The sequence below is a fragment of the Eublepharis macularius genome, chromosome 1, assembly GCF_028583425.1.
Source record: "Eublepharis macularius isolate TG4126 chromosome 1, MPM_Emac_v1.0, whole genome shotgun sequence".
Taxonomy (NCBI): Eukaryota; Metazoa; Chordata; class Lepidosauria; order Squamata; family Eublepharidae; genus Eublepharis; species Eublepharis macularius.
This window is the reverse complement of record NC_072790.1, coordinates 149,719,904-149,969,464: the sequence shown is the minus strand read 5'-3', so window position 1 is coordinate 149,969,464 and position 249,561 is coordinate 149,719,904. Positions and strand designations below refer to the sequence as shown.

Sequence of the window (249,561 nt, the reverse complement as noted above, 5' to 3'; positions counted from 1 at the left end):
CTTGGGCCTCTCCCACAAAATCTGCTCAGTCTGCACTGCTGTAGAATGCCTGTGCTTTGACTTCTTAGCCTTTTTGCCACCTTGGACCATCTTAGGGGGCTCGGAGCCATGCTCTCAGTCCTTCGGATCTGGTCCTTTGTCAGTCACCATCAAATTATTTTCAGTTGGTAATTGTACCCTGTGATCAGGTTCTAACAATTTCGGATCCGGTGGCCTCAGATTGGGAGACTTCGGATCCGATCTGAACGGTATGGTCGGATCCGATGCTGCTCTTTTAACCTTTGGAGCCGGTGTGGCTGATAGTTCCAATTTCGAAGGCAACTTCGAGCGATGTCTGTGCTTCTGTCCTGAATCCAAAATCTCCGAAGGATGGGTCTTACGATTAGATGAAACACTCGAGACCCTCCTTCAAATCCAAAGCATGAGTCAAAGGCTGTCGGATCTGATCCGGAGAGCGAGACTTAGAAGCTGAGGTAGTGCTACGAGCAAATCTGCCACTCACCGAGGGTGGTTTAGATCTGCCACTCACGGAGGGTGATTCAGAAGGAGTTTCCATCACCCTGGTAGCCCGCATAGCCCGCTTCCACAGTAGGGCCTGCAATCTAATCGTTCTCTTGGCTCTAGCCTTCGGTGTAAAGCACTGAAAATGCTCACATTTCTGCACAATATGGGTCTCGCCCAACCACTCCAAACAGACAGAATGGCCATCAGTCTTGGTCATTTTAGTTGAGCAGGTGGAACATCACTTAAATAAAGCTTTGTCAGACATTATTGAAAAACGTTCTCACCAATGATGCACTTCTTCGCAACAGCGGACGAGCTAGGACTTTACCGGTCAGCGGCAAAGAAGAAACTGAGGGTGAGGGGGTGCCGTTGCCGGATGTCATATTCGGTGGGAAAGGCTGCACATTTTGCTAGAAAAAGAATTCCAGTTGGCAGGCCTGCACAAGTGCAGTCCCATGTGGGACTGCACAGAAGATGGACTGTGAACCAATGGGTAAAGTTGGGCAGTGCCCCTGTTCAGTGCCTTAACAACTGTATATGATAATAGAAATTCAACATAGATTTCACAGGGTGAACCTCTGACTAGAAAGGGGGGGATGTACTTAAAGGAATGACAGGATTGCCCACTGGAAATAATGGGAGCGGCTTGAAAGCCTATTGGAGATAACAGGAGCCAGGAATGCCAATTTACTTGCATGAGCTCCATTGAAATACATTACAGCACAAAAAATGTTGCAAAGAAAATAAGTAATGGATTTTCCATAAAGGTCTCAGGGACCAGACAGACTACTCTGGGATTGGAATGACAGCCCCTAGAGTGGAGTGACGGTTCCTAGGAATAGGAACAGTGCTCTGGGAGTGAAATGACAGCCCTCAGTGTGCAATAACAGTCCCTAGGTATAGAATCTGTACTCCGGGACTGGAATGACAGGTCTCAAAGTGAAATAATGTCCCCTTCAAATAGGCTTAGTGCTCTGGGATTGGAATGACAGGTGTTCTGGGACTATAATGACAGCCCCCAGAGTGCTATGACAGCCCCTCAGAACAGAATCTGTGCTCTGGGACTGGAATGCGAGGTTGCAGAGTGGAAGGACTGCCCCTGAGAATAGGCTCAGTGCTCTGAGTCCCAAGAGTGCAATGATGGTCTCTAGCTATATTATCTGTGTTCTGGGGCCGGAATGACAGGTCTCAGAGTGACATGACAGTGCCTGGGAGTAGCAGAAGTGATCTGGAACTGGAATGACAGGTGTCGAGTGGAATGATAGCCTCTGGGAATAGCAGATGTGTTCTGGGACTGGAATGGCAGCCCCCAGAGTCGAATGACAGCCTCTGGGAGTAACAGAAGTGTTCTGGGACTGGGTTGAGAACCCCCAGAATGGGGGTGCAAAGGTGCCTGCAGGTTCAAAAAGGTTGGGGACCCCTGAACTCAAGTATAAGATGGAATTTTTCATAGAGAGACTATGGAGGGGTGTTCTGGGTCAGTGGGCAACAGAGGTCAAGTAAGTCAGGCAGTATGTGACATGTAATGGGAACATGGAGGTCTGGAAGGCTGTAGAACTGGACGTTGGAATGGGGACAAGGGCAAGACTTATATTTGAAAATAGAGGACATCAACCTCATGAATTTATAAGGGAACTGAGGAACTGAGAGGATAATTAATGAGATGGAGCTGATTTGGTGATAGCTACACATCTTCCAGAAATATCATATTAAAATGCAAAGTATTTAATTCCACTCTAGGGATTGTGATTCCAGTTGCAAACCACTGACTTTATTCCCAGGTACTGTCATTCCACTCTGCGACTGGTCATTCCCAGAATGCTTCTGCTACTCCTAGAAGCCATCATTCCACTCTGGGGACATTCCAGTCCCAAAGTACAGGTTTTATTGCTAGGAACTGTCATTCCACTCTGGGGCTTGTCATTCCAGTCCCAGAGCACAAATTCTATAGCTAAGAACTGTCATTCCAGTCTCAGAGTAGTCTATCTGGTCCCCGAGACCTTTATGGAAAAGCCATTCCACATTTTCTTTGCAACTTTTTGTGTGCTGTATTTCAATGGAAACCCTGCAAGTAAATTGGCATTCCTGGCTCCCATTGTCTCCAATGGGCCTTCAAGCCTCTCCCATTATTTCCAATACGCAATCCTGCCATTCTGTTTAGTACATTCCTAGAAAGGGCCTTTGCCAGAGAGCGGCAGCATTTGTAAGGGAAAGTAGTGGAATACATAGCAGTGTCAAAAGAGGAAAGAGTACCAGTGGGACATTACATTACTGGGTAGGATATTACACTGCTATACTCTAAAGGGCATATGCAAACCTGCAGGAAGGAAACAGCCTTCCATCTGCTGCTGCATCGCCACCACCACGACTGAAATGCAACGAAGAAGAGACCACTTTCTGGGAAGCAGGAAGTCAGGCTGTTGAACACTGTGGAAAAATCAAGTTAAGGTGGTTGCTACTTTTTAAAACTAAGCCTCAGAAGACTGCCTACCATCTTAGGTTTAATCAGGGTTTTTACACCTCCGCAAGCCTACCTCCCACCCCACAGAGACAAGCCACTTACTCCTTTCTCCTCTGAAACCCCCTGCTTTCTCGGCTGAAACTCTTCAGAAGACTTTTGCAAAGGACACTGGCGACCAGAAATCTTCACAAGAAAATTTTTGGTGTCATCGCACAGCACAAAAACCGCTAAAAGCCAGCAAGCAGTGACCTGAGGGCAAGAGCCAACAGAGGAAGCGACCAAACGCGTCTTTTGAAACAAGGAGCGTAATACGCCGCCTCGGCCAGCCTACCCGATCACAGGGTGATACTCTTCTTCTGCCCTCCTCACAGTCCTTGGCCCCCTCCCCCTAGTCTGTCAGGGCAGCCAGAGACAGGCTGAGGCTCTACCGGTTCGACCCCTTCTTCCCCACCCCCATCACTATTACCCAAGATCAGTACAGAACGTGGCGACACTCCTGCAGCATTAGGAATGTCACCGGCTGTTCTCGTGGCATCCACGCATGTGTGTGAAGATCCTTCACCAGCTATCCTTCCTTTCCCCAAGGGCAAACCTTTAGAGCCCCACCCCCTTTCTCGGTTTTCAGTCAGCCTCATTGGGAGTCGCATCGGTTGCCCTTCCTCTTGCACTGGAAGTTCTGGTCATTGTTATCAAAACAGCTCTATGGAAACAAAATACTGAGGGCCATAGAGATTCATGGGTAGCATATGAGCTATACAAAAAAGAGGGGGGATTCAGTCTAAGGGGCTGAGGCCTAAAGACAGGTAGTGTTCCTGTTTTGTTTGGGCTGCGCGTCACTCTTTGCGTGAGTGGTAAGGGCAGCTGCGGCGGTTAACGATTCGAATTGGCAAAGAAGCTAGCATTCTAATTAGACTCGGTTTTTCTTCTGTGCACGGACCTCTCTTCGGACGCTCAAAACAAGTTGGGCTATCTAGTACTTTTAACTGTGAGACGTTTCTAATTAATCTGCCTTATTTACTTCATTTATAATAAGCCTCTTTTGCATTGAGCATTAACTTTGCATCATAAGGCAAATCAGCCAAATGGCAACAACATTTTTATATCCCCAATTCTTCTACTGTTTGACATGGCCTAGGTTATTGAGTTATAGCATTATGAATTAAGTGCACATAAACAACCGTTACTGTTTATCCCAAATTAGGCTGCCACTTTTATATTTTCAACATAAATGTATACTAGTTTCAGCTGATTTCGAGCATGCAGTTACTGGAAAAAATTCACTTAAATGCATATCCCCCATTAACTGTTCTGTCTGCATAATGTACATGTAGCAGTCTGTATGTGTTGTATTTTACTAATATATCCATAGAATCTTCTTCATTAGAGAATTGTACGGCACCCTTAACCTTAGCTTGCATTTGCAGCGTGAAGCCAGGGTGTGTCTAGGTTGGGGCTAGAGGGTACACAATGCTTAGAGCAGATTCACCCTCATCTCTGAGGGTGGGGGGAGGCTCTTTATGACACTACAGCAGGGCTCTTCAAACTTTCTGCGGCTGTCAGTACCTTTGAAATTTTGAGGTGGGGAACTATGAAATGGCTGCCAAGCGCAAAACCTGCAGAAAGGGTGAATGTAGAGACGTAAAGCTAGCTCAAGGAGGAAAGTACACTGAAGATGACCAACGGGGCTGGGGGAGGAAGGATAAAACAGAGGACTGCCAAGGGGGAAAAGGGCCTCCACTACCGAACAGCAGATCTAGGTCTGTTTACAGGAGCCTAGATCCCTTAGTCACCACATGGAGGATTGAAGAGGAAACTTCTTCATTTGTAAAAAAGCAGCCAGTCACTGGTTCAGCCTTCATGATGGCCTGGCCTGCCTTCCTGAAGCAAATTGCAGATGCCTGGGTAAGTACCTGCCTGTAACTATCACTGCAATGGGGAACCCTGCACTACAGTTCTCATTTAAAGAATGGGAGTTTTTACTTCAGGAAATTCAGAATAAAAACAAACTTTAAACTTCACCAAAGTTAAGTTCTAGTCACCAAAAGCTGCCTCTCCCATAAGGTTAATGTTTTTCCACCCTTATGCTGCATCAAAGAACAGGTGCAGTTTAATGTTCATGTGAAAGCTTCTGAACTTAAAAACGCATTTAAGCACAGTAAGGAAAAGTGACTGTTCTTACTCAACTTTTTGATACTAGCCTAATTATAGTCATTGCTGTCATTTATCAGGAAATCCTTAGTAAGGTTTAGGTGGGTAATGTATTGTCGAAGGCTTTCACGGCCGGAGAACGATGGTTGTTGGGGGTTTTCCGGGCTGTATTGCCGTGGTCTTGGCATTGTAGTTCCTGACGTTTCGCCAGCAGCTGTGGCTGGCATCTTCAGAGGTGTAGCACCAAAAGACAGAGATCTCTCAGTGTCACAGTGTGGAAAAGATGTAAGGTCATTTGTATCTACTCAGGAGGGGTGGGGTTGAGCTGAGTCATTCTGTAAGAGTTTCCCAGGGTGTGGAATGCTAATGGCGGGAGGCTTCACTGTATCCTGAGGAGGTTCTTTTGCATATGGATTGGTGCTTGATGTGCTAATCTTCTCTGCAGGGCTATTGTCGGGTGTGGAGTGTTTTGTTGGCCTGGTGTTTTTCAGAACTGGAGCCCATGCTCTGTTCATTCTTAAGGTTTCTTCTTTCCTGTTGAAGTTTTGCTTATGCTTGTGAATTTCAATGGCTTCCCTGTGCAGTCTGACAAAGTAGTTGGAAGTGTTGTCCAGTATTTTGGTGTCCTGGAATAAGATACTGTGCCCTGTTTGAGTTAGGCTATGTTCAGCCACTGCTGATTTTTCAGGCTGTCCAAGTCTGCAGTGTCTTTCATGTTCTTTTATTCTTGTCTGGATGCTACGCTTTGTGGTCCCGATGTAAACTTGTCCACAGCTGCAGGGTATACGGTATACTCCTGCAGAGGTGAGGGGGTCTCTGCTGTCTTTTGCTGATCGTAGCATCTGTTGTATTTTTCGGGTGGGTCTGAATACTGCTTGAAGGTTATGCTTTTTCATAAGCTTTCCCATCTGATCAGTAATTCCTTTGATATATGGCAGAAACACTTTTCCTGTAGGTGACTGTTTTTCCTTGGTTGTTTGATTCATCCTGGGTTTGATTGCTCTTCGGATTTCATTTCTGGAGTAGCCATTTGCCTGAAGTGCGTGGTTTAGATGATTAATTTCCTCATTGAGAAAGCGCGGCTCACATATCCGTCTTGCACGATCCACTAATGTTTTCATTATGCCTCTTTTCTGTCGGGGGTGGTGATTGGAGTTTTTGTGTAAGTACCGATCAGTGTGAGTTGGTTTCCTGTAGACCTTGTGACCTAACTGAAAGTTTGCTTTGCGGATGACCAAGGTATCCAGGAATGAGAGTTTTCCCTCACTTTCTTTCTCCATTGTGAATTGTATGTTCAGGTGGATGTTGTTGAGATGATTCAAAGGTTTATCTAGTATACCTCACAGTCAACAACTCCACAAGGTGACTGTTCCATCATTCTACCAAATATAACAAAGATATCCTAAACCACAAGTCAAACTGAGAGAACTAATGTGAGTTTTTGGTGGCAGTGAAAGCCTTATGGGAACACATAGGAAGTCAGGGAAGCAGCAATATACAGGTCTCAAAACTAGAGCAAAACACCAGATCCCTTTACAGTTTATTCCCTGGACTGATTTACCTACTATGATCTTCCCACTACAAGCTGAACAAACATTTCTGTTTCCAAGAATACATTATTCCAATACCCAACGCTAAAGGAAAAATAAATGAGAATAGTCAGGAGTATGTATCTGGACAGACCAGAATTGGATAAATGCAAATTTAATAAAACATTGAAAGTGGAACTTCCACATCCTCTTGTAATCATTTTCTGAATACATATCTTGGTCAGAATGAAAATAAATTCACAATAAAAAGAAATTTATTATGAATGAAGTTGCAGAGTAAGACTTGATAGTTATATTTAAATTTGCTGCTGTATGCAACATTACATGAGCAACTGAAATTAAGTCAAAGATAAACCAAAACATATCCAAATCCCCATTATCACTTAAAATGTTTCAACTGTGTTCCTAGCCATTAATGGCAGGTATTATAAAATTAAATTTAGTTTCCTTGATTCCAACAACGTATCTGACAACTGGTTTCAGTTTTCATTCTCCTTGAACATTTTGCTTAAATGCTCAACTAATGCTACGAGTTCTGGATTTCCCCCAAGAGATTCAATCTGTCTATAAGCATCAGATTCAAGTTCTTTTAATGTTTTCCGTGTATATTCAAAGGAACCCACATCCTCAAGATAATGTACACAGTATTTTTTTATGTCTACATTTTCAGTCCTTTGTCGCAGAATGTTCTGCACCTGTGTGCTTTCTGGCCTGGACCATATGGCATGGATAGTTGGGAATGAGAATTTCCCTTCTGTTAAATCTTCACAAAAACTTTTGTTCTCACTATATTCTTTGGAGTGCAAGTTTGCATAGTCATCTCTAATTTGAAAGAAGAGCCCAAGGGTGTTAAGAAGTGGTTTTAAATCTTTTGTGTAGTTAGAAAACAACTGCATGAGGCCCACAGCGAGTCCAAAAAGGCCACCTGTCTTTTGCAGAACCATGGCTTTATACTCTGCTTCTGTAGGACAGGTGTAAGTATCTCTCCAGTAAATATCCAGGCCTTGGCCTTTATGGAGTTCCAACAGCTGACGAGTAAATACTGTTACAGCATCTGCATGATCAAGTGTTAAAACCTTCTCCAAGCCAAGGAAATATACAAAGTTTGCACAATTTATTACAGATGGTATTCCGTAGATACTGTGTGCCACTGGAAAACCTCGCCGTAGCTTTGAATTATCTTCTATATCATCTATAAGTAAACTGGCATTGTGCAACATTTCTGTCACTTCAATGATAACCTAACAGGAAGAGGAAAAAAAGTAATGAAGTCCATTATTCCACATCTACACATGCATTGTTCACACTTGACAAAGGGGTTATTTATTTTGCTCTCTAACTACAAATTGTAAAGTGAGAATCATCTTTTAGTTAGACCTTATCTGTTTCTCAGATGTCTGTTTCATGCTTCAACCTGTAATATACTAGGACTGCTTATCAATTAATCCTTCTTGCATTTCCTTTCTTTGCAACTTATGTATATTTGACCTTGGGTCTATAAATACTACCTTAGTGTACTAGACATCCTCTACCTGTGCTTGCTACTAATTTATCATATGTGCTACAGCAGGGATCACCTATCTGGTGCCCCTCCAATACCTTTCTTAGCACCCACCAAATGTGTTTATAAAGTAGGTGGGGCCAGGTGGGGGCTTTTGCCAAGCATGGCCTTCTGACCAGTTGTGCAGATTTTTTTTAAAAAAAACATTGAATTAGCAACAACTGCCACTACAGCACAAGGATCTTCACTGTGTAATTGTGTATACATTAAAATATTTTTAAATAATACTCATTTAAAATGCATCCTGCTAAGCAGAGCTTCTGCTCAAAATGTTGAAGAGTTAACTGTTAAGAGTTCTGTATAACCTCACCCCCTGACATTTTATGGTTGGTTCTGCCTGTGGCAGCTATATTGTAGTTGGCTCCATCTCCTGTGTCAGAATTCCAAAAGATCCTGCCAACTTAAAAAGATTAGGGACCTCTGTGCTACATCATGACTCCCAATGTTGTGCCCCTTGCCACCTGCTACTGTTTTCTAAAGCCTATTTTTGCTTCTTCCCCATCTATAATATAACACTGCTGAAGAATTAAATGTTTTCAATGAAAAATTTACCTTGATATCCAGTTAAGTTTTTTTTAAAAAGCATTTTAATTTCATACATGATGATAAAAATAAGGAGCTACTTACATACCAAATATAACTAGACCAATACACATGTTACAGAATGAACTTTACAAGAAAAGTTTACCTAAGTGCAGCACTCAGAGAGAGGAAAGGAAGGAGTTAATAACTGCCTGGAAGGGAGATTGATTGACAGGCTGCTCCGCCCTCTCTGACTGGCTAGTTAGAATGACAGTTGGTGCTGTCAGGATTTTTCAGTTTAGTAAAGATTTTGAGTTCAGTTGAGACTGTGTAGTCTGACAAGCAGGGTCAGACTGGTACCCCTGTGAACTGAAGGAAAAGTAAACATTTGTCCTAACTGTAATAACTTTGTCTTAAAGAAGACTTTTCAGTTAAGGGGCTCAAGTGTAAAAGCCAGCACAAGTTAAAACCCATTTTACGCAGCCAACATAGAACTGGGGGTGTATTTTTGGCAGAATGCGTGGGTAGTAAGTGGAGACTCCCATTCAGACAAGTGAACAAGACTAATTCCTGCCCAGTGTCTAAAAAGGAGGTTCTGGGTCAAAGGAGGACCCTGGGTCTGTTGTAAAAGAAAAACTGTGTTGAACTAATGTCTGAACACCTAAGTTGTAAAAGGTAATCTGTGGAGAAACAATGTTGCTTTAACCAAAGTATGAAACTACAAACCTCTCACTATTAAAGACTAAACACTGAAATGTCGAAATCTTTTTTAAAACTTTGTCAGCCTTTGTGATAACAGGAAAACTCTTACTCACTGAGTGTCTAATACCTGTGATAGAACCATTTGATTCTTTTGGGGTATATTATCAGGAAAAAACGTGCATTTGGAGGAAAAAACTGGGCAACTACATTATGATCTGTAGTTTCTTTTTTCCCCCAGTACAGTACCCTGATTCGGGTATTGTCTAAATTATGAGTACGGGTAGCTCCCTGTTTTCATGAAGCTGCAGCCAAGGTGACTAATACTTTCATTAATACCATCGGTTATGAGAAAAAAGACCTAAGGGGAGAACCTTGCATTAGCAGTGTTGTCCCCCGAAGTATTTCATGGACAATGGATGTAAGGGAATGTGTAAGGGGGCATTCCTTAAGATCTATCAAAAATCAAGGACACCCTGCTGTATTGACAGAAAAGGGATTCCCTAGGGCATTTTCTTGATTATGTGGCTATTGAGCTCTTTGAGGTCAATACTGCTCCCTATTCTCCCGACTTTTTTGGGAACTATAAGAATAGAATATACGTCTTGGAAAAAATTGGTGCTAGAGGTACTGAATCTATATTGTTCAAGTATAGGGGTGTAGAATTTGGAATCCCGATTAGAGGAAAAAGCCTGGAATCAGGCCTGATTCTGAAAGATTCAGGATTTCCGAATAGGGCCCAGCAGTGCTGGCCAGATTCGGAAATACCAAATCAAAGCTTTCCAAAGTGATTTGGATCACTTTGGAAAGGTTCAGATCAAGTGGGAGCATTTGCAAACAGCCAGAAAAGTGCTGCTTGCTTTCAAACTTCCCACCCCCGCCGCTTTTTTCTCCTGATGGGAGGGGGAGGATGGAAACCCGAATATTTGTCACATACATATCCCTAGATCAGTATAGATAAATAAATATTGCCCCAAGTTCGAGGTAAATAAGGCATTGTATCGTATCCTACTTCCATAACGGATAAGACCCTAACGAACTGTGGTAGGCTTTTTTCCACAATGGGCGAAGACTGCCCCATGCCCTGGACCCTGAATCATGCAGAGGTCTACCAACCTTGTGAACTCACGCCTTGTTGCTTAAGTTCGTGATTTTTTTTTTGTGCTGCCAACTAATTCTCAATCCCTATTGTCTCTGCCCCTGCTGGACTGAAGGGGTTGGACTTTTTTCTTACATTTTTGGATTCGATGAGAATTATGTCAAGTGCTCTTTCTCCGAAGAGCAGTTGTCCAAAAAATGTTTCAGTGGAGAGATTAGACGCTGATAATGTGTTTACCTTCCAAGTTACAACCAGAGGAAAAGCCCTTACATAGGCTGTTTGAGCTCTGACCAAAAATTTAATGCTGTCTTGCGACGAATCTACAACTAACTGAGCATCTCTTTGGCAAAGATGTGGTTCAGTATGCAGTAATGGTTTTTTTGGTCCCAATACTACTACATGAGTAAATTTTGGAGTGCAGTTGATGTTCTGAGCACTAACAAAGCTGCTTAAAGTGACTTCTTGAGGGCAGACTCATTCTTCTTATCTACCAGATCTTTTAATGTGTTATCACTGTCCAGATGGGACCGCATGCTAAGTAAAGGGGTCACCAAGGGCGCACCAACCAAAAGAGCTTTTAGATCCTTTATGATCTCACCCAGAGATGTAGAATCTTTTGGTGACTGATTACAGTGTAGACCATAGCTTGTTATGGACATGGGACCTCCTTATGTTTTGGAAGGGGAAAAGCTTGTGACTGGCCCTTTGAATCCCAAAGTGTCCCAGTGGACGAAATAGTAGCCATTGGCTTTTTTTTTTTGTCTCTACAGGATAATAGAGGTTCTGGTAGGAGACAACCTTAGTGTCAAACTTGCCCCAGGCCGCTCTATCTCCTCTTTATTGAATGATAATGATAGCTGAGGAGTTGAGCAATAGCCTGTCCTTAAAGTTAGACTTGCCCTTTCTTGTGCATCTGAGAACCTCAATGGGGTGAGGAGGGGTTGGATAACTCGGTCTCTCTGATCTAGACTTCTTAGAAGGGTTTTATTTTATTTTTTTGGAATTTGGAATGCAATGGAGTTTTAAAACTGCTTATGCGTGGCCTGTTCTCTTTTTCAGGAGAGGGTGAGATAAATGAATCTGGTGTGGTGGATAAGGATGGGTTACATGCATGAAGATACTTAGGTGTCCTTTGTATTTTGCCTGCCTCCACCAAAACTCTCCACATTTGAAACCCTTCCACCCTTCTGTTTAGGTTTGATGATGGTTTACGTTGGACCCTGAAGGCTGTGGAGAAGTGATCCAGGCCGAAATTCAAACCTGTAATTCAATTAGTAATGTGTGGTTCATAGAGAGCACAGCTGCCATATTTGCCACTCCCATCGTTGCCAGCTTTCCTAAAATGGTGGTTTGGGCTTGCCAGCCAAAGGTCTGCCTGCCGAAAGAACCCTGAAAAACTGGAGTTCTGGTCTGCCAGAAAAGTTTAAGTGGGAGGTTAGACAAGGGAGGGCTTACAGACCATGTGAGCTAATCAGCCTGCTGTGAAGGAAAACCAACTCTACCCTGAGACCTTAGTGCCATTTTGGAGCTGTTCCTTGCCCTTCCCTTGCCAACAAATTTGATCGCGTCAATAATGTTGGCGGTGACAAGATAGATCTAGTCAAGGACATAAGCTAAACCACGGGAACTCATGATCTTTCTGCCTATAGTGCTGTAAGACGAGCGGCTCTCACCTGCCTTTTCACTTTGCCCAAAGCCTCGGACAGGGAGGCCTCAGTGTTGCCATGGAGCTGTCCCTCCTCAGCCTTTCCTTACCATGACAACATCTCTGATTGCGTTGAAAGTAGCAACATGGATGAAATTGTTCTAGTCAAAGAGGTAACCAAAGCCTTGGCAACATCTGGCTTTTTTGCTTGTTGCTCTGTAAGGTGTGTGGCCCACATTTGCCCCTTCCCTTTGTCCAAAGCTTCGCTCATTCCTTGTCAACATCTCTGATTGCGTTGATATTGGCAGCATGGGTGAGGCTGAGCTGGTCAATGAAGAGTCCGAGGGAACAGAGGCCCCGGAGACTCCTAACCTTTCTGCCTGTTGCGCTGTTAGGCATGCAGCTCCCATCTGCCCTTCCCCTGTGTCCAAAGTGTCAGACAGGGAGGCCTTAGTGTTGCCATGGTGCTGTTTCTCCTCGCCCATTTCCTGGCCTTGCCAACATTTTTGATCATGCTGATGTTGACAGCGTGGGCGAGGATCAATTTAGTCAAGGAAAGTCTGTGGGAACGGATAGCCCCGGAGACTGATTGTTATTCCTGTTGTGCTATAAAGCACATGGCTCCCATTTGCCCTTCCTCATTGCCCAAAGCCTCAGACAAGCATGGCATGTTGTTCCATGATCTTTTCCCCTCAGACCCATAGCCCTGGATCCTATTAGAGGAAATAATTTCCAATACTGCTGCAAATTTAACCAACAGAGAAGGAAAATTTTGAAGGAGCCCCTTCTTCTGTTGTCTTTTCAATTGGGTAGGTAAGGCTAGACACCAACATCCTCCTGGAGTGACAGGGCAATTCAAACTGGACGGACTCCCTTGCAAGCATACACAAATTTGCATAGCCCTGTCTCTAGCAAGAGGAGGTGTGACCTAACCAGTTTGGATGCCTTCTGCCACTGAAGGAGAATCTTATTTTTTGTATCTAGTTTCCCAAATTAATTAAAGCCATCCCACTCATTCTGGCTCACCCAGCAGCATTTTTATAACCAAGTGATGATTCACTATTAATTAGGTGGGTAGCTGTGCTGGTCTGCCACAGAACATCAGGATTCGAATCCAGCAGCACCTTAGAGACCAACAAGATTTTCAGAGTAAACAAGTATCTGAAAAAGGGAGCTATGACTCTTGAAAGTTTACACTCCGAAGATTTTGTTGGTCTCTAAGGTGCCACTGTACTCAAATCCTGCTGTTCAGGATTAATGTGGATAATTACAGATTAGACCATTTGACATTTTAAGCCTTCTAATATGGGTCCAGAAATGATATAGAACAAGGCAGTTACACAGCTGCAAACAGGGAAACAGCCAATAAAACACAGTAGGAATGAAATGTGATGTGCTTCTGAAGTAATAGGTAATGCACTGACCATAGTAGGTTGGGGCTGGCTACAGGTTGGCATACCACTTATTCTAATATGGAAAGAGTTGAAGAAGGAGTCAATGTCCATGTTGCTATTTAGTAAACAGGCACACAAAAGTAAGTGAAGAATGAGTTACCTGAAGTTTATCTTCAGGAACATTCAACCAGTGATTGAAAGCTTGAGAGAGTTTAGTTCTGACTTGTTTACCTGTAATTAAGAAAAAACAATTACAACATCAAAGTTTAATATAGCTTTGGAATTTCGAATTTATCTGTTGATAATATTTCACTAAGGGCAGTGGGTTAGACCTAAGTGCCAAAAAACCCAAGAGTTTACACAGAAGCAAATCAACCTTACCAAGCAGCACTTTGTGCCTCCCTCTTGAAGGAACTACTGCGAAGGTGGGAAGATCCCACTGAGCAATATGAAGCTGTACAGGCTTCATAACAAGGCAGGTAAACTGGGTAAAATTGCCCCCTTTTCTTGCACAAGCTGAGCAAGAACAAGGGTGGAACAGGGAATCTGGCAAAGATTTGTTGCTGTCCCCTGTGCCACTTGGTACAGGGAGTTCCCCAACCCTCAGCAACAGCTTCATCATGAGCAGGGACACTGGGTAAAGATCTGCTTCCATGAATTCTTTCCAACAGCAGGAGTATGAGGATCCAATCCAGTGTCTTTTTAATAAGTTATTCAAATTCATAAAAGACAAAATCATGTAGATTAATAATTACTATTTCCAAAGTAAAGGAGTATGGGATAAGAGTATGCCACAGTATGGGATACTGTAATATGGGATATTATTCCATAGTATGGGATAAGAATAGCCAATGCATACTAAGCTGGCATGTATTGTTGGGGTCAGAATTCCAAAGGCAAAGATAAAATTTAAGGACAATTCTGATGATAAGTGCACATCCAAGATCCTATTAATCATTACAATGTAATAGTCCCAGAGACTATTAGGTAGCCCGCAATATATATGACACTATGGGCGATTAAACAACTTCAAGAAGCATTTTTCTCCATGGGGTTACCCTCAGTTAGCACAGTAGTCTTTGGTTTAAATACAACATAGCATTATATGAAGGGGTAGTGAATGAACCATATATTTGTGCTCACCTTCTATTTCCCTGCTGTGATTTACTCCCTTCCTGGTTTGTGTGGTTTGGGGAGAAAACACAAACCAGCTTGCCAGTTCAAGACCACAGCAAATTAAGCAATCCATATGGGATAGAACTGCAACATTGGGGGGGGGGGGCGCGAAGGGTTACTTGCTGACACTAGCATTTTTACTAACGTATTTTCAAAAACCTATAGAAGTACTAGTTTCCTTTAATGAAATCTGAATCACTATGGCAACTTGTTACATTTAGTCAAATGTAATAAAAAAGTATACGCAATTCATTTAAGGTTATCTAAGTTTTGTCCCATTGTCCAGGTTCATTTAGAGCACTCTAGCTCACTGTTGTCCAAAACCAGACTAATCTGGCACTCCTGGCCGGCGGCAACAGCTGCTACAGCTGGGGGCCGTGCTTTGCCCCTCCGGAGGAGGAGGAGCAGCACCAGCACTCTTCCTTCCCTTGGGGACATGCGTGAGGGGCGGAGCTATGTAGGATCTGTTACTGCCGCTCCACCCCTCAGCGATGAAAAGTATACGCAATTCATTTCAGGTTATCTAAGTCTTGTCCCATTGTTCAGGTTCATTGAGGGCATTCTAGCTCACTTTTGTCCAAAACAAGACTAAAGGAAGGTTACAATAAATATACAATTAAAAATCAAAAAACCCAACATGTAATTAAAATTAAACAACGTTAAAATCCCTCCCTAGTAATTCTACCTTGCACAATTTAATACAAAAAAAGATAAGCACAAGCGTAAGGCACATACTTACATCACTTGCATTAAAGTGGAACTTAAAGTGCTTAAGTGGATCATATTCTGTGATATGCTTTTGATTGAATTATATTTGTATCTTAAAAGAGAACATCTATTCTAAACAAATTCAAATCATGTTAAGAACATTTTTGGGAATTTAGTAGCATCAATGTTTTTAAATCTTAAAAGATCCAAATAAAAAGTCAGATACTAAAGTATTAGATGCAGGGACATGGCAATTCCTTATTTCTCTAACAAGAAACAAGTAGAGAACTGCCATTTCATGTAATCCATCTAGATTTATTCAGGCACATTCATCAATATAACTACTGATACTGCTTAAATGCAAGAAAATTTAACGAAGGTTTCTCCATTTCTACATGACACATTCTATTTAAGAGTCAACAGATTGCACCAAGGACAGGGACAGTGAGAAACACAGTGCTATAGAGCTAGAGAACTACTGACTCTTGTATTAGAAGAGAGCTATGCACAATATTGCCTTTTGTCAGAAATTAGCATTATGGGGCACACTACCATGCTGCCAGTCACAGACACCAAGATAGTCCTATTCTGAACTTCTTCCTGCAGTACCAATTCAGTAGGGGAAATGCCACGGGTAATTATTTGCAAGGCAGAACTATTTTATTGTATCCTCTGATGTGACTATTACACATAAGATTTCTGTTCATGTTAAGATAATGAAGAGTACACCATTTAAGACCTTCTTCCATATTTTGCTGTACTCCAAGTTTTGAATCAAGCAGTTCTTACATAAAAGTCATCCTTTTGTTTTGGCTATTGAAAAACAAGCATTTGTAACTATCAGTTTTTAAAGCTAAAAGATTTTGAATTCTGTTAAAGTATGTTTGAACAATGCTTAAGTTACAATATCGGATCTTCTTGGAGCCATACCTAACTTCTAACCTGAAAGTTCTGTTTTCTAATTCTATTCAAAAGATGATTTCAGTTACTTTCAGTAGGGATAAAAATGCTTCCCTGTGTCCTCTGCAACTATACATACAACTTTACATAGTCAAAGGCATCTTTCTTGGGCTATTAAGGTACACATTTTCAGGTACAGTTCTTCTCATGCAAAGCAACCATTTTTTTCTTGTTTTGCATTTATACTAAGTCTTCAGCATATTAGAACTCCTCTCATTCATAAAAATATAAATAAAATGTGAATAGTGATACCTACCTAATTAATCAAAGGAATATAAAGGATAGTAGCACCACTTCATTTTAGGCAAACAGACAAATGCAATAGGATTAGGTTATAAGTTTATCAAACTACATTTCAGAAATACAATCATCCTTTGGAGGTAACAAAATTAAAACCAAATGTCAGGGCTTGCGGCGGCCACTGCTGGGCGGGGCCCTGGCATGGCCAGCCCTGACGTCAAAGGGGTGCCAGGGATGCTGCAGGACCCTGCTCTGTGGAAGGAGGGGCGGTATACCTCACCCAGACTCCCTCTCAGTCCACTTGCTGGCCTGCTCAACCTGCGCCACTCATCCCCTTTGACCTCCGCCATCTCCTCCTCCATCAACTTTCCTCCTTGCCTCTGCTCTCGCTCTGCTCCACTCCATCACTCCTACTCAATCAACCCACCCTGAATGCTCTCCTGAGCCAGCTTTTATAGGGTTTCCCCTGGTTGCCTTCGCCCTTCCAAGCTCCTTCTCTCTCCTGAGGCTGCCCAGCTGTGTCTGCTCTCAGATGTTCCTTCTCTTTCATTAACTCCTCCCAGACTTCCCTGCCTCTCTAGCAGGGTGGGGCTGAATGTAAAGGTGTCCCAGCTGAGGCTTCCTCTAGGTATGCCTTCTTCTCTCCCTCCCTCATTCTCCTTTAACCTTCCCTGCAGGACTGGGCTGGCAGGGCCTTTCCAGGTGCTGCGCCTTGGCCATCTCTGCCTCTGTTCACAAGGTGCCCTTCCAGCCGGCATCTGGGCTGCCTGTCCCTTGGAGCTGGGCGTGGCTGCCCTTCCCTGGCAGGCTTCCCCCTCTGGCTCTTCCCCTCCCACACTTGCTGCTGGCTGTGTTGCCTTCCCTGGAGCCGCTGGGTCCCCTGACTCTGCTGCTGGGGTGCTGTGACTGTTCCAGCCCCCTGGACAAGTGCCTGTGGAAGCAGCTGGGCGGATGTCTCCCGTCCTTTTCTCCAGATAAGTCCGGGAGCTGTGTTGTGGACTCCAGACACCAAACTGATCCTTATTGAATCATTTAAAGCAAAAAGGGAAAAAAGAAAGCTACAACCTATTGATAGAGAAACTTATACAGTATTTATTGACCTAGAAAAGCCTTTGACTGCCTTGGCTAGAATAAACTGTTCACTCTACCATAGAACCAGAAAAATACTGTATGTAAAATCTAGGAAGAGTTCTATAAAACTAAGACAAAATTAGTTTTAATAGTCCATCAATGGCATTTGCTGCTCCCTGTCATATTTAACATTCAGAAAAGATACAATCAATAAAATACTAGACTTGAGTATAAAAGTAACTGGGATGGTGCTTTGCTGATAATACAATGTTAAAAGCAAATATGGAAGGAAAGCATTCTGTAGTGGAGTAGATCCTAACCATATTTTATGCTAGCTGAGGACAATTCTGCCAGCAGAAAGGGCAACTTTCACCAATTCACTCCTCCCAATGTAGACCACCCTATTTAGCCTCCACACTGTTCCAGCACCCAACAGCATGAAAGCTGTCTTCCAAGAGTGTTACTCTACTCATCCTAGATAGGATCCACCCCATTCATTCATTCATTCATTGTCCACCTTTCTCACTGAGACTCAAGGCAGATTGCACAGTGTGAGATTAGTACAGTCAGCATCAGGAACATTTCCATAAACAATGCCATAGGGGAAATAGATACAAGTTCACAAAAACATAGCATTAGTAGGAATCTAATACAACATAGAGGTGAGGTCTATGATTTCTAACTCATTAGTAATCATTCGAGAGTATTTGATTTTAGTGAATGAAATAAAAAATTAACGACAAGTAAGACAATCCCTTTAGAAAGTATAGATTGGAAGCAAACTAAGCAAGTGTAAGGAGCTAGAAAACATGGAAATGGGATAGAAGATCCAGAGAAGAAATTAAATAGACTAGGCATGGCAAATCAGACTTCACGAGAAACATCTGCTGACAAGAACTCACTTCTCTTTAACAAATATATGAACATCAACAGAGTGCACTTCTATATGGTCATGAAGCATGATCAGTAAAATGTTTAAAAAGGGAAACTGAAGGTGTTTTAGCGTGGTGCTACAGAAGAATCTGCAAAGGAAATTAGACAGAACACAAAGATATTTTGAATAGGCTTGAAGAACAAGGAGTGATAGAGGCATCAGTCAGATATGAAGGAACACATTCTAAAGTAGAGAAAGACCTAGATAATTATATAGTTACATAAAGCAAATGAAAGAAACAAAGAGCATCACTAGAAAGGCTTGGACAAGGTTGGCAACTTGCTATTTTTCTGTACTATCAGGATTTTTTGTGCACAGAAGCCAAACTCAAGGGACAAAGTCAGCCTCTCCTTTACTCCAGAGCAAACTAAATAGTGAGCTGGATACTACCTACTTTATATCAACACAAAAGAAGCTCCTTCCAACTTCTCTGCCAAGGATTATAAGAGTAAAAATCCACATGGGATGGGACTGCAATAAGCAGTACAAATGAGCAAGCATGCCATTTCATCCCCTTTGCATGAGTGGAAAAGCTGGTATAATCCAATCAGCTTTCCATTCCAAGAGCAGGACTTTCACTGGAAGCACAGAGGCACTTGCCAGACAGGGGCACATGCTGTTTATTGCTGAATTTACACAAGTGAGTCTAATGTTCTATCAGCAGTTTTATTGTATTCAGAATGGCAACCAGGTAAATTGCAAGATAGATATTACATAGGCTAGATTGTTTCATGTTCTCCTTTAAGATAAATGAGGGTATTGATGTTGGCTACTTTCTGCCTACCCTTGTATCCAATATTCAATTGTGTCCTGTTCTTCTCCCCATTGAGAACCCATAACAGCTGAGAGAGAGAAAGAGAAACACAGATAAGAAATAGAGAAATTGCAAATGAAGAATAGGTCTTCTCTCTGTGCCAAGATCTCTCCCAAGTTCTAGGCTAAGAGCTCCTTGGCTCACACCCATGCCTTCGATGCGTATGTGCAGTGGAGAGCAAACTCGGCCAGATCTTATTCAGCTGCTGCTAGCCATTTAGCAGTCTCTTCCCTACTTCTTCTCCTGACAGTGTAGTATACTGCTTATGGCAGCTAGCCCATGACACTAGCCCCAAAGCTATCACTCAGCAGCATACATCATAGGGTAGTTATGGCAGTAGGTGGACCCACAGACAACTGTTTTCCGGTGAGTTCTCAATTACAAGAATTTAATAATGCCTTTAGACTTGTGTGCAGAAGTCGAAAGCTCTAATATGACAATTATATAAAGGACTCTGAAACATCACAAATGTCAATGTTGTGGCAACTTCACAGTATGAACAGCTTTACTACTACTATTTTTCTATTAGAAACCACTGTTTCAAGATTAGAAGAAGACTGCTTCAGTTTATTGTGTAAGAGAGCTATTTTAGTAATCCTAAGGACTTTCATGACAAATCAAGTCAAGGCTGCAAAATGCTGCCTCATCCTACTTTTTCAGTAACATGGCTGACAGAGGTACACATCAGTGCACAACAGGCTCAAAGTTGTTTTGACATGCACAGAGAAACTGCAGGGTAGGAGTGTGAGGAGGAAGTGCAAATCCACACCCAAGTTTGTCAAACAAATTAACTGAAACAGCAAATGAGCAAAAGCATGCAATGGCAAAGGCAGCAATGGAAAGAATTAAAAGTAATAGCTGTTGCTTTTGATGAATGAAACTTAGTCTTTAGACTTAAAAGTCCTGCTTAATTACAATCAGATTAGAAGATTGCTATGGGAATCAAATGCTGACTAAATTCAACAAATTAATTATTACCTGGTAGTTGAAGTAGGTAATTATATGGTTCCAACAGAATTCTTTTAGATGTTTCTTCTAGTTGCTCCATTTTAAAGGTTTTTCATTTGAAGGGTGGTTCAGTCTGTTTAGAAAAAAGACTACTAGTATTGTGTTTTAAATGTTTCTTATAATATGCACAGTTCTCACCATGGATTATATGGGGCAGGGTAGACGAGAACAATGCAAGGAAACTGTCACAATCTGCAGACCAATACAGAGGAAATATTCTTCGGAAATATTCTTCAGAAATGCTAGCTTAGTTCAAAACCTGAGTTGATTGAAGGCGACTATCTCTGCATCTTTCCAAGTACAAAGTTACCAAGTAAAAGGATTACAAGAGACAAGTAGACCACCAGATTTGTAAGGCACCAATATGAAAACTCTGAACACAGCTGTATTTTCTGCACCTCTCCAATGCAAGTTATATAAACTCTGAAAATACAGTACTGCTCAAAGCTTATCAACCATCATGTCAGAATCAACATTCTAATACATCCTACACTATTTAAGGAGCTTATTTTTTCCAGCATAATCCAGGCCGTCTGTTTTTTTCTCTATCACTTTTACTTCCAATGTTTTTGCTGCAGTGCAGATAAAACTGCTTCACACTGAAACAATTAATCTCTTCCAAGCTAAATACAGAAGCTGAAATTGTAATATGGTCCCATACCAATTCAGCAACCACTTTGTGTGTCAGCCCATGATACTATTTGCCAGTCAACATTATTCCTAATAGCTTCCCAACAATTTTACAGATATTACATGCAGAAGACATAGTCACAAGACTGCAAAAGTTCAGCTGCAGTAAACTGAGATGAAGCCTTGTCTAGAACTGTGCTGATGAGTGCTAATGATCCAGTTTTAAATCCATAAACCCTTGGAGACTATGCACTAAATTTCATTTCAGCTCATTCAAATAAACCGGGTTTAAACAATGAATAGTTTCCTATTCATACTACACATTCATAGAGCTGAAGCTATCATGTTGTAATTTTGCACCCAAGTATTCAAACAATGAAATAATCACAACATACAGCTGATAATATACAAGAAAAGCACATGCAGTGGTGGCCAAGCACATGAACTGCTCCCAGACACTTGTTCTACAGATGTTAATAAACGTGAACAAGAGCTTCCCTTCCAAGCACACTACAGTAAGCTGGTGTTTTCAGAATTGCATACAAAGAATGTGTATATATTAAACAACTCTAGAAAGATAAAAACCAACAGCAATGCATAATTTACAGAACAAATTCTATGCTGAACTTTGAGAATTATGTATGCCACCTATCTACTAACCCAATGAATTTTAGTTGTCAAATGAAGTTTCAAAAGAGACCTTAATCTTCACTAATGAACAACTGGCTAGGTTTAACCAAACTAAATGCCAGCAAAAAACCAAGCTGCTTGGGGTTTATCATCCTGACTCCTCACTTTAACATGTATTTCAGATAAAAGCACTTAATTCTTACACATCTTAATTACACACCAAAGGAAATAGGTGTACAATTTCACCACCTTTTGGTGAGGTCACACTGATCATCACTTTGCCTTTATGTTAAATGCACAGTTAAGATTAATCAAAAGCAGTTGCTAAAAAGTATGCAGGTAAAATCTAGAGCAGCCAAAACATCCTAGAAAATAAAGCCTTACAGCTTTATCTGTTAAACAGATCAGCGTGTGAACACCTGAAAAAAGCTGGAACACTTAGGCTTCACTCCTCCCCACATGGAAATCAGCTTGGTGTACAAGAAAACATAACCTGAAATGGTACACCTATATTCAGGCTGGTATTTTTTGCACTGCAGTAACACAGATTAGCCTGTTGCAAGGTATACCAAAGAACTGACAAAAACCTCCAGGAGAATGTGTATGTTTAAGTACACATAACATTAGAATGCGTTTGAGTGGTCATATCCCCTGACACAAACATTATTTTTAGTCAAACATTAATATTTTTTTAATTCTGAGATTTTTAAGTATATACATTTTGATGTCTACATTAAGCTACAAACCTCTATTTTTATAGGATTAAATACTGTCCTTGGTAGACAATTCACATAATAGAGACTCCCTGAGCTTCTCTACAGCACTGTTTTCAGTGGGGAAAAGACACATTATTGTAAGTCACGCCCTGTCCTGCACTTCTCTCTCAAAAACAGTAGCCTATATTGAAATCTGATACTTTCAGAATTTAACCAAATTGGAAATATCGCTGGTTTCCGATACAACATTAGAAACTCCGTGAGAACATAAACCAGCAACGCTACGTTTCTTGTATCAAAATTGTCATAAGCAAAGATCTGACTCGTTCTGAAACTTCGGGGCGCCTCTAAACCCAGGCGAACAAAAGTTACCGGCAAGAAGACAACAGTCGCCGCCGCCCGGGCCCGCGCGCGCACAGAAGCAGCCAAGAGGTGGGGAGCAAAACCCGCTCCGTGTCAGCTAGCAGACAAAAGGCGGCGAGCGCTGAGGCACGTTCACAGGGCACCGACCTGCATTACGCGGTTCCAAGCTCCTACCCCACGCACACTCCGAAGGAGAGCGGCCCCGAGAGCCTTCCTTCACTGTTCTAGCGGGCTCTGCTGGGTTAGGACAAGCACACGGGCTCTCGAGCCGAGAGGCGCCGCTGCTACTTCTCCAGCCCCTAGGAGGACCTACGCGCCCCCCCTCTCCTCCCCTCCCCTCCCCTCGAGAGGCGGCCGTCCATCCATCCCTTCTTGATAGCCGTTGGAGGGAGAGGGGGGAGCCTCCTAGGGGCGTGTCCGAAGACCTCTGACGGGGGGCATCGGGAGAGAAGCGAAACCCAACACTCCCTCGGCTGGCCTGTTCAGCAGACGCACCGAACAGGAAGCTTCAAATACACACCTCAACGGCAGCGACTACCACCTACCGTCGCCTCCGACGTGCGGTTGCTCTGACCCAGACCGAGCTGGTTCCAGCGCTCTTTTTGGCCCGCGTCAACCCAACCTCAGCTACAGGCGCCACCCTCTTCCGCCTCAATCGCCACCTTCGCCTGATGGGGGGGAAAATGCGCCACCGGGGCCTTTTGGCGCAGGCGCGGGCTCCTCCTATGCCCGATTAATAAACTCTATTTGGGTCTCCTTCCCCCCCCCATCGCTCTTTCCCCGCCCCCATTTTCTCGTTCTCCTCGATGCATCCCGGGATTTGTAGTTCCGATCGAGAAAAGTCCCTTTCTAGCCTGCGACAAAAAAGAGGGTGAAAACCCTTGTTACCCAGAAGGCACCGCAGTGCCGAGTCTCTGTTTCCATAGAACTGGTGTGAGAATTACATCAGCGTTTCTGACAGAGAAGCTAATAGCGTTAAAAGTGGGTGGGCCCTTGTGTTCTAGGGACCAATGGCGGGCGAGTAAGGCGGGGAGAGGGTGGGCTTCAAGCTGTCAGTCACGTTTCAGATGGGGGAGGGGGAGCGAACAGCTTGGAGCGGAGCCGCTGCTGTCGCCGTCGCCGCCGGGGTTCGGACGGAGGGACTGGCCCCTGCCACTGCAGGGTGGGAGCCGCCGCCGCCGCCCGCCTCCTCAGCCGGACCAGATACTGTTCGGCGTTCTCGGGATTTTGGCCAGGGGATCGAGTCCTGTGTTGGGAGGAGGCTCCATCCTCCCCCCCCCCCCGCTGCAGTTAGGGGGGACCCGCGAGCGGGCGACAGCCGCGGAACAAAGGTAACGTAGCCCCAAGGAAGAGCTCCCCAGCCCCTGTGCTCATGAGTGGCCGCTCGGCTCCTCAGTGGAGGCCGGAGCTGCTTGTAGGGCTGATGCGAGGGGGAGAGATACAGAGCGCTTCTGGTTTGTTGTTTTTCTCCTTGTTGAGGCTGCGGCGGGACTCGGTGATTCCCTCCCCCCTCCTGATCCGAAGCCTTCAGGTCGCGGAGGACGAGGAAGAGGGAAGGCGGGTAGGGGTCCTGGAGCCGCCGGTGAGGGCCGCAGTGGAAGGACGGCTTCCTTCGGTCCTCCCCTGCCTCGCTGCTTTTTCGGTCGCTGACCAGCTCTGGGGCAGGAGCTGCGGCTGTTGCTGAAACTCCTGCCGTGGAGTCAGCGCTTGATGGAGAGGTGGGGGGGGGGGAGGTTACTGAGAAGGTCTCCCAGCCTGGGATGCAGAGTGACCGTGGTGGCTGTTGGGAGGGGGACACAGGGAGGAGGAGGAGGGCTGGTTGCCGAGCCGCCCCCATCTTCGTTCCTTGTCCTAGTACAATGGAGAAGCCTCCCCTCCCGCAGGGAAGAGTATGGATGAGAAGGCGCCTCAGTCCTGGCTGGGCACCCCCTCCCCCAACCTGCTCCTCTCCCCCACTTATTTTGGGGATACGAACCCCTCCCAGGGAGCCAGAGGAGAAGGGCTGCTTGCTCTCAGGCGGTGCCCGGAGAGGGGGGTTTGCAGGCAGGGGTGGCGGCGGCGGCGGCAGTGTGGTGGTAAGAAGCGGTTGTTGTTGTGGCAAGTTTCTCCGCTGACAGAAATGGCGTCAAAGGCAGCGACGAAGGGGGAAGCCGAGCCGCCGTGTGCGAGGCTCGGAGAGGAAGCGGCTGCTGTAGCCAGAGGCGAGGGGAGAAAAGGGGGGACGTGTGAGAGAATGGGAAGGGTTGGAGGGGATCGAGGGGGAGGCTTCTGCAGCCCCCCCCCCGAACACGGAGTCATACGGAGCGCGCCCCGGCGAAAAGGGGGTGGTGCGGTGGCTCATTGCTTTGTTTTAAATTTCAGGTCCAGCCTCGGCAGCTCAGCCCTTTCGTTTTTTTCTGCTGCAGCCTGAGTTCATCATGAAGGTAAAGCCGCTCATCGGTGAGGGTGGCGGAATGGGAACCCGTGGAGAGTTAGGGCTGCTCTAGCTCTGTTCCCTAGTGCAGGGCTTGGAGCTTTACCCAGATTTGGACTGCAGGCTTTTATACCGAAGGCTTGTTCATTGGGTTGCCTTTTGTAAACTCATATCCCTGCCGTGCTAAGGGCGCATGGTGAATTCGCTGTTCTGGACTTCTCTTTCTCCAACTCCTTTTCAGAAGGGAAAGGACATGGCTGCCTGGCCCAGCCTTACTAGTTTGTCAGAAGAATAAGGGGCATTTGCTCTCCATTGAAAAGTATGACAATTTAAGTGAAAAAGCTCCCTTAAACCAGTTGAGCTTTCCTTAGTTAAATTTAAAATGATATGTTTAATTTACTTTCCCTTAATCTGAGTCCTGTTGAATTAATAATCCTGAGTTGCTGGAAGTGTCTTTATATGTGGAAAGAAAGTCTGCTGTAAAAATACTGGTGCAAGATGTGGAAAGCTTTTTCAAACACTTCACTGTTGCATTGAGTGAGTATTCACATGACACGTGCCCCTTATCTGAAAAGTACTGACAGCTGGTGGACTATGTCATATGCAAATGTTATAAAATCTATTTAATTTTACTTATACATGTGTTGAAATGATTATTAGGAATATTGTATTCCTTATTTTAATGCTTGCATTGTTCATAAACATAGGATATTATTCAGATTGTTATTATCTAAATATCCATTCTGAGCCCTTAATAAGATCCTTGCACTGTGATAAATCTGATTCCTGGGCTTTAAAAAAATCTGTTAAAGGCACTTCTTGAATAACTCAAAAAGGAATATTGTTGAATACTTGAATATGCACTGGCTACCATCTTTGTTATTAAATATTGTAAGCTGCTTCATCTGTCGAGTGAGGTCTTTCTTGAAGGATGTAGATATCTGCAATTATACATCAGCTGTGCCGGAAACACTAGGAATAACGTCAAATCAAATATTTCGTACTGTTCAAGTGAGCGTTTTCAGTAAATATGCTTCATTATGAATCTCTTGTCTTTTGATGAAATAATCACTCACCATCAAAGAATAACTAGTGAGGTTATATATTAAAATCTGTATCTTTAGATTGTTTTGTGAGAACAGGTGAAAGTATTCTTTAGACTCCCAGTACAGAAAGTAATCATTTTAAAATATACAAGGTTGTTCACTCTGTATTTATGCAGATATGGGAGTTACTTAGGCTGTAACAGTTGTGATCAGATACTATGATTATAGTAGGAATCTGAATGTGTATCTATGCAGTTCCGCAAACGATGTAAATAAAAAAAACCATTGTCATACAACCATGCTATATAACAACTTTAAATCAACATTTGTGTTTTGTGTAGAAATGACTATGAATGGCATGCCAAGGAAATTGTAAAAAAAAATTTTTTTTGTATTAGTAGCAAAGTTATGGTATACTTCATTCTTTAGAAGTAGCTGCATTGAACAGTTCAGTATTTGAGTATCAAAGCAAGCTTGTTTTAAGTCATGTTATTTTGGGGAGTGACTTCAATTAAAAAATATAAGATCAGTCACTGAATACAGAATTTTTGAGAATTCTGATTACGAGAACCGGATATTTGGAACATTTCTACTTTCCTAGATTGTGAGAGTGGTGAGATACTTAGAGCTGGCACAATCTTTTTTTCTGTTTTGAATGCACAGTCTTGGGTAAGAGGGTATAAAACTTTTCCCACTTCAAAGAAAGGAGGAGGAGACAGAGGATTATATTCTTACTGTTATAAAGCTTACAAATACAGGAAGAAAAATAAGTAGCTTGGCTAGTCAGAAGTCCGTCTTGTGTTGTTCTGTGACTTATTTGCATGTTTTTTTTCTATACTGAGGAAAAAAGTTACTCCCCAGACCCACTATATGCTCTCTTTTAAAAAAAATTAATTTTGTCATAATTTAACTGGGTTCCTTTTATTTGTAGACAACTAGCATATTGTTTAAAACTTTGCTTTCCTTTATGTTTTTTCCTTAAAAAGTGTGCTACAGTATTTTCATCCTGATTATGTAAGGAAGAGACTGACTAGTCAAAATAATAACACAATAAGCAAAGACAGGATTTTTTTACCTTATTAAAGTATTACTAGAGTGAAACTGATCTGTAAAGTGATGTGGAAGGTAGTGCTTCAATAGATGAGAATAAGTAATAGCAAATTTAATTGTATGAATAAATTCTAGGGACTCATCTTCATGGGGATGAAATTAATTATAGAACAATACACTTAAGCTCTTACAGTTTCCTCAAGCAAAAGGAGGCAGTGTTGATGTTCAAGGCTATCAGTCTGGAAATTTCACGTTGGTCCTCAACTTTCCTTTTGTCTTTTTCATTCACTTTTTGTAGTACAATTTGCTTGTCCTCTCTTGAATAGTACAGAGTGAGATCTAGGAATCATAAACAGAGAAAACAAAGGTTCACCTTGCTGTTTATGGCTTAGTGAGATGCTTTTACTAATAAGGTAAATTGATACCCCCCAGGAGCTTCCGTTTGAATCCAATACAATTAATCTTTTTGTTTGAATGAAGGTATAGTATTGAATCTAATAAATTATAATGCTGTTTTAAATCCTGAGATAATGGTTGTTTAAATAGGTGTTAAATATGTCTTGTCTCTTTCTCTTTTAATCACATACTTCTCATAACCAGAGATCGATTAGCTCAGTATGCCAAGAGACAGCATGAACTACCACAGTAATTTATGTGTTATGGGAATTCTTAAAATATTTCCTTTGGCCTTTACAGATTGCCAATTTGCATGGTTTAGGAGCATTTCAGTAGGTTAAAGAATCCTTTTTCTTGCTGAGGAACAAGCATAATGCACTTCTCTGATATCAAAGGCACTGATTCAGATTTATCTTCCAGTATAGAAGAAAGCAGTTGCCTTAAGTCATTGCCCTTTCAATTAAATTACTATTAGTTGGTGTTTGCAGCTCTGTACCATAAAACCAACATAGTATAAGTGGATTAATGTGTACCTACTTTCTTCATAACTATCTGCTAACAGTCATATGCACAATGGTTTAGCGCATCTTCCTTTAGAAAAATGTAGGATACATGGCCTCCAAAGTGACATGGACTTTTGCTGTTAACTTGTAATGCAGTTTACTGAAAGTATGCTCTTAAAAAATTAAAAGATGCATCAGATCTTTGATTGTTTGTTTCTTAAATTATGTTGGGAAATGCTTGTTTATAAGCCTTCTCAATACAAAATTTTAAAATTTTCATTTTATGAGTAAAACTTGGCTGTCACACAGTCTGAGTGTATTGATTACTCTTTTGATTGGATCTTGTTACAAAGACAGGCCAGTTTACAACATCTCTCTCTTGCCTTTCTGCTGTTTGCAGTCTTTAATATAAATTAATCAGCCTTATGGATTTACACTTCATGCATCTGATAAAGTGAGGTTTGTCTCATGAAAGTGTATGCTGGAATAAATTTTATTCTCTAAAGCACTGCTGGAATCCTGTTTTATTTTACAGCTGCAGGTTAACATAGCTACCTATTTGGAAACAGCAGTTTTTAGAATTCCTTAGCTTATTTTAAGGTGATCACTCAGGACAAATACGGATTACTTCACACATAATGAGTTTGTGTGACTTTCCATTGCATGTTCACTGTGAGTATGTAGTCAAATGACAAACACAAGTGTGTCTGTTTAGCCGTAGAAGCACTCAGTAGAAAGTCCCAAGTAGCAGAGGATTCACACAGTATGTCTATGTGGAGAAGGAAGTTTGAGTGTACACACACAAAATGCACATATGCATTTTGGCCATTTGTGCACAGAAGAGAGATCAGTATTAAAAAATTGTTTTGTGACATGTCTTCAAAACTCCTTTTGCTGAAGGCCTATGATAATTTTGATTTTGAAAGCACCTTTGCTTTGACATCTATTTTCTTAATGATGTCCCCATCTTTGATGCACTCATATGACTTGCTCTCACTTTGAAGAGACACTTAATTTTTGTAGGGCTTTCTTTAGTAATATAACACTTCAAAGGTTTATCAGTTGTTCTTGATGGTGTTTCTATACTTATAGCCTAAATAGAACTACTACAGTATTCTAGTGGCTTTAGCTTTCTGGCTGGAGCACACATTAGTTGAAAGCTCAATTGTTCTTACAGACAGTGTGCCATAAGCTAGTTAAGAATTTAGTAACATTGCACTTTCCCAACCTTGTATTGCTTCTGCACAACTTGTTAGAAGGGGAATGTGTTCAGGAGTGCAGAAGCAGCTTGAAGAAAGTTAAAGAGAGAAGAAAAAAATACTTATGGGATGTTTGATTATCGGGTTATGAAGGTAATTTTTAAAAAAGAAACACTTGCTTATGTGCCCTTTCAAGCCTGTCATTGGACTTCTTTCAGCTTCGTCATACTTACATAATTATTATGTAGCAATAAAATCGTACTTCTACAAAACTGTTGTGGTTCTAGTACTTAATGAATAAAGTATTAGCCAAGTCATTTTTTGGCTTCAACCTGTGCTTATCTTTTCTGAGCACTGGAGCATATGCAGAGAATTTGGGAGAGGGAAAGACATTCCTTCATGGTTAGATTTTTGTAGAAAGTGCAGGCAGCACCTAGCTGCTATTAGTTTATGCAGAACCCAAAGGAGGAGAAAGAAACCACAGTACCTTTCCTCCCCGAACTCTTCCTGGAGGAAAGGAGTGGTGTTCTCTCTCGCTCACAGATAGGCAGTTGGCAGTCTTGTAGAAGACATCTGGCAAATTTTTGAAACTTAAAATGGAGGTAGACACATCAATTTAAAAGTTATCATCTGTAGAATTTTCATATGAACCCAATATTTCAGTAAAGTTTCAAGGTGACCTCTGGAGAAACTCTAGGAATCCATAAATTTTCTTGTGATCACAAGCATTCCTTCTCTCTTTCGGCAGTCATGAGCTTTGTTGATCTTGGGAGATGGCAGCATCTTGTTTCTGTAGATGTGCTGTGCTTTGGAGGTGCTCTGTGTTTCTGAAGTACACCATTGTATGGATGAACCTTCAATATTCACCTGAGCTTGGATAAGGGGAATGAGATTAACCTTAATATCCTACTTATTATAGCAATATGATCTCATACAAGTCCCTTGCCCTCCTCTGAATTAGGAGAGTCATGAAGACCACAAATTTTACATAGTTACCAAAGGGCAGTTTTACATAGTTACCAAAGGGCAGTCAATAATTGAAGACCATTTCTCCCATCTTTTTACAATCCTGCAGCTTTTCATGCCTACTCCACCACTGGCAATATGTATAATCTCTCTCTCCTCCTGCTTTAGCAGGACTCAGTGGGAAATATGGCAGAGATCCAAGGCTGTAGATTTGTTACAGACAGGAGGGCTCAATGTTAACATTTAGGCAGTGAGCTGCAAGGATTCCATACCCACTACCTGTTTGCATATGGATTGTCCCCCTCCCTGTTCTTGCATGCAGATTCACCTTGGTAACTCAGTTTTAGCCAAAGTTATCTCATTGAGAAGGAACATACCTGGAGTCTTTTCAACCAGATTTAACAGTTATATTTAATATCATTGAGTAGTCTGGGTTGGGGGATAGTACACATGATATCATGACCTGTTCCTGTAATTACTTTCCTGTTCCAGTGTGTGAACTGGGGCTGTCAGTGTGAGTTCATAGAAACATGTATTTTAGAAACTTGAACAGAGGGCTGAATGGCTAAAGAATCATGATAATATGATGAGGCAGGAATAATTCATATTCATATCAGGACTTGGGATTGTTGGAATTTGTTCTGGTGTTGTACTTGTTGCTTTATAACACTAAATAAGGATAGTTTTTTCCTCTTCCCCTGAGCTTTCTGATTAAATACATCCTGTTTGCTGAAGTCTGTGCAAGCTTAGCTACCTCTCAATGCCTGATGAAGTTCCCTGACAAAATCAGGGTCATTGCCGCTGTAGTTAGGATGCACTTCTAAAAGAATATAAGGATTGCCTTGATAAGCGTGCCAATCTCCTAACCTTTTTCTTTATGAATGGATACAGTGCAATCAGTTTTCTGTTAGAAATGTGAAGTCTGGGGGAGAGGGATAAAGAATTGGGAAACCCCTTTTTTAAAATTGGAAATTTTGTGTAATACAGAAAAAACCCTCCTATGAAATATTTTCTCATTTAGAATGAGTGAAATGCTTTTAAATACAAGTCATGTTGTAAACACGTACAGCTCTTAAATCCAACATCCATTTCTGCACTTAGAAGGTGTGAAAGGGTAGAAACATAGAGCTGCAAGGGTCATCTAGTCCACCCTCTCATATAATGCAGGAAATTCACAGCTTCCTCTCCTCTAGTGACCACTGATCTATGGCCAGATGAAGGCAAAAAAACTTTCAGGATGGCTGCACAGTTTGGCCTGGAGGAAAATTCCTTCCTGATCCCAAAGTGGGCCATTGGTATTCTCCTGGGCATTAAAGAAAGGGCCACAACAGTAGCACCAGCTATCCCTTCCTGCCCTCCCTCTCACAATCTGCCTAAATTCATAATAAGGCATAGAATCAACACTGCTGACAGGTGACCATCTAGCCTCTGCTTAAAAACCTCCGAAGAAGGAGAGTCTTACCACCTCCCAAGGAAGCCTGTATTACTGTGGATGTGGAACCAGTCTAACTTTCTGGAAACTCTTCCTAATATTCAGCCAAAAACTCTTCTAATTTAATTTTAACCTGTTGGTTCTGGTACAAGCCTCTGGAGCAACAGAAAACAGCTCCGCTCCATCCTCTGTGTGATAGCCCTTCAAATACTTGAGGAGGGCTATCATAACACCTCTCAGTCATCTCCTCTCCAGGCTAAACATACCCAGGACTTTCAACCTTTCTTCACAGGACTTGGTGTCCAAACCCCTCACTATCACTGTTGTGCTCCTTTGGACATGTGCCCACTTGTTAACATCCTTCATAAACTGTAGTGCCCAACTGATGTCTAACCAGGGCAGAGTAAAGTGATACCATCACTCACATGACCTGTTGATGCAGCCCAAAATTGCATTTGCCTTTTTAACTACCATATTACATTGCTGACTCACGTTCAGTGTACGATCTACTAAGACTCTATATCCTTTTCACATGTACTACTGCTAAGACAAGTCTCCCCCATCCTATAATTATGCCATTGATTTTTCCTATCTAAATGCAGAACTTTACATTTATCACTGTTGAAATTCATATTGTTAGTTTTAGCCCAGTTTTCCAGCCTGTCAAGATCACCTTCAGTCTTGATTCTGTTTTCTACTTTGTTTGCAATCCCTCCCAGTTTAGTATCATCTGCAAATGTAATGAGCATCCCCTCTATTCCTTCATCCAAGTCATTTATAAAGATGTTGAAGAACAAAGGGCTCAGGACAGATTCCTGAGGTACTCAACTTGTCACTCTTCTCCAAGAGAATGAGGAACTCTGAGTGTGATCTGTGAATCAGTTACAAATCCACCGAACAGTAGTAGAATTAAAATCACATTTTATCAACTTGTCAATAAGAATATCATGTAGAACCTTATTAAAAGCCTTACTGAAATCAAGATAAACGATGTCCGCAGCATTCCCCTGATCTACCAAAGTAGCAGTTCTTTCAAAAAAGAAAGTCTGACATGATTTGTTCTTGAGGAACCCATGCTGGCTTTTAAATAATCAAAGCCGTTGTCTTTTCTAAATGTACTAACCAAAACTTTAAGAAACCAGAGTGGCTCCATGAACAACTTTCTAAGGATCTGAGAATTTTAAAGGACACATTTAAGAAATGGAAGGAAGGCCATATAAAAAAGGATGAATATAAACAAATTGCTTTTCTAAATGCTCAAGGACTGGCTGTTTGATTAGTTCTAAAACATTTTCAGGTAAGGACATCAAGCTGATGTGTTGATAGTTGCCTGGATTCTCCCTTTTCTCCTTCTTGTAGATGGGGGCAACATTTGCACCTCCAGGCTTCTGGTACCTCACCTGTTATCCAAGAATTCTCAAAGATGATAGACAGAGGCTCTGGAATTATGTCAGCAAGTTCCTTTAGGACTCCAGGGCCCCGAGGACTTGGTTTCCTTTAAAGAAGCTAGGTGTTTATGTACCACCCCTATGCCTATCCTAGGCTGCAACTTGCTTCCTTCATCACGTGTTCTCTTTTTGCTAGGTTGAGCACAGTTTCCTTTGCAAGAGAAGTCTGAGGAAAGTAGGAATTGAGCAGTTATTCCTTCTTTTTATCTCCTGTTAAAATTCCACTTTCCCCCCCTGCAGTGGGCCTACCACTTCCTTATTCTTTTTCTTGCTCCAAACATTATCAAAGAACCCTTTTTTTGTTGTGTTTAGCATTTCTTACTAGCTTAAGCTCATACTGAGTTATAGCCTTTCTAACACTCCCTACAAACACTAGCAATTTGTTTATATTCAACCTTTATTATATGGCCTTCCTTCCATTTCTTAAATGCATCCTTTAAAATTCTCAGATCTTTAGAAAGTTGTTCATGGAGCTACCCTGGTTTCTTAAAGTTCTCCCATTTTTCTTTCTCATTAGAATAATTTGTGATTGCGCTTTCAATATCTCGCTTTTAAGAAATTCCCACCCATCTTGAACTCCCTTCTTCTTGAGTACTTCTGACCATGAGATTCTACCCAGTATAACTTTAAGCTTTGTTAAAATCAGCTTTTCTAAAATCCAACTTATATGTCTATGTTCAACCTTTCCCTTAGTGTAGAGAAACTGGAATCCATGATTCATGTGCCCTGAGCGCTTCATTTTTGTCCTTATCTGCAAATTAATGGGTCCCTGCATATGTGCCCCTCCCCACTCATCATTAGTGCTCTGATCTCCAGTAATTGGCATCATTCTAGCTTTTGGATTTTTGTCTCCATCCCCCATAGGCTTTAGTTTAAAGCCCTCCATATCAAGTTTGTGAGGCTCTTGCCAAAGACATTCTCCCCTACCCTGGTGAGATACAAACCATCTCCCAACAGAAGTGCTTCATCTTGTGGACCAGTACCGGTCTGTGGCATGTTAGCAACTGGGCTGCACAGGAGGTGAGTGGTGGGCAGGGTGAAGCAGGGTTTTCTGCAGTGACAGCAACCAAAATGAGATTATGGACTGGACATAAGCAACACACTTTGGGTGTCACTGTCTCCTGTCACCCCCAGATGGGACTGTCTAGTTGCAGGAAAACAAGCTCTGCGCTCCCACTGATTCTGCATTGTGGCGAGTTGTATAATTATTTCCCAAAACTACCACCACCACCCCCTGGTCTGTGGAAAAATTGTCTTCCACAAAACCGGTCCCTGGTGCCAAAAAGGTTGGGGTCCACTGGCATAGACCATGGTCCAAGAAATCAAACCTTTCCTCATGACACCATCTGTGTAGTCAGTTATATATTTCCAGTATTTTCTCTCTTATTAAGCTACAGCCATCAACAGGAAGAAATGACAATATAACCGTGCTCCCAGGTCCTTCACCTTTTTACCCAGAGCCTCATATTCCTTTAAAAAAAAAATACATTCCACATTATGTGGAATTATGTATTATGTATCATTTGTTCTCACATGGATGAACAAGAAGGGATAATAATCTGTGGTCTTGATGAGTTTTTCTAGCTTTTCTAGCTTTTCTGTCATATCTTGAATGTATGCATCTAGTAGACAATATACCTCTCAAGAAGACAAGTTTGGTCAACACACTTTAGGTTCTATCTCTCCGAGTAGAAGTCCCCAATCACTACCATACATCTCTTCTTATTTGGGGGCAGAACCATGAGTCCTCTCATCCATAGGGGTCTGAGAAACTTTCTTTGAACTCTGTGGAGCCTTGGGCATTAATCCTTGTTCCAGTCGATCAGAGTCAGTATCTGTGGGGAGGCCCTGGAACTGATTGCTTAGGAATAAAGGCTCAGAATGTCTCCTGATTTTCTTGTTGCTGTGGGCCAAATTCTTCCATTTGCCCTCTTCCTCTGTTTGGTGCTCTTTCCTTCCCTGAGATACCTTCTCTTCCTGTTGCCCTCCCAAGCGTGTCTTCCCTGATAAGCTGGAGTGTGGATAGGCATGCCTCAAGCACTTGTATCTTCTCCTCCAGTAGGACAACCAGCTTACACTTGCTACAGGTGTGATTTCCGTTACACTTAGATCATAAAACAAGCCCGGCAGTGCCTTTGCAGGTTACTACCTCAGCTCCTTTACCAGCCATGTTGGTTAGATCTATATAGGAAATTGTCCAGTCTTTCCTGCACTCTGGTCACATTCCCCTGCCAAACTCGCATACAAAACTCCCTATTTGCTCCTCCTGTTTGCTCGCCTCCAGATCGTGAGCTCACTAGATGTGCGAAGCTATTTATACACCTGTGGATAAGGGTAGATAAGCTCATTTCAATTTGTGCAAACCTCAAGTTTTCCAAAGAGCAGCATAAGGATAAAAGTGAAGGATGAGAATCAGAAGTTTCAGAAAGTTTTTCTGATTAGAGACTTTAGGTGCTGATAGTTTTATTTTTAAATGAAACTAATTTTGTATATGCTTATAATGCACTAATGAATGATTCAATGCTTTAATGTTTGAATATTACAAAGTTTAATAACATATCAAAATATGCTATTCGTTTTATTGTGAGTGCATGACCCTTTTTCTGAGCAAATAATAAATTTTATGTAACCTATCACAAAGTTTGTATTTTATGGTTATCTCTTTTTTTAATTTTTCCAGTAGCAAAGGTTAAGCTACATGTGCTAAGGTAGTGTAGGGTGCATCAAATTGCAGTTCTCTTTCAAATATTGGTTATATATGTAATTTTGCTTGTAGGGAACTCGCATTTATATAGTATAAATTCCATTAATGTCAAATATTGCAGTTTTATATGCTAAGCAAGTTATAAAGGATGCATTTTATTTTGTTAAAGCCCTAAATTTAGTTTAGGTTTGATGGGACAGTAAGTATTGCATATATTTTAACTTTCCCCCAAATTTCCGTTTTTTCGGGAGGGGGGCATTTGTTTCTGTGGCTTCAAAATTTCTTGAAATTTTGCATCTCTAGTTTCTGTGCTAGAGAAATACGAAGATTTAGTTAGTGTTAGAAGAAAGATATAATTATGTAATGTTTACTGACTTTATTAGCTATGCCTGTAGTTTTGCAGACTCAGAGTCATGCCCATTGTGGTAGATTGACATGTGATATATTTAGGTAACTGATAGGAAGAGAAACATTTCTTAAGCACAGCAAGAAACATACATAAGAAATAAAAGGGTCTGATTTTCTATTTTCATCCATCTGATATCAGCATGTTCCTCCACTATTAAGTACTTTCTAATAGCACAAAATGGTCTTATATGCCACCTGTACCAGTGGGAGCAGAAGTATAGGATCCAACCCAGTATCATCAGGGATTGGTGAAAGACTACACCAGAAGTTTGATATTGATTTCTTCTTCCTCCCTCTGTTTCAAATCAGTAAAGATGGTTCAAGTGACTCCCTTTTGTTTTATGAACTATATTTAGATTTTACATGTCTGTACAAGTGTATAAATTAAGTTTAGAAATACCTAACTGGAAATGTTTCTCACGAGGGTAAACAGCTGCTTACACTTAGAAAATTAATGAAAGCCTACAGTTGTTAGAAAGAAGTAAAATGTTGATATTTATCAGTTTTTAATAGATCCTTGTTTTAATGGTTTATATCTATTTCTGTAGCTTTCCTCTGATGATGAAAAATGTTCTGCTCTTACAGCAGCAAAGAGCAGACTATAGAAGAATTTGTGCAAAACTGCAGTTCTTTTTCAAACTTCTTACTGTTCTTCAATCTTTTCCACTATGTATCTACCTAAAATGTCAAGTGTCTTTTTAAAAAAGATAATTGTGTTTACAGTTAATTGAATGAACGTTGAAGGGGTTTTAGTCAAATTAGAGCATTGCTGCTTGTGGCTTTTCGCTGAAAGATTATTCTCAATGAACCTTTATCAAATGTAAATTCAGCAGATTAGTCATCAGACATCTTGTGGGGTTATATAATTGAATGATTCTTGTAGTAGCCAATTGTGCTTGTTATTGCTTTGATGCACTATAGGCTTTTAGTATATTCATACATATCTTAATGTCATGCGATGTTGTATGCAGTTGTGTGACAATATCTGTACACAGACTACCTGAGAAATGTGCTGGAACTGGCACCTCTCAAAATGCAGGAAGGGAGTGGTGGGTGGGAAAAAACATATACATTTTGCATACAGTAGGCCCTAAATCATATCTAGTTAAAGGCATATCCACTTAAAGGGTTTCAGAAAGCAATTCTACAAAAAAAATTGTGTTTGTAACATTGGAAAGTTGCTACCTGTTGGAATATTTACAATACAGGGCTCAATATGCCAGTGGTCTATCTCTACATAATCTTCACATATTCCTGTCCATAGACATAAGGTAGAGTACATGTGGGGACTCTTGCAGTCATACCTGGTGTGCAGCTGCTATATTGAATGTTGATGCCAGGCTTTCCCATGCATTTTCGTCTTTGTTGCTTATTGCTATGTTCCTTTCTTACCCTTTTAAATACTCACAGTGCCATAAGCCTTGGAGGAGATCATGGCATATCTTGATTAGAAATGGGCACAAATCGAAATACGAATCAAATATCGTGACAAATCGGGCCGATTCGTGTTTTGCGAAATGTGTTTCATGGGGGCGCAGTTTTCACGAAATTCACGACTTTGGGGGCTGATTCATGAATGATTTGTGATGCCAGACAGACTGGCACCGATCCATTGATTCCCTAGGCAACATAGGCCTGGAATGTCTGCAGACCTTTTGTTGCCATTGGAAACCCTAATTTTAGCCCACATAACCTTGATAGGCAGCTCTCCCTGCCAACTGGAGAGCTTCCATTCTGCCCTATACAGCAAGGAGCGGGTGGGGGGGGGTTAATCCCCATGGCACTGAGGAGATGGGCCTTCTGTAGCCATGGGAACACTAATCTCATCCCTCCAAACCCTGTTCGGCAAGTCTGTCTGCCAACCAGAAACCTCCTGTTCTGCTCTATGTGACCATTTCTTATATAAGGCACAGCTCTCTGCCTCGTGCTTTTCAGTTCCAGTAGACAGAGGGAGAGGGAGGATCTGTTGCTGGGATTTGGAGTGAGAGAATGGAATTGGGAGCTTTTGGCTGGATTTGCTGCTGCTTTAAAAGAGACTGAAAAGCCTCTTTCTTATTTTCAGCTCTTGGCCTTGCTGGGAATGTCATTGGGTGAGGGTGCCTTCTTTCCTCCACTCCACCCAACCCCAGTCTCAGAGCATTGCCTGGCTCTGGGACCTAGCTTGACTGCCTACCTTTTTTTTCTTTAATTTTCTTTGCTTATATTCTTATTTAGAGCATTTGTTCTTGCTGGCTTGTTGGGTGAGGGTGGGTGGAGGAGAGCCTGCTGAAGTCTCCCTGCGAGTTTGGCATCTCTGTGTATGAAGGGGGCCATTGAAGTGCCCTGGGTTCTGCCGAATCATGAAACTAACGAATCATTTTGCAAAATGGGACAATTTTGTGAAAGCTTGTGATTCGTGGAATGCAACAAAACACGAAACACTCGTTTCATTTTTCCCCATTTCGTGCCCATCTCTAGTCCTGATGCATGAGCTACTCTCTTGTTGCAGTTTCTCTCTGTATAGTTTGCAATTAACTCTGGACTAAGTGCTCCCTTTCCTATAATTTACACAGTTGGGGAAAGGGATTTCTTAGTGAACTGTGTATTTGGTATGGAGATGTGTTTTGAATAATTACTCACATTTTTGGAGTACAACATTGCCTCAGTACAAGAAGTGTGTAAAATAATCACTCTTGCACCTTCTCAACTGATTTGAGTTGCCTTCAAGTTCTTGCATTGTAGAGCTGTAGGGTTGCAAGGTTATCTTACCCTCCTGGTGTGAGGGAGGAGGACTCAGCACTCACCATTTCGTTGCTTTTTGCGCGTGCTCCCATGCAACAGATGACATCACATCCAGGAGGTGACATCATCACGCAGGTCCAGGAGCATGTGCACACTTCTCAGTGGGCCTATTTGACCCCCAAAGTTTGGGGCCCAAATGTTTGGGACCCAAATCGGCCCACTGAGAAGTGTGGGAGCACTCCCAGGGCAGTACAATGATGTCACTCCCAGGAGTGAGACCAACATGCTTCCCCAAGTGTGGACACAAGAAGACAGGTCCCCTGCCTCACCTCCATCCCCCCCGGCCAGATGAGTGGGGGTGGAGGGTAGGAGTGGGAAATTCTCCTGCCTCCATTGATGAACCTGGGATCCCTATACAGATGAGTTGGCCTTGTATACAGCAGTTCTGTGTAGAAATGGTCACTGTATCTTTTTTATATTGTGCCAGTGTGGTGGTTATAGGTGTTAAGCTGATGCAGGATGCTTATTCAAGGGCAAAAAGCCAATTTCAAATCCAGCTTCTGCCAAGAGTAGGGGTGTGGATGTCCAGTCAAGCCTTGTCTCATAATGCACAATGGCCTGTTAAAGTTCTAGAGTATGTGTGTCAAGTCACCCTTAGCTTCTGCCTTGAGTGCACTGAATCTAGGCACCAGAGAGGGGGTAGATTCATTGCCAGTTGGGAAAACACACCAGGGTTGTTATTACACCATCCCTGATGAAAGGACCACCATGAAACAAGCTGTTTAATTCGGACGCTTGTTGGACGGTACAGCCTGTTACCCGGTGTGACTGGATTCTCCATAGTGTGCCCTTCATCTCGTGCACTGCCCTTCCCAACTTGGAGCTGTATAGGGATTCCTCAACGACGGGTCAACTGTGACCATTTTCTCCAGTGAATTACGAGACTGTATAGATGAAAGGACTCAGTTAATTTGCAAATGTTCGATTCACAATCCGTTGAGGCAAGCGGTCTTGTGTTAAGCACCTAGTCACTTTATTATGAATGAATGTTCTTACACTGTTATATTTACTTGAATGTACTTGATTGTTGTATACACCTTACATGACTAAATTTCTTTTGTACTTTGTTACAATATTGTTGTGGCTGCTTGTGGCTTCTCAGTGTTTGTTCAGACTCTTGGGAGCCGCCTCTGAGTTTGGTTTGTTATGCGAGTGCTTAGCAGTAGCACACAGGTTCAAGACACAAAATCCTAGCTAACTAGGATTGTTTTTCGTAATAGTTTCCTGTAAACAAAATGGGACTTATTTCTGTGTAATGCAATCTATAGAAATTCTCTTCAGTTAACTACATTAAACAGCTATTGTTTTGCTAGTAAAGATAGTTGTGAAATAGAGAATATAGTGCAATTTCACTCACACTCTCTCTGTCTTGTTTTTACTAGAGAGATAACAATTAGTTCTTCGGCTGATATAGTCTCTTAATCTTTAACTTGTCTGTTTAGCAGTCCATTATGTGTGGAATTCTTTTCCTTTAAATATGTGGCAGGCCTCCTATTTGTCCTCTTTTAAATAAATTATTAGAAACATCTGTGCTTCATTTTCTTCTTGATGGTGTTCTGTTATGATTCCTTTGATACATTTTAATTTGTAGAGGCCTTTTTGTAAACAACTTGGTACCATTTGGCTTCCCCTAAAAAATGCAGCCGCCCTATCCACTTACATCTTTGTCTTACGTTGGTATCTAGGTTGCAAGAAAGAGGAGCTTGAGTACATGTTCTACACAAATCTTTGAGCTTTGAAGGGGTAAAAGAGAGGGTGTTTAGCCCTTTGCAGGCCTACTGTTTCAGTACTCCGAATCACACTCTTCCAAGTGACTTTCCATCCAATGAGATTCAAAAAGCAGATAGGTGTAAAACATTATGAAACTTCTTTGCACATATGGCTGACCCCGCTATATTGTGGTAGTTGTGTTCTTGAAGATTGCTGTGTTACAGAAAATCATGTTGCACCAACGTAATTGTGCCATATGAAATATATTTATTTATTTATAGCTCACTTTTCTCCCCGAGATGGTGGAGAATGCTCTCAAGTCATAGCTGACTTATGGCAACTCCTGGCGGGTTATATTGACAAGAGACTAACAGAAGTGGTTTGCCATTGCCTGCTTCTGCAACCCTGGTGATCGTTGGAGGTCTCCCATCCAATTACTAACCAAGTCCGACCCTGCTTAGCTTCTGAGATCTAATGCAAAAACAACAAGGGGCAACCACATAGTAAGCTGAGAACAGAACAAGACCTACAGCAGTAAAGTCTAGAAGACCCACAATTTCTAAAGTGCACCGTGCAGCTAGCAGCAACGAATACTAGAACACTTGCAAAAGAAAATATATGTTCTTGTTACTAATGCTGGGTGCAACCCACTTAACAGTCATATAGAATCCATAACACTCAACAAGTAGTAATAGGCTTGAGTAACATGTCAGCAAGTCCCGAAGTTCAAAAGTCTGTGATGTAAAGCAATTTTCTTCCTTCCTCTTCAAAGCAGTAGGAGTCCCTGGAAGTGTGAGTGAGTGGAGAAGCCAACTTCCGACCTGGAGAACCCACGGTGGGAATGCAAGACGTGCTAGAGCCAAAACACAGCTGCCCACGCTCAACAGGGTGCAAGCTGAAATCCTGTTTTGGGAACTTCTTTCTCAAGAACGTAAATGGCCGACAACAATAACTATGTATATAATCACATATTACTCAAGCACAAACAACTCTCTTATAACATAATAATTACAGTTATACATACAATAAAGATAATGGATGACTTACAGTTCCAAAAATGTCTAACTTCTCTTCTCTAATCCCAATTGGGCAACCCAGATATCAGATGATAAGTAGAGCAGACACGTCATATATGTACCCCCAGTGTTACATTGATACAGAAAATTTAAAGGTATAAAACTCATGCAGTTAAAGGATCAAGAAAAATACATTCATATCACAGGATAGAGTTCATAGATAACATGACCAATCCAGTATTTGATTCAGACCTTTTGGAGCCAGCGAATCCAATTTAAAAATCCAGAAAGACTCCCTTCATAATAACTCCCTTTGTATTTACTCCATGTTGGAAGTTTTCACCACTTGCAGGACCGAGAAGCTAAAATCCCTAGGATTTCTGTGGTTATTCATAAAGTGCTGTACCAGAGGTGCTTCTGCAACCTTATTTTTGATATGTGAAATGTGTTCCTGTATGTGGATCTTGATTGGTCTATTAGTGCTGCCAATGTATACAAGCATACAATATTTCTAGAGAGGAAAGATTAGCATTATGCAGTCTAGCCTCGGATTCTAGATTGGTGATTAAACCTGCTGATAAAGGCAGTTGCCTGGTGCTTCTGAACAGTGAGGACTATCTTTTCGAAGTCCACAGGCAGTTGCAGGATCCCTCCTTTTATAAACGACTACCTGGTGATCCCACTGCCCATATAAGACGCATCATCAAAGTAACTATAGACGAAGCACTTGGCATAGGAGATATTCTTCCTGCCACTCATGAATTCCTGCGGAACAAGAAGGTTTTCAGTCTTTTTTCCCTACATCTTATCTCACTTTTCCAGTCCTTTTGTTCCTATCATTCACTGGCCAGACCCCGACAGGAGCCCAAGAGGTTCTCCCGGAACTTCTCCAGACAGAACTTTAAGAGACATTTCTTCAGCACTTATGTCAAGCAGACAGCAGCAATCCTGGGGTGATAGACATGACTTTGACAACAAAGCCCCCAAATCCTGACTCACTTCAGGGCCCGGTGGAGGGAGGAATGCTTCAATTCTATCAAGCATGGGTCGAGTCAAAGGTGGACGTCTGGACCCTCGAAGTGGTTTCCAAAGGTTACTCAATCAAATTTGAATCCTATCCACCAGATTGCCTCATGCGGTCTCCCTTTCACAAAAACTCCCAGAGGAGACTCATTATAAAAAAGCACTCCAACATGTGCTGGACATCCAGGAGATAGAGCCCATTTCCAAGGGGGAGACAAGCCTTGGCGTCTACTCCTGCTTCTTTACAGTCCCAAAGAATAATGGGGACTGGAGGGCCATGCAGGATCTAAAATTCGTGAACTGGTTCATAAAGCTAAAATGCTTCCACGTGGAGACCTTACATTCCATCTCCGAAGCGCTGCAACCCAGGGAGTTCCTCCTGTCAACAGACTTCACCAAGGCCTACTTACACATACCCATCAATACAGTTTATCACCGTTTTCCTAAGGTTCCCAATGGGCAACTGCCATTTCCAATTCAGAACGCTCCCCTTCAGCCTAGCCACATCCCCCAGGGTGTTCTTGAAGGTTCTCATTAACCAACTGTCCATCTTAGGGAGAAAGGGATCCATATTCATCCCTATTTGGATGATATTTTAATCTGAGCAGATTGCAGAGAGAAGTCTCTTCAGGACACCTGGACAACAGTGCGCTATCTACAAGCCCACGGCTTCCAGATAAACCTGGACAAATGTTCCATCCAACCTTCCCAGCGACTGCTTCACCTGGGAATGTTAATAGACACCAAAAAATGCCGGCTCTTCCTTCCCCAGGAAAAGATTTGGAGAACCAAGGAACTTGTCAAGTCAGTTCCACTCCAAATACTGTCGAAACTGATGAGGACCCTAGTGGCAAATTTTGAGGCAGTGTACTGGGGGCACCTACATACTCAAGAACTAATGGCCTTCCTGCATCCCTTCCAATACCAAATTATATCCAAGGCAAACATGAACATCAGGGTCCCCTGGAAAGTCAAGGAAAGCCTCAGATGGTGGACCAGGGACAACAGCCTCCATCAGGGCAAGTGCTTCCTCCTTCCTCAGAGACTACAATTCACAGATGCCAGTCTAGTAGGATAGGGAGTGACACTGGAGGGCTGCCTGATACAGGGACACTGGTCTGGGAAGGAGACTCAACTTCCCATCAACCTCCTGGAGATGAGGGCATTCCAACTTGCCCTGGCCCATTTTTCCAAACAGATATCAGGCAAAGATGTCCTTGTCCTCACAGATAACACCTCGGCCAAGGCGTACATAAACAAACAGGAGGGCAACAAGTCTTTCAGACTGCACAAGGAGGCGCTCAAGATTATCTTGTGGGTAGAGACTCACCTGTCTTCCATCCAGGCAGAACATATCAAAGGCACAGCTTACACTCAGGCCGACTGGCTGAGCAGACAAACAGTTCAGCCAGGGGAGTGGACACTCAAGAGGAAGGTGTTCCTGATGGTGTTGGATTGATTTGGACTCCCGATGCTGGACCTCTTTGCAATACATCTGAATCACCAGGTCCCAAGATTCATGACCAGATTTCATCACCCACTGGCAGAGGAAGTTGATCCCTATCATCCCCATGGCCAAGGGGACTGCTCTATGCCTTTCCGCTCATCCCAGTCATCCCCAAGCCCCGAAAGAAGATAGTGGCTCAGGGATGAGAGGTGATCCTGATAGCCCCATGGTTACCAAGAGGACCATGGTTTTTAGTACTCCGGTCAATGTCCTCCTCCCCTTCTATGCCTCTACCATCCATCCTGGACCTTCTGCACCAGGGCCTAGTATGGCACCCACACCCAGACTGGATGTGTTTGACTGCCTGGAGGTTGAAAGGGAATCCCTCTCCAGACTGGGATACCTTCCAAAGGTAATCCATACACTGCTAGCCTTCAGGAAGAGGTTGACTATCAAAATCTACAATACTACATGGAAAGCCTTTGTCAGGTGGTTCAAGAGAAAGCAGGTAGACTACAGGCATCCCACATTAGGTGCTGTCCTGGGATTTCTCCAAGATGGGTTGGACTAGGACCTTAAACCAGCCATGCTGAGGAAACAAGTGGCAGTCCTGACCTCAGTCCTGCCACTCATTGAGGGTCTCAGACTATCTAAACACCTTCATGTCCACTGATTTCTACGGGGAGCAACCCTACTAAGTCGACCTGCAACCCACAGATTCTCCACATGGAGGCTGCATGTTGTCCTAACGGCATTGACCAGGCCCCCTTTTGAACCTCTGAGGGTTCATAGCAGTCTGCAGAACAGCCCACTTCCTCCATCTTCTGTGGTAATTGAAGATGGAAAAAAGTATTTTTTGCATCTGTGGTTGCTTGCTTCCCCAATGATAATGCTGAATCCAGTATAAACCCTAGGCTCTTTACTGCATCAAGGATTGTCACTTGGACCTCATCACAATATGAGAAACACACTGTTCTTCAGTTCCTCTGCCTTTCCAACCAGCAAAACTTCTGTTTTGTCAGGATTCAATTTTAACTTGTTCATCTTCAGTCATTTAATCACAGCAGTCAAGTAGTGGCTCAGGACCTCTACCCTCCTGCTGGATGATATGGTTAAAGAAATATAAACCTGAGTGTTGTCAGCATGTTGTTGACAGTCTGCTCTAAAACCCTGAATGAGATCTCCTAATGGCTTTACATAGAGATTAAATAGCATGAACGGTAACACTGAGCCTGATGGAACCACACAGGACAAGTCCCACAATGATGATAACTGGTCTCTGTGGTGAAATGCCTTACACTGTAAAATTTGTTTCAAGGTTTCTCATAACTTGGTTTACATTCTTACAGGCTCAGAGCTTGTAAAGTACCCTTTTCTGGCCTGCATAAGGGAAACAAAAGAAGGACGGGTATGACTGACATCCAAGTGCAAAGCCATCCAATGCCATGTGGTCAGCATCACTCCTCACTCATAGTTATGCCTAGTTACAGAGCTGGGGATGCCAAATGGCAAGAACAAACCTTCCTTCAGGGGCAGGAAAAGAAAGAGGGTCTGCAGTGGGAAAAATTATAAAATTATGGGACACAAGAGTCTCTTTTCATCATTTTGCCATTTTGACTGCAGTGGGAGAGCCCCAACACACTGGAATGAGGTAATTAAGGATTTCTAAATACTTGCAACACCAAGAATTAATAGCCTCTCCTAATTTTCTATCATTTAGAATGTGCTAGAGTTATGGTCAGAGGATCGCACTTTTATCGCCTTTTCTTTTGTTTGCTCTCAGTCCATTGTGTCTACATATTTATTTTCTTAATAACTTTCCTTTCATTTTGAATATAATCAGTCTGATCTTTGTGATCCACCCTAAGCCCAATTTGATTCACCCTAACCAAAAGGAATGAGAGAGGAGGGAACAACTATGTTGACGTTGTGCCCTTAGAGTATTATTCTGCTTCTGAAGTATTCTTCTCAAAAAGTTTCACTTTCATTTGTGCTGCTTTCTGCTCCCTCCTGACACTTAGCTCCTAACATCTCCTCCTTATCCAGATTTATTCCACCCCAAATAATCTATCCATTGAACTTCTTGAAACTTAGCACTTAATTGATAAAATTTGTAGAGGAACAATAGGATTAAGGTCTGTATGTTTATTTAAAAACATTTTGCTATTAAGGGACATGTTATCTCTGCAGACATAAATTCACAGTTTTGAGAACTGCAAAACCAAGCATCTCTGATGGTATCTTCTAGATAGAAAAATTACCCCAAATAATCTTAAAGAAACCTCTGGGAGAGCATGTCATTAGGGCCCTAATGAATGACTTAATGGAATTCATTTACCATTTTTTTAAACATTGCATGAATATACCGTCTGATACTACATAATGAAAAATTAATCCTCATTTCATGATGAAAAAACTTTGAGCTATAACGTATCTTAAATAGAAAACTACCTTTAGATAGTTTTTTTTTCTTCAAAAAGCATTTCATCAATTAAAATCAGATTTAAATTTTTTAAATCTGATTTTTAATTTTTTTTAAAAAAAATAATTGATTTTTATGCACCATGTAATTGACTAGTTGGTATCAGCTTAAGTTACCCAGCCAGAGAATGATATGTCAGGGGTGGAGGGTGACGGGCCAGGTGACGGGCTCATTCCCACATGAGCAAAAATGAAGGCTCGTTAGTCCTGTTTCCCCACAGTATCCAGCTGCAACAATCTCAGTCTAGTCTCTAAGGAACAATTTAAACCAATTCTCAGTACATCCCTTAATACCCACTTCTACTGCCAAATAATGTTCCAAATAATGGAATAGGAGTGGGAAACGTTCTGGACCATAACCTGGTTGAAATATTATTGCTCCAACTATACTAGATTAGCACTCTTCATGGTTATTACAACAATGTATTATTGTGTTAATGCCCATCACATGGTAGGAAAACAATAAAAGCCTTAAGTAAAGCCACTAACAGTTGAAGCACTTAGCATTAGTAGGGGAGAGAGCAAAGCAGGAAAATGTCTGAGTACCAACACAGAACAAAATGTGTTATGATCAGAAAACATTTTAATTAATTGTTAAATTTATAACCAAAATAGTAAACCATTATCCAAGAAAGCAAATTTGTCATGTAATACTCATGACAAGATGGAAAGAGGTCTGCTTGCTTGACTGGTGGAGGAGGGGCTGGAATGATGTAGTTATAACAACAGAATAGGTGGAGAGGATTGACTTCTCAAACACTCTGACCACTTGCAGTACACTGAACAGCCACTGCTAAACTGAACATTTGCCGTGGAATTTTCTTTTAGCACATAACGTGATACACACAAAACAGATTTTGTTGCCTTCTGAGCTGCTAGATTTTCTGACGTGAATAGCATTTTATCTAGTGAATTATAACAATTATTTCCATATTCTTCCATTGTAGACTAATCCATTTGTGTTCTACAAACTCATGTTCTAGCTGAACTTACTGTAAGTTGTAGTTACTGTAAGTTGTGGTCATTTTGAAAGAAAAGCACAGCTACTAACTCATGTTTAAATGTATCAAACAAAAAGTAGTACCATACTCCACAGCTGATATAACCTCAGCAATCTGTATGTGAATGAAAAAGTTATATAATTTTTAAAAAAGTAAAATAACAGATATTTCCTTTGTTTCACCTCTGCATATAAATGATTTGGCTCAGCTTTTATTGTATGAAGCATTTAATGTCTGTTAAGGTTACTTCAACCTTCAGCAGGGATTTTGTTTAGTTAACTGTCGTGCGTGATTTCCCTGAACCAGGAAATTAGGCAGTCTCTCATCTGATCTATAGACATTCAAAAATCTTACAGCTTACAGTTTTCAAGCTTTTTTTTACCTACTAACATTTCTCAGTTGTTGTATTGGTAACTTATCCACACAAAAATTAATTTACTGTATGCTTTTGATTTTTGTCTGCAGGACAAATTTCAGTAGTAAGAGCGTGATCACATCTAATATGATGCCAAACTAGAACATAGTGTGGTCATTTCAAATCCTGCTGAAAAGGAAAAAGTAAAATGTTGGCAAGTTATATTGTTGGCCAAGTGCAATTTTGCTATCTCCTGCTCACCACAGACAACCACAGGATTTACGCTAACAAAGGGCTAGAAGGTCTTGTCTCCAGTGGGAGGTGCCCCAATGAAAACAATAGATTCAACTGCATCCCATCTGGCTGGCATTATCCATAGAGGGATTTAAGAGGTGATCTGATGTATCTGGGTCAACCAATTTATCAGATGTTTAGGTTCACTTGTTGTGAGTACATGGGGGCTAATCTAGATGGGTTCCACTCATATAAAATGTTTTTGAGGGGTGTCCCAAGGCCCCGATAATAAATTTAATACCAGTTTTTAAAAAGGGATTTGGGGAATGGGGCTGATCTTGGAAATTACGGGTCCGTTACCATCTATTCTGGGTACATTGGTAGAGGCTGTTGTTAAAGATGCCTGCTGTACACTCAAATGTGTCTAGAGAATTCCATAGTACCCCTATGAAGAGAGCTGAGGACAATAGGAGTCTGTGGTGAATGTTTTGCTGATTCAGCTTTCTTCCAGTGGAAATAAGGTTTGAATCCAACCCAGAATTAAACATAGAGAGAAACAGTTCCTACTGAGAAGAATGAATATGACTACTGCAAAAAAGTCTTGTCTCTTTAATCTGTCTTCTTTACTTGAGTATTCAGAGTGAGCTATCAACTTCATTGGTTAATGGCATATATAATGTCTGTATATGCTGTCAACCAATGAAGTTGATGGCTAGTATATTCAGAAGGAAAAAGGAAGTACTTTTTCAGACAACCTGTAATTAACATTTGAAAGTCATTACTATAGGAAATAGCGATAGTTATTGTTACATGACTTTGAAAGAGGATTAGACAAATGGTTAATAGGTACATCAATGGCTGTTAATTATGATGTCTAATTGGAGCCTCCAATTGAGAGCCAGTTTGGTGTAGTGGTTAAGAGTGTGGGACTCTAATCTGGAGAAATGGGTTTGATTCCTCACTCTTCCACTTGAAGCCAGCTGGGTGACCTTGGATCAGTCACAGTTCTAGCTCTCTCAGCCCCACCCACCTCACAGGGTGTTTTGTTTTTGGGATAATAACAACATACTTTGTAAACCTTTGTACTCTTAGTGGGTGTGGTTCTGAAGGGCGGTGTGTCCGGGGTCTGAGACACAGCCCCCCGGCCTCGCTGGGAAAAAGCAAGGGGAGGCAGCCGGGAGGGGGCTGCCCTGCCATCCCAGCCAGCAGCCAGGGCCAGAGCCTGCCCACCCCAGGGGAAAGGGGCAAAGAGCCAAAGCCCCAGAGGGCTAGAGGGTGCAGGGAGAGGCCAGCTAGTCCCACCCTCCAGGGGGAGGATAGGGGGCTGAGCAGAACAGAGGGAGAAGGCAAAGGCAGGAAGAATAGGGACCCAGCAGCAGCCCAAACAGAGCCCTTACCAGCCAAGGAGGAGAAGCAGCCACAGCAGCTCAAAGCCACGCCCCAGCCTCCACCTCAGCTTGAAGACAGCAACCTGGCTCAGGAGATGCTCAGAACAAAGCCCCTCCAGGTGGAGCTGCTGAAGGCATTCTTTGGGAAGAGCTGGGCAGCCAGCCAAGGGGCCACAGCTGGGCCTACCTTCAGTAATCAGCTCAGCCAGAGGGGCCTGGCAGCCAACAAACATGACACAGCTGTTGCTGATCCAGGCAGCCCAGCTAGCTACCCTGGCTGCAGCAGCTTGAGATGGCTCAGGCCAATGCTGGGAGGCCAAGGAGGGGTGTGGCCTGGCAGGCAGGACCTGCAAGGAGGGCGGGGCGGTGAGAGAAGGCCCTATAAAGTCTGGCTGGGAAGAGCTCTGGGGTGGTGCATGTGAGTAAGGAGTGATGGTGTGGAGTGAGAGCGGAGCAGTGCGAGAGCGGAGGCTTGGAGGAGAGTTCTGGGAGGAGGAGATGACTGAGGGCGAAGGGGGTGAGCAGGCAGGTTGAGCAGGCCAGCGAGTGGACTGAGAGGGAGTCTGGGTGATGTATACCGCCCCTCCTTCCACGGAGCAGGGTCCTGCAGCATCCCTGGCACCCCTCTGATGTCAGGACCGGCCCAGCCAGCGCCCTGCCCAGCGGCAGTGGCGGCAAGCCCTGACACAGTATATAAATCGAATGTTATTATTATTATTATTTATTATTAAGAGGCTGTGTACCTCTGAATATCAGATGTAGACAGGCAACAGCATGGGAAAGCTTTGGTCTCTGCTCCCTGTTGGACTTCCTGAAATATCTGGTTTGCTACTAATGGGATATATGTAAGATACTAGACTAGATGGATTTTAGGTCTGATCCAGCAAGGCTTTCCTTATGCGTTTGTATTAATTTGATCCAACATTGACAGTTTTGTCTGAAGCAGTATATAATATTAATAATGGAAGACACGACCACACAATGCTAAATATGAGAGACTTGGGGTGGTGGTTCTATGAATTCTAGGGTGTTTTTTAGTCACCTCAGAGAAAAAGTGAAATCAAGTTCTATTCTTCAACCTTAAGGTTTTTGAACCTTCTGGAATAAAAAGTTTAGTTTTAGCAACATATTAGCTCAAGGGCTTAGATGCTTCCCATCTATTAATAGTTTTACTAAGCAATCCTATACAGAGTTACTCCAGTCAAAACAATTACTTGGACTGAGACGAACTCCCTCTGCCTTTAGTTTGGTCCAGGATGTAAGATATTTTATTCAAGTTGTTGTATAAAAAACTTTAAAGGGGTTTTAGCATGATCTTGGCTGGTCTTATCAGTCTGAACACCTTTTGAGATATTGGATCTGATCAGTTCTAGAGTTTCAGTAAGTAAAGTAAATGTAAGGAACAAGTAACAGATGCCCTTGAACTGTCCAGATTGTCCAGATAGATTGAGACCGGGCCAGTCATCCCTGCCACTCCTTATTTGCTACCCAGTCATAACTATTTCTCTCAACTTTCGCTTCTATCAAAAGTTGCATAATTTTACACATATAATCATACCTAAAAGACAAACTTTTTATTTTGAAAAAATTGCACAGTTCTGTTATTAAACAATTTATCAGTGTCTTCAGGTAAGTGGCACAAATTTAGGACTGCACTGGAAAGAGAGTTTGCTGATCCATGTAAGTAATACAAGCACTCACATTTTTTTGTCAAATAACAGAATTAATGGGGAATTGAAGAACTGCTCTGGGGCAAGTTGTAGAAACTCCTTTATTATAAAATGTGTATAATAAACATATATTAATATATTTTCAAAATACCCTTATCTAATATCAAAAAATATGTTGCCTACTCAGCAAAAAAGTTTAAGATTCATGTCAAAAACATGCTCAAAATGTATTCAATAAGATGTTGAAAGATCAGGAACAGTAAGTTCATAGACCAAATCAAGACATCTCTATCTTGCCACTTCCTCCTCTACCTCCAGGTGTGAACATGGATGCCAAAGTTGTGGGGAGAAAATAGCTTTTGTGGCAGGAAATATCACACTTTTGTTTTAAATCTGTTTACATTGTCTCTCCAGGAAAGTTAGTACAAACAAAATATATAAAATGTATAATATCTAAAGCAGGAGTCCCCAACTTTTGCTGGCATATTTGGAATTCTGACACAGGGTGGTAGATGCAACCACAAAATGACTGCTACAGGAGGTGGAGCCAAACTGCTACAGGAGGTGGCTGCCACAGGATGCAGGATCAGCCACAAATAACAGGAAGTGAGTTTATGCATAAATCTAATAGTAACTGTTACGACCCCTTTCTTTCTTTTGGGTAGATTTGGCCTTTAAGCCTTTTATTCTTGCCCCCTCTTGGTAGATTGCTGCCACCAGGAATTAAATTCCACAATAACTTAAATTTCTCCTTTTACTAACATGCCCAAGGGTCAGGCTTTTTCGTGGTACTATGTGGCCCTGAGGAAAGGAATGGGATATAGGAATGACAGATACTCTGGGATATAAAAAAAACAAAGTAAACTTGTATTTTTATAAGAAGCATATCGGTTTCATATTATTTCTAGAATGTGATAGTTTCAAAAGAGTAGTTCTCAATTCTTAAAGTTACTTTACTTTAACCCAGTCACACAGATCTTCTCTCAGGCTTCACACACAGTTTGCCTGCTTTTGATATTAATTTCTCTCTCAATTATAAGTAAGACCTTTTCTCAGGTGCACACACAGTTTGCCTGCTTTCTCCTGACTGAATGCTCTTTCACAAACACACAGTTCAGGCTTCCACACAGGTTATATTTCTCTCAGACAACATAAACAAGCTCAGGCTGCACACAGCTTGTCTGCTTTCACCTGACTCGATATTTCATTCAGAACTGCTTAAAGATACTCAGGCTGCACACAGCTTGCCTCTCTTGCCCTGACTGAATTTTTTTTCTCCACTCTTAGTCTAAAACTGCATTCACTTCGCCCACACTCTGTCATCAACCAGTCACCTCACTCACTTATCCTTCTCTTTCACCCCCACTTTTCATCTATACCACACCAAGCATTTAAAGACACAGACAGTTAAAATCATTACAGTAACACTTTAATGTATCTGCTTAACAGGATGCCTTTTAAAATGGACATATTGTTTAAAAATATTTTCTTGCATGCACATAGCGTACCTTTGGTACATCTATGGTCTTCAGTGCAGTCCCATATTTGGATACTGTGCTTGCACAGGCCAGATGTTCAGAACAGGAATTTTCTCAGCTTTTAGGCTATTGGAGGCAGGCGACCTCCTCCAAACTGGACCCAGGCAGATTTTCCTGCCGGAACAGTCACAAGGTCACCCCCACCTTCCCTCAGTTTGTTTTTTGCTGCTGCAAGACAGGCATTTTTCTCTTTAGCTCCTTATAGGAAAGCTGTTAAAGTTTAAAACGGAACAGTTTAAGAGTTTAAAGTTAACGTTAAAGTTTTTGAAGTTACTATATTTATTTGTTCATAGTTTAGTATACCAATTACGATAGTTAGGCATCAGCATTTCCCGGATGCGCTTGAGACTTGGCAGGCAAGTTGGCAGATATGTCATTGTTCAAAAAGTGCTAGAAGTGCAGGATGAAAATGGCAAAATCTGCTGGCTATGTTTTGTGTCTGGCATGCTTGGGTGAGGGGTATATTGTTGAACGTCACAAACATTGCCAGCTGCTTACCCCGAAAGCCAGAGCAGATCGTGCTTCCCATTCAAAAGTTATGCTTTAGGAAAAGGCAATATCTAGTGTGATTAGCCCGGCAGTGAAGAAATCTGCCCTGGCAGAGCACCCTATGCAGTCTGATCCCTCACACGCTCAAGCGTCCATGTCTGATCTGATGTTGACGGCGGGACCGTCAGGTCCAATAGTGCCTCCTCGATGCTGATCACAACTGCGTTCCCACTCTAGAGACACATGTCTCGGATCTGATATCCACTGGGATACCACCAGATCTGACAGTTCAGTCCTGAGGCTGACGTCACCCGCGCTCGAGATCTAGAGAGACATCAACTTCGATCCGTTCAGCTATCAGTGTGGTGCTGCTGGATAATGCTGCCCTCGGGCCCGGGAAAGACGATTTCAGATCCTCAGCTCCAATAGAGCGAGAGGAGAGCTTTAACAATCCGCCTGCAAAGAAAAGAAAGGACAAGTCAAAATACCTGGAAAAGCCTCAGCACAAATCTCTATGCTGAGAGAGTCCTGCAGCTCAAACTCAGGGCTTGGAAGGAAGGGTGGAGAGGCCACTCGCTTCTGATAACAATGCCAACCTACCTCAGAGATCCACGGTATTGGGGGATGGTGACGGGGAAGTGCAGTCAGAATACTGTAGGGAGTGCCATTCATCATCCTCAGAGCGACCCCTGCACTCCCATCACAGAGCCCCGTGGTATCCGCCATACCCACCTGCTGGCTTCCTGCAAGGATGGGAATATTATCCCACCTGTTTATCGATGCTGGACTTGATCTGGCATCCATCTGCCCATGCACCATTGTCGAGACATGAATCCAATTCGGAGTTGGAGGGGGAAGCAGTTGGTTTTGAGCATAGTCCTAGCATCACTTTGGACCCGTCCCCTGAGGAGGCAATTGGAATATTGGAGAGAGATAATATCAACCACAAGTTGTATGCAGAATATTGGAGAGAGATAATATCAACCACAAGTTGTATGCAGAGCAAATGCTTTGCATGGCAAAGTCCTTGCCATAGACGTATCAACCACACAACAGAAGCCAAAAGACAGCATTCTGAAACATATCTATTCAGACACTCCTGATGTGGTCGCTTTCTCCATGATTGAGGGCTTTGTAGAGATCATGGATAATTTACATCAGAGATCAGCCTCAATTCCATCAACAACCAAGAAGATCGAGGCACTCTACAAAGTGGAACAGGATAAGTGTCCATATTTATTTACACACCCTCCAGCATCATCCATGATAGCAGAAGAATGGCAGGAAAAATATTGCCAGGGCAGCCTAGCCACAGCAGCAGATGAAGAGGAAAAGAAGCTGGATGCGGTAGGCAGGAAATTGTACTCAGGACCATCAGTAAACATCAAAATGGCCAATTTTCTGGCCATTATGAGTGCATATTCCTTTGGCAACAAATATCCTCATATACGGCGGCATTGCTGGAAGACAAGAAACCTCTAGCTAAGGTCATTCATGATGAAGCAATGATGCTGTCCAGGTAGCAGATACGTGCCAGACTGCAAGAAGGTTTAATTGTATATGGCCAAAGGCCGTCACAATACGAAGTTAAAAACAGTAAAAATAGAAATCTATCTTACGAGCATAAAATACAGTTATTAAAATAATAAAAATAAAATACAATTAAAATGGGACCTTAATAAATACCAGATAGTTATGAGAAAAGTTAGGTTTCTGAGGAAACAATCTTGGCACTAATCTTTTTTGCAGCTAAGGCAAACAGGGATACTCTGCTAGTGATAAAAGAATCAGTATTAGATAACAAAAAAACTAATTTGTCAATATCAGAGGTAAAGTTACACCCCACTAACAAGTTAGCAAGAAATTTAGCTCTAACCTCTGCATACATGGGACAAAATAAGGTGTAATGTAGAAGATCCTCAGGAACTGAGGCACCGCATATGCAGAGATGGAGAGCCATTGGGGTTTGATGGTATCTTCCTGTAAGTAAAGCTGTTGGCATTGTTTGAAAGCACAGGGAGGTAAATGATTTTCTGAGATTTTGGGATGTAATATTCACTAAATAAGGAGATCTAACATGATCTATTTTGATCAGTTTAAACCAGGGGGAAGATCTGGACTGGGAAATTGTAAGACTGTCCAAAAAAGCATCACATCTGTAGACCCAATTTCGTAAGTTGGAGCCATTATTTAAGACCCCCAACAAATCATCTGGAATGGTATAATGAACAAGGATGTTATGGTAGCAAGCTGCCCAGGGTGAGTCACTGTGTGTCATCAGCTGAAAGCATTGCTTGCTGAAAGTGTTGGTAATAACAGTATTACCCTTGCTCCAGAATTTAAGTATGGCCAAATGAACCCTAGCTCTAACTGAAGGCAGACCAAGTTCTGCCCTCATTAGGGCTGCAGGGGTCCCCCTGGGTAGTGCAAGCAATCGTTTAATGAAAAGATTTTGAATTGATTCCAGACGGGTTATGATATGTTCTTTCCAACCCCAGACCTCTATACCATAAAGGAGTTGGGGGATTGCCTTACATAAATATAGTTTTATTGCAGGGTCTACAAGAGATCCACCCTTGGTATAATAAAATCTCAGAATTGCCCCTATTATTTTTAAAGTGGAGGATTTAACAATATCCAGATGTATATTTCAATTTAGGGTCTCGCTAAAGGTCACTCCAAAATACTGATTTATTTTTTAAAAAAATTTTATTGGATGGGTAAACATACATTCCACAAATCATTTTATTACATATTTCCCCCTTATATTGATATATGTGACCCATCCCCTCCGCTCCCCCTTTTCTATGTTGACTCCCAACAGCACTATGACTTTTATTTCTTATCATTAATTCTACATTACTTTCATTTGTCCCTATTATTAAAGGCAAAGTTCTAACTTATTATTTATTACATTTCTATAGTTATCAATAGACTACTCTTATTCTATCAGATCCCTTTTCTTTTCCGAATAAATTTTGATTTTAAATTCCTTCCAATCTGTAAAAAAGAATTTTCTTGAATTTATTCTCATAGCTATCTTATCAATTTGATCATTTCCACCATATACCACAGTTTAACTCCCATCTTGCATATATTACAATTTGTTTCTTTAACCAATTAAATATAACTTTACATATTTGACGTAAATTCAGTCCCTTAAATAGCTCTTATAGCTTGAAGCTGGAAACTTAGTCCTTCAGGTGTTTCCCATCTATAGCTTAAATCTTGCACTTTTATCCAAATAAATTTTAATTTTTACTTTCTCCCAATCTATAAAAATTTACTTAAATTTCATTCTCATAACTTCTTATAAATTTGTCAATTTCTACCATATACAACAGTTTAAATTTAATTTTCAACATATTTTAATTTTGTTTCATTAACCATTTAGATGCAGCTCATATTTTAATCATAAATTCAGTCCTTTAAATGACTCTTGTAGCTTAAAGCTGGAAACTTAGTCCTTCAGGTAACTCCCATCTGTAACTTAAATCTTGAACTCCTATCTCTCAGCTTTGGTGGTAGTTCTCTGTTCTTTTTGCTTTCTCGCCTGCTCCTGCTAGGGTGCTCTTTCATAATTCTTACTCTGCTTCCCTCCATTAACAGAGAACTTTCAGTTTGCCATTTCAGGGTTTCATCTTTCCCTCTTCTAGCTTTCCATTGATCCATATTATCTCTTTGTAAATTCTTCTGTTGTATATAACTGGAGTTGACTCTGTATGCCAAGACCAAATTTGTTGTTAACTCTTCTGACTGCTTGTTTTAAAATTCTGTCAAAACTTCAATCATTTGCTCTTGCACACTCTGCGATATTTCTTCTAGCACATCGCGAATTCCCTGCTCTTTTTCTGTAGTTTCATACTTGCTTCCTGCCACACGATCTTGAAATACTTGCTTTTCAATTTTTAAACTAGGTAACAAATCGGTGGCTTTTCCCTCCATCTCTTGAGTTGTCTGCTTTGTTGATTGTGGCTCATCCTTCGTCTCCACTTCTGCTTTTATTAAATCCTTTATGTTTTTAATCAAACTTTCTCCCATTTTCTGCATAGATTGGCTCAGTTCTTTAATTCCCTCTGTGACTTTCCCCCCCAGTGATTCTATAGCCGTTCCTATGGCAACCTGCCATTCCTTCTTTACTTTCTTCATGCTCCTAAGCTGGTTTTCTTCCCGCCCCAAAACTCCGTTTTTTGTATTCTACTTTGTTTATATTTTAGTCCAAATCTATTATTTCCGTTAATTTAAAAGTCCAATCTACTATAATCTCACCAAATGACAGGCGGAAATTCTCCGTGGTAGCTTCCTTCATCCTTTTCCCTTCTCAGAATGGTGGGCATCCACTTCCTTTTGTCCTCTCATTGCTTTGTCTCGCATTTTTTCATTTGTTTTCCTTCCGTGGTCGTCTTTGCTGTTTCCACTTCCTTCTTGCTCTCCAGATTAAGCCTCTCTAGGCAGTGACACTTGCTGTTCTTCTTGCATTCTGCCCTCTCGCTATATTTGCTCCACAGCTTCTCAGCCTCCTCCCCTTTCTCAACGCCAGTTATCTCTCCCAAAACCGCAGGTATGCATAAACAAAAGTTATTTTCTCTTTAGCACTTTATAGTCTATCGAATTCCACTTTTTTCTTCAAAATGCCTTGCTCCTTTCTTGTTTTATCAACTCAATCCACAATATTAACTTTTAATTAAATCTCTCTTCTGATTTTAAGTCCGAAAGCAAGATAAAGATCTTTACCTCAATTTGTTCCGTTTGGGTCTTTCGTGTCGTTTCTTTCATTTCAAATTGGCCAAATCTGGTACTGAAGCTTGGTTTCTGGCGAGCTTATGTCAAACAAATAACTCAAAGAGCACCACAGAGATTTTAGCTCGCCCTTCTCCGAGGGGACCTCAAGGCGATGATGAAAATCCTTTATCTAGGACCCCCCCTCCACCAAGATCACTCACTCTCAGGGTCTCGTAGCGTTCTAGCCCCTCTTCTGCCTGTAGAGGGGTGGCATCAGGCGATCTAAGCACCTGGCGTGCCCGAACAGTCACTCTTTTTTTTTAATTAGTTTTTTTACAAAGTTTTTTCAACTAACAACAGTACTTAAATATACAATATATTAAACAGATGTATTCATTAACATGGAAATAATGTTCAACATTAACCATAAACTTAGAACATAAGAACAATAGAAAAAGTTTTTAACTTGTAAACAGCACACCACAAATCCTGCAAGGTGGTAGCCTATTTATCTTAAGAAAAGAAAATGTGAATTTCTTATAAGCAGAATTGAATATTATAATTATAGATAAGCCATGGAATAGTAGAGGTCTTGTTTTGTTGTATTTTTATATCCAGAATCTTCTTTAGTCAGGTAGTCTAAGACAGGAAGCCATTTTTCAAGAAAATATAATTTGTAGTTAGGGTTTTCTCTCTGAGCCATCTGGTCCGTGATTTTTTGCATAATAAAGTGGTCGCAAATGCGGTTTTTCCAACTATTCAGGGAGGGAGCAGTTCTTTGGTTCCAGCTTGAAGCTATTGTTAGTTTAGCTATAGCTAGAAGTGAGTAAATGAGGTCCAATCTGGCAGTAGGAATCTCAGGATTTTCCCAATAGTTTAGTAAAATTATTTCTGGGGATTTTGGGACCTTATACGTTATGTGTTCAATTTCCTTAATTATTGCATCCCAAAAAGAACTAATAAATTTACAACCCCACCAGCAGTGAATATAAGTACCCTGTTCCCCACATTGCTTCCAACAATTTGCAGATAAAGAAGGGTTTGTATAATGCAATTTAATTTGGGTCAAGTACCAATGAGAAATTAATTTTAAGAATTGCATCCTTATGTTGACTATTTTTGACCTGAAGATTTGAGATTTCCAAATAATACTCCAGTTGTCATTGGAAGGATCAAAATTACATTCTTTATGCCACGTTTTTTGGTAGGACAAAATTTTAGTCTTCTGTTTTTCTTCTAAAAGAATAGAGTAAATTCTGGACAATAGGCCCTTTTGCTTTTCTGGTCTTTCAGAATTTTTTCAAAATTTGTAAGAGGCAATTTTAGTAAAGCTTTAACATTGGGATACTCAATAAGATGCTTAATTTGTAAGTATTCAAACCAGGGGATTTGAAGGGCCATGTTTCTTTCAAGTCTGACTTTTTCTTGCAGTGAGCCTTTATCTAATACATCCGTTAGTCTTGTTTTGTTATTAAGTCTCCACCATTTAAATGAGTTCGTGTTATAGGCTGGGGGAAACCAATACTGTCCTACAAAAGGAGAGACTAATGAATGCGACTGTATTAGCTTATTTCTGAGATTGTCCCTGTCCGGGGTCTGGGTCCCAGCCCCCAGACTTGGTAGGAGGGAACAGCAGGTCAGCCGGGCTGACGGGCAAACAGAGGGGGCAGCCAGCAGACAGCAGGTCAACTGGTCAGCCAGCTGACAGCAGGTCAACCGGTCTGACTGGCAGGCAGAGGGGGCAGCTGGGGGACAGCAGGTCAACCCCTCCCACAGGCAAATGGAGCCAGAACCTGCCGGTGCCAGGGGCAAGGAGCAAAAGCCCAGGGCCTCAGGAGGCAGGGGGAGACAGAGAGAGGCCAGCGAGTCCCACTCCCCTAGGGAGGGAAAGGGGGCTAGGCAAGGCGGAAGGGGGCAAGGGCAGAGGGATTGGGAGCCCAGCAGTCACCCACCCAAAGACCTTACCTGAGGAGGAGAAGCAGCAGCAGCCCCAACAACCCAAAGCCATGCCCCAGCTAGAAAATAGTAGCCTGGCCCAGGAGTTGCCAAAAGCCAAGCCACTCCAGGTGGGGCTATTGGAGGCACTCTGCAGGAAGCCCTGGGCAACCAGCCAAGGAGCCGCAGCTGGACCCACCTCCAGCCATCAGCTCTGCCAGGGAGGCTGGGCTGCTAGCCAGGGGACTGCAGCTGGACATGCCTTCAGCAATCAGCCAAGGCAGAGAGGCTGGGCAGCCAGAGAACAAGGCACAGCTGGTGCTGGTCAGTGGGGCCAGATCAGCTACCCCAGCTGCAACTGCTTGGTGCAGCCCAAGGCCAGGCTGGAAGAGGGGTGGGGCAGTAGAAGGAAGCCCTATAAAAGCTGGCTGGGAAGAGCCCTGTGGTGGTGGGTGTGAGTGAGGAGTGATGATGTGGAGTGAGAGCAGTAAGATGCAAGGGTGGAGGTTTGGAGGAGAGTTCTGGAAGGAGCAGATGAAGGAGGACGCAGAGGGTAAGCAGGCCAGGTTGAGCAGGCCAGCGAGTGGACTGAGAGGGAGTCTGGGTGAGGTATACCGCCCCTCCTTCTACAGAGCAGGGTCCTGCAGAATCCCTGGCCCCCCTGTGACGTCAGGAGCAGACCGCCCAGTGCCACGCCCAGCGGCAGCGGCGGCAAGCCCTGACAAGTTGGTGGCCCGTACGGGGAGAGACGTTCCAACGCAGGCACCAGTCAAGGGGCGGCCTCCCAAGGCCGCCGCCCCAGCGGAGCTTGGACCGTGGCTGGAGGAACGCCAGGATAGGATGTGGGGAAAGCTGGAGGCAGCCTACCCAGCCGCTCCAGTAGAACTAGCACAGTCAACGGAGCTGCAGAGGCAAGCCGGCGTGCTCACTGAGGCCTTGCCAAGGGTTTGCGCCCTCGTTTGGGAAAATAACCCACCGCCTGGCAAGCAGGTGCAGAGTCTATGTGCCACCGTGAAGATAGGCCGGCTGATCCTACAAGCCCTGTTGGACTCTGGGAGTGCAGTCTCAGCAATTCGGCCCCAGCTCCTCCCAGCTGCCACCCCAGTGTACCGCTGGATCCCAGTGACGGATGTGATGGGCCGCACCCAGCCGTACCCTACGGCCCTAATCACGATAGAGTACCTAGGGGTCCGCCACCAAATGGAAGTTGCCCAGTTAGCTCACCTACCCGTACCAATACTGCTGGGAAGAGATGCCCCAGGGTTCTTCAGGCTCCTCCAGCAGGCAGCGAAGAAATTGGGAAGAGACACCCCAGGGACCGCCGGGTCTCGGCTGAAGGCGGCAGGGGAAGTGACAGACCCACAAGTTGCCACCGCTCTGCAAGTGGAGGAGGCCAACGACCCGGGAGAGGGTCCCTCCACCAGGCCAGGGGCAGAACCACGGACTGGAGGCCCAGCTGGAACCCTGGCAGACCGCCCATTCCGTGATGCCCAAGGGGCAGATGAGTCCTTGCAGCGCTTGCGAGAGACAGCCGCTCGTGAGGAGGAGCAAGTGCGGGATGAACGGAGGTCCCAACGGCTCCCTCGCATCGAGAAGCAAGGAGGGGTCTGGGTTCGCATAGCTCGTGCCCCAAATGGCCAGGGGGAGGTCCGCCAACTACTTGTGCCAGCAGCCTATCGGGCGGAAGTCCTCCGCACGGCCCATGAGCATGCTTGGGCCGGGCACCTCGGGCACCACAAGACCCTGAGGAAGGTTCTTGAGCAATTCTTCTGGCCCTCCGTGAATGCAGACGTGAAGGCCCACTGCCGCTCGTGTCCCACCTGCCAGCGGGTGGCAGCCCGCCGCCCGCCGAAGGCCCCCCTCTCCCCGCTGCCCGTCATGGAGACGCCCTTCCAACGCATCGCAATGGACTTCATCGGACCGCTGCCACGCACACCCCGGGGCCATCGCTTTGCCCTGGTGATTGTGGACTATGCCACGCGGTTCCCCGAGGTCATCCCGCTGAAGACCATGCAGACCCCGGGGATGGTACGGGCCCTGTCCAAGTTTTTCGCGATGGTGGGGCTGCCAGATGAAATTTTGACGGATCGGGGGGGCCCGTTCCGTGCCACAGCCATGCGTCAGCTCTGCCGGAATTTGGGGATCCGGCAGGTGTTCACCTCGGCGTACCACCCTCAAACAGACGGGTTGGCAGAGCGGCTGAACCAGACCGTCAAGGAGGCCCTGAAGAAGATGACGCGGGACAAGCCTCACCAGTGGGACTTGTACATCGACCCGCTCATGTTTGCCCTCCGGGAGACCACGCAGGCCTCCACTGGCTTCAGCCCATTCGAGCTGCTATATGGGCGCAAGCCAAGGGGGATGCTCTCCCGGCTGACGGAACGCTGGGGGCCCCGGGCCAGCAGCCCCGCGCCCCCCATACAGGAGTACGTGAGCCGGCTCCGTGACCGGGTGCAACAGTCCCAAGCGGAGGCAAATCGCAGACTGACTCGCACCCAGTCAAAGCAAAAGGCCGCCTATGACCGGGGTGCGCGGATGAGGACTTTCCAGGCCGGAGAGAAGGTCCTCGTGCACCACTCGGTGTTCCCAAGAGAGGAAGGGGACCCATGGAGGGGTCCCTACCAGATTCGAAGGGTGCTGGGCCCCACCACCTACGAAGTCCAGTGTGGGGTCGGCCGGCGTCAGCGGAAGACCCTGCATGTGAACCTCCTAAAGCAGTGGCACGAGCGCCCAAAAGAGGAGTGCGGCGTGGCTGAGGACCCGCTAGAGCTCCCTGACAGTGTGCTGCCTTGGACCACTGATGCCCCGGAGTTTGAGGAGCCCAAGGTGGACCCTCAGCTCAACCCAGCTCAGAGGGCCCAGCTACAAGACCTCTGGGCTCGGATTCCCGGGGTCTTCTCCCGCAGGCCGGGCAGCACGAGCCTGATCCAACATGCCATTCCAACGGACCCGGGGCAGACAGCCCGGGCTACCTGGCGCCCCATCCCCAGGAAGCGGTGGGAGGCAGTGGAGAAGGAGACCGACGAGATGCTCAGGCTTGGGGTAATCGAGCCCTCGCGAAGCGCTTGGAGGAGCCCGATAGTCTTGGTGCCCAAGCCGGATGGGACCACCCGATTCTGCATCGACTATCGCGAACTGAATAAGGTGGCCCAGTTCGATGCATACCCCATGCCCCGAGCCGATGTGTTGGTAGACCACCTAGGGTCCGCCCGCTATCTGTCGGCCCTATACTTGACGAAGGGCTACTGGCAAGTGCCCGTGCGGCCAGCGGACCGGGAGTAGACAGCCTTTGCCACCCCATGAGGCCTCTTCCAGTTCAAGAAGATGCCGTTTGGTCTACACGGGGCAGCTGCCACGTTTCAGCGGCTGGTGGACCAAGTGCTGGGAGAGTGCCGGGCGTATGCAATGGCGTACATAGATGACATCATCATCTTCAGCCCGGACTGGCCCACCCACCTCCAACACTTGGAAGCTGTCATGAGGGCCCTCCAGCGAGCCGGACTACGGGCTAACCCAAAGAAGAGCCACCTGGGGTTCCAGGAACTCCAGTACCTGGGCTTTGTGGTCGGGGGAGGCCGAGTTCGCCCACCACCAGACAAGGTGGCCTCAATAGCTGATGCCCCCCAGCCCCGGACCAAGAAGCAGGTCCGACGTTTCCTGGGACTACTGGGGTATTACGGGCGGTTCATCCCCCACTTTGCCTCCCGAGCCGCCCCCCTGACAGACTGCTTAAAGAAGGGGCTGCCCAACCAAGTCCGGTGGACCCCAGCACTAGAAGCAGCTTTCAAGGACCTGCGGTCAGCCCTCTGTAATACCACAGCCCTGTGGAACCCGGACTTTGACCGACCCTTTACGCTGGCCACAGACGCTTCTGACACCGGCCTTGGGGCAGTCCTGACTCAGGAACGTGACGGAACCGACGTCCCCATCCTCTTCCTGAGTCGGAAGCTGCAGCCCGCAGAGAGGCGCTATGCAACAGTGGAGCGGGAGGCCCTAGCGGTCAAGTGGGCAGTGGGGGCCCTGCAATACTACCTGGCCAATAATCCCTTTGTCCTACTAACGGACCATGCGCCCCTGCAGTGGCTCCACCACATGAAGGCACACAACCCCCGTGTGCTGCGGTGGTACCTCTCCCTCCTCCCCTTCCGGTTCACCATCAAGTACCGCAAGGGGGCGCAGCATGTGGATGCGGACTTCATGTCCCGCATGTTTGAGTCTGACCCTGACCCCCACAACTCAAAGCTAAGCGGGGGGTGTGTGTCCGGGGTCTGGGTCCCAGCCCCCAGACTTGGTAGGAGGGAACAGCAGGTCAGCCGGGCTGACGGGCAAACAGAGGGGGCAGCCAGCAGACAGCAGGTCAACTGGTCAGCCAGCTGACAGCAGGTCAACCGGTCTGACTGGCAGGCAGAGGGGGCAGCTGGGGGACAGCAGGTCAACCCCTCCCACAGGCAAATGGAGCCAGAACCTGCCAGTGCCAGGGGCAAGGAGCAAAAGCCCAGGGCCTCAGGAGGCAGGGGGAGACAGAGAGAGGCCAGCGAGTCCCACTCCCCTAGGGAGGGAAAGGGGGCTAGGCAAGGCGGAAGGGGGCAAGGGCAGAGGGATTGGGAGCCCAGCAGTCACCCACCCAAAGACCTTACCTGAGGAGGAGAAGCAGCAGCAGCCCCAACAACCCAAAGCCATGCCCCAGCTAGAAAATAGTAGCCTGGCCCAGGAGTTGCCAAAAGCCAAGCCACTCCAGGTGGGGCTATTGGAGGCACTCTGCAGGAAGCCCTGGGCAACCAGCCAAGGAGCCGCAGCTGGACCCACCTCCAGCCATCAGCTCTGCCAGGGAGGCTGGGCTGCTAGCCAGGGGACTGCAGCTGGACATGCCTTCAGCAATCAGCCAAGGCAGAGAGGCTGGGCAGCCAGAGAACAAGGCACAGCTGGTGCTGGTCAGTGGGGCCAGATCAGCTACCCCAGCTGCAACTGCTTGGTGCAGCCCAAGGCCAGGCTGGAAGAGGGGTGGGGCAATAGAAGGAAGCCCTATAAAAGCTGGCTGGGAAGAGCCCTGTGGTGGTGGGTGTGAGTGAGGAGTGATGATGTGGAGTGAGAGCAGTAAGATGCAAGGGTGGAGGTTTGGAGGAGAGTTCTGGAAGGAGCAGATGAAGGAGGATGCAGAGGGTAAGCAGGCCAGGTTGAGCAGGCCAGCGAGTGGACTGAGAGGGAGTCTGGGTGAGGTATACCGCCCCTCCTTCCACAGAGCAGGGTCCTGCAGAATCCCTGGCCCCCCTGTGACGTCAGGAGCAGACCGCCCAGTGCCACGCCCAGCGGCAGCGGCGGCAAGCCCTGACAGTCCCAAACCTTTAAGACACTTCTTATAAAGGGATTATTTTTCAAATTGGTAGGGTGCTCAGAATTTTCATTCCATATACATTCACTTATAATTTTTCCTTACATATAACTTTGTTCAATGCTCTTCCAGTCGAGTGATATGGATTCATTTATTATCACTGCTATGTTTCTAAGGTGGGCAGCCTCATAGTAAGTTTTTAAATCGGGGAAGTCAAGACATCCTCTGCTAGTGATTCTTTTCATTGTTTCTAATGATATTCTTGGTTTTTTCCCATTCCAAATGAACTTGCTAATTCTTGATTGCCAGATGTTGAAGGTTTTGTCAGCTATGGTAATGGGAATTGCCCGAAACATAAAAAGAACTTTGGGAAAAATAACTGATTTAATAAGATTTATTCTTTCAATTAATGACAGTTGATTCCACCCCACCCCTGTTATGAGCCTCGGCCGAGTGGGCCTAGTGGCTCTGGGGAAGCCTGCACTCAAGTTACTGCAAGGCCTACATTTCCCAGGTTCCCTTTGGCCCCTGTGATTGGGTAAGAGGGGATTCTGAGGGGAAAATTGCACCAATAGGAAAGGAGGGAGATGGTTCCTGAGAGAAGAGATAAAAGGCCTCATCACAGGGGGAGGGTGTTCACTTCTAGGGAGCACAGCTGAGGAGAGGCTGCTGCAGACGGAGTGTTCCCTCATCCCGAAGGGGTGAGACAGTTGGAAGCCAGTCACCAGGGGACAGTTAAGAGCAGTCTAGTTAGACTCGTTAGGGTATTTTATTTTTGTTTGTTCACCAACCTTTACTATTTTCTTTAATCTACCAAGTTTAAGAACCGTTATTAATAAATCTTTTAAATAAAGTTCTTTATTATTTTGCCTGGGTCCTCATGCCTCATTTGGTCATGTACTAAATCAAACCTACTGGGAAAGAATCAACAAAAGGTGTTAGTGGGGTGCTGTGGGCCCTTCTTTTGGAAACCTGTACCAGAGTGGTGGTGGCCTACAGACAGCTACCCTGGGCATCAGCAGCTGTGACATGGTGGTCTAGCGGTGGAATGACCTAAATTTGGACCCAGTGAGAGGCAAAGTGCTATTTGACCTAACCATTTTTTTTAAAGCCCTTTTTGCTTTTTGGCTTGAGGAAGCCAATTTTCCTAAGCTGCTTGCTAGAGCACACAAGAGCTCAGTAAAGGTACTGGTGAAGTTTTGTTTATTTTCTTAGCTGTCGGGTCAATGCGATAGTTAGGCTAGGAATAGGAGTGCATGTTCCTCCGTTCAGGGAAAGAAAAAATTGAGGACATTCCCATTCCTAAGAGCAGAATCCAGAAGTGGACAGCTGGAATAATGTCGACTACAGGGGCACCGCTAGTTGAAGCATCTGTGTCCCAAGCAATGTCACCTCTGAGCGAAGAGACCTTGCGTCTCCAACTGCAAATCGAGAAGGCCAGACTCGAGGAGGAATTAGAGAAAGCCCGGATGCAGAGAGATGAGAAAGAGAATGCAGCCAGGATGGAGTTGGAAAGAGAAAAAATCAAGCTGGCACATGAGATTGAACTTGCAAGGATTGAAAAAGGACTGCTCCCCCCAGATGCAGCTGCAAGGGGAGATAGCCGAAAATATCCTCTATACAAGGTAGGGGAGGACATCGAAGCATTTTTGCAGAACTTTGAGCAAGTTTGCATGGATTACAAGGTCCCCCCAAAATTGTACATGGAAAAATCGAGACCTCAGCTGAGTGGAGTTCTAGCTTCAGTGTCTGGACACATGGAAGGTGAAGAGAGGACAGACTACAAGCTGTTTAAACAGAGAGTGCATGTGAGGGTAGGGTTTTCCAAAGAAGGAGCCCGCAAGAGATTTAAGGAAGTAAAACCTGAAAACAAGGAGTCCTACTCAGAGTTAATTTATAGACTGGGGAAGGCCTATGATCTATGGGTTGAAGTACCTGCTTTTAAGACCCTAGCGGATGTAAAGGCTCTAATATGCATCGATTGGTTTCTGACTCTCATTCCTGAGCACATTAGACGCCCATCCACTCTCCAAGAAGCAGGACAATGTGCAGAGCAGTTGGCAGAAGCATATGGGGGGCAGAGACCCAACACTCATCGTGATTGGCGCCCAAGGGAACCCCTGAAGCTCCCAACATGGTCCAGAGAGCAGCCAGAAGCTAGAGGAGGGCAGCACAGGCAACAGCATCCTGATTCTTCAAGCACTGATGTGAAATTGCCAACAGGAGATCAGAAGCTCCCCCGGTGTTATGCATACAATGAACTGGGACACCTCAGTAATAAGTGCCCTAAATCCAGCACAAGTGCACACCATATGATCCCGATGGGTTCTCAACTCACCCCTCCAGATTTTGACCCAGAATATATTCCTTGGCGCCACGGTAAGGTGGTCAACGTGAACGGCTGTGATGTTATAGCTTGGCGAGACACTGCTTCCTTCTTGACCACAGTCCATTGCTCTCTCGTGGATCCTAAGTATCTTGTCCAAGGAGAGGGAAGATGAGTGCGGCGCCTTCACAAAACAGAGGGGATTACCCTCCCAGTGGCCAAGATACCAATTCAGTACGAGGGGTGGAGCGGACAATGGAAGGTTGCTGTGCATGATTATACCCCAGTGGCTATGTTTGTGGGGGAAGACTTGGCAGAACACGTGCTCCAATGGAAAGAAGAACGACAGGAATTAGGACCTTCAGAAGCTGAGACTGATCCTGTAATGGACGTGTACGTGCAGTTTCTAAGAGACTTTGAGGTTACACCTGATGATCTCCGCCTGGGGACTGAGAACTTCATAGGAGTGTTAACCCACAGCCAGACAAAGAAACAGCCTAAAGGAGAAGTAGCTGTGGTAACCTCTCTGGACCCCATCATAAACCAAGGTGAAATGGAATCTTCTCCAGTGACAGCAACTGTTTTCCAGAAGGAGCAGGAGGAGGATATGAGCCTCGGGGAAGCTCGCCAGCAAGCACTGAAGAATAACCCTCTAAGTGAAACTCTCCGTTCCAGATTTGTGTTGGACCATGGTTTGTTGTATCAGGAGTCCCCTTCAATCGGAGCACAAGAATGAGTGGAAAACGCACATGCAGCTAGTGGTACCAAGTAAATATCGCCTCCAGCTTATGAAGCTAGCTCACGACCATCCCAGTAGTCATGCTGGAGTGAGGAGGACCAAGGACCGTCTGAGACAACAATTTTATTGGGAAGGAATGGGCAAGGACATTGGCAAGTTTGTCCAGTCCTGTGAGGTGTGTCAAACTGTGGGGAAAGCCCAAGACAAACATAAGGCTCCACTCCAGCCTTTACCGATCATCGACATTCCCTTCCATCGGGTAGCTATCGATGTGTTAGGACCACTACCTAACAAGACTCCAAGGGGGAAGCAATACATTCTGACTGTGGTCGACTATGCCACCTGCTGGCCAGAAGCAGTAGCACTTAACTGTATTGACGCCAATACTATCTGTCAAGCCCTAGCAGATGTGTTTGCCAGGGTAGGCTGGCCTTTAGAGGTGCTCACGGATGCTGGGACTAATTTCCTTTCAGGCGTGATGGAGAAACTGTGGAGTAGTCATGGGGTCCGGCACATGGTAACCCTCCCGTACCACCACCAATCGAATGGCCTAGTGGAAAGGTTCAATGGAACTCTAAGGGAAATGATTAAAAGGTTTGTTGCTGCCCATTCAAATTGGGATTTAGCTCTTCAACAGTTGCTCTTTGCATACAGGGCTGTCCCACACCCTAGTTTGGGATTCTCACCTTTTGAATTGGTTTATGGAAGGGAGGCATGTGGGCCATTGGAACTGGTGCGACATCATTGGGAGGGCTCGATACCCTCTACAGGGACTAATATTTTGGACTTTGTTGATAAGCTTCAGAATAATTTAAGAGAGGCTTTGACCCCCCTAGCTCATGCTCACTTGGGAGAGACACAACAAAAACAAAAGGCTTGGTATGACATGAATGCCAGGAGGCAGGTCTTCAACCCAGGTGATCTGGTAATGGTCTTAAAACCAGTGAAGGCTAATAAAATGGAAGCTGCCTGGGAGGGACCATTCCAAATTAAGAGTCGCCTGGCAGAGGTGAATTATTTGGTTGAATTCCCAGACACAGGGCTCCCACCACGAGTTTGTCATGCCAATGCCTTGAAGCCATACCACTCTCGAGAAACCATTGTTTGCCATCTCATCCCAGAATCAGCTGAGAGTTTTGGGAACCCTGAAGAAATGTGTGCTGGGAGCCATGGTGAAGGAGGAGTGGAGGAGATTACCTTCTCCCCCTTATTGTCTAGGGACCAGCAGGAGGAAGTTAGGCAACTGTGTACTGAATTTGCCGAACAGTTCTCTGCCCTGCCTGGTCACTCCCAAATTGCAAGTCACTCTATTTTCACAGGGGATGAGCCCCCTGTGGCAGAACGGGCTCGTAGGATTCCACATACCCAGTGGCAGGCCATCGAGAAAGAGTTAACTGAGATGTTGGCGATCGGAATAATCAGACCCTCTGAGAGTGCTTGGGCATCACCGGTTTTGCTGGTCAACAAACCCAATGGGGTTTTTGCGTGGATTATAGGCATCTCAACAAGATAACCTGACCGGACCGATACCCCATGCCCCACATAGATGATTTGTTGGACCAATTAGCCCCAGCCAGGTACATCTCCACCTTTGACCTCACCAGAGGCTATTGGCAGCTGGAGCTCAATGAACAGTCAAAGATACGTTCTGCCTTTGTGACCCATAAAGGACTGTATGAGTTTAATGTTTTGCCATTTGGTCTTTGGAATGCTCCCGCCACCTTCCAGAGGGCCATCAACAAGCTCCTGAAGGGCCTGGAAGATTTTTCCATTGCATATTTGGATGATGTCACTGTATTTTCCCTGACGTGGGAACAACATTTGGTGCACTTGCGAACAGTGTTGGAAAGGATAAAAGAAGCTGGATTTACCTTGAGGGCCAAGAAATGCCAAATTGGCCTCAACCAAGTTACATACCTTGGACACAAAGTAGGACGAGGGACCATTTCTCCTGGACAAGCTAAAGTTGAGGCCATTCGGGACTGGCCCATACCCAGAACAAAGACACAAGTCTCATCCTTCCTAGGGTTGGCTGGATATTACCGGAAGTTTGTACACAACTACAGTCAGTTAGCATTGCCGCTAACAGATCTCATTGGGAGGAATAGGCCTGAGAAATTGCAATGGACAGCACAATGTCAGCAGGCTTTCAATGAGCTAAAAAACTCCCTCATCACCTGTCCAGTTCTAAGGGCTCCAGACTTCAATAGACCCTTCATCCTCACAACCGACGCTTCTGACCGTGGAGTGGGGGCCGTGTTATCTCAGGAGGGGCCGGATCAGGAGCAACACCCTGTTGCTTTCCTTAGCAAGAAACTTATTGAGCAGGAAGTGGGTTGGGGAATTCCTGAAAAAAAATGTTATGCAATTGTATTTGCTTTGGGAAAATTCCGCCCCTACCTGTGGGGTCGACGTTTCCTGCTCCGAACCGATCATTCTCCCCTCCAGTGGCTACAGACTGCCAAGTTTACCAACCCGAAGCTTCTGCGATGGAGCCTAGCCATGCAAGACTTCGATTTCGAGATTGAGCACATCGCAGGATCTCGGAATAAAGTAGCTGATGCTCTATCCCGCAGGGCCTGTGATGATTAGTTATCTTGCTGTATATAGCTATTTTCTGTTGTTTCATCACTGCAGTGTTTATCCATGTTTTCCACTTGGTTCTATCTTAATGGGTTACAAAGCTTGTAGATGGTTAAAAGAGCAACCCACAGCTTAGTTATAGATCTCATCGATGGGGATCCAGATAGCCAGACCCCATGATTCGGTCTAGCGTGGGGGTGTTATGAGCCTTGGCCTAGTGGGCCTAGTGGCTCTGGGGAAGCCTGCACTCAAGTTACTACAAGGCCTACATTTCCCAGGTTCCCTTTGGCCCCTGTGATTGGGTAAGAGGAGATTCTGAGGGGAAAATTGCACCAATAGGAAAGGAGGGAGATGGTTCCTGAGAGAAGAGATAAAAGGCCTCATCACAGGGGGAGGGTGTTCTAGGGAGCACAGCTGAGGAGAGGCTGCTGCAGACGGAGTGTTCCCTCATCCCGAAGGGGTGAGACAGTTGGAAGCCAGTCACCAGGGGACAGTTAAGAGCAGTCTAGTTAGACTCGTTAGGGTATTTTATTTTTGTTTGTTCACCAACCTTTACTATTTTCTTTAATCTACCAAGTTTAAGAACCGTTATTAATAAATCTTTTAAATAAAGTTCTTTATTATTCTGCCTGGGTCCTCATGCCTCATGTACTAAATCAAACCTACTGGGAAAGAATCAACAAAAGGTGTTAGTGGGGTGCTCTGGGCCCTTCTTTCAGAAACCTGTACCAGAGTGGTGGTGGCCTACAGACAGCTACCCTGGGCACCAGCAGCTGTGACACCCCCATTCATCTAATAACGAATTAATAGAATGATTGATTTCAGATAAATTTATATTTAACAGGTCACTTAGGTTAATTGGTATTTTGATTCCTAAATATTGCCAGCTCTTTTTAACCCACTTGTACTTATAACTACCTTTAATATCAGTAATTAGATCTGTTGATAGATAAATAGGGTATATTTCACTTTTATTAATATTGATAGACAGGCCTGAAGCTTTTGAGAATTCTGTTGAAATGCCATCTAATTTTTCCAATTAATTTTTATGAGGGCATAGGATCTGAGAGATATAAAGCCATATCGTCTGCAAATAGGGAGAGTTTGTATTCTTTTTTGCCTATGTTAATGCTTCTTATTGTAGGTCAGTTTCTAACGTGGTTTGCGAATGGCTTTATTGCAAGCGCAAAAAGAAGTGGGGAGAGAGGGCATCCCTGTCTGGTGCCTCGAGAAAGGTTAATTTTTCCTGATTTGTAACCATTGATTTTGATTTGAGTAGTAGGGTTGGCATAAATCGTATGAATAGCCCTTAGAAAGTTGTCTCCAAAGTTCATTTTTCTTAGTAGCTCTTTAAGGTAAGGAATTTCCACAAGGTCAAAAGCTTTTTCAATATCTAAGCCTAGAATGAGTGAGTGTAGCTTAGCCTGTTTCCCATAGTGAAAAATATTCAATGTTTTTCTAATATTGTCTGTTAGTTGTCGATTTGGTATGAATCCAGACTGATCTTCATTGATATAGTTTGGAATAATTTTATTGAGCCTAGCTGTTAAGATGGCTGTAAAGATTTTTGTATTCTGATTCAATAGGGATATTGGGCAGTATGATGTTGGATTGGTCGCATCTTTTCCAGGTTTTAAAAGAACTACCATACTTGAATCAGCCCAGGAGGGGGGCATTTCCCCCTGATCTAAGATTAAATTACAGATGCTAGTAAGGTGGGGGGCCAACAAATGCGAGAATTTTTTGTAATACTCTGCCGGAAAGCCATCATTTCCAGGGGATTTATTGTTTTTCAAATTTTTAATTACTTCTTGGGTCTCTTTGTTATTGGTTGGTCAATATGTTTTTTATGAGCTTCTGTTAGTTTTTGTCATCTAGATTGCTCAGATAGTTATGAATTGTTGTTAAATTTGGATTATCTGAACTATATAATTTTTGATAGAATTTTTGGAAGGTTTTAATAATTGTTTCTGATTTAGTTTGAAGTTGACCTTCCTCATCTCTTATATGGTTTATTAGTCTTGCAGCTCTTTCCGCCCCCTACTTTCCAAGCAAGAATCTTCAGATTTTTAGACTTTTTTGCCAAAACTTATGTTTTAAAAATAATAAGTTTTTCTGAATAGATGTAGTTTCGAGAGTTTCTAGTTTTTTTCTTTCAACTAATAGCTTTTTGTATATTTTCTTGCTACAAGTTTTCTTATGAGTTTGTTCTAGTTGGGAAATTTTATTCAATAGTTCCAATTTAACCTTGTCCTTTTTTCTCTTATAGGCCGAGGCAATAGCAATATATCTGCCTCTGACAACAGCTTTCATTGCATCCCAGATTAATTCTAATGAGACACCACAGTTGGAATTATATTTGAAATAATTTTCTATTTCCTCTGTTATGTCTTTTTGGGCTGCAGAGTTGAATAAAAGGAATTTATTTAAACTTAAGTTTAGTGGTCTGATTTTTTGTTCTGACAGTTGTAGTGAGCATTCTACCCATGAATGGTCAGACCATAGTTTGGGGCCTATTTTTGAATTAGAGATATGCTGTAGAAGGTTTGGTGATGCTAAAATATAATCAATCCTAGTATAAGAATCAAATCTAGGAGAATAGTAAGTATAGGCTTTTCAGTAGGAAATTGTGTCCTCCATATATCCATTAGATCAAATTGTTTTAGGATGCTTGCTAGCTGGCCTATCTTAGAAGGGTTTAGATTAACAGAGTTGTGATTTTTTTGTTTTGAGTGGTCTAATTTGGGATTGACAATTAGATTTAAATCTCCCCCTAATAAAATGTCTCCCTCCTGGAATAGTTTTAATTTAGCAAAGGTTTCTTCTAAAAATTCACTTTGGTTGCTATTTGGAGCATAGACGGACACTAATGTGAGTTTTTTTTAAATTAAATGTGCCTTTTATAAATAAATATCTTCCTTTCTGATCTATTTCTGTAATAATTTCCTCAGTTCTAATATTTTTTGATATTAATATCGCCCCTCCCCTAGATTTTGAGTTGCCATGTGCTAAGTATTGGAGTTCCCACCACTTGGACTTAAATACCTGCTTCACTTTTTCAGGCAGATGTGTTTCCTGTAATAGTAGAATATCAGGGCGTTGTTTCTGTAGCATAGATTGGATTCTTTTACATTTTATGACATTATTAAGACCCCTGCAATTCAATGAAATAACTTTGAATTCCATTTTCCTGCAAGATATAGAATTAAATGTCACCTAGCCTCGATCAGAACTGAACACATCCAAGGCATATCCAATGTCCAGGCAGATTGGCTGAGCAGGTAGACCATTCAGCAAGGGGAATAGTCCCTTAAGAAAGATCTCATCTAATGGATAATATTGCACTTCGCAACGCCTCTCATGGACCTGTTTAAGTCCCAACACAACCATCAACTATCAAGGTACATAACAAGGTTTGTTCCACCCACAAGCAGATGCCCTGACATCGCAGTCACCATTAGGCCTCCACTACGCATCACCACCCTTACCAGTAATACCCAAACTCCTGAGAAGGATCAAGGGACAGGGAGCGACGTGCTAGTGACTGCCTCCAGAAAACAGTTCATGGTCAGAATTTTCAATTCCTCTTAGAAAGCCCTCACTCAGTGGGGCAAGAGGAAAGCACTGGACATTTTACACAGCCCTGCCCAAACATCCATTTGAACTGGTCAAGAGAGAGAGAGGTATTCATGTTCACTTGTACCCAGATGATCTCCTGATCAGATCAAGTTCAAAAGAAAAATCTCACCACGACATTCAGTTAACCATTCAGTTCTTACAAGCTGGAACAGCAGGGTATGATCATCAAAAGAGTGTTGTCTATCCCTCACCAAAGAAAAGGTCAGGAAGACCAAACAGCTGGCCGAGACTGTCATGAGAGTGAAAATCACTTCTCATGACACCACCCAAATTGATGGGTTTGCTAGTGGCCAGCAAGAAGGCAATACCTTGGGGTCGTCTATATGCAAGACTGCTTCAGACCTTTCTCAGATATTATTAACAACAGATCATGGAGAAGACAGAGCTTCCCACTCAAGTACCACTTTAGATCAAAAGATTTATGACCCCTTGAAAACAACAAATATTTACAGATGCAAGCATCACAGGTTATGCACGTCTTCCTATCAATGTCTTGGAAATGTGAGCGATTTGTCTGGCCCTGTTTCAGTTCAGAAATCAGACAGTGAACTCACACATCCTGATCTGTATGGACAAGGTCGCAGATAAGACATGTAAACAAGCAGGGGGGGATCCAAGACCTCGAGGCGGCACAAGGAGGTGACAAGGATACTTACCTGGGAGGAAGGTCACCTAGCCTCTATCAGAACTGAACACATCCAAGGCATATCCAATGTCCAGGCAGATTGACTGAGCAGGTAGACCATTCAGCAAGAGAAATAGTCCCTTAAGAAAGATCTCATCTAATGGGATCTCATCTAATGTGATCTAATGGGATCTCATCATTGCACTTCGCAACGCCTCTCATGGACCTGTTTAAGTCCCAACACAACCATCAACTACCAAGATACATAACAAGGTTTGTTCCACCCACAAGCAGATGCCCTGACATTGCAGTCACCATTAGGCCTCCACTACACATCACCACCCTTACCAGTAATACCCAAACTCCTGAGAAGGATCAAGGGACAGGGAGCGACGTGCTAGTGATTGCCTCTTGGTGGTCCCACAGACTATGTGTTTCCACACTCCAACAGATGGTGATATCTCCACCCCTCATCCTACCAACGTCTCCGGTCACGTTACAGCAGGGAATGATTTGGCACTCTCATTTAGACTCAATCTGCTTAACTGTGTGGAAATAGAAATGAAAATCTTCCTAAGATGGGGATATTACGGAAAGGTGGCTGACACTCTCCTAGCATCCAGAAAACAGTTCATGGTCAGAATTTTCAATTCCTCTTAGAAAGCCCTTACTCAGTGGGGCAAGAGGAAAGCACTGGACATTTTACACAGCCCTGCCCAAACATCCATTTGAACTGGTCAAGGAAGTTGCCCTGAGAAGGCTGAGAACAAAGACCATCTTCCTTATTGTGGTCACATCTGCCAGAAGAATCTCAGGCCTAAGTGCACTGTCAGTCAGACCTGAACTCTGTATCTTTCACAACGATAAGCTGATACTTCATACTATCCCCACCTTTCTTCCAGAAGTCTATTCCAAATTCCATAGGTTGCAAGAGATACGGCTACCATATTTCTACCTGTACCCTAAATATTCTACGGAGAGGCTCTGACACAACCTAGAGGTCAGAAGGAAGCTCAAGGCCTATCTGCCCCAAACAGTGCAAATCAGAAAGTTGGACTTAATATTCATCAATATATCTCCCCTCAACTGGGGGAAGAAAATGCCTTCAGCAGCCATAGGTGCCAATAGCAAAACATACACTATTAAAGCTCACAAAGCTCTCATCGTAGAGGTTCCTAATGGAATAACAGCTCACTCTGTGAGGAGCGCTGCTACCAATGTAGCATTACAGAGGAACACTTCTGTAAAAGAAGTCTGCATGCCAGCAACATGGTTGTCGATCTCGACCTTGGTGAGACGCTACAAATTAAATCTATATGATTCAGCGGACACCACCCGCGGTAGAAAAGTACTGCAGCTCATGATCTCGGACGAAGACCACATCCCACCCAGAAAGTGGAAACTGCTTTGCGAGCACCCAAGATGTCCTCCGCCTCCGAGAGAGAACGGACCTTTGGACACTTACCGTGAAGGGTCCTTCTCCTCTGAGGAAAGGAGGACATCTTGCCCTCCCCAGGTCTTTGCCCTCCTCTATCCCACTGCCTCATTCTTCTGCCTCCTCTGGATTATGCTTTATTTACAATACATGTTAACGCAACAAGTGTTTTTTCTCTCAGTATTGACAGTTGCTGAATGATAAATTCAGTGTTACTGCTTTGTGGAGTCACCTGAACTGAAGAGAGGGTGTGCCACGCATCAGATGGGAAGAGGAAGAAAATTAGTTCCTGCCTCCCTGATTGGACGGTGGGAATCACCCAAGATGTCCTCCTTTCCTCAGAGGAGAAGGACCCTTCACAGTAAGTGTCCAAAGGTCCATTCATCTAGGTCTTCGTCCAGGCACACATTCCCTCCCTCTTGCCCTGCTGTGAGCTCTCTCAAATAGTATATGGAGAACTTGCGGTGGCACAGGAGAAGTGAGGGAAGCTGGGGGCGACCTCGCTCCATCATGTGACTGTTCTGGCAAGAAAATCCACCCGGGGCCAGTTTGGAGGAGGTCGCACCCCCCCCCCCCAGCCTAAAAACTGAAAAAAATCCTGTTCTGAACGGCTGGCCTGCGCAAGCACAGTACCCAAATGTGTGCCTGCACAAAGACCTAGATGAACAGCAGTTACAGGTAAGTGCAACTCTGTTTTATGCAGTAAATAAATGTGTGTTGTGGAGGCAACTGCTGCCGAAATCAGTTTTTAAAAATCTGTTCAGCCAATTAGAAACCCTGCTGGGCAAAGTCTCATTTAGCCTCACCCACTTTCTGCAAACATTAGGCAAGCACCTAGTAAATTGTTTGGCCCTGTAATGAAACAAACACCCACTGGTCCAGGGGGAGTCATTAGAACTGGGGGTTAAAGTCCTGGTCTTAAAAGGACACTTCCAAAGACAGCATTGGTAGTACTGCCACCATTTTTCTCCAACTAAGTCCTACCTCAGTGACTGGGGAAAACAAGCCTCTGCCTTTACCAGACTGTACCTGAGAGTCAGCTCTGGTCCAAGGCATCAAATCAAAGTTGTAATTTCAGAGTGAGAAGGCACCCATAACTAAGAGAAACCATTAGAGGCCTCAAAGATACTCCAAAGCAGAGACAGGCTAAGGGCTAGAAGCAAACCTGACTTTCCAGTTTATTCCCGGTTGCCTAGTAACCTGGTGAGATCTCACTAACCATTCAGTGCCCCTCAGTGATATGTGTGAGGGTGACATTCTGCAGTTATGTCAAACCCACATAGCATTACCATCAGCATATACCATCTTCTCTTGGGAACCGTAGCTAGGTCACATGAGCTTAATTGATTGGAATGCTCAGCCTTGCCTCTAACATTGGAGGCTTCAGCAATAGCACCTGTGCTGCAAAATAAGTTTATGTGAATTCATGTTCACAGTGGCATTACCCACAATTCATACAGACTGGCCAATCAGGCCTATTTCTTTATGGGCTCCACATTGGTTTAACTGTATTGTTTAATATAAACCAAAATAAAGCAAGTATTAATATGCATACAAAGAAAATTCTAGGTCTGAAACGTTCTGCACAAAATTATGTGCCCTACATGCCAGGTTTGGCACACAGATGGCACTAATAAGCAGTCCACATTTGTTTTGAATCATGATGGGACTGATAATCCTATTTGCTGAGTGAAAGCCATTTGCAGACCAAAATCAACACAGAGATGTGCCCACAGATGATGGAGAGTCAATAAAAAGGAGCTAATGCAACAACAGAATTTGGTCACACTAAGGCAGATCCTTGTACCCTTTGTCTTCTGAAACTCCCGGAGCTTATTCTTATGTATAACTTTTGTTGGAGGCAAACATGACATGACAAGAATGCTATTATTTATAATGTAGAAGTTTTCTTTGAAATTGTAAATGTGCATTCTTTCACCAAACATGAATGTTACTGATCAACTCTCTGAAACACCACAGAAAATAGTTTGATATGTACATGTAGTCATTATTCATGCAGCCCTGAAAGGGGGGCAAACAGTAATCTCCTGAGGCTGTTTCAGGTTGGAAAAATATTATGGGGGAAGGTCTAAGCCCCTTCTGTCCTTGTGCCATGGTTCCAATTCAAGTTGAACCCAGGCATTTTTGGGGAGCAGAAAACTTAGAATGCATCTCTCCATCTGACCTAGGGATGTCCATGGGAAATAATTACATGTAGTTTGGCCCACAGTATACATAAATCCTAGTCCATTATCCTGGCTCCCATGTTGTCTCAGCTCCCCACAGAAAATGGGATGAGTAGTTAGGTCCTGAGATGTGAGCATCTCTGATTGAAGGTTTAGATACTTGAAGGTTGGAGAGGATGTGGAGGGACACTGGCAACAACAGAGGAAATTTGTATGCTACATAGAAAACTTGAATGGTAGAAATAAGATGTACAGGTAAAATTAAGATATTTTCTAACTGTATCCAGGTTATTGATTTGAAAAGTTGCACAGGCAGTTGAGGTCTGATACTCATTCATGGCGTGAATCATGGCTATACATGGTGGGTTATGGCTAGAGGGAAAGCAGCATGGTATAGCTGAATTTCATCAGATATCAGAAGCTAAGCAGGTTCAGTACTTGTTTGGAGGACAACTAAGGAAGACTCTGCAGAGAAAGACAATGGAAAACCACTTCTGCTTCTCACTTGCCTTGAAAACCCCTTGTTGGGGTTGCTGTAAGTCAGTGGCAATTTGATGGCACATATATAGATACAGTAAGCTATATACTTGGGGTGGTGTATGACTAGCAGAATCAATAGCTATATTTGTTTTTAGCTTTGGGGATTGAAAAAAGAGTGAGTTGCGCAGCTTCAGAATTACTTCTAACTAGCGGTTTATACATTCTTGTTTGGAATGATTTTGTTACACATCATGTGTCCTAATTCTTCCCATCAAAGGATCTACGTACCTCTGTACTGTTTAAACAGCTTTGAGAAACTGATGAACATTTTCCCTTTGCTGTCCTTTAGTTGCCAGGCACAAATATTCCTTTTACATAGGCTTCATTAAGGAGTTTTAATCTTTTCTAGATGTTTTGGGGTCTTCTGTGGTTTTGGGCCCTGCGATCTGTTGTCGGTATCATTTTAGGCTACTTAGTATTTGCTTTTATGCTGGTCTTATGTTCTGGCTTGTGTTTAATGGCTTTGTTTTGTTTTTAAGAGCTGTGTTAATATTTGTTTTATTTAGTTTTAAGAATGTACATTTTTTCAAAAAAATTAAATCCAAATAAATAGCAGTAAGATTTTTGGCAGAACAAGACATTTACCAAAGGGAGAGGGGTACCCTCTTCAGGTTGGATTTTTTCGTTTTTTTTGCTTCTTTCAGAGTATACAGAGTTACATGGAAATAACATTTCTCATAGAGCGACTAGATTGCAGGATTGTTCAATTCATGTTCCTTTCCCTCTTGTATATTTTTTTCTCTTCTTCCTTATATTTTAAAGCTATTTCCATAATCGTCTGTCATTCTCTCCTAACCTTTTCCATCTGTCTCCTCCTCCTGATCCCTTGTGATATCTTCAACTGCATCAGGGTTGCCAGAAGTCCTAGGGGCCAAGTGGGGTGCAGGGGGCTGGAGATAGCAGGGTACTCTCTCTCTTCCCAGCCCATCCATTTCTTTAAATCTCCCGTTTTTACCTCTCCCCCTCCCCATTCACCACTTTTCCTCCCTTTCCTTCCTGCTGTTTTCTCCGAACATGCAGTCACATTGGAGCTGTCATGGTCCATTCTTCACTGGCTTGATTGTTAGGAAGCACTGCAGTGCCAACTGTGCTTTCATGATATTTCTGAAAATCTTGGATGACATTCTCTGCATTTGGGGGGAGGGGCATTTTAAACCCTGAACTGTTTAGTTTTGGGATTTTCTTCACCTAGGAGTTGTAGATTTGCAGAAAAATCCCCCTCTGTCTATACAGGGCTCCGGTCTAGGGCCATCTTCAGAATTAGACATATTCGGGGCACATTTCAAGGGGGAACACACAGGAAAGCAGTTCCGGCAGTTCCCCAAAGAGGTCACATGTCAGGTGGCTCCGCCCACCTGACTCTTGGCCATTTTGGGCCCATTTTGGCCTTGATCAGGGCCAAAACAGCCTGGGTCGGGTCTCTAATGGGTGGTGGATCACTCTCCCACTCATCAGTGACCCAATCCTGACCATTTTTGTCCCCCTTTCAGCCATTTTCAGCCCCTTTTTGCCATTTTGGGCCTAATTTCGGCCCTGAATGTCCAGGATTGGGTCCAAAACAGCCAGAATAGGTGACGTCAGGGGGTGTGGCATATGCAGATCAGTTATACTAATGACACACTTCCGGTGATGGCAAGAGGCATGGCATATGCTAATGAGTTATGCTAATTAGTTCCTCCAGCTCTTTTTCTACGAAATGACCCCTGGGCATATTGATGGAATAGCTTGCTGCAATATATATTTCTGTTAAAACAGTTTTGGAAAATAAATATTTTACTTCAAGAGCCTGTGATATATCTTCAGTACATATCTTTCCCTTTCCTGATCTGCATGATAGAAATTGTAAGTAATAACAAAGTTATCAGTAGATGTGGTCTAGTTAAAGAGACACTTTCGATTCCTGTTGATTACAGTGAGAACAATTTTGGACTAGGACAGCCTCAAAAAACCAGGATTTGCAAAGCAGGAGCTGTCCCCCACCCTCTCTGTAGTGAGTTTCCCCCTTTTCTTATTTATTCTAATTGTGATTTAGTGTTGCACCTATACTAGTTTAATGTTATCAACTTTTTAAAAAATATTTCCAGATGCAGGAGTTCTTTAGTGGTATGGTAAATCAAAGCACAATTTTATGCTTGTTGGATTTGCATGTCCTTATCCTGTCTCTTTTGCTTCTGCCTCTGATTAAATAATATTAATTGATTATACTGTGTAAATACTGCAAGTAATATTTTGCTTTGAAAGAGAAATGCAGAGCAATCCTATGATCTCACTATACTACACTAGGATTAGAGCTGGTATAAGAAAGATGAGATCCTGTGCTCAGCAATAAAGACAAAATAGGAACAATAGCTATGGAAACAAAAGATAACATAATAATACCAACAGACTGTCCCACAGCTTCTATGACAACTCCACACAATTTACTAATTACTACCTTGTGCACTGATGATGTCCCTATGCATAGAAAGCACTGCTCAACTGATAGCCATGGCTGAAAATACCCTGATGTTACCTAGACCTTTGGAAGAGTCCCTCCATATACTCTATATGACCAAGTATCCAGAATTTGATCACAGTGCTCCCCCATTTCATAAATTTCCATGATCCTGTTGGTAGGGAACCTGCAAGGTAAACAAAGTGATATCCCAAGAGGAAGGCTTGAACAGCACTGTGGTAGTACAGATACCTCGATGCAGACGAATTCTGTAACCCTTTGTTTCATTCTTTTTTCTGCTCCATAACTCTTAGGTGTTTGGTTATGCAGCATATCTTTTAAGAAAGTGCTCTATCATCAAACTGAAAAGTTTCTGATTCAAATTTAAATAAATTTAAATATTTAAATAGTGTTAGCAAAATTTAAAGTTGGCAAAGAAGGCAAGTTTTAGGTGAGTAGCCATGTTGGTCTACAGTAGAACAGCAGGATTTAAGTCTAGTGGCAACTTAGAGGCCAACTAGATTTTCAGGGTATAAGTATCTGAAGAAAGAAACTCTTGACTCTCGAAAGCTTATGGTCTGAAAATCTTAGAAACATAGAATCTCTCTATACAAGACATCTAACATGGGGACACTCAAGTGAAAGATCTTACACTTGTTCTCCCATTGGGGATACACATTCACTGCTATGGAGACAGTACACTTGAATATAAGACAACACACAGAAAGTAAGTCACTTGAGCGTCCCTGTTTAAGATGTCTTTTGTAGAGAGACTCATAGAAACATAGAACTGAAAGGGACCCCAAAGGTCATCTTGTTTCTAAGGTGCCATGGGACTCAAAAGAAGGCTGGCAAATACATTATGCGCAAGTCTGGACCATGTACAAGCGTTGGGGATTGTTCATGCTTCATATCCCACATTTAGACAACAAGCTTGATTTGCAGCACAACAGCCTAGACAACTATAGATAAACAGGCTATATTTACATATGCAGGGCAGAAAAATTTCCATGAAAGAAATAGCTTCCACATCATTGCAGTCACCCAAGTTCTAGTGTTTTGCCTTTCTACTTTTCTATACTTGGTTTCAGATGGAATGATGTGCCTACATACCATGCATCATGATATATTGTATTTTCTTGTTGAAAATATCCATTGCAGTGCTGTTCAAGGTAGCTTACCTAAACATTACATACCATTACAAAAATAAAGCAAGCTAAATTTACAAACAAATAAAATTCAAGCATCAACATTTAATAGAATGCATGATCATTTAACCCTATCAAATTAAAACAACATTCACTTGGCATTTGAAAGATATTAAAGGTAGTGCCAAATGAATGTTTGGTCAATCACTCAGAGATCATGGCACAACTTTTATAGGCATTATTTTAGACTTTTGTTTATCTGTCGCACCAGCTCCTCAGTAGGCATAAGATTTTGACTAAGCCCTGCTTCTCCATCACCATGCCCCCCACTCTGCCCAATTTCTCTTTGCACTGGTGGAATCCACTAGTGCCTCCATTGCAAAGGGTTTGCTACTTCAGTAATTTTCCCTCCTGCTAGCATCAGCACAACATCAGCCATCAGCACAAACAGCAATCCTATTGTGTATAACAGGTGGATAGAATTGTTCTGTAAATAGCTTTATTAGTGCTTAGGATTCTTTTGTGCTGATTATTAAGTTAAAAAATAGGGGGGAAAGTGGGAGACCTACTTGTGAGGGGCATCCTGTTGAGCCCTACACTATCATTTTCTCTTTCCTGAAAGCCCCCATAGCCCCTTCCCTTTCCTGCTTCCTTCTGTCCTTCCCACCCATCAGACAGCCTACCTTTATCTCTCCCCCCCATCTTCAGCTTTCCCTCCTTTCCTTATTTATTTTTTATTTTATTTATTGGATTTATATCTTGCTCTCCTAGCAAGAGGGCTTAGGGTGGGTCTCAACATCATAAAACAACAGTTTAAAATACAATAAATAACAGTTAAAATAATAAAACAATAAAACAACAGATCTCATTGGACAGTGGAGCAGAACAAAACAGGCACGGGACCAGCAGGATAGTTTGCCAGCTCTCAGAGGCCCAGTGGAACTGTAATAAGTCCCACAGGGCCCAGTTCTCAACTGGGAGAATGTTCCACCAGGCCCGAGCCAGAGCTGAAAAGCCTCTGGTTCTGGTTGAGGCCAAGCAAACATCCTTGGGGCCCAAGACCACTAGCAGATGTTGATCTGCAGAGCGTAATACCCTCTGGGGAATATAAAAGGAGAGACAATCCTGAAGATATGCAGGTCCCAGTTAGTTAAGGGCCTTAAAGGTTAACACCAACACCTCGAACTTGACCCAGAATTCAACTGGGAGCCAGCGCAGATGGTGTGGTATAGGTCAAATATGTGTCCTAAACAGAGTTCCCGTGAGGACACACACCACCGCATTCTGGACTAGTTGCAATTTTCAGGTCAGTTTCAAGGGTAGCCCTGCATAGAGTGAGATACAGTAGTCCAATCTGGAGGGGATTGTTGCATGGATCATTGTAGCTAGGTCATGGGTGGAGAGGTCGGGAGCAACTGACAACTGAGAAGACCTGGGCCTTCATTGATAAGGAGGCATCCAGAATCACATCCAGGCTCTTCACCATCGATGCAGGTGTCAAAGATGCCTTGTCTAAGGCTGGGAGCCGGATTCCCGAGTTCAACAACACCTGACCTGGTTCAGCTTCAGCCGACTCTGTTTCATCCACACAGTCATGGTGTCCAAAGCCCTGGCCAGAACATCTGGGGCGGAATCCAGCCGGCCATCTATGAACAGATACAGCTGGGTGTCATCAGCGTATCGATGGCATCCCAGTCCAAAACTTTGGGCTAAACGGGCAAGGGGGTACATATAGATATTAAATAGCATTGAGGAGAGAATCACTCCTTGAGGAACACCACATATTGCATACCACACACCTTGGCGACATCTGCTCCCCAACCGCCACCCTCTGTCTCCAACCGTAGAGAAAAGAGACCAGCCATTGCAAGGCAGCCCCAGGTATCCCCACATTGGCGAGGTGGTGGGTCAGAAGGTCATAATCAGATCCAATAACACCAGCAGCAACGACCCAACTTGGTCCAGATGCTGACAACGATTGCCTGTGAGAGTGACCAATGCCGTCTCTGTCCCATGGCCAGGGCGGAAGCCGGACTGAAATGGATCCAGGACTGAGGAATCATTCATGAATACCTGCAGCTGCTTCACCACTGCCTCTCAATCACCCTATCAGATGAAAACTTTCAGTTGAGTTACACGGTGCCAGCCACCAGTCCTGGTTCCAGTTGCACTGTGAGGTTTTCATAATGATTTGCTGGGGCACCCCATTTTCCCCTGTACCCACTCCCCACACTATTTTCTTTTCCCCTCCTCCTAGTAGCATGATATCCTTTCCCTGTTTCTTTCTATCCTTCCCAACCACCAAGCAAACCTATCTTTTGTCTGCCCCAGATTTCCAGCTATATTTTTTATTTATTTACTTTATGCATACCCTGCCTTTCTCCACAGTGGGGACCAAAATCAGCTTACATCATCTCCATTTTATCCTCACAATAACCATATGAGGTAGTTATGTCTCAGATTTATGTGAATGCCTCAAGGACATCCAGTGATCTTCCATAGCACAGTTGAGATTGGAACCTGGGTTTCCCAGAACCTAGTCTAAAACTCTAACCACTACACTACCCTGGCTTTCCTGGAGTGGCATCAGTTGAACAGTAGCACGTAGCTAGTAATGGGCAAGTTGTGCAAGTTGTATGGTTGCAAGTCACTTAGTGGTTGTTGCTGGGCCTGGCCCCAATGTGTCTTCCTTCACAGGCTAAAATAGCCATGAAAAGGGCCCTCCCTCTGCCTTTTACTGATAGAAATCAAAGCTTTAATGCTTCAATATATTTGCGGTTGTCTAACAAAAGGTTTTGGATTTTTTTGCAAAACTGGGGCTTTTTTGAGGTTTGTAGAAAGATAAGTCTTCTGTCCATGGATGCAGTGTCTGGATTTAAGTATTCATAGATTGGGTCCATGTTGAGAATTAGATATATTGATGTTAAAAAGTGTGAATAATGCAAATAATAGTATGCTACCTAAGAGAATAAATAGTTTTTATCTGCTACCTTGTGATTCTTTTGTTGTGTTCATCTTTAGTTAAGAATGAAAAATGTTGTGTTCTCACAGCTTTCAAATTATTAACCATCCTCAGCTCTTGTCATATATTAATCGCTTTTCAAATGGTTCTTTAATTCCTTATAGTGTAATTCTAAGCAGAGTTAGACACCTTCTGAGCCAGTAGACTTCATTGAACTTAGAGAGGTGTAACTCTGCTTAGGATTGCATTAACTTTTTTTGAAAGACAAACCCTTAACTAAAAATGTAAATTTGTAAAAAACACTTTGACTGCTTAATAGGAATAGTCTGTCATATTTGACGAACTCCAAAGGTTCATTGAGAATTTTCTCAATCAGTTTTTTAAAGTTTTTATTTAGAAAAAAAAATCTGAGTCTTAAATTTGTTCAGGCGTCTGTGCTTTAGAACACAAATATACAAAATACAGACTTACTATAGCAGTTTTTTACAAGTTTTGTCATGTAGACATTAGGGGTTGCATCCAAAGTATCACAGACACATGGAACACAGCTTACCCACTTTCCCCCTCCCACTGTAGTCATTGTCCCCCGAAGCACTGATCCTGAGGGTCAAAATAGGAACACCACTGGGTATAATGTGTGGGAAGGGGCTTCAAGTGGAAATTGGGTGGATTGGAATAATTACTTCTTCCTCATTGCCAGTGGAGTGTTCTTCCACTGGCAGAAAATAATTTTTATTTTACTTTCAAGTTTGCTTAACTAGAATTGATATGTAAAAGTTTTATCAATGCTATGTCTGAAAATCTTACTAAAACCACACTGGAACAGAGCCATGTCTTTTAGTTCAAAAATGTACCATACTCTAAACCATTTTAAAGTAAAAGTGTGTATGCATGGTTTTATTCAAATACGAAGTATAGATCATTATAGTAAATGAAAAGAATTAAATAAAATTATGACTATAAAAATGGGTATAACTTGTGAACATTGCCAAAATTATGAGCTAAATTTCTTAAACTGCAGTTTAATGCTATTGTACAAACCCTTTTGTAGGCTGGGAAAAATATACTTTTTGGTGAAAGTTTGTAAAATGGAATCTGTGACAGGATTGATGCTTGTGGCCAATTATTTACTTTAGATATTTGTGTCCGGGGTCTGAGCCCCAGCCCCCAGACTTGACAAGAGGGAACAGCAGGTCAACCGGGCTGACGGGCAAACAGAGGGGGCAGCCAGCAGCCAGCAGGTCAACCGGTCAGCCAGCAGGCAGTAGGTCAACCGGTCTGACTGGCAAGCAGAGGGGGCAGCCTGGGGACAGCAGGTCATCCCCTCCCACGGGCAAATGGAGCCAGAACCTGCCGGCGCCAGGGGCAAGAGGCAAAGGCCCAGGGCCTCAGGAGTCAGGGGGAGACAGAGAGAAGCCAGCGAGTCCCACTCCCCTGGGGAAGGAAAGGGGACTAAGCAAGGCAGAAGGGGGCAAGGGCAGAGGGATTGGGGGCCCAGCAGTCACCCACCCAAAGACCTTACCTAAGGAGGAGAAGCAGCAGCAGCCCCAACAGCCCAAAGCCACGCCCCAGCTAGAAAATAGTAGCCTGGCCCAGGAGTTGCCAGAAGCCAAGCCACTCCAGGTGGGGCTATTGGAGGCACTCTGCAGGAAGCCCTGGGCAACCAGCCAAGGAGCCGCAGCTGGACCCACCTTCAGCCATCAGCTCAGCCAGGGAGGCCGAGCTGCTAGCCAGGGGACTGCAGCTGGACAGGCCTTCAGCAATCAGCCAAGGCAGGGAGGCTGGGCAGCCAGGGAACAAGGCACAGCTGGTGCTGGTCAGTGGGGCCAGATCAGCTACCCCAGCTGCAACTGCTTGGTGCAGCCCAAGACTGGGCTGGAAGAGGGGTGGGGCAGTAGAAGGAAGCCCTATAAAAGCTGGCTGGGAAGAGCCCTGTGGTGGTGGATGTGAGTAAGGAGTGATAATGTGGAGTGAGAGCGGTGCAATGCAAGAGTGGAGGTTTGGAGGAGAGTTCTGGAAGGAGGGGATGAAGAAGGACACAGGGGGCAAGCAGGCCAGGTTGAGCAGGCCAGCGAGTGGACTGAGAGGGAGTCTGGGTGAGGTATACCGCCCCTCCTTTCACAGAGCAGGGTCCTGCAGCATCCCTGGCCCCCCTATGACGTCAGGAGCAGACCGCCCAATGCCACGCCCAGCGGCAGCGGCGGCAAGCCCTGACAAGTTGGTGGCCCGTACGGGGAAAGCCGTTCCGACGCAGGCGCCAGTCGAAGGGATGTATCCCAATGCCGTAGCCCCAGCAGACCTCAGACTGTGGCTGGAGGAATGCTTGGACAGGATGTGGAGGAAGTTGGAGGCGGCCTTCCAAACAGCTCAGGCAGAGCTAATGCAGGCTGTGGAGCAGCGGATGCAAGCCTGCACACCCACAGCCTCCTCGCCAGTGGTATGTGCGTTGGCTTGGGAAAGTAACCCACCACCTGGCAAGCAGGTGCTGAGTCTATGCGCCACCGTGAGGATAGGCCAGCTGATCCTACAAGCCCTGTTGGACTCCGGGAGTGCAGTCTCAGCAATTCGGCCCCAACTCCTCCCAGCTGCCACCCCAGTGCACCGCTGGATCCCGGTGACGGATGTGATGGGCCGCACCCAGCCGTACCCTACGGCCCTAATCACGGTAGAGTACCTAGGGGTCTGCCACCAAATGGAAGTTGCCCAGGTAGCTCACCTACCCGTGCCAATGCTGCTGGGAAGAGATGCCCCGGGGTTCTTCAGGCTCCTCCAGCAGGCAGCGAAGAAATCGGGAAGAGACGCCCCAGGGATCGCCAGGCCTCGGCGGGAGGCGGCACGGGAATTGACAGACCCACAAGTTGCCACCACTCTGCAAGTGGAGGAGGCCGACGACCCGGGAGAGGGTCCCTCCACCAGACCAGGGGCAGAACCACAGACTGAAGACCCAGATGGACCTCCAGCAGATCGCCCATTCTGTGATGCCCAAGGGGCAGATGAGTCCTTGCAGCGCTTGCGAGAGACAGCCGCTCGTGAGGAGGAGCAGGTGCGGGATGAACGGAGGTCCCAACGGCTCCCTCGCATTGAGAAGCAAGGAGGGGTTTGGGTTCGCATAGCTCGTGCCCCGAATGGCCAGGGAGAGGTCCGCCAACTACTTGTGCCAGCAGGCTATCGGCCGGAGGTCCTCCGCACCGCCCATGAGCACGCTTGGGCCGGGCACCTGGGGCACCACAAGACCCTGAGGAAGATCCTCGAGCGTTTCTTCTGGCCCTCGGTGAATGCGGACGTGAAGGCATACTGCCGCTCATGCCCCACCTGCCAGAGGGTGGCAGCGAGACGCCTGCCAAAGGCCCCTCTTTCCCCGCTGCCAGTGATGGGGGTGCCCTTCCAGCGGATAGCGATGGACTTTATCGGCCCACTGCCACGCACACCCCGGGGCTACCGTTTTGCCCTAGTGATCGTGGACTACGCCACACGTTTCCCGGAGGTCATTCCTTTGAAAACTATGCAGACCCCGGGGGTGGTCCGGGCGTTGTCCAAGCTGTTCGCAATGGTGGGGCTGCCCAGCGAAATCTTGACAGACCGGGGAGGGCCCTTCCGAGCAAAGGCCATGCGTCAGCTCTGTCAGAACGTGGGGATCCGGCAGGTGTTCACCTCTGCCTACCACCCCCAAACAGATGGATTGGCAGAGCGCCTGAATCAGACTGTTAAGGAGGCCCTGAAAAAGATGACGCATGACAAACCTCACCAGTGGGACCTGTATATCGACCCCCTGATGTTTGCCCTCCGAGAGACCCCCCAGGCCTCCACTGGCTTTAGCCCATTTGAACTGCTGTATGGGCGAAAGCCACGAGGAATGCTCTCCCGCCTGGTGGAGCAATGGGGCCCCCAAGCCAGCCCCCCAGCCCCCCCCAGTCCAGGAGTACGTGAGCCAACTCCGCGAGCGGGTGCAGCAGTTCCAAGCAGAAGCAGGCCGACGGTTGGCCCACGCCCAGACACACCAGAAGGCCGCGTACGACCGGGGTACGCGACAGAGAACCTTCCAGCTGGGGGAGAAGGTCCTCGTCCACCGCACAGTTTTTCCCAGGGAGGAGGGGGACCCCTGGCGAGGCCCCTATGTGGTGACAAAGGTACTAGGACCTACCACCTATGAGGTCCAGTGTGGGCCTCGTCAACGCCAGAGGAAGACGCTCCACGTGAACCTGCTGAAGAGGTGGTACGAGCGGGACAGCGAGGAGTGCCAGCTGGCGGAGGACCCCCTGGAACTCCCGTCCAGTGAGCTGCCGTGGACCACAGAAGGCCCAGAATTCGAGGAGCCCAAGGTGGACCCCCAGCTCGACCCAACTCAGCGTGCCCAGCTACAGGCTCTATGGGCCCGGGTACCAGGCGTCTTCTCCCACAGACCAGGTAGCACCAGCCTGATACAGCATGCCATCCCAACCGAGCCAGGGCAGGCGGCTCGGGCTACGTGGCGACCCATCCCTAGAAAGCGGTGGGAGGCGGTGGAAAAGGAGACGGACGAGATGCTCCAGCTGGGGGTGATTGAGCCCTCACAGAGTGCCTGGAGGAGTCCAATAGTCTTGGTGCCCAAGCCGGACGGGACCACCCGCTTCTGCGTCGATTACCGAGAGCTGAATAAGGTGGCCAAGTTCGACGCCTATCCCATGCCCCGAGCAGATGTGCTGGTGGATCACCTGGGGTCCGCTCGCTACCTGTCAGCTCTCGATTTAACCAAGGGGTACTGGCAGGTGCCCGTGCGACCTGAAGATCGGGAGAAAACAGCCTTCGCCACTCCCCAAGGTCTTTTTCAATTTAAGAAAATGCCTTTCGGGCTCCATGGTGCAGCAGCCACGTTCCAGCGACTAGTGGACCAGGTGCTGGGCAAGTGCCGGGCATACGCTATGGCCTACATTGATGACATCATTGTCTTTAGCCCGGACTGGCCCACCCATCTCCAGCACCTGGAGTCAATCTTGAGAGCCCTTCAACAGGCCGGACTGCGGGCCAACCCAAAGAAAAGCCACCTGGGGTTCCGGGAACTCCAATACCTGGGCTTTGTGGTCGGGGGAGGACGAGTCAGGCCACCACCGGACAAGGTGGTCTCAATAGCCGACGCCCCACAGCCCAAGACCAAGAAGCAGGTTCGGCGATTCCTAGGACTGCTGGGGTATTACGGGCGGTTCATCCCCCACTTTGCCTCCCGAGCGGCGCCCCTGACAGACAGCTTGAGGAAGGGGCTGCCCAACCAAGTCCGGTGGACCCCAGAACTAGAGGCAGCTTTTAAGGACCTGCGGTCAGCCCTCTCCAATGCCACTGCCCTATGGAACCCAGACTTTGACCGGCCCTTCACACTGGCCACGGACGCCTCGGACACCGGCCTCGGGGCCGTGCTGACCCAGGAGCGGGATGGCGTGGATGTCCCAATTCTATTCCTAAGCCGGAAGCTCCAGCCCGCCGAGAAGCGCTACGCCACGGTAGAGCGGGAGGCCCTAGCGGTCAAGTGGGCGGTTGGGGCCCTGCAGTACTACCTGGCCAACAACCCCTTTGTACTGCTGACAGACCATGCACCCCTGCAGTGGCTCCATCGCATGAAGGCGCACAACCCCAGGGTGCTGCGGTGGTACCTCTCCCTCCTACCCTTCCAATTCACCGTCAAATACCGCCAGGGGGCGCGGCATGTGGACGCGGACTTCATGTCCCGCATGTTCGAGGCTGAACCGGACCCCCACAACTCAAAGCCAAGCGGGGAGGTGTGTCCGGGGTCTGAGCCCCAGCCCCCAGACTTGACAAGAGGGAACAGCAGGTCAACCGGGCTGACGGGCAAACAGAGGGGGCAGCCAGCAGCCAGCAGGTCAACCGGTCAGCCAGCAGGCAGTAGGTCAACCGGTCTGACTGGCAAGCAGAGGGGGCAGCCTGGGGACAGCAGGTCATCCCCTCCCACGGGCAAATGGAGCCAGAACCTGCCGGCGCCAGGGGCAAGAGGCAAAGGCCCAGGGCCTCAGGAGTCAGGGGGAGACAGAGAGAAGCCAGCGAGTCCCACTCCCCTGGGGAAGGAAAGGGGACTAAGCAAGGCAGAAGGGGGCAAGGGCAGAGGGATTGGGGGCCCAGCAGTCACCCACCCAAAGACCTTACCTAAGGAGGAGAAGCAGCAGCAGCCCCAACAGCCCAAAGCCACGCCCCAGCTAGAAAATAGTAGCCTGGCCCAGGAGTTGCCAGAAGCCAAGCCACTCCAGGTGGGGCTATTGGAGGCACTCTGCAGGAAGCCCTGGGCAACCAGCCAAGGAGCCGCAGCTGGACCCACCTTCAGCCATCAGCTCAGCCAGGGAGGCCGAGCTGCTAGCCAGGGGACTGCAGCTGGACAGGCCTTCAGCAATCAGCCAAGGCAGGGAGGCTGGGCAGCCAGGGAACAAGGCACAGCTGGTGCTGGTCAGTGGGGCCAGATCAGCTACCCCAGCTGCAACTGCTTGGTGCAGCCCAAGACTGGGCTGGAAGAGGGGTGGGGCAGTAGAAGGAAGCCCTATAAAAGCTGGCTGGGAAGAGCCCTGTGGTGGTGGATGTGAGTAAGGAGTGATAATGTGGAGTGAGAGCGGTGCAATGCAAGAGTGGAGGTTTGGAGGAGAGTTCTGGAAGGAGGGGATGAAGAAGGACACAGGGGGCAAGCAGGCCAGGTTGAGCAGGCCAGCGAGTGGACTGAGAGGGAGTCTGGGTGAGGTATACCGCCCCTCCTTTCACAGAGCAGGGTCCTGCAGCATCCCTGGCCCCCCTATGACGTCAGGAGCAGACCGCCCAATGCCACGCCCAGCGGCAGCGGCGGCAAGCCCTGACAATTTATATCTTGCAATCTTTCAACAAGGAACTAGTTCTTGTAGTAGCTTACAAATAAATAAAGATTCCTAATACACAATGACAAGCAGATTAAAATAATGGAAAAAGAGAACATAGTTCTTAAAAGTAGCAGCTGTATAGGATCTTGTGTATAAAAATGCACAAATGCAAAGGGACCCATGTTTACATTTTTAAAAAATCAGTAAGAAATTTTTAAAATACATTTTTATACTGTTCCTCTTCCCAGGAGCTCAGAGTGGCATGTATGGCTCCATTCTCTCCATAAAATGTGTAGGGAAATAAATGTGTCTTCAACTAGCACCAAAATGTTAAACTTTCCAAAGTTTTGGTACCAGACAAGCACATAAGGGAAAGGGCTTTCCAAAGATGGGGTGCTGTAATTGAAAGCCTCTGCTTTTCTTTACTGAATGTCTCACCTCTGAAAGGGAATGGGCAATTTTCTTGCTTCTTAACTCATTTGTAGACAGTTCTTCCTCCCTCACATGTATCATTGGTGTAAAATGGTAACCTGTGTTGGTATTTATGTATTATCATTCCTCTGAGGAACTTGAGTTTCTGAATCTAAGTCACAAACATGTGGCCCTTGATCAAAATTTAAGATTAGATGCATAAAGGCAGTGTTACTGTTAACTACGCTAGTGGCCAAAATTGTTGAAACCTTTTGGAAAAAGTGTATTTTTGAGGTTTGATGGCTCATAACACTGCCTTATTTTGGAGTAATACCATAAAATTATGTATCAATGGAAAGATAATTTAATCAAGAATGTAATGCAATAACTTTTATGAAGGAATTTTTTTAGAACAGTAGTTATAAAGAAGAAAATTAAAACACATAGAAAAAATGAGTTCTACAACAATTCTCACCATGTCAGTTAATACTTAGTTGGGTGACCTTTTGCTTTAATTGCGGCCTTACAACGTCTTCCCATGGAGTGAACCAAGTTTTTTAGTTCTGTAGCTGTTATAATGTGAAACCACGATTGAGTTATTGCTTCTATTAGTTGCGTTTTATTGCTGGGTTGCTTCTCACTAACCAGTTTCTTTAGTCGGCTCCATAGATTTTTGATGGGGTTAAGGTCTGGGCTATTCCCAGGCCATTCCAACAGTGGAATATGATTATCTTGAAACCATTTTTTGCACACAGCAGCAACATGACATGGAGCTGAATCTTGTTGAAATATAAATGCTTCATTATCTTGGAAAAGATCATGTGTGATCTTCAGTTTGGGCTCAAGTATTTCATTTATGTTTTTTTCGGCATTTATATTGCCATTGGTTGTTGTGGGTTTTCCAGGCTGTATTGCCGTGGTCTTGGCATTGTAGTTCCTGACGTTTCACCAGCAGCTGTGGCTGGCATCTTCAGAGGTGTAGCACCAAAAGACAGAGATCTCTCAGTGTCACAGTGACACCTGTGACACTGAGAGATCTCTGTCTTTTGGTGCTACACCTCTGAAGATGTCAGCCACAGCTGCTGGCGAAACGTCAGGAACTACAATGCCAAGACCACGGCAATACAGCCCGGAAAACCCACAACAACCATCATTCTCTGGCCATGAAAGCCTTCGACTATATTGCCATTTATCACGCAAATTCTGCCCACACCTTTTGATGTCATACAACCCCATATCATAACACTAACTGAGTGTTTCACGGTAGGTGTAAAGCAATCAGGATGCAAATCTTCTCCGATCCTTCTTCTCACGTATTTTATACCATCACTATCAAACAGGGAGATTTTGGTCTCCACACTCCAAATAACACCGTCCATTGTTCCGCTGTCCAGTTAGCATGGGTTTTAGCCCAGTTTAATCTTTGCAACCTTTGTTTGAGAGAGAACAATGGTTTTTTTCTTGGAATTCTAGCATTAAAACCAAATTTCTCCATTCTGCGCCGAACAGTCCTTGCACTCAACTTCACATTGAATTGTGCCATTTCATTCTGTATCCACCCCGATGATTTTCTTCTGTCACCTAGGCTCAGTCTCTCAATTCTTCTATCATCCCTTGCATGAGTGCACTTTTTCCTGCCTTTACCAGTCTGGCTTTGTAGTGACTGAGTTTCCTTATACCTCTTCAAAAATTTAGAAATGCCACCTTTGGTTAAGTTTCCACCAATTTTTCCTCTAATTTCTTCATAACTGTAGCCTTGTTCACTTAATAGTACTATTTTACATCGCTTTCTGGGTGACCAGTCAACTCTTTGTGCCATTTCTTTAATTGTATTATGTTGAATGGCTACATTCAAATGAAGGAAAGCTACTTCATATCAACCTAAGCAAGTTGTGCTTCCTTTTCCTGGTTATTTGGCTATAACATTTGATAGAATACAGATAATTGAACAAACTTTGTTGCATTACATTCTTGATTAAATTATCTTTCCATTGATATATAATTTTATGGTATTACTCCAAAAAAAGTGGTGTTATGAGCCATCAAACCTCAAAAATACACCTTCCCCAATAGGTTTCCACAATTTTGGCCACTAGTGTATGTGAAGGTAAGAAACCAAAATGTACATTCTCTCTTTCAATGGAGAACTGATGGTAACTGCTTCCTCGGTCCAGCCACATCAGAAGATAGGATACTGACCAGCTAATCTTTTGTATACCACCATCAATATATGTATACATCCCATCAAGTGAACGTAGCTCACATATCAAGACACACATGAAGTATAGCTGTTTCAGTTTGCACCCATGTCTTTAAATTGCATCACCAGCTTGTGTGCTTCTTGTTCTGGAGTACCATGGATAGGGAGGAACTGGTGGAGGGTACAACCTCTGAGTGCGGTTCCGCTACCTAGCAGCAATCAGCTACTCGAACCATCTGTTCCAGTTGAGGGCTGTAGCAGCTGTCCCAAGTCACCTCCTTGAAGTCAGATGCCCTAGTTCAAATAAGGAGATCAGTGTGGAGAAGCACTCATGTGTCAATTGGGTATGTATTTATATGAAGTAAACACAGAACCATGAAGATAGACACTCAGGTGAACATTTAAATGTGCATCTGATTTATGTCTGGCTCCTAATCCAACAAGTTCAGAGCACAGAGAAGGCTATATTTACATATGAATGGCCTTAGTTGGATCAGGTGAGAAAGTGTGGGTAGGTAGAAGTATGAAAAAAAATCTTATCCTTTTCAATCTGTTCTTTTCTTGTCTCACTTTTTAAAGCACTGTTTAATTAGAATCCACTTAAAATACAATTAAGTAGTGAACTAGCGTAAGTTTTCTAGAATTCTTCATCGGGTTAGGTGTTCATTACAAAAACATAACTGATGGGGGGTATTTCATGTTATGGTGGAAAATCTCCAAATTCTGCAGTTTGTAAATACCTCAAAATGGAGTACTGAAGGTATTACAAGTTAGTTTAGATGGTATTGAGTGCAAAGCACATTTCAATTTGCATCAAGACTTATTATGAGAATTGGCTACTCTCCCTATGAAAATATAAAAGCCAGACATAATTCAGATCTGTCTTGTGCACAGAATTCTCTGTCCTAATAGCTTTTGATGCAACTTGGAATCTGTTTTGTATCCAATTACGTCTTACCTAATTTAGTTTGCAATGCTGCCTATACTTTTTTCAAAAAATTAAAAATATTCCTTTTAAGACTGCCACAATCTGCAGACTTTGGGGTTTTCCCACATGCTCTAAAGCATCGTATGTTTTTTCTAACGTCTCTTTTTATATACTGAATATACTAAAGAAAGGTTTGGGGGAACTCAAACTCTTGCTCACTATATTGGAGCATTTTTGTTAGTCCTGATAAGAGGTATTACAGTACTGTTGCTTTTAGGTTTTCCTCAGGGACCAAAACAGGGATATACAATAATATGATATAGCCTGATCTTGCCAGATCTTGGAAGCTAAGCAGGGTCAGTACTTGGATGAGGGACCACCAAAGAATAATGCAGAGTAAGGCAATGGCAAGCTATCTCTGCTTCTCACTTGTCTTGACATCAACCCCTTATGGTGATCCCTTTGTTGGGGTCATTATAAGTCGATAGCGACTTGATGGCAAATACATACATAAAACAGCTATTTGCTGTGTTCTAATGAAATCCACCTTAAGTGCATTGGTGGAGGAATATTTCAGTGATTGGCTCCTTCAGTTATAAATCATGGGCATGAACATCAGGGATTCATTATGATTTTTCCTACTACTGCCAAATTTCCTTGTCCCCTGCAGCCTTTACTTCTTGGAGACACCTTCCCAGACATTCAGAGCATCCTGTTTGGAAAACTTTCCTCCCTGGTAACTCATGTGCGCATTTCCTAGAACTGCTCTGTGAATCGCTTCTGCTGATTGGAATATGTGCCCTCAGGGATCCCAAATTGCTTCCAGTTCAAGGTTCTGGTACTGACCATTAAAACTCAATATGGCTTAGGGCCAGCATACCTGAAAGACTGCCTATTCTGAAGGACCACCAGCTCCCATACTAACCACCTAACAACTCCTGGTCATTTTCAGTGGCTTTGCATTGCTTGCCCTCGCCATCTGAGACTAGACAATTAGCAACCCAAGAAAGAGCTTTCTCAGTTGTGGTGCTGAAACTTTGGAAATCCTTCTCATTCATCTGTATCCCTTTATCTTTGTCTTCTGCCTGCAGGCGAAGACTTCTTTGTTTTGTTTGGCACTCCCTCACTAATACTTAGGCCTGACCTGGCGGCCCATTCTAACCCAGTCTCATCGGATCTTGGAAGCTAAGCTAGGATGGCCCTAGTGGAGATGGGCACAAATCGAATTACGATACAAAAAAATGCATGAACCAGGCTGGTTTGTGGTTTGCGAACCAGGGATTCGTAGAAGCTCGTTTCCACGAACTGGTCTACTGGTTCATTTGGGTTGTATTAAAGGGGCAGTTTAAATGACCATTTCCCCAGGGAAATGGCCGTATAATTTTTTCCTGCTGCTTGAAGCAGAAGGCCCCTTTAAACTATCAGCTGGCAGGCGGCAGGGGGGGATCCTCCCCTCACAGCCTGCCAGCTGATATGGTAGGGACCTTTAAATTGCCCACCCCACCCCCACAGTTACCTTGCCCTGCAAGCCCGCAGCCTCCTCCCATGAGGGGCGGGAAGGCTGTTTTTGGCCTCCGCAGTGCAGGCATTTGAACGGTGGGAAGGCCGTTTTCGGCTTCTTCTACCACTTTGCAGGCTGAAGAGGCCAAAAACGGCCTTCCCGCCCCTCGTGGGAGGAAGGGGAGGACGCCGTGGGCCTGCAGGGCAAGGTAAGTGTGGGGCTGGGGGCTGGGGTTTGGGCAGTTTAAAGGGCCCTGCTGCTTGCAATCAGCAGGTCTCTTTAAACTATCAGCTGGCAGGCGGCGAGAGGGGAATCACCTCTGCCGACTGCCAGCTGATAGTTTAAAGGGACCTGCCACTTGCAATGCAGGAAAGTGCCCTTTATATTGTCAAATGCTTTTTTCCTTGCTGCTGCTAAGCAGTCAGAAAGGGGCCTTTAAACCCCACGAACCATGAGCTGGTCTGTAAACCTGCCCCATTTCATGCCAGTTCGTGGTTCCTTGTTTGTCACGAACCTCATGGTTTGGTTTTTTTGTGGTTCATGCCCAACTCTAGTCCCTAGTTAGAACTTGGAGGGAGACCACTGAGGAAATCCACCTCTGCTTGTTTCTTGCCTTAAAGACCCCAGGAGGGGTCACCATGAGTTGGTGGCAGCTTAACTTCACCTTACACACACACGCGCACACACACAAACTCTTATTAGTCCTCCCTTTTTATGTATTTTATGCATTTGTACTTGTTAAATGTTTTCTTTATTTTAAATATTGTGTGTATTTTGAAACCTTTTTAATATTATCCCATTTTGAGGACCTTGAATTGAGTGAAAAGGTGGCATAGATATTTTCTCTTCATTTGATTGTCATTGCTTCAAATGGATATTTAAAGTTGTTACTGTTGAATAAGTTGAGGGTTTTTTTGTTTTAATTCTTGATTTGTATACTTTTATTTCTGTAAATTGCCTCTGGTGCTTTGGTAGAGAGGTGACTCATAAATATTAGAACGTTTAAAAATTCTAATCCCACCCAAAAATGTAAAATGACAAAAAAGTACAACTATGCCACATTATTTTTTTAATGAGGCTGCACTTGTGCTCCTATATTATCTCTTGTATAATAACAGATGGAAGAAAATACCTACATACGCAATATTTGCATTTATGCAAGTTACATTAGTGCTGAGTGAGATGCCAGAATGGAAATCTGGCAGACTTAAGAGTGGCAATTAATTGCATATTAATACGCAGTCTCCATATTGTGTGCAATGTCTTATGACCATGATACATGAAGAAGATAGGTTGCATTTTGTGCTACTTCAGTGCCTGCAGTATTATGCCTCATCAGTTCTTAGGATACTTGAAAGACAATAATAGATTTTTCTCATTGTTTCTCAGTTTATGTTCGTAATTTCTTTCAGTAAAGGTTTTTTGAAATGTATATGAGTCGTCTCTCCCAAAAGAAGTTTTATATACATATTGTATACTAAATGCAATCTGTTTGAAACTTTCAAAAACTGACAGGACTTTAGAAAAAAGATACAGTTCTGTTTTGTCTAAGTCACATGTGTCTCTTTTTGTGAAATTTAATTTGCAAAAACAATTCCTACCATGTTGAAATGACTAGTTTCTTCATACCAGGTGAATCTTTCAGCCAGCTGGACTCACCAAAAATTCTAATGGGAGCCAGTTTGGTGTAGTGGTTAAGAGTGCGGGATTCTAATCTGGAGAACCAGGTTTGATTCCCCACTCCTCCACTTGAAGCCAGCTGGGTGGCCTTGGGCTAGTCACAATTCTCTGGAGCTCTCTCAACCAGGGTGTTTTGTGGGGATAATGGTAACATACTTTGTAAACCACTCTGAGTGGGTGTTAAGTCATCCTGAAGGGTGGTATATAAATCGAATGTTATTATTATTTCTTGTTGTTTAGAAACTTTATAATTAGAAAAGGTAATCAGAAAAACAAAGTATGGGCTTGACACATTTCTGTCCTGCTAGTACCAGAGACTTCTTCCAACAAAGACTCTTCTGCTGTTAAGAAGGAACCTTAAAGGTCTTTGAAGTGATTTTTAAAAGTATACTGTTGGAGCGGTGTTATTCCAAGAAATAAAATTAGCTGTTCTAATGACTTTGTTGGAAGGAAACATGTAGAGCCTCCTCCACTTGATGCACCTTGCAGCCCACGTAAGCACAGTATGGCAGTGTTGTCCAGGGTAGAAAAAGTCCACTGAATTATCTTGAAATAACATTGCTGGACTAGCACAGCTGCTTTGTTAAAGCATTGGTAGCCCCATGATACTCTCTTAACCTGGGAAAGAGCACATCGAAGCTCTTCTGACTGTGGTGTAACGCCAAAGTTTGGAGGGTGAGATAGGTGCTATTATTTGTAAGCTTTGGGATAATTGCTACTGGTTCCCTGTGCACAGGTTGGTGCTATCATTTCCAAGGGCTGTTTCAGATATAAAAGTCTTTTTTATTGCATACTCACATGCTATTAATAGCTTTCTAGCATATATATAGGTGCTGAAATAAAGTATATGTATAAGAATCTCATGTTTCTCTCTCCATATGTTCCCTGGAGGTCATTTTGATCAGCTAATAAGCAGTTACTGATGGTCCCTGGCCTCAGGGAAGTCCATCTGGCCTCTACCGGGCCCGGCGGGATTTGTTATCTTTCCGCTGGGCCTGCAAGACGGAGATGTTCTGCCAGGCATTTGGTGGTGGCTTGGCTGTCCTCTTGCTGGCCATACTGCTGAAGATCGTCATAACCCATGCAGGAGCTCATAAAGTGTGACGCAGGTCATTATGTAAGAGCCAAGCCCTACGCCTAAAATGCTGAATTTTAATATTTATACCCGCCATTTGAGAAATTTTATTGTACATGGAATAAAGTTTTAAATGTTTATTCATAATGTTTTTATTGTTTTAAACTTTATGTTATAAATTGCATGTTGTTACACCACCCTGAGCTCGTCTGACGGGGAGGGCGGTCTAAAATGTAATGTAATAAATAAATGTTTCTTACTTCTAATAAAAAAACTCTAAGCAGCGTGAAGCTTGTAACAGGCTCCCCTCCCATCATAGCTCACTGAGCCTTTTGAAGTTCTGCTTCTTGTGAGATCAGGGGACACTCACAGACAGAATGGGGGGCAAAGCAGGGGAGTACAATAGGAGGAAGAATTGACAAAAAGCACCCACCAGCACTTCAGTCATTGAAAACAAACTGTGAGATATAAACCTGTATTTTCATACAATTTCCATGGGATTTTCTACATGGAAGTGCTGTCTATATAGGAAACATCACATGTTTTAAATGTCCCTTTTTGTGTATAAAAAAAACACATGTACAAATGTGAATGTACCTAGATGAACAAGCAATTTATGCAGAAGGATATTTCAAAAAGCAGCCTAAGAAGATTTTTGCATTCTGATGTTTTATTCTACATCCAGTGAATGTAGTCAAATTATAAATCGGACCTGTTCACGTTCAAGCGCAATCCTATATCAGAAGTAGAGATGGGCACGAACCACAAAAAAAACAACTCATGAAGTTCGTGGTTCATGGATTTTCACGAACCAGGAACCATAAACTGGGGCAAGTTTACAAACCAGTTCGTGGGGTTTAAATGTCCCTTTCCGGCCGCTTAGCAGCGGCAGGGAAAGGGGCATTTGACAGTTTAAAGGGCCCTTTCCTGCCTTGCAAGTGGCAGGTCCTTTTAAACTATCAGCTGGCAGGTGGCAGGGGAGGATCCCCCCCTGCCGCCTGCCAGCTGATAGTTTAAAGGGACTTTCCGCTTGCAAGCCACAGGAAAAGTTTATATGGCCATTTCCCCAGGGAAATGGCCATTTAAACTGCCTCTTTACGACCCAAACGAACCAGTAGACCAGTTCATGGAAGTTTGTGGAAACGAGCTCCCATGAACCACTCGTTCGCAAACTACAAACTGGCATGGTTCGTGCGTTATTTTGGGTCAAAATTCAATTCGTGCCCATCTCTAATCAGAAGCTCAAATCCGTCAGACTCTTGTGCTTCTGCTTCTTGCTTCAACTCAGCCCTCCAGTCATGAAAAGGCATGCCTGCATCATTGTTTTGTTAGTTTCCTTAAGAGGACAAATTTAGATTAACTACAATCCCTGTTCACTGTAGGTGTTAGATTAATCTCTGATCACTTTCTGACAGTGGAAGAGTTTGCTGTTGGCTCTTAGTGAGGTAAAAAGTCTTGCTGTGGCTAACTGCAGATTGCCAGTTACATTATAGCAGCCCTGCTGATATGAAGGGAGAGTAGATTTGAGCCTTTAAAAAAAACTTTCAAGGTTTGCTAACCCCTACATTTGCCACTGTTACATCGCTTTTATAGTTCTGTAACTGAGCCACGCTTTTTGCCACTTACTTGGTACTAGTTGCAGCTCTCTTCCCTTCTGTCTATTTTTTTGTCCTTTTGCTGCACCGCAGCACAGCCATTGACTTTGTTTGGACCTTTAAAACCAGGACTGTCAACAACAGCTGTGCAGCACTATGACAGCAGAGCATCTTCTGGCCTTAAAGTGCCATTAGCCTTTAGCCAGAAGACAATTTTGTTCTCTAATTAAAGCATAGATAACTTTTCAGAATTATCAGTGTTCTTATGAGTGGTCTAAAAACTTAGAAAAGAATAATCTGTAATAGCATTTCTCAAACTTTTAACAATCATAGGACCCCATTTTCATTTTTAAAAAAACGTTACCAGTTTGTTGACCCTCAGGCTAGGAACCACTTTTCTCCAGAGGCATTTCATCAAGTTCTAGCCTCAGCAATAACAGTTTAACACCAGGAGAGCAGATCTGATCCACTGTAAGGATCTGCCGAGAAACCTTCAAAAGACTCCACTATTTATTAGTAAGAGCTTTATATTGAAAAGTTGCTAGTTCATGCTCTTACTGGGTTCATTGTCAGGAATGAGGCATGCTTGCATATCAAGCATCATTCTATATCATATACAAACATTCCCCCCCACCCTTTCTAGAGGTTGACTAAATCTGCTGGGAACTAACTGTACAGGAGAGTACATAAGGTTCAAGATTAATTGGGCTCCTTTCCCAGTGGCTAGGAGCAAGCATAGTCTAAGAGAGATAAGAATTCACATCCTGGGAAGCTCAGCTGCAACAGACAGTCATAACATCATAACCTTCAGCCCCAACCCTCCCAAGGTATGGGTATGGCAGATGCTATCAGCATCTTGACATCCTCATTTTAATTCAGTGAATGAGCTTTAACAAAGAACTCCAGGTTTTACCAGCCTGATTACTACCAGCTGGCCCGTATGCTTATTGCTGCGCATGCTTGCTTCAATAAAGGCTCCCCTGTTTGCTCCCACGCACAGGACCTTGCCTCAAAATTCTCTAGCTGGCATCTCCAGCTGCTCCACCCTTACAGCATGTTAAAGCCTTGAGGCTGCTATGCCTCCAGTGTCTTTAGTAACTGGGTCTTTTCCTGGCTAGGAATGCCTTCTCCTTTGACCCAGGATGACCTGGTCATCTTGTAGAACTCCTTGCTGGCTGCTGTTTCTTTTTTACTTTCATCTTCTTCAGCCCTTTTTCTGCCTCTTTCCAGCCATGCCTCCTTTCTGGTTCTCAGAACTTTTGCCAAGGAGATCCTTTCTCTTGAGAAGGCCAAGGAAGTCAGTGCAGGCAGCCATTCCTTCGCCTGATCTTTGGTGCCATGAGGTGTTTGCTTTGTCCTGCCCTGTGTTCAGTGGCTGTGTCACTGCCCCTTATGGAGATAACCCCATCCTTCCCCCTTTTAGTCCCTAACTTGGGGTGCCCTAGGCTGTTACAAGGTTTGAGATTAGAAGCTGCTGTACTGTTGTGGTATATTTACCATCCCTTTTCCACCTCATCCTATGCAGAGTTACTCAAGAGCCTACTGATTTCAACGGGCTTACACTAGATTTAACTTTGCATAGAGTTTTAAATGTCTAATTTCAATAGGCAGTGTCCTATTTCTAATCTCAATAGGCAGTGTCCTTTCCTCTCTCTGCTCTGAAAGAACCTATGCATATGTATTTCATTTGCACAGTTAAATTACATGAATGTTCTATATTTTATTATACTTTTTTCTTTTAATACATTTTTATTGAAGAACCGTATACAACTAATTAATTACAATATGTAACCAAACAAAAATACTATTTGAAGTATATTATCTCAACTCCTTGTAGAGAGTCTACATTGCACATTCAACCTAATTTATAATTAACATTAGATACTGATAACATAGTGTTATTGCTGGCCCTGTATTTAAACTATGTACTTCTTTTTTCCCTTTACTTTACAACATGATCATTAGTTAATGCTATAATACAATCAACAATATCTAATTTCTTAGGTTCTTCAAAGCCTTCTCTTTTCTTGTATTAATCCTTATAATACAACTAATTATCAAACAGATATATGCAGCTGCGGCGCCAGGGTTTTTGGTGCCTGCAGCCGCCTGGCTGGCCGGCCGCTCCCGCACACGCACGCAGACGCACCAGCCTGCATGATGACATCATGTGTGACGTCATCACAGGTGTGCGCACGTTGCCGGGCTGATCGCTGCGGCAGGTGGCTGGGGTGGCGCGTTGGTGGCCTCCAAGCTCTCCTGCTCAGTGCCGCCGCAGACACCTGCCCGCAGCTGCTGCGCCTGGCCAGGGGCGTGTGTTGGTGGCTGTGGCGGCGCAGCATGGGAGGGCTAGGAGGCTGCAGCTCCATGGCATGTGCTCCTGCCCCCTGCGCCTCCTCCCGCACTCCCTCCGGCACCCCACACCCTGAGGCCACCGCCTACCTGGCCTCAATGGGCGCGTTGGCCCTCGGTATATGTACAGAAACTCGAAAAAACTGAGCAGGTCTAGGGAAGCCCAAGTAGTGGGTTGGGAAAGAAATCCAAAAAAGAAAATCTGCTCCACCCATAGACCTGTGATATGGGAGCACATACCTCATTACCGCCTATATCCCTCAGCTCTTTGTATACAGAAAATTCAGGGTTATTAAATATTCAACTTACTAATTATAGTAAAACATCTTCAAAGAGTCTTTTATCAGCTCTAGTTCATGCTTTCTCTAAAGTAGACAGTCCCAGTACAGATAGTAGAGCTACTCCAGAAGCATGATCATATGTGATATATTGAGCTTGGTTATACTCGATAAATACGCCAGAGCGTAGCCAATGATATTTAAGTCCAGCTACCTGCAGTTTAGAAATGGTGGGTTTTAAATCTCTGCAAATCTTAAGCATTTCTGAGGGGAGGTCAGAAAATACAGATATTTTGCTTACTTGGAAATCTAAAACCACACCAGAAGGGGAAGCTGCGGAATAAGCAGGCAAGAAAAAAGATCAAAGATCTTCCGCAGAACTGAAAACAATAGATAACAAAGTGCACCATGCAAAGGCAATTAATTGCCTTTACATGGTACATGAAAGGTGCATGAAATATGTGTCTTGCGTGTATCTGGAAAGCCTATTATGGCCATTCATTGCAAAAAGTTGCCAACTGACTAACTGGAGACGGAGATCCTTGCTGTTCCTGAATGCTCTTGAGAAAGATTGCCGAAACAGGAGAGCAGCTAGCCCCCTGTTGAGTGTTTCTCAGCAGCTGCAGACCCCTCCTCTTTGGCTGGACAGTCCTTCTGCTGTCTCCCGTCTGGCAGTTGCAACGTTACATCTACAAGTAGAGAAGCAAAAAGGACTATTTGTGAAAGGAATATTGGAATTGAGGAACCTTTGTGGACTCTCCAGCCTTACTTTTGAGTAGTAGAAGTATACTCCTCTTATACATGATCTGTCTTCAGGTTTAATTGTATTGTATAATTATTGTTGGATGTGAATTGTACATTGAATTACCACCTGATATATTTCATGCACCTTGCACTTTAGTAGTATAAATATATGTTATTCAATCTCTTGTATTAATTGTCTTTGCATGGTGCACTTTAAGTGTTATCTATTGTTTTCAGTTCTACAGAAGATCTTTGATCTTTTTTCTTGGCTCCTTGGAAATCTAAGCCGTTCTTCTGGCGTGCTTCAATCAAAATTTTCCTCCTGGTCTGGTAATCAGCGAACTCCACCACTATATCTCTACTGGGAGAGGCTGCCTCAGAAATATTTATTATTTTGCCAACTTGTTAGGCTCTCACAATTAAAGGCATCACCCACTCCTCCAGTTTTAACAAAATAGCTAGCCAGGATGCCTTGAAAATGGAAAATTCCGTTGCTGCCTCAGCGTTTGGTAAAAAAACAAGAAATTTCAAATTTTTATCCCTTAAATGAGAATCCAGTATCATGATTTTTTTCTAGACCAGCCATCTTGAGAAGTTATTCCAATCTTTTTTTCCAAGCCAGCAACTTTCTTTATAGCTTCTGCTTTTTGAGCAGTTTGCTTATGCTGAGTCTCCAGGGCCATTTCCAGATGGCTTACCTGCCCCCGGAACGTCGAGCCACGTTGCAGGGAAAATGCGAAATATCGCGTTTTCTCGCGCGAGTTTTGCGCTACGTCGTGCAAAACTCACGTGAGAAAATGCGATATTTTGCATTCCCCCGCAACGTGGCGCGAAGTTCTGGGGGCAGGTAAGCTGTCTGGAAATGGCCTAGTTCATCCATACAATGAACTAAAGGGGTTATCATATCCATCATATCTTGTTTTAATTCTTTTTTTAATTTTTTTATTTTTTTATTACCTACATTAACTAACAATACAGAGGGAAAGAAGGGGGGCAGGGGAAGGAAAGAAAAAAAACAGCAACATATAACAACACTACACTACAAATAATGCTTTCCCTTCATACTGCCATTATTAAAAAATTAAAACTTTGTAAGATATTGATGGAGTGGTTGACCTTGCAAAATACAGATTACAATCCAAATTAAGTCTTCCTCCCCCCCCCTGGGCCTTGGACGCAGTTCTCTCTGAGCAACTGCAACCACAGTGCTCGTTCCCTCCCCCCCCTTTAGACTTCAAATCCTTTTCTTCTTGCTTGGTGTCTTGCTGAAATTCTTGATTTTTGTCCTCAAAATCCCTTAGTTGATCTTCTGATGTTATCTTGTAAGCTTGATCTTTGTAACTAAACCAGATACCTTCCGGAAATAGCCATTTATACTTTATTCCACGTTCCCTCAGAAGAGCTGCGAACTTTTTATACTTCAATCTTCTTTTCCGAACTAAAAATGGAACATCCTTCAGTATCTTAACTTTATTACCCAGAAAGTCCAGATCCGCATTGTATGAGTTGTATAGGATAGTGTCTCAGATCCTCTTAGATGAAAAATCGATGATGATCTCACGAGGCAGCTGACGCTTCGTTGCATATTTTGAAGAAGCCCAACGGACTTCCAAAATGGCACTTTTTACCTCTTCTTTAGTTGCCTTCGCGGGTGTCGCCAATAGTTACGAGGCCAGATCCCATAAATCCTCATTTTCCTCCTCTTTCACATTCTGGATGCGCAAAATTGTCTGTGTTCGTTCCACTTGTAGCCCAATCAGCTGGTTCTCCACCAGCTTTAACTCTTTATTCGTTGCCCTCACGAGTGACGCATTTTCCCGAGCAGACTTCTCTGCCCCCCCCGCTGCTTCCTTAATGGTTTTCACTTCGCTCTCAATTAAGCCCACCCTTTGATCTGTTTCATTCAGCTTGTCAACAAAGGGCTTTATGGCTTCGATAACCGATCTCTTCACCAAGTCCTCGAGCGACTCTCCTTTCCCCTGCAGGGCAGCCAAGATTGACTTGCCCAAAGCGGGACTCTGCTTTTTTGCTGCCATTTTAGGGGGGGGGACCGCCGACCAAATTCTAAAACTCAGTGAGGGGGAAGAACGAGCCTTCTTAGGGTCAGATCCCACCACTCCTTCACGTGCGCTTGTAATAACAGAAGGGATTTGCTTACTTACAGGCTTCCGCCTAGTTCTGCTCTTTGCCGTTTTCCATGGCCCGGCAGCACTCGAGGTGTCGCGCACGTCTGCCGGCCTCCATAGGAACAAACGGGCAATTTACCCCCTGCATCAATTTCAGGGGGCTCTTCCCGCTGCGTTCCGGACCCTGCCTCCCTCACTGGGAGTCCTGGGGGCTAATCTTCGCAGATCAGCCGCCCGGTCAGGGTGCTCGGGCGCTTCCTCTCGGACCTGCGGAGAGGAGCGTCCGACATGGCCGAGAAAACGAAACCGAATCATATCTTGTTTTAATTCTTAACGCTGTTTCCCCAAGGCTTCTAGTAGAAATGTTGTCATTAGGAGAGGGCTCACAGTATTGATGTCTCCATGGCTCGATGGGGCTGTGGAGGTGCTGGCTGCTTCTGCCGAAGCGAAAAAACCCTCTAACGAAGAAACTTCCCCAACATTATTTTGTTTTTGCTTAGCCTTAGAAGCCTTGTGTGGCATTTTCCAAGACTAATTTGTTTCAAAATAGTAAGTTAAAGCTATTTTAAGAGCAAGAGACCTGGGAGCAGCAGATAATGGCTTCTGCTTGATGAGCCATCGAAGCCATGCCCCCATATTTTATTATACTTCTTATTTTCTTGTTTTAAAATGGTGTGTGGCTGTGTGTATGTGCCAAGCCTATGGCTTGTAATTTAATTAATTTCCTTACTTAAAATCTACAGAATTCATAGATATTTTTAAAGGTAGGGAAATCTATTTATTGGACAGGGTAGATGTTTATTTGTGGAAAACTTCATGCTCAAAAGCATGAACAATCATGTCAATATCAGTTAGACCAAGTCAAGATACCAGCCTGCTTGTTTTTTCACATTTTAAATTAGGGTTTCTTAATTCTAGGTGGAACAAATCTGGCCATTCAATAGTTGCATAGGGAAGTACAGTGATGGAAAAATTTGTAGCTGTTGCAATATTTCTGTGCTACGGATCCTATATAAAATACAATAAATGTGCTCTTAATTTTAGAAGAAAATTATTTTATACTTCACATTTTATGTACCAAGTTGATATATAAAACATATAACAGAAGATAAAGTTTCTTGTGAGTCGGTCCATGGTCTATGAGTCCAGACATCCTGGCTCTGACCTATCAATTCCCTAAGCAACGGAGGGGACATCCACAGACTTTCTGCAGCCCTTAAAAACTTCATAGGCAGCTCTACCAGAGAGCTCCCATTCTGCTCTATGCGAGCAAGGAGGAAGAATTAATTCCCTAGACAACAGAGAGATGGACATTCTACAGCCATAAGAACACCAGGCTTAGCCCTCAAACCCTTGATAGGCAGCTCTGCCTGTCAACCAGAGAGCTCCCATTCTGCTCTATGTGAGCAAGGAGCAAGAATTAATTCCCTAGGCAATGGCTGGGAAGGTGTCTGTGTGGTGAGTGAGGGGGCTCTTCCCTCACCCTTTTCTGTTTGATTTTACTTCATTGCAACTTTTTGGTGCTGCAAGCCAATGCAAGTCAATTGGCATTTGTTGTGACTCCTAGTATCTGCTGGAAGTTTCCTGGGGGCAGCTGCTTTGGGGGTCTGTAACTCGGACCTCCTAAATGCAATCTTGGCCAAACTTGGAGGGTGACTGGAGGAGAGCCTGCTGAAGCCTTACTGTGAGTTTGGCATCTCTGAGTGCGAAAGGGGCGGTCCTAGGGCCTCCAGAAGTGATGGACCATGGACCGATGAACCGGTTTGTGAACGGGCTGGTCCGTGAAAATCAATGGACCATGGACCAGTGGTTCATAGTGTTTTCCCAGTTCGTACCCACCTCTACTAGAGATACTACTTATTAGGAAAATGGATTATGCTCCTGTTAGCTCAGCCACTTATTACCTATGATCGTAGAATTAGGAAAAAAACTTAATGGATAATCCAGTTCAAAGCTACCCTGGGATACCCCATACCTATGGTATCCCCAAGTAGATACTTGGTCAATCTTTTTCAATACCTAGCAAAACAGTTTCTCAAATCTTTGAACTTGGCTACCTTCTTACTCTATCTCCAGAGCCTTCTAACCCAAGCAACATCCTTGGTGAGTGAACATATACTATCTTCTCTCTTTGAAATAAAAAGGGTATCTTGACTCCAGAATTCTCATCAGTCTGTGCCAATTTAAACATGATGCTAGCAAGGTGAAAAAAGCTTCCCTATGTGACTGCACAGTTCCAGGTTATTGTTTAACGTCAACCCATGCAAAGTAGCTATGTGTACTTAGTTAGTCGATCCAGTGTTGTATTTAACTCACACCTAAAATATGGCACATTTTATGTGATAAATGTAATGTAGCTAGGCTTTAAGGCTAACCAAGTCAGTGTCTGTCCAATGAGACTATCTGAGAATACCATCTATTATGTTGTGAATTACTTGAATAAAGAGTGGGATACAGAAAAGATCATACAGGAGGATGAGACTAGAAAATGTGTGCTTTCCACTTCCTCAATTATCTCATGGATTACATGGTTGAAAAAGTGGATAATGGCTGAAGATGCTAAATATTTATATACAGCTCCTTTTTCTCAAAAGTTATTTGATACATATTTATTTTAATTGGTCCATGATTTTAATACAAAAAAGAGCTTAAATTCAACAAAACAAATAAGAGTATGGATTCTTTTTTTACATAAGTTCATGGATCAGATCTCATTAGTTCTTTCCTTTGATGTATACATTTCTTAAATCTGATAGATTAAAACTGAAAAAAGAAAGAATTCTTACTGAACATGAATTGATTATTCCTGTTCATGTGATTTTTCAGCTTGTTTGATTGTTTAATATTATAATAGCTGCAGTTCTTGAGATAACTTGGGCCTGGAAATAGTGTTTGTTTTTTGAAGTAAGTATTGAATGGTGTTTTTTTTTTAAAAAAAGAATAGTATCACCACATAAGAAATCTTTGTTCCTTCTCTTTTAGGCTATTGATGAGCCTCCTTACTTGACAGTGGGCACTGATGTGAGTGCTAAATATCGAGGGGCCTTCTGTGAGGCCAAAATTAAAACAGCAAAAAGACTGGTCAAAGTCAAGGTATGTGTACACATTCTTGTAAAGGTGTACATGTAGAACACTGTAATGTGTAGAACACTAATGTGTAAGTTTTCCACTGATGCATTTGAAGGGTATTTAAATAGGACAACATTTTCTAGGGTCAGTTCTCTCCATTGTCTAATAGTCTAGCTTGATGGGGACTCATACTCTAGGGGAGGGAGCACTAAAAGTAAACAGTACCAGTGTAGCATTAGTGTAGGTTGTCTTGATAGTATCTTTAAAAAGTAAAGTAAGTATATTCAGGGCTGTAAGCAGTGACACAGGGCAGAAAATTTTCCAAAACAAAAACATTTCTGATGTTACATTTCTCCCCTGAAAAATTTCTGCTGCGTATATGTAAATATAGTATTTTTATCTGTAACTGTTGGACTACTGTGCTGCAAATCAGAAAATTTTCCAATTCAAATTTTTCTGGAAAACCCACATCACCTCAGATTTTCCAAAGCTAAAAGCATTCAATATTTGATACAATTACTTCATTAATCTCTATTTCAAAATGTGCAATTCTTAAAACACACATGCATACACACAAATCCATCAGGTTAGGAGAATTTTTATAAACAAAGTTAAATCAGTTATATTTGCTTGAGATGAGAATTTTTCCTCCATTGGCATTTATCACTGCTTATCTGGGAAGTAGTTCCTTTTATTGTGTTCTCTATAGCTGCTATGCAGCTGCCTCCCATAGGCATATAGACTATGCAGGACAGAAACCACTGTTGAATGAGAGAAATTAAGTTTGGTTATGGACCTTTTCCAGCTTGTTGCTGCTGTTCAGTTGGGTGGCAATTATAGATTCTTTGCGGTCACGCAAGGATACTTGGAAGGCTGGAAAGGAGCATGTTGGGCATGAACTGTATGAAAAACTGGGAAAAGATGCTCAAGATAATCAGTCTAACTGATAATTTTTGTTGCCTATGTGTTAGAAATCATATGTAAAACAGATTAGAATCCTGGATTTATTCAGCCATTATTCCCTGAGGGAAAAACAATGTGGGGGTGGGGGGCATTTTTCAAAAAAACTACCAAATTTGCAGGGATCCAACTGTCCCCCCAAGTTCCAGAAAGATTGGCCCTGAGGTCCAATTTTATGAGCCCTTGAAGATGCCCTCAGCCATTATTCCATATGATGAAAACTATCTGGGGGCTATCAGAGGGAATGGGGGTGGTCTTTTTCAATCAAACTCCACCAAATTTACAGGGAACCTACTCCTAACTGTCCTCTAAAGACCACCCAAGTTTCAGGAAGATTGGACTGCAAGATCCAATTCTATGGGCCCCTGAAGTTGCCCTCAGCCACTCTTCATTGTTTCCAAGGAGGCTCTCAGGCAGAAACACACAGGGATAAGACTGCCAATGGCCAAAGGTACACTCCCAAATGCAAGCTCAACCCAGAGGAAGCCCAACAGAACCAAACTGAACAAAGGCACGTCTGTTCAGATTCCACCTTAGCTCTCTTCAGTAGGGTTTAGTCCCAGGAAAGTACATTTAGATTTATTGTCGAAGGCTTTCACGGCTGGAGAACGATGGTTGTTGTGGATTTTCTGGGCTGTATCGCCATGGTTTTGGCAGTATCAAACAGTGTCAAACTGTTTGACACTGAGAGATCTCTGTCTTTCGGTGCTACACCTCTGAAGATGCCAGTCACAGCTGCTGGCGAAACGTCAGGAACCACAAAGCCAAGACCACGGCGATACTTTTAGATTGTCCAGTTTTGATTGCCTTGCTCCAGACAATCAAGTTCCAGGAAACTCACTTTCCCACAAAGAATGGTATGTCATCATAAAGAAAACATTCAGTATGTAACTGTAATTCACTGCTAAAATTAATGCATTAGGTTATTGATTAGCATTTGGTAGTGGTAACAGTTGATCTATGGAGCTTTCAGATCTGCTTTGGGAGCTGTGTAAGTTTAGTATATTGAGCTCAAACATCTTAAAGATATAAATAGGGAAGGGGAACTCTAGAATAAACTTGGTTTTTTTCAGATTTAAATATATTTCTGCTACTTTCAAAGAAAGACAATTTGGAGATAAGTTTTTAAAAATAGGTTATATTTCTATGATAGATTATGATAGTACATAATGAGTGCCTGGAATAATTTGGTAGTCCAAATGGATTGAAAGCTGGGGCGGGAGACAAGACATATATAGCTCTTTGTCTTTTATTGTTATAATTGGCAGATGCTGTAGACTTTGGAACTCCAAGATCAAAAGCACTTAACATTTAAACTGCTTTCCTTGAATTCTAGGTAACGTTTAGGCATGATTCATCAACTGTGGAAGTTCAAGATGATCACATAAAAGGCCCTTTAAAGGTAATTTTCCTATTGCTGTTTTTTATTGTCTTTATTTTATTTTGAACTTTTTCTTTGTTTTGAAGTGTTATTGTTTGTTTATTTGTTGTTGATTTGCTGAAGCTGTTGCAGTCAGGTTTTTAATACTTTTATAGTCTTCTGTTTTTTTTAATGTTTATGTTTATCTGTAGGTTGCCTTGAGTTAGTAGAAAGCCGGGTAGAAGTCCTCCAAATGAAAGAACAATTCGCTGTGAAAATAAGTGTATACTGACAAATTAGTATGTTTATAGTCATGATAGTGACCGTTAGATAAAACTGTTTAACAATACTGCCTGGCATAACATTTATCATTTATTATTTAATTAGAACATACATTGCACAGTATTAAAGCTGAGTTGAGCTTTATCATTTATAGAATTTAAGAAGAGGTACTTGTTTCCTGCATGGTATGTGTGATAACTAGAATTGATTCTAGAAATTTTTGTATTTGGATCTAAAAGGCCCCATGTGATGCTGCACTTTTCTGATTTTCCTTTTGCTTTCCCTTATGGAGCCTCAGGAATGGCATGCAGTGCAGTATGGGGTTCTTAATATCCCAGCCATTGGAAAAACACATCTGAGGGGTGGAGAGAGGCTTAAAGCTCTCCTCTTCGCATGCCATGTTCCTGATCTGAATTGGCATCCCACACACCTGCTGTTTTAGAAGAAAAAAAAAGAGTTCTGTACAGCATCTTATCTGTTTTCACCCTTTCCATTAATATCTGTTGGACTTTCTTCTTAATAAACATGTTTGGATCAGGTGCTTGCATGATATATAAGAGACTGCAAACAATTCTAGTTCTCCCGCTTTCCCCGAAAAGAATGTTTTGGAATAATTCCTGCAAAAGAATAAAATGTTATATCAGATGAAAATTCTTTTGAATTTTAGAGTAAAATTTTAATGGGTTACCTAGATTCACATTATCCCATTAATGGGTTACCTAGATTCACATTATCCCTCTTCACAGATACTTCTTCATTTTTTTAACATAACATATACTTAGATACATGCTTCTGCAATCATTGCAAAGGGGTAACAATCATTTTAGCAAAATAAAACAAAAGTTCAGTGGCACCTGAAAGACCAACTAAACTAACTAAAGGTTAGGTGTGAAACCAGTCATAAACCCGGCAGCCTAGGAAGCCCTGTTGTCTCAGGTATTGGCACTACGACAGTGGGGGTGTCTGGTTTTAAGGACTCCATCTTCAGGTCTTATGCTATCAGTACCACCGGTTATTTGTAAGATACAACTGACTTCCTGAGAAAACTACACTCCATTGACAGCCTTTTGGAAAATATTATCTTAGCAACCATAGATGTTGAGCCTTTATATACCATCATGCTGCACAAAGACGCATAACAAGCCATCAAGAACATTATCCCAGATGATGCTACAACAAACCTGGCTATTAAAGTTTGTTTGTTTGCCCTCACCCACAACTATTTTGAATTTAATAACATGTTGTATCTTCAAATTAATGACACAGCTATGGCACCCACATGGCACCACTATATGCGAGCATTTAAAGCAGTGTTTCCTTAACTCCCGTGCATTAACTTCTGTCATGTACCTAAGATTTATTGATGATATTCTCTGGTGGTTCTGGGAGTGGGGCAGTCCTCACTTCTGGGATTCAGCTACTCCTCTCCAAAGGCAGGGTCAGTTGACTGATTTGATCCTGGAGGGGTGGGGCTCATCCCGGGGATCACCAGTCTTTCTATCCCTGCCTTCCGAGCAGAATGTTTTTGGCAGTGCTCTGCGTAGCACAGCGATCCCAGATAAAAAGAAAGAAAAGAGAAGACAGAAGTCAGCACCAAGCTCGCAAGGGATGGGAAGGGCTCCCCCCACCCCTGTGCCAAGCATTTGAGCTGACAGCCTTAGGTACTCTCAGGACCACGGCCACACCAGTGGACTCCCACCAAGGTCTCCAGCCTCATTTGACTCAGAGGGTGCAGTTGAGTCCACGGCAGCCTGTCTTGGAGCACCAACACTCACAGAAGCTCACACAGGCCTGGAAGGAGCAGACTCCAGCAACAGAGGAGTGGCTCCAACCCTGGCAAGCTGGACTGAACCGCAGTAAGGCTGATCCAGTGGGGAATGGGGGGCTGTAGAAGACAGAAGAGAAAAAAAAAGCAGAAGAAGCCTTGAAGCCAACTGGCCCTGTGTAAAAGGGAGCCCTCTCCTTTCTTTTTTCCCTTCCCTCAGCCAGGGTTACAGTGGTGTATTTTCACTTTCAGTCTCTCTTTCCTTTTCATTTTGGTGGGAGTTTTTTCTGTTGGCAGGAATGTCAACTAAGGCAGGCCAAGCCACCTCCCAAGACTCAGAGAGCACAATTTGTGACTTGGATTTACCAAACTCCCTTTACCTCCTCCCAGGCCTCCCAACAGGCTGGTGGAGGGGAGAAGAATCAGAATATGGACTTATCGGGGGAGGACACCAAGGCAAACCTGCTAGCATGTTTCAGCACGGAGATGAGAAAGAAACTCAAGGAGGTTCTGAAGGAACACAGGCAGGAGGTTGTCCCTCCTGTCTGAGCTCTCAGACAGGAGGAACAACCCGGTCAGGGGTCTGGCTCCAAGAGAGGAAAAAGAGACAGTACCTCACTCTCCCCCCCACCCCTAGATCAATGAAGAGAAAAGTAGAAGAGACCAGATACTATAGAGAAGACAGCCCGCTGCTATACCTCCAGTTTGAAGATTCTGAAATGCTGGATTCTTCCTTGGTTAAGGAGGAAGAGGAATTACCAGAAGATGAAGAGGAGATCAGAAGAGAAAGGAGATAGTCACTCCAATGCAACAAGACTGTTTCCCCAGAAACTGTCTGCCAGGCTGCTCCCTAAAGTGTTGAGGGTCTTAGAGTTTTCCCATAAGGCTAAAGGAAAAGAGGAACCAGACTCATATTTCCCAGAGAGGTGGGAGAGAACTCTCCCCAATTTGGGAACAGCTCCGTCAGGGATTCCCCTTCCAGCAGCCTTTTATAACTTGATGGTTGAATGGGAAGCTCCAGCAAAACCTAAAACTAAATACCCTATTTTCTCTAAGTTTTATTCACTGATTCCAGATGCTGCCAAGATGATCTGTGACCAGCTGGGCATCCAATTCCATTCTACCTATGGACGTGAATAGCCTGCTGAAGGATTCCTGTGAAAGGCGGGTCAAACAGACTCTGCGCCGAAATTTTGAAGCATCTGCTACATCTCTCAGAGCATCGACTGCAGGTTCACTCTTTGCTAGAGCAGTATTCTCTTGGGCCTCAGATCTGGCTGTGACAAGCAGCAATGACCCTAAAGAACTCAAGGACAAAATCAAGAAAATAGTCCTGGGTACATGTAGCATGGCAGCCAGACTCAACATTTGTCTTAGGAACTGGAATGTGGCCCCTTCAGCTCAAGCCAAAGTAGCTGTGGTTCCCTTCAAAAGCATCAATCTGCTTGGAGAAGGTTTAGATAAATACTTGGTGGAGGACAAAGAAAAGAAGAAAGTTCATCCTTTGAAGAAGGAGGGAGTGAAATCAAGAAAGAAGTTTCAGTCCTTTTAAGAATCCAAGCATCTTTCCTACACAAGTTTCTCCAGGTCATTCGGGGGAAGATGGCAGACCAGACCTCGAGAGGAGAGCAGATCCTCCTCCTTCAGCAGATCCAGTCAGAACACCAAGGAACTGAAAAGGGGAACCTCAGCATAAGTATGCTGAGGCAACAAGTACGATTGGAGGGCCTTTGCAAAGCTTTGCGAACTTTTGGCAACAGACATTAAGTGATAGGTGGGTATTGGATACAGTGACCAATGGGTATCTGCTGGAATTCAACTGTGTGCCGCCAAGATGTTTCCCTCCAGATTCCAAAGAATTGATCAAATCAGAAACACCAACTTCTGGAAAAGGCTATTCAGCATCTACTAGACATAGAGGCCATAGAACCAGTGCCAGAAGCTCACAGAACCCAAAGGGTGTATTCAGTGTTCCTCATAGTCCCAAAGAAGAACCATTGATTGACTAACAAACCTGCATGCTTTCAGCTACCAACTAAAACATATAAAGAGATCCATACTCTACCTATGTTACAGTTGCATTTGTTCTGACCTGTCAGGCAGAGAGTCTGACCTAGAGGATTTACAAAAGGAATTTATGGATTGCAGTACTTACCCAGTAAAGCAAAAGAGTAGATCAATAAAAGAAAGACAGGTACCCTGAACCAGGTCCTGCAAGAGTGACCCAAATAGGCAACAACCAAACACCACTGATTGCTACAGCTCGCGACTTAAACCACTTCAATGCATTATCAGAGATCTACATCCCCTCCTGTATAAAGATGTTTCTCTTTCACTGGCTTACAGGCAGCCCCCTAATTAAAAAGGCTTTTCATCAACAGCTACTACAGCTGTGGTCAATTGGCTGAAAGCAAACAAACTGAAACTGAACCCATGATGGAAGTGATGCTGATTATAAAGGCAGAGATATTGAAGGACTTTGTACTACCCATTTTTGATGGAGTTCAGTTGACCCTTGCAGACTTAGTTATGACTGAGCTATGGCGTTATACTAGATCCAGCACTGCTGCTGGCAAAGCAAGTTGATACAGCTGCAAAAAAAAGGCTTTCTACAAACTCAGTCTAGCCCAGAAAATAGCCTCCTATCTTTAAGAATGCAGGGGGTTTACAGCACCCTCTCTCGCCTCTGAGTAGCCAGTCGCCCTTCTCTATCTCTCCAGGAGCCACCTGGCTCTTCCTCCCCAGCGACCCTGGATGGCCCGCCTTTTATAGAGCCTCCCTGGGGGGATTCACGCCCCTCCTTTAGGCTACATCCTATCCTATGTTTGGTCCCTCCCCCTGGGGCCAACTGATGGGGCCGAAGGCCCATCAAGAGGCTTCCAGGGGCCCTTTGTCCCCCCACCCTGGCCATGTAGGGCATCCGTGCAGGGCAGGGCTGGCCAGCCCTCTGCATTCTGTGCGGCTGTGTGGCCACTCCTGCACACTCTCTGGGGACAACACCCAGGCTGACCACGGTGGTTCTGTTTCTGGAGGCGTCTTGTGGACCTGGGTGCATTCACGGCTGCTGGGAGGAGAGCCTGCTGGCTACATGAACTATCCTGGCTACAACTACCTGAAGAAGTATCTAAAGAAGTATCTTCAGGTATCTGAAGAAGTGAGCTGTGACTTACAAAAGCTCATACCCTACCACAAATTTTGTTAGTCTTATAAGTGCTACAGGACTCTTGCTGTGATCCAAGATACAGTTTAAGCTCAAATAACATGTTGGTTGCAGAAACTTTTCCTGAAGGCCTGATTGGTATCAGCAAAGGACTGTCTAATCTAGGGATTGGCAACTTCTTTTCCAGCTAAAGTTACCTCTTTAGCCAGTGATGCAAAACATTTGTTAGCCTTGCATACAGTGTCATGTAATAAGTTTCCCTGTGTATTACAGGAAGTAGACTCATGGGCATAAATTGCCTGTATGCTAAACAGGTGTGATCACTTGACTTTACTTATAAGGGGGTGTATCTTACTAGCTATTCCCTTGTATTGATAAGTAAAGTTCATCAGTGGCCTGTCTAATAAATGAAAATGCACACTGCAAATATATATTAAGCATCTCATAGAAGACAATAAATAGAAATTAATATCTTCTCATTACCATTAAAATTTAAATCAAGTGTAGTCTCTGTGTTGGAAAAACAAAGCTTTTCTGTTGTTTGCTATAATATTAATATTAACTGGTCCCTTTCTGTGCACTGTATATAGAGTGTAAGTAGAGAAAACTGAAAGGAAACTAAAGGTTAATGAAAAGAGATGTGATTTTTAACCAAAATGTGAATAGAAAAGAGACCAAACAAATGTGTTCCTTGGGGGGGGGATCCGTTTTATCGTTGTTAGAGATTCTTCCTTCTCAATCTTCTTGGAAATAACAGAGAAGTTGAAACTTCAGTGCTCAAACTGCAAACTTTGAGATACAAAAGTAAAAAGTTCATCTGGCTACTGTTTAAGACCTCTGTTCTATACAAAACTTTGGCCATTAGCTCTTGTTCACCATCTGCTGGCAGAAAGGAGTGATACTAGACAAATGAAAATATCCTTAAAATTTTTTAAGGGCATCTTGATGTTTAAGTAGGAAACTTCTTAAAATCATGTGGGCATACTGATTTTTATAAAACCGTTATTTATAATGTGAATTTGGTCTTGTAAATATGCAAAATGACAATTGTATGGTAGTATTTGTGATTTACTAACTTTCAGGCTAAAGTGAGTGAGATTAGCTTTAAAATAATTATTTGTTTATATATTGACAAATACCTTGCAAGCTACATATTGTACAGTTTCAGTGTGAGTATGGGTACGTACACTGCATACAAGTATATTATTATTTTTATGCTTATTGGGGGGAAAGGACATGGGAGGAGGGGAATCCAGATGTACAATCTACATTATCTGCTCATTTATTTAAAGCTACATCTGACCCTGGTCACAGCATTAGGTGTTTGCTTTGGCAGGAGTTAGTAGTATATGACAAATGCTATCAAAAGCATGCTGCTCCTCTTGGTATTGCTCATAGCAGGATTTGTGTCATACAAGGGTTTTTACTCCCTACTTAATACTGAACAGTTTCAAGATAATTGGTTATAAAATTTGCATCAGAAGTACAAACTCTAAGAACCAGCATTCGAAGAACCACATTTAGTGTTCTTTTTAGCTCCCTCCTGTCCTACCAGCGTATCCCACATATATTTCCTAAAAAGCACTCAAGAAGATACCTTCACACTCAATAGCTGCATTTGATGTAATTTGAGCTTCAGGAAGAAGGAAAATTGGCTCTCCCTACCCACTTTTCAGAAGTATTTTGCAAATGAGTTTCTTTGGTTAGTCATGATATAATTTTATAATTTAACTTTTTAAACAGATGCACTGCATAATCTGAGTGTACACTTCTGTACAATAGACCTTCTGTTATATACAGTGTTTTCTCTGTGAGTGAAACATGCACATTTGTAGCATCTGTTAATATTGTTAGTCTTAAATGACACCATCTTAGCAGAAATAGATAAAGAGAGTAAAGTTTGACACATGCTAGTCTGGTTTAAGATGAATTGTTATAAATCCAGCTCTTGTGAAGATGGATGGGGGCCAATGGCTTTAATTTAAAATTGCAAAACAAATTTTAATTTTAGTATATTTTATGTTAAAACCCCGATATTTTCTTCTAAAAGCATGGATTAGTTTCTACAAAGTTAAAAAGATGCTTGTAGAAGTGGTTCTTCTCCCAGAAAGTCTCCCGAAGTCTCCAAGAAAACTAATGCTTGTGGAAAATGCCACAGGACACAGGAAGCTCTAGTAAGGATGGGAGAATGGGTGAAATCACCCCTACCGCTTTCCTTCTACTGATGAAGTACAGTGGAGCAAGCTTTCCAGTGGTTTGAGGAGGGGCCATTTTCCAGATGCACCCCCCCCTTCTCACTGCAGCCAACTGTGCCCCAAGTAATTTTGCCTACGTGGCTTCTTCATTCCCTGTATTGTATTGTCAGGCACCCTAGGGGGCTGCTAGGGGAAGGAGAAAGCAAATAAAGATCTACCACCACAAGCTCCTTCCACTCATGCTTCACGGGAGCTAACCCTGTTTTTTTAAGTCAGCATTTCTCAGTTAAGTTATAGCTAAATGTCCAGCTTTTTCTCCCAAATGCCTTTTGATGTGTTTTTCAAGATCTTTTTTCAGATACTATGCTCAAGTAATTTACATTGGTTTCTGAAAGTAGAAATTGAGCAGTATATTTAACCGGATGCAAAATGACATGTCCAATGGTTTTTAATTGAATATTTCTTTGGGAAATTCTCTAAGTAGCTTTTATGTTTTAGGTGGGAACTGTGGTGGAAGTAAGGAATCCAGATGGGATTTACCAGGAAGCTATCATCAACAAATTAACTGATGCTAGTTGGTATACTGTAGGTAAGGAAAACTGACTGTATTTTTCACTAGTTTTAAAGGCCATAAAAAATTATGCTGCAGAGTTCTGGACATCTTATATTTTTCAAGCAGTGTTGGAAGCTGCCTTTGAAGTGTTCCACTTGGTCTCAATGCATCTTGCTAGTCAATGTGGAAGATTATTTATTTATATATATTTTCTGCCCTCAACTTGCATCAGTCTCCTCTCCTCTGTTTTATCCTCACAACAATCCTGTGGAGTAGCTTAAGCCAAAAGTGTGTGACTCACCCAGCGTCACCTAGCAAATTTGCATGGCAGAGTTGGGATTTAAACCTGGATCTCCCAGATTCTAGTCTGACACTCTAACTGCTATACAACACTGGCTCTCAGTTCTTCTTGAGTTACTTCTTGAAAGAGAGAAACAGAAACCCCATTGTACAGACTGTCTTCCAGCACTTGAGATCAGGCTACACATTTCTATAGCATTTATACCACAAATAATTTTCTAGCTAGTTACAATGTTCTTGCATCATGCATCACATCTAAGTAGATGTTACTATGAATATTTTACTTAGCTGGAAACTTTCTCTGTCTAAAATTATCAGTGACTATTAAACCAATAATTTAATTTCAGGTAATGTATATTTTGATGTATTGTCGAAGGCTTTCACGGCCGGAGAACGATGGTTGTTGGGGGTTTTCCGGGCTGTATTGCCGTGGTCTTGGCATTGTAGTTCCTGACGTTTCGCCAGCAGCTGTGGCTGGCATCTTCAGAGGTGTAGCACCAAAAGACAGAGATCTCTCAGTGTCACAGTGTGGAAAAGATGTAGGTCATTTGTATCTACTCAGGAGGGGTGGGGTTGAGCTGAGTCATTCTGTAAGAGTTTCCCAGGGTGTGGAATGCTAATGGCGGGAGGCTTCACTGTATCCTGAGGCGGTTCTTTTGCATATGGATTGGTGCTTGATGTGCTAATCTTCTCTGCAGGGCTATTGTCGGGTGTGGAGGCCAACAAAACACTCCACACCCGACAATAGCCCTGCAGAGAAGATTAGCACATCAAGCACCAATCCATATGCAAAAGAACCGCCTCAGGATACAGTGAAGCCTCCCGCCATTAGCATTCCACACCCTGGGAAACTCTTACAGAATGACTCAGCTCAACCCCACCCCTCCTGAGTAGATACAAATGACCTACATCTTTTCCACACTGTGACACTGAGAGATCTCTGTCTTTTGGTGCTACACCTCTGAAGATGCCAGCCACAGCTGCTGGCGAAACGTCAGGAACTACAATGCCAAGACCACGGCAATACAGCCCGGAAAACCCCCAACAACCAATGTATATTTTGTTAAAGGGATACTGTCAGTTTGGTCCCCAAAAGAAGCTTAATCTGAGAAGAAACCTTAATGTTGAGTGACCCTGTTAAAGTCTGTGACAAGCATATAGCTGTGCAGTTTTTGCCTTTGTTGTTGCTGCTTTGAAAATCTACAAAGAGATATTCAATACAAGAACTAACTTCTGAACGTTTTAGTAGCTTATTGGGGATAAAAAGTAAATTATAAAATCCCAGTATTTAGCAAGTCCCTTTTCAGTACACTCTAGTTTAACAGAGTTTTTTTCAAAAGAAAAACATCAACAACATCAACAAAGTATAACTTTCTAACTTAAAAGAATCAACAAATGCTAAGAATGTAGGCCCTAAGATTATAAGTGTTTCCTCGTGTATATTCATCTATTTTTAAGCTCTGTAATGGCGTATAGTTATGCTAATAGTTAACTTGATAGTGCCATCAGGAAATTAACAAATAAACAATACATTTCAATAAGCTTCAAGTAGTGCAAAAGACCTTTGCCCAGAGTCACATAGAGTCTCCAATGTCTGTCCCAAGACAACTGAAAGAAGGAGCAAGAGAATGGGGCCAGTATCTCTCAGTGGAGAAGAAGACACAGGGCTTCCCTACAGCTCTTTAGGCAAAGCCGATGGTCAGTGCAGCTGTGGGGCCAGGCTTCCTCATGGGATGAGTGAAGTGGGTGGCAAGGTAGCTTTAAACTCTGGCAGTCCAGAAACCAAAGCCATACCTCTAGAGCCTAACAGTGGCCTGATGGGGTCAGGCCAAGAAGAGACCACAGTACAGCTGGCTTCAAGTGGGCGCAGACCATTCCCAAGCCTTTCCCAGGGACCGAAGGCAACACGTGGGATAGGCTGGTTCACTGCAATCCTGAGGAAGGTGGAGGGCAGGATTACAAGGACTGTGAGGAGCTATTTAAGCTCCTCCAGCCCTGAACCAAGAAGAACAGAGTTGGAATTATTCCTCTCTCTATAGAGCTAGCTCAGAGAGAAGGGCAGGAGAGCCTCAATGGGAGTTGGTGAATCAGGGTAACGATTCAACCTCCTTCCCTACCAGCCTGAGGCCTCTGCAGGGGTGGGTGGTGGACTTGGTGTGCTCTCTGGTGGCCTCATCTCTGAGGAGATGGGTGGGCAATACCTCTGCTCAATGACCTTCCAGCCACAGACTGTTGGCAGCCTTTCCTTTGCTAATGCCAGCCTACCTCATCACACCTTCAGTTCTCTTATTCTTCCTTATTTTTCATTAGCATATTCTTTATCCGTATTGCACGAATCCTCTTACATCTTAGTCATTTTCAGTGGACACAATGATTAGTTTCAGTAAGCAAGCAGTTAGAAGTTAAACATGTATGTCAATGGGGTTGAGTCTGTGATCCCATTTCACTAGCGGTGGAGCCTTCCTCTGGTGAAACTAAAGGACTAGTTACAACAGAGGAGTCTGTATTAGCATAATGGGTTGATAGGATCCAACCTATTGACTTTCAAGTTGATATATTGTTATGAACATGCTTTCAGAATATTTTAGATAAAATCTTAAAAACAGTTCAATGGAATTCTGACTTCTTGTAATTATTGTGATTAAAGTGCATTTAGTTCTCTGCAGAACTGAAACTTAAATAACTTTGTATCATCAAAGGTAAACTTGCCTTATCAGTTTTTTTTCCTTTCACCTTTTGCAATAGTATTTGATGATGGAGATGAGAAGACCCTTAGACGCTCTTCACTTTGCCTGAAAGGAGAGAGACATTTTGCTGAAAGTGAAGTAAGACTTATTAATTAATTACAAGTATCTTTTGCGAATCCACGCCTCTTCTGAAGTTTCTTAAGTTTTTGTGCAGCAACTTGCTATGCCCCCACTCAGGTTTACCTAGCTATTACTGGAAGGACAGTTAAACCCCACTCAACTGAAAACAATGGAGGATAATGTGAATCATTATGAAAATCATTATTCTGTTTGAAGAGACCTCTGACTTGCTATTGAAGTCATATAAATATGTTATCATAGCTTGAGCAACATAACTTTTACTTCAGGTAGCTTTTTACAAAATGTAATATGGGGCATCCAATAAGATAATATTGTCTATTTATAAAATATATGATTTATCAAAAGTTATATTTTAATTTGTTTTCTCAGTGATAACATGTATGCTACAGGTATGCAAAAAATTGTACTTAAGACTGAATCCTGTAAGCGTTCAGTAGTACAAAGTAATGACAGCAGTAAACACAACTGTGACATTTGCTGTAGTCATATTTACTGCGATAGCAAGTGAAAAGTGAATTTTGGTTTAATTCCTGAAATATACTCTCCCTACCATTTATATGTTTATTTCTATGACACATCACGTTAACGTAGTAATTTTGAATCCTATCAGTTTTCCACTGGAAATTGATCATATATGTGGACACCTATTTCCAAACACAAAGGATACATAAATGTCAGAGTACTGGGACTGAAATGTACCCTTCTTAATCAGTTCCCATAGTTGAATTCTTTGTTGATCATTTGTCTTTTCTTACCACAACTTGTATATCTGCTGCAAGAGGTTTTTCTTTACAAAATTATAGCAATTAACCACCATCCAGCATAATGAGAAATTGTTGTTTCAGGGCTACTCCAAAATGGAATTTTGGATTTTTTCCCTCTATTGATGCTTTACCCGCAAGGAGCAGCTATTGCCATAAAGAGCAGTGCATCTTGGGTTTGGGGGTACTGAGGAGTTAAATTTGGAGGGACAAGAATGTCTGTAGATCCCCTTCTTACTGCCAAATTGCTGTTTAGGTGTTTTGAATGAATAGTCCAGCATAGCTCAGGCTCATCAAAGCACGGGAGCTAAGCAGGGTGAGCCACAGTCAGTACTTGGATGGCTTCTTCTGCTGTGCAGAGGAAGGCAATGGCAAACCACCTATGCTCGTCTCTCACCTGGAAATCCCCATAGATCGGGTTGCCATGAGTCAGCTGAGACTCAACAGCCTGTTCTTCTCCTTCAGTGTTTTATACACTCCTTCAAATAGATAGTTGTGTAAGTACTAGATCCTGTTCCAAAAATTCACTTTAAATTTAGTTCATTCCTTAATATTCAAGGGTGGTCAAGGGTGGAGACTACCTGAAGAAAATTTATGTGCTAATAGAGATGTAAAATTTCTGGAAATTTTGAAGCCACAGGAAAAAACCCTGAGATTCCCCCCCCCCCCCGGGGTTCGTGACTGTCATTGAAATATATGCAACACTTACTTGCCTATCAAACTTAAACTTAGTCAACTGATTGAATATCATAAAATGTATCATTTATAATTAAGTAAGCATGTAAAATTGTCCTGTTTGGGATATTTATGGAATTTAAAAGAATAAATATCTTCATTTTCTATAATTAAAATTCTAAGTATACCCAATACCTGAGAAAGAACTGCAGACTGCTGCATCTTTAGTTTTTATCATCTGACACATGGGAAAAATTAAAGATGAATGTAGAAAACAAGTTCTGTAGTAAAAAAAAGAAAGTGTATTAATTTGGACAAAAACTTAATAAACACATTAAAGTATATTAATTATTCCTAGAATTATTTACATTTATAAATATAAGAGGAATTTCCCCCCAGTGTTCCCCCAAATTTCCCATTTTTTCCTTTGGAAAAATAAAAAAAATCTTCAGACTATTCATGTGGTATGTTTGGATTGAGTGAAATGCTTTGTAAGACAAGGTTTTCCTCATTCAAAATGAGAGAATATTTCATAGGAGGTTTTTTTCAGTGTGCCCCCAGTTTTCCCACTGGAAAAATTGAAAAAGTCCTCAAACTTTTCAGACTACGCATTTTGAGTGTAAAAACCCTTGTCTTAAGAAGCATTTTGCTCATTATTATAAAAGATAAAATATTTAAAACTAGTTTCTTTTTAGTGCTTCCCCAGATTTTTTCAATTTTTCCATCTGGGAAAAAAGGACTTGATGGGGAAAACGGGGGGGGGGGGGGGTTCCCTGTTTTTTTTTCTGGGCTCTCACATCTGTGTATGCTAACAAATGTAATGCTTTACCAACAGACACTAGATCAGCTCCCACTTACCAACCCTGAACATTTTGGAACTCCTGTCATTGGAAAGAAAACAAACAGAGGAAGGAGATCTAATCACATGTAAGTGTTGTTATTAACTGCTCTGTGGTTTATTATCTTATTGTCAGCAAATTAATTTGTATTGTTGAAAAATAATGTGGCAAATGATTGAAATTTAAGTAGAAAGCACTGCTGTGAAGTTCATCCATAAAAGGAGAATAATTTTCTTGCAGGTTAGTTTGGGGAAGGACAGGGCAGGGACAGTACTGGCCTCTTGTTTCTGGGGTGTCTGAAGAAGGGAGCTCTGATTCTCAAAAGCTTACACTCTGAAAATCTTGGTCTCTAAGGGGCCACTGAATTCGAATCCTGCTGTTCTACTGTGGACCAACACAGAAACCCACCTAATACTGGCCTCTTGTTTCCCATCTGTTGGATCAGACCAGGAAGCCTACAATCTCTGCATGTCCCCGAGAAACCTGTAAGCAGAGGCCGGAGGTTCCATTTAGCTATTGTGGCAGTCACCACCATATGTTGTGGTAGCAAATTTCATGCTTTAAATGTAGGGGGACTTTTTGTCATCCTTGGATCTATTGTCTGTGTGTTTCAGTAGAGGACCCAGAGATCTAGCCTTACAAGAAAAGATTGCAATTGTGGCCTTGAACTCCTAATGCCAGTTCAGATTTTCCTTGTATTTAGCAATAGATAAAGCAAAGAGTTTGAGATTTGCTTGGCTTGCCTCAGGAAGGGTATTTGTGTTTGCAACATGTAGAGCTGGGCTGCCTTGCTTTACATAGGTTTTGTTGCATCTATTCTGAATTGGTTCTGAAATAGTGTCACAGTTGGAAAATAAAAGTGATGATGACCAGAGATTCCAGAGTTATAGCTACTGAAAAGAAGTACAGATTATTATCCAACTGGGACATGCTTGGCTCCAAATTCTAACTATGCAGGTTCTGAACACCAGTTACAGATGGCAACCTGGTTTTAACCAAGGTCGGAATGGATTGCTGGTGGAGAAGGGGACCAAGGGGGGGAAAGCCTGAACCTTGTACACATGGGTCACTGGATTTTACCACTGATTTGAAGAAAAGATGCAGTGAGTTGCACCATATTCGAGAAAAACATTGATATTAAAATGTCTTTATCAAGCATTATACATACTGGTTTTGGAGGAGCAGTGGGGCTCAGTGCTAGAGCATCTGCTTTGCATACAGAAAGTCCCAGGTTCAACCCCTGGCATCTCCAGATAAAAAGTTCCAGTAGTAGGTCATGTGAAAGACTTCTCCCTAAGAAACTGCAAAACCCTTTCCAGTCTGAATAGACAATATTGACTTTGATGGACCAGTGGTTTATTCAATAGAAGGCAACTTCAAACGTTCATGACATTTATTTTACTAGTAGCACCCTTGAAACATTTGTGTTTTATCTGAACTTCCTTCATCTTTCGTTTGTAAACAAGATTATTCTCTTTACTGAGAGCATGACATTTACAGGGGATTTCAGTTTATGTTTTTGTTTACATCAGTAGTGGCATTGAGACTAGAGATGGGCACGGAACGAAAAAAACGAGCCGCTCAGTTCGTGGTTCGTTAATTTCCACGGAACACAGACTTAACGAACTCACCCAATTTCCAAACCAGTGCGTGGTTTGGAAGGGCCCAGGACGGCAACCCTTGATGCTCAGAGAGCCCAAACTCGCAGGGAGTTTTCAGTAGGCTCTCCTCCAGCCACCCTCCAAGTTTCATGAAGATTGCAATACGGATCTCCAAGTTATAGATCCCCAAAGCTGGTGCTCCCAGGAAAGTCCCATAGAAATGGAGTCAGCGGGCAGCCCCCTAACCACCTCCACCAGACACTGTCCCCAGATGGAAAGGGACTCAAAATAAAACAGTGTGTGTGCGCGCACAGCAAAGGCGAGCTGCACTGGCAAAGCGTCCAAGTGGGGAGCCTGCAGGCAGTAAAGCTACCCGTGCAGATGTGAATCAGCGGGCAGCCCCCCAAACCACCTCCACCAGACACTGTCCCCAGCTGGAAAGTGTCCGGGGTCAGAGACACAGCCCCCGGCCTCACCGGGAGGAAGCAATGGGAGACAGCCAGGAGGTGGCTGCCCTGCCACCCCAGCCAGTAGCCAGGGCCAGAACCTGCCCACCCCAGGGGAAAGGGACGAAGGTCCAAAGCCTCAGGGGGCTAGAAGGGGTAGGGAGGGGCCAGCCAGTACTACCCTCCAAGGGGAGGGCGGGGGGCCAAGCAACACGAAGGGAGAGGGCAAGGGCAGGGGAAATAGGGACCCAGCAGCTGCCCAAGCAGAGCCCTTACCTGATGAAGAGAAGCAGCCCCAACAGCTCAGTGCCACGCCCCAGCCTATACAGCAGCTAGAAGGCAATAGCCAGGCTCAGGGAGTGCCAGGAGCCAAGCAACTCCAGGTGGAGCTGCCCCAGGCATTCTGCGGGAGGAGCTGGGCAGCCAGCCAAGGGGCCGCAGCTGGGCCTGCTTTCGGCAATCAGCAGAGTCAGGGAGGCTTGACAGCCAGGCAACAAGACACAGCTGGTGCTGGTCAATGGAACCAGATCAGCCACCCCAGCTGCAACTACTTGGGGCATCCCAGGACCAGACTGGAAGGAGGGCGGGGCGGAGAAAGGAAGCCCTATAAAGGTTGGCTGGGAAGAGCTCTGGGGTGGTGGGTTTAAGGAGGAGTGATGGCGTGGAGTTGGAGTAGAGCAGTGCGAGAGCAGAGGCTTGGAGGAGAGTTCTTGGAGGAAGGGATGGCGGAGATCACACAGGGTGAGCAGCCCAGGTTGAGCTGGCCAGCGAGTGGACTGAGAGGGAGTCTGGGTGAGGTATACCGCCCCTCCTTCCACAGAGCAGGGTCCTGCGGCATCTCTGGCACTCTCGGTTGCTCTCGGTTGGCAGAACGGTGGGGTCCCCGGGCCAGCAGCTCCGCTCCCCCCATACAGGAGTATGTGAGCCAGCTCTGCGAGCAAGTGCAACCGTCCCAGGTGGAGGCAAACCGCCGGCTGACGCGCGCACAGACGACGCAGAAGGCTGCCTACGACCCGGGCACAAGAATGAGGACCTTCCAGGCCAGAGAGAAGGCTCTGGTGCACCACTCGGCGTTTCCAAAGGAGGTGGGGGACCCGTGGAGGGGCCCTTACCGAATTCGGAGGGTGCTGGGTTCCACCACCTATGAACTTCAGTGCGGGGTCGGCCGCCGCTGCTGGAAGACCCTGCATGTAAACCTACTAAAGCAATAGCACAAGTGGCCAGAGGACGAGTGCGGCTTGACCGAAGACCCCTTAGAGCTCCCTGACAGCGAGCTGCCATAGACTGCCGGCACCCCAGAGTTCGAAGAGCCGAAGGTGGGCCTGCAGCTCAACCCCTTGCAGAAGGCCCAGCTGCGGGCCCTGTGGACGCGAGTACCCGGGGTCTTTTCGAGGCGCCCTGGGGTGACGAAGCTAGTGCACCACGCCATTCCCACCCAGCTGGGGCAGTCTGCACGGGTGACCTGGCGACCCACTCACCGGAAGCAGTGGGAGGCGGTGGACCGGGAGACAGAGGAGATGCTGCGCCTGGGGGTGATTGAACCATCCCAAAGTGAGTGGCGCAGCCCCATTGTGTTGGTACCAAAGCCGGATGGGTTGACCCGCTTCTGCATCGACTATAGCGAATTGAACAAGGTGGCCAAGTTCGACGCGTACCCCATGCCTTGGGCGGATGTCCTGGTGGGACAGTTGGGGCCAGCCTGGTACCTGTCCGCCCTCGACCTAACAAAAGGTTACTGGCAGGTACCGGTACGCCCCGAGGATAAGGAAAAGACGGCCTTAGCCACCCCCGGGGCCTCTTCCAGTTCCGCCGCATGCCCTTCAGCCTCCATGGGGCGGCGGCTACCTTTCAGCGGCTGGTGAGGGACTGTTGGGACTTTGCAATGGCTTACATTGATGACATCATCATCTTCAGTCCCGACTGGCCCACCCACCTGCAACACCTGGAGAGAGTCCTTACCGCGCTCCAGAAAGCGGGGCTTAAGGCCAACCCCAAGAAGATCCACGTGGGGTTCCAAGAACTCAAATACCTGGGGTTTGTCATAGGGGGTGGGCAGGTCCACCCATCCCCGAGAAGGTGGCCTCCATAGAGGATGTGCCCCAGCCGCAAACCAAGCATCAGCTCAGGCGATTTCTGGGGCTCCTCGGCAATAACGGGCGCTTCATCCCCCATTTTGCATCCCGCTCAGCCCCTCTGACGGACTGCTGGAAGAAGGGCGGCCCTAGTCACCTCAGCTGGACACCGGAGCGGACGGCCGCCTTCCAGGGCTTATACATGGTCCTGTCGGACACCACAAAGCTCTGGAACCCAGACTTTGAGAAGCCCTTCGTCCTGGCAACCGATGCATCGGCCTTGGTTCTCGGGGCGGTCTTGATGCAGGAGCAAGTCGGAGGAAGGGTGCCCATCTTGTTCCTGAGCTACAAATTCCAGCCTGCGGAGCAGAAACACGCCACCCTCGAGAGAGAAGCCCTCGCCAACAAATGGGCCATGGGGGCCTTGCAGTATTATCTGGCCAATAACCCCTTTACGCTGGTGACGGATCATGCGCCTCTCCAGTGGATGCACCGTATAAAAGAGCACAACCCCCGAATCCTGAGGTGGTACCTGTCCCTACTGCTGTACCGATTCGCCATTACCTACTGCCGGGGGGCCAACCACACGGATGCGGACTTCATGTCAAGGCTGTTTGAGCCAGACCTCCCCGAGCCAGCGTCCGGGCTAAGGGGGTGTGTCTGGGGTCTGAGACACAGCCCCCGGCCTCGTCAGGAGGAAGCAATGGGAGGCAGCTGGGAGGTGGCTGCCCTGCCACCCCAGCTGGCAGCCAGGGCCAGAACCTGCCCACCCCAGGGGAAAGGGACGAAGGTCCAAAGCCTCAGGGGGCTAGAAGGGGTAGGGAGGGACCAGCCAGTACTACCCTCCAAGGGGAGGGTGGGGGGCCAAGCAACACGAAGGGAGAGGGCAAGGGCAGGGGAAATAGGGACCCAGCAGCTGCCCAAGCAGAGCCCTTACCTGATGAAGAGAAGCAGCCCCAACAGCTCAGTGCCACACCCCAGCCTATACAGCAGCTAGAAGGCAATAGCCAGGCTCAGGGAGTGCCAGGAGCCAAGCAACTCCAGGTGGAGCTGCCCCAGGCATTCTGTGGGAGGAGCTGGGCAGCCAGCCAAGGGGCCGCAGCTGGGCCTGTCTTCGGCAATCAGCAAAGTCAGGGAGGCTTGACAGCCAGGCAACAAGACACAGCTGGTGCTGGTCAATGGAGTCAGATCAGCTACCCCAGCTGCAACTACTTGGGGCATCCCAGGACCAGGCTGGAAGGAGGGCAGGGCGGAGAAAGGAAGCCCTATAAAGGTTGGCTGGGAAGAGCTCTGGGGTGGTGGGTTTAAGGAGGAGCGATGGCGTGGAGTAGGAGTAGAGCAGTGTGAGAGCAGAGGCTTGGAGGAGAGTTCTTGGAGGAAGGGATGGCGGAGATCACAGAGGGTGAGCAGCCCAGGTTGAGCCGGCCAGCGAGTGGACTGAGAGGGAGTCTGAGTGAGGTATACCACCCCTCCTTCCACAGAGCAGGGTCCTGCGGCATCCCTGGCACCCCGCTGACGTCAGGGCAGGTCCAGCCGATGCCCCACCCAGCAGCAGCGACTGCGAGCGCTGACAGAAAGGGACTCAAAATAAAATAAAACTGTGTGTGCACTGATGGTGTGCACAGTTGAGTCAGTGGAGCAACCCCGTGCAGGTGTGAGTCAGAGCACCAGAGCCCCCCAAAACACCACCCAGTCACTGGCACTGGCTGTAGAGGCACACAAAAGAAAACTGAAGGGCACTAAAGGGGTGTGCAGAAAAAGAGAAAACTGCACTACACCACACAGATGCACACAGAGAGCTAATAAAAAAGTCAAAATAGAAAAGAGTCCAGTAGCACCTTTAAGACTAACCTACTTTATTGTAGCATAAGCTTTTGAGAATCATAGTTCTCTTCTTCAGATGCATCTAACAGGATCTAACAGAAAAGTCAGGCTCCCTGGGAGTGGGGGACCCACAAAACAAACGCGAAGTGAGACCCTCCAATAAACAAAGAGAGAAAGAAAAGCAAATAAAAGTGAAGTTCCTGGGGGAGGGGCAAACCCCCAGAAATTGAACCAGAAAAGAAAGCCTCCAAAAAGCAGAGAAGAAGAAAAATAAAAGCAAATAAAAATCTCGGTCAAGCAAGAAGACCACAGTTGTACTCAAAGGCCTAAGACTAGGCTGGGGTGTGTGTGAAAAGCTAAGACTAGGATGGGGGTAGGGGAGAAAGGAAAAAAGCACCCTTTCCCCAAACAACCTCCCCAGTCCCCAGTCAGTAAGAAAAACAAGAAAGCAAGAGAAAAGAAAAGAGGCTTTTCAGCTCCTTTTCCAGCAGCCAGAAGTGCAGGCCAAAGATCCAAGTTCTAATCCCAGTCCCAACACCACAGCCAGCCACCAAGTTCTCCTCCCTCTTCCACTCTAGAGAAACTGAAACCAGGAATCACACGGCTTCCCCTATTTATGGAAAAAGCCAAGAGATTGAACAACACAGGAGCACTCTGGTTGGCAGAAAAATCTGCCTAACATGATTTTGGAAGGAAGAGATTGGTGTTACCATGGCTGCTAAAGGCCCATCTCCTCAGTTGCCTTGGAGATTCTAACCCTCCCCACCTTTTCCTAGCTGGATAGGCCAGAGTGGGAGCTCTCTAGTTGGCAGGGAGAGCTGCCAATCAAGCCTGGAGGCCTCAGATTGGGGGCAAGCTAAAGACTGCCACTGTTGCCTTGGCGAGGGTGTATTTGGCGCCAAATGTGTCCGAACCGGCAACGGAACGGTAAGAAAAGTTTGGTTCGGAAAAATGCAATCCCATGGAACACGTGGTTCTTTAACTATGAACCGGCCGTTCCGTACAGAATTTTGTTCCGTAGTTCGTTTTGTGCCCATCTCTAATTAAAGTGATAACTTATAAAATGGATCCCTTCCTAACAAATAAGAACATTCCTTCATAAATACTTCTATATAAGTATATTCCTTCAAATATATCTCTATATTACCCAGCCTTTTCAAGTAATTGTATATAGATACATCTTCCAGGTCTTTTGAAAGGTCAGTAATAGGACTAGACTTTGCTGGTCCCCTGGGGCAAAGTGATAACTGAGAGGTACTGTTCTCCATCCTGACCAAATCTGTGGTTAAGTTTTTTTAGAGGTAGTGAAGAGTAGCAGGAGGAGCAAAGTTAAACAAATAGGGGGGGAAACCCTATTGGTTAATCTAATGAAGTGATCCATATAAATAACAGCAGTAGAGAGTTGTGGAACTGTGGGATTTAAATTTGATTCCCCACTCCACTTGAAACCAGCTGGGTGACCTTGAGTCAGTCACAGCTTCTAGGAGCTCTCTCAGCCCCACCTACCTCACCGGGTAATTGTTGTGGGGATAATAATAACCTACTTTGTAAACCACTCTGGGTGGGTGTTAAGTTGTCCTGAAGGTGGTATATAAATCAAATGTTATTATTATGTTGTTATTAAATTTATTTAAATAAACTTCATCAGTTACCTAAGAGACAGCCAAAGACACCAGTTCCCTCTCTGACTTCTTTCCCCTCACTTAATTCCAAGACTAATTGATCCCTGGCATGACAGCTTTCACAACACCACTTCTACCTTTTCTGACTCAAGGCCAGGTTTGCCCATCTGATATTTCTGTAGTTAAGCTGCCCATGTCATGTGACACTCTCCCAGATCAGCTGACTATTTGGCTGAATCATCAGATGCTTGAATAAGAAGGGAGATGTGGCTCACTAAAGCTCATACCCTACCACTAATTTTGTTAGTCTTATAGGTGCTACTGGGCTCTTGCTCTTTTCCATTGAAAAAGACAGTTGCTCGCATATTAATTCTTAGAAATGGCATTATAATTGTTATAGTATATTGAGAATGTATTTGTGTTAGATTTTTATGTTTTAGAAAACAGATTGGTATTGAATCCATTGGCTATTTCAAATAACTATTGTTCCTGTTTCTGATTATTTTTAAATCCTTGTAATTTATTACCTCTGAATTATAAACTATATAGTTAATTTGCATTTTTCCCTTGTAGCCCAGAAGAAGAATCTTCATCATCCTCAAGTGAAGATGACGAAGATGACAGGAAACAAACTGATGAACTGTTAGGAAAAGTTGTATGTGTAGACTATATTAGTGTGGATAAAAAGAAAAATCTCTGGTTTCCAGCGTTGGTAAGTATTTCTCTGTTATATGTTTGATAGCTTTATTTGTATAGCTCTAGAAGTTACATATCACAGTTCACATCATATGGTGAACTGTCTCTTGTATAACTTTAAATTGTTGTGCGACGCAAGTAAGATTAGACTATTTACCAAAATACTATTCACAATTTGTTTATAGACCTTGTATATAACAGTGGCTGAAAGAATGACCTGTGAACTAGAGAATCAGCCACAAACCCACCTGCTGCATACTCAACCTTAGTCCCCTCATCTGTAATATAAGGACAATAATACTAACAGAGCTGTTACAAGAATTACAGGATAATGTATGTGAAGCACTTAAAACATCGAAAGCATTTTAAAAATAATGGGGTGGATCCTTCCGCTCTACTCAGCAAAGTTTGACGCCTTCATCCAGTTTAAGAACCCTTCCTTTAACTTAAGTGGACCCACATGGTGGATGGCACCTTTTACTAGGGGAATGATTCAAACTTTACTTAGCAGAATGGATGGATCCCCCTTGCTAAAATATTTATTACTTGTACTTATTGCGTATGACAATTTTATACAAGCGCTCACTCATCTGATCACCAATTTTAAGTCACCAGAGGTGTCTGAATTATTGCTAGTCAACATGGGGAATGGTTCTGTTATTAGCAAAGCTCTCCATAGATTGTTGTGCCAGCATGCACACACGTGTATATGCGCGCATGCACACACACACACACACACACACACACACACACACGCACTTTTAAAAAATTGACTGGGCTTAATTATTTGAATCCCATAGTAAAGCTTTACAAACTACTATTTTATTCAAAAGATAGAAGTACAAAAGAGTATTTGTTTTGTTCAAATAAGAATCAGACTTAATAGATGATTCCGTAACTTGGCAGAATGGCATAATAATCACATACTTGGAAGCCAAAGATAGGCAAAGCAAGGGCTTGAAACCAAGGCACTGATTTTAAATAGGAAAGGTAAACAATTAATACAGTGCTGTGGTAGATTATATTATGCTGAAGCAGCTCAATAAATTAAATTTTCTGAGAACAGATAATAATAATAATAACAGCATTTGATTTACATACTTCCCTTCAGGACAACTTAATGCCACATTCAGAGTGGTTTACAAAGTGTGTTATTATTATCCTCTCAATAATCAACCTGTGAGGTGGGTGGGGCTAAGAGAACTCTGAGAGAGCTGTGACTGAACCAAGGTCATCCAGCTAACATCAAGCAGAGGAGTGAGGAATCAAACCCAGTTCTCCAGGTGAGAGTCCTGCCACTCTCAACCACTACACCAAACTGCGAACAGCAGTCTGCAAAATTTGGCCTAGCTAGGGGCACCAGGTCCCCTAGAGGCCAAGGCGAGGGGTGGGAACAGTGGGTACATACCCTGCGTGCACATGAAGTGCATCTGTGTTCCCATGTCTTCCTCATACCAGAAAATGATACCATTTTCTGATGTGTCATGGAGTACATGTGTGCTTTGCACCATGATGACTCCCCCCAACTGCCTTTCCCCCACTACTAGCCAGGTGAGGGGAAGTGAGGGAACAGGAGATATTCTGCTCCCAGCGGGGGGTGGGGAGGCAATCCTGGTAATAGCCCACCAGTAGTCAACAATGATCCTGTTTTCCATTCTCTTCTATCTCAAGTATAGAAAACTAGTTCAGTGTCCTAATTCATGCTGGACTTGGGAGAAGTAAAAGGATTGAAGGGAACTTACATTGCTTCTTCCTTCTCTCACTTTACAGTAGGCGTTGAAAAGGGAAGTTGTGTGAAGGTCTTGCACTACTTCTTCCCTTCTCTGAAGCCTGGTGTGAAGTAAAAGAAAAAGGAGGATTGAAACTGGGGGACTTCCTCCCACCATTTGGGAATGGCCCTCGTACAGAGTTCTGACCTTGCCCCTTAGGGTGAGTGGGATGATGCCTTCCTCCACCAATGGAGAAATACCTTTTACCTCCCCTGATTCCTCTGTGCATGGTAAAGGATCTAGGAACGGGGTCTTTTTTGTGCTCACATTTATTTTTAACTTTAAAAAAATTATTTATTTATAGACTGCCTTTTCACTGAGACTCAAGGTGGATTACACAGTGTAAGTCAATAAAGGCGTAGTATAAATAAATAAATAAATAAATACAATCAGTATGATGAGGCATCTCATAAGAAATATAATAGGACTAGGATCAGAGCAATCTAAAATGAAGCATAGAGTATTAGACATGACATGTTAAGCAATGCAGAAAACAGTTTACATAAGTATAACCATTCAGTGAGACTAGGATAATAATAAAGCAAACAGATGATACATACAATACAGTGGTATAGTTCACAGTCCTGTTCCCTTTATAAAAGCACCATCTTTTGACAGAAGCAGGGGAGCCTTTCTGACCTCCTCAGGCAGGCCATTCCAGAAAGGGCAGGGGGGAACAACAGAGAGCATTTTTGATTCCCATTTTTAGAGTGGCACCCTCAGAAGGCCCTGCTCCAATGAGAAAAGTTGTCATGGTGGAACCGTAGCAGAAGAAGTGGTCCTGCAGATATGAGGGTCCAAGGCTCTGAAGGGTTTTGTGTGGAATAGCCAGTACCCTGCATTGAACTTGGTAACTGATGGGCAGCCAGTGAAGTGACTCAAGAATGGGTGTGATATGCATGCTTCTAGTAGCTCCAAGTAATAACCAAGCTGAGGACAGACCCATGTACAAGGCATTACACTAGCTTCGCCTTTTTGTTGCTGTGCCATGGATTCAGGTGGCCACATGAGCTGAATCAAGGGAGGGGGCCATGTTTTGGACTAAATGAAGTTCCAAGAATGTGTTTTTTGCAGCTGCATTAATTTGCTTCTCCAGCAGTAATGCTGGTTACAGTATGACCCCTATGTTCTTAAGCATGTTACCTGAACCCCACTGAAAGTGAGAGCACAATATTCTTCAGGACCTCAGTCTTCCCAACTAGCATTACTTCTGTCTTGCCAGGGTTCAGTTTCAGTTTATTCATTCTTAGCCATTTTCCCCTTAGCATTCAGGCAGTAGTGCAAGAACTCTTACTAGCACAATCACAAGATTTTGATAGAGAAATCAGCCTCTCTTCTCTCCATGAAGAAAACCGCCCTCCCTCCAGTTCCTTTTTAATTTGCAGAGAACTTCGCAGGAAGGGAGTGGATCTTTATGCTGGGTATCCAAGGCAGAGGTTGGCAGGCCTGACCAGCCTTGTGAATTCCTAGATATGAACAGTTAAGTTTTCCTGTGAAATATTTTATGTGAATTCTTCTTTCCGTTCTGAGATATTTCTAATTTTATGCAGGTGGTTTGTCCTGACTGTAGTGATGACATTGCAGTAAAAAAGGATAACATTCTTGTTCGTTCTTTCAAGGATGGCAAATTGTGAGTAGAAAGATGCAAACTCTTTATTGCTATTAAATAATTTAGCAAAAATGTGAAGGTGAACTTGATAATTGGTAAGCAAAAATTTCTAATACTATAATTACAAATATAAATTCTCCAGTATCATTATGCAGTGGATTTGTTCAGATGTAACAGAAAACCATGCTTTAATTAAACTAGCCAAGGTGAATTGATCATTCAAACCTGTGCTGATATGAATCTGATTTATTCACTACGGTTAGTCTTAAGTATGGTTTGGTCTTAACTACAGTTTCACGTTACATACAAACACAGTATTTTGGCTTAATCCTGGTTTATTTTAATGCCAAAGTTTAATGCTTGGCAAGAGCTGCTCAAAAAGGAAATGGCTCTTATTATTTATTTATTTATTTATTAACAATTTTTTTGCACTGCCTTTCAACCCTCGCAGGACTATCAAGGTGATTAACAAATTAAAATATACAAATTAAAATTTCATCTTAAAAGCCATTAAAACCAACACATAAATTAAAACAATTTAAAACCAGAACTTAAAATAAGTGCAAAAGATAAAAACAACAGTTAAAAACATTGGGGAGGTAGGAGGGATCATTGAGGGAATGCCAAGCAAAATGAAAAAGTCTTTACCCGCTGGCAGAAGACCGCAACAGAAGGAGACAAGTGAATTTCCCTGGGGAGAGAGTTTTAGTGCCACTACTGAGAAGCCCTCTCCTGAGTTGTGACCCGTCTAATCTTGAAAAGCACAGACACCTGAAGCAGGGCCTCCAAAGATGACCACAGTGGTCAGATAGGTTCATAAGGGAGTAGGCTGTCCTTTAGCTCAGTTGGTCCCAAACTGTATAGGGCTTTAAAAGCCAGCACCAGCACTTTGAATTCTGCCCAGAAACAGATTGGGAGCCAGTGTAGATTAGCCGAGACTGGAGTGATATTTTCCCTGTGGCCTACTCCAGTCAACACCCTGGTGGCAATATTCTGCACCAGTTGAACTTTCCAAATGCTTTTTCAAGGACAGCACCATATAGAGGGTATTGCAGCAATCTAATCTAGATGTAACCAGAGCATGTACCAGAGGGGCCAGATCTTTCCTACCCAGCAAAGGCCACAGCTGGCTAACCTGTCAAAGCTGGTAAAAGGCAGAGCTGCTACCTGCTTATCCAGTGGTAGGTGGGCCTGGATCCAAGAGGACCCCTAAACTAGAAGACCTGTTCCTTAAAGGGGAGTGTAAACCCATCCAGAATGGGTGACACCTTAAATCCTGGGTGAGACATTCCACTCATCAGTAGCACTTCTGTCTTATCAGGATTAACCTTCAATTTGTTAGCCTGCATCCACTCCAAAACTGCCTTCAGTCATTGGTTCAGGGTTTCTACAGCCATCATGGTATCACTTGGAAGCATGAGATAGAGCTGGGTGTCATCTGCCTGTTGGTGACAATCCAGCCTGAATCCCTGATGACCTCATGCAGTAGTTTCATGTAGTTGTTAAAAAGCATGGGGCACAGGATAGAACATTGTAGGACCCCATAGGTCAGAGGCCAAGGGGCAGAGCAGCAGTCCCCTAGCACCATCTTCTGAAATCTGTCCTTTCAGCAGGACTGGAATGACAGTAAGAATGGTGCCTCCCAATCCCAGCTCAGAAAGGAGGACCAGAAGAGTACCATGATCGAAAATATCAAGAGCTGCTGAGAAGTCCAGCACAATAGAGTTGCACTCCCTCTGTTTCCTCTCCTGGCCCAGGTCATCCACCAGGCCAGAATCTCCACAACCTCACCTCCACTTCTCCTCATTTAAAGACACAGCAAGGTGACATGATCCTTCCATGCATTCTTGAGGAGAGGAAAGGTAGTGCCATTAGACCTCTGCCTGTACTCAAGCTGGAAACTAGTTTACGCAAGCATGGGCAGTTCACATTGATTATACTGAGACAATGAACTTGTGGGGGCAGGATAGAGGAGAGCAAATGGCCTGCCTTGATGTTTCTTGTAGTTCACCCTTTTATACACAACCTGTATAAGCTAGCATTCACAGCTATTTCAGCTTGTTTGTAATTTTCTGTGTTCAGAAAAAGTTTGTGTAACACTAGCTGTATGTTTCTTGTATGAGTAGAAACAGATGGTGGGAGTACACGATCTTAAGGGCCATTCGTGGGGTGAGGACTTTAGTAAGTGATAGGCAGGAAATGTGTTTGCATGGAAATGGAAACATGGTGAGGAATATGAATAAGACTTAGGGGATGGAGGCAGCATGCAGTGGCTGTTCCAAACAACTTGTATTCTTTGGAGCAGAGATGGGATGCTTCTGAGTGGGTTTGGTTGAGTTTGCATGCAGAGGTTGCACTGAAATTGGCAGCATAAGTTTATTTTCCTAAGCTTTTAATGAGGAAAGTGATTATGCAAAAGCCTTACTGCCTTTTTGATGGTGGTGGTGGGGTCTTGTTCTCACGTTGCTGATGGCCAATAGTAAGTAAGTGGTGATGAGTAGAGATGGGCACGATCCCAAAAAAATTAATGAGCCAGTGGATCGTGGTTCAGCGCTGGCGACGATCCCGAATTAATGATCCACACTGATCATCTCCCGTTCCCAAACCGTGGATCGTGGATGCCAAAGTGGGGCACGCTGGTATTCCCAGCTATGGGAGAAGATGGGTTGTGGCGGCAGCCGACTCTCTCTCTCTCTCTCTCTCTCTCTCTCTCTCTCTCTCTCTCTCTCTCTCTCTCTCTCTCTCTCTCTCTCTCAAGGCTAGCAAGTAGCAAGCAAGAACTCTGTCCCACTCCACTGCTCGCAGAAAGTGAAACCCAGCCTGGGAGACCACGGCTATTTATAACATGGGTCCCATTCAGCAACACAGGAGGTCTATGTTTGGCTGTCAGAGCTTCCTATCAGGGTTTGCAGGGATGAGATTGGAGTGCTCATGGCTACAGAACACCCCCTTCCCCCTCCCTCCCCTGAGTGTCTTCTCCCAACTTGTGACTGCTTTACTGCTCCATGGTTGGAAGGAAGCCCTGCTGATCAAGGAAAGCTGGGCTTCCATTTGGGTTTCTAGGGCGACAGAAGGAGGGCAAACAGAGCTCAGGCATTCCCCTGGCTCCGTTGCTAGGGGAATAGATTGCTGGCGCCTGAGTGTCTGGATCCCCGAACTGAGCCCGAACGCCACGATCCAGGCCTCTCCCGACCGCTGGATCGTTGGCCGTGGATGATCACAATCTGCCGGGTTGCGATCACACGATCACCATTATCGTGGGTTTTTTTCGTTCGTAATGCGGATCGCGCCCATCTCTAGTGATGAGCAAGGCTTTGCCTTCAGTTGAGCCCTGTGATGCAGGCTGAGATAACTGCTGGGTTTCTGGCAGGGAAGTGGGTAAAAAAAGACAGGATTTGCCAAGATGTGATGGATAGAAGGATATCCTGCCCCTGAAGGTTAACAACCAATCAGCTGCCAGTATCTGAGCCTATTTCAGACTATATCTAATCACCTTTGAGAAAGCTGCTTGATGTGGGTAGAGGTGGTGCAGTGGCTGATAGACTCAGGACTGCCTCAAGAAGAGAGCAGAGTATATAGCTCAGCCTGAAAGTGAGCGCAATGGAGAGTGGGAACAGCTCTACCCTTTAGAGAGAACATAACATCCTGTTGTTGGCCTAACTCCGGTGATGAGCAGACCTGGTATAGTTTTGTCTGACTCTTGGGGAAAGGTGTTAGAATTCCCAGTAGGTGAGAGGATCTACCCTGGCTTTAGACTGTAGACAGCTGTCAGAAACAATCTGTTTTAAAGGAAAGTCTCTGAATGATAGAAGTTTGAACCAGTATCATTCAGTGGTGGTTTAAGGCATAAAGTCTGTTATCTCCAGCATTAAATTCCGATCACCTCAACCAGGATTTCCTTGACTGTGTTAGAAGTCTGTGTTTGTTGAAGTGTTCTTTTACATTTCTATACATATATAAACTATCTGTTGTTCTTTTCCAACTCTTGCCTCAGAGTTCTCAGCATCCTATACACACACAACAAAACTTACCTTACAGCAGCAAACCTTACAGCTGTCACTCACTCTACCATATATTCTCACTGATGAAGAGAGGTGTGGGGAAGATTTCATTTAGAAGAACCTGAACTCCCAAAATCTTAGGCAGATGTGTGAGTCCCTGCATATTGATTCAAAGGCTTATCACATGAGATTCACTGATTGTCTGCAGGCCAAATTCTGATTTCACTAACTAAACAGAGCTAAAATAAGCCATGGTTTCATGTTATGTCTGAACGAACCCAATATTTAATCATAACATAGCAGATATAGGATAAGTTTGAATATTTTGTTAAGCAAGGAGAATAGGAAACACTATGTCCAGGGCTTTTTTTCTGGGAAAAGAGGTGGTGGAACTCTCTATGAGTCCATGCTCGTGCGCAAAGCACGCGCCACCCAAACACACACAATGACGTCACTTCTGGGAAGTGACGTCACTCCCTGGAAGTGCCCCCCTCCCCCTGGAAGTGCCAGCTCTTCCTCTTCACTGCCACATTTTGTCCAATTGCTAACCAAGTCTGCCCTGCTTAGCTTCTGAGTTCTTGAATTTGCTATCATTCAAAGAAGGGGAAAGGAGGAAAGGTGGTGTTGTTTTAAGACTGGTTAAAGCAAAAGAAAAAGAGAGCAAAACATAGCCCAAATATTTCAAAATTAGCAGAGTGAAACAAAAGGAAAGAAAAAAATCAAAGGAGACTGCAAACTCAAGCTCCCACAGACAATAGACAGGAGCACCTGTGCTCAGAATCTAGCAGAGTGCAAAATTCTAATAGCAACCTGCCCCCCCCCCCCGGCCCAAGAGAAAAAACAGACCAGATACAAAACAGCCAAGATATTAAAACACTTTAAAAAGTCTCAGAAATTGTTTCCAAGACAAAGCTCTAGTGTAGAACCAATAACAGGGTCAGCAACTGATAGACCAAAGGCCCTCTCAAAAAAGACCGTCTTCAGAATGGGTTACTAACTACAAGATAAAGGTTGGAGTACTTCTGCAATTACAACTGCCGTCCAGACTACAGAGATCAGTTCCTAGATGTTTTTCTAAGACTTTCATTTCTCAGATTCTAATGTGTATCATGGCTTTGTGGGGTGGACTCTATGGTATTCCATGGAGTCTTCCTTTCAAAGCTGCCTTTTTCTCCAGGGGTACTGATCTTTGGTAGTCTGGATACCAGTTATAATTCTGAGAGAACTCCAGGCCCAACCTTGATATTGATAACCCTGCTGGGATTGCCAACCTTCAGGTGGGGCCAGGAAATCGCCTGGAATTACAACTGAAACTCCAGGTGACAGATATCAGCTCCTGTGGAGAAAATAGCTGCTTTGGAGGGTGGACTGTATGGCATTTTATCCTACTGAGGTCATGCCCCTCCAAACCCTGCCCTCCCTAGCTTCACCCTCCCAAATCTCCAGGAATTTCCCATCCCAGAGTTGGTAATCCTACCCTACACAAAACTGTTTCTAAGAGGCTCACAGATTTTAAAATCACAATGCCCAACATGTTCAGGGCACATTGCTTCAAAACATCAGGGATTAGCAGGGAAAGGATGGGATGAATGAGAATGAATGCCATCTGGAGTTACTATGTTTGCATGCAAATTCTAGAAAATGGAAAACCATGAGAGGCAGAGCCTCTATTCCTTATTTTACCCTGATTTAAAACTAAAATGCAAACAGTTAAGGTGCAAGTTGGTTCTTATATAGCAATTTCATGCGCTAGAACCAGGTTGTTGCTGCTGCAGGTCTCCCTGACTTTGGCTGTCTTCTGACAAAGCATATGTTATTCTTTCAGCAAAAATATTTCTCTTCTCTGAAGTTCCTCTGCTCTTTCAGGTGGCTTGGTTTTTTTAAATTTTAAAACTCCCTCTCCCCCCAAGCCAATAGGACTTCTCCAGGCTAGCTAAAACTAAAGCTAGCCTGCCCGATGTTCCTCTGCTCTTTCAGGTGGCTTGGTTTTTTTAAATTTTAAAACTATGTCAGGTGGCTTGGTTTTTTTAAATTTTAAAACTCCCTCTCCCCCCAAGCCAGCCAATAGGACTTCTTCAGGCTAGCTAAAGCTAGCCTGCCCATGTTCCTCTGCCGTAGAAAGGGTGGTCTTTAAAGACTTTAAGAGCGGACTCACCTTTGGCTTCCTTGCCTTGCCACAGGCCGTGTTATCGAGGAAGGAAGCAGCTACTCCTGGGCAAGCTGCCACATGGGGCCTATTGCTGTTTTTTGCACCAGGAGGCAAAAAGAGCCTGGGCTGCACAGCGGGAGGAAGCAGAATGAGGTGGGTGGGGTGACCAGACATGTGATCTCTTTGGAGATCATGTGATCTCTTTGAAGAACTCCCAGAACGGCGTTCCGGAGCGTTCCTGCTCAAAAAAAGTCCTGACTGTGTCTGATTTCAGTCCTGCCCTGCTTTCCATGCTAAAATGTCATGGTGTGGTTGGCCTATGAATTAGTAAAGTGAAAATTGGTGAGGTTATTCAAGTAAATAGCCATTTAATGGTCTGTGGGCTTGATCTATGATCAGATTTCCATTGTAAAGAGAAGCTATGGAGGACTCCAGTTTGGATTAGCACCGCAGTGTGGATGTAGGGGACTTTTTCTCTCTGCAAGTGTCATTTCCCCAGTCTCATATATAACCTGTATGCAAGTTTGTATGAACCTGTGTGTATAACCTGTATGCACTGCTTTGTATGAATGAAAATGCACTAGAGATCCAATTATGGATTTGCCAGTATTTGGCTTAGATTGGCCCTTGTTTTATGAGTGAAACTTGTTTTATGATGGAGATCATCCCAGAAGATGATTTCTAAATAATCTGTTTTTGTGCTGTGTGCAACATGTTTGTATAACACTGCAAGGCGTAAGTTCATATTATTTCAGTTGGCTCCAAAATGGTATAACCAATCTCAGCAAAACTGACGTTGATTATAATTGTTACAGATAGGAAAAGGTAGGTCATGGTTTTCCTTGCTGGAGACAACCTTAGACCAAGGTTTCCCCAGAAAGCACCCTGGTAGTTGCTTGCTACTGCTCAAGTACCTCCTGAGAACATCTAGACTGATCTTCTGGGAAAGGTGCCTTTCTAGCTCAGCCTTAGCAAAATAACAATGTAACGGTCTGGTATGTAGAGAAGTGAGTCAGAGAAATATCCCAGAGAAAAATATTGTACCAAGGAAGCCAAAAATACTTGTATAGAAAGAAGGGCCCTTTTCACACTACATACCTGCTTCCAGAACATCGCAAAATGCAGCGCAAAAAACGCGGAAGATAGTGTCTTCTCGCAAGAGTTTTGTGCGACATCGCGCAAAACTCGTGCAACATCAACCAAAACTCGTGTGAGAAGACACTATCTTCCGCGTTTTTTGCGCTGCGTTTTGCGATGTTCTGGAAGCAGGTATGTAGTGTGAAAAGGGCCAGTATTTATTACAGGAAAAAAAGAGAAAGAGTGAGTAGATTCCAAAGGGGCAGGAAGGAGGACAAAATACAGGGCAAAGCACACTATCTCACAGCACACCATCTCAAATAAAATAATAATGTTGAGCTACCTCAGCTAACCACACTTTACCTAAGTTGTAACAGTTTCCTCAGAGCATGTACAGAGTTCCTTGCAGTATCAAGATAGTGGAGGAATCCTTAACCCCTAGCCCACTGCTCTTGGGGGTTCTGGAAGTTCCAAAGTGGGAACAAAGAAAAGTCTCGAGCTCCCAAATATTTATGGTCAATGGAGTCTGACCTAGCCAGCCTCCTTGGTGAGATTGATTAGCAGATCTAACCAATCTCAAGCAAAGCTCCATCTCTGATGTCAGAGACTATTTCTATCAATCAGGGAATTATTATAGGATAAACCCGCCGTTTTAATGGCTTTGCACTTCCATGACAAAAAAGGACTCTTTCCTAAACTGGTTGCCCTTTGTCAAAAAGGGATTAAGTTGACCAGGTAGCCTTAATGTGGAATGGAATACATAAGCCTCAGGGGCCCAAGATCCAGATGTTCTATGTGGCACTCTTGAGCCATATTAAATCTTAGGGTTCTGTCACAATCATAATGCTGTTGACTATTGTTTCTTCAGAGAATTATTATATTTAATTGCTTTTGTTGTTGATTAAGAATAAGATTAAATTACTATATTAAAATCAACCCACAATCAAAATACAATTTTTTTAAAAAGTATTTATGTTTATCATGTTGATTTCTTAAAACTTGCTTTATCATTGTTCTTTTAGTTCTTCAGTACCAAGGAAAGATGTGCGAGAAATTACTGATACTTCACCAAAGCCAGATACTACTTTAAAGCAAGGTTAGAATACTTTTAAAATAAGAAAAAACTTTTCTGGTTCTATTATAATAAGTGGTTCTGGTTCTATTATAATTAGTGAAGAGCTATGGGTTTGTACTATATACTAGCTGTACTTGTAATAGCATGTTTTTATGCTGCTGTGGTTTTTCCTTAAAATTTTATTAGTGTATGTATTTATATATTGTGATTGTAATATTGACAGTTGCCTTCAGTACTTTACAAAAAGAAATACCATAAATTATACCATTTTTTACCAAAGAAATTAGGGGTGTGCAAAAAAACCAAATTGGGTTTCCCACTTCGGGAAACCTGAAGCAGAAACCCTTGTTTGACCCGCTTCGTTGTGCTCCGTAAAGATTCGGAGCACACCAACAAACTACCCTCCCCGCTGCTTATTTCACCCGATGGTGAAAAAGGTGAAAAAGGCAGCCGGGGGGGGGGGGCGTTCAAACCTCCATGGCGCAGATCAGCTGCTTGGCGAGGTTTGTGGCAGATCCTTTAAACTCCATCTGGTTCGCAGGGGATCTCACCTGTGATCCAGGTGAAGCATAGAAGGACGCTTTCACTGTCGCTTGCATTGCATAATGTCCCTTTAAACTCCATCTGGGTCGCGGGGGTAATCCCCCTACGACCCAGATGGAGTTTAAAGGGCCTTTTCACTGCGACTGTCAGCGTGGATCAGCTGCTTTGCCAAGCAACTGATCTGCAGTTTAAATGCCCCTTTCCCTGCAGCTGTGCAGCGGCATGGAAAGGGGCATTTAAAACCCTGTGTCTTGAAGCGTCCCAAGGCGATAAAAATTGCTTCGGGAAGCTTAGATTCAGGGTTTCCGAATCAGGCCGAGGATGCTGGGCCCAATTCAGAAATCCTGAATCTTTGCAAATCAAGTCCGATTTGGGTGTTTTTCTTGAACCAGAAACCTGATTCGCACATCCCTACCACAAATTATGCCTGTCTGTCTTTCTGCTTATGTGGAGCCATTTCTTAGTGTAAGAGCATCCACATTGCATTCAGCAGGTGTCAGGTCCAATCTCCACTCTAAAAGAAGGATTAGATAGTAGATGATATGAAAGATCTCTCCATGTGACCCTGGAGAGCCACTGCAGTCAGAGTAGACAATAATGATTGCAGTATGCCAGTGGTCTGACTCTGTACAGGACAGCTTCATGTTGTTCAATAAAAATACAGATACTGGTTTCAAAAGTCAGGGCACTACAGGTCTTCCGCTGAAGAGACAGTCTTATTGTGCTCCATGCTCAGCCTTTACCTTTCTTGAAAGTTAGATCCTCTTGAGGGAGAGGATGATTCCCACAACCTTAAAAGAGGCAATGGTGAGGCCATCCTCTCATGTGTTCGTATAAATTAAGACAACTATTGGCCAACATCCAGTATTCCATACTTGGGAAAAATGCTTGAGCATGTAAAAGCAGCATGGCTCCAGAAATTCCTGGTTGATATTGAGTATGTGGCTCTGCTTCAGAATGGTTTCTGGCCTAGTCTTGGGACAGAAACAGCTTTGAATATAGACAGAGAGTCTGCATTCTAGTGGTTTTAAATGCAACCAACTCTGATGTCCTTTTGGACAGCCTGGCTGAGTTGCCGCTAGGAGAGACTGTTTTGTAATGGCTCCAGTCCCTCTTGGAGGATAGGTCCTAGAAGATGATGCTGGGAGACTATTGCTGCATCTTCTGGGCTTTGGCATGTGGGTGCTAGAAGGTTCCATCTTCTTCCCCATGCTATTGATCATTTGAATGAAACTGCTGGGTAGAATCATCTGGAAATATGGGCTACCATGACATCCAGTATCCAGATGATTCCCACCCGTCCTGGGTGGATGGTGGAACTTCTGAAACAATATTTGAGATATATGACACAGTGAAACAATCTAGGCAAGACAGAGATACTGTTGCTGATCTGGGAGAAGGTGTTTTGTTTATGTTGAGTGAGGTGGCACGCTCCCTTAAATTCAAGTGCTCAGTTTAGTGCTCTCTCAGATGCAGCTATCTCCAGGATGGTGAGCGGTAGACAGGTTTTACCAGGTTTGCCTGGTATTTATGTATTTTATTTACATCATGTATATCCCACCTTTCTCCCCAATTGAAACCCAAAGCAGCTTACAGTGTTCTCCTATCCTCCATTTTACCCTGTGAGGTGAGTTAGGCTGAATGTGTGTGACTGGCCCAAGGTCACCCAGGGAGGCTCCGTGGCACAGTCAAGATTTGAAGCTGGGTCTCCCTAGTCAGACACTATCCACTATAGAACACTGCCTGTCAATACCAGAAGCGTCCATTTGAGTTTTGGCCCATCATTCCTTGGTGACATGCAGCTAGATTAGCTTTTGAAAAGTGTTCTGAAACTTCAACTGATCCAAAATGCAGTCTTAGAGTATTGACAGGGTTAGCCATGTAAATCATATAACTTTTGTATACTATCTCTATTACTTCTGAGCAAGTTTCTGGGCTAATTTAAAGTTCTGTTTTCAACTTTTAAGGATCTGAACAGTCTGGGATCAAAATATCTTAAGGTTCTTCCACAGAAACTTACTTGTATACTCAGTCATCTTTAGGGACTTTCTGTTGTTTTTCTCTAGCATCTTCTGAAGGGTGTGGGTGATGACACGAGAGAGGGCCTCTTCCACAGTGTCACCGAAGTTAGAAACCTTTACTGAAGGAGAGTGCCTTTGTCCCCTTGTCATTGTGGTTTCATATGTATGTAGGCTTTATGCAAGGCTACAGCAAGAAGGGATTTTTGAAGGATTACTTGCAACTCCAGCTTAATCCATAAGGGTATTTTTTATTTGCTAGCTGTTTTACTTTCAAGTTTCATGATGTCTTGTTTTATACAGTTGTTATTTTCAGTTCTGTCAAAAGCTGCCTAGTGGATTAATAATAAAGTAGAGAGTTGAATCCAAGGGTGCTATTCTGCTACATGAACAGCACTTCCTTTGGTGTAGAAGGTGATGGTGATTTCTACTGTTCCTTCCTCCAAACATAGATCACCACTTTGCCCCCCTCCACACTGTTCTTGAAGATTACTTGACCCTCCCCCCCAAGAGTTTAAGGGAGCTCAGAGGGCTGAAGAAGGGGGCAGGGGGCCACCCCACTGGCAGTGCTTTTGATCCAACTCAGAGACCACTGCTTGTTTTGTGTATTTGTGAAATTTTCATGTTAATAGTATTATCATGAAATGTAATAAGAGCTTCTGGGAGTTAAAATAATCCTGGAAAAGAGGGATTTCTAAATCGCTCCTCCACAATTCTTTGTGGGTTTTCAACTCATACTATATATACCTAAAAACATGATGCCTAGAGCACAGACAAGTGAACTCGCTAACTGTGATAAGTTGGCTGAAGCCTTTTGAAATAGATGTGGGATTTAGCTCTCAGGGTCAAGGAAATCCCATGTTCACATAAATCAAGGATCTCTCCCTATACATACACATGATATTCTCCCCACATGGGAGGAGAAACTCATGACTTGCACAGTTGACCTGAGGAAAAATCTCAGTAGAGGAGTAATACTGGCCTGCTTTTTGCTGAATTGGTTGCACAAGCTTGACATTGTTCTAATAAATACAATATCATTTGCAGCTTTTGATCATGCCTTAGAATTCCGTAAAACCAGGATTGTTCCCAGTAACTGGAAGACTGAATTGAAAGAAGAAACTTCCAGTAGTGAAGCAGAGGAAGAAGAGGAAGATGAAAAAGAAAAAGAAGATAATAGCAGTGAGGAAGAGGCAAGTATAATAGTGTAATTTTGTGTGTTCATATTAGCATAATTCCTCCTAGTAGTATACGGTCCACTGAATTACACTAGTGACTTGATATCAAAACTTTTATTACATTATGATGGCTTGGATCCTAAGCAGCACAAATAGAGTTGTGTTAGAGGAAGGCAATTTCCCTGCCTCTCCCCTCTCACTGCAGTCTTTTGTCCCCTCACCCCTCCAAAAATTGTGCTTCTGTGGAGCAGTGGATCCGGAGAAGAGTAGGAACAAATTGGGAGCCTAGAGCCAGAGGGAGGATTCGGCAAAAATATTCCTTCTCTCCTCTGCACACAGAAAAGCTGTACAGTCAGAAGAACTGTACTGACAGAAAAGCATTTTAGCATTCAAGCCTCATTTAGGATAGGTCTGCCTTGCACATAGTTCATATTTGTGAACCCTGCTTAGTGAATGCAATCAGTTTATAGAAGAATGTTTATATAACAGTCATTGGAAAGGACCCAGCAGAAAAGCTCACAAAACCTATCAGCCTGCTGTTTGTCTTGAAATCCTTTGAGATTTGGGAGAACCTTGCAGGCAAAATACACCAAAGTTCCAGGTGCTACAGTAATAATCAGGACCACTTACACCTTTTCTGATGATGGCTTGTGTTGAAGTAGAAGGTGGCAATTTTACCTGAATCCCCTTTGTCACTAGAGCACTCAGTACTGTGGAGCATTTTGTTTGTAAAGCACTGTAGCCTCTCACAGAGGATTTCCAGGACAAACAACAGGCTGCTTGGAAAAGGGAAGGCCGGGAGCAATCAGTATTGAACTTCCTTTTAAAATGTAAATTTAGATAAAGGTGTAATGTTTAATAAGACTATGCATTTTCTTCCCTTGCTGTAATGTTTAAATTAGGAAGAAATAGAACCCTTTCCAGAGGAAAGAGAGAATTTTCTACAACAGCTGTATAAATTCATGGAAGACAGAGGTGAGCATTTAATTATTTTCTATATAGTTTTTTTCTGTATAGTTCTATGTAATTTTTTCTATATAGTTGTTTTATTGTACACAATTTTTGTTGCTGTCAATATATAGCAATTGAAAGTTAATCATTTTTTTAACATCAGCTGATAAAATGTAGGCATTTTACCATATCAGTCTTCCTGTATAAGCTCTGCTAATGTCCGTGATATCTAAAGTGTTTTTTTCCAGTATTCTTTGGTCTAAATATTAAAAAGAATTAATAGAACTGAATGTGTTTTTCCATGTCACGTAAGCTGTTGATGCACTATTTGAAATAAGCGGAACTCACCTGTTAAGCCAGAAATTACAATGTTTTTGCAAATTTAGGAGTCCACATACACTTGATAATGGATTTTGTAATTATATGGAAGAAATACTCTGTTTTATTAAAATTATCACATGAGCTCTATTACGTGACTATTAACTAGGAAAATAAGCTTAAGGCTGTGTTCCTATGCCTCTTTGAACATAGTTGAATTTACTTCTGAATAAATATTCACAGAATTAGGCTACATAGTATGTATGCAATCCAGTCCAGTGCTGGTTTGTGTGGTATTTTTGAATATTACCACCTTTCCTACTGAGCACCAAGCAGGCAGTGGCTGGATGGGAAGTGGCAGAGATATAGGGTTGCCAGCTCCAAGTTGGGAAATTCCTGGAGATCTGGGGGGTGAAACCTGGAAAAAGTGGGGTTTGGGGAGGGAAAGGACATTGACATGGCATAATTCCAGAGTCCACCTCCAAAAGTAGCCATTTCCTCCAGGTGAACTGATCTCTGTGGCCTGGAGACCAGATCTCCAGCCACTACCTGGAGGCTGGCAACCCTACAGAGATACCAAGGTTACAGTCCTGGTACTACCTCCTGCATGTACTGTCAACAAGGGCACCAGATCACTTGCATCATTCATCAACGCTCAATGGTGAAGGTGATAGCACTTCAAGTAAAAAGATCTGCTTGTATGAAGTGCTTCTGTTTGACATTCAAAATTGATTTATATGCATATATTTCTATTTGAGTTGATCTTTTTTTCTGAGCTGCTAAGCCATACTTCAAAATACTTTGTTTTACAGGGACTCCTATTAATAAACGACCTGTGCTTGGATACAGAAACTTGAACCTGTTCAAATTATTCAGACTTGTACATAAACTTGGAGGATTTGATAATGTAAGTACTATATGTTAAGGAAGAAAATTTCATAGTCTAAACATTTCTGTATTTACAGATTGCAGAAGACCAAAGGACTCCACATGTAACTTTTTCAGTCACCACAGGGGCACCAGGGTGAATCTTGATCTTTTAACATTTGAATCTTACAATAGCAGGACTAAATGAGTTTTCATAGTAGTGGCAGTTAGTGAGATGGGACTTGCCAATAGTGTCTCTGGAAATAACGCTCTGCAGAATAAAAGAGCCCTTGATGAAATGGTGTCATAGACATCATTGCCTTCAGGGGTCTGTTTTCAGCAGTGCATTCTCTAGTGCTGTAGCCTTTTTAGCAGGAGCCAATGACTCAAGGCAGCAGCAGGGAAAAGAAGAGGTTGTGATTTGAACATAGTGGTTTCCTTTCCCTGCTCTTTTTTCCATTAAGCCTCATCCCTATCTCCTAGCAAGATCTTGTCCCATTGAGGATTGTTCATAGGGAGGTTCTTGGCAAGGGCAAGAGTAGAGATGGGCACGAACCGCAATACGAACTAGAGTTCGTGATGAACCAGGCTGGTTCGTGCTTCACGAACCGGTAGTTCATCAGAGCCCATTTCTGAGGAATCACCGCGAACTTTAGGCTGGTTCATTTGGTTCATCACTGCAGACAGCCTGGCGCCGATCAATCAGTTTCCTAGGCAACAGGGGATGGACTTCCTGCAGACCTTCTGCTGACCTGGAAGTGGCCTTCTGCTGACCTGGAAGTAATGATTTGCTGACCTGGATGTGACGTTTTCACAAACTATACGAACCAGTTCGCGAACTGGGGCAGGATCGTGAAAGTTCATGGTTCGTGAAATGCGACGAACCACGAACCGCATGGTTTTTTTCCAGTTCGTGCCCATCTAGCAAGAGTATTCTTTTTCTGGCATTAGAGAGTGATTCATTATTTTGGCACCTGATAAGAGCTGATTCTGTTTTTCTGATGTGATTGTTATCTTACATATAGTTTTCAGGTTGATTGTTGGGCAGGATGCTTTTCTGTTGTCTGTCTTTTTACCTAACTTTGTTGTTTATTCGGAGGTGCATGTTGTTTGTTTGTAGAAATTAGAGATTTGGCAGTGGGAGAAGGACACAGAAGAGCTGAAGAAGATACTTTCATTTTATTCCTTCTTCCATCCCATGTTAAACCTGAATGCACTGTTAACATCCTATCTGATGTAAAGCTGTTACTGATTAATGCAAGATCAGTGAAAAAGGAATGATAGATCATTCAATATTTAATCTTGGATGATTGAGCCAACTTGGGATGTTTTACTGGTGCCTGAGTGGGCAATGCAAGTGGGATGAATTTATCCCATTTGTGTTTTCCAGGCTTCTAGCTTTAGCAACTGCTGCCTATAACTCAGTGAGCAAAAAGAGATGGTTGCTGCAGTGCATAGTAATTATCCTTTGCTCTCCAGGAATATACAGTTAAATAGTCTCCTAAGTTCAAGTGTATGCATTGTGTGTGGTGTTCCTGTGACAGATAAGGAATTTGATTAGTGTATTACCCACCCCAATGCCTAACAGTCTCTCATCAGCTTTGTTGAAAGTCTTGTGTGGGGGGGCAAAGACAATTGCCCTAGAGGACTTCATTGTCCATATTTAAGCCTCCTTCTTGGGTGTAGATCATGATTACATGACTGATGAGTGTAGAGCAATACTTGTTTGGTGCTTTCTGGGTGGAGTTTTACATAATTGTAATAGACAGATTGTGGAAGTTAGAATTATGGAAACCCTGAAGCTTTGCAGGATGTATTCTGTAGCAGTGATTGTAAGCATATATCTTGCCACCATTGCATCCTCTAAGCTGTTTTATGTGTTTTGGGGCCTATTGCATCTACCTTCAGTGTGAGCTATAGGAATTCATCAAACTTCACTTTGATTAGTTTGATCAGCACTATGTTTATTTATTTATTTTGATATTTTCTCCCCAAGGGGACCCAAAACAACTTACAACATTGTTCTCCTCTCCTCCATTTTATCCTCACAACAATTCTGTGAGGTTGGTTAGGCTGAGAGAGTACCTGGCCCAAAGTCAGCCAGCAAGTTTCCATGGCAGAATGAAAGTTTGAATCAAGGTCTCCCAGATCCTAGTCTTATATTCTAAGCACTACATAACACTGTCTCTCTTTGCAGACAGACTTGCTCACATCTAGTTATTTTTTCTCTTTTTTTTAAAAAAAGAGGTGCTGGTACTCATGATGTTCGCCTCCTTGGAAGCCCAAACCTGCGGGTGGAAAGAGGTGCCAGTACTGCATGCCAGTGTGTATTACCAGTAAAAAAAAAAAAAAGCCCTGCTCATATCCATTCTGTTTTGGAAACATTAAACACAGGATCAAATTTTGGATATGGCTAAGGACTCTACTTGTCTTTTTTTTAAAAGATAGCTTTCAGTTTATGCAGCTTGGAAATATGGAGAGGATAATATCATTGGACATACATGACCTACAATATTCTGGATTTGTGCCCTTTCTGACTTACTAAATCATCAGAGAGGACTATCCCATTGAGTAGAAGAAATTACCCATGTTTCCTTCAGGGAGGGAATAGTCCTAATTACTTTTAAGAAAGCAGTAAAGAGAAAATTTGTTGAAACTTATGGATCAGAATAGTTACAGTTACCAGAACTGCTATTTTAAGGGGAAATTAGCAAGCAGTTTGGCTTAAGTTAGTGCAGATCTTTACCAATGTATACCAGAGTCTGAACTTCTGGATTACTCATGCAATAAAGAGGCGGCAACTAATCAATATAAAACTTGTTTACTAGGGTGTTGCATAAGCCTACAATAGCACATACACACAAGAAACACACAAGGGCTAAGAAATACAGGTTGGAAAAACCTGTATTATTTATATATGCTAATAAAACCCGTTTTATTAGCAGGGAACCCACTTGAGATCAAAAAAGCAGGGCAATACTTATCTGATCACGGCGAGAAGCAGAAAGACAGCAGCAAAGCAGGGCGATATCCAATGCCTGCACTAGATACGCAGAGTGACAGTCGGGGGTCATGAGAGGAATGTCGCGTGCCTCATGGCAAGCAGGGCCTGCTTAAGTACCCAAAAATGTACCCTGAGGTGGGGGCCTTCCAGGTGATTCTCAGGAGGGGAATCAAAACCTTGTTGGCTCTATGACTATAGCTAATGGGCCATTTTAGTGTCTGAATGTATGATTGTGACACCTTAGGAAGAGGGGACAAAGGAGGGGAGGGAGTGTCAGGCGGGTTGATCGGATCTGTCAGGAAGCTTGGAGTTGTTTTGATGGGATCTGCCTGGAATGCAATGGCTGCATTGATATGCATCCATTAGGTCTTCTGGACAGTTGGCACGTAGCCTCCATCTCAGGGCGGCTTCCAGCGATACGCATATCAGGGCGAGGCTGGACTCCGTGAACGTGACAGGAACCTGATCTTGGAATGGCAGCCTCAGAGCAAACTGTCCATGGCGACTCTCTGCTGCCTGAGAGCATGGCTTCTCTCCTGGCACTCTTCGTGGGCTGGCTAGCAGGCTGCCCAGTGGCGGGGGCAGACTCAGTGACCGTCCTGCAAGGAGCTCCCCGCGGGAACTGACCAGAGGGTGCCTGGCCAGGCTCACAGAGGGTCCTCCCAGGTGGCATTGTGCTGCTAGTGGCATTGTTCCAGGCCCAGGTGGGGTATGTGTCCACGGAGGCAGGAAACAGGCATTGCTAACAATCTATAACAGCAGAGAGGCAGGAAGCAGGCAAGGACAATGCTGCCCCTAACCGAGTTCTTGGCAGAGTCTTAGAACAGCAAGGCAGGAAGCTGACATAGTCCATGACAGACTCCATAACAGGAGGGGGTGGGGGTCACTGGCAACACTACCAGCCAGTCTCAATCTCTCTAGTTTGTACAAGGTGCTAGAGCAGCTGGTGGATCTTAACTTTATTGATTCTTGGATTACACTATCTAGATTCTTTCAGCCTGGGTTTGGGACTGAAACTGCATAAGTAGCCCTCGCTGATGACCTATGACAGGAACTGGATAGAGCAGTGCATCCTGCTTGTTTCTACTGGACCCTCTCCATGCTTTTTGTTACCATTGACCATGGTATCATTCTGGATCGCTTAACTGGGATGGGTTGGGAAGGCACAGTGTTTTGGCCTTTCTCAGAGAATAGGTTACAAAAGGTGGTACTGGGAGGCTGTATCTCATAGCCCTTGATCTGCTACAGTGTTGTCTTCTGCTTTATTTAACTTCTTTATGAAACCATTAATAAGGCCATTCAGAGATTTAAGTTATAGTGAAATCTGGAGAATAAGGATCCAGCCTATGTTAGATGCATTTTCTCTTAAGAATTGGGTGTGCAGCTTGGAGAGGGAAGTCTCATAGATCTGATAATGCTCCTGGGATATTCCATAACAACCAAGAGTTGCTAATTTAACCTGCTTTGCAAGCCTGTGCCCCTTTCTGAGTTAAAAAAAAATTAGCTATAGTGCCTTAGGAATAGGGATGTGTGCAATTTGTGTTCAAAATTCAGCAAAATACCAAATTTTACCTGATTCTGTCAAATTTGGTATCGCCAAACTTAAATATGCATTACCCAATAATTTATTCAGTAAATTTGGTTAACTTCAAGAAGCGTGGCAAAGCACGGCAACGCTGTTCCTTGCTGTTCCTTTGCTCAGGAACAACAAAGAAACACTGCTTCCTGACTTTTTTACCAGATGGGAGGGGAGAGAAGGGAGAGGGAGTAAGTCAGAGGCAGGAGGGGGGAGGGGGAAAGGAGGGGGGAATGTGAGTGGCCAGTCCTTGCAGTAGCTCTCCTTCTCTGGTCAATGGGATTCTCAAGAAGGAGAGTTCCTTTAATTGCTGCAAAGAGTTAAATTAGGAGATTTGCCTCAGTCAGCCTCCATGTTGCTCTGGCCTGGAGACTGGGAGACACTGACTGCTTGCTGCTGGCCTGCTATTGGCTTTCTCCCCTGCTTTGGACTGTGACTGGATCCTGCTGCCCAGTGAGTGGAGTGGATTCTTGGCTGCTGCCTGGTTTGACAGTCGTAGACTCACTGGGTTTTTTCTTTCTGAGGAGGAGGAGGTTGGCCTGGTGTCTGGGAAGGAGGAGGGGAGGTTTTTTTTTTTTTTTTGCATTTTAAAAACTGTTTTTTGCTGCTGTCCCCTGCAAATTTGATGAAATTCTGTCCAAAAATTACCCCTCTCCTGCCTCAGGCCACCAGAAATTTTCGAATTGAGTTGCCCATAGGAAATAATGGTCAAATTTCACTGAATTTGGTCTGTATTACTGAACCAGACTGGAGAATAAATTCAGTATTTGAGCTTCAGCTTTCTCCTCCTTCCTTTTTAGTTTCTTAGTATGAATATATGATGCTGTCTTTTAATGACAGACCATGTGTGTATGTAGCTCAGTACTCAGAAAGCAAGAGATGTCCAGGGTCCCAGGCAGGGAATGTTCTTTTTTGATACCTGTTTTTATGGGAGATGCAGCAAGCCAGGAACTTTGCATGCAAAGCATATTCTTTACCAGTGAGCCATGTGATCCTACATTGCAAGGCAACTAAACATTCATGTATTATTGCTTATTTGGTTTTTAATTGGTGCTTTATGTAATTACACCAACCAAGTCATTAACAAATAATTGAAACGAAAAAAGAGTTGAAATTATGTATGTTGACTGGAATAAGTGGCTGGGGAATAAGCTTAAGTTGTATAGATAGGATCCACTGTCTCTACAGTTTTGACTCCACTGGTTGTAGCCATCTATTGTGCCTTTGTAATCACCATCAAATTATCTTTTAAGACTGATAAATTCCGAACTGTAACTCACTGAAATGCACATACCTTAAATATAAGTAAACTCCATGTGGTGGCAGTGAGTCTGTGCATGGTCCAGGTTCAGCCACTGTTATTTTCTCAGATCTATTCAGACATGTTGTATGGCACCTACCACACATACACACTTCTAATGCATACGTTCTTCTTCATACACAATTCTTGCCTTCTTGTTTTGCCAGATATGAATCACACTTTGTGATGCATATGCCAGATTTTACACAACATAAAAGTACACCTGGTGAACTGGTCATAGGAACAGGTGGTTCGATGCATATTCAGCATTCATGGGAGTAGGGCTCAAAACTACCTGAAATATAGTTGTAATTAATTATGACGCAAACTACATTAGTGAGAATAAGTAGTTTAATCTTTTTATGGAGGTAGAATTTTTCTTTCTGTTTATAGATTGAGAGTGGAGCAGTCTGGAAGCAGGTGTATCAGGATCTTGGGATCCCCGTCTTGAATTCAGCTGCTGGATATAATGTTAAATGTGCTTATAAAAAGTAAGTAAATCTGTACATATGACATACTGGTAAATGATGCATAAAATTAAGTTATGTAAATATAATTTTATTTTAAAATAATAGTGTTAATTGTGTATCATTCTCCATTTTTGACTATATCATGTTATACATGTTCTTTTTCTAGTTTGATTGAAACTTTAATAAATTTCACTCTAGGTTGGCTGGCCTCAATATAGTTGACTTTCAGATGATTTCTTTATGCAGTTAATTTAATCTTTTTTTGGCAGTTATTGAAAAATGAAAAATATCCAGCTAGCACCACGTATTTCTTTTTTTGTTTAAACAAATCAGTTTTAAACATCTTTTGCCTAGCTGATGTACTTACATGCCAAATATGTATTTGTGTGATAAAACTAAGAAAGAGTGACTCTTCTATGTTGCTTTCTTTTAGATATCTTTATGGCTTTGAAGATTATTGCACATCAGCGAATATCGAATTTAAAATGGCATTGCCAGAGAAAATAACAAACAAGTCCTGTAAAGACTATGAAAAAGATGTTAAAAAGCATGAAGAAATGGAACAAAATGTAAAAGAAATAAAGGCGGAAATTGAAGAAAGAGATAATGAAACAACAGTTATGAAGGAACAAGTCAAATCAACTGACAATGATTATGAAAGAAAAGATAATGATAACTCTTCCTGTTTGGTAAGAGTTGCTATATTGGTATTTGCAGGGCCGGATCGAGGGGGGGTAGCCTGCCCCTGGCACTGCAGAAGAGGCGGTGCTGGGCGCAGCTGCTAGCCACCAAGAGCGTGCCACGGCTTGCTGCATGGGGGACTAAGCAGCCTGCCCCGCCGATGGGGCAGCTGACTTGCCGCATGCGCAGGACCTCCCAGCCCTGCGGTCAGCCACCCGCGCGGCAAGCCAGCCGCCCCAGTGTACGCCAGTGCCGCCGCCACCAGTTCCGTGGTGCACCAGGCGCTTGGGTGGCTGGCTTGTGGTGCGGGCGGCATGCCTCCCACCCCCTGCATGATGATGTCACGGAAGTGATGTCATCACGCAATGCTGGGAGTATGCGTGCACGCTGCGCGCAAAGGCCGGAGCAAGGGTTGCACCAGCAACCCTAGATCCGGCCCTGGGTATTTGATAGAATATATCATAGAACTAATGAGAGTAGAGCCTGTTGTAGTCCACATTCACTGGATACCTTCAGAGGACATACTAGGACTTAATGCTTCTGCTGGTTTTGGTAAATTCTGAATAAAGTCCAAATATTCATCATTTGGGCATGAAATAAAATCTGGAATCTGTACAGTGTAGCTACAGATTCAAATCTGTATCTATTCTATGCAGGCATAATGAGTGCATTCACGCTCACAATAAACTGATTTATTAAGCTGTATAGTGTTGTGGAAACCAAGTTTAGACTTCCAGACGTACTTAACAGATCACAATTTGTATGTAAATTCCAGTTGTCTGCTGCATACCTTTTTTTTTCACCTTCAAGCAGAATTCCTGAATTGAATAGGAAAATCCAGCAGGGTGAGCCCAGCAAAGCCTCTCACTCCTTGCTTTAGGCTAAAAATTGACCTCATCCCTTTTCTGTCTGGCTGATCCTCTGAACTGCTGAACTTTTCAACTGAAACAAAATAAAACATTTAACAGCCTTCACCTCCGTTCTCTTGCCTGTCATCATGACTCATCAGCCACCTTCCTTCTCTTTCCTGTCTTTCTGTCCAGCCCCTTCCTTACATCCACTAAACTGTACAGTGAAACAAAATAGATCTTTTACAGCCCTTCCCTGCAGTTTTGTTGTCTTTTAACTGTGCAGTCCTAAGATGAGTTCCACCCTTCTAAAGCCATTGAAGTCAATGGGGTTTGAAAGGATGATGCTTAGGATGATGCTGTAAATTATGGGAGAGGCTGAAGTTTGAATCATACTCCTGCTAGGGAGAGAAGGCAGAGTGAAGAAGAGAGAGTCTGTCCTTTGAAAGCGCCATAGATAGATGCATACTGTTGTTGAAGCAACAAGGCTTTCTTTTGGTCTGTGCTTCCCTCTTCATATGTAGATGACTATGATGGGAAGTACTACTGAATAAACTAGGATTTCTTCATCAAACCACAGTTGATTCAGCAGCCTGCATGCAGCCATCATTCTAAACTAGAATGTAATCAAACCATGTTTATAACATGTGTTTAATGATGTATTCAGCTAACATTTCCCTAATGCAAAAGAGACTTAGAGCCATTTCTAAGCTCACCTGCTCCCTCCTCTCCCTCCTGCATCTATCCTCCTTTCTGTTTTCAACACAAACTATAATATAATGTAATTTGCACTGCTAATTATGGGTTTTGAAGCAGAGATTGAAATCAAGGTTTGAAGGCAGTCTACAAACTTGGTGAAAGGTAGACAGGGTTAGCATCAGCAATACTGCACCATGGCAGATTCTAACAAGGGAGGAAAAAATAGCCCAAAACAGAATGGGAAATAAGAGGAGAGAGCACTTGAACCCGTTGGTACTTTTAATCATACTTAAACAGCTATATAAGTTTGGGAAACAGTGAATCACCACTGGGCCTTTGTATCACTTCCAAATGTCCCTTCACTTAAGACAAAGGGCTCCATTTACTTCTGAACAGTTTATACTGGAATTTTAATTTGCCACACACCATCACAGATGTTCATATTATATTAACCACAATTTAAGATGTTTTCCTTGAAGTAAATGCCACTGATTTCTATGCAACTTCAAAGAAACAGGCCAGTGCAGGAAAGCTTCACACAGTCCTGCTTTGAATGTGCTCATCAGCACTTTTCACTTTCTAGACAGCAGTTTATATTTCTTCCTTTATTATATAAAGTTCAATTGAATGCCCACATTTATTACTATTCCTTAATTACATAAGCGTTTTCTCCAAAAAAATACACATTTCTTTTATACACTGTTTCTAATCCTAGTTAACAAAACCTTTATTTTGTTTACTACAATTGTTATGATTTCTCTTTTCAAATTTTATTCATACTCTCCTAGCTGGCAATTATTTACAAATGCAGCAGCTTGCAGTTCCATCTTTAACAGTGTGTACATTTTTAATTTTTTAAATAAATCAAAGACATTCATAAGCATGTCTCAGTTAAGAGCCTAGAGATTATACTGGATCCAGTGCTACTACTAGAAAAACAAGTTAAGGCAGCTGCAAAAAATGCTTTCTACAATCTTAATCTAGCCTGAAAGATGGCTTCTTATCTTGACACAGCCAACCTGGCCAGCTGGATCCATGCTATGGTAACATCAAAACTTGACTATTGTAATGGACTATACATTGGTCTCCTATCTTAGGAGGCTCCAGTTGGTGCAAAATGCTGCAGCTTGACTGTTAGCAGGAGTGAGCAGAAGCATGAACATCACTCCCATCCTACAGTCGCTCTATTGGCTACCTATCAGTTACCGTACTCAATTCAGCGTATTGGTTATTACATACAAAGCTCTTTGTGACCTTGGCTTGACATACCTATGGGACCGCCTCCTTCCCTATATCCCTCCACGGCAGTTTCGCTCATCCGAACAGGGTCTCTTGCAGGTGCCAGCCAGCACATGGGCAAAATCAACAGCAGCCCATACACGGGTTTTCTCTGTGGTGGCCCCTATCCTATGGAATGGCCTGCCTGAGAAGGTCAGGAGAGCTCTCACACTCTTGGCTTTCCGTAAATAATGCAAAACCGAATTATTCAAAAAGGCTTTTTACTCCGATAGGTGGCCGGTATTGTAGGGAGGTCTGAGATGCTTCGCTAGTGAGTTAGGAACCATAGACTTCACCACTATGTTGCCCTACGTATTATCTGTTGCTTTAAATATGTACTCCTATATACTACTTGAGCTTCTGTTGTTTAATGTCAGTCCTAGAATTGATTATATTCTATTTCATCAATTCTTCAATCCCATATTGGATCCTTGGTAATGCTATGTCTTTGTAAACTTGTATTCATTTACCCTATGACATTGATTATGGAAATGTCCTTGACACTGTATGGAAATGCCTACCCTTGTCTTGCTACTGATTGTACTAATCTCACTCTATGTAATCTGCCTTGAGTCTCAGTGAGAAAGGCAGACTATAAATGACATAAATAAATACTAATTTATACATAATATATTTCAAGCAATAAGCTTTTAGATATAATAAGAAAGTAAATATTGAATATATTTTAATTTTTCCAAAATCCCTACACTTGATGCCATGGTTTCATAAATTTTAGCAATATTACCTCGCTGTTTTTAGTCATTTCTCACAAGCAGATAAACTGGCAGGGGGCAGTTGGTCATCTTTTTCCTTGCAAATAGATCCACTTGTGAGTGGGTTCACTAGTTTTCCACTTGAAATGGCAAGCTGGAATGCCTGCCTGTAAGAAGCTTGCTTTCCATTTCTATGCCATTTCTACTTGGGGTGGTGGTGGAATGTTCTTCACAATGTTTAAATTCAGTCCTCAGCAAAAGACAAAGAAGTGGAGCCCTAATCAGGGACACCTCCTAGGTGGCATGAACTGCCAATTCTTGGATATAAGTAGGATGATGTATCTTAATTGGCAAACAATGGATTTTTATAATGAGTTATAACACTATTTTTCTTTCTCTTAGGAAAACAAAAAGGGATTTCAGGAATTTCACTCTGACCAGGAAAATGAATTAAGAATAATTAAAACAGATGATGAAGTTAACATGGAATGTAAAGAGGATGAGAACAAGAAAGACTTGGAAAATGAAAACACCAGTCTAGAGACTGAAGAAAGAGAGAAATCAAAGTAAGAATCTTTTCAAATTAAACTGTGTAAAGGAACCAAATCAGATCTGAGTTAGCTTGCGTTATTGAAAGATTCAGCCAAAAGTAACTGTTTTTGTGCCAAATAGGTTGTTAGCCTGACACCTTCAGGCAAGACTTTCTCCATATTATTTTCTTGCGTATAGTTATCCTGCTAGTTTAGTTAACTCACAGCTTTGTCCTAAAGCTTGCTGAGCTAGAAAAGTGTACAGGAAGTATTCATCTACTTCATAGATAACCTACAGGAGTGTGGGAGAAAGAATAAAAGTGGCCAAGGCCAATAGTGATCAGAAGTGGTGGATCCAGAGAGTTTGGGAGAGCTGATTTCAAAAGTGGTGTGGAGAAAAGGGTATTGAGTGCACTTAAGAGTTTTGGAGACAAAAGTGGAAGGGCTGGCTGATGAAATAGGAGATCAGCAGAGAGAACAAGGAACATGGTGCATTAGAAACAGTGAGCTTGAAGTCTTAGAAAACTGAAACATGACAAGGAAGGGGAAATTTGGAGTGGATTTTAGAGTATGGTGAAATATGGCATGTACTTATGATAAGATTCTGAGAGCTAGGATATAACGAGAGTAGAAGTAAAAGCTAGAAGAAGAGTATATGATAGATTAAAAGACAAGGAATTAAAAAATCCTATTGGCAGGTTAAAGTGAAGTCAGTGCTTAAGGACTTGGCTCAGTTAGAGAAAACCGTTTTGGATCTCAAAATTTAGCTGTGCAAAACAATCCTTTATGATTTCATTATTTTAAAAGGCAGCAACATCAGCAGAATTGATCATACTACATTGTTGAAACATCTGATCAAGTAGTTGTGTTGATCCTACTGACATTCCACTGATTTTTTTACCAAAGTTTGACAATGGCTTTGAATAACCACATGAAATTGTTGTACTGCCATTCTACCTCTGAAATGAACAGATGTTTTCTGTAATACGGAGATTGCAGTTGTAGCTGGAGTTGATCTGGGGATCTTGAATGAATGGCATGGGGAGAGCAGAAAAGAAGGTTAATTAATCAGTTTTATAAATAAAAGAATAAATCTCTCAATGTGTAGCATGTTGGAATTGGTTAATAGTCCACACAACTTTGGCTATTTCTAATAATTGAAGCTTGTATGCTTCCTTATTGTGGATTTGTCTTCCACTCATTTCTTTGTCAAGAAAGGAGACACTATTGCTGAATGTATAACTCTTTCAGTTCCAAGTGTTACAGTCACTAGTGTGACTAGCATATTTCTTGCTCTTTTCAGTTTAAATCTGTAGTTTGTGTCTATCTTAGATTTGCCTGTTTGGCTACTGTGAGAATTCCATTCACGATGCTTACATGTTTTCTTGTGCCTATTTGGAGTTTGAGGTTGAGTACCTTTGAGAAACGAGATGAAACCAGGTAAAAGAAAGGAATGCTCTCCTTTGTTTACATGCTGTAGATTTAGGCGAGAATGTGCTATCTCTGAAATGGACTTGAAGATGCAGCTGTACCAATTAAAAACTGTATTGTTCCATAAAAATATAGCACTCAATATGTTGTTGTGTTCTGCATTGAACTGGCAGTTCCTTTTAATGTTAATAATCGGTTCTGCTACTTCAGGCGTCGGCAACCATGGCCTGAAGCCTGGCACACTTCTGTATAGTATAGCCTATTACATTAAAATTCTGGGTCTCCCAGCTAATATATTAACTACATTTCTAGCCACCATTGTTTGAAACAGCTTTCACATTGCATGTTTAAACTTTAAATTTGATACTCGATTTTCAAGATCTGTATTGCTGTGGTATTTGTATATAAGTTATGTGATTAAAGCTTTGGTTGCCACTCTTGATTTGGGGACTGGGAACAACAGAGTGCCTTTAGAATGCGGCTGTGTGCCATTTTTATGTGACAGAGCTATTAAAAGATTTATATGTTCAGATTTGTTACATTGAAGAGAGAATTCTGTTTCACATCTAGGGTTACCAACCTGCAAGTGGGAACTGATCTTCAGACTACAGAAATCAGTTCCCCTGTAGAAAATGGCAGCTTTGGAGGGCGGCCTCTTTGGCATCACATCCCTTCTGAGCTCCCTCCTCTCTTGAAATTCCACTGTTCCCAGAGTCCTGCTGCCAAATCTCCAGGAATTTCCCAACCAAGAGTTGGCAACCCTGTTTACATCTAAAGCAATATTTGGGTTATATCCCTGCAATTACTTTTTTAAATACTTGGAAAGCATCCATTATTTGCTTCTGGAGATGCAACCTTGTGCATTTGCTCCTTTTTTGCTAGATCAATGCATTTGCTATTTCACCGCTTGAGTTCCATATCCGAGATGGTTTTGGTACTGAACATTGCTATTTTGGTATTCAGTCAGGATTGCTGTGGGGCCATTTAGTCCTGTCTGTTTATAAAGATATTCAAAACAAATTATTACAAGTAATCTTCAAGTTGGTAAACCCTTTTTACGGTGTGACAGCTTCTGGGAGGTTGTGGGGGTTAGGTTCATTGAATACCTTCCTTGCATCTTGCTTTCTAAGAAGAGTTGTACAAATTGAGGTCAGGTCAGTTACCAGTTTTTATTGGTACATCTGCTACATCTCACAGGCATATCACAGGATAAAACATCTCCCTATCTCATGCCCAGGTAATGCCTTCTCAGGCTCAGAACTTCATACTTTGTTCTGACCTGCCAGACCTTGGGAGAATCTTGCTCTTTAAAGCCCTTTGAGTGACCCTAATCTGCAGGACTTCTCCTAGTTTCCTTTCCTCTTACCTATCTTCCACCACCTCTTTGTTTTATGCCTCCCTCTCCCTCTCTCTCTCTCTCTTCTCCTCTTCACCACCACCATCTTCCCCTCTTCCCTCTCTCTTCTGAATTTCTTGTAAAGGGATTCCCACTGGGCGTTGCTCTTTGCCCAGCCTTGTTTGTGCCATATTGTGTGGCAGCATCAGAAGGGCAGGGAAGTTTGCAACACCATCCCAAAGTGAAGGCATATCCTCTCAAGTAGAAGTCAGTCTGGCCCTTTCCTAGTGGTACAGCTGCCCCAAATCTTCATTTGAGGCGGTGTTGGCCCACCTTTTCATTGTTTGCTTTGGTCACCATCTCAGTCATGGTGATCTAAGTGTACTCTATGACTGAATGTAGAGATATATAGTTATCTGCTGTAATGAAATAAGGAAAATAAATAAATGCTATCTGGGGTATACAGTGACTCCTCTGCTGACAAACATATATATCCCAGATATCTTAGTATTTTGTTTGGCAACTCCCCTTCTCCCAGAAAAAAACTCTTGGGGAGATATAAAAACTTTTAGTTCAACTGCTGCATCAACATAAAACTGTTGTTATAGTCTTGTTTGCAGGATTTCCCCTATATTTCTTGTCTCTGGCCTTAGAGGTAGAGGATTGGGGGAGGAACCTCTTTGGTGTCAGCTAGGTTCTCAGATCCACAGGAAGATTCTAAGTCAAATTTTATTATTATTTGATAAAAAGCAACTTCACATTTTTGTATGCAGGCTAGCTAATATAGAATCATGTGTTTGGAAAAATCAGTTTAAGCAAGTGGAAGTCCTGTTAGTTGGTTTTAGTTGTAATAAAACATTGAATGGGATGGGATGCAAAGGATGTTTGCAGTAGATGGGATGGGAAAGGATGTTTGCAAGAGTGATTCTACTGCTTTTGTTGGAAAATGAAATCCTGCCTTCAAGTCATAGCTGACTTATGGCAACCCCTGGTGCAGTTTTCATGGCAAGAGACTAACAGAGGTGGTGTGTCGTTGCCTGCCTCTGCAGCCCTGGACTTATTTGGTGGTCTCCCATCTAGTTACTAACAAAGGCCAACTCTGCTTAGCTTCTGTGATCTGATGAGATCAGGCTCACCTGTGCTAGCCACGTCAGGGCACTGCTTTTGTTAAAAACCATAAAATATAACCATATGGTTTAATGTATTATTTAAAAATAGTACATATATTACGTATTCAGTGCTTTCTTGCTACTTTTATTCTGTTCAAAAATACATCTTTCCTAGCATTCTAAAACTCTGACTCATTATCTTTAGTTTCTTCAAACAATTAAATAGCACTGGGGCAGGGGGTGTTACTGGAAAAGTCTTCTATTCCACATCTAGTGTCCTTTCTTTGTGATTTTAGTCTGTAAAGCGGTTAGTTTATTAATATATTGTATGGAATAATTACATCAATGCTTTGTAATTTAAAAGAGTTTGCAACAGATGCCTCATTTTCAAAGAGAATAAGCTTCTAAATGAGTTGCAATATGTGTGCCTAGCCACTATGATTCATACAGTTTGTAATGCTTAGATATAGATTCAAAACTAAAAGCTGGTGCTGGTTTTTAAACAACTCGAAGAATATAATTGAAAACTATCAATCAGGAATATTAAAAATCTTTAATGAAGCAGCAACTCTATATAATCCTTTTCTAAGTCTTTCTTTTGGAGTTTAGTTATTATGGTACGCTTCCGGCAAAGGATGGTAATAGTTAATTGTTACATAATAAGAATTTTTGACATTGCTATCTGTTCACCACCACCAAATGTGGATATTCTGCATGGTACATCTACAGCTTTAGCTTTTTTTAGTTGCCCCATAGTTCAGTATATATAATGTAGCAAAGAAACTATCCTTCTATTTCTGAACCCATTATGAGCTGATGTAGCCATCTTCATTTACATGGGCTATATTTTAAGATGTCCTAATACTGTCTGATCCTTCTGTGTTAGGTGATGTTACCTTTAAGATTGATACATCTGTAATATATGCTCCCTGAAAATCATGCAATTGAATGCAATGGTGTCTTTCTTTTAAGTAAGGAATCTTATGTTGGAGGAAGAACTCTAACCTCAACAGAAGTGTTATTTCTTAAGGAAGGAAACCATTGGATCCATGGCATGGTTTGCAAAATGAAAGTCAGATATTAGCTGCTTCTACACATGTTGGAAAATGCGCTTTCAATGTACTTTAGCAATCATTTGAAAGTGGATTTTCCGGTTTCAGGAAGTTTCCACATGTTCTTAAAAGGGTGGCCCACTCATCAAATGCTGGCAGCTTTTCCCTAGGAATCCACACGGTTCCATTTGCAAAATGGCTGCGGGCTGTTTGGCTTTCGTGTTTTTGGCATCTTTTCTGGGAATGCAATTTCTGTGGTCCCCCCAAAAAGCACCGAAAACAGGGAAGCCAAATGACCTGCAGCCATTTTACAAATGGAGCCGTGTAGATTCCTGGGGAAAAGCCACCAGCATTCAGTGAATGGCTGTCCCTTTAAAAGCATGTGGAAACAGCCTGAAACAGGAAAATCCAGATGTGGACGATAGCTAAAGTGCATTGAAAGTGCATTATCCATCATGTAACATACATTCCACCCCCTATGTGGCACAGATCCATCTTACCCATGTCTTAGTATTGAATTTGTACCAACACTTTTATTTAACTCCTGATTGCAAAGCATGATTTTCAATAAATTAGAATTGTCTGCACTGGCCCTTAGAAGAAGGCAATGCAACATTTTGCATTCTAAATTGTCTGAAGGGTTTTTTTAAAAAAAAGATTAATATATATCTACAGCAGGTATTCAAAACTCTGCAAAGACATTTTGAGGAGAACTTCCGCATTCTCCTCCCTGCTCACTTCTCTGGATGCTCCTCCTTCTAATCCTTGTAACTATCCTGCTTGCTGCAATAGCACAACACTGCTCACTATTTCCAGTACACTCCCTTTCTTTTGGCATAAACCCACTGTGGTGCAGTTTGTATTTTCTGTTGAAACATATTGCTGTACGATTGCCACATGCCTCAGATTGCTAGCTGCCTCAGATGAGTAGAAAATTGTATGACTGGTTTTGATTCATTTTAGTTTATCAGTGTTGCCTAAATATATCAGTTTCAAAACTGCAAATTAATTCTACTTAATGGTAATACATTTTAATGTCTCAAAAATGAAGTGAGAGTTAGTGCACTGGCAGGCATTAATGAAAAGAAATAAAAATTTATCCACATAGAGCTTGGATCCAATGGCATTTGATATTTTTCCTCTCTGAAATATAAGTGAATAGTATTCAGATCGTTCTTTTAGCAAGATCTTTAAATATTTAATGTAGTTACTCTCTTCTTCTGTTACTGACTGCTTTCTTCCATTGTCCCTATTCAAATGTTAAAGTTTCTATTTTTTGAGACATGGACTACTTGATACAATGTTCATATGGAACCTGCTTACATCCTCATCTTACCTTACCTATGTATTGATGTATTTTTGCATTCTGGAGCACTAATGCTCTAGCCATTCAGTTTGTTTTGCAACAGTAGCCCAAATCATCTTAACACCTCAGTTTTATGAAACATATTTAAGAGTGTTTAGGTTATCACCTGCTACAACTACTTTTTGTATTTGGTTTATCACATTTAGAATCAGAATACAAGAATAGCATTTGCTTTTTGTATTGACATGGTCAAATAAAGTTTTTCCAAGACACACTGATCTACCCTGGCTGCATTTTTCCTGAGGACTTCTGCTTCATGATGTTCACAGCTTTACTTCCTGTCTGTATAACAAGATCTTCATAGTACAAGATCTACAAAAGACTGGATAACATGCAAGTGTGTATTCTTGACAGTTCTGCTGTTCCTTAAAGTGAATATCCTGGACTTAGGTATCTTCCATCTGTGGATTGCAAATCACTCTTTACCACTTTTAAATATTTATATATATATATTTAATATATATATATTTAATATATATATTTATTTAAATATATATATATTTAAATTTCTCTCTAAACTTTCTTATGCATCCTGATATTTCCTTCTGGAAGATTTACAGCCTGCGCTAAGAATATGAGGATTATATTATTTGCTTTTCAGCCAGAGCTTTTCACACTCCCATAATTTTTTCCAAACTGTTCTTTACAACAATGAGGGGCAGCTAGAAATTCACTTCTTAAAAGAGAGGGAGAACTGAAGAGAAGCCCATGGGAAATATATTGGCTGTTTCTATAATTTTAAAGAATGAAGATTTCATAGCAGCATGATATTAAAATGTATCTAATGATGAAAGAATAAAAATGTGTTTAATAGGTTATCATTCAACAATGTGCTTCCTTATATTTAATAAGATTTTTTGTAGGAACTGAAACCACTGATTATATTAACTTGTTAAAAATGGGGAGAATAGTGTTGCAACCTAGAAGCTGTTCATGAAACCTTTTTAGATAAGGGCAATTCACACAACTTGAGGGCAACCAACTCTGAACATCCAATTGAGCTTTAGTTTTTGCTTTTTATAATTAAGTAATTGAAATATTTATACCTCATCTTTCTCATCATTTTTAAGTAGTAGACCCCACTGTATTCTTACTCTTAACAAACTAGTTAACTAGTTTAGCGTGTACTCTATAAATGTGACTTTGTGAGTTTAAAAAATAAAACTCAGTAAGCTCAAAATCCCATCAGTACTACTGAAAGGAGCTTTCTGGTTTGTAATCAAAGGCCATAACAGATTTTGTAATAAATCATCTCAGTGCCTTCTTCAATGCAGTTGAAGAGGTATAGACATGTTAGGGATTCGTTTGTGGGAGAAGTGGATAAATTATTATTATTCTATGTGGAGAGTGCTGTCAAGTCATAGCTGACATATGGTTACCCCTGGCGGAGTTTTCATGGCAAGAGACTAACAGAGGTGGTTTGCCATTGCCTGACTCTCAACCCTAGTCTTCGTTGGAGGACTCCCTTCCAATTACTAACCAAGGCCCACCCTGCTTAGCTTCTGAGATCTGACAAAATCAGGCTCACCTGGGCTATCCAGGTCAGGGCATTATTATTATTATCATCATGATTATCATTATCATTATTATTAAAATTGTTTGTGGTCGTCCAGGAGAATTGGGTTACATTTCATTCTATGAGAAATGGCTTGTTTATACTAAGTATTTTAAGAGTTAAATTTGAATTTTACATAATTAGAAGAGCACCTTGCTCTATTTAATTGTTAATCTGTTTAAAAATATTTGTTCAGTTTTCAGATTTTCTCTAAATAGTATTCAATTATTAAGCATGGATGTTTTTAATATCCATAATATAAGTACATTCCCAGATCCACTTTATGATTAGAGGGTAATTTGCTAGGCTGGGAAGCAGAGAAAAGACACATAATGTAAAAGAAAACTGTGTATATCTCAGTTCTCTTTTTGGCACAACGGTCCCGAGCACTTAAGAGAAACCACCTTCTATATAGAACTTGCCTCTTCAGCAGCAAAAACTGCTAGTGAAGCTTCAGTTATGCATGTTCTCTCACACAGAGATATCCTCTGTTTTGAATCCTGATCTAAACATTAAAAAAAATAGCCTCTAATTTTGGGTGCCTACCATGACAAAATTTTGGACCGAATTTAGTAGATGTGATAGACCGCCTGCCCAATGCTTTATAGAAAGACTGCCAAAATGAAATGTATTTTTTTAAAGTCTTAACATTTGATGAAAATATTGAATTGAATTTTTTAATGTGAAGACTTTTATTCATCACAAATATTTCTTTGTATTATCCAGAATCCAAAAAACTACTTTAAACATAAAAGGAGGCCTGGGATTTTTAGCTTAATACCCTCCCTATACCATGTCACAGACTGTTTTTAAAACACCTTTTGAAATGAAGTGGTCTAACAAGACGCATGGGATACTGCTGTTTCAGAAAAACAGTCCCCAAGCCACCTTGAGAGTGCTTACTTAGGTGCACAGTTCTTTGGATCCAGACCTTAGTAAGAAAAAAGTGTCTGCTTTTCAAGCAGTCTCTTATCAGTTAATTCCCGTAAGTAAATCACAATTACGTTTTTGAAGAATAATCATGTATAATATACACAGCAAAAGAAAGAAAGAAAAAGGCAAGACTGTATATCTTTATTTAATTATAGGCCCAGTATTGGGGAAATAGGTATTTCAACTAGGGTAGTCAGATCCAGTAGCATCTTGACCTAAAAGGGCATCTTTAATCTTCATCGATGTAACAGACATTTCTCATTAAACCAAGTCATCTTTTAAAATCTTCTGAGTTTTAAAGCATCTTTCTGTCACTGATCCTGGTTGCTTGATATTCTTGTCAGTTGACAATACTAACTTAAAAAAATCTCATCTGTAAAGGATTTCATATGTATATATATATATATACATATACATACACATATATATGGAGCCTGCTGTTCTTCACTCTCTGTGCATCCACAATATTAATCAGTATACGCCATTTGGCACTGAGCATTTTTTCAAGTATTTTTATTATTAACTGACATTTTTTAAACCTTTCAAGCCATGGCACCATTAAGGAGGAAGATGAAGATGAAGAAGTTGAAGAGGAGGAGGAAGAACAGGAAGATGACCACAGTGACAACAATGAGGAGGAAGAGTTTGAATGTTATCCACCAGGCATGAAAGTCCAAGTGCGGTATGGACGAGGGAAAAATCAAAAAATGTACGAAGCTAGTATTAAAGATTCTGATATTGAAGGTGGAGAAGTCCTTTACTTGGTGCACTACTGCGGATGGAATGTGAGGTAACTGAGATTTAGCTAGTGATTACTTCCTTTAAATACGTCTAAAACACACTAGTGTATTTCTACTTCTAAAATACACACAGAATATTGAATTTTTTCAATATTGCTGCTCTATGAAGATAACTATACTGTATAAAATTTATATTATAGGATATGGCTACAGCAAGCAACTAATAGCATATAGATCAAGAAACATAATCTTATTCAGACTTCTGATACAGATTTATATGAATACTTTTTAACAGTAAAAAGCATGTGTCCTTTGGTCCATTAGGTCTCCTCAGCCATGTAGCACTGAGTACAACACAGCTAGACCTCCGTACATTTCTCATAATCTAGGAATATAATATAGGAAACATACATAAGAAAGAAATGAAAGTGAGGTGAAATTTCATTTGGAAAAACTGAATTTCTTGCTGGACAGTTGCATGCAAGAACCTCTATTTCATTTTCAGTATTAAATAAGGTGACTAGTATCTCTGAGCCTCCTGATGGTCTCGTGATTGAACATCTTAGTGGCAGTAAATGGGTGGCTTCTTGTTGCCATGTACTTCTGCAGAAGATTCATCTTGGCTTGGTGACTGAGTTATTTTTATGTCTGAGCACCTTCCTATCCTTATGGCTTGTTGCCATAATTTAGTGCTTTTGGCAAATGACAGGTTTAATATTTTGCCAAAACGTTCTTGAAGTCTTTTATGTCATTCATGTTCTTCTCTGTGTACTTTCCATATTGCTGTATCCTCAGGCTCTCTTTTAAAAGCTTGATTATGAATATGTTCTTTGCAAAGGTTTTTGTGGCAGACTCAACATTTCTCACCAATACTGGCTATGAACTCTTCGTCATCTTTTCTTTGCCATTTGGATGTTCATTACTTTTATATCACCTTTATCTAAGAAGGTTGGAGAGAGGCCATGTTAGTCTCTGTAGTGCTGGCAAAAGTAGCCAGCATGACTCACAGTTGGAAAACTGTCATACCACCACCTCTGTTTTCATAGTGGAACTATGTGCAATGAAATCACTAATCAGACAAATCAGAGGCTGATACTGAAGATTCTGTGTTAAGCTTTTTACAGTATCTTGTTTCCTTAACTCTTGCCTGACCCACATGCATGTTTAATGCAAAGTAGTTATTCAGAAGATTATTCATTTATTTACGTTATTTATAGTCGGCTTTTCTCATTGGCATTCAAGGCCAATTACACATAGTAAGTCAATATAATCAATAGAATGGGTCATCCAGCAGAGAGTGCAATAGGATATGGAACCAACCAAAAATAAAAACAGAACTGAAGCAAAATATAAGCATTAATATGACACATTAAATGGTACAAAAATTATATCATAGAATCCTACCAACAACAACAGACAATACAAACTACATACGTTAATATAGATCACAGTATAATGTTTCTGACCTGGAGAGCCCAGGCAAGTCCAGTCTCATCAGATCTCAGATGCTAAGCAGGGTCAACCTCGGTTAGTAATTGGATGGGAGACTTCCGATGAAGACCAGGGCTGCAGAGGCAGGCAATGACAAACCACCTCTGATAGTCTTTCACCTTGAAAGCCCCAGTAGGGGTCACCATAAGTGAGCAGTGACTTTACAGCACTTCTACCACCACCATCTCATAGGTATAACGATGAAAATACAATACATCACTTCTGTACTGCCTCAGAAACGTGCAAAAGGCATTTATATCCTTTGATTTTATCCTATTTTATTAATCTTTAGAAAGGCCATATATTTTCGACTCCTCCTCCTCCTCAAGTACCAAGACCTTTATTCAAGTAACATTCTTTGTTTCTCCTTAAGAGTGGGAATGAGTTGAAACCTAAGACCATTTTTGCAGACCTCGTTTACTACAATCTGAAATAAAAAGTCCAGACTTTGTATGTTGAGTTTTCAATGGAATGTATAAGCCAATTAATTTTTAGCTGATAATAGGTAAAGATTGAAGTAGCAAATTGTAAGCAGTTTCTGACTATCATGGCTTGGGTGGTTCTTTTGAACTTTAATTGTATTTCTGGATATAATTCTTGCTTTTGAGGACAAGATTGAGAATATTTCACTATTTTCTTCAAAATTTTCTTAACCTATGTCATTGTTGTTCAGAGAAGGAGATGTACACGGACTTCTGTTATTAATGTTTAAATCTGATCTTAAGAATTATCACCAGTAGTCGATGTAGGCCATCAAATCAGTTCAAGGGCAGTGTGATTCTAGATTTACTTTCCCTAGAAGCCATGCCACTGGGCACTGTCAAGAGTTATAAAACTTGTAGATAGCTTGGACTTCTCAGCTCAGATTCCAAGGACAGAATATTTCTCATTTTGATTATATGCATACAGTGCTCTTACACTGTATATAGTGTAGGGTTGCCAGTTCCCCCCTCCCCCCAGGCGGGAGGTTTTATTTATTATTTTATTATTTCACACCTTATCTTATTGATTTTGTGCACACGCTCCCAGCCTGCGCGATAACTTCTGGGAAGTGACGTCATCATGCAGGCCTACAGCGTTCTGCTGGGGGCCAAATCGGGCCACTGTGGAGCGCGGGAGTGCTGCTGCGCTCTGCTGTGGTCTGATTAGGCCCAAATCTGCCCAGATTTGGCCCAATTTGGGCCCAAAACAGGCCACTGCGGAGCGCAGTACTCCTGTGCTCTTCAGCAGCCCTATTTAGGCTTGGTTCAGGCTGCTGCAGAGTGTGAGAGTGCTCCTGTGCTTCACAGCGGCCCGATTCGGCCCAAATCCGGCCTGAATTTGACCTGATTCAGCCCAAATTGGGCCGCTGTGGTGCTCGGGAGTGAGCTGTACCGCCCAGGAGCATGCCCCAGGAGGTATGTTCCCCCCCACCAGCCAAGTAAGTGGGAGTGGGGTGGTGGTGGAGGGTGGAAGTGGGGGATTCCCAACTGGGGGCAGGGGACTGGCAACCCTGATATAGTGTAATGTAGCGCCATGTACCACTTACGTGTATTTAGAGGAGACGTTGCTGGTTGTAGTGGTGAAGGGGTATTTCAGGAAGCTTTCCAGCTGTGTTTGCCATCTTCTGTAAGTACATCTTCAAGGGTAAACAATTTAAGGATAAAACATGTTATATATCTCTATTTCCAATCCCCACCCCACCCTCAATTCCAAGCAGAGAATATTGACATGGGCTGAAAATATTTCTCAGCTGGTAGTGAGTAATGCATGCTTTGGCGTTAGATAAAAGTATTTGTGTAATAGTTCTGATGTTGGTTAAGACCACCATAATTGTAGACTATTCACTGTTGAGTCTGTTTTTACCCTTTGGCAGAAACCTATTTGTATATCAGGGTTTGCATTGCACCAATATTTTAGGCAAAGGATCTGAGTTCAATCTAATCAAGTCAAAGCCTTGTATTAACGTAACTAATTTTGGACAATCTTTTAACTAAAGCAGTGTAGGATCTAGTACATATTTAAGAAATTCTTGATTCAGTACTATCAGAATGTTGTTATTTTTACAAGGTACCAGCAAGAGCAGGAAAAGTCTGTCTACCTAGCTATAGAATTTTTATCTCACCATTTCTCTAAAGAGCTCAGGGCTGCATACTTGGTTCTATCCTCCTTTGCTTTATCCTCTCAAGCACTGTGTGTTAAGAGTAAGCTTAGAAAAAAATGACTAGTCCAAGGTCACCCAGCGAATTTGGTGACCAATATTATATGTATAATTAGTCATTGTAGTAGTTGGGGGGAGGGGGAATCAATTCCATTCTGTAAAATTCAGTGTAGATCTTGCAGTCCACTCTTCTGACATTAGAAGAAAGGGAAAATAAGGTTTGTTTTATAGTCTATAGCCCTGTACATACAACATATATCCAGATAAGTCAGTATTCATAGAGATGGAGTGGGGGGTGAGTGTGATAGCTCTGTCTTTCGCTTCAAGCATGCAAGCCCTGCCTTTAGGTGTTTGTTGAAACTTGGACACCACAACCTACCTGTATGAGCTTAAAAACTATGCCTACCTTCAGACACACAAGAGAGGTTGGAAGAAGCTCATTTGAGAAAGGGAAGGGTTGGGCCAGCATGCTCGCTTTGTCTCTACTTGCATGGGTTAGTATCAACATGTGCTATGTGTACAAGGCCAGTTGTTACGATTTTAGTTCAGAAAATTCTTTGTGGTCAGGATATTTGCTCCTCTTTAGCCTGATGCAGTGAACATTCTTGAATATAATCATTGTGAACATATAATTGCTGACAGAAGCCATTGGTGGAGGCATATTTTTCACACTTCTCTCAGCTACCCAGAGACCTCTGAAAAGCTGGTGCTGGAGATTGTGGGCTTGCTTGGGCAAAAAAAAAACCCCATTGCCTTAGGGGCTACATTGAGGGGCTACCCTACCTCACTGTTGCTTCAACAGACACTTTTTCACAATCATTGCTGGTAGAAGAGAGAAAGTAGGGCAATTTCACCCAGTTCTCCCTCTACACAGCAGCTCCCCCACATCTTTTCTCGTTGCAGGTACTGCAACCTCCAGGATCAGTTGTTTTATAGGTCTCAGAATTTTGTTGGAGGAAGAGGGGGAACAGGAAAGATCCGTGCCATTTTATTTCACAGCGCTGGTATTAATACTGTGAACTCTTAAGTTCTTATTTCTGCAGTGTTTTGAATGTCCAAAGTTCCTCTTATTCTGTCTCTCGATTGACATACTCTGGAGGATATATTATTAGTGCATAAAAATAATGGGCTGGATCCAAAGTTCAGTTTCCGTGAGTGGAAGGCTCTTACATCAGTAACTATACTCTGGTTTCTCTTCAGATCGCATAAATCTTTTGCCTTTTACTACACACAGAGTCAATTAAAGCCCTCACTCAGATGTGAGTCCCTCTCTGGGGGTTTAACAATGTAATAGGTACGTAGAACAGGGCTCAGCTGGGTCTCACCTGCTGCAGCACCGGATCCTCTGTGACCTGCTGGCGGGTGCTCTTCACAGCAGGTCCCTGCATTTCCTGCTGGCGGGGCTCCCTCCTCTTCGCTGCCAGATGGGATCTCCTCACTGGAGTCCTCCTTCCCCCCTTACCACCCTTGATGCTGCAGCAGCCTCCTCTCCTGGTTGCACAGGATGATGGCGGGGCTTGGAGCGCCTTACCAATGACCGTCTGGTGCTCTCTCTTTGTCGGGACCTTCTTTTCTTCCTTCCATGCATGCCACGGCGAAATGGCCAGCCTCCCCAAACTTCAGGCAGAGCCCTTGTTTCATCCTTCTCTCCTTCCCCCTGAAGGGAATGAGCCCCACAGCCGACCTCTTTCTCCCGGCCGGTGCTCAGTGGGGGCTTTTCTTTGGCTAGCTTGGTGTTGCAGGCGAAGCAGTTTAACAACCTGCTCCCGGTTCTCCACTTCACATGCCAACTGGATCCACCCCAGCAGGGTTCTTGGCTCATCTTGTACCATTGCCTTGGCCACCAGGTCCAGGTTTAGTCTGACCCTAAAGAATTCGATTTTCACCCCCTCCGTCCAGTCTTGCACTTTTGCCTCGTACTAATGAAATTCCATGGCGAACTCTCAGATGGGGCAGTTGCCCTTCCTCATGCACTTCAATTTTGTTCTCCCCGTCTCCTCCTCGAGAGGATCTTCATATTGTTCCTTTAACACTTGCACGAAGGCATTCACACTCCTCAGCTCTGGAGCTCGGGCAGCGTAGAGAGTCACATACCATTTAGCTGCTGTCCCCCCCAACCGATAGCCCAAATAACTCACTTGGCTTGCTTCATCAAGGAAGGTGGGGCCCCATTCTCTCAAGAATTCCGCCACTTGCACTAGGAAGTACCCCAACTCCTTGAGGTCCCCTTCAAATCATGCCTCCAGCTTGCGTAATTCCAGCAGATGCTGAAGTGGCATCCCTGGCACTCTTCCCCCCCTTAGGATCAGGGCCCCTCCCAGCGGCCCTTCCCCGGGAACAACAGGTGGTAGCCCCAGCTGCATCAGCTCTTGGCTTCACGGGTCTTCTGGGAGCACGGGGTGCTGGTTCTATGGCGCTCCAGCCACTAAGTCGGGGTGCCTGCCTGGATTTCCTGGTTGTTTGGGTTGGACTGCTGCTTGCACCATGCCTTGTACAGATTCCATGAAGGCATACGTGTTGCACCTCAGCACCCCCATCTCTTCCCAAAAGCTCAGCTACGGGGTTTACCCCCTCTCATTCTGACTCTTGTTCACTGTCTTCTCCATCCTCTTTCCTGAGGGGTCCTTCACCCAGGAATACGCTCCGTCGACACAGGCTTTTCCATCGGCTCTTCCGCTTTCTCTTCTCCCTCCTTCGAGGAGTCCCTCCCGGTGGGGTGTCTTCCAACCTATTTAGGAAGCTTCCATCCCATCGTGGAAAGCTGAGGGGAGTTTGGTCCTCCTCGACCAACACGTCAGCGTTAGGCCCATGCGGGTTCGTGCGGTTTTTAGGTTGATTGGGTTGTTCCTTGGGTCTCATGGGAGTACTCCTGCCTGCTCCTTCTGTTGTCATGGCACAGGTAGCAGGTTCTCATAAATACTCTGGGTCCAAGAGAATTAGGATGATTCCTGTCAAACTGTCAGGTCATGGCAGGTGACACCCCCCCCCCCGATACTTCATTGCATCAGACCAGGCTGTATGAGTTAAAGCTCTTTATTAGTGGATGTCGTTCATGACTGCAGCAGGTCATTGACAGGAATACTAGTACAAAGTGAAGCATCAGTGGTTATACTCCCCTCTTCCACCCCTTCTCCCAGCCGAGGCCGTTAATTTTGGCAGGAAGCTTTCAGGCGGGGAACTGTTAGTCTTTCTCATGAGAAGAGTTCTTCAAGGCCATCCTTTCTCAGACAAAGCAGAAAGGCATGTGTAATCAAAACAGCAGGAGACAGATAAGGCGGTAGGAGCTAGGGGGAGGTTCATACCATCTCCCCTTCCCCCCATCCAAGTAGCACACAGGAACCCAGGCAGGTAGCTGAAGCATGGCAGACATCTGGTAAGCATGTCTGACAACCTAACATGTTTATATTTTCCCTCAAGTTTAATATTGAAAGTGCATGTGGAAAATATCTGATTTGCTAAGCAATTTTGTAAAAGATCCACACTGGAACTAAACAACAATACTAAACTGATGGGCTTGTGTAGAACCATGTGTTTAATAGTTGAACTTCGTAAGTTTATAGTGGAGTTTCATGTATATGCTGATGGCAGTTTGTACACTCTTCTGCATGTATGCCACCGGTTCTAATCTCTGGATTCTTGCATAGTGTCTGTCTGTGGTGATGTTTAGAAGGAAGTGAGCATGACTTTGATAAAATTGAAGTTATGGAGGAGTAGAGGGGATAGACTCGCTTAGTAGTTTAGCTTCCCACAATTACTCAGATTCACAGCCTTGGTATGTTCATTGAATTCCAGTTTGGCAGTAGCCACTGTATGCAGATTTGCTTCTGGACTCATCTCATTCTGGTGAGACGCAGAGCAGAAGGATGTTCAAGCTAGCTATACTAGCCAAGAGAGACTCATGGAGTCAGAAGCTGTAGCTAGGATTAAGATTACTACTTTCATTGGATCGTGTTATGACCTTTACTTTCTTTGGGTAGACTTTGCCTTTAATCTTCCCCTTACACCCTCTGGGTAGTTTGCTGCCACCGGGAATCTATTATTCCAAAATATTTTGATGTATTGTCAAAGGCTTTCACGGCCATAGAACGATGGTTGTTGTGGGTTTTCCGGGCTGTATTGCCGTGGTCTTGGCATTGTAGTTCCTGACATTTCGCCAGCAGCTGTGGCTGGCATCTTCAGAGGTGTAGCACCAAAAGACAGAGATCTCTCAGTGTCACAGTGTGGAAAAGATGTTGGCAGGTCATTTATATCTACTCAGGAGGGGTGGGGTTGAGCTGAGTCATCCTGTAAGAGTTTCCCAGGGTGTGGAATGCTAATGGCGGGAGGCTTCACTGTATCCTGAGGAGGTTCTTTTGCATATGGATTGGTGCTTGATGTGCTAATCTTCTCTGCAGGGCTATTGTCGGGGATAGAGTGTTTTGTTAGCCTGGTGTTTTTCAGAACTGGAAACCATGCTCTGTTCATTCTTAAGGTTTCTTCTTTCCTGTTGAAGTTTTGCTTATGCTTGTGAATTTCAATGGCTTCCCTGTGCAGTCTGACAAAGTAGTTGGAAGTGTTGTCCAGTATTTTGGTGTCCTGGAATAAGATACTGTGCCCTGTTTGAGTTAGGCTATGTTCAGCCACTGCTGATTTTTCAGGTTGTCCAAGTCTGCAGTGTCTTTCATGTTCTTTTATTCAGACAAGAAACCTTAGGAATGAACAGAGCATGGTTTCCAGTTCTGAAAAACACCAGGCTAACAAAACACTCTATCCCCGACAATAGCCCTGCAGAGAAGATTAGCACATCAAGCACCAATCCATATGCAAAAGAACCTCCTCAGGATACAGTGAAGCCTCCCGCCATTAGCATTCCACACCCTGGGAAACTCTTACAGGATGACTCAGCTCAACCCCACCCCTCCTGAGTAGATATAAATGACCTGCCAACATCTTTTCCACACTGTGACACTGAGAGATCTCTGTCTTTTGGTGCTACACCTCTGAAGATGCCAGCCACAGCTGCTGGCGAAATGTCAGGAACTACAATGCCAAGACGACGGCAATACAGCCCGGAAAACCCAAAATATTTTATTTAAATTTTCCCTTTGGTAACGTGTTTAAGTGTCAGGCTCCTTCGTGGTTCTATGTGGCCCTGAGGATAGGAATGGAATATAGCAATGACAGCTACTCTGGGATATAACAAAACAAAATAAACTTTTATTTAGTTAAGAAGCGTATTGGTTTCATAAAAGTGGTTCTCGGTTCTTAAAGTTACTTCATTTACTCTCATTCACACAGAGCTCTTCCAAGGCTTCACACACAGTTAGCCTCTTTCTCTAACTCAATATTTGTCTCACAGAAATGCTTAAAACTCCTCAGGCAGCACACAGCTAGCCTCTCTTTCTCTGATTCTTATTCACAGAAATATTAAACCTGCTCAGGCAGCACACAGCTGGCCTCTCTTTCCCTGACTGAGTGTCCTTTCACAAACATGCTCAGTTCAGGTTCCACACAGGTTATATTTCTCTCATAAACACTTCAACATATTCAGGCAGCACACAGCTAGCCAGCTTTCTTCTGACTGCAAACCTCTCCTCACTCTCAGTCTCAAACTGCATTCACTCCGCCCACTCTCAGTCATCAACCAATCATATCCCTCTCTTTCACCCCCACTCTTCACCTATCTCACACCATGCATTTAAAGATACATGCACACATTTACTTGAAATCATTACAGATGGCCACACATCAGTCTCTCCAATGGCTGATAGGAGCAGCACTGGCAATGTTTGGAATTTTAAATGGACAAACCTGAGACACAATGTCAAATTGATCTGCTTAGAAGTAGAACAGACAGAAGCGGAACAGAGACAGGACAAGAAAACTGCCTTTGCTGTCAGTCCTCTGTGTCTTAAGGAGCCAAGGAAGAGTCTTACTCTTGTGTAAGATGTAAACTGGCCCTTATTCGGGTCATATTCCAAGTCTTACACACTTGACATAGATTTTAGTTAGTCTCTTCAAGGCAGTCGCCATAAGGAATGCTTACCTGGTGATTTCACATCACTTGAATAGTGTCTGACTTTGAATATCAAACCCATAATTAATTTGTGTTGATGTGATTGCTCTTGTGTAGTGAGTGTACTCAATGAGTGACAAACACAAGTGATGCGTTTATCTCATAAGAGCTGTGTTACTTTTTTAAAGGAAAGGATGAAATGTGTTCTGAATAAACTGGCATGAAGTGCTTTTGTAGTAAATGATCTTGTTGCTGAGAGAATTGCCTAACTACCACAAATTTTGTACTTCATAATGGTGCTCTTTTTTTAACCAATACTTTTGGACATGTTGATCAGACAACAGCTCATACAGGTGGAAGAGCCAATTTCATTGTGTGTGGCATGTCCTGCATGCTTAATCCTAGACCATTCCCAAAAGGAGCAACTGGGAAAGAGGGCACACAGGAAACATCAGCAGGAATAGGAAACTGGCAAATTCCAGTTCTTTGTATCAAAACTATAAATAATAATGTAAACATTCTTGTCTGGACTTGAGCATAAGGCCTGTAGATTGTCCAGTTCATAGTAATAAATTATATTATGTTACTGATAATCAGGGCTTTTTTTCTGGGAAAAGAGGTGGTGGAACTCAGTGGGTCGCCCTCAGAGAAAATGGTCACATGGCTGGTGGCCCCTCCTCCTGATCTCCAGACAGAGGGGAATTTAGATTGCCCTCCGCACTGTGGCGTGGAGGGCAATCTAAACTCCCCTCTGTCTGGAGATTAGGGGGCGGGGCCACCAGCCATGTGACCATTTTCAAGAGGTTCCGGAACTCTGTTCCACCACGTTCCAGCTGAAAAAAGCCCTGCTGATAATGCTGTATTTTTATTCTTACTCTCAGAACTTGTTTTGATATGAAAATTGGTACAATTCACTCTTCTCTTGTTTTTCCATCACTTTCCACTATTGTTAAGTGGCTTTCCAATTGAAGCATATTCCATATATAGGGAGAGAGCCAGTCCATAACAAAGTCATAGAAGGAGAAGAACCTGATTAAAGCGCCTCTCATTCTGTGATTCTTCTAAGAAGTATATACAAATGCTAAATTGCAAAAATACGAAGAGATTTAGTGTAGCATAGTGACCAGCAGAGTAAGCTTAACATCAGGAAGCACTGAATTCCCTAGGTGGCCTTTTCTACCTTAATTCCTAAGCAATAGGGGGACAATAAACACTAACCTCCCAGAATGAATTGTTGCTTCAGTATGATAATGTATACAAAATGCTTTGGGAACTCTGAAGTATAAATGCTAAAAGTTATTCTTGTTGTTATCCTGAATATTGAAAGAATGTTCATCTATAGCAGAGAGACGGGTTTGTAAATCATAGTGTGTCTTCCTAAAAACTGCACTTTGAATATTACCCATAATGTAACTGTATGTATTTTATTTCTTCATAGGTATGATGAATGGATAAAAGCAGACAAGATAGTAAGACCAGCTGACAAAAATGTGCCAAAAATAAAACATCGAAAGAAAATAAAGGTAGCTCACTAAGGACTACAGCTGAATTTTATTCTTATGCAAAGAGGGAGAAGAGAACACAATACTTCTCTGTGTTATTGTTGAAGGGAGATCCAGTGAAATAAGGACATAGAGTTCATATTTACATTCTATCTGTACATAATGTATCTCCAAGAGTCAAAATTTAAGATCCTTCTGCTGACTGTGAAGAACAAAGCTAATATTTCTATATCAGATATTCATTAATGAATGCTATCTTCTGGTTTGTTGAATACAAAAGTAGACACTGTAATACTGTCTATTGGCCCAGTTTTGTTAGTGAACTAACATGCATGATTTCCAACATAAGAAAACAGGCGAATTCTCTGTATTATCCATAAAGCAGAACAAGGAAAGTAAATTAAGAACGCAAACAATTTGAGTATATTTAGGCTTACACTGTGACCAATCTCAGTGCCAGCTGTATAAAGAAACTGCAGTTCCCTTTAAGACACACTACACAAGACCTAGAATTGCCCACCTCTAGTCTGATTGACTTAGGTTCTCAATGAATTCTGTAGCACAGAATGCTGATTTAGGCATAAGATTCTGTTATGGGACAGAAAGGGACCTGTATATTAGCATATAGTTCTGAAGACAAGGGCACTTACATTTTCTTAAGGGGCCAATTTTCTCCTCCTGCTGCAGCAATCTGAGGCTTTCACAATTTTGTTCCTGGGGCAAATAGGGGTTAGCATTGGGAAGGAGAAATGGTAGAAATTACTACTCCTTAAGAAAATGAAAGTGACCTTCAGTGCACGTCTAAACAGATTTATATCCTTCTAAGCCCTTTTTAAGTCTTCTCAGAATTGCACAGCTCAAGTCTTAGGAATGTGTGATTCAATACAGATCAGTGAAAGGACTTTGTACAATGACAAAACTGTAAATATTCTTATGCAGGTATGTATTAGGATGTTTTATTATTTATTTATTCATTTTGCAGCAATGCACTATTTAATAAAGGCAACATTTCATTAGCAGGGTTTAGGGAAGAAAAGCTCCATTCGTTTTCCAATAACTTGTCTACTTCTTATGTGATACATTGCATGAAATATGCCATTATTTCCCCTTGTGCTAATATAATCTCTGTGATGGACATTGAAGGGTCCATGACAGAAAAAAATCTCTTTCTCTGACTGCTTTCTTTTGCATAGTGAACTCCTAAATTGTTATGGGTTAATTAACAGAATGTAAATAATGGCTTTTTCCCTGTTTAACCTAGAATAAAGCTGACAAAGAGAAAGATGAGAAATATTCTCCTAAAACATTTAAATTGCGCCGCTCATCAAAGCCACCCTTTCATGCCAGTATATCACCTGAGATGGCATCCAAATCAGACAGCACTGAAGCCAAAACCTCTGAATCAACTCCAAATAAATCTTTAGAGATTGCTTCCCTCCTTAACGGACTGCAAGGTAGTGTTAACAGACTTTCTAATTCATTGTCTGTGTCTTTTTTTTCCTTTAAGAAGTAGGAGATATTTGGTAGTCCGTATTCATCAACAGCTAGCAAAAGTATTTGCAGGCAGGAATTTGTATTAGGGCTGTTGTGTTTGTTTTCAATGGGCTGGAAATTTTTGAGGACACCTTTGTGCAGCTGATAGAACAAAGCAACCATTAAATAGAGAGTTGCACAAAATGAGCATTTCTTTTTTAAACTTAGAAAGTTATTTATAGTGTGTCTATAATTTTTGTATTATTAATATACATGCTTCTACCACCCTAATATGACTTTAGAGTTCAGTGCCTGAAGAGTGATGTTCCTATTTTATGTTACTGTTGCTTAGCTACCTAGAAGATCGTTTCACCTCCATGAAGTACATTGCAACTTGCTCTTCCCTATCACAGTTACTCTGTTTCTTAAGTAGACTATTCATTATTCACTACTAGTAAGATTTTGGAGGTTGGGAGTCATCCAGGAGCAGTATTTGGGGTCTGCAGAGGGAAATTACAAAATCACCACTCCCCCCAAGTTTCTGATCATGAAAACGTTCTCTCATTGGCAGAAGACAACTCTGAATCTGTGAAACTTATTAATCAAGGGTTGCTATATTTCATTTTTTGATGGCACAGCAACACATTTTTGATTTGCTGTTCATTTCTTGTCTTATTTTAAAATTCTGTTGAATCACAGCCTCTTACAAGTGGTTCTGTTCCTTGCTGAAGCAACTTCTAGGTTCTAGTCTTGGGTGAGAATCTGGAAAGTTACCATATGTGTGCCCAAGGGTTCGTGCCATACCCAGAGAAAGTTTTGAGTTTCTTTGAACAGCGGAATGCCATGAAACCTCCCTTGCTTTGAAAAGCAATTTGCCATGTGATGTAAGGGACTGATTTTCTGGAAAATAAAATCTAAAGGGCCTTTGTGCACATGGAAATGACCAGGAGGGCTTTGTTAAAATACTGGTCATGGTCCATAACATATATCAGTTTGTTATTTCTCACAATAGAAGCATTCTCCTAAGTTGTGTTGCTATTTTTGAGGCCATATGTGGATTGGCCATTTAAGACCTCTGAAAAGGTTGCGGTGGGCCAGTGGCCCTGGGGGGGGGGGCAACCCCTCACTGGAACACCTTGCCCCAAGTGAAGGGCAGTCCTCGCCCAGTGAGAGGTGGGCAACAACCACTGCTACAAGTCAGCAGCTCTCACCCCAGGTGGCGCAGGGAAGGAGGTACCTGGCCTAGCCAAGGCCCATGTGAGAAAGGAAGCACCTGGGAAGGCTCGAGTGGTATCGGCTGGGCAGATTCTCTTTCTTTCTGGGGCCATTTTTAACTCCCAGTCGGTCCTGGGTTTTCCTTCCCCACCCATTCTTTCTTAGTAACTCTGCATTTGGCATTTATCCAGTATTGTCCTCTGAATATATATTTCTGTGTTATAGCCCTTCCAGCACAAAACACTTACAGAATAATTCTCATTACCCTTTGTCTCTGTGCATTTTTGAGCCTGTTTCATGGTTTGTCTTGCAAGTTATCTACGTTATCTTAGAATAATATTTACTTGTAATATTCATATAAAGTCTTTCATTAATAATATTCAAATGTTCAGTTACCATTAACAAGAAGTGGCAAGTAGTATTTTGATGCAAAAATGGAGGGGTGATTTGGGGGGTTGCTGAGACAAGACTTAAAAGTAAGAGATTCCATTAAAAAAGTTTTTTTTAAAAAATAAATAAAGCTAGAAAGGGGCCGACATCATACATCTGGACTGAAGATGGGCAAATATCAAGCCTGTCAGTCCTTTGACATAAGCAAATGCAGCCATCTAAAATAATCGTTAAATTGATGGATGTTACATATGTCAAGATGCATGTAATTTTTATAATTATGTGCAGGCATATGTCATGACCTAATAATGCTTCTTTACAACTATAAATTCTAACACATTAATTCCCTTTCAGTCTAGATTTCTGATATTAACGTTTTCAATTTCTGAATAATGACAGAAATCATTAGTCCTTCGAATACAATAAATGTAAACACATGAAGTAGATGTGAAGTAGAAAATATAAATATTGTTTATCACTGTACTTGTAATATATCTGGAAGTGAGATCACAATAGTGGCATGCAATGTTTATTTTTTTTTAAATAATAGCTTCTGAAAGTTCTGATGAAAGTGAGCAAGATGATGACCAAAGTGTTCCAAGTGTACATAATAATGGTAAGGAAGAACCTCATGATGAGAATGTGAGCAAAGAAAATAATGAACTCTGTCCAAAAGAGCAGAACAACTCTTCCTTTCCAGAAGAGACTAAAACCCTGGCAGATGCCACAGTCTCTAAACCAATATCCAGATCTCCAGAAAGATTGCGGAAAGAACAGGCAGAGCTATCAGATGATACTGATTATGATGGAGAAAATGAAACCACCAAGAAGAGGAAAGAGGTAAAAAAAGAAGCAGTGGATAAGACAAAGCCACCAGCAAAACGTGGTAAACGGAGGATCTGTGTCACAGAAGAATGTTTAAAAACTGGGTCACCTAGTATTAAGGATGACAAAACAAATGGCAAAGACATGCTTAGTTTAGAGAACAGCAGCAACAGCTCCTCAGATGAAGATGAGGGGAAAAAATTAAAAATCACACCGACAAAGAAGTATAATGGGTTGGAGGAAAAGAGGAAATCTTTACGGACAAATGCTTTTTATTCAGGTTTCTCTGAAGCGGCAGAAAAGAGAGTAAAACTCCTAACTAACTCTGATGAAAGGCTTCAAACTACCAGAGCTAAAGATCGGAAAGATGTATGGTCTAGTATTCAGGGGCAGTGGCCTAAAAAAACTCTCAAGGAACTTTTTTCAGATTCTGACACAGAAGCAGCAGCTTCTCCACCACATGCTTCTCCAGAGGATGCTGTACCAGAGGAGCATCTGCAAACTTTGGTAGAAGAGGAGACCTCTTTGTCCAGTTGTAAAGTTGAAAGGCCTTTGCCTCTCAGCTCAGATACCAAATCTGTTGAGGAGAAAACAATTGAAATGAATGACAAGAAAGTTGAATTCCCAAGTAGTGGCAGTAATTCAGTGCTAAACACTCCTCCAACCACACCTGAATCACCACCATCTGTCACTACAGCAGAATCAAGTAGACATCAATCCAGTGTATCTGTTTCTGACACATTGGCACCAAATCAAGAAGAGGTACGAAGTATCAAGAGTGAAACAGATAGCACAATTGAAGTGGACAGTGTTGTCGGGGAACTGCAGGATCTTCAGTCAGAAGGAAATATATCTCCTACAGGTTTTGATGCCAGTGTAAGCTCCAGCAGCAGCAATCAACCAGAACACACTGAGAAAGGTATAAATGTGTCATTTAGTATATACTTCTGCTGTAAATTATACTGTGTTGGATTCTACAAGCTTTCCAAGGGTCCCCTTGAATACATATTGTATTCAGATGTCTTAGTTGGTGACTTAAAGTCTACAGAAGCTGTAAAGCTCAAAATATAGAATATAATGTCTGAGTCCCAAAGCGATTTCCTGCCAATGTAAGTCAATTCTGCAAAAAGAAAAGGGGGTTATTTGCACACAGTCACTGCTGCAGAGGGAATTCCTCTCATGTTGTTCTTGGAGGTTCTACTGTTCCTCCAGAAGTTGCATTGCAGGGAGTTGGTGAGCACCAGCAGGAAGGGGAATTGATACAGTCTCACACTTACTCACACGCTTCCACTCGTAGAAGTGATTTACATGAGTGTAAAATTATCTTTGGTTTCAACCCAGTATTTTTATTTAAACTCACACTTAAGAGCTAAAATGTTTAGATCTCCTGAAAGTTCTAAAATCCCAAAATACAATTTAATAACTATGCTCTAATAAATTATAGCTGTTCATGGGACTGGAAAATACAGAATTGTTTCAGTAATTTCAGCACAGTATTAACTATAATTTTTGGTAAGGACACAGTTTGTATCTGTTGCTAAAGAGTAGAGCAAGTCACTGAAGATGGAATCAGGCAGCATATTTCTTCTCTTGTCACTGTCAACTATTTTTGGCTTGTTGGACAGCTTGTTTTTTTTTTCTGCAGCAGCACAAAAAGGGGCATGTTAACCCCGCTGGCTTGACTCAGCTGTTTGGTGGGGAACTTCCTGCCAAGCAGCAGATTTGGGGATTAAAATGCCGCCAAACAGGGGTTAAAATGCATTTTAACCCCGCCGACTTGACTCAGCTGCCTGGCAAGGAACTCCCTGCCAAGCAGCTGATTCGGGGGTTAAAATGCCCCTTTCTGTGCCGCTGCGCAGTGGCACAGAAAGGGACATTTTAACCCCCGAATCAGCTATCTGGTGGGGAGTTCCCCGCCAGGCAGCTGAAGACGGTGGGATTTAAACTACCCCCCCCCCCACTTATATCTTCCAATGGGAGAGGGAAGAGAAAAACTCCCCCATCAGGTGAAATAAGCAGCTGGGTGGGGAAGTTTGTCGGTGTGCTCCAAATCTTTACGGAGCACACCAGTGCGGGTTAAATAAGTGATTCCCAAAGTGGCTTGCCACTTCAGAAATCCCTTATTTACATTTTTTTTCCCAGTTCGGTTTTCCCAAAGTGGAAAACCCGATTTTTTTTTGCTGCACACCCCTAGTAGCTCACTGGCCAGATGCTTTTTAAATAGAGTAGTACTTTGTTTTTCTAGTAATGATATCTGAGGCAAAAACAGTGAGTGAAGCCTGGGTTGTACATATAGTATTCTGCCTTAGGCACAGGCTTGTCATGTTCCTTCTGGTGGCGGAGGATGCCACAAATGTTTCCTGACACTGCTTACCTGGGCAGCAGAAGGAAAATGGCAGGAAAGCTGGGGTGGGGTGGGGGGAAGGACAGGCAGCTCCCTGACATGCTGATGTCACTCCTTGTGTGCCTGGAAGTGATGTCAGTGCTGTACCAGGGGCACTGTAGCACTTGGGCAAAACTCTATAGTTAAACCATAGAGTTTTGTCCAAACGCTACAGCATCCCCAGTGACACACTGAAATCACTTCTGGGCACACAGTGAGTGATATCAGAACATTACTAGAAGTTTCATTACATTTCTTGTATGCCCCCCACAACTCAGATAAGTCTCCTACCTGTTGACAGCCTTGTGCTGGCAATCCTACATTTTAGGTCTTGTTTAAGTCTTGCCCTATTTATTTTAAAGCATTTACATGGAACCAAGAAGCAGATGATGGGAGGTCTGCTCAGAAGTAAGTCTAATTTCAATCAATGGGCTTACTCCCAGGAAATATTCTTAGAATTGCAGCCAGTGTCACTAAAGCATTTAAAGTAAATTCTGTGTTATGCAATTACCACATATAAGTGGTCTGTACTACATAAAATACATAGTGTATAATATCTTGTTCTTCCTAATATTCACTGCTTTTTAAATATAAATTGTACAGGTCAGAAAAGGCTTAAAGATGTCCAGGGAGGTGGATCCTCAAAAAAGCAGAAAAGAAGTCACAAAACACCTGTCATGAACAACAAAAAGAAGAGCAAAAGTAGTAAGTATGGCAACTAGGCACATAGCAAAACTTGAATAATAAATTATATACATGAAACTGGAAGTTACAGTTTCAGTTGTATGGACCAGTATATTAAATTTCTTGCTGCACCAGTTAGGTGCCTGGTTTTGTAAACTTGAAACTTAATATCTAGGTGCTTCACGAGTAAACATTTTCAATATTAAGTGAAGAATATGACTATATTGGTATATAACCTCTGTATAGATACATGGTTTTGAAGAGTTGTCTAGACCATAGCAGATTACGTGATTGCTTTCCCTTCTCCCTGCCAGGTCCAAGTCACGTTCTAACTTACCTATGCAGGAACTGTGTAAGATTTCCATTTGTGTAGTTCAAGTTGTCATTCTGTTTTTACCGCATGGTGATCAGATGATGATTAGTTTTCCTCTTCAAAATGCTACTCTCTTCAAGAGAAAATGCTACTTATAAAATGAAACAAACACCTAAAGCAATTCTGAGTGTTTTAGGAATCAACTAAAACTATACAGAGTATTTCTGTGTGTTTCTTCAGCAAACAGCAGTGATAGTGAAGAACTTTCTGCTGGGGAAAGTATTGCCAAATCTCAGCCAACAAAATCAGTTTCTACAGGACTGAAGTCTCAGCAATCCAAATCTCCAGCAAGAACACAGTCTCCGGCAAAATGTGGGAAAAATGGGGAGAAGGATTCAGATCTTAAAGAACAGAATAATCGTTTGCCAAAACTTTACAAATGGAGTTTCCAAATGTGTAAGTGTATCTTCCCTGTATTTTGTTCTGCTCTCTTGTGTTTGTGTCTGTTGAACAAGGAAAAGAATTTTGCTAGGGGAAGGATTGCAATCCTTAAGAAACAAACTAGATGCTCCTGGCTCTTCTAGTCATTTGCATACACTTGACTTCAGCCGTTTTCACACGTGCCTTGGGAGATCGCGTAAACTCATGGCATGAATATCTTCCTAGCATGATTTCCTGGCACGATCCCCTTTAATGGCCTGATGATGTCAGAAAAAGCGCCATTAAACGGGATCGTGCCGGGAAATTGCGCTAGGAAGATGCTTTTATGCCATGAGTTTTGCATGATCTTCTAGGCGCGTGGCCGTGTAAAAGCAGCCGTCATTAATATGAAATATATAGATTTCCGGTTTGGGCTTCATGGAGGTCTGACGCAGCTCCATTTGCGGAGCTGACCGGACTGCCGTTTTAAGTGGCCGGCGGGGGAAAAATAGCCCGCGGCCGACTGCTCTCAGGCGGAGAGCAGGCAAAGAACGCTCAAGACCCTAGGGTGTGCTAGATCTCGGACGAGGGGGGGCTCTACACAACGGGTCCCCTCCCGATCCTTGAGGTCCCACCCTGCGACGGGTCGGCTACAATCTCTGCGGCAGTTCTGGGGCCAATTCGGCTGGCATAAGACCTACATACCCAAGCTTCGATTGAGGGAAGAAACGGAGAGGAGAAGTTAAAATCGAAACAGCGATTACAACCCGAGAAAAGTGAATGAGAAGGTAAAGATCACTATCTTCTGTTACGGGACAGATTGATTAAAGCAGAGAGGAATAAAAGTAGATTTTCAAACTGCAACAGGCTAACGATAAAGAGGGGAAGACTCGGCAAGAGTTGTATTTGAAAAGAGACTCAGTTTAAAGAAGTTATTAAAGGAATTGGACTATTGTTTTGAATACTTGCGGTTATGGAGCTGTGAGAAAAAGACACCATCGCGAGACCTACTGTGGGAAGTCGGGAGACAGGAAGTGCGTAACAACAATAGAGTTGCTGGAGAGAAGCGGCCCTTGCTGGAGGGCAGGAAGAAGGGAATCGCCATCTTTGAAAGGGGAAGGGTCGCGGCCTCAGCGGAAAAGGAAGTAGGCCATCTTGGATTGCAAAATCATAGAGAAACCATAGAGAAAAGACGCCCGACATTTTGGACTCTTTAAAATTTAATTTTTGTAAGAAGACCGGGACATTTGAAATAAAAGGACATTAAATTTTACGCCACGGAGTTAAGGAAGAGAGCAGACTCGTGGGAGCGAGCCAAAGCAAGCCCCACGATGTCAAAAAAAGAGTGGCAATCGGCAATAGAAAACCTGGATAAAAAACTTTTAGATGTGATTAAAGAACTTAAGGACACGAAATTGGAGTTGATTAAAGAGGTTAAAGAGGTTACACAGACAGTAAAATCGGAGCTGTCAGAAGTGAAAAAAGGTATGGAAACAATACAAAGTGAACTACAAGGAACGCAGCAGAGAGTTAAAACAGTAGAAGACGCGATGGAGAACTTAGCAGACACACAACAAACAGAGATGAGACTGATGAGGGGGAGAATGTCAGTTGCAGAAACTAAACACATGGAGAAGCAGTTACGTTTTCGTGGCTTGCCAGAAGTGGAAGGAAAATCAGCGCAAGAACAGATGACTGAGGTGTTATCTGAATACCTGGGGAAGGAGGAGGAGGAAGTTGTGGCTATCCTAGATGTGGCATATCGTGTGAACTCGAGAATTGCAACCCAGAGGAAATTACCAAGAGACGTGATTATGCAGTTTACGACACGAAATATGAAAGAGAAGATTGTGACAAAACAGTTTCAAGATCCATTGGAGATTGATGGCAAGACGATTATCATAATGAAGGAATTACCCAGGTCAGTGTTATCAGATCGGAAAAAATACAAAGTGCTAATTCAGATCTTGAAGGACATGAAAATCAGGTACAGATGGGAGTTACCAGAAGGTGTGTCCTTTGAGTTTGGAGGGGCCAAAAAGCGCATCAGATCTGAGCGAGAGATGGAGCGATTTATAAGGGACAATGAAAAAGACTTACCAACAAGACTATGAGTATGGAGTGTAAAGTTTTATCTTGGAATGTAAATGGACTAAACTCACCGAATAAGAGAAAAAATATTTTCCACTGGCTATTAAAACAAAAATGTGACATTGTTTGTTTGCAAGAGATCCATATCAGAAAGCAGGATGTAAAATATTTAAAATCAGGAAAATTGGGCAAAGAATTTGTAGCGGCCTCCAATAAAAAAAAAAGGGGAGTGGTGTTGTACATAAAAGAGGAGCTACAGCCAAAATTTGTAATGAAAGATGTGGAAGCCAGATTTATTGCAGTGGAATGTATTTGGGACTTAAAGAGAGTGTTGGTAGTCGGAGTTTATGCACCTAACGGTGCAAAGGAAAGCTTCTTTGAGGATTTGAGGAAGCAACTAGATGATCTTTCATACGACCAGATAATTCTTGCCGGAGACTTCAATGGAGTGACGAACTTGGAATTAGATAAAAAGACAACAACTGCACAAAAGAAAAGAGGACTATTACCAAAGCTTTTTTTTGACTTGATACAACAGGAGACTTTAGAAGATGTATGGAGAAGAGAATATCCTAAAAGTAGACAATTTACTTTTTATTCTGCAAGGCACTGTACACTATCAAGAATTGATATGATCTGGGCCTCAAAAGACTTAGCGTTATGGACTAAGGAGGTAGAAATAATGCCGATGGTAGGCTCAGATCATAATCCAATCATGTGGAAATTAGGGAAAAGGAGAAAAAGGAAAGCATGGAGAATAAATGAGGACTTGCTACAGGAAAGAGAGAGTATGGAGATGTTGAGAAGAGAGACAAAGTTCTTCATACAATACAACGTAAATAAAGAAGTACCAACTGACAAAGTTTGGGACGCTTATAAGGCGGTTATAAGGGGCATACTAATGGACTTAAATGGTAGAGCAAGAAAAAAGAAAGAGGAGAAAAGACAAGAGATTGAGGAGAAAATAAAAGCCAAAGAAATACAGTTAAAAAAGAGACCAGGGAAAAAGAAATTATATCAGGAAATTAAAATACTTCAAGAACAGTTAACAGCAATGAATAATAAGGAATTGGAGTGGAATCTTAAAAGATTGAATCAGAAAGCGTTTGAAGGTGCAAATAAACCTGGGAAGTATTTGGCATGGCAACTGAAGAAGAGAAGGGAAAAGAAAATAATAAATAGAATTTGCGAAGATAATAAAACGTATTTGGAACAGACTACCATTAGTAGAGCCTTTTACAAATTCTACGCTAAGTTGTATAATAAGAAAGAGGTAAATAAAGAGTCAATAGCGTTATATTTGGAGAAAATGAAACTTTCGGAAGCTTCCGAAAAGCTTCCGAAAAGCTTCCGGAAGTAATTTCGGAAGCTTGGAGAAATAAACTGAACAGTGAAGTAACAGATGAGGAACTAAACAAGGCAATACAATCTGCAAATCTAGGAAAGGCGCCAGGGCCAGATGGACTTACAGCGAAATTTTATAAGGTAATGGCCAATGAACTGGCACCATTCCTAAAAGAGGTGATCAATGGAGTTTTAAAGGACCAGCGGATTCCAGATACCTGGAATGAAGCGAATATATCATTGATCCCCAAAGAAGGCCAAGACTTGACTAATGTGAAAAACTACAGTCCTATATCGCTACTTAACAATGATTATAAAATCTTTGCGAAGATACTGGCGGAAAGACTGAAGGGGTGGCTTACGGAAGTCATTGAGGAGGAACAAGCAGGCTTTTTGCCAGACAGACAAATCAGAGACAATTTAAGGACAGTGATTAATGCTATTGAATATTATGACAAGCGTTGTGACAAAGAGGTTGGTTTCTTCTTTGTTGATGCTGAAAAGGCGTTTGATAATTTAAACTGGGACTTTATGTTTGCCACTATGGAAAAGCTACAATTGGGAGAAAGATTCATTAGAGCAATTAAGGAAATTTACAGAGACCAGACTGCAGCAATTGTGGTGAATGATGAAGCGACTAAGAAATTGATTATAAGTAAAGGAACAAGACAAGGTTGCCCGTTGTCTCCACTGCTGTTCATTTTGGTATTGGAGATCCTGATGATACAAATACGACAAGATGAAAAAATTCGAGGAATTAAAATAAAGGACTATTCATATAAGGTCAGAGCATTTGCGGATGACATAATGTTAATTGTAGAAGACCCATTGGAGAACATGCCAAAAGTGATAGATAAGATTAAGGAGTTCGGAGATTTGGCAGGTTTCTATATTAATAAAAAGAAGTCAAAGATACTATGCAAAAATATGACTAAGCAGAAACAACAATTGTTAACGGAAATAACGGATTGTGAAGTAACAAGTAAGGTGAAATATTTGGGAATCGAACTGACTGCTAAGAATATAGACTTATTTAAAAACAACTATGAAAAACTATGGACTCAGATAGAGAGAGATTTGATTAAATGGAACAGACTAAATTTGTCATGGTTGGGAAGGATTGCAGCAGTTAAGATGAATGTGCTACCAAGAGTAATGTTTTTGCTACAGACAATACCAATCATCAGTGACTCTAAGCAATTTGAGAAATGGCAGAGGAAAATATCAGACTTTGTATGGGCAGGCAAGAAGCCTCGAGTGAAAATGAAAGTTTTACAAGATGCAAAGGAAAGAGGCGGAATGCAACTGCCCAATCTAAGACTTTACCATGACGCAATTTGCTTGGTGTGGTTGAAGGAGTGGATGACGCTAAAGAATAAGAAATTACTAGCCCTAGAGGGATATAAAAAAATATTTGGATGGCACGCATACTTATGGCATGATAAAGTAAAGGCGAACTCGATGTTCCTGCATCACTATATACGGAGAAGTTTATATATAATCTGGAAGAAGTATAGAATCTATCTGGAAGAAGGAACCCCTTTGTGGGTAGTTCCATATGAGGTGATAGATCCGAGAGCTGTTGATAATGAGCAACAATGTCTAACTTATAAAGAAATAACTAGAACTGAAGAATCTAAACTCAGAATAAAGACTCAGGAGGAACTATCACCTTATTATGATTGGTTCCAGTATAGACAGATTAGAGATTTATATAACTCGGACTCTGTAAAGGGAGATATACGAACAGAAAACTCGGAACTAGAGCAGACCCTTCTTAAAGAGGACAAGAAAAGAATATCTAAGGTATACCAAGCACTGCTGAAATGGTATACTGAGGATGAAATAGTTAAAGGACAAATGGTGAAATGGGCCATAAATTTCAACAAAGAAATAACAATGGAGGCATGGGAATACTTGTGGAAGACTACAATGAAGACAACGACATGCACTAGTATTAAAGAGAACATTTACAAAATGATTTACCGTTGGTACATGACACCAAAGAAGATTGCGCTAGGGAATTTGAACACTTCTAATAAATGCTGGAAATGCAGGAAGCATGAGGGCTCCCTCTACCACATGTGGTGGACGTGTGAGGTAGCTAGGCAGTACTGGGGGGAAATAATAAGAGAAATGAGTGAGATATTACAATTTCAAATTAATAAGAACCCAGAACTCCTGCTACTAAACTTGGGAATGGAAGGAATTCCAGCCCATCATAGGACGTTGATATTTTACATGACGGCAGCAGCTAGACTTTTGTATGCGCAAAAATGGAAAATACAAGAAGTGCCAACTATTGAAGATTGGATCCACAAATTGCTGTATATGGCAGAAATGGACAAAATGACAAGAAAATTGAGAAACCTGGACTCAGGACAGTTTAACACAGACTGGGAGAAGCTGAAACAATATTTGGAGAAGAAATGGGAGGTGGGAGGAGAACTGTGGCAGTTTGAGAACTACTGAAGTACAATAAAATGTAGAGGGGGGTGACTTTACCGGGGAGGAGAAGAGGTAAAAGAGAATTTCTAAGCAGTTATGATATTAGATTGATATATATAGAATAATAAATAGAATATTGATAGAAAATAATTAATCATAAGGGTTAACTATAAGGATTGATTAACTAATAATATTTTCTTTTTGATTCCGTACAGTGTACCAAACTGAATATGTTTATTTGAAGTTGTATATGAGTCAAATTGATTGATATCATATATAGACTTATTACTGAAGGGGAATAGAAATACTAATGTAAACAAATATAACTAAAATAGAAAGAAGATAGAATGAATAACATATAGAGTATAAGTTAAACTGGTTGATTTATATGAATGTATGGTTTACATAGTTTATGATATATAGAAATATTTGAAAGTGAAATAATGAAAAATGGGATAAATTGTTTATCCATTATGGAAAATGGGACTCATAGTCAGGGTACAGAGTATTAAAAATAGTTAAAGAAGTATTGCTTAGAATAAAGGGAGAATATATATTTGTTAGATAGAGGAGATTAAAAGGAGTAAGGGAAAAGGGACAAAGGGTTGGAAAACTGTTGGAAGTCAACAAAAAGGGGGAGGAAAGGGAGGGGGTTAGAAATTGGGAAATGGGAATATTGACTGTAATGTGTAAACATTTGATCCTAACCCAATAAAAAAATTTTCAAAAAAAAAATTAATATGAAATATATAAATGGTATGATGATGCTATATCTGTTTTTCCTTCTGGCAATTCATTTTTATGTTATTCTTCATAAAGAAGAAGAATTAATATTTTGGCTTAGACTAACATGTTGTTTAAAATGCAGCTGACTTGGAAAATATGACCAGTGCAGAGCGCATAACAATCCTTCAAGAAAAGTTACAAGAAATCAGGAAACACTACTTGTCTTTAAAATCTGAAGTAGCTTCTATTGACAGAAGAAGAAAGCGTTTGAAGAAAAAAGAGCGGGAAAGTAAGTAATTAAGCCTAAACTTTTCTCTCATTTTAAAAAGTTGAACAGTATCAGTAAGATCAGCATTTGACCCTGGGACATCTGTTAAAACATTCGGTCTTCTGTGAATGTTAGTTTTGTGAATGCTGGATAAATCTCATTCAGTCCTTTCTGAATCTTAATAGTTTAGAATTAAGATTAATTTTCTGTAGAGCATCCTTCCAAGAAAATGGATTTAGGATCAAAGTCTTATACTTTGGTCATAAATGATTTTGCATTAGAAACAACTTATTGGATGTAACTGTTCATCTACACTGTAGTTTCTAAAGTAATATAGATGTCCCAAGCCAAAATACATTTAAGGAAAACGCTTGGATAAAAATGACTACATATGTTGGACTTAATTTCCAAACATATATTTTCAGAATTAGTTACCCTTTAAATATCAATACATTTCTCCCCCACCCCATTGTGACATGATGCTGTTTTTCTCATGCTCAGTAACTGTCAGTATAATGTTTAAGCAGTGTGAAAAGTACAGGAAGGACATTTCCTCCCTACAAATCTCAATGTAAAACTAGGTATGATGACTGGAGATCCATAAACAGTTTTTAAACATGCAAAATAGTAATTGCAGGAGACCCACACATTAAGCTGCCTTATCCTGAATAAGACCAATGGTCCATCAAGGGCAGTATTGTCTATTTTGACTGGTAGCAACTCTCTAGGGTCTCAGGTAGGGGTCTTTCACATCAATACCGCCTGGTACTTTTAACTGGAGATGTCAGGGATTGAACCTGGAACCTTCTGCATACAAAACAGAGGCTCTTCCATTGAGCCTCAACCCCTCCCCAAATTCAGATAGGGGTATGGGGGTTAACCCTTTCCCCTGCACCATTTTCAGCATCTTGAAAGGATAAAGCAACACACATAAACAGCTGTATTCTTAATCTTTCCCTTCTGCAGCTATTGTTTGCTGTTTAGAAAGCACTAGCATATCTGTTTTCAAAACTCCCATTGTTGCCTCTTGTGCCACACACTTGTCCCTTCTTTGGAGACATGAAAGGGATAAGAAATGTTCTGTATTCTGAGTGAAAAAGAGAGAAGTCATGGAAGCTAACGTCTGTAAAAAAAGAAGAAGATGCAAACGCTTGGTCAATAAATGGAGGGACAGATGCTCTCCTACCTTTCATGCATTGATTGACAGGGAGGAATTGAATGCTCTGCACCTTATCCATAGATTAACAAAACATTGATCTTACAGGTGGCAATAAAACAAATACTTCACTGTCCGTCTTCTGTGCAGCCCCACATGGGACTGCGCTTGCGCAGGCCTGCCAACCAGATTTTTCTTTTCTAGCAAATGTCCACTAGGGGGCGCCTGTCTGCCCAATGCGCCTGCGCGGCTTTTCCCGCCCGAGCGACATTGGGCGACGTCGCCCCCTTCACCCTGAGTTTCTTCTTTGCCGCCGACCGGTGAAGATCTAGCTGTCCGCTGTGAAGAAACGCCATTTTGTGAAGAGATCGCTCGGTTTTTTTCCAAGGATGGCGGAGAAAGCGCTGTTTAAGCGCTGTTCGACCTGTTCGACGAAAATGACGAGAACGGATGGCCATTCCGTTTGCCTCGAGTGCTTGGGTGAAGGACACATCGTCGAGAAATGTGAGCATTGTCAACGGTTCACGCCTAAGGCCAGGGCTGAGAGGGTGAATAGATTGAATGCCTTGCTTTGGAGAAGGGCTATGCGGGCGTCGGGAGCCGCGGATGCCCCTCAGGGGCCACCGCCAGTGAGCGGGACGGCTGAACCCCCCAGCGGTGGTTGGACAATCTGTTCATAGCTCCACTTCCACCTCTCGCTCCCGCTCGCCAGATAGGTTCCGACGAACTCCGACTCCGACCTCAGATCCGAAAGACGCCTCGGGCTCCACTTTGGATCGCAAACATCCCCCGAAGTCGGATCCGACTCGGAAGCGACGACACCGTTCCAAGTCTCCGACGAGGTCGGAACCGCCCTCCACGCCAACTCCGAAGGTGCAGAGGACTTCATCGGATCCAAACATCTCGACCGGATTGGCTCCAAAGTCGTCGGTTCTGAAGCCTACGGAGTCGACTCGCCTTAGCCTCGCTCCGAAGACTAGTGCCAGGTCGGAACCCAAGGCTTCGGGTCCGTTGCCTACCTTAGCATCACCGGATCCGGTGGACCGGAGTCGAAGCATCGACCGTGGCTTAGCCTCCCATGGTGAGAAGATGGCAAAAAAGAAGTCGAAGCACAGACAATCAACTTCCGTCCAAACTGACGAGGTGCTCTGGGAGAAGCCCAAGACTCCTTCACCGCACCTGTCTTCTCCGTCATGCCATTCCTCTGCTGATGAGGGTGACCTGCCCGACGCTCCGCCTCTTGTGGCCCATAAGTGGTCTGCTGGTGACTATACTGGTAGAGAGAATCTACCTTATCACTTGCCTAGGAGTGGATATGAACGGGAAGGTTCCCTTTATGCAGGGTCTCACCGATCCTATTCCCCATCTTTTGGCAGAGAGTATTGGGGTGACCCTCGGAGTGAGTTCTCCCGCTATGGTTCTCCCGGACGGGGTTCACCTTACCAACAGCCTGGGCCTCGTCAAGATTCAAGCCCTAGCCCTCCTTCTGACCCATCGCCTGAGGACATCATTATTGGGACTGGTCGTATTTCACCTTTGGAAGACTACCGGCTCTACACTGAGCAGATGGTCCGAATGGCCCGTTCTCTGGACATTGAGATTTCGGCTGTAGATCCGAAACCGAAGGATAAAATTCTGCAGTATGTCCAGTCTGGGGATCCTCCAACCATTGCATTCCCGTTCACTGAAGGTTTGGTGGAAATCGTTACCACAATCTGTGAAAAACTGGCATCTGTTTACCCGACATCTCGTATACTAGAAGCTCTATATAAAACTAGAGATGACGTCTGTACGTACCTCTTTGCACATCCACCGCCTTCTTCCCTCATTACAGAGGAGATGCAGACCCGTCAGCGCCAAGGGTCCCATGCCGTACCCATCGACAAAGAAAGCAGGAAGCTGGATTCATTGGGCAAGAAATTATACTCGTCTGCTGCCCTGATGCTCAAAATTTCTGATTACTCGGCAATCATGGGAGCCTATCAAATTTTCCTGTGGAATCGCATGGCGGTCTTCATGGAAAAACTTCCTGCTGACCAGGAAGTATTGGCTAAAGTAATAATGGATGAGGCTTTACGACTGTCACGACAACAAATTAATGCTGGTCGCGACACAGTTGATACATCTGCAAGAGCATTGGCATCTTCGATCGTGCTTCGCAGACACTCGTGGCTCTGCACAACTGCATTGCCTGTCGAGACACGAAACAAAGTGGAGAATCTACCTTTTGAAGGTCAATCTCTATTTTCATCGAGAACGGATGATTACCTGTCGCAAAAACGAAAAGATCGTCTGACAGCCTGTTCCTACGGTATTCTCCCAACCAGGCAATTCACCGAGAATCGATTCCAGTATCGTTCCTCGCAGGGTAATCGTGGTCGACAGCAGAGATACCAACCATATCCACGTTATGGTTCCTACAGGCAATTCCAGCCCCCTGCGAGCTCTTTTCAGCGCAGGAGACCTAGCTACCACCCACGTCGCAATCAACAAGGCCCCGATGCCAAAGAGTCAGCAACTCAACCTAAACAGTTCTTACTAGAATTTGAACAATCTGTCGTGTTTGGAAACAGATTGGCTCAGTTTGCCTTGGCATGGGCAGAGATTACCAGTGATAGTTGGGTGCTTAACATTGTTACAGTTGGTTATAAAATTCAGTTTGATGTTTACCCAGTGTTGTCTCTTCCTGACCACGCAGTACAATCCTCTTCTGATAAGTTGCAGACTGAGGTTGTAGCACTTCTGGAGAAGGGAGCCGTGCAGGAGGTACTCCCTCAGGACCCCCTCTTGGGTTTTTACTCTAGGATGTTCCTCGTAGACAAAAAGGATGGAGGTGTATGACCCATTTTAGACCTGAGAGAATTGAATAAATTTGTTCTCGTTAAACGGTTCAGAATGCTTACCTTAAATACAGTCCTCCAGTTAATGCCCGAAGGCATGTGGTTCGCCGTCCTGGATCTCAGGGACGCATACTTCCATATTGCCATCCGTCCTAATCATAAGAAGTACCTTAGGTTCCTTTGTAACAGTAAGGCTTACCATTATCAGGTACTCCCTTTTCGTCTGTCAACAGCCCCCCGAGTTTTTTCTAAATGTATGGCTGTTGTAGTTGCATATTTGAGAGAACAAGGTTGTACAATCTATCCCTATCTTGATGATTGGCTTTTGGCAGCACCCTCTGCTGATGCACTTCTGGCCCAAATTAATAAGGTGATGCTTACCTGCTCCCGGTTAGGGCTCTTGGTTAACCTCAAAAAATCTAATCTTACCTGTCCAGGAGAATACTGTTTATCGGTATGGAACTGGATGGCGATGTAAATAGAGGCTTTCTACCCAGGGAATGTGCATTAAAGATTGGCAGGATGGCGAATCTCTTTTTGAGATGTAGGTTCCAGTCGGTGACTGCTATCCAGAGGCTGCTTGGCCTTATGGCCTCTTCTACAGCAGTTACCCCTATGGCCCGGTTGCATATGTGACCTCTCCAACTGTGGTTCCTCTCTGTTCATAATTTTGAACACGAATCCCAGAACAAGAGATATTCCATTCCTAGAGGGATTCTTCGTGCCTTACGATGATGGCTTAGTGAAACTAATCTCCTTGGTGATATTGCTTTTGGGTCCATCCAAACCGAGATCACAATCTCGACTGATGCCTCCACGATAGGATGGGGAGCCCAATGTGGGGCCCTGAGGGCACATGGGGTTTGGTCATAGCAGGAAAGGGAAGATCACATTAACCTGCTAGAATTGAGAGCGGTACGTTATGCCCTTATCGTGTTCGCAGACACGCTGCAGCAGAAATCCGTTCAGGTACTCACGGACAATTGCACCACGATGTTCTACCTGAACAAGCAAGGGGGCACTACTTCCAAGGCCCTCTGCGACGAGGCCGTTCGGATTTGGGAATGGGCCATGGACAGATGCGTGTTCATTCATGCGGTCCATATTCCTGGCACCACAAATGTGATCGCAGACAAACTGAGTCGTATGTGGTCCGACAATTATGAATGGACCATAGCAGACTGAACGCCATCTTTTTGGACTGGGGGTTCCCAGACATAGACCTCTTTGCGTTGGAGGACAACAAGAAGGCCCCACGATTTTGCTCCAGGGGAGGCCTAGGTCGCCACTCCCTCGGGGACGCGTTTCAGATATGCTGGACAGGGCACCTGTTTTATGCCTTCCCTCTGTTCCCACTGTTGTCTCGAATCGTCAGCAAAGTTCAGAGGGATGGGCCTCACATAATTCTAGTGGCGCCCTTTTGGCCCAGACAAGTTTGGTTCCAACATGTCATGCAGCTTTCACAAGGGTCATATTATCGGTTCACTCTGAACCCAGACCTTCTGTCCGACAAAGGGGTTTGGTATCATGACCTACCCAAACTGAACCTCACTGCTTGGCACATTCTGGGTCGGAAGGGATGTCTGACAGAGTAGCTGAGATTTTGCTGAATGCACGTAGGGACACTACTCGCAGGTCATACTCTGCTAAATGGAAGCGTTTTGAAGCCTGGACTAATGACAAAGGAGTGAATGTTTGGGATTGCCATTTGTCATCTGTGTTTGAGTTCCTTCTGTCTCTAAAGGACGGGGGACTCTCTAATTCCTCTGTTAAGGTTTATCTGGCGGCCATTTCAGCCTTCCACCCTAAGATAGATGGGAAAACAGTTTTCTCCCACAGCCTCTCGAAATCCTTTTTGAAGGGGTTAAATAACATGTTTCCACAAGTTAAAGAAATTGTTCCTCAGTGCTCTCTGCAAGTAGTATTAGCGGGGCTTATGAAATCGCCCTTTGAACCGCTGGCTACTTGTGAATTAAAATGGCTGTCCTGTAAGGTGGTTTTCTTGATCACTATTACCTCTGCCCGTAGAGTTAGCGAGTTGGCGGCCCTAAGATCGGATCCTCCCTTTTTGAAGGTCCATCAAAATAAAGTGGTTCTGAGACCTGACCTCCGTTTTAGACCCAAAGTCTCTACTCAGTTTCATACCTCACAAGACATTGTCCTGCCTATCTTTTTTCCTGACCCTGCTAATAATTCTGAAAGGGCCTCACATTCCTTGGATGTGAGAAGGGCTATTTTATTTTACCTTCAACATACCTCACAGTTTAGATGTGCCAAACAACTATTCGTTTGCTACTATGGGCCGAGGAAGGGAAAAGCTGCTACAGTTCAGTCAGTTTCTCACTGGGTTACTCAGACTGTTAAGGCTTGCTACTTACATGCTAAATTACCATGTCCTTTGGAAGTGAAAGCTCATTCCACTAGGGCACAGGCTTCTTCTGCGGCCTTCCTTAGGGGAGTGCCCTTGCAAGACATCTCCAGGGCTGATACGTGGTTGTCTTTCGACACGTTCGCTAAGCATTATGCTTTAGATTTGTGGGAAAGGAAAGAGGCTGCTGTTGGTCAAGCAGTGCTTCAGTCTCTTTTTCAATGAGAACACATGCCCGCCTCCTGGGTAAGTGGCTTGTGAGTCTCCCATGTGGGGCTGCACAGAAGACGGACAGTGAAAACAGAGTTGCGCTTACCATGACTACTGTTCATTGACGTCTTCTGTGCAGACACACAAACCCTCCCTCCTACCCTGCTGTGTTCTTTCTGATAATGAGAGGGCATTAGGCGGCAAAGGAGAAACTGAGGGTGAAGGGGGCGACGTCGCCCAATGTCGCTCAGGCGGGAAAAGCCATGCAGGCGCATTGGGCAGACGGGTGCCCCCTAGTGGACATTTGCTAGAAAAGAAAAATCCGGTCGGCAGGCCTGCGCAGGCGCAGTCCCATGTGTGTCTGCACAGAAGACGTCAATGAACAGTAGTTACGGTAAGCGCAACTCTGTTATCTAGTATTTAGACATCAGTAACAAAGTATCTAGACACCAGTTACAGATTTCCAAATCATTATGTTCTTAGACAAATGTCCCTAAACACTGTAATTTTTATAGTAATAGTTTTCATAAATAATCAGGGTCAACACGCAAGTGACAAAAGACTTGAATATCAAGGAAAATGTTATTGCATACCTAGCAATAAGGTATGCACCATAGCCTGGCTTGCTTCATGGAGAACCATCAGAGGACTAAAATTGCTTTGCAATGTCCATCTCTCAGTGATGTGCTACACTGTGGCCCACCTATTTTGATGCTGGTTCCAAAACACAAACGTGGCCATCCTTCATTTTCACTGTCTGAGGCTGAGCTGGGAGACAGCAGTTATTTGAACACAGATTCGGTAATGTAAGTCCATTTAGTAAATGATCTTTGGAGCAACTATGAGCCAAGCTACAAATGACGAATTACACAAGGACTTTGCCATTTCCCCTCTCTACAGAGCCAGGGAGATCTGTCCTCAGAGGTTGTGTTAATTTCCCCTTTGCCTCCCCAAGGCTCTGTCAGTTTCACCTCCCATTCTAGGAGGTGAAGAGGAAATTAATAACCTCAGCTCTGTACAGAGGGGGAATTGACAAAGCCTTCTGATCTCTTTTAAAACTCAGCTTCCCATCTAACATTGTGACTCCCTTCACGTGCAGTCCTCATGTAATTCGTCATTTGTAGCTTGGCTCACTGTCTTGCCGTATTCCCTTGACCTAGATGCATTATGTGGAATAGATTTCAGTGGAATTTGCTACTTTGTAACTCAACTCAGTCTCAAAGCCAAACCCCTTCAAAAATACTAATGTTGGATCCAATGAAGGACCCTCTTCCCAGTTAACAGCAAATGCACTGACTTAGGTCAGCCTGTCAGGTAGTTTTGGTGATTCCTTGGATCTTGCAAGCCTATTCTACTCTAGCTAAGAAATTTGCTTTTCTAGTTGTAACATCCAACCTATGGAATACTTCCAGAGAAAGTCCTCTGTGGCTGTTCTTCACACACCATGAAATACTTTTCCCAAAGGCATTTAGCAGCCAGTGAATTTGTAATGAGTCTGCTGGACTCTAGCTGTGCGGGATGATTTAACTGTTTAGTTATTTTAATTATTTTTGTTATCTGGTGTTTTTTTATGTATAGAGTTTGTTTTTGTTAGCCTACTCTGGATACAGCAGAGAACAGAATATGATTTTTTAAATAAATAAATGCTTCAATGAAAACAGCAAGTATGTTGAAGTGGTTCTTCTCTACCTTCTCTTTTCCCAGCATTCCAAGAAGGACCCCCTCCCCACTACTACTTAGAATTGAGAACTCACTAGAACAGAATAAAGGAGGGAGGGGTGGAAGATGCTCAGGCCCTCAACAGTGACTTTTCAGGGAGGCCGGGGGGACAGTGCTGCGTAAAGGCACTAAAAATCAGTTCTGAGATCTTACCCCATTCAAAGAAACAGTGGATCCAACCCCAAAGTAGATGGTACAGTTAGACAGCTACAAAGAATTTGCCATCACAAAGCTCTTTATGAAAACCTTTATGTAGTAGTAACAGAAGATGCTTCAATACAGGAAATATTCCTTCTTCAAATGTGTTCATTCATGTTGAGCAAAGCCACTCAGTATCCTTAAAATTGCTTTAATAAATTACATTACATTACGAGATAGTACTTTGAAGCTCGTTGCAGAATGCAAATACATGACCCAAATTTTATTTCATTTCAGTAACAATTTTAGTAGAGGATATTGTATTTACTTAAGAATTTATAATCTGTCCCCCCTTTAAAAAGCCTGTCGAGCAGCATACAATAAAATGTCTGAGTAATGAGGGCCCATTACGTTGCATCTGATCAAGTGATATCTAATCTATGAAAGCTTGAATAGAATAAAATCTTGCAAGATTTTAAGGTGCCACTGGACTCCTGTTTATTTTTTCTGCAACAGATTAACGCTGCTACCTCTCTGGAATAAAACAAAGCTAAACTAAATTTAAAAGTGACTAGAATGAAGAAATAATATTTGATCTTTCTGCACTCTTATCTTACAGGTGCTGCTACCACATCATCATCCTCTTCCTCACCTTCCTCCAGTTCCATTACAGCAGCTGTTATGTTAAGTTTAGCAGATCCATCCATGTCCAGTTCATCACAAAATGGAATGTCAGTTGAGTGCAGGTGACAGCAAGACTTGCCTAAGCACTTTGCACTTAATGGCTGCTGAGAGCCACTTTTTATACTGCACAGTGGCACAAATTTCAGACAAGCACTATTTTGTATTTAAAAAATTTCTTGACAAGCTAACTTTGCACTTAAGTGCACTTTTTAAGAAGAAAAAGTACAACAAGCAGCTTTTCCTCAAGCAATAATTGTTTCCAACTTGTCTGGGAATTGTATGTTGAGTGAGCTGAAGGCCTTCTCCCCTGTGGCAAAGGGAGGCTATTCACTGCCTGTAGAATCAATACCGTAAGCATACAGTTGTTGGATAGGCCTAATAGATATGTTTAAATGACTTGCTGTTCACATAGTCCCTGATACTTTGTTGAAGCTGGAACATTTGATATTTTTCCATTATTTAGGAAAAATGAACCTATTTTCATTTTTACAACTAATTGTTTTTTAACTAAGTCACCTTACAGTGGCTATAATTGTACAAATTAAGCACATGTAATTTAATTCCAAACCTGCCATTAATAGGATTTTTTTCACCAGACCTGATAACCAAATATAAGGGTTCTGTTTAAAAGGCTAACTAATGTTTACAGGTTTGAATTAGGCTAAATAGGTTACAGTGGGTTTTAATAACCCATGAATTGGAATGAAACTACTGTACTTTGCCATTTTTCTATGAATCAGTATTTTTTTTAATTTTGATAAAAATACATTGTGAAAAGGAAGAAAATGGCTAACAAACTGTATTAAATCTTAATGTATAAAGATTGTATTTAGCCAGTTTAAAGTGTATATTTATTCATAATGAATTATAACACTTATATTTTTGTGTTTTCTTGTAAAAGTTTCTTTTCTGTTAAAGCAACAAATATTTCATTTGTAATGCTTATTTTATTATGAGCTACAACTGAGAGGTCTTCAAGAAGGAGTAAACTGCATTAATATAATTCATGGTTGCTGAGAAAAACATTGCCACAAAGGGATAGTTGTTTATAATATAAATAGCTAACTGAGTGGTAGATATTACTTTTTTTAAAATGCCTTGTACAAAATCCAAATCAATTCAACTATTTCCACTTCTATTGATTTTATGTTGTATGAATCCCAAGCCCTCTCTTGTTTGGCACTTGTATTTAATTACACACCTTTGTAAGACATTTGTATATGGCGAAAGTGTTCATTCGAGCTATTTAATACCTGGCACTGTTAATACACAGTACTTTATTGTACAGATTGTTTTGCTGTTTTAATTGTAGTTCTGTGTACTTTTTTTGGCTGGGGCTTATGGGGGCTGGCATGTTTTTTCTTTTTTCTGGCAATACAACATGTAAGAATTTCAAACCTTCTGTTGGTAGATGCTAGAGTATCAGAATCTTTACATTCGACTTTTCTAAGAAAAGCATTTTCAGTCTTAGTAGTGTGTGCTTAAGGTAACCGATTTTATTGAAAATGGTTTCAAGCTATTCAGATATGTACAGGACTGTAAAAAACATTGATGACAAACCTTGAAAGAAAGTCATATAGAGAGAAGCTATAAAATATATATTAGGTTCTGCAGACAATGGAATTATGTAATATATTGTACAAATGTAAGCAAAGGCCTCTGAAATAAAATGCCATAGTTTGTGAATACTGGATTTTGTTTCTAACACTGTGATTAAAATATTTAGAAAGTGCCAGCTATAGCTCTAGTATAGGTAATGTAATGTTATAACAGCAATTGTTACATTTGGACAAGTTGCCTCTACATATACCTCTCTGAACCAAATTCAAGTCAATTTATTCTAGGACTATATTAATCTCATTGGCCTGAAAAAAGATGTTCCACAAATACTGAGTTAGCTTACTATACATTGGGGAAAAAACCTATTTCCACTCGCAAGTCCTCTGACATACAAATGGGCTTGGAAAAGAAAGGAATTTCTCTCACCTTGCATTTTTCAGAAGCAAGGAAATAGGAGGAATCTTCCTGTTGCTTCTCATAATGCAGGCCCAACTTTCCTTCACTCTGACATACACAGGAGTCTGATTTCTCTCATTTATGCTGGAGTATGAAGGAAATAAGAAACAGTAGGAATGACTTTCTCATCTTCTCCAGAATGAAGTGAGAACTTGGGGGGGGGGATGCATGCTGCTTGGTGTCCTTGCAGGAGAACTAGGGGCACATGCTCAGTGTAAGCTAGTGTGAGTGAATTTCCCAATGCGAGTATAACTGACAAACTTTTTATCAATTTCCATTGAGCTAGCAGCTTAACTTGTTTGCACGCTTTAAAAGAAAGTATTTGCTGATGTCTAAAATTTAATGGCTTAGGTATTAGTTGGCAGAATTGAACTTAGTTCCAGCAGTTACTGTACTTGCAGCTGCTCACCCAGTGCCTAATTGGGCCCTACTGTGTACAATTTCTCCTTACGTTGAAATGCTGTGACTTGTGCGATAGCCCCAATAGAGCCTGTCCTTTCCCTTGATCAAAACATGAGCAGAATGGACTGGAACCTTCCTTACCTCATTGGCTGCTATTCCTAAGCAGCTGCCTATGAAGATGCAACTAAGAAAGGCTTCCATGGCCACTCCTCAGAATGCTCCACAATAGGAACCCATAAAGCTACATTTGTTTAGTAACTACCTTCCTAATGGTAGTGTTCAGGATAGAAAAGGGACAGGACTTGACATATGCCACCAGTGCTGCTTTTCCTGAGAGATATCCCTTTGCATCCTATAAACATGTCCAATGATAGTATGAAAAATATTCTACTACTTTCTTATGATTTCTTATCCTTCTGGGGCTGAGCATAGGAATATAGAAATGCTGTTGAGATTTATACTTTTTACCGTCCCTCAGTTTAATGAAACACAAGGGCAATTGTATTTTCAAAAGTAATATTTCCAGGAATGTTGTGGTAGAGCAGGGAAGGCTTTAAAATGTTTGTTTCAAAGAAAGGAAAGGATACTAGGATAGCAAAAGCCATTAAAGGAAGGAGATTCTTTTCATAATTTCCCTCCCTAAAATGAGAAGAGAGTTCTCCTACATTGAGATGGTACATCAGGAGAATGTTAAATTTCTCTAAAGATTAAAACTCACATAATTAAAATGAATTATACAAACAATATGAGGAGAAATTATGTCACTGATGATGCCATGGGCATTATCTATGCGAATAACAACCCTCCAATCACAGTTCATACAATGTTCACAGTGGTTCCTACTAGCAGTGAGGGAAGGGGAAATGGTATTTTCCTTGCAGCAAGATACTGTGGTTCATTATTGATGGGAATATGCAGTCCTTCTGCAACAGAAGCACTATTGTCAGAAATGATATCTTGGACCTGTAACTACATACTCTGCTTCCAGAAATATGCTTAGATCCTGTACAATTGCAGGCTGCACATTAAGCTAAAAGAAAGACGCTTGCAATAAGGAGTAATCTAGAATAGAAAAAATTGCAATAATGGGGGCTGGTCTAGACAGATCTTCTGAGAAGAGCAACCACAGGACGCAAGTACTCAGTCAACAGCAGCTTAAGGGGGAGAGGTGTCATTCTGCTTGTTGCCTTCCAGCTGTCCAAATATTGATCTGTCCATTCACAAGAAGCAAACGCTACACCAAATCACTCATGACCTCTCACAAAGATGTCATGTAGATGTTAAATAGTATGGGAGTAAAGAAAGAATCCAGCAACACCCCATAACCAGGATCAGAGCAGCAGTGTTCCAGCATCATTTTCTGAAACCCACTCACCAAACAAAACTCAAAATCTTTCTCCTACTAATTTAAGCTGTTATTAAAGGCAAATAATCCAGTCAGGTAGAAGAGCTAGCAAACTCAAACACCACATATGAGGGCTCTCCAAAGCCAAAGAGCTGGCATTGTAGCCAGAATATTAAGGGTTAGTCCATAGCTAACTGTCGCCTCAGGCTTGCAGTTAGAAGGTTGATAGCTGATGCATCACCATAACCTATTTGTAATAGTGGGATTCCAATGTATCTCTGGTATCCTAGCTCTCCTCGCTGTCCCCCCACCCCCAAACCTCCTGCCTTCTGGATTAAAAACTGTTAAATAAAACAAGTCTAGCAACACCTTAAAGACAGAACTTTTATTTTAGCTTGAGCTTTAGGTGAGTTTGAGCTCACCTCTTCAGTAGCTATGATGGGGAAATAAGATTCCACAGTTTTATAGTGACAATAAAGGGGAGGGGGAGGCGCTAGAGGCAGAGGGGGGCTTGGTATGAATCCCCTCATTAACTTTCAGGTGTGAAAGGATTAGGTTGCTTACATATGTAAGGAAAATGTAGGAAAAATAACTAATTTAAGAAGACATGCATGAGAAAACTGACATCAGTAAAGGGATATAGTATAATTTGTCAAGACGAGCCAATGGATGAGTCTAAAAAGCACATCCTATTGTGTTATTAGAAATTACAAAGAGTAAGGAAATCTAAATCTCTGTTTAAGCCAGCAAGATATGATTTAAACAGCAGGAGACAGCTTAAGTCTTTAGTTTCTTCATGCATTGATTCAGCACTCACATTGTATATTCTTTGGAGGTATTGGGGGGGGGGGGTTAGATCTTTCAGATCTGCAATAGTATGTCCATGAAGATTAAAATGATCCCTCACTAGTTCCCGAATATTGTAATTTCTTGTACCCAATATGAGTTCACTGATTTTCTCACACAGGAACTGACACTTGTCCAATGCGAATAGTCGAGCGGCACTGTTAGCACATGACGGCATACATTAAATTGAATGATGTGCAAACAGATGAGCCCAAGATGGTGGAACCGATTATGAGTTCCCGTAAGCAGGTATTAAGTCCAGCAAGCCTAAACCATCGGAAATTGCCAGCCAGCCGCTTCGTTTAAGGCCAGCTGATAGCGGCAAAAAACCGACAAGCTTTCCCCGCCTTTGAGGAGGCGCCGCTTTTCTCTGAACCAGGCTAATAGCTTCGCCTAGACCCCGCAGAGGGCGCTTGCGTGCTTCTTCCATAACATAGATGGCCCTTTGATTGGAGTCGAAAGTAAAATAGGGATATGGGCGGGCCTTGGACCAGGAAGTGACTTCACACTTGAGGCAGAAGCAGTTTGGGAATGTGGGATCGAGTCTCTTTCGAAAATGAGGGCATCTAAAGCGAAGAAGCTCCGCTCAGGCAAAGAGTAAGAGACGCAGCTGTTTCAACGGTCGTCTGGCCTCTACGCTCCGTGCGTTCTGTTCTCCCCGCTCCATGCGCGATGCCTGCGGGGCAGCCCACGAGGCGCTAGCATGCTTGCCTGGGGTTCAGGGTTGCCCGCCAAACCCTTTGCTTTGGAAGGCCTTTCCTTAGCTTCCAGATGGGGGGTTGTATGATTAATCAGTCCAAAGGGAAAGGCGCTTTGCGGTTTTTCTTTATTTAGTGCATTCGTATCCTAACCTTTCTGTAAGAAGCTCTCATTTTCTTAACAGCCCTGTGAAGTAGGCGAGGTTGAGAGACGATGACTGACCCAAGGTCACCCAGTAAATCTCATGGCAAGGGAGGGGGTGGTATTCAGAACCAAGGGTCCTGTGCCCTAATCGAACGCTCTAATCACGAATAGTGTGCCCAGAAACCTCCTACATGCAACAGTCTAGAGAGGCTGCATTTCATATCGACAGTTTTCTCTTCCAGAACCTCCATGTAGGAAAAGCTATTCATGCTATCACTTGCAAAGTGTTAATTATGCCACAAGTTCATAAATGCAGTTTAATAAAAAGTGTCAGTATTTGTAGGATAAGCTTTCGAGAATCACAGTTCTCTTCATCACATGCATCTGATGAAGGGAACTGTGATTCTCGAAAGTATGCTACAATAAAGTGGGTTAGTCTTAAAGGTGCTACTGGACTCTTTGATTTTGCTACTACAGACTAACACGGCTAACTCCTCTACAAGTATTTGTAGACTGGCTTTTCCTCTCTTATTGAGACATCTGAGTAGGAATAACATAGCACGCAAGCCAGCCCTGAGGTGCTCAGGTGTTTAAAAGGTTTTAAATATTGATCCACCAAATACTCATACTTCAGATTACCAGTTCTCTGAAATACAGCATTTGATTTCCTGTATTTCCTGTAATACAGCATTTGATTTCCTGTATTTCCTGTATTTGATTTCCTGTATTTCCTGTATGCTACTTTATTGTAGCATACTTTCGAGAATCACAGTTCCCTTCATCAGATGCATTTGATTTCCTGTATTTCAGAGCCTGCCCTATTTTTTTCTTTCTTCAGTACATACTCCTTGGTAAACACTGGCCTCTTTCAGAGGTAGTATATTTCAGTTATGTTAAATAATGTAGACAAGTTGCTAATCAATGTAACAAAGACTGGCTATCACTAAAATTATTGTTAGTGGCCGTGATAACATACAATGGTTGTAATTTTGAACTTTAATGGAAATTGGCAGGTTAACCTGATTGATTCTCTGTTCTCATCTTTCCCTTTTTTCTCATGTGATGCTTTGGAAAATATGTCTCTTAGTGTCATATTAAAAAATAAGCATTTCACAATGTCTTGATGTCATCTTTAAAAATAAGCATTTCACAATTAAAAATAAGCATTTTCAAAAGTTGCATTTGGTCACTTAAGATGTGTTTTAAAACTTTTAGTATGAAATGTATTTGTGTATGTCTGATTGCTAGTGGTACCATGTGATAACTAATGACTAACTTTCTTTAATAGAAAAGTTGGTGAGGGGGATACTGTTGCGGTATCAAATGAAGATTATATTGTGGGGCAAGTGGCCAACAGTTTGTTTCCAAAAAACCCTGCTGTATGTGGCACAGATCACTTGGTACAACTTTTCAGTGCTCCGGGGACGGAAAAGCAGCCATTGTATGTTGCTATACCAAGGGTAAGTACAATTCTTATGTCAGTGGTTCCCCAAATAGGTGTTCAGCATCACACAATTGAGCTATTGAAATGTTATCAAATTGGAGTGTTAATACCCTCCCTCCAAGCTCCCTTCTCTGTGTTGTTTCCACTATCCCTAACACCCTCCAAACATGGGCTGGTCATTTGGAGCACCTGACTGCCACACACTTCCTGCAGACCTGTCCCATCAATCATTGGAGAAGTCAGGTAAATGTTTTGGGTTTTCTTAAACCACCCAATGTATGTTTCTGGGTTCTCTGATTTTACTGTAAATGTGGGGATTCCCCCAAGTTTGCAGGACCATCTCTTTTGCAGCCAAGTGGTTTTGATTCTTGGATTCAAGCATCCACATGCTGGAACCACTGGGTTATTAGATGTATGACAGGGAACTGGTGATACTGCTGGGAAAAATTGTTTTAATGAACTAAAATAACTTTGTAGAAGCTAGCTTTGCTGTTAATTGAAAAGTGGTGGTAACATATATATGGTGATTGTGTGATTTATAAATTCATATAAGGAGTATACTGTGTAATTGACACTGTAGAAGTTCAGTAATACCTTTCATTGGCATGACATATGCAGGTAAGACCAGCATTTGACTACTGTTGTTTTGTTCATAGTTACATATGTTTGTTCTTTGCTGCAAATATTGCTAACTGACAATGATTTTGTTGGCATAAGAAATTGAATAGTACACTTTTCACTGTTGTTTAAAACTGTTGATCTGTGAGTAAAATGTATGTATCTTTGCAGTTCAAGTTAAGGACCATGCAGCTAATACTAAAAAGAGGTTCTCAAAAGCACCAGCTGTATAATTCTGATAAGTCTTTAGTGCCATAAAGCTTTTTATTGATGGCCGTTTCATTGAAATTTGAAGAACAAAAAGGTGCTATTGCAATATACTTTCAGCTGTGATCAGCAATGCTTTGGCATTTCTGTGGTAGAGAAGTGTTAACACAGTACTTGTCCACCGAACGTTGTAGACAGAACTTTCAACTAAACCATGCTAGTAATCATTGTATGATTCCACACAACCTTGTTTATGCCTTCCAACTCATGAAAGCAAAGTTCTGTCCAGAAGTGCATTTTCCCTCAAACATGACATGATTCAAACTAATACACTAATACGGTACTGAAGCTTGTAGATTTTCAGATTCTAACAAGCTCACCCCCTCTCTCCTATTCTTGTGCCCTCTAATAGTAGATAAAATAATATCACAGACAATAGAATCTGTGGTACAGACTCTGGAGGCAAGAAAAAAATCAGAAATAACTTTTTACTGAGAGAAGGTTCCATTTCATAACATTTATAGATGTACTCTTGCTATGTCTTTTGACTAAATATTTGCCTCTGATGGACAACTTTGTTCTGCTTAGTATAAACAATATTGTATCTTCTGTGTTATCAGTCTGACTAGTTCATGTGCAGATTTATCTCTCAGAGTCATTTTTATGATGATGAATTGAAAAATACAGAAAGCTTAAAAGCAGTAAACATAAAACATAAATTATAAACCTGCATGTTGGAAAGCTGCTGTATGTGACTAACTGAATAAATAAACAAGGCAGCCAAAAATCAGACAAATCTGAGTATAAAAGTAGTTCCAGAATCAGGTGCCACTGTGGCAAATGCTCCCCTCCCTCCCTCCCTCTCTCTCTCTCTCTCTCTCTCTGGTTAGCGGAGCCGAGAAGGGACCATAATGAAGAACTTAATTGAAAGCAAGGTTCATATGGACATAACTGGTCTTTAAGGTACACTGGTTCCAAGCCATTTAGAGAGCAATCACAAGACGTTCCATTTTATTTAATGGGACTTACTCCCAACAAAGGGTTCTTAGATGTGACTGCTTGTTAGATGTGACAAGACTGCCACAGATTCTTGTATGTCACTCCAACCCAATACTGGGGACCAGTTAAGTTCCTTCAAAACTATGGAAATGTGCCCTGTGACCAGTTCTAGTTAACAGTCTGGCAGGCATATTCTGGACCAGCTAAAGTATCCTCACACAACACATGACAATAATCACATTTGGACAATGACCAGAGCATGAATGACAGTTTCTGTTTAGGGAGCGCCACAGCTGCTACACCAGGCTTTCTATCTGTCTAGCTTACTTTTATCCCCTCTTTCTCTGAGGAACTCAGGATGGTATACATAGTTCTCCTCCAATTTATCATCTCACTAACGCTGCAAGGTAAGGTAGTCTGTGTAAGGAAGTTGTCAGCCAAAGCCAGGTTTTCGTAAAAATGGCTGAACTTGAGTTCAGAGCTGTGTTTTCAGGCTCAGGCCTTGTCAGATATGCAGTGGTTGATCTGATTAGCAACTCCTGTGGGGCAAGCTCTGAGTTCCCCAGTGATTTGACCTTTGGAGACTATTCTCAGAGAGGCTTTTTGTCGCACCCTAGATTTTCACACAGCTAAAATGCTAATTAACAGCTTGGTCCTGATTTGCTCTTGAGTTGCCAGGTGATGCATTGAGTCTTAGAAAAGATGGCTTCTCAGCTCAACCAGTTCCCTTCTCCATGCCTTTCTCTCTGAGGGACCATCATGCAAGTATGTAAGAGAGAAGCTGAAACCTATATGCTATCTATCACCTCAACATATCCCTTTGTCAGGCCAACCAGACATAGAGAGGACTGATGTTCTAATGGACGGGTGAGATATGCAATGAAATGGATGCCAAGCAGAGACGCTTAGGTAGCCAGTTCTTAAATTTTCAGTTAGGCAGATTTTATGTAGTAACACTAAGGTTTCTTTGTTTTATGTCTGTTGCATGTGTGAGAGTGCTTTATGCTTTTTGTAAACACTTCTGAAAATAATAAACTTTTATTTAAGTTGAGTCCAGAATTCATGACTTTGGTGTGGGTACACCCCAGAACCAACCCAGAAGTTGGAAAGTCAAGGCCTTTAGGAAGGGTAAGGTAGAGCTTTCAATCTCATAAAGGGAGTGAATCTCACCTGCCTGATTGCTGGATCAGCACCCAGAATTTGGAGGCAGGGAGGTGGCTATCCCTTCTGTCTTAAACAGGAAGACTGTGTGACTGTATGACTTTAGAATGGGGATGGAGTGGGGATTTGAATCTAATGACGTCTGGCCAAATCCTAGTACTCTACACCACACTGACACTCTGATGAAAGCATCCAGCTATAGATCTGGATCTAAGAGACCTTCTAACTGCACATATGATCCTCAGCAGATGTTACCTCTGTGGTCTGGGACTGTGTCACATGCAGGCATCTACCGCCCCCCAGTAGCAACCTATTAATTGGGCTACTGTTTTGTGAAATGAGAACTTAAGACCAGTAAGCCCCATGTTAAAGCTTGTCCTTGTGTAATTTTATTGGCTTCTTTTTTGTATTGCAGTTAAAGCTAATTTGCAGCATAACTAAAACAAAGTTTTGTGTTTGAAGGCAACCATAATTAGGGGATTGGAGCACTTTTCCTATAAGGAAAGGCTGAAGAGACTGGGACTTTTCATTTTAGAAAACAGACAACTAAGGCAAGGGTGATGAAAGAGGTTTATAAAATTATGCATGGGGTAGAGATGGTGGACAAAGAGAATTTTTCCTCCAAAATGCTAGAATTCAAAGGCTTTCAATGAAGCTGATGAACAGTAGATCAGGACAGACAAAAGAAAATCATTTCTTTACATAATGACTGATTAAAATATTGAATTCACTGCAAGAGGATGTAGTGATGGCCAGAGGCACAGACTGCTTTAGAGGGGGATTAGACTGATTCATGGAGGATCAGTCTATCAGTGGTTACTAGCCTTGTTGATGAAAGGGAATCTCCCCATTCAGAGGCACTAAATCTCTGAGGCGACATCAGGGGAAGGCCTTGGACTTCTACGCCCTGTTGTCTGTCCTCCAGAGTAACTGGTTCGTCAGTAGCCACAGGTCTGTTTGTCAGATGCATCAAGAGAGCTGTGGCTCTTGAAAGCTTGTGCTGCAATAAAGTTGGTTAGTCTTAAAGGTGCTACTGGACACTTTGCTATTTTGCTACTGCAGACTAACACGGCCAACTCCTCTGGTTGGTCACTGTGTGAGAGAAGATGCTGGACTAGATGGACCACTGGTGTGATTCACCAGGGCTGTTATATTCTTCCAAGTTCATTACCAACTGTAAAAGTCATAGCCTTTTTCTCAAAGATACATAATTACTAAGCTGGTATCACAGATTCTTTTGACTAATAGGAAATGTACGTGAGGTCTTACATGAAACATTGTTTAAAATAAATCTTGCATTTAAACTGTTTAAACAAAATGGGTTGGGTGGGTTGGTGGAAGGTTTAAACACAAGTTGTTCCTATTTTTCAGGCTTATTTTATTGTAGCATGATTGCCTTGTATTTTCTTGTTTAACTTTTTGAAATCACCTTCTCTTTTCTATAAGGAGAATAAGAAGCGCAAGCATGCAGAAAACGAAATTGCCACAGAAATTCAAAACTCTACTGAAACAGAACCTTTGAAAGGCATGAAGAAAGCTAAAAAGAAACTCATCTCTCCAGCTGAGACAAGATTAGCTAGCAGGTAAATTAAACTTAAACTTAGAAAGCCAAATCTCATTAGTTAGAGACAGACATGGAAAAAGGTATTTTGTTTTTCAGGTTGGAGCTAGACTGGCATGTGTTCATGGCAAAATATAGTAGTCATGTTTTTGGATGATTATTCCATTGATTAAGGCCAGAGTAAGCTAGAAATTTGAAGAATAACACTGTTTAATGGCACACGAAGACAGTTTTCTCTGTTTTGTTTTGCTTTGTGCTTATTGTCACTGCTGTAAAATAAATTTAAATAATAAATAAACTTTCATCCAATAAGTAAACCGTAATAAAAGGCATGGGTGTGTAAAAATTCCCTTTTTATTAAAATACTCTCTCTAAGAGGTATTCCACTAGTCAGTGTTGCCTGCTCTTGACTCAGAGATGGTCTGCTTCTCTAAGAGCTCACAATGTCCTTGTGGTCTGTTTATCCGTTTTCTTCTCCTGTCTGTAGTCGCAAGAATGCAGGTGAAAGATTGGCTAAAAATCGCTTCTTTTGTGAGAGTCACTATTCTGAGTAATGGAGTAATGTATCCTGGAACTGTTGGTTGTATTGTTCTGTCAGAGTAGAATCGGGGAATCTAGAGCTCAAATTCCCATTCGGCCATGGAGCCAGTTGGGTGCTCTTAGGCCAGTCGCTCTTTCATGGCTTAATATGTGACAGTAAAAATGGGGGAAGCCATGTATATCAGCTCCTTGGAGGAAGGCCAGGATAAAAATTGAATAAAATAACTTAACAAACGATGGGTGTACTTGTCTCTTAGATCCAGATTCTTTTTACCTCTAGTGTGGCGAATCTTCCATTAAAAAGCCCGGTCACTGCAACTGCTCTGCAGTTGAAGGAATCTGTCTCTTCCATGGGCAAATATGCAATGCCAACAGTCCACAAATGCACTCACTATGGCAATGCATTCCTGGAGTTTGGAATCAAGGAGGGGGGAAGAATCACTGTCCTTGATTTGTGCCATGCCTCAGAAGTGCTAAATGCTCAGGCTGGAGTACTTCTGTCCCCACAAGTACTGTGGAGGGCAAGAAGCAGACGAACACTTCAGGCCTCTCACCTTACCTGATTAGCCAGGCCCTGCAGGGTTCTAAGCCAGTATATGAGGATATGGTTTCATGTGATTGGTTTTTAATATGCATCCTTTTGCCATGTGTTAGCTTGAGAGTCTCTCATTGCATGCTTTTAATGTAACTGTTACCTGTAGTTTCTCCAGTGATGGATCTTCTGTTACTTTTGTGTCTGGGTAGATTAGAATACCGTTTCTTCCTTGAGTATAAAGAATGGATATTAACAGCTTGGCTTCAATTTTTCACTGCTTGTCAAGGGAGTATGCTTTGGATCAAACAGATGAAGATGAAATGAAAAAAGAGAAACAAATCAAACAAAAATTGGCTTCTAAGCATCTCTCAGCTTCAGATGCTGATGCTGGAATAAAGCAGAAGAAAATGCAAATCAATCCTGCTAAGGAAATGCTAAAGAATAAGAGGACTCTCTTTGTGGGGAATTTACCTATTAGTTGTACAGCGCAGGTAAGTCAGTATTATTGGGGAGCAAAAATTGGACATAATTTTTAGTATTTAGTGTTTTAGTCAGTGGTCCTGATACACACGAATGATTAAAAAGTTACAGTGACATCACTGGGACTTGCTTGAAGGAAATGTGCTTATGAGCTGCAGCCTTTTCTGGGTAGCTGTAGCTGTAATCTAATCTACATCTAGATTAGATTACTGCAATGCGTTCCACATAGAGCTGCATTTGAAAAGTATTTAGAAACTTCAGTTGGTGCTGAATGCTGCAACTTGGATATTAACTGAAGTGGGTTACAGAGACAATATCACTCCAGGCCCATCTACCCTGGCTGCTAGTTTTCTGGGCACAATGCAAGGTGCTGATGTTTGGGATGTATTCTGAGCTGAAGGAGGAAGTTGTAAAGTTACACTCCATGGATGGAAATATTTTTGTTTGCAGAAAGGTTTCAGTGGAACCAACCCATAGCAAGTTACTGGGGGGGGGGGTCTTGTATTTGATCATAAATAAGAATAGTTGTTGCTCTTATTTGTATTGACCAAGTGAATTGAATGTTTAGATGCTAAAGTTATTTTTCAAAGAACATGGACAAATTGAATCAGTTCGCTTCCGCTCTTTGGTAAGTATATAACTTTTATTGTTCATAATTTTATATAGCCTGCAGTATCTAGGCCTGGATTCCCTAATGTGGCACCAGCAGGCATTTCCCCAGGTGCTCAGGAAAGTAGGCAGGGGCATTGTGAAGGCAGAACCAATGAACTTCATACAGATAAAGAGGCTTTTCATTTTCACTATTCACTGGAGAAGGATCCATGATCCTGTAAACAAGACCAGTGGATCAGCTGTGAGGGTTAGGGAGCATCAGAGCAGTGGAGGAACCCTGTTCCCCCTTGGTCTTTTGGCCGTGTGTTATCTTCCTTTCCTTCTGGTTGCTAAGAATTTTAGTGTTAGCGGAAGGGATAAAAAATGGAACAGGTCCTTCCCACCACCTCCTGTTGCTGTCCTCTTGGTCTACAAAAAATGTTTCTGATCAGAGAAGCCTCTTGAATGTTGTGGAATGATGTGCAAAGGAGAGCCATTTGGATTGGACGTGCTGTCCATGTGTGGGCAGCAGCTGTTTTGGGGTCAGCCACTGTTATTACATACTGGATTTTAAATTAAACATTATTATGGCTGCTTATCCTAAGAGCTGATGAGTAGAAGTGGTAGTGTGACAATCAGTACCAGTTTGGGAGCCATGAATAAATTCTGCCAGCTACTGAATACATCTTAACATTTTATGTTTTATTTTAACATATAAGGCTTTGGTACTTTATGTATGCATAAGCCAAACAACCTAGAATTGTCCATCCACAAATTTGCTGTCCCAACTTGATTATGTGAATTGGCCCTAATAATCCATAACCTATCAAGTACAGTCTTCCTGGTTCCTTGGACTGATGAATGTGCCTCCATCAAACAGTTAATGACATTTTCCCCGTCTTTCTCCTTCCCTCTTGTTCATTTCCAATTCACCAATTGTTCCAACTTTAAAGGGTTACAACAGGCAGTATGAGTAGTATCACATTTATGAGGCAAATGAAAAGGAGGATGGAGGACAGGGACAAGGACTGGGATAAATATGGCAGCAGGAGAGAAGCAGACAAAGCCATATTAATCAGGAGAAAAGCAAGATGTAAATATTTCCAGTAAAAAGTCAATAAACACCTATCCCTGGACCATAAACTCTGTTGTAGTCCAAATGCAGCACTTTGGCCTTGATACAGCACTCTGTAGCAATCCTTCCATGACCCCGGGCAAACACAAGTCGAAATAATCTGTATTATGACAACTACTTTGGTTTTATAATAAAGTTTCTCTTCTCCCCAATTGTCAAGGAGATACAAAACTTTCTACCCACCCCCTCACAAGACACTGCACAAGATTATCCCCTAATGGTGTTCTTAATGTTGTAAAGGTGTCAGTGTTGAAGGCCTGACCTAGCTACTCTGAACAATATAAGGGATTGGTTTAATAAAACACCTTAGTTTTCTCATCTGTTTTCTGTTAATTATTTTGCTCAATAAATTGCATGCTAGAATAGCTGAAATGACCACTGATGCAGATATCTCTTCTGTAATTGTTCTACCCTGTCCACATCTAAAAAGTACACCTGAATGTATGTGCATTTTACAATAGTTATATCCTGTTTATCTGAAAACGAGTAATCATTCATGGTAGCTTCCATGGATACTCTTAGTTAAATAACAAAAGAAAACAAAGAGCTATGAAAACCATTGCTTCAACAAATAGGTAGAATGACAGGGGTCAACATATAACTAGAGCTAGGGCTGGGGTTGCCACTGAGAAAGCCCAAGCGTTGGCAGAAACAGTCCTTATTTCTCTTGATTTTAGAACTACTCGCTGTTCTGCTGCAATGAGCACAGTGTTCTCAGATGTTCATAATGTGACATGTTGAAGTGGAATATGCCTTCCAATGAATGCTCTTTTGTTTTTTTAAGATTCCAGCAGAAGATACATTATCCAAAAAATTGGCAGCTATAAAGTAGGTCTTGTTTCATGTGTTTCATTTTCAGTATAACAGGTTTATAAAATGTACCCTTCCCCCCCCCCAAAAAAACTGTTTTGACTACATAAAGCAATACTTATAGCAAAGATCAAGTGTCCTTTCATTTATTCTATAAGTCAGTACAATGGATATAGCAGTAAGTAGTATATTTGCACAATAGTTCTTGAAGCACAACAGATGGTTATTATGGCTTCCTGCCTTGAAAAGGCTGAAAGTACTTCCATCCCTTTCTCAGTTATTTGCTATTTTTGTAGCAAATGGAAACAGTTGGAGATACTGATCTGATGCTATCAGAGGACGGCCAGACTAAACAAGTGTAAGACTAAGCAGTTTGAAAACAGAAGCGCAGTTTTTGGTATACCTTCCAGGAAAGCATTTTTTTAAAATAGATTTTTCCCACCCTTACTCCAAGAAGTTAAGGGTAGTGTACATGGACCTTGGCTCAGTGGTATAGCATCTTATTTGCATGGACATGATCCCAGGTTCGATCCGTGGCACTTCCAGTTAGAAGGATCAATGCGAAAGACCTCTACTTGAGGTCCTAGAGGAGAGTGGCTGCCGCTTAGAGTACAAACAGACCTTGATAGACCAGGGGTCTGATGATAAGACAGGTTCATGTAACTCTGTCACACCACAATAGGTAGGTAAAGCTGAAAAGTAGTGACTGTGTGTGAACTACTTTAAGTGTGGATTTGAATCTAGTTTTCCTTTGTCACAATCTAACCATTATACCACACAAGTCCCACTGAATTTATGGGACTTACGTCCCAATAAACGTGTTAAAAATTATGATGTAAGTTTTATAGCCTCTTGTGGAGGCAGCCTTGCTTACAAAAGTGTAAATGTAAGACTTAATTTTCAGTTGAAAACAAATTACTGCATTTTTTTTTCAGGCGAAAGGTGCATCCTAATAGAAAGTACATTAATGCTTATGTTGTCTTCAAGGAAGAATGTGCAGCTGTTAATGCCTTAAGACGGTAATCTGTTTAAAAATTAGCAGCCAGTTCGTAAAATCTAGTGCATCAGAATACATTTGATGATATTATACATATCTTAAAAATTAAAAGTACATAAGTCTTTAAAACTCCTGAAATATTTCAGCAATTATTTCTGATCATAGCAGTTGATAACATTCTAACATTTCTGATAACATTTTCCCTTTTGTGGTTTCAATAGTAATGGAACAGAATTTGCTGATGGATTCCACATCAGAGTTGACCTTGCTTCAGAATCCAGTTCTGTAAGTAGTTGGAATGTTGTGGGAAGAATCTTCTTTTGTAGCTGCTGGTTTTGGCTTCTGACACCATTCTCCTTGTTTGTTTACTTTGCAGCACGATAATAAGAGGTCTGTATTTGTAGGAAATCTCCCCTATGGTAAGTAAAAAATGGATATTCAGCACTGAAGTGACTGTAGACTAATCCACTATAAAAGTTATCATTCCATTTGGCCTTATGAAATCCCATTTCATTTGTGGTTGTTTGCAGACAAGTAGATTCAAACAGTTTCTAAAATGTTGATAACAATGTACTTAAATGTGTACTTTCAATAAGCTGAACTGCCAGATGGTTTCATAACGTATTGTGATAATTTACCCAGAAATATATACCCTTGCAAAAGTGAAGTCATTGTAAGTAGCTGGAAATTTCTTCCATTTAAGTTGAGAATTAACATTTTCAGGATTTTTATCATACACTTAAAATAATTATATTTGACACCTGCACCTTTTTCAACTGTTTGCTTACAGAAATTGATGATGATACTGTAAGAGACCATTTCTCTCAATGTGGAACTGTAATGGGTGTGCGAATTGTGAGAGATCGGAACACTGGCATTGGCAAAGGATTTGGTTATGTTCTGTTTGAGGTATGCGAACTTCTGTTGCGTAGCTGTAATGAAAGATTTAATATTTAGTACATAACATACAAAATCTGGGGGTGTCTTGCTTTCCATTTCATACAGTACAGAACACCTCATAGGTATACAAAAAGCCCTTTTTGTTTGTTCCAATATACTGAGTATCAAAGGCTCTTCTGCAGGAGTAACTGAATATCGATGTATTGTCGAAGGCTTTCACGGCTGGAGAACAAAGGTTGTTGTGGGTTTTCCGGGCTGTATTGCCATGGTCTTGGCATTGTAGTTCCTGACGTTTCGCCAGCAGCTGTGGCTGGCATCTTCAGAGGTGTAGCACCAAAAGACAGAGATCTCTCAGTGTCACAGTGTGGAAAAGATGTAGGTCATTTGTATCTACTCAGGAGGGGTGGGGTTGAGCTGAGTCATCCTGTAAGAGTTTCCCAGGGTGTGGAATGCTAATGGCGGGAGGCTTCACTGTATCCTGAGGAGGTTCTTTTGCATATGGATTGGTACTTGATGTGCTAATCTTCTCTGCAGGGCTATTGTCGGGGATAGAATGTTTTGTTAGCCTGGTGTTTTTCAGAACTGGAAACCATGCTCTGTTCATTCTTAAGGTTTCTTCTTTCCTGCTGAAGCCCCGCCCATGCTTGTGAACTTCAACGGCCTCCCCGTGCAGCCCGACAAAGCAGCTGGAAGTGTTGTCCAGCACCCCGGCGTCCTGGAATAAGACACTGCGCCCCGTCCGAGCCAGGCCATGCTCAGCCACCGCCGATCCCCCCGATCCCCCAGGCCGTCCAAGTCTGCAGCGTCTCCCATGCTCTTCCACTCCTGTCCGGATGCCACGCCCTGTGGTCCCAATGCAAACCCGTCCACAGCTGCAGGGCACACGGTACACTCCTGCAGAGGTGAGGGGGTCCCCACCGTCCCCCGCCGATCGCAGCACCTGCCGCACTCCTCGGGTGGGCCCGAACACTGCCCGAAGGCGGTGGCTGAGCATGGCCTGGCTCGGACAGGGCGCAGTGTCTTATTCCAGGACGCCGGGGTGCTGGATAATACTTCCAGCTGCTTTGTCGGGCTGCACGGGGAGGCCGTTGAAGTTCACAAGCATGGGCGGGGCTTCAGCAGGAAAGAAGAAACCTTAAGAATGAACAGAGCATGGTTTCCAGTTCTGAAAAACACCAGGCTAACAAAACATTCTATCCCCGACAATAGCCCTGCAGAGAAGATTAGCACATCAAGTACCAATCCATATGCAAAAGAACCTCCTCAGGATACAGTGAAGCCTCCCGCCATTAACATTCCACACCCTGGGAAACTCTTACAGGATGACTCAGCTCGACCCCACCCCTCCTGAGTAGATACAAATGACCTACATCTTTTCCACACTGTGACACTGAGAGATCTCTGTCTTTTGGTGCTACACCTCTGAAGATGCCAGCCACAGCTGCTGGTGAAACATCAGGAACTACAATGCCAAGACCACGGCAATACAGCCCGGAAAACCCACAACAACCATAACTGAATATCCTTCATAAGAGTTGCACAGAGGCAGTCACACATGGTATACTAAAATTTTGAACACAGCACCTTTTTAGCTGGTTTAGAAATTAGTATGGAGTGTGTGAATATATAGGATAGGTACTCACCGTGACAGATCTTTCTCCATCTTCACCTTCTCATGGTAGTTCTCTGTAACCACCAAAAATGTATTGCTAGCTTCCCCTCATTCTTGGAAAAGGAAACGAAGCAAGTACTCTGTTAGTGCAAGAGCAAAGTCTGGGCAATTCCACCCAATTTTCCTCCTTGCTTGCTGAAGCTCCTTGTGCCTGGTGGCTTTTCATCTATAGGGGTCCCACAATTTCCAACCATATCTTTTGATAGGTCAGAAGACTGCTGTGAGAGGGGAAGGTGGGGAAAAATGTCCCACTGTAAACACCTGTTTCCACAATAAGTATGGCCCCATGTGACTCCTTTTAAGAAACATTTAGCTGCCTATGTGAAAATGTCTTTGACATAGAATGCATTTTCCCATAATAAGCAGCAATTTTTTGTGTATCTTCTGACACTCAGCTGCCTGATTGGTGCCTCTTCCTCAGTTATGAGTATTAGGTAGCACAAGACCAGATTCTAAGAGTTCATTTGAAGTGGGTTTGGAGGGTTGGAGACCTGAGTGGAACATTCATTTGTATATAGACCTCATCTTTTTACTGGAAAAGAAGGTACCATTTAAGTATATTTAACTCTGATATATCAAATTGGGTTTATGCTAGTGTCCTAAGCCTTTGTGTAGGTATATCCTCATGCAGCACCAATATAGTGACACTTGTGACACTGGACTGGTATGTTGGTAGCTATGTCTCGCTGAAACTTGTTGGTTCAATGTGTTAGATAATTAACCTCAGAATTTCCTACAAAATAACTTGCACAATGTTATAAGTTCTTAAATGTTGCCTGAGTCTAGGGTCTGTCTCACATGGCTGCCGCTGCAATCTTGCTTGTTCCAACACAAGGTAGCTGCTATTTAGTCAACAGCAATTATGTTAAACACCAAATACAATTACAATGATGCAGCTATTAAACAATTAATTGAAACTGCACCCAGCTTTGTTGCCAACATTGACATCCAAATATTTCTTCTTCCTCTCTGCATAAAAAGCTCTCCTTGCATTACAGTAACATTATCACTGCAAATTTCAAATGGTTTAGCACATTTCTAAAGTAGACAGTCTTCCTTAAATAAATTCTGAGTGTTGCAGGAATAGGGGACATATTCACCACCCCTACCCCCAGGTTCCCAGATGTGGGTTTTTCAAGTATAAACACTCTTTGGGGGGGTGGGGCAAGAGGCCTTGTGCCCCAGGGTAGATCACTGCCATAAGTTTCCTTAGACTAATTCTAAACTCAGAAACTGAGGAAACAAAATCTCCAGCCATGCTGGGTGTTAATCAAGAAGTTATCATTGCCCATTAGACCAGTTGCTTGCTGAGTTTCAGCAGTTAACTGGTAGCTGGCCAATAGGCCAAAATGCTGAATTCAGATTGAAGCCCAAAACCCAACATCACACAATGATAAAGATTAATGTATTTATTAAGATATGTGCATAAAGATTACGTACAGAGGAAGTGTGCAAATATAGAATAAGTAAAACTATAGACTACTTAACTAAAATCCCTAAATTATTTAGTAGGATCTTCTGCCCAATGAACCAGATGTTACCTTGGAAAAATCAAGCCACAAAGTCCAAACAGAACAGAATACTAATACTCTCTAGGCTAGTCAAGGAATGAGATGGTCAAGGGCCAGCAACATGTCCATCTGCTGGTTCAAGAGCAAAGAACTATCTTAGAAAATCTATTTTTATCTCACATTGGCCAGCATCATGGGATACTCTAAAAACCAATCAGGGCCTTGCTGAGACACACGAAAGTGGGTCTCTGCAGTTGAGTCATGCACACCCATCAGAGCAATTATCTCCATTCTGTGCTCTAATAGTTTAACAAGATGGAATGCAGAAGATGAACCTGTCTGTGGCCACTCAGCCTTGGCACTCCCATTATCTCATTTGCATCTGAGTTCTGCAAAACACATCCAGGCTTATCTCTTTGCGAACTACTTTCCAATGAGTTTCTCCAAATTTCCCAGAATTCTCCTTTGAGGACTAACCAGGCAGTTTTGTTTAACATAAATGTGGCCAAGAGACAGGCAAAGAAAAGGCAAGTTTCTTGACAGACATCAGCTTTCTTCTCTGTAGCCATGACACTGTAGCATACTAAGTAGAATTGCCTTTACAAAAACTGGCACACAAGTTAAAATCCTTCTTCTCCCAGGTAGGTAATCTCCATTCTCTTAATACTTTACACAGCATGTTCCATGTAGTTTAGAGGTAACAGATGGCCATTTAAGGTAGTGAAATAATTTATTTCAGGGAGGTGTAGCAGAGTTGGTTGCCTAACAGGATCATTCCATCTGTGCACTTAGAAGGGTGTAATTCTGCTTAGGATTGCACTGTAAAGGTAGTTTTACCTTTGGATATTTGTCTGGTACATTATGGGTTAAGTCTACTGTAATGTTTAAGATACGATTTAGATACTGGCTGAAGAAGAAATATTGCAGTGTCAGGTGCTGCAGTTTGATAAACAAGAATAGCTAAAATAGAAATTAAGCATTATTTTGTACATGATGCTCTTCATATTTTAATATTTTAAAATCATTTCCCTTAAAGAATACAGATGCTGTGCACCTTGCTCTGAAGCTAAACAATTTTGAGCTAAAAGGAAGAAAGCTCAGAGTGAAACGCTGTATCGAAAGAGAAAAAGCACAACAGAAAAGCTCAGACAAGAATGTAAAGAATTTTGTCAGCTTTAAAAACAAAAAAGCTCCGTTCTTGAACAATGCAAAGAAGTGTTCCAGTGATTCTTTTGTTGGTGAAAAAGCAGCTCCAGTGAAAAAGAGCAAAAAACCAAGATCAGCAAACATTGCAAAGAAAAAATTTAAAAAGCACAAATGAAATTGTTACACTGCAGATTTCAAAGTATATGTTTTAAATAAAATGCATTTCATAGGCATTCTGTTCAAATTCTTACACATTGTCAGTTGTAATTTAGAGGCTTGGATGGATTGATGCGTGTGTCTACAATTTAAAGATAAGTTATAGTTAAGAGCTCCACATGAGTTAGTAACCCAGAAAATGTTACTAGCCCATTTTCCCCACATATGTTAGTCATTTATTAGTGAACTCCTGTAAATTTTTCCCTGCTTGGCTCTCTGTAGGAGATCTGCTGACCACAAGTAATCTGCTTTTTATAGTTTTGTTCTTACTAATTAAAAATATTCTGGCATCTTTGCCCTTTCTAGCAGAAATGAATGTATTTCAGTAGAATACTGTACATACAGTAGAGTACTGTAATTTGAAGCCACTGTAGCAATCACACATTCTGAAGACTTAAGGGTACTTGAGAACCCTCTAACGGTGGTGGCAATTTCTGCCAATTTCCCTCTCACTGCACATTGCCCTTTTGCCATCTGTGCTATTTCTAAGGTGCTGCTGACTCCTAGGAATAAAATTTGGGGCAGGGTGCTCAGTGGGCACTAGTAGGAGGGAGGCATCAGTAGAAATCATTGCCCCCCCCCCAGCCTTATTGCTTTCCCCCCCTGCTTTGTATGCTTTGGAACTTCGTGTTATGTATTATCCTCTTTGTAGACCCTGTATCATAATATTGATCTGATAAGAAGTCTAGCCACCCATGCTAATCACAGTGTGGTCTATCTGGGTTATGTGATACAAAAGCCCTTTTTTAGATCTCTTGATATTCCAGCCATCTATGAAATTCTCTCTCCCAAATTTGTTCTCAATCAAAGTTTCTGAGGATTGTGGAATCCAATTACCTACCTAACTGATGGAGTTTTGATTCTCAAAAGCTCATACTCTGGAAATCTAGTTGGTCTCTAAGGTTCTACTGGACTCGCTGTTCTACTATAGACCAACACGGCTATTCTCCTGAAACTATCTAATTTTTGTTTGCCCATATCACCTGTCTCGGGTTTTTGAAAGGGGATTTTCTAAAGTAAATATTGATCACGTCCTATGAGGAAAGGTTGAAGGATCGGGGTATGTGTATCCTAGAGAGGAGGTGACTGAGAGGTGATATGATAACCCTCTTCAAGTATTTGAAAGGCTGTCACACAGAGGATGGGGCAGAGTTGTTTTCTGTTGCCTCAGAAAGTTGGACCAGAAACAGGTTAAAATTAAAGTGAAAGTTTTTGGCTGAACATTAGGAAGAACTTCCTGACACAGCAGTTCCTTAGTGCGACAGTGGGTTCGCATTGGGACAGAGGTAATGGGTTATCCTTGGAGGTATTTAAAAAGAGGGTAGATGGCCACTTGACTGCAATGATTCTATGACTTAATATGAATGTACTTAGAGGGGATAAGCTGGTGCTATGTTTTCATGGTCCTTTCTTACATGCCCAGGGAAATGCCAATTGCCACTTTGGGGTCAGGAAGGAATTTTTCTCCAGGCCAGATTGGTGAGGTATCCTGGAGATTTTTTTACCTTCCTTTGGGCATAGAGCAGGGGTCACTGGGGAAGGTGAAGGGGGGAAATAGCTGTGAATTTCTGCAATGACTGAATTAGATGACCCATGAGGTACCTTCTAGCTCTGTTTCTATGACTGAAAGAGTCACAGTAGCATTATAGAATATCACGAAAACGAAAGTAATAAATACGGAGGAACTGCACACTTAAGGTTGCCAATGAAAAAATTGAAAAAGTTAAAAGCTTTTCTATTCTTCAGCTAAATTAGCTACAACCAAGAAATCGGGAGAGATTGAGACTGGGGAGGGCAGCCCCGAAGGAATTAAAAAAAAATCCTTAAGGATAAGTAAGTATCACTTGGGATCGAGATAAACATAATTTTATCCCTCATTTATAGATGTGAAAGTTGAACAATGAAGAACGCTGGCAGAAAGAAATTGATTCATTTGAAATGTGCTGGAGGAGAGTTATACAGATACCATGACAGCCAAAAAGAGACATAAGTGGGATTTTTATTTTTAAAAATTGTTTATATCATGAGAAGACAAGGAGACTCGCTAGGAAAGATGCCAGGAAATGTCGAAGGCAGAAAGAAAACAGGAAGATCCGATATGAGATGAGCAGGGCCGTCAATGATAGTAGTATTCGGTGTTGTTAATCCATGTGTGTATGAAATACCGTCAAATCGCAGCCCACTTACGTTGACCCTGAGGTTTTCAAAGCAACAAACGTTCACAGGTGGCTTAGCATTGCCCATTAATTCAACGGGTCGCCATAAGCCGGAAGGGACATAACGCGTACACATGCACATTCTCCCCCCTCCTTTTCTAGTCTCTGCTGAACATCCAGCCTCATAAAGAGCCTTCAGATTCAAAACGAATCTTCTGCGGTACCCCTGCGGGCGAGCTCTGTTTTCAAAGCCGACGTGACTCCCCCAACGTACATAAAGAGAGGTCAGAAAGCGGGGAAAGGCGTTATTGACACACGCGCCATGCACACAGGCAGGCCCCTCATAAACTGGCCCAGTAAGATGACGCAAGCGCAGAATCAGAGCGTGCTGGACTTCTTTTGTTTTTTTTTTCCCCTTGGGCGCTCAGACAAAAATAATGCACTCGTTGTCGCGATCTGATGACGTATATGGCGGTGGGCGGGGCCCTTCTCTGCTGCGCCCGCTCCAAGGTGCTTGCGAAGCGTGAGGCGGCCGAGAAAACGGCGGTAGCTCCGCGGCGGATTGGGGGGCAGGATGATGGTGGGCAGGACAAGCGCCATCGCCGCGGGCCTTTGCGGGGCCCTCTTCATCGGCTACTGCATCTATTTTGACCGCAAGAGGAGGAGCGATCCTAATTTCAAGAACCGGCTGCGGGAACGTGAGTCACTTGGCTGCCCTCCTCGTGGTTGAGGCGCTTGCTGGATTCCCCCCGAGCTTGCTCGCTCTCCCCGCGCCACCCTTTAACCGTCGCAGACTTTTGATGGCACGTGACAGCCGCGCTTTCCTTCCCTTTAGCTAGTGGGGAAGGGACAGGGGTCGTAGCGCAGGGAAGTCCCGCCCTTGCTTTCCCTGCTCTCGGGACGCCTCTGAGAGGAAAGTGAGGGGACTGCACCGAAGGGCCGTTTTCTTCTGAGAGTGACTCCTGTAAATAGGGTTAATGTTCCCCTCAGAACATGAATGGAAATTAGGGGAAGTCTCAGGCTTACACGTCTTCTGTGTTCATATCGTTGGGTATTGGCATGCTTCTCCCCCCGCCCGTAGTGGCTTCTAACATTTTTTTCCTGCTCGCCCATTAAATCCTCTCGGTAGAATCTCTAGAAAAGAGCAAGAGTCCAGTAGTACTGATAAGACTAATTTGTGGTAGGGTATCAGCTTTTGTGAGTCGCAGCTCACTTCTTCAGATACAACTAGAATGTAGGATCTCTGTGACTGAGGTAGGTTAGGACGAGGGAGAGTGACTGGTCACCCACACACTGAGCTTCTGTAACATTGCTGGGATTTGAACTCAGCCCCCTAGATCCTAGTTGAATACTCTTATCACTCTGTTGGCTGCTGGCGTCAAGAGTTTATCTAATTCCTTTGTTTCATTTATCATCAAAGATCCCCTTTCTCATCTAGGCCCCCATCCAACCCCAATTTGTTTGGATGAATGTGTATGTGTAGTGTGTTTATTACTGTGTACACACAGTGGTAAAAGCAGTGCATGCAGATGCTTACCACATTTGAGACTATATTATATAAACTTAAGTATGTATAAAAATTGTATGAAATGTTTAAAGTTTTAAGTGTCTTAATCAATAATCTAAAATGACCCCCCTCCCCCAGTTCCAGAGGCTAAATTAGCCTGTTTACCTCAGCGGTATTCAGATACTAGGAATAAACTATAGTTTGAGACAAGCACAAACCTCATTTGTCAACCTTGCATGTTCCTATCCCCTTTTCCTTCCTCTTGAGCCCAGAGCTACATTTGAAGACATCTTGATTTCAGAAGCCCTCATTCTGATCATAGAATCATAGGGTTAGAAGGTACTTCTAGGGTCGTCTAGTCCAACTCCCTGCACAACGTAGGAAATTCACAACTTACCCCCCCACACACATGCACACACACTGCCCCGGTGACCCCTGCTCCATGCCCAGAAGATGGCAAAACACCTCCAAGATCCCTAACCAAAATGGCCTATGGAAAATTGCTACCTGACCTCCGGTGGTGATAGGCATTACCCTGGGCATGTAAGAAGGCCGCGAGAACTAAGCACTGCAGTCTGAACTCAGGTACTTGCTGTTTGGTTTTTCTCCAGGAACTGAAATTCTAAGCCATAGTTTAATGCTGGTTTAGGGTCTTGATTACCAATAAAGAAGCAAGCTTCAGTCTGTTGCAGTGCTCACATTCACATACTGGAACAAACGTTTTGTGTACAAGGGGAGGGGGGAGGCGTTAAACCAAGTTTGTGCTTGTCTCAAACTCCTGTTTTTTGCGAGTAGCCATGTTGGTCTGTAGTAGATCAGGAAGATTCAGGTCCAGTACCACCTTAAAAACCAACAAGATTTTCTGAGTATAAGCTTTTGAGAGTCAAAGCTTCCATCATCATCGTTTGTGATTTTTGAATAAGAGGTTTAGTTTATGCTTACAGTGGTCCAAATATGTGTTGAAATTCAGCCTTTTCAAAGAGTAGGGTGAAATGTCTTCCACTGTGACTTTGATGTTCCTCTATGTATAGTATTTCTAGTAGGAAGAGATAAAGTGTGCATTCTCAAACCCTCCTGGTATTGTTGCTATTACAACTTCCAGGATAAGGATGAATGCAAAAGAAAAATGTAGAGCCATCCAAAATGCAGAATATTCTGTTATTGTTCTGCATTATTTCACATCTGCAACAGGAACATGCATGCAATTATAGTAATATAATACATTCTTTTTGAGTTTATGATTGTAACAATTTGTAAGCCAGTCTTCAGTAGCCACTTTCTGGTCTAGAGGCTTATCTGAGCAATGTAAATATTAAAATTGGCAGTATTCTAAACCTTTCATTCATAATCATTTATAGATTGCTTCTTAATGAGATGTAAAAGAAATTTGCAGATAATTCATCTACCATCGTTTATCATTGCCATGCCATGCCTGAACACATCAAGTCAAGATTTAGGAGCCAGCTCCATCCGCTCAACCAGTACTTAAAATGGAATGATACAGCTATGAGGTTTCAGTAACACAAAATAATTTATGCTGATCTTTTTAATGTTGAAATGAAATACTATCCAACATTTCACAGTTGAAAACAGGAACACACTTTTAATACCCCTGTTTTTTTAAAGATCATTGATTATGCCCCCTCCATTATTATTCTGCTGAAGGTTGTATACCACCTACTATATATTATATTAATTTGCTCTGCAGTAGGTTTGTGACGAGACCCAAGTGTGTGTTGGCTCTCTTGTTTAAAGGTATGTGCGTTCAAAATGTACCAGTAACAGTTAATCATCAGGCCATGCATTATATACAGAGTTAGCATTCACATGCCTGCATTTATATGCATAAAGTCCCAAACCAAAATGCAGATTAAAATTCTGTAGAATCTAGAGAAGAGCTAAACTTTGAAGAATTGCCTCTTTAAACATGTTAATAAGCCATCTTTTAAAAGGTAAAGATACAAACTAGTTGAAGAGTGTGTCTCTTAAAAGGACAAGGACATAGAAGGGAAGATGATCAGTTTTAACTACACTGCTTTCATTTGACTCCGTGGAAAGGGCACTGAGCACAAGCAGAAACAATCTGGGGCAAGATGACACAGGAGGAGGCAGAACCAGGCTAACTTGGGCTTCCTGGCTCACCTCCACCGGCCACCAGAGGCTCGACCAGTGCTTCCAGACCTTTCTTCCATGGAGGAATCCCTAAATTAATTTTTCAAATCCTGAGGAACTCCTACCTATGAAAATGTTTACAGGCCAGAAAAAGTTGGTGGTGGAAAGCACAATTCAGTTACTGCTGAATTATTGTCATTTGTATTGTCTGTGCTCTGTAAAGATATGAAACACAGACACAATACAACTAAATATAACCTGAATAATTGTGATATTTTGAGGGATATTTGAGATTTTTCACCACATTTTAAAAAAATATTTTATTTGTTCTGCAATTTCTTGTAGAATTCTAGAGTTCTCTGGAACCCTGGGCTAGATTGTTGTTTCCTTGCTGCCCAGGAGAGCTCTGATCAGCGTTGGGTGGAGTTGGCTGTAGCAGGCAGCTGTGGCCCAGAGTTAGAAGAGCAAGCCATCTCCTTTCCCAGTTTTGCCTCTTGGTAGCTTTCTCCAGGCTCCTGCCTGGCCAGCTCTGCCTGCATCAAGGCAGGGACAGTATCCATTCTGCCAAACACCTATCTGACCGTGTACTACCGTGAAAGCATCCACCCTCCTCTGCCCTCCAAACTGCTATTTGAAGGCTTGCCAGTCATGCCTCTACTTTTGCAGGGCAAAGGAGGAAGCAGTGGTGCTGCAGCTGATGGAAATGAGGATGGCGATGGCTGCACTAGAGAGGGCATTATCGTTTGGGTTTTGCCCTTGCATGGCCTTTTACAGCTATAGCTTGGTGTTAGTGATTGTATTTATTTATGTGGGTGGGTGGAAATTTGTCCGGCACCGTCAATAGTGAATTTCACAATGTGCAACCAGTGGTTTTCTTACTCACCCGTCAACTTTGGATGCAAGTAACATGATTGAAAAATCAATAAGTCCTTATCAAGTGCAAATCTGTTGCTTATTATATAATATATAAATTGAAAGTGTGTGGTGTGTTACCCACAGGAAGGAAGAAACAGAAGCTTGCCAAAGAAAGAGCAGGACTTTCAAAGGTATTAATAGTTTGTTGTATTTAGTTTAATTTTTACATTGCTGTATAATTGATGGGATGAGAGAATTCTCTTAAAAATGGGCTTTGATTGAATGTACTATACTTGCAACTTTTCCAGTAAGGACTTTGAATTGTTTCTCCCTCTCTCTCCCTTTTTTTGGAAATGAAATAGTGCCAGATGTAGTTCATTTCTGTAACAATTTTGAGTACTTATAACCTGATCAAAATGATCGGGAGCATTTTTGCCTTGTCTATATTTAAACATTTGACTCTGACGATGAAATTTTAATTTTTCTAGTTAAGCGTTTTGTTCTTCATTTATAAAATGAAGTGATCTCCTTGAAGCTTGTAAATATTTCTCCGTACTGCATTTAAAATTATGTATAGGGATTGCTGTGACTTTTAAATGGCTGACTGGATAAATATCTCTGTTACAGTTACCAGATCTAAAAGATGCTGAAGCAATTCAGAAGTTCTTCCTTGAAGAGATACAACTTGGAGAGGAATTACTAGCTCAAGGTTGTTGCAAATCTCTCTAAAATAGGGGGACAAGAAAAGGCGTCGAAATACAGTTTTTGAAATGACTGCCTGGGAAATTGTCATCTGAATGAAACTAAAAATCTGCTTTAAATCTGTTTCTAAGTTACTATCAACTATATCTTGAATCATTCATAGCATGTAATCCGGCCACTCTGCACAGCAAAGTAGAAGAACAATTTAAGTTGAAGGAATGCTTCAGACTTCACTGAGCAGAGTGGCGGAATACAAGTGTCTGCTCTTTCTAGACTATTAGAAATAGTGTTGGCGAGTGCCCTCAAGTCACAGCTGACTTCTGGCTACACCTGGTGGGGATTTCATGGCAAGAGACTAACATAGGTGGTTTGCTATTGCCTTCCGCTGCAACCTTGGTCTTCACTGGAGGTCTCCCATCCAATTACTAACCAAGGCCTGCCCCACTTAGCTTCTGAGATCTGATAAAATTAGACTCACTTGGGTATCCAGGTCAGGGTATTAGAAATTGTACAACTTGCATATTATTCCATGGAACACACAACATTAGGAAGACCAGCTTTTGTGTGAGAAATATCTGGTAATGAGGCTACTATTTACCTGCATAAAGTTGCTTTATTGGTGTATTTCTTTTAAAGGAACAGGATTTGCCTTTACAATTTCAAGTATAGTTATTTATTAAACTATTTATACTCCTTTCACCCTCTCAAATGATAGCTCAAGGTAAAAGCCAAATTCAGGGAGAATCACACCCATACATTAAAGCAGGAGTTCCCAACCTTTTTGAGCCTATGAGCAAATTTGGAGTTGTGACGCAGTGTAAGTGAGCATAGCAACAAAATGGCTGCCTCAGGAGGTGGAGACAGCCACAGAATGGCTGCTACAGCTTAACTTCAGTCACACAGTGAAGATCCTTGTGCTATGGAAACAGCTTTTGCCAAAGCAATGTTTTAAAAAATCTACATAGCCAATCAAATCTCTAATGGCCAATAAGAAGTCATGTTTGGCAAAAGCCCCACCTGGTCCCACCCAGAGGAGGGCACCAGAGGAGAAATTGGCAGGCGCAATGGTACCCAGAGGCACCACATTGGAGATCCCTGAATTAAAGCATAAGTACAAAGATCAGAAATTCATAAAATGGCCCTAAACACCTCTCTGTCACATGCACATGTGTGCAATCCTCTATTTCATATCAGTTGCCCTCAAAATCTCTGTAAAGTGCTGAAACTCTTCCTAATCAGGAATACTCCTGACAGAGGACAGTTGGGGTAGTATGATCTTTACTCCAAGCAAGTAAAAGAATGGTTACACCCTGTACCAGTCTGCTTTCAGATTTCCTTCAAGGAAAACTTCACATATCACACTGCATTAGCCTATTCTCAAAGTCACAGAGATCGAATCTAGTTGGGGGGGGGCACTTTCTGCACTAAGTGCAGCTGGGAAAAATGCACTTATCACAACTGCATTAATTTGATCTTTCAACAAGAAAGCAGGACCTAATAAGAGTTCTGTTTTCTTATTTAAAATTATCAGCTTCACCACTGCCCCATGTAGGCTGGGCAAGGCAGTGCCTTCCAGAACCTCTGTCTTACTGGCCAGGATAATTCCACAGGATAGATCCCATGGTACTGAGTTGTCTACAGTAGCTTTTATATGAACATGATAGCTTTCAGATCCACACTAGTCTCAAGGCATCTTAATAGAATTAAGTGATCAACTATGTAAAAGGAAACAGACAAGATCAGGAAAGGTGCATTTTGCTTATTGGCTGTAACTGAATGCTGGCCACCAGAGCTACTCATGCAGCCTTTGTCCCAAATCAAATTGATTACAAACCTCGAAGGTTATATTTATATATTTAATATATTTTGTAATGTTTTATATTTTTAATTCATACAAAAGTGCAAGTGCTCAAATGTGATAAATATTCTACAATAAATATTTAAAATCTACAACTAATACATATTCATAAATATTCATCAAGCGTCCAATCCTTTCAGTCCACTTTGAATAATCATTTCCAATTTCCAGAGGTTTGTAATTTGTTTGAGAGTGTTCTACACTCGGAGGACCCTTCTTATTTGGCCTCGAATCAAATTGAAGCAAATCAAGGCCAAACGTGTCAACCAGGAACCCCTGGAGTTGTGCTGCCACCACTCTTTCAGTAACTTTACCTATCAGCGGTAAAGTTTGATACATGCCTATAATTAATCACTTTTCCCAATAAAGGTTGAACAATAGCCTCTTTCAGTGGCTTTGGAAAATCCCCTGCTTGAAGTTAAAAGGCAGTGTTAGTCAGAGGACTCCTTAGCTCAGGGGACCCCAATGTGGCCCTCATAGTGCTCATTGGCACTTTTCCTGGTACTTGCCAAGTGTTTTTTACAAAGTGGGCAGGACCAGGTGGGGGATTTTGCCCAACAGGGTTCCAACTGTAGATCTGATTGGCTGCGTAGATCTTTAAAAAGTTGCTCCAGCAGCAGCTGCCACCACAGTACAGATACCTTCACTGCATGACTGAAGGTGAGCTGTGCATATACAAGAAAATACTTTAAACAATATGTTCATTTAAGAAGGCATCCTCTTAAGCAGAGCTTCTGCTTGAAATGCCATTATGCATAACCATACTCCCACTCACCATCCTGTGTCAGAGTTCCCAGGTACCCTCAGACTGAAAAATGTTGGTGACCCCTGCTTTAACTTATCCCCGCATGACTTAGTCAACAAAGTGGAGCAGGGATCCAGGCTACAAAGTGGCTAACTTCACAGCTTCTAGGATCCTGTTAACCTTAATCAAGGAAACAGGAGAAAAGATAGCAATATAAATTTGACCAGACGGTACATAATAATGCTTTACTGAGGGAACATCTCAGCAAAGCAGCAACCAAAACTAATAGATTACAAAATTTTGAAACTTGGGAGTCAACAAATTCTGAATAATCTTTAAATAATAAAGCTAGATAGGGTTCAGCTAATGCAATAGCAGTGAAGAAAAAGACTTCTTTGCCATTATCACCTCATATGCCTTTGAATAAGCTGTGCTACTCTCTGTCAGATTTGGCTCAAGTCTTCCACCAGCGTAACTCTAGCAGTCTCCCAACACTCTTTGTAACAGCCAGTTTCCAACACCCCTCTCCCTCAGCGTTCTGGAAATTAAACGGCTCTGCGGGTGAACCATCCTACTTGGTTCTCTGTCTCTGAGTGAAGCAGGTGTTATGAATACCTAAGCCTTAAGTAGATCCTAACGTGCTGGGCAGCAGATGAAGCTGAAATTTCCAGGCTAGTGATCTGCCCTATGCATATATCTATATATTTAATCTCATTAAAATGTATGGAAGAAGACAGCTTTGATGGTGAGGGTTGGGTGGGTGTAAAAATGTTTGCTTATCACTGGTGCTTCCAAACCCACTTTGAAGTTTGTAGTATTTAAAGCCAATGTAATAATGTTAAAATTTTTATACAGGAGAATATGAAAAAGGGGTTGACCACTTGACAAATGCCATTGCTGTGTGTGCACAACCACAACAGTTATTACAAGTTCTACAGCAGACTCTTCCACCACCTGTTTTCCAGATGCTTCTTACTAAGCTCCCAACAATTAGCCAGGTATGAAAAGTAACTTTTACATCTTTTTCATCTTAAGTAGGTTTAGTTAAACTATCGGGCTTATTTATAGCCTGGTACATTCAGAAGTTACAGCAAATTAATGGGGGTTATGGCCCTAGAATAGATTTTAATGTATTTGGTAGCATTTAAAGGGTAGTGCTTAATTTGCTATGTTGGTAGACAGTATTGTTAGGGATGTATGCCTGCTGGAATGAAGGAAATGGTGGCTTTCTTACAGTGTGGCTTTGACATTTTTCAAGGCTGAGTAGGTTTTCCAGCAATCATGTTAAAGCAGAAATGTAGTTCTGTCTTTGGGGTGTGGGGTTTGTCTGAGGTAACATCCAAGGCCTTCAGACTGTTTTGGGTGTTATAACATCAGCATTATGCAGCAGATGTAGCTATAACTAAGTACTGTAAAAGCTTCATGGGCCATAAAGAGGGTCACAGTCTGCTCTCAAGGGGAGTATGATGTGGCCTATAGTGATGTGTAGCCTACCTCTGTTCTAGGATATTACAAAATAGTAATGAAATTGTTCTATTATTATCATTATCATTATTATTAGATTTTTAATCCGTTCTCCCCACAACTGGGCTCAGAGTGTACCACAGCATAATGATATACAAAAGATAAAAACAATGGTATCAGTTAAATTAAATTAAAACATCATAGTACAGCGCACACAATGCCTCCCCACTGTTTCTAAACAACAGGACCTGCGGGGCAGGGTGGCCATTCATCTGATGACAACCAGGAGGTACATGTTTCCACTCTCTCTCTCTCTCTCTCTCTCTCTCTCTCTCTCCCTCCCCCCCTCCCTCTCCCTCTCTCTCACCCTCTCTCTCACCCTCTGTCCCCCATACGCCTGGCTCCTGCTGGGTTCAGATCTCCAAAGACAGAGGGTTCCACCGGGTGGGTGCCAGGGCCAACAAAGCCCTGGCCCTAATCGAAGCAAGGCAAACCTCTTTGGGGCCAGGGATTGCTAGTAACTGTTTCTCTCCGAAACGGAAAATCTTTAGTTTTTCCTCAGGGTGCTTAAACCCTTAATCATCTTGGTTGCCCTCTTTTGCAATTTTTCCAGCTTTGCAATATCCTGTTAGAGATATGCCCACCAGAACTGTATACAGTATTCAAGATGAGGGCACATCATAGCTCTATACAGGGACATTATGATATTGGCCATTTTATTCTCAATCCCTTTCCTAATAATTCTCAGCATGGAGTTTGCTTTTTTCAGAATTGGCATTTTCATAAACTTACCACTATAGTTCCAAGATCTCTATCCCTCTCTGCCTCTGCCAAATATATTTAAAAGTTAGAATTTTTGTTCCAGCATGCATCAATTTGAACTTAACTACATTAAAACCTCATCTGCCACACTGCTGTTCACTTACCCAGTTTAGAGAGATCCTTTTGAAACTCTTCACGGTCTGCTTTGGTTGATCTGTTCCCCTCATCTCATCTATGGCAGTATTAGCATGGACCAAACTAGGTGCTGCCTCCCCACTTGGTCTCATGTGGGGTTCAGGTGGTCTAGGCCTTGCCTTGTGTGGCACCTCCTCTGCCTCTCCAGGCTGCCTCCCCGGCTTTGCATAGGGCTCAGGCAGACCAGGTTCAGCCCTTCTGTCATAAGGCTGGCCTGGTCCAAGTGGGGAGGCACTGGCCCACTGAGTATCATACCAGGGCTCAATGGCCAGTTCTCTCATGCTTGTCATGTAAATTAGAGTGAGAATATGTAACTGGCTCAAGGTCACCCAGTGAGTTTCCACATCAGAATGGGGGATTCAAGGTCTGAATGTGAAACTGTAACCACTTAACTACACTGGCTTTTGTGAGTGGCTAACGTTGAATAGTAGTAAGCAGTTGGCCCTGGGTAAGTCATGCAAGTGACATGGTAGCAAGTTGTCTGGTGGTTGCTGCCAGGCTTTGCCTTGATGAATTGTCCCTCAAAGGCCAGAACAGCCCTGGAAAGGGCCCTGCCCCTCCTCCTGCTTTAACTGACAGAAACCCAGCCTGGAATGCTGGCAAAACAGTTGTGATTGCTTAGCAATGGCTAATGAGGACTTCTGTTTCTTAAAGCTACATGCACTTGTATTGTCGAAGGCTTTCACGGCCGGAGAACGATGGCTGTTGTGGGTTTTCCGGGCTGTATTGCCGTGGTCTTGGCATTGTAGTTACTGACGTTTCGCCATCAGCTGTGGCTGGCATCTTCAGAGGTGTAGCACCAAAAGACAGAGATCTCTCAGTGTCCGTGACACATTTACAGTGCTTAAAATTATTAGTGTTGCTGAACTTGTTTAAATTTTCAGGAAACAGATTATTTGCTTCTGTACAACAAAAACTGCAAATGAAGCAGAGCTCTTGGAACAACCATTTATTGCCTTCTCCTACTCCCAGAAGTACTTTTCCCAGGAGACCGCCAGCAACAGCGCTAGGGATAGTATGGGAGGGGGGTATCAACAGAAATGTCCCACTCAGCCAGTACAGGAGTCCTTCCAGGGAATATCAGCTGATAGATATAAACTTGTGTGTATGTGTGAATGTGTATCTTAATGTTAGACAAACAAAATTAATTGAGCTTTAGATGTTGCTCCATTTAGAATTAATAAAGCAGAATCCTAAATCTCTACCCCATAACTGTTTAAAGATGGCTGCACATAAATAGTTCTAACCATTATTTGATATGCTTGTCAGCAGGCCTTTCCCTATATTATTTAACATTAGTTGTTCCCCTAGTCTCAGCATTGCACATTTATTTACTTCATTTATACTCTGCCTTTCTTCCTAGTGTAGATGAAAGCAGTTTACAACATTCTGCTCTCCTTCATTTTATTCTCACAACAACTTTATAAAGTAGGTTAGACTAAGACTGGCCCCAAGGTCATCCAGCGAGCTTTCATGGCAGAGTAAGGATTCAAACTGGGGTCTCCCAGATCTTAGTCAGACACTCTAAACATTAAACCACAGAGGCTCTTGAGTCAAACCTGTAAATCTAACACAAAATGTCTCGCCTAAAAGTACTGAACCATGGTCTCATAGTTAAAACTTGATCCCCAGGACCTGAATTAATCACTAATCTGTCTCAAATGTACCACCTTTGATCAAAGTGATGGACTCCTTCCCAGCTTCTGGAGCTGCTTCTTGAAACTGATTGGTAGAGATACTAGATAATCTGTTTTCAGGTCTGGTTTTGGGATGCAAATTGCCTTAATTGCCCTCATGCAATTAAGCATGAGGGCAATTAATTAATCTGTAGCATTTATAAACATGTATGCTTTATCAGCTTCAGCTGATGCATTCAGAGCTAATTTTACTTCATTTATAGCCTACTTTGCTCACTGAGACTCAAGGCAGATTACAGAATATTAAAAAAAGTAATCAGAATAATTATATTTCCCATGATGTCAGCAGTTGTGATGGAATTGACACCAGGGAATCAGAGATCTCCCCCCCCCCCATCTATGAAAAGGTACTTAAGTGACTGTTTTAATCACTTCTGTACCAAGTGCTTCCCATATCTTTGGTCCATCACCAGATTAACTGATGAATCTGTATTGCTCCCTAATGTAGTTCAAAACTCGGGAGAGCTTTTTGAATCCATTTTTGCATTGAAGAAGCTTTAACTCATGGATATATTTCCTTGCCCTGGTAAATTTCAGTACCATTTTTGCCAGCTTTTTAATTCTCTTGAATCTACCACTATAGTTTCATAAACAAGAATAACAGTTTTGAAAAGTAGCCGTATGATTCTGAGCTTGATGCAAACCAGGACATCTGGATTCATCTTTTAAGATCTTTCTCCTTCTATGCTTTCTGAGATATATGACCACAGTTTTATGTATGTTTATATCCTAAATATCAAATTAGCTTTTTTGACTGGTCAAAATTAAATTGAGCATTAATTTTGTAAACTGAGGGAGGAAAAGATTGTATTCTAGCATCTTTTGTCTCATATAACTGTCTATATCAAAGAGGCTCAGAATGGTTGGTTGTGCCTTCATGTCTGGTTTAAAATTAAAGGATTTAACTTTATTCAGATTTCCTGTTGGTTTTAATTCTGTTAATTTCAAACCATTTGATCGCAGTGGAGTAAATATTGACAGCAATGATGTTTCTAGGGATGGTTGTTGTGGGTCCGACGTGAATAATATTTAGCCGATGTTGGCTCAGTCAAATCTTAAACAATTTGATTAGAGCTTCTTGGATATTCTTCACTTCCTACCCGACTGCTGCTTTTGAAGTAGTGATGATTTTATTGGGGTAGTAGTGTGTATCGAAAATCTTTTAACTGTTACAGCTCCTTCCAGTCATACCATTCATGATATTATTCTACAGTTGTGTCAATATTTTGTTTTACAGAGAATTGTAAGTGCACAATGCTTGGCTGAAGATGATGTGGAATGAGAAATCACAGGAGGAAAGATAAGGTTTCCTTAGCCCAAAAGATGAGCATCGGGGGGTGGGGGGGGTGGATAAAGGAACAAACATAGTCATAATGGACTGTATATCACATTTAAATCTACCAAGGTTAATGTTAACTTTGAGTAGGTTGGTTTGGCTGGACTTTATTTATTATCTAGTGCAAAGTGTATTTTGATAAATCCATTTTATAAATACACCATGTTGAGTTATAAGGTACCACTAATGCCATTTATTACTAATGCTGTTGTATCATTGTACATATAAAAGAAGTAAAACTACAACATAAAATACCCCATGCTCATTTTTGAAGAACATAAAGCTAAGGCAATAAAGATTTATCTGTGCATGTGTGTTTTTATGTGTGCGTGTTTATTTGAGTATTAAAGTATAGTGGACTTGCTAGCCTGTCTCAGCATGTCTTGGAAGTTTTCCAGGATTATTTTTTTTAAAAATTAAATGTGTGAAATAATGAGTTGAAATTAAAAGCAGCAAGTCGTTAGGGTAATAAAATGTAGAACAGTATAACAATAGAACTATTATAGGTTACACGGCTAAAGTTGGAGGATCAGTTTTATGTTTTTTGTTTTTTTTTACTAACTAGTGGGTTTAACCCACAAGAAAGCACATTTGTAGCAACTTTAACAGCATGACCTATGCTCAGGAGTCTTCCTTTTCTCCTTTGCATCTCCTAGCTATTTTTTCCTCTGCCCTACAACAGGTTACTCAGCTCCCCTCCCCTCTCTGTCTTGTATCCTCATTAGCCCTTTATTTTCACACCCATTGATAACTGCTCCCCATCTGTTATAAGCCTTGTTATACATTTCATAGCATTCTTTCTTATCTCTGTATACTGCCAAAGGCATCTCTGCACTTGCTTTTAACCTTTTATCTTTGTCTGCCCCACTAGCATCTCTGCCCCTTACCCCTCAGATACTCTTAGCTTTGCACTCAAGAGCATTCATTGTTTTCTCTCTGTGCTACAGGGTTTTTTTTTTTTTTTGGTACCTCACTGCTCTTCCTTTCCTCTTTTCCTTGCCTATGTCTCTGCATTCTCTTCTCTTAATTTCCTTCTTTTTCTTTTAGTTTTTTTGTCCCTTCCACCCTCTCTTAGACTACAAATGCTTACATGCATTTGTAGAAACTCTACTCTTTTAGAAAACTTCCTTCATGTTTGTTAGCTTTCTCTTGAGGAGTTTTACTGCAATAAAGAAAACCAAACTGGTCTGACGCTGAATTTTTTGCTAAAGGTTCACACTCTAAATGGAGAGCCAGTTTGCTGTAGTGGTTAAGAGTGGCAGGACTCTAATCTGGAGATTAGAAATCCAGACTCTAATCTGGATTTCACACTCTTCTGCTTGAAACCAATTGGGTGACCTTGGGTAAATTACAGCTCTTCCGAGCTCTCTCAGCCCCACCCACCTCACAGGGTGATTGTTGTGAGAATAATAACAGCACACTTTGTAAACCGCTCTGAGTGGGCGTTAAGTTGTCCTGAAGGGCGGTATATAAATCGAATGTTGTTATTATCTGAGCAAAAATGCCTCAGGATTTTCTCTGAATAAGACTTTTTTAAAAAAAGCTTTGTAATGTGATCTAATCCAGGACTACTGTAAAAATTACATGTTAACATGTTTGTGATGAGATATTGTGCTTATCCAGATGTGTTATAAGATGACTAAAAATGTGCAGTCATCACACTAGGCAGGTAATTGTTTAAGCTTATAAAAGCTACAGAAGAACCTGAACTGAAATCTGCATAAGAATGCAGAGTGGTGACTCTTAGAGACCATTTTGTTCTTAGTCCTTTGAAAAGGCTCTCAGAGGTCACAGAGGTGGTTAATTCAACAAATAACTGTTTAGCTAATACATAGTATCTCAGATTACAGAATACAAAAAATTAGTTTATTGAAACTTCTCAATGGCAGTCAGCCACCATAAAGCTCTGAAGGGCAGCATATCAGTTGCTTCACTTGATTTCCGCTAAGTTTTGGAAGCTGTGCTGCTAGACCAGAGTCTGAAATCGATGTTGGAATAAAAATTCATAAAGATTCTGCAACCTGAGGAAAACAGTGGGTGCTACATCAGAGGTATTACTTGAACATATTGTATTTCCACATACTTTTACATTGGGCTCGCTATGAAGTGGGGGATCTGTGAAGAATTACAAAAAATATGGGAACAATTTGGAAAACCTGTGTCAGCCCCCAAAATCTTCCCCTCCAGAATCCTCTTGAGATTCTGGAAGCATAGAACAGGTTAATATCCTTTTCCCTTTCCACTCAGCTGTTCTCAACATTAATTTTTAGTCCTCATGCTGTTTTTTTAGTGTTTTTCTTGTGATTAATTTACAAAGTCATACTTTTTCTGTGTGTTAAGTGGATCACCTGGATACATAAGACCCCATACCTTTTCTGTGAGAGACCTAGTGTTCCTTTTGTCATATGTACAGAGGCAAGAAAGTTCCTTTTACATAATGGTATTTTAGAAATGTCAGTCAAGATAACCTAGTTTGTCAAATACCAGAGTTTTGTTCCTGGAGGGCTAAAATATGTTCCACTATATAACAGGAGTATCTGTATAACAAAGATTTGTAGCAGTGAGTATTCAGGAATTTTAAAATCAATAAAACCAAAGATTTGAACTTGTTCAATGGGATGAATCGTGATGTTAGCTTATAAGGACTAACTATGAAGTGGCCTAGGATGAAAGATGAGTTCTATGCTGCTGTACTGAATTTGAGACAGCAATGACATATCCAAGAAAAACTACTACAGATACTACCAACAGAGATGGAAGTCGGGGAGATCCCAGCTAGAGATAGCTGTGTTTCAGCATATTGGTGGTATTGAAATCCACATCTGGTCGTCTACAGATTAATGTTTGCCTTTTAAACGTATTATAGTGTACACTGTGGGTTAACTGACTTTTCAACATATTTATCAGTTCACTTAGTTTGCTTCTGCACCAGGGGAGAACCAAATGAATATGTGAACTGTGATGAAACTGCACGTTGTCACAATCTGCTTCTCTGCACTTGGCTCACCCCCTTTTCCTGCTCAGCACCCCAGCCAGGCCAAGAGGGCAGGATTTGTGGGAAACTAGCTAGTTTGGGCTCCTTGCCTTCTAAATAGACCAGAATCTGGTACCACCAGAATCTCTGGCCACCACCAGAGATTCTCCAGTAATGGATTTCCTAGTAAGACTACTGGGAGAGGTGGTCTCTGGCCTGCCTCTTTCCAGTGTGTGCACATGTGTGAGAAAGGGAAGACATCCAGCTTACTTTTCTGGCTTCCCCCCTTTGCTCCCTCCATCCCATCCTCCTCAGCTTGGGCTAGAGCTGTCCATCAGGACCATTCTATTTCAAGGAGGCTTGAGTAGTGCAAGCTATCTAGGAGTGCATGGATGGGAGTCTTCCAAAAAGATCCCCTCTCCCCTAAGAAGTTACTTTGGGTTGCTAAAAGTTTTTTTTTTCACTAAACCGTATTTAATCAAGAAGCACAGATAGAAAATGCCTTACAGAAAAAGAGAAATATAGCAGGATTCACTGAAAAATGAACATAAAACAGCTAGGTAGAGTTAACTTGCGCTCTGCTGAACATCCCCAGGTATTCCTTGCCAGAGGGTAGGTAGGCCAGCATTTACACTCCATTGGTTGAGCTTACTGAGATCCCCTCTCACGAGCTTTCTAGGACTAGACAAAAGGGTGCTTGGATGCATACCCTTTTGTTCCTGATGTCTCCCTGGAAGTTTCCCTCCATTAGAACCAAAGATGACTTCAGGGCTTGCTCTCCAGTTCCCACCACAAAACCACCAGTAATACTCTTACATATAGATCAGAAGCTTGCTGGCCTTACCACCTCCCCCGCGCCCCTGCCCAATCTGGTGTTAGGACACTTTTGGCCCTTGCGCCAAAAGTGCAAGAGCAAGGTCTTTCACCAGAGAAAAAGTGAACACTGGTGGATGCTTCACAGCCTCTGCCCTGTACCTCCCACGTCATGCATCATACTAAACATGACATACTTCTGGAGTGCAGGTGGGGATCAGAATACCCATTCCAACAACTATTACCTGCTAACTCCCTCCACCCACCACTTTAGGAAGGGATGATTTCTGAGTAGAGAAACAGCTGTGTGTGTGTTTGCAAAGGTTTCTTATTTACTACTACTCTTCAGACAGCTCCCATAAACTGCTTTTCCTTCTGTGAGAGCCAGATACATGTTTACAAGGATAAATGTGCACTTGGAAACCTGTGAGAGAAAAGTAGCTGGGAGAAATGTTTCAGAGCAGAAAAGTTGGGAAAGGGGATTAAGCATCCATCTTCGTTGCAGATTCCCTCTTCCTCTCTCTGGTGTTCTTTAATTCTCTGCATTTGAACTAGCTG

At 42.7% G+C, this 249,561-nt stretch overlaps 4 protein-coding genes and 1 non-coding gene across 12 annotated transcripts; 4 read left to right on the top strand and 1 right to left on the bottom strand.

Annotated features, from left to right (window-relative positions):
• Positions 1–6,788: 6,788 nt before the first annotated feature.
• On the bottom strand, positions 6,789–23,529 carry GGPS1 (geranylgeranyl diphosphate synthase 1). 6 transcript variants are annotated; one of them, XM_054982788.1, is made up of 4 exons: positions 23,354–23,529; positions 20,465–20,567; positions 13,744–13,814; positions 6,789–7,904 (listed from the first exon to the last, which is right to left on the bottom strand). In XM_054982788.1, exons 2-4 carry the CDS (start codon positions 20,532–20,534, stop codon positions 7,143–7,145), a joined length of 903 nt encoding a protein of 300 aa, XP_054838763.1. In that variant the 5' UTR covers positions 20,535–20,567; positions 23,354–23,529; the 3' UTR covers positions 6,789–7,142. The 6 variants fall into 6 exon arrangements, with proteins under 6 accessions (XP_054838763.1, XP_054838749.1, XP_054838755.1 ...); XM_054982774.1 differs by having other exon boundaries at positions 23,379–23,529; XM_054982780.1 differs by lacking the exon at positions 23,354–23,529 and adding an exon at positions 22,981–23,119.
• A 389-nt stretch (positions 23,530–23,918) lies between these two features.
• Positions 23,919–209,137, top strand: ARID4B (AT-rich interaction domain 4B). 2 transcript variants are annotated; one of them, XM_054976559.1, is made up of 24 exons: positions 23,919–24,164; positions 25,195–25,256; positions 110,828–110,938; positions 113,211–113,276; positions 121,135–121,225; positions 124,235–124,314; positions 126,589–126,680; positions 134,731–134,869; positions 138,173–138,252; positions 146,481–146,554; positions 150,142–150,287; positions 151,175–151,247; positions 152,354–152,448; positions 158,682–158,779; positions 159,192–159,447; positions 163,380–163,543; positions 172,837–173,079; positions 184,094–184,178; positions 185,419–185,611; positions 187,786–188,979; positions 191,047–191,148; positions 191,681–191,896; positions 198,612–198,758; positions 207,788–209,137. In XM_054976559.1, the coding sequence occupies exons 2-24, from the start codon at positions 25,251–25,253 to the stop codon at positions 207,916–207,918; spliced, it is 3,882 nt and encodes a 1,293-aa protein (XP_054832534.1). In that variant the 5' UTR covers positions 23,919–24,164; positions 25,195–25,250; the 3' UTR covers positions 207,919–209,137. The 2 variants fall into 2 exon arrangements, with proteins under 2 accessions (XP_054832534.1, XP_054832542.1); XM_054976567.1 differs by lacking the exon at positions 172,837–173,079.
• Positions 209,138–212,954: 3,817 nt separating this feature from the next.
• Positions 212,955–229,861, top strand: RBM34 (RNA binding motif protein 34). Of its 2 annotated transcripts, XM_054992231.1 has the most exons (11): positions 212,955–213,058; positions 214,593–214,764; positions 219,180–219,316; positions 220,656–220,860; positions 221,418–221,477; positions 223,360–223,403; positions 224,321–224,404; positions 224,604–224,667; positions 224,759–224,801; positions 225,173–225,291; positions 229,502–229,861. In XM_054992231.1, exons 1-11 carry the CDS (start codon positions 213,018–213,020, stop codon positions 229,784–229,786), a joined length of 1,254 nt encoding a protein of 417 aa, XP_054848206.1. In that variant the 5' UTR covers positions 212,955–213,017; the 3' UTR covers positions 229,787–229,861. The 2 variants fall into 2 exon arrangements, with proteins under 2 accessions (XP_054848206.1, XP_054848215.1); XM_054992240.1 differs by lacking the exon at positions 224,321–224,404.
• A 2,605-nt stretch (positions 229,862–232,466) lies between these two features.
• On the top strand, positions 232,467–245,524 carry TOMM20 (translocase of outer mitochondrial membrane 20). Its single transcript, XM_055001361.1, has 5 exons — positions 232,467–232,681; positions 236,602–236,648; positions 237,085–237,166; positions 240,618–240,760; positions 245,118–245,524. Exons 1-5 carry the CDS (start codon positions 232,558–232,560, stop codon positions 245,160–245,162), a joined length of 441 nt encoding a protein of 146 aa, XP_054857336.1. The 5' UTR covers positions 232,467–232,557; the 3' UTR covers positions 245,163–245,524.
• Positions 234,547–234,686, top strand: LOC129346018 (small nucleolar RNA SNORA14). Its single transcript, XR_008598681.1, has one exon. It is a non-coding gene; the product is annotated as a small nucleolar RNA SNORA14 (small nucleolar RNA).
• Positions 245,525–249,561: the final 4,037 nt, after the last annotated feature.

Excerpts from the sequence above, each read along its gene's own strand:
- GGPS1 (XM_054982788.1), bottom strand. The coding sequence starts at position 20,534 with ATGGAGCAACTAGAAGAAACATCTAAAAGAATTCTGTTGGAACCATAT. Across the intron at positions 13,815-20,464 it reads TTACCTACTTCAACTACCAG|GTAAACAAGTCAGAACTAAA; the intron begins GTAATAATTAAT and ends TCTTAATTACAG. Across the intron at positions 7,905-13,743 it reads TTCCTGAAGATAAACTTCAG|GTTATCATTGAAGTGACAGA; the intron begins GTAACTCATTCT and ends TCTTCCTGTTAG.
- RBM34 (XM_054992231.1), top strand. The coding sequence starts at position 213,018 with ATGAGGGCATCTAAAGCGAAGAAGCTCCGCTCAGGCAAAGA. Across the intron at positions 219,317-220,655 it reads GAGACAAGATTAGCTAGCAG|GGAGTATGCTTTGGATCAAA; the intron begins GTAAATTAAACT and ends CTGCTTGTCAAG. Across the intron at positions 220,861-221,417 it reads CTATTAGTTGTACAGCGCAG|ATGCTAAAGTTATTTTTCAA; the intron begins GTAAGTCAGTAT and ends TTGAATGTTTAG.
- TOMM20 (XM_055001361.1), top strand. The coding sequence starts at position 232,558 with ATGATGGTGGGCAGGACAAGCGCCATCGCCGCGGGCCTTTGCGGGGCC. Across the intron at positions 232,682-236,601 it reads CAAGAACCGGCTGCGGGAAC|GAAGGAAGAAACAGAAGCTT; the intron begins GTGAGTCACTTG and ends TGTTACCCACAG. Across the intron at positions 236,649-237,084 it reads AAAGAGCAGGACTTTCAAAG|TTACCAGATCTAAAAGATGC; the intron begins GTATTAATAGTT and ends TCTCTGTTACAG.
- ARID4B (XM_054976559.1), top strand. Across the intron at positions 159,448-163,379 it reads ATGATAACTCTTCCTGTTTG|GAAAACAAAAAGGGATTTCA; the intron begins GTAAGAGTTGCT and ends TCTTTCTCTTAG. Across the intron at positions 185,612-187,785 it reads CCTCCTTAACGGACTGCAAG|CTTCTGAAAGTTCTGATGAA; the intron begins GTAGTGTTAACA and ends TTTAAATAATAG.